Source organism: Mauremys mutica, chromosome 2, assembly GCF_020497125.1.
Source record: "Mauremys mutica isolate MM-2020 ecotype Southern chromosome 2, ASM2049712v1, whole genome shotgun sequence".
NCBI lineage: Eukaryota > Metazoa > Chordata > Testudines > Geoemydidae > Mauremys > Mauremys mutica.
The window spans coordinates 245,793,627-246,071,664 of record NC_059073.1 but is presented as its reverse complement, the minus strand read 5'-3'; the positions used below and the strand labels follow the sequence as shown (position 1 = coordinate 246,071,664).

The 278,038-nt window shown below is 43.3% G+C and overlaps 2 protein-coding genes and 1 long non-coding RNA gene across 8 annotated transcripts; 1 reads left to right on the top strand and 2 right to left on the bottom strand.

Annotated features, from left to right (window-relative positions):
• Window positions 1–35,014: 35,014 nt before the first annotated feature.
• Window positions 35,015–146,887, top strand: GLCCI1 (glucocorticoid induced 1). Of its 2 annotated transcripts, none has more exons than XM_045005211.1 (8): window positions 35,015–35,922; window positions 60,768–60,919; window positions 82,391–82,477; window positions 121,371–121,484; window positions 125,840–125,992; window positions 133,536–133,746; window positions 142,755–142,875; window positions 143,984–146,887. In XM_045005211.1, the coding sequence occupies exons 1-8, from the start codon at window positions 35,406–35,408 to the stop codon at window positions 144,330–144,332; spliced, it is 1,704 nt and encodes a 567-aa protein (XP_044861146.1). In that variant the 5' UTR covers window positions 35,015–35,405; the 3' UTR covers window positions 144,333–146,887. The 2 variants fall into 2 exon arrangements, with proteins under 2 accessions (XP_044861146.1, XP_044861145.1); XM_045005210.1 differs by having other exon boundaries at window positions 121,368–121,484.
• Window positions 60,204–97,706, bottom strand: LOC123363809. Its single transcript, XR_006576902.1, has 3 exons — window positions 97,540–97,706; window positions 96,997–97,077; window positions 60,204–60,287 (listed from the first exon to the last, which is right to left on the bottom strand). It is a non-coding gene; the product is annotated as an uncharacterized LOC123363809 (long non-coding RNA).
• ICA1 (islet cell autoantigen 1) lies at window positions 134,927–264,442 on the bottom strand. 5 transcript variants are annotated; one of them, XR_006576901.1, is made up of 17 exons: window positions 264,284–264,442; window positions 248,852–248,897; window positions 245,482–245,653; window positions 240,074–240,146; window positions 237,240–237,363; window positions 235,423–235,621; window positions 196,698–196,823; window positions 196,410–196,508; window positions 184,816–184,913; window positions 182,210–182,259; window positions 179,658–179,720; window positions 179,511–179,552; window positions 174,865–175,143; window positions 169,833–169,928; window positions 166,840–166,975; window positions 138,623–138,687; window positions 134,927–134,970 (listed from the first exon to the last, which is right to left on the bottom strand). XR_006576901.1 is itself a non-coding variant. In XM_045005214.1 (16 exons), the coding sequence occupies exons 2-15, from the start codon at window positions 248,866–248,868 to the stop codon at window positions 166,854–166,856; spliced, it is 1,560 nt and encodes a 519-aa protein (XP_044861149.1). In that variant the 5' UTR covers window positions 248,869–248,897; window positions 264,284–264,442; the 3' UTR covers window positions 138,613–138,687; window positions 166,840–166,853. The 5 variants fall into 5 exon arrangements, 4 of the variants coding, with proteins under 4 accessions (XP_044861149.1, XP_044861147.1, XP_044861150.1 ...); XM_045005214.1 differs by lacking the exon at window positions 134,927–134,970 and having other exon boundaries at window positions 138,613–138,687; XM_045005212.1 differs by lacking the exons at window positions 134,927–134,970; window positions 138,623–138,687 and having other exon boundaries at window positions 166,070–166,975; window positions 264,284–264,440.
• Window positions 264,443–278,038: the final 13,596 nt, after the last annotated feature.

Below are 278,038 nucleotides of genomic sequence, written 5' to 3'. Positions count from 1 at the left end.
ATGGCATATTCCTGTTCATATTGTTTTTCATCCCATAACTGATATTTGTCCTCAACTCAGCCATTCCAAGAGCAGAATTGCAAAACAGAGATGAGTATCCAACAAACCCATAGAACTGGTTCTTTCCACATTAGTAGACTTGTAAATACACTTTTTCCACTTGTTTATAAGATATCTTATTAAATTAAAACATTCCTTACTAGAATCCTGCTCTCAAATGCTCACAGACCAGTAAGGCTCTATATGCATAGGAAAAGAGCAGATGAGCACAGGAGGGGAAAGTACACAACCACGACATGAAATAGAGCTAGTAGGTCAAACATTTCACCTACAGCCATAACAGTATCTCTTTGAGAGGGTAAATTTTACATACAACAAACCTGCTAGCAATATTCCTCATTACCCTTTCTCTAAAAAGCCTAGGGGCTCAAATCACTCTCTTGCTTGACATCATCCACAAAAAATGTATACAGAATCCTAATGGTATCCAGACAGTCAAAGTGAATTTTCCCACTGGGAGATGGAAAATACACCCCAAAAAAAATCTATTAGGAAATCATTCGATTTATGTGCATTAGCTCCTGAGCACTTGCCCACTACTAACATGATGACGACATTACATCATTAGAAAATTAAATGCTTTAGAATATAGCTGTTTCCATTCAAACCTTAGTCTGAAGAGAGTGATACATATTTATGTATGTGCTCAATGACCATACAAGTCAAATGGTTAGTAGATGGATGTATATACATTGGAATACATTTGTATTAGTCACTGATTAGTCACCGAACTCTTTTATACAATGTGGCTTGAATATTTATTTGGCCATAAATGAAGAAATTTAATTTAAAGCAGCATACAAAAATAATAATTTTTAATAATTTCTAAGCAGAGATGGTTAATAACATATTTTGTGTCATAAGGTATCATAGATGCTCTATTACACGTTCAGTATAAAAAATTCTGGAACAATTCAAAATGATATATATGTATTTGAGCTGATTTTTGATAGCTTTGAAGTTTTTCAGTTACAGTACCAATAATCTCTCAAGAGAAATTGAGTTGTCATCTCAAAAGCTAATGTTTATAGACATTTAGGGTCTGATTCTGTTTCACTGGAGAAAATGGAAGCTTTTCCATTGACTTCAGTAGGTGCAGTAACAGGCCTTTATTTTTTTAGTAAACAGTTTACCCAGACAGAGTCCCTTTTGTTTTTTTTCAGGGGAGGCTTTAAGTGTCATGGTTAACAAACCTCATTTTTCAAGGGATGTCCTCTATAATGTGTGATGGCTTCCTTATGAATATTTTGTTATAAATCAAACTTAACAAAACATCTTTTATTTCATCTGAAAAAGATGTGACTAAGTCTTCGGAAAGGCCTAATTTTAAAATGTAGGAAAAAAGAGCAAAGTCCACATGTTCAGTGGTAAATCAAAGAATAATTGCATCCAGAACAGCCTGACAGCAGGCTGATCATGAACCAGCCCCTACAAACAGCTCTATAGCGACAAGCAAAACCAGAAATGGAACTAGATAATAGGGTGTGCAAGAAATCTGCCACGGAGACAGCCACAGACACAGTTACTGCTATTTCCTGGAAAGTACAATCTGAAGCTTGACATCTCAGTGCTGCAGTTTCCAAGTTTACCCTTTGTGTGACTACAGGTGTAGGCTTTGGTCCTGGAACAAATATAAAAAAGAGGAGGAAAAGAGTATATTCAGGAGTGTAATTACTAGTGTTTCAAACTGATACACAATTTATATATAGTTTATTTTTTAACTTCATGGATACCAGGCAAATTGATGAAAAAAATGTAAATTCTTAAAAGAGCTACAATGTTTTTATCCAGGAGGACTGCGCTGTTTGCACAAAAGACTAGAATGTATATCAGAGAAACAACTTTTTGTGAAGTAAACGTCTGACAATCATGCCTTGGGTTTTCACTTCTCTCTACACCTAGTATGGGGAAGAATCAGACCTGGAACTATGGGGATATAAGCCCTTTCCTTCATAGGAAGCTACAGATTGTTCCACCCATTCAGCAGCAACAAAGCAATTCCAAATTCCCAGGGTTTTTTGGGGTGGGGATGGGGAATAGTTCCTGCCCGCAACCCCACTCAAGCATTGCCAGATATAGTGATATTACATTAACAAGGAAGCAAAATTAAAAGTATAACTTTAATAGTTTGGTCAGTATCTTAAGAACTTAAAGAGGAACTTCCCCTTTTATAAACCATTTCAAAGGAAGATGGTTCTAGCATGCTTTAGCAGGGAAGAAGGGAACAGGGATAAGCAAAGGACTACAAAAAGCAAAGCATGTTCAATGCCTCTCCATTTCTGTATCTATCCTAGGTCCTTAGGCTGAACATTCTGAAGGTACATGTGGCGACTTTGTATAGATTACAAGAATTATGCAGACAGGGTCTGATTTATCAATATATAAAAAGATTCCTTGAAGTGGCAGAGTATCATCTTCCCTATTTCCCCAATTTTTCCACCATTAATCTTGCATGTTCCTTACCTGGTGATTGTCTGGTAATTATCCTCTTCCTTTGAATCACCTCTGAAGAATTTCAGAATTGGGGACCTTGTCAGTGAGCCACAACTCAGCATCTTTCACAGTGACAAGGTCTCCTTCAGGACTGAGAGCTATCCCAGCCTTCATTCCCCAAAAAGATCCATTTGCACAGACCCCACATTACTGTTTTGCCTTTCTTTTGTCTGAATCTAAAACAACGTAAAGAAGAAAGATGTGAACTTTATGGGGAAACAAATATGCATATCTGAAGGGGAGCAAATTCTCTGTTCAGTTTCCCTTTGTACTGTCAGTCATTTATAGGGAAGATGTCTCTAAATTATTAATATTCAAGATTGAGATGTGTATTTCAGAAGCAGACAAGGTCAGAGGCAAATCTGGTCCTCCAGGAATTATGGTTCATTCAACCAGGTCACTGGCTTTTTCTGGGGCAGAGAGATCTCATGAAATCTTTGTCGGTATTTGTAAGGCTGCTCTTCTGCTCACACTTATGTGAGGCTAAAGGCAAGACATTTTTTCTTCTACACTTTCATGTCTGACGGTCTTCCTGAAGAAGCAATGAGATCCAAAACACTACCAAATAGATGATGCCCTCTGTGGATGCAACTTTTGATAGAAGAACTCTGCAATGGGCAGTGCCTTCAGTAGTTTAGTCCCTTATCCAGATTTACTCTACCAAAAACAACTGGTTTGCTCTGAATTTCCCTCTCCTTTAGAGCCTCACTAATTCTTAAATCCTTCAGTAGGAGTGTCTGAAAATTCTAATTTCTTTTCTCCTACTGTCATATCTGAGAATCTCCCCAACCTTAGTTATGGGTTCTGGGATATCCTTAGCTGTATTATTTATTGTTGTTTTTTTGTTTGTTTGTTTTTCCATTCACTCACTTTCAGGATATTAAAATGTTGTTTGGTTCTTTACAAATAGTTATGAATTAATTCCATGTTTAACAGTTAAGTGTTGTTACAGCTTTGAGAGCAATGCTGTCTGGAGCTTCTTATGAAAGGACAAGGCTTTCTTCTGCACCTCTTGTTCTGTGCTTTAGCTGCACGGGAAAGGAGGATGCACAGTAGGAGTGTCAGAAGATAGGAGAAAATAAATTAACAGATGAGACACAATTTTCATTGCATATCATTTTGCTGTAGAAGACATAACTAACCAAAACTGAAATGTACAAATGAAATTAAGTGCAGTTGGACAGAACGTGGCATATGGGAGGTTAAAGTCACAACATAATTGGGGCATTTGTCCCCGCCTCATTCTGTGAACAAGAATTTGAAGGCTTTTTCAAAGAGAAAATTAGCAGTATCAGCTATAGCCTCCCTTCTATCATCCCCGTTCATTATACCAAAACTGCTGTTGCCACAGTTTCTGTCTAGACCTTCAGGACAGGGACAGTTTCTTTATGTATTTGCACTGTACCTAGCACAAAGAGCTCCTGATCCTGGCTAGGGCCTTTTGGCAGTACTGTAATGTAAATAATAGGAGAGTCATGGAGTTAACATTTAATTGATTGCATACATCCTGTCAACAGAGTTTTTGGTTATTTTGTTTTTATCTTTAGCCCTCTCTGTTGCAGACCTGTGGTCTGAATGCTTTCAACATACCAAAACATGAAGGTAAATATTCTAATAAGGTTTACTACTTACCCATCAAATAGTATGAAGGAGTAGCTCAAAGATAGTTAGATTTTCGTTAACCATGGTACATAGTAGGCACAAATCTGACAGATTCTTTCAGAGAAGCAAAGGCTTACGGGCAGCCCAGAATTGTTTTTTTTTATAATAAACACGCAGTTGTGAAGATTTCAGTGTGTAGCCTAGCTTATGTGAAGAAGTTGGAAAGACCTTTCCTAGTTCTACAACAAAATGCAGCATCCGGTGGTGTTGGTGGAAGTTGTGATATCCTCAGAACGAGGCAGTAGCTGTAGTGCAGAGAAAACAGAGGGCTTAGTTCAGCCAGCCAGTTAAATTTAGTTTTATCTTTTGTTGCAGAGATAAAATAAACTCTTGAGATCAAAGATCTTTCTTGCAAGGATGTCCTTTTAAGTCAGTTGACACATACACATCAGTATTAAGATGTAAAGGAAACTGCTTATAAGTAAGCAACAACTATATGAACCTCAGTAATTAACATCTCACATGCAACCATTTGTAGAAATCATTATTACACATTCAGTGCATCCATTCAAACTCAAATATTTATATAGCAGTTTGTAAAGGTCAGCTCTGGGCATTCATCTAAATCCACTGTAAAAGAATTCTAAAAAAGATGAAGTACAGCATTCAAAGAATCTTAGGCTCATGAAGGATTGGCATTTAGATAGTCTAGACAGTCCAAGCAAACAGGCCTCCAGAAGTGGTATGGAAAATATTTTATTTAAAGAGACAGGTGTCTTATTAGAGCTAAAGAATTGTATAAGGTCCATAAAGTAGACATAAGGACATGTACTAGGATCCTGGTAAGAGAGTGTTACCCACCCAGTTATTATTTCTGCTGGACTAGCTATTGCATGATCATTTTAGCAAGAATATCCCCACTGGTCCTATCCCTCAAGCAAGTTGCACAATATGTGATGCTTTTGGATTGTGCCATACTTTCCTTCCTTTTAGCTGCCATTATGAGCTACTAATGTAATTGCATAAATTATTGTTCTCGCCCAAAGATTTGAGACAGTTTTGGTTGCACCACTAACTTTTTAGATAGCCAGCAAGTTATTAAATATTAAACCTTTGGGGAAAAAAGTCTAAGTGGTATTGTGGATCTTTCTATTGTTGCTTGTTTTGCTTTTTGTCTCTTCCATAATGTCAAAATATTATCTTTGCTCTATCATCTTTGCTCTTGTTCGATCTTACCTTCCGTTAAATTAATGTTGCTTAATGTTAAACTACGTAAGGCCTCCTTTTAAATGGTAGTATGGAGTAGATTTAAATTTCTACTATAAAAAGGAAAGCCAGATTTTAATACACTATGGCATTTTACTCTTATGTAATTTCACAGAATTGTTTATAGATATTGTGTCAGATTCTGATGTTACTAGTGTAATTTACACTAGAATCTGGCCTACGGTATTAACCCTGTATCTGTATTATTTAACTTTAATGTTCTGGGAGAGGGGGGGAAATAGTGGCAACAGATGTGGCATTAAGGAAGGAATTTAAAATACCTTCCTAGATTTCATGTTTCTGGAATTAGAATAACTGGGAGAAAAATCCTCACTCTTCACTATAGGTATTTCTGTATTTTATTTTATGCTGTATGTACTGTGCAATAGATGCATCCATTCTTCCCCACAGATAAAGTAAACAAAGTAACAGATTTATGGAAACTAAAAGTGATTTTAAAAAGTTGCAATCACCTTTTTTTCCCAATATGAGAATAATAGATGCTACTGTTGATTAGTAAAATTGCCATTTTGAGTATAGCCCTTTAAATGCTTTATACCACTAAAAAGTAATAATAGACCTATGAATTTCAACAAAAATAGTCTCCAAAATTTAAAATGAAAGTAAGTTTTAAATCTTTATTATGTTTATATACATGATTAAAATATGTTAGATGAGCAAAGGTGGTGAATGAGCTTTTTTAATTAAAAGAATATCTAGTGAAACTATCTCTACCCTCGTTAAATGTATCACCACAATAACTTAATCTGACTAGAAATTTCCCTAGCTGTTAATTTGTGCATACCTAAGAGCAACTCTAGGAATAAAACCGTTGCTTACCCAAAATTGTCTTTTGGCTCTAAATTATTTCCATTCACACTTATGAAACAATAGTTCTTGTACAGTTTTTTAAAATTATTTCTTATATGCAACATTCAGTCTATACATTCTTTGCAACAGGGTAACTAGCATAAGAAGAGTAGCTACTGTAAGGCGCAATCCTGTGTTGTCAGAGACAGGCACTGGCAGATCTAAATAGTACTTTTGTATCTCTACTTTTTGTGCTTCTGTGAAATTAATTGTGCCCCCTAATTCAATGTTCTTCTCTATCATCTTCATGGCCAACAATTTTAGCCAGAGGTTTTCTCCTCAATGTTGGTGGCAGACCACAGGGCAGATCCTCAGATGGTAAAATTTGTCATAGCTTCACTGAAGTAACTGACAATTTACACCAGCTAAGGATCTCTCCTTATACCTGTTGCCTTGGCTAGGGCATAAGATTTTGCTTTCTAAGCCTTTTCCAGATTACTCTGCCAAAAGAGTGTGAACAGCAGACTACAGACTTCCATCATGAAGCTTTTTCAGTCCACTCTGCTCTTATTTTAACTTTAACGATGTTATTTCAATTGGGACTTCAGTTCCATTAAAGAGAATCAGCAAATTTATTCCTTGGAGCTTTGGAAAAGATGTTTTACTAAGGTACTCTCCTGTTCCCAATCTTACTGCTGGGACAGAGATGTCTATGAAGGATACAAGCGGGGAAAAACAAGGACAGGAAATGCAGTGTGTGCTCAGCTCACCTGCAGCTGTCACGGAAAGCTGGCTTGTCTACTCTGCCAAGGTCTCCAGCAGCAGGCAGGAGAGTCCAGATGCACATAGGAGAGCTGGTTCTTACAAAGCAATGCTGAGGAAGTATTCTCTCAGTGTCTGAAAGGGGTCTGTGAATTTACTCTCCACTTGGCATACAAAGGGTGGCATAATGGGAGTTTCCCAGTAGGTCCACGACAGCCAGCCAGCTGCTCCAGAGATTTTTCCATTGTACCAAAGAACAAGAGATTCCAAAGTTGGAAGTAGCAGCACCTCACTAATCAGACAGTAATTCCAATGGAGGGTGAGTTCTTACCTAGAGATCCTGCAGATAGGAAGATAATTGTGTCTCTGGGCAGATTATGAGGTAACTGCATCAGCTCCTCGTGGCCTCCACTGCATTATTGTGTTTGAAAGACCCATCATGGTTTGGACAAATTGACAGTCTACCTCCCCAAAGAACAAGAAAATGAAGGCAATGCTGAAAAAAATCTTCTTTGAAGCATCATTTGCAACAGATATATCCCTGGACTCTGAAGTTAGTGACTTATTCACTGGCCTCCAAACCGGTAGCCCACGGTGTTTGAGAGACCATTCAAAACTGATATCTGGGCAAGAAACCCTATAAGACCACCACAGTGATCTGGATCAATGTTTGAATCAGGAGACCATACAAGGCGAAAGTAGCAGGTCCACACAACATCATCACAGCTCATTAAACTGGGGGAGCTGAACCATCATTGGCAGCAATGTCAAATGCTTTGCATGAAAACAAATGGAAGGCAGCAACTTGACTTTCTGTCCACATGTCTGAGACACTGCAAAGTAGGTATCCTGTGGATTGTCAAGTAGATTCAGGAGAGTCAAGTATCTGGTAGCTCCGTAATCCCTTGGCTTCTTCTGCTCTGTCATTATTGTACACAACTATTGATCCTATCCTTTTCTGACCCAGAAATGGCCTTTACTGCTGTGAACATCTCATTGTTAGGATGATGGGACATTAAGGGAGCAGAGAGGAGAGAACACTTCTTACCTTAGAATTTCCTTGCTTAGACCCTTCATGTCCTAGAATCAGATTCCCACAGAGGATTATTTCTGAATAGTTGCAGAATTAATGTCCATGTCTTCAGGCCTGTTACTGATAATGAAAGGCCCTGTTAAAAATGGAAATTAGTTTAATTTATAATTAAATATTTTGATAAGAAGTTTAAGTATTTTGTACCCTTGAAAACTACAATTCTGGGAAAGCATGGTGGGATGATCTTCTGCCTCAATATGATAAAAGGCCTGGTCTGTTGCCAGCCACCTAGAAGAGAGGAGAAAATCAGTCAAACACTGTTCCAAGAAAATATATTCTCAGGTAAAACAGATTTGCCATTCATTAATACTATATACTCAAAATCCAGTGAACAACACTAAAGGTGGAATGGTTTGGAAGAAGACTAATTCCTAATGATCTAATCTCTGAAATGGACTCATCTGAAAAAAAATTTGCATTACTGTGTGTAACTGAAAGACAATGAAACCAACCAACCAACCAGTAATTACAGTTTAATGTCCTGATTTTTTTTGAAGATGCTGAGCACTCACAAGTCCCCTCAATACTTCTGAAAATCATGCAAAAGATTCTTTCATCTTTTTTTCACTTTAGAGGAGATCTTTTGAGATAGAGGAGCAACTCCAAAAGGGCAAAACATTTTTGCTGAAGTCAAAATTTGAGCTAAGTTACTCCAAATTTACACTTGTTTAACTGAGACCAGAATTTGGCACCAAATGGTTAGATTTTTTGTCGTTTCCTAAAGTAGTAAAATTAACATTTCTAAAACAATTTATCATTTTAAATACAAAACCTCTTAGTATGGGTGCTTTATAAAAATGTGTAATATTGATTTTTATATTGAAAAAAGGTTGACCGTATGAAAATGCAAAATTATCAATTTATGCCAGTGTATAGAGCAAGGACACTTCTCTACCAAGGAAGTTGATCACTGAGGGCTAAATTCTGCCACCTTTACTAACATTCTTTAATAGTTTGTTCCTCATACTGCACCACTGAAATCAATGGGGCTACTCAGAGTGAGTAAAAGTTGCAGAATCTGGCCAGGGATACAGTGCTCACTAATTAATGGCAGGGCTAGGATCACCGCCTGTTAAGGTTGCCCAACACTTCCCATTAGAAGTATTCAGTTGCTTATAACTTAGCTAAACTTTAACCATTTGGTCTGAAGTTTTCCATGCTGAGTATTTGTCTTAGGCTGAATGTGTTGAAAAATTCAGCCAAAATGGTTCCACTATTTCCAAGAATGAAGCTAAGAGAAAAGTACATTGTTTTGCCAATTTAAAAAAATTCTGATTACCATTTCTTTAAAAAGCTCTCGTCCCATCCCCCCCCCCTGCCCCCCCCCCAGTTTTGGAACAGGGATTTAAAATGTGTTAAGATGGCAGCCTCTGTGTCAGGGATGTGGCTTCTGCTGTCCCCATGAAAATCTGCCCAAATTTCACTCGTTGTAAGCTTTTGAAAAATCACAATTTGCACATGCTCAATTAGAGACTTAGATTTTTACAACTAAATTCCTTGAAGATTCCATGTGTATAACTATGCACCAGCCCAGGGCTGAGCAGGACTTTTTCTGCAACTACAGTTTTGGGCTGCCACAGGCCTTGCCATATCTGGGTTTGAGCATCTGAACTTAGATAGAGAAGGAATGCTCTTTCCTGTTTTCTCAGTAACCCCCTTGTTGGCCCAGGCAACAAGGAGGATGAAGCTGCCTGATCTAAATGCAGAGGAGACAAGAGCCAGATGTGCAGGTGAGTGGAAGGAGTAGATTAGAGGGAGAGGCAGAAACTGAGATTAGAGACTGGTGAGGGGAAAGGGAGGAGAGACCGAGACAGGTTGGGAAAGGAGATTGGGACTGAAAACCAGTGGGGCAGGGGTAGGAGGTGAGGGAGAGGCATAGGTGGGCATGGAGAATTCTGATTGACTGGGCAAAAAAATTGGAACAGGGAGCCCAGGGAGGGATATTGGGACTGGGGACAGTGGAATGGGGAAATGTAGAGGTCAATTGGAGGTCAAGGCAGGGAGGAGACAAATCAAATAAGAAGCCTGGAGAGGGGGGGACTAGGCCTGGCTGACAAGGAACTGGGGCAAGGAGCTGGGGCGTGTGGGGAGGAGAGATATGGGAATGGTTGGGCGGTGGGATTGGGAATGCAGACAGGTAACACTGGGAGTGGGATGAGAAGCCCAAGGAGTGGAGACTGGGATTAGCTAGGTGAGGAGAATGAGACTGGAAAGAGGATACTGACGGGGGAAAGATGAATCTGGGACAACTATAGGTTGGAGGGGGGCAGGGCAGAAGGATCACAGCTATGTGAATGGGCAGAAGAATCTGTGCACACTAGGGACCATCCCCCTCCATAGCCTACTCTCGGCAAATATTTGTGAAATGCACTATCAAAGTGTCCCACCCTCTCTAGTGCTGATCCACATAGAGGATGACAACCTACTACAGCTGTCAGTTACTCAAGTCTGTGCAACTGCACTTAATGGTTCCAACCCTGCCTATGATTCATGTGGGTGTCAATATGATGCCGCATGATGGAATATTTTTTTTTCAGTTTCCTTTTTTTAAAAACTGAAAAATTACATAAAAATAAATTACCTTAAAAAGATTATTAAGGTTGCAAAGTCAAGCAGTCAAAAGTTAGGAAATGTCAGAATTATGGTTGCCTGCGCAACCATAATTTGATCCCTTGTGAAAATGAATTATGATGCAGTCTTTAATCACATGATTCGTATACTGTTTTTTCAGGATCCCTGCCTCATTCATTGCACAGAATTGACAGTGTTCACTTAATGAACAATTTTTTTTCTCCTCATTGTTCAGTGTGTAGCTCCCATGCCTTGTTTACTGCACATTAGTCCAACTATTCAATGTGGGAATCTCTCCAGTGACTTCAGTGGTCTTTGGATTAGGCCTATTTGAGGATCACTGAGCAATCCCACAAGAACAATAATAATTATAGGGGCCTATGAGAAGGTGTGTGGGGTGAAGACAACAATAAAACACTTTTTTAAAAAATCACCCTCTAAAATAAAACAAATTCAAAGTGTAAGAAAAGGGAAGGATAAAAAGAGGAATTTGTAAGCCTCTTGGGGCAAAGGCTGACTTTTTGTTCTGTTTGTACAGCACCTAGTGCAATGAGGTCCTGGCCCATGATGGGGACTCGTAAGTGCTATGGAAATATAAATAATAATAATAATTAGTCAAAAATATCTTTGGAAAACAAAAGTTTTCAGGTGTTGCTTAAAACTGAAGAATGGACGGAGGCTGTTGCTATGGTCAGGCAAGTTCTGCATGCTAGAGGTCACCATGGTAACAGTGCAATGGCCTTAATATTTCTGGTAAACAGTGGAAATTCTGAATAGTGTAAGTAATACCCCTCAGCAGGAGCCTCAAGAAGGAGATTTCACATCTAGCCATGGCCAACCCCATGAAGCACTTTAAAAGTCAGGAGGACCAACTTGAAATCAATCCATCACTTAAAAGGCCAACAAGTAAGAGAGGGCAGGGTAGATGTAATATAACCACTCAATCCACTGACCAAATATGTCACAGCATTCTGTACAAATGGCAAAGGATGGAGAAGCACTATTGAAACACCTGCTGGGAAGGCATTAAAATAATCAAGGCACATGGTCACACAGACCTATGTTGCTGTTGAGACTGTCAAAAGATAATAAGGGCACTGCCTGGGAAAGTGGAAAAACTCATACCATGTCCAGCATGCCTTTCCATGGAAAGGGTGTGGTTGAAATTGATGACAAGATTTTTACCCTGGTTCACTACCTTAGAACATGTCCCCTAATGTATTGATGCTTCTCATCCTGAGAGTTCTTGGAAGATAGGATCAAACTTTGAGAGATACTGAATGCTAATTGTATGTCATCACCAGTTAACACTTGTCCCCCAGGTAAGGAAGAACAGATATGTCAGGGCAATAACCCATTAAAGCTATTCCAGAACACTGTCTAGGTCTTCCAAGATATTCCAGACCCCATCTCATTCCTTATATAATTCCATACTATTTACAGATCTACAAAATAACCCCACCTTGCCTTGAAATAGCTCCTAATCTCTAAATAGTTTACCTTTATCCTCACAACTAGAGCTGGGTGGAAACCAGATTTTCTGTTTCACAGGAAATTCTATAAATGTAAAGAAGGTTTCCATTCTGGAACAAAACAAAAAGTTCAAAATTTCCCACAAAACAAAATGAATTAGGATGGATAGAAATGTTTTGTTTCAGTCAAATTAAAACACTTTGTTCCACCTTTGACATCTTAAATTTTTTTTAAACATTTATAAAAGAAATTCTATACAAAAAGTCATTTTGAAACAAACACTGAAATGTTCCATTCCATTAATATGGAAATTCCATTGAATTGACATAATTGAAATGATTCATGTCTTTTTTTTTTAACAATGGAAATTTGTCTAAATCAACACACTTTCGATTAATTGGCATTTTCATATGGAAAAACGTTGTTGGAAAATTCCTGACCAGCTCTACTCACACCATGTTTACACCTTCATTTGAAAGAGCCCACTGAACATGTTCAAAGAGAAAAGCACCTACAAAACGTAAAACTTTCTCCAGGCTTTTTCATAATTCTCAACTCAGGTACCTTCAAATTCAGGGTGGCTGCTACATGTGAAGGCACTCAGAAGGATCGTTTCACTCTTGACTAGGTATGGCAGCACCTGCTTTCTTTTTTCCAGGCCACTTGGGATATAGGTAGTAACACATTGCATAGCCAACCTATTAAGAGTTTCAGTTCACCATATTTCAGTTAGTTGTAGCCTTACCCTTACATTCTCCTTCTATTGCCCTTTAAAACAGATTCATATTGTACATACGGAAACTATCCATGTTGTACCGAACAAACAGTGCTATTAATGGTGGTGCAGCCACCAGTAGGAAAGAGTTTTAACTTTAGGAAATAGGACTAATTTCACAGTAGATGCTAACTGTTGCTTGTGTCACTCTCACCTGTGTTTCTCTAGCTCTTCACCAGGAGACTTTTACAAAACAACATATAGGCTATGAACATTTAAAAATATATAGTGTTATATTTTGGAACATTAATCTCTATGCTTACTAGGCCTCTCCAGTTTTGGCTTAGTTCCTGTATAATTAAACCTTTCAGCTCAGTTAATTCTGTACAGGACAAGTTGAATAAGCTTGTGAGCATAAACAGATGGGTGGGAGGAATTTTTGGTGTAGTCTGTGTGTGTAATGGGTGAGGAGAATGTGTGCATTTCTCTCAAATATCATTGACCCTTGCCAGAGGCAAGATACTGACTTGATGGATCAAGTCCATGTTCCTAAGCCCATGTTTTTTTATATTCACTGTCTTCCTATCATAGATCTTTTCAGAGCTGGCTTCCTGTGTTGTGATGCTTGAGACTTCTAGGGGCACCATCAACTGGAAATTCATGATGTATACTACATCTACAGGGACTCATTAGAATTACTTTTTCACAGGGAAGGTGAAAGAGAGATTAATTATGCTCTTGATTAGATAAGAGAGAAGCTGCTTTTTCTTTTCTAGGCTAGTCAGTTTCTAAAAATGAACTAAGGCCAAGATCCACAAAGGTACTTCGGAAGCTAAGTCCCACTTTTAGGCACTACTGTGATCCACAAAACTCCACGCAGCTGCCACCTAATCCTGTAGTCACCTAAATTTACTTGACACCTAAATTTCCATTGTTAAAGTTCCTTAAGTGCCCTTATTTCTGCTTCTGGGCCTGCACAATACTACCTAATTCTGGCTATCCGGACACGTATCTCCCACCCAAACCCCAGAATGATGCACATACTAGGGGAATATAAGCGGAGGAGTGTCTATCTCACCTATTGGGCTCTATCTGGTGGGTGTGCTTAGCGCCACCTATGAATTGGGTCTGATTCAAAATCTGGCAGCATGAGGATGGGTGGAGGTGCCCACCTTATACATTTTAGCTCAGTGGCTAGAGCTATCACCTAGGATATAGGAGGTTCAATAATCCTCTCTGCCTGAGGAGGAGAAGGGAGACCCTGTTCAAATCCTACCTCTCAGGAGCAGGGCGGCTCTAGCTTTTTTGCCGCACCAAGCACGGACCGGCGGACCTCCCGCAGGCATGCCGTCAAAGGCTGCCTGACTGCCCTCCTCACAGCAACCGGCAGGGCACCCCCCGCGGCTTCCCGCCCCAGGTCCGTGTTTGCTGCACTGGTGCCTGGAGCCGCCACTGCTCAGGAGACTGGTCTAATTACTGAGATGTGGGCTATTCTGATGTGAGCCTTCCGCAACCTCTTCTGTTGAAGCAGTTCCACTATGTATAAATACTTGGAGCCAAAGAGAATGTGAGATTGATGCTGTAGCCTGGTGGGTAAGAGACGCAGTATCCGGTTCCCCTGCTCCAGACACTCTATTTTTTTTATTCACAGTGGACTAGCTTCAACAGAAGAGATTGAGGGAGACCCATATTTAGACTATCTTGTAGCTCAATGGTTAGAGGACTCTGGTGGGGATTGAGAGACCCCTGTTCAAGTCCTTTCTCCCCAGGGATGGGGAATTGAACTTGTGTATTTTCACATCCCAGATGATTGCTCTAACCACTAGGCTCAAAGTTATAAGGTGGGCAGCACCTCCTCTGACTATTGTATGTGCAGTTAGAAAGGCACCTAACCTGTTCTCACAAGAAATTATTTAGATCAGAGGTGGGCAAACTACGGCCCGTGGGCCACATCCGGCCTGCAGGACCGGCCTGCCCGCCCGGCCCTTGAGCTCACAGCCAGGGAGGCTAGCCCCCGGCCCCTTCCCTGTAGTCATGCCGCCACACAGGCAGCACTATGGGCAGTGGGGTTGCATGCTCCTGCCAAGCAGCACGGTAGCGTGTCTGGCTCTGGCCAGGCAGCGCGGCTGCCAGACATACTGCTCTGAATGGCATGGTAAGGGGGTTGGGGCCGGAGGGTTGGATAAGGGGCGGGGGGTCCCAGAGGGCAGTCAGGGGACAGGGAGTAGGGGGAAGTTGGATGGGGCGGAGGTTCTGGGAGTGGTGTGGATAGGGGATGGGGAACAGGGGGGGTTGATAGGCGTGGGGTCCCGGGGGGCCTGTCAGGGTGGGGGTGTGGATAGGGGTCAGGGCAGTCAGGGGACTGGGAGCAGGGGTGTTGGATAGGGGATGGGATCCCGGGAGGTGGTTGGGGGCGGGTCCCGGGAAGGGGTAGTCAGGGGACAAGGAGCAGGGGAGATTGGATGGGTCAGGAGTTCTAAGGGGAGCAGTCAGGGGGTGGGAAGTGGGAGAGGTCCAGATGGGGGTTGGGGCCAGGCTGTTCGGGGAGGCACAGCCTTCCTTACTTGGCCCTCCATACAGTTTTGCAACCCAATGTGGCCCTCGGGCCAAAAAGTTTGCCCTCCCCTGACTTAGATGCTTAAGCCACATGACTCCAGGAGAGGGGATCTGGTTGTGGATTGCTAGCAAAGATAAGTGCCTCCTTGCAGCCCAGACTTAAGCACCTAACTTCATGGGCGGGGTGGGCTTAGGACATGCCCTCTTATCAGCATCTCCCATTGGCTAGCTTAGGCAGCTCCCCACCAAACTTGCTGAGTTTTGTGGATCGCATTCTTAGGTCCCTATCTCTCCCCATTCATTGTGTAGGGAGCCTAAGTGCCTAACACAGATGTTGTGGATCACATTGTTCCAGTGATTTTCTAGGTGCCTAAAAGTTGGTCGTTTCAATGCTCAGTTTTATCACCAAAATCCCTTTGTGGATCTGGGACTAATTCTGCTTCTGAAATACTCTGCCAACTTTTGTGGTTGTACAATCACATTTTCCTATGGTTGTTTTTTTATTTCTTCTTTGTTGCTGTGTGAAAGACCCCACAAAGACAACAAAGGAAACTGAGTGATTATAAAGAAGAAACAATGAAACTACCTAAAATAAAAGAGATATTAAATGCTCAAAGTAAAGAGACTGAAAAAATAGAGAAATATTTTGGATCTGATATTTTAGTTACAGTAATCTTAAGTGTTACTTGGATCAGCTACATAAAGTTTTCAGACAGAAGTGTAATTAAGTTGATGTTATGGCTAATCATTCTTTGGAACTAATCTGAAGTTGTGTTTCCTTTTGCCAGTTACTTCCTAGGGCCAAATTTTTAAAGATATTTAAGTGCCTAGAAATGCAGATAGGCGCCTGTCTGCATCTTTAGACACCTAAATACCTTTAAAAATCTTGCCCCTTGCCTCTGTTGTTACCATTCCTTTACATTTTCCCACCAGACCCTTGATGCCTTTCCATTTTAATCTTAGTTTCTCTCTTAGTGGCCTCTAGTCCCCCTGCTGCTTCCTCATGGAGCCTCTATTCTGCAGCAAACCACACCCTGAGATGCTGGCCATCTACTTACCAACCCTACATTGGAATTATCTATCCTCACTAGGTGTGATGAAGGACAAAACTTCTTCTGGTACAGATATCTTCCATGGATCTCAACTATGTTTCCTGCCCCAGTCATTCCTCCATTCTCTTAAACCGTTAGTCCATGGCTGCTCAGCTCTGCCAATATTCTCATGTTCTGCATGCTGCCTCCATCCTCCTTTTCTACTTCTCAAAGCTTTTCTGGGCCCACAGGCACCTTCACAGAAGACTGCATATGCATCTAATTTTGCCTTTCCCTTGTAGGCCTACTCCCCGCTGGCCTGCTTCTTGATCCTATCAATTATATCTGTTGGTGGCTCCCAAGGGAGTGGGATGCCACCAACTACTAGAGGATAAAAAACATGGAAAACAAAAATACAACTGACAAAGTTTTCCAATATTTTGTCCCTATCAGCCTCTTTCTGAGCAAGTAATATAAATACATAGGCTTCTGTACATAGAAAAGCCAAAATTATTAAATGGAGAAGCCAAGTGCTACTCTAGCCAAGAAAGGACCCTAATTAGCAAATTAAAGGGGTCCAGTGTCTAAGGCACAGACGTGCACACAAGGCTGCAGAAATCATGATTTATAAGTATGGAAGGAGGATTTGTGTGTGTATGTATTTTGTTAAATCCTAAGGCTGGTGAAAATAATAGGAGAATTAAATGAGTTACAGGGCTTTGTTTGAAAGGCATTTTTATAAAACAAAATAACAGTAATATCCAGGCACATAAACATGAGAGCTTTAAATATTGCTACTGTCAATAACTACCCCCCTCTTCTTCCTGCCCCCAAAAAGAAAAAAAGCAGCAACGAAGTAAATGTGTCAGTGAGGAATAAAAGTGATAAATAGTTTGTAAAGTGAAGTCAAGTGGAAAATTACCATGAGAAATATATAAAAAATGTGTTCAATAATCTGGTTTAAGATATCAAAAAGTCTATTTTGACCTTCAAATGATGCTTTCCTAAATAAGAATAATAGGTTATTAAATGTGCAAGGCTGGATAAGATTAAAGAAATCTAAAATGTTACATGTTACACATTTAGACATTAAACCGCTTGCAAGATAGGGCTTTAGAATGTAGGTTCAATTCCTACTTTTTATAAAGTTTTGTCAGCATAGCTTCCTCTAGCCAAATGACTTATTCTTTAAAAGCTGATATTTTTTCCCCAAGATATTTAATTTTTTTAACACTGCCTGTAAATTTATATGCTGACATTTTGTTGAGGTTGTTGAAATGTACTGCTAAAAATCATGTTTGTGTTTCTATAGTGTATTGATCGTTTTACACTCTTAATTTTTTCCATTTACAGGCTTAGTCACATGGGCCTTTAAGTAAATTAACATAAATTAATATAAATCTTAATCAGAAAGAATGATCTATGGAGATGAATAAAGGTAGTAGTGTGAATTATTACACTGTTTACAGAGATCGCATCTGAAAGCAAGATTGAACTAATAGGAGTGTGCCTAGAGAAAACAACTGTAACACTATGTAGATTGAGAAACTAAATCCTTCCTCTTACCAGCTACTAGACTTAATACACAACCATTATAATAGACCTTACTCAAAATTCATGAAGCTGCTAAACCAGAGGAAGATTATTGGTCTTGGTAACACAATGTAACAGCATCAGACTGAGGAGGCAGTCTCCAGGTAAAGGAAAGAATAGGAACCTCTGAGGGAGGTGTAAGGCAGTGATGGGTCATGTTGAATTTTACCTTCTACCTCCACAACTGGTAGAGTTCAGAGGCCTGAGAACAGCATTCTTTTTTTTCTCTCTCCTCAGATGAGGGGGTTGGAAGCACGAGTGCCATTGCTTCATGTTCTGATTCTCTAAACCAATTCACCTGTCATTTCTAGTGTTCCTTTTTGCTCATCAACAACAAAACTTTAATTAACTACCAAAGCTAAATGCTGTTTTCATTTTCAACCTGTGTAACCCCACTGAAAACAAAGGAGTGGCACAGGTATAATTGAGTTGGAATTTAAGACTGTACATTGCACAGGTGTAACTGATGACCTAATTTGCTATGTTAAATATAAGAAATTCTATTCTATAATCTATACCTGCCTCTTAGGGCATGTCTGCAATTGAACTGGGAGGTGCACTTCCCAGCTTGCATAGATATGCATGCTATCTCTGCTCAAGCTAGCGCCTAAAAATAGTAGTGTGTTGATGGCAGCATGGGTGGCAGCTCAAGTACATACCGAGGGGGTTGGACGGTATTGTACTTGGGGCAGCTGCCTATGCCATCACCGACACACTATTTTTAGGTGCTAGCTTGAGCAGAGCTAGCACAGGTATGTACATGAGCTGGGAATCACAACTCCCAGTTCAAATGTAGACATACTCTTAGAGTTTGCAGAAAGGGGGCTTTAGTTTATGGAAGAGGGAAGTGTCCTGCTGGTCTTGATAAGGGATTAAATAGGGAATCACCATCCTGATCTTGGAAAAGTCACTCAAGTCTTTATTTGAGCAATCATCTGAGAGACAAGGTGGATGAGGTGATACCTTTTTTGCAAGCAATATCTGTTGGTAACAGAGATAAGCTTTTAATATTACACAGAGCTCTTCAGGTCTGCATAAACTTGAAAGCTTGTCTGTTTACCAACAGAAGTTGATCCAATAAAATATTACCTCACCCACCTTGTCTCTCTAATATCCTGGGACCAACATTGCAAAAATAATAGTGCACACTTAATTTGTAGAGACTTAATTGCTTGTAATTTCCTAAACTAGGAAAACAGCCTTTTTTACATTAAAATAATCTGACTTTGACCAATAGCTCTGATAACTCCTATGAGATAGGTGCTGGTTGCTGATGGCTAAAGTTGCCACTCCGGGCCCACACTTGTCAACAAATATATGCCACATATATGTTTTGATGAGTAAATTCATCTGACTTGTTATTTACAATTCATGTAAATTGGTATTGTTAATTAGCTAGAATTCTCCTGCACACTTAAATATCCATAAGGATGATGAAGTATGTATAGGACAAAATTCACTGACAAAAGAGGTGGGATTAGAGTGAAAATAAGAATAGGCTATCCAACAACCAAGTTATTCCTTTGTTACTTTCTTATAGTGCAAGTTACCCCTATGGTGTACATTAATAGTGCTGAAGGCATTTGTACTGTGATGTATTTCTAAATTGGAAGCCCCTACAAAAGCACTGATCATGGGACTGAGATTAGGAGGATGAACCTCCAGTTGTTCACAATACGATTTTTTTTTTCATAGCCTGCTTAAAGAGATGAAATTTGAGGTAACTCTTTCTAGCATGCCGGATGAGATTGGAGAAGGGCAGATGCTGCACTGATCAGGAATATGACCTTCTCCAAGGCATAATAGATACCTTATGTGTCCATCCATAATTAATGTAAACCTGCTGCATGTCGGGTAGTGTTTTCCTCAGCCATGAGGTGAAAGGAGGTCTTGACATTGACCAATAAGCTGGGAAAACTAAGGCTAAAAATACGCGAACAGGACACTAAAAATTACAGGATGCCAGGAGTGGGGATGTACACAGACAAACATTCCACAGGACCACTGTAGATGCTTACTGTAGGTAAGTAACTGTTCTTTACTCTTCCAAAATAGACAGTATGAGTTACCAGTGCCAAAGACACTCATGATGTCAGCTGTAGATGTACATAATGGAGAAAATGGGTAGTCACGTGTCCATATATGGTTTATTTGGTAAAGTTTATTCAAAACAGAATGCTTCTTAAATGAGATCCACTGCTGTGCATTTTACCTATGCATATAACATATTAGTCAGTACACATGGTGCACATCCGAACTCAAGAGTTGAAGTGGGCTGTATGAATTTGAATGATCTTCTTTAAAAAAAATTCCTCATATAAGCCGTAGACTGTAACAAATCTTGACTATTATATTATAGTTCTATCCCGATACTATGTTACCCCTTTGATACAGGATATATCTGATAGATGTGAGACCTTGGAAGCATGGAAACTTCAAAAGACTATTTTGCTGAGATGTGCCAGATGGGCCCAGGGATTATTCTTAAATGTGTGTACCTATATATGTATCTTTGTGAGCAAAGGATTGTATGCTAACTCCATGGTGAGGGTTACTGAGCTTCCTCGAGGAACTAAAAACATCAGGGAATAATTACTGCAATTCCTGGGACAGGCAAACCACTCCAGAGAAGTACCACCTTAAAGTGGGATGGGGGAGGGGAAATGGAAGAGATCCAGGAGACAAACGGCTTTTGGTATAAAGGGTCAGCTTGAACTGACTCAAAGATCCTCATTTTGATCCAAAAAGTGACACGAGATTGTAACCTAAAGGGCAAAACCCTGCTGGAAGGGTTTGAAAGATTGCGACCTGACAGATTCTCCTTGTGGAAGATGGGTAATACCTGGTAAGCTTAGCATGCATGTAGACTATTTATTGTTTTATTATATGTTTTCTCTGTAATGCTTTTATCCTAAATAAATGTACTGTACTTTATGAAAGTTGGCTGCTTACTGGGAAACACTGTCATAGTCCCTGGGAGAGAGCAGAACCATGGGGTGCTGGACTAAGGTCAGATCTGCTGGATAGACTCAGTGAACTACAAGTACTAGACTGTATATACTAAGTAAAGTATAGATGGGTTAAAAAAATAGATAAGTTTGTGGAGGATAGGTCCATCAATAGCTATTAGCCAAAATGGCTAGAGATGCAAACCTATGCTATGGGTGTCCTAAACTTCTGACTGCCAGAAGCTGGGACTAGATGACAGAGGCTGGATCGTTTGATAATTGCCCTGTTCTGTTCATTCCCTCTGACGCATTCGGCTCTGGCCACTATCAGGAGCCAGGATACTGGGCTAGATGAACCATTGGTCTGACCCAATATGGATATTCTTATGTTCTTAACTGCAGGGGGACTGCAAGTCTAAATCCCGTTTGGAGGGAAAGGGACATAAGTCCCCACCAACAAAGAGATGACAGCTGGAGGCCTGAGATCTAAAAGGGGTGCCTTTGAGCAGACTAGGGAGGGAGCAGAGATGCAGTTAAGCCCAGAACTGTGGCAACAGTTTATGCACTGCCCTAAATACAGAGGATATTTCTTTTCAAATTTGCCTAGGTAGTGGTGTATTGTCTTTAACAAATCAACTGACTTCCTTACCTTTCTCAAAAACCCATCCCATATGACTGCTGTAAACATCCCCCTTCTTACCTGTGAATATTTATGAATTCTTAACACATACAATGCTCTCTTTTATTAAAAATGTTTTTTCTGCTAAAAACTCAAGTTCCACTTACTGTAGAATCCTTTAAAACAAAACAAAAATGTCTACAAAACCATTTTGGAATGTTTTGTTTTTTGGGGGGATGGGAGAGGGAAGATGGCACTTTTCACAGTTACATCTGTGTACACAGGTGTAGACTGCGGTTATGTAAAGGAAGTGGGTGGCTTAAGGGCAAACTTAAATGTATTATAACAACTTGATCTGTACTTCTAAATTCCTTATGTTTCTTTTTTGAACAGTGTTAAGTCTGCAAAACTAAAATTTGGTTCTGCATTATGATATTTGGCATGTAAAGTTGCTGGGGACACTGAGACATTACATGCTACAATTTGCTACGGTTGGGAACTGAATTTGTGTGGTTGCAATATACATAGCTTGATGAGTTGTGCTCTGAAATAAAGAGGACTGACACTTCATATTTCAGAGTGGCTTATATGTATTGTATCAGGAGTTTTTCTGGACCATCCCTTCTCACTCCCTCTCTTCTCTTCGAAGCAAGACAAGTCCACAACTATTAAAAGTTAAGGTCAATTAAAGGTTTGATTAATTGGTTCATTTCTTAATGTAAGGGTGTTTGCTTATTCTGAATAGCTGATACACAACTGGCCTTTAGGAGTTATGAACTCAGGACCCAGAAAAACCAACAAAGAACATGAAGATTTAGAAATCCCTAGTTTGCTATTTCCCTGAAAAAAACACTCTGAGGCAGCCCCTAGTCAGTTTTACACATCCCTGTACTTTTTACCAAGACAATAGGGTTTAGCCAGGATTAGAAGGAAGGGCACGACCCGATGCTCACAGGCCTAAATTCTCTTGACTGGACAAACTGCACTCAGCACCAGGATTAGAGGCAAGTGGTACAAAAGTGATGTTAAGCTGCTTTTACATTCTCTCGATCTGGGGCTGTTCTAATATAAGCCCAATTGTGAGTGACCACAAGGGGCCATTTTGATAGGCTGGGATGTGGGGGTGCCCCACCAAACCCACTTTCCTCTGGAAATACTCCCAGTGTTGGGGGCCAAGGCCCTGATCCACTTTTAGCCCAGTGGGTAGAGCAGTCACCTGGAACATGGGAGATCTAGGTTCAATTCTCCGCTCTGCCTGAGAGGGGATGAGAGATGGAGAATGGCCCTATAGCCTGATTGTTACAAAACCCCTTCAGAAACCCAGGGTTCAGCCCTGGCTCCAGTGACTCAACTCTTTAATTATTTACACAGAGCAGAAGACCTACATCAGAATGTTCCATAATCTAGTCGTTAGAGCACTCTCCTGGGAAGCAGGAGACCCCCTCTACAAATCCTGTCTCCCCCTCTGGCAGAGAGGGGGTAAGTTAACCTGGATCTCCCACATCCCAGGCAAGTGCTCTAATCACTGGGATAAAGGTTATAAGGTGGGTAACACCACTACCATGTCCTCCTCAAACCAGATTTTGAATGGGGCCCAATCCAGTAGGCAGCATCTAGCACACATATGGAATCAGGCCCGGCATGCAACTTAGGCAGCTTAAATGCATATTTTTCCCCAGTTCATGAATCTCTCTGGGGCTTGGGTTGAGATATGTATCCAGATTCATAGAGGGAGGCAGCAGTGCCTATGTCCAGGGGCAGAAACTTAGGCCTGGTCTACACTGGGGGGGGGGGTCGAACTAAGGTACGCGACTTCAGCTACGCGAATAGCGTAGCTGAAGTCGAACTACCTTAGTTCGACTGACTTACCCGTCCTGACGCCACGGGATCAAAGTCCGCGGCTCCCCCGTCGACTCCGCCACCGCCGTTCGCGGTGGTGGAGTTCCGGAGTCGACGGGAGCACGTTCGGAGTTCGAACTATCTAGACGTGATAGTTCGAACTCCGAGAAGTCGAACGCAACCCGTCGACCCGGCACGTAAGTATAGACCTGCCCTCAGATACCTAGGAACTTTTCCTTTGAAAACATAGGCACTGAGTGAGTTTAGATGCCTACAACATTCAATGGGAATTTTGTGGCTCACAGTGTGTCATGGAGTGTGGAGGAGTTAGGGCCCTGCATCCCCCCACTTTCTGCAATTCACTGTGACTTTTAGTCAGCCAGTAAAACAGAAGGTTTATTAGATGACAGGAACACAGTCCCAAGCAGGGCTTGTAGGTACAACCAGGACCCCTCAGCCAGGTCCCTTCGGGGGCAAGAATCTTAGACCCCAGACTTGGGGTTCCCTGCCTCTTCCCAGCCAGCCCCAAACTGAAACCAAAAACCCCTCCAGCAGGCTCTCTCCCCCTCCTTCTCTCCCCTTTCCCTTTGTCCAGTTATCTGGGCAAAGGTGTTGACTTGCCCCATCCCCGTTCCTGGCTCAGATTACAGGCTTAGGTACCCTCCTCACCTAAAGTCATCCCCTGCTCTCCCATCCCCCATGCAGACAGTCCCAGTAAAACTAAACGGCATTCCCAGGTCAATCCACCCCGCTCCCTACTGCGTCACACAGTGGAGCCAAAACTGGGACTTAAGCACTTAAACCTGAAACTTAGGTGCCTAAGCTTAGGCATCTAAACCCCAAATACCTTTGTGGATCTGGGCCCAAGTTAGTTTAGGTGCCTACAAGATTAGGTGGTAGTTCAGGGGGGATTTTGTGACTCACAGGGGAGCCTAAAACTGGGACTTAGGTACCTAAGTACATTTGTGAATCTGGGCCTGAGAATCTCTGTGCCAAGAAGGGATTCCCTTAGCACAAGGGAAATCTTCAAAGGGCTGGATCTATAGTCTTTACATCTCTTTTGCACTGCCAGATCAGTCCAAAGTGACCTTAAGGCAGCCAAGACTTTGGTGCACACAGTCCATACAGTGTACATGCCATCATAGAGTTCTAAAACTGAGAGACACAAACTTCTCTAAGTCTATGCATGGACCTCTCACTGATGTTGATTAAAAGCATTCCAATGTCTGGATCAAAGTGATCATGACTTGAAGACTAACTCATGGCCTAGTTGGACCTTTGTCCTCATAAAGGTCATATTTACTTATTTCTTGCAGTGTGTTAATGTAGGATATTTGCACAGCTGTAAACATACACACCTTGAACAATTCCACAGAAGCTAATACCAAGCTAGTTGATTAAAAATTTTAACTTATATACAGTAAAGTAGGATACTTCACTCTGATGCTATGCTTAATTTGTACATATGGGAACAGCTAGGTTCTCTATATATATCAGTTAAATCTATTAATTTGTGGAGTACTCTCTACGGGAATTAATTTCTCCATCACTAGAGAAATTTCATACTCTACAGGATACTGAAGGGAACAATCCAGGTTTGGGACAGTAGGGTGGACAAGACATACTGCATCTTTTCCAGCTAGAATGTCTTTGATTCTCCTTGCTGCCAATGCAGGAATTTGTAAGAAATTAATTTTATAGGTTTGTAAAAATAAAACTGATAATACCTGAATGACTTTTGACCCCTGGACTGGCATGTTGAGTCTCTAGTGTTAGAACTTTGTCACTAGTGTGGTGGTGTTTATCACACTTCTGCTGAAGAAGTTAGAAATGGCTGGAAGATGGTAGAGTAATAATAGGAAAAATGAACCTGACTTGTATAAACACAAGTATAAAACTTGATCTTTGTGATACCTCTGCTGATTCATTCTATAATGTTTATATATTCATATTTATACTAGAAAATAACACTTTTGAAGCTGTCATCTCATCTTCATCTACACACACAATTTTTCCTGTGTAACTGAAGACAAAGAAGAGCTCTTTGATAGTTGTTTCAATATTAATGGGTTCTTTAGGTGCCGGGGAACACTTAAGCATCATGGCACCATTCATTAAGACTGAGGAGGATTCTAATGACTAATCAAATTAATGTAATTTGAAAATGGAGATTGTAAAAAAAAATTGTAGCTATACATTTGTAACAAAAAATTATGATTAAATTATTTTTACTACTGGCTTGTTTATAATCTAAGAACATATTTGCCTACCAAATTGCAACCCCCACCATGAATGACTTAACTCTCCCCTAAAGCCCTTCCCCACTCATGCGCCGTCCTCTTTTTCCACATTATTGATGACTTTTTCAACAAGAAGAGTGACAAGATCAGACATGAAAAACCCTCTCCTACTTTTCCTTTCACCTGCCTGTCCCCTCTCCTTCTTCCCCCTATCACTGACACTGAGGAATTTAACCTGTTTTTCTCCTCTAACCATGCCACCTTTCCCAGTGATTCCATCATCTCATCTCCTTCCCACACTCTTCTTAACTCTACTCTCATCAGGTCACTTCCCATCACAATAGGATAGGGAGTAATCATAGTGTGCTGCTAACAATCCCAAAGTTGATCCACTGCCCTCTCCCATTACTATCTCTTCTTTTTCTTCCCCTTCACTTCTAAATTCAAAGAATGTGCCATCTACAAACATCTCAAGTTCCTCTCCATCAACTCCATCTTTGGTCTATTCCTATTTGGTTTCTGCTGTCTTCACTCCACTGAAACTGCTTTCACCAAGATCTCTCTCTCTGACCAAATCTCTGGCCTGTACTCCCATCTTCAGACTCAAACTCTCCATAGCCTTTGACACCAGTGATCATACTCTCACTCTGAAATCTTCTTGTTCCTTGACATTTGCAATTCTGTCCGCTCTTAGTTCTTCTTTCTTTCTGATCCCTTCAACATCTCTTTCAGCAGGGTTTCTCTTCCCAGCTTTCACTTTTCATGGAGTTTCCATTGGGCTCTATCCTTGGATCTCCTCCCTCTCCCCTTGTGTCCTTTCTCTAGATGATCTCATTTGTTTACATGGCTTCCACTGTTATCTCCACACTGATGACTCACAAAGCTAACCCAAAACTCCCAACCAATTGGAGGAGAGTGCAGATCTCTTTTCATCAATATAGCTCCCATTTGCTGAGGGTTTCTACTTCAGATATTTCCTCAGTCAGAAAAAAGAAAGACTCTACCTTTATTCCATCATGGACTTTAGGAAATTGAACAATTACATCAAGAAGTTCAAATTCTGCATGCTGACACAGGTCTCTCATATTCTTACCCTTTCCCACAAGACCATTTCAAGACTCCTAAAATGCATGATTTAAAATCTCAGTCAGACCAGCTCAGTAAAAATATGTTCACTTCATATCTCAGACCTCAAGGAAACCACGTGAGCACATATCTGGCTGACTGGCTGGTTCAAGCTTGCACATGACAAGCCATGGAGGAATTTCTGATAGTACCATGTATCCCTTCTGACCCTAATACTATGGATAATCGGGGGAAAATATCCAGAAAATACATTTAACTGGAACAATCCTGGACCCTAAAAGCTAAGTCTTTAATATCAAAGAAATGACTTGTGGATATTTCCTAAACAATATTCCTTCCTGAGGGAGAGCCCAAAACCTGCATCATCAGGTTTACTCTTAAAATTAATAGATCTCACGGTCTACTCCATGTGACACCTTATGCTTAACTACAGATGAGACCATTACTACATTGATTGGCAATGAATAACACTCCACCTGTGGATGATGTGGCAGTACTTGATCACAGACATGTTCTTATTACACTGATATAAAGATCGTATTTATGCCTTTATATCAATCTCATTGATTCCACTGCTGGTCAGAAAATTAGTTCAAGTGTACTATCCCTGCACTAGGATTCACACTATGCATCTGCCTTCCCTAGAAAACTATTTCTAGTAACCTAAGATTTAATAGAAGGAATTGAGGTAGTTGGATCTGTACTGCTCTTTTATAGCCTTGGCTCAGAGTGCTTGGAGGGCTCTTGTGCAGCTCCAGTGGACACAACTTTCTAGAAAGATCCTGAAGCTCCGCAATACTAGAGGTATCTATCTCATATGTGTACATATGCAAAGGCAATACAATCAAACAACTTAGTTGCTGGTAACTAACCTTTATCAGGTCTTTCCCTTGTTTGCTGATAAATATTGTCTTCTGGCACTTGAAGTTTTACTTTACAATACACCGGCTACCTTTGCTATCATTTCTTTACCATATTGCATGCCAATTAAAAATAATCTGTAACATAGTCCATAGTGCCATCCACATTCTACACGATCACAGAAGTTAGAAATGGAAAAAACCTATTCATCCAGTTAGTCTTCCCTCAGGCCTTGTCTACACTACAAGACTATTTCGAATCAACTTAGTTCGAATTTGCGGATTCGACCTTATGAAGTCGAATTTGTGTATCCATACTAAATACACTAATTCGAATTTCTGAGTCCACATTCACGGGGCCAGCGTCGACTTTGGAAGCGGTGCACTGTGGGAAGCTATCCCACAGTTCCCGCAGTCCCCGCTGCCCATTGGAATGCTGGGTAGAGCCCCCAATGCCTGCTGGGGGGAGAAATGTGTCGAGGGTGGTTTTGGGTAAGTGTCGTCATTGAACCGTCAATCACAACCTCCCTCCCTCCCTCCTTGAAAGCGCCTGCGGGCAATCTGTTCGTGCACTTTTCTGGTCAGTGACAGCGCGGACGCCACAGCACTGCAAGCATGGAGCCCGCTGCGATCATCGCCGTTTTCTCCTCCTCGCACTTTATCGTCCACCTCTTCCACAGTCAGCTGATGAGAAATTGGGCTACTTTTCAATGGTGCTGCAAGCACTGGGGAACCATAGGGGACGTTTTGCAAACATCAACGTCGGGTGGCCGGGCAAGGTTCATGATGCGTGTGTTTTCAGGAACTGTGGGCTGCTCAGACGCCTGCAGGAAGGTAGTTTCTTCCCGGACCACGAAATAACTGTTGTGGATAAGCAGATTCCTAAAGTCATCCTCGGGGACCCAGCCTGCCCACTAATGCACTTGCTCATGAAGCCCTATACAGGCGCCTGGGACAGCGACAAGGAACTCTTCAAATACCAGCGAGCAGCGTGACCTGTGACTGTTCATTTTCTTTACAGAGAAGCTGAACCTGCCCCTGTTTCTTTACCCACTGACTGTTGACTCTCCTCTTCAGTTACATACCCCGTTCACCCCGTTTCCCCCACTTCCAACACACGTGTAAAAATAAAATACATGTCCCATTGTTACTGAAGAAAGGTTTCTTTATTCATGACTTTGCGTTAAAGGGTTGAAACTGGGAGGCAGACTGTGCTGGGTAGGGTGTGCGGTGATGTAAAGACCGCCTCTAAACTCAACGAATGACAGGCTCCTGCTCCTAGAGCGGTCCGCAGTGCCGGAATGCTTCTTTCAACGGAGCCTGCCATCCCTCTTTTTCGAATTCTGTGTGCGGGGGGATATGTGACCTTGTGGCGGAGGAGTACGGATACAGATTCCTCTGCTGCGTGACTCAGCGGTCCAGGACAAGGACCGCTGTATAAGATCTGTAACCGCCCTCCCCCGCTACAGTCACATCCCCCCCGCCCACACAGAACCTGGAAACCACCTCCCATACCGACCATGGTGCCTACTGACTGCACTGTGTGTGTGACCCGCTGCTGATCCTGCCCCCGTGTCTGTACCCTGGGAAAGGTGACTGTCCTATGCAATTAACAACCCCCTTCCCCATGCCCCCCATTCAAACACAGTCTTCTTTGAAAAAACATGACGGAAACAGTAATTAACAGCAAAGTATTTTTATTACTTAAGTAGACACTTAGGGGATGGAACTGGGATTGGGACTTGTGTGAGTCCGGAAGGGAACGACTTCTGCAAATGTAAGTATGAGAGCTTTTGGGTACTTGAGCACTCTGCTGGGGTGCAGTGACAGTTTACACGGCCTCTGGCGCCCCTCCTTCTGGTTATTTTGGGTGAGGGGGGTATGGGACTTTGTGGCGAGGGAGGGCGGTTGCAGATACACTGCAGGGGGGCTCTGTCCTCCTGCGGTCCTGCAGAACATCCACAAGGCGCCTGAGCGTGTCCGTTTGCTCCCTCACTAGTCCAAACATTGTTTGAGTCGCCTGCTTGTCTTCCTCACGCCACCTCTCCTCCCGTTCGCTGTGTGAGCGCTGGTACAGAGAGACGGTCTCCCTCCACTGGCTCTGCTGGTCCGCCTCGGCTAGGTAGCAGCCCATACGTTCATCGAACATCTTGTCCCTTGTCTTTTTCTTTCTCCGCCTAATCTTTGCCAGCCTCTGCGAGGGGATGCTGTGGCAGGTCTGGAGACAGTGGAAGCTGTGAGATGGGAAACAGGGAGTGAATTCCTTGCAAAGATACATTTTTGCGAACAATTAACTGAGTCTAGGCTGTCTCTGTGAATTCTGGGTTGAGACCCCTGTGCCTGCTGGGGCACAAATAATTTTCGCGGTGGATTCTGGGTAAATGTCGCCAGTCATTCCTTCCTCCGGGAAAGCAACGGCAGACAATCATTTCAAGCCCGTTTTCCCAGAATTGCCCTGGCATACGCCATAGCGTGGCAACCATGGACACTGTTTTGCCTTTTGTGTATGTCACCGTATGTGTACTAGATGCCGCTGACAGAGGCGGTCCAGCAGCGCTACACAGCAGCATGCTTTTGCTTTTGCATGACAGCAGAGATGGTTACCAGCCATATTGTACCATCTACCATACCATAAATTGGTAATAAGATGGTAATAAGATGGGCATGGTTACCTGTCCTTTTGCACTGCACCATTTGGTGCTGTCATAAGTGCCCCTGGCCGAGCAGCCAGGGGCGCAAAAGCAAAAATTGGGAATGACTCCCTGAGTCAATCCCTCCTTTTTGGTATCTAAAAATAGAATCAGTCCTGCCTAGATTATGGGCAAGTGTACTAGAGAACCACTGTATCATAGAACCAGATAGCACAGCTGCTCTGTGTCCGATCCTGCATAAATTTGGAGCTGTATGCTATTCACAGGGGGTGCTCCTGCAACAACACCACCTGTTCATTCCGGCCTTCCCACAGCCTTCCTGGGCTACCATACCATTGTCCCACCACTTGTGTGATGAAGTAATAAAGAATGCAGGAATAAGACACAGTGACTTGTTTGTGAGAAATGAGTGGAAGGAAGCCTCCAGCTGGCATTAATTACTGTGGATGAAGGAGCCCATCATCCCTCTGCTAGTCCAGGGGCAATTCAATCTTTTCTTTACACAGGAAGGGTGGGGGCTGATGGAGCTCAGCCCCCTGTTGCAATGATGAGGACGGTTACCAGCCATACTGCACCATCTACCATGAAAAATTAGGGCCAGGCGCCCTTGATCGACCTCACAGATGCTAGTACGCATGGTTACCAGTCCTTTTGCGCTGCCCCATGTGCCAATAGGCTGATGATGACGATGGATATCAGTCCTATTGTACCATCAGCCACCCATGGCGGGGGGGAGCAAGGATGTTGGTGTTGAGTGCTGCATCATCGCGTCTATCTGCCGCATTCAGTAAAGATAGGGTGACATGTAAAAGAGTCAAGAGAGGATTGTTTTCCCTTTCACTTCTGGTGGTGGGTGGGGTGTGTGCGCAAATTGCCGAACTATGCCCTGACCCACCGCAGACACTGTGTTTGACCCTAGAAGCATTTGGAGCTCAGCCAAGAATGCAAATACTTTTCGGAGACAGCAGGAACTGTGGGATACCTTGCGTCCTCATTCCCCCTCCCTCCATGAGCGTCCATTATATTCTTTGGCTTTCCGTTACGCTCGTCACGCAGCTGCGTGCTGAGTCTGTGCTATGCCGTCTGTCCGTGGATTTATTAAAAATACTTTGGACCAGGCGCACCATAACAGTAATTCCACTACTTAGATGCATGAGTCTCCTAGCGAGATCACCGTGAGGACGGGCACTGAAGGAGATAGAGAGCGCATGCTGCGTGAAATCTATCACGAACCACGGACCGATGCAGCCGTGCTCGGGGAGGCAATGCTCCCTGAATACCGCATGAAAGCCTCGCGCGGAAAAGGGTGCTATCACAGAGCACCCAATAAGGCAGCTCTCCCCAGGAACCTCCTGCTGATGCTTATCGATTAACGGAAGGAGAGCTTCGTGGAGATCTCCCAGGAGGATTTCTGTTCTATCACCATATATAGAGAGACCTCCTTCTCACACACTTCAGATTCCTGTTATATTAAGAATAAAAGTTAACATGGTTAAAGCACTTACCGACTGCTCCTTCCCCTGATTCAGGATCCGGGTTCATGGCTGGGGAGGGTTGGTAGGGGATCTCCGTGACGGTGATGAATAGATCCTGGCTGTCGGGGAAACCAGCGTTGTAAGCGCTCTCGCCTGCCTCATCCTCCACAAACACTTCCTCATCTTCCCCGTCCGTGAACATCGTCGAGGAACTGTCCGTCGACACTGTCCCATCATCAGAGTCCATGGTCACTAGTGGGGCAGTGGTGGCAGGCTCCGTAGCGTCCGTTTGCCGCTTTGATTTTTTGGTAGCCTTGTCTGGGGTCCTTGATTTTCACGCGGCGATGCGTTGCATGACGGCTGTATCCTCTGTCTGGATCATGGCTTTGGAGACCTTCTCGTAGGTCTTTGCATTCCGTTCGTTGGAGCGCAGCTCCGAAAGCACAGACTCCTCGCCCCACACACCGATCAGATCCAAGAGTTCACGGTCAGTCTATGCCGGGTCCCTCTTTCTATTCAGAGATTACATGAACTCCTCTGCTGGAGAGCTCTGCATTGCTGCCGGTGCTGCTGAGCTCGCCCCGATGTCCAACCACGAAATGAGATTCTAACTGTCCAGAAAGGAAAAGGAATTCAAATTTTCCCGGGTCGTTTCCTGTGTGGCTGCTCAGAGCATCGAAGCTCGGACTGCTGTCCAGAGCGTCAACAGAGTGGTGCACTGTGGGATAGCTCCTGGAGCTACTAAGTTCGATTTGCATCCACACCTAGCCTAATTCGAGCTAGCCATGTCGAATTTAGCGTTACTCCACCTGTCGGGGTGGAGTACCAAATTCGAACTAAAGAGCCCTCTAGTTCGAATTAAATGGCTTCCTGGTGTGGACGGTTGAGCGGTTAGTTCGAATTAACGCTGCTAAATTCGATTTAAAGTCCTAGTGTAGACCAGGCCTCAGTCAATGAAGAATTGTGCCCTACAGTTTATTCTCCAGTGCTTTGTTCAGTTGGTATTAAATGACTCAAGCAACAAGATCCCCACCTCTCCCCTTGGCAGATACTAAAACTTACAGTTCCTCTCCTTTGTCTCTTTTAACAATGCCTAACATTTTCATTCTATTTAGTTTTGAAATGTAAGAAAAGGAAATTCACATACTAAAATCTAGTTTTAAATGCAATTAAGGTTGTGATATGAACACACAAAAGCAAGGAAGCACACAGTTAAAGCAGAAAGATAGCATATGTGTTAGTCACAATGTGGTGCCATCTCTGTGTTACATTTTTGAGTGAACTGTACATTCCTTTGTTTTTCCTGGTTTGTACCTTAATGTTATGTAAGTGCACTTTTATTGTATAAAAATTAGTATTAAGGCTGGTTATTAAGGTAAGTTTTATTGCTATCACACCAACAAACCACATTTACAAATAAATATTTGTTCCACAAACTAATGTATTACCTGCCTGGAAATAATCATTGTCTTCCATTATTTTTTTCTCAGTATTAGGGCTTTGTCTTCTAGTCCTTAACCTATTATGTGTATTGAATTTCTCAAAATGGAATATGCTTTTTAAAAATACATAACTTCTAGATCAGCAAGAGGTAAAACACTCTTTAAAATAGTAATATATGAAAAGTCTTTTTCATACCACAATGCCTCTTTGACAACAGAGCACTCTCAGGCTTAAAGCATACACATTAGTCCAGCCACATATGAAGTGAAGACAGCATGTTCATTGACTAAGGTTTGCTCTACACTACAGACTTATTTGGTATAACTATGGTGCTCAGGGTGTGGAATATCCACACCCAAGTGATGCACTATTACTAACCTAACCCCTGGTGTAAACTGTGCTATGTTGATAAGTATTCCTGTTGACATAGCTATCACCTCTTGGGGAAGTGAAGTACCTACACCAATGGGTGCATCTTCACTAATGCTACAGTGATGCAGCTGAATTGGTGCAGCTGTGCTGTTGAACCACTGTATGTATAGATAAGCACTAAGCCTATGTCCATACTCCTGCTAGCTCTCATCTAGCCAGTGCGAGTATAAATAGCAGTGTAGCTGCAGAGCACTGATAGCAGCAGCAGTGGAGGCACAATTGAGCTGGGCTGAGGATAAGCTCACCTGAAACTGGTGCTATTGCAGCGATGCTGCTATGTATACTTGTGCTGGGTGGATGAGAGCAAACGTGACTAGTTGTATAGGAGCAGGGCATTATAATGGAGACTCTCCATGACCACGATTTGGCTAAGTCTAATGTGACTCAGTACCATCCCTTTTAGGTAGCTAAGGAGTGGTATGGACACACTTTAGGATCATAGATTCATATATTATGAAGCCAGCAGGGAGCACCGCTCTGACCTCCTGCAAAATACAGGCCAGAGAACTTCCCTGAATTAATTCCTGTTTACACTACAGCAATATATTTTAGTAAAACAGCCAGTCTTCATTTAAAAATTGCCAGTGGTGGAGAATCCACCACAGCCTCTCAATAGAGTTCTGTGCCAGAGGGTGGCTGTAACACAGGGCTGTAGTGGGAGGATGTAAAGTAGGATAAATGGGGAGGCAAAAGTAGCCCCAGGCAAAAAGAGAAGAAAAAAAATCCAGATCTGCCTTTCAAATGAGTTTCTGTTCAGGTGCAAATTTAAAAGGAGGAAACTGGGGTGCAGCTAGATTAGAGGCCTGAGCGGGTACAGAAAAGAGGGCCTATAAAACCCATCTTAATGGCAAGGAACGAGCCACACATTTCTCACTGGCTCAGGGGCCATAACGGCTTCACGTGTAATGCTGAGGGGAGCCTGCTCACTTGACAACAGCCCACGTCATGTACGCTGAGTAGTCTACAGCCCCACCGGCACCCCGGGAACAGTCAGGGCTACTCTCCCTGAGTAGCTGCGGCACCGGCCCTCACGCAGCGCCGCGCTCGCCTGTGCCGGCTCAGCGCCCTCGCCTGCTCTCCCTGCGCGCTGTGGCCGCAGAGGTAACAAAGACACGGAGCCAACGGACGGGCCTGCCCGGAGGCGCGAGGGGGTGGCCTAGTCACACAGACGGGGTAACGGCCAGCCCCAGTGCTGCACGCGCCGGGGCCTGAGGCAGCCTGCTCCCCCCGCGTAACGCGGCCGCAACATCCTCGCTAGCCCACCCCACCACCGGGCAACTTAAGCCGCCCGGACCACGGCTGCCAGCTCCCCACAGCCCAGAGCTGCTCTCCCTACCCCCCCCTGCATTAAAAGTGACCTCTGATTGGTGGATAGTGCTGCCCTTCATGTGCCGTAGCCAATCAGGCTAGGGCTAACGGAGGCAGAGTACCCAATGGGCGCGCTGCTTGCCGCCCTTGCCCGTCGCTGCCGGGCGGCTGAGGCTACGAGTTGCCATTCGGGGGTAGGCAGGGCGGCGAGGAGAGCGGGTGGCGGTTGCTGCGGCTCGCCAGGGTAGGCGCACGGGGCTTGCTGCGGACCCCTCCCCCCCTTCGCCGCAAGGGGCAGCGCAATACGATGTGAACGGCTGCGGGGCTACGTAGCGCGCCCGACGGGCGGCGATGGCCAGAGCCTGGCGCAGGAGCAGCCGCCGTCGCCGATAGGAAGCGCCGGGGGTAGCCGGGCGGCGCGGAGAGTCGGTCGGGCCGTGAAGCGTTTGTTCGGTCCCCGCCCCCGCGGCGGCGGGTGCATGTGGGGAGCCGGCCGGGGGCAGCGCACCGAGCCCCGGCCGGGACTTGCGACCCCCCTGCCCGCCATGTCGTCCTCGTCCAGCTCCTCGCAGACCCCGCCCGGGCACCACCCGCCGCAGAGGATGAGGCGCGGCGCCGCCGGGTCACCCACCGCGGCTAGCGGCGCCGTCGGCAACGGTGCGGGGGGAGGCGCCGCCAGCAGCGCCGGGACCAGCCGGCTGCTGCAGCCCATCCGAGCGACCGTCCCCTACCAGCTCCTGCGGGGCAACCAGCACAGCCCGACCCGCTCCCCTTCCGCCTCGGTGGGGAGCAACACCGGGCCGGCGGGCGGCGGAGGGGGCCGCGGCAGCAGCCCGCCCAGCCCGACGCCGCCGCTGGCAGTGACTGCCCCCCCGGGAGGCGGCGTGGCGGACCCGGGGAGGGTGAAGGGCAGGCAGCGGCGCTCGCCGGAGAGCGGTGGCAGCAGGAGGAGCAGCTCACCTGAGAGACGGAGCCCCAGCTCCCCGGTGTACAGAGGTAAAGCACCCGGGGCGGAGAGAGACTAGGGGGCTGAGGCCGAAACACCATCTCCTGCGCCTTCCCCTCCAGAGGAGGGCGTGTGAGCCCCGAAATACCCCCCCGCCCGAGAGAGGGACAGGGAGGGAATCACCCTCTCTGATCTACTGCAAAGAGACGAGCCATGAAATAACCCCCCAGGAGACTCGTCCCAAACCTGAAAATACCCCCATGATGAGTTTCCCCAGAGAGATGGGGAGCGAGCCCCGAAATACCCCTTCTCCCCACTTCCCAAAGAAAGATTGGGGCTGAGATCTGACCTCAAAAGAAATTCTATTTCGTCTCCCTTCAAAGGGGAGCAACTGGGGGGATGAGCCCTGAAATGTCATCTCCCTTTTCAAGGGAGAGTGAGAAATGAAGCTTTAAAGTACTCTTTGCAGAGAGAGATTGGAGTTTGGGGCTAAAATACCTCTCTGTGCTCCCAAATAGAGTGATGAGGAGGACAGGCCTGTAAAATACACCCCCATACATGCACACAAAAGGAGGTGCTAAGAAGGCCTGAAAAGATCACTCTCGCATACAAGAGGAGGTACAAATACAACATATAAAGTATGACACCCTCCTCCCCCGCTGCCCTCCATGCAAAGAGGGTTTAACACAAGCTTTGATATACACACACTTGATGAGATATAGATAGGTGCTCTAAAATATCCTACCCCGGTGCACATGGGTATAAAACACACCTTTATAAATGCATCTCGCTGTATATGCCTGGAGATAAAGAAAAGCCCTAGAATATCCCACTACCACTCCTATATAGCTACACACACAGATGAATTGAGATGGCACAGATATAAGCTCTAAAGCAACCCCTTCCCTCTCCATGGTATTTTAAAACAAACCCAACCCCTTAAACCCTACACACACACCCCATTTTTAACTTTAAGGTTAAAATGTGAATTTTAAAATTCTCTTGTACACATCAAAACAAAACACAGAATTCTAATATAGTCTCAAGAAATGCTGGAAACAAACTGCTAGACTTAAAAAAAACCCATAAAATGCCTCAAAGAAAGAAATTAGAAAAATGATAGAAACCTTAAAAACCGCAACCTAAAATACAGCCTAAAAAGCTTTACGATAAGTACAGACTCATTATCAGCAACCTGCTTCATGTTGTCTGTTGAATTATTAAAGGTGTTAAAGTGACTGTGGCCATCTTAGTCCCGTCTCCTCCTCTTCCCCCCCCCTCCTCCCCCCACTTCAGCAGTTGACTGAATGCACTTTGTATGTTACCATGCTGCAGTTATCAGGTATCACACATCACCTCTTCATGGGAACATTTTATATGGTTCAGCACCTCCTGCACCTCTCCCTAAGTCTCTCAATCTTTATAATTTGCCACAGAAATTAACATAAATATGTTTTGGTTGTCAACATGTTTTGTAGCAATGGAATCAATTCCCTTACTCTCCCCCTCTCCCCTGCCCCCCAATCCCTACTGGGTTTGTGGTGAATTCTTGAAGTCTATTGTCGTGTTTGTGACTTGAGCCGATCTGGCTATTCAAATAGTCCTAGGATACAGGCAACTCACTATGTAAGTATATAAACATATGACTAATAATATTAATGTTTGGAGTTGGTATACTGTATACAGTATTTACCCTTATAGCTAAAACTAAATGCTTTCCATCACATCTTAGTATTTATGCCAACATTATGCAATAGATCTATGATCTTTATTTGGAAAGAGATTTGTAGAGTTACAGGGTTTTGCATGCTTTCAAATGGAAACAGTCCTTAGCAATTTTGCTTCAGTCAAGTTGTATTTAAAAGATAAGGGAACAAATGAACCTAACTCTAGGAATTTGTATATATTTTTTTCTTATTGAGCTTCCTTTTTCTCCCCTTTAGAGACATACAAGTGTACAGTGTTACTCTGAATTCTGGGAAATCAAATGGGAGGTCAGCCAAAACAAAACAGACTTGATGCATATAATTAAGCGTGAACATTAAAACTGATGACAAATATTATTATAAATCGGTTCCCAGGTCTAACTTTGTGATAAGGATTGTAATGTTGCAGTGTGTGAGGGTCTGCACTTCAAATGGAGAGTGGGATGTGGGTAATTACCTGTGGTTGGAGAGAAGTACTGCAGAGCTGTTAAGTATTTCATTAATGTATTCATGTGAGGTTTTTAATAAATACATTTTTGGTTGAGTAAAATTTTAATTTTACAAAGTGACATACATGTTTGGAACTGTGGAACTGTCTTTGTCTTAATAGTTCAGACTTATAAATTAGTACTGAATGACTTCTCCATCATTAAACTTGCTTGAGCCTGCCTTATGGTAAACTATGTTAGCAGCAGATAAAATTTGATACTGTTTTGTGTGTGTACTATATAAAATTATAAGTGGTCCATCAAGATATCTGTCCATAATCTGTATGCACCCCAAGGAATTTGTCCCCCACCCCTTCAGTTCGAGCCAGCTGCTGTTGCAGAAACTGACATCCTAAAGCAAATCCTGAATGAATGAATGAAAACAACGTGATCACCCTAATAATGACCACTATTGCACACGTCAACAGCTTTATTTTACAGAAATACAGGCACCATTTTCTAGAAGACTAGGGTGATAAAGACTGTTTTTATAGTTTTGTGAATTAAAAGGTAAAACAAAAAAAACATTTACAAAATCTGGAGCATGGATGAGGTACCACACAGCATGAGTTTGCCTCCTCATTTCTTTGATCTACTCTGTTCTGGATCTTTAGTACATAATGTACATGAAGTAAAAATCAGTTGTAGCTTGTATGGTGGTGTCTACAGAGACTATAGAATGGTGTTGGAGTACTACTGCAGTCATAGTGGAGGGCTTGAAACACTTCTTGTCATCAAACATGGACCATCTTACTACAGATGGTTGCACAGTTTACTCCTTTGGCTATTATTAGCCTCTTAATCATGCCTGAGTATGACATAAGTCTTAATGAAACTATTACATTTTGTGTCATACTCTTAAAGCATTTCCCTTTTTGATGTAAACTGAAAGTTCCCACTATTGGCATAATCCTGTTTTTTGCAATGCAGAGACCGTTTTAGTTCTGGCTGTGCAGACTGACTTGCATTGTTTCAGGAGCATGCTGGTGTGGGAGACTGGCTATGCTTTTGACAGAAAAGACGTTTTTCTCTACCTAAAACACCTGGTGTTTTTCTCAGTTCCTTTCAGTATAGATTCTTTGAATTTGATCCCCCCCTCTAAACCATCTTGTGTGAAATACTCCAGTATTATGAGTGGGTTTCCTGAGATTTACTTTAAAAAAAAAAAAACATATTCTGTAAAACTACTTTGGGTTTGAGCCTTTTAGGGGTCAAGGCAACTGCTGCTGCTGCTGCAGACACTGACATCACTACTGCATGAATGAAAATGGCATGCTCCATTTCTTCCTCCCATCATTCTCTTCTCCACACACCCTCCTTTCTAGGATGTTCAATATGCTATTTATGTTTCTAAAACAAGATAGCTTTTTTTATGTTTAGATTTAAGACTCAACATGCCATAAAAATAACTTTAGTAGGAAAACTGTGTTTTAAAAATGCTACCAGCATTTCTACATGATCAATATTGAAATTGCATGGCTGAGAACTTTCAAGTTTTGTATACCTTCATCAAATTAGCCCTCCCCCCCAAAAAAAGCCTCCTGCTCCACCCCAAAACACTGAATAAATGTACTTTTTTTGGGGGGGGTACACTAGAATAATCTTGGAAATGTGCTAGTTAAACTTAAGGTGAGAAAAGGAAAATACTACGTCATTAAGGTGCATGTTTTTTGTTTTTTTTTATAGCCCAAACCAGTGTTTTAGGAAAAAGCCCTATGGCTTGTTGAATGTAAGAATAACCCAGTTTTGTGAAGTGAGGAATGTATGCCTCAGCCTATTTAATGCAGAAATTGATATATAAGGCAACATGACTAGCAGCAAAAGACAGTTCAGTAGAAACGATGGCTTGAATACTATTCCAGTAAGATGTCAGTTGAGTGAACAAAATAGATGTTGCAGTCTGTGTGTTCTGGAGGGGGTGGTGTGTATGTGGAGGGCTGGGGGAAGCTACCAGAATTCCCCTTAGTTGAATAAGTTTAGATCCTTTTTGCAGGGAAGCAAAGACAGTAGTTCATATTAAATGTAAAAACTTACTGAATTTATAGAATCTCACTTCCCCTGAGGTCATAATATTATAGCTGCCGTTCAAATACAAACTAGTTTTGTAGAATTTTTGTCTTTTTTCAGATTGAACATTTTGCATTCAGAAGAAATGCCCTAATTTGAGTGTGTTAATTACAGAGGTATCTGCTGGTGTTGTTAGAGTTATCAGAAACATTCACTTATGTGGTTTGTAATGTAAATCTTTTTTTTTCCTGAAATTTCCAAAGTCAGAGTTAGCTGTAGGCACAACTTGAAAAAATATTTTAATTGATTTAGCTGTTTAGGGAATTAAGCACTTTTAATATTTTTATAAACAACTCCTGGAGGTTTGCCAACACTAATAAGAGAAAGTAATAGCCAGGTGCTCCAAAGGAATAAGTGTGTTTATCATTTACTACTTCAGAAGAGTGCTGTTTTGCCTATGCACATATGAAGCTTTTGGTATTTAAAAAATAAAATAAAAAAACCTTCAAAAGATTAAACTATTTGCACGTCTCCTGGATTAAAGGCATCCAACAGTTTGACACAGTGGGAGTTTATACCAAGGGTCCTGCTGTACCAAAAATCAAGACCTCTCTTTTATCTCTAACAAATTAAATATAAGGAAATATTTTTTTTTTTATGGAACTTCCTACTAGTTGCCCAATGTTCATGCACAATTGTAGCATTCTCTTTTGTGGCCACAACAATTCTCTCTCCCTCCTCTTTTACCCTACCTTCACCCTTAAAAATTGCTTTAGTTGAAGTATAATCCATAACACGGGTAACTAAGTCACTTTGGACTAAATTTGAAACAGATCCCATGAGGTGAAAGGCAGTTTAGATAGATCAAGGGTCTGGTGATCGTCTCCTTTGATAAGGATGTTTATTAGGTGTACTGTGTTAATCAGCTTGTTTGTGCTATTAAACAGGTTCCTAAAAGGGTTTTTTCAGATCCTATGGCATAGAAAAATGGAAAGATTTAGGTTTTTCTTCTGTCTGAAGTTGCAGGTATTGCAGCAGCTCACAAACATGTAAAGGAAATAGTATTTTTGTTCAGTGAGGATACCACTATAAAAGAACTCCACTTTTGGTAGTACTTACACAGTGATTTATATTTTCAAGTCACTATATTAACTTTAATCTTCACCCCCATGAAGTAAGCAAGTATTATTATACATAGGGGGAAACTGAAATATAAGTTGACTTGTCAACATCCACAGAACAAGTCAGTAGCAAAACTGGAATTAGGATTCTGAAGTTTCTGGTTTCCATTCTTGCCCTTTGCTGTATTCCACCCAGACAAAAGCTGCACATTAAACTGCAAAAGAAAAGATGGAAAGAATGTATAAAGTAGAATTATATGAAGAAGCCAACATGTTCAAAATATGGGTTGGTACATTAACAGTATAGCAGAGTTTAGCAACCCACTAAATTTAGTAATGCATTAGGAAACTAGGAAGTAAACATACTGCCTTCTGCTATTGAAGTTTGAGTGGTTTGATAGGTGTTGTTGCCATCCGTAGTTGATGGCTATCAGTTTTCTCAGCAACAGTTTCATTTTACTTGGACTTGGAAAAGCTAGCCTTAACACTGCATCTGTCATGTTGCAAAGTATATGTGATATTTGAGACATTAAGCAAACATTAAAAGTGCAAGCAAACCGTCAAGGTATACCTCAGATTAGATTGTATTTATTTTCTAAAATATGTGCTCTAGGAATTATTTTGGGGAAATTCTATGGCCTGTTTTATACTGGAGGTTAAGCTGATCACAATGGTCCCTTCTGGCCTTAGAATCTCTGAATATGTTAAACAGGGTGGATTTGATTTAAATCACTAATCAGGAAGACTTGATTTAATCATGGTTTTCTACATAAAAATGCATTCTTGTTGGTTGTTACAACCTTTAACACATATTCTTCACAACTCAGAGATAGATGTAGGTTTCACTTTTAGAAGGTACACACTATACATTTTTAAACAGTGACTTATTTTGAAAACTTTTCAGATTAGTTTTACAGCTATATCAGAAAATGAATGATTGTTTGGTTATTTCATTTACCAAAGGTGATTGAAGCAGATATTTATGAAGTCATTGGGAGGTGAACTATCTCTAATTCAACAGGTTAATCATTAATATTTGGAGGATTTTCTTGCCATGCTGTATTAGGAGGAGAACATCACGAGACAGACATTTACATTGTTTTATTTAACTAAAACAACAACAAAGTATTCTGGATTTTTTTCTTCTACAGCAGACATACAATATTGTAACACACAAGCATATGTCCCTCGCTTCTCACATTTATTTCCAGACTTCTTCTCCTTGTCCAGATCTATTCCACCCCCAACAATCTTAGAATCATAGAATCTCAGGGTTGGAAGGGACCTCAGGAGGTCATCTAGTCGAACCCCCTGCTCAAAGCAGGATCAAACCCAACTAAATCATCCCAGCCAGGGCTTTGTCAAGCCTGACCTTAAAAACCTCTAAGGAAGGAGATTCCACCACCTCCCTAGGTAACCCATTCCAGTGCTTCACCACCCTACACTAGTGAAAAAGTTTTTCCTAATGTCCAACCTAAACCTCCCCCTCTGCAACTTGAGACCATTACTTCTTGTTTTGTCATCTACCACTGAGAACAGTCTAGATCCATCCTCTTTGGAACCCTCTTTCAGGTAGTTGAAAGCAGCTATCAAATCCCCCCTCATTCTTCTCTTCTGCAGGCTAAACAATCTCAGTTCCCTCAGCCTCTCCTCATAAGTCATGTGCTCCAGCCCCCTAATCATTTTTTTTGCCCTCCGCTGGACTCTCTCCAATTTATCCACATCCTTCTTGTAGTGTGGGGCCCAAAACTGGATACAGTACTCCAAATGAGGCCTCACCAGTGCTGAATAGAGGGGAATGATCACATCCCTCGATCTGCTGGAAATTCCCCTACTTATACAACCCAAAATGCCATTAGCCTTCTTGGCAACAAGGGCACACTGTTGACTCATATTCAGCTTTTCATCCACTGTAACCCCTAGGTCCCTTTCTGCAGAACTGCTGCCCAGCCACTCGGTCCCTAGTCTATAGCAGTGCATGGGATTCTTCCGTCCTAAATGCAGGACTCTGCACTTGTCCTTGTTGAACCTCATCATATTTCTTTTGGCCCAATCCTCTAATTTGTCTAGGTCCCTCTGTATCCTATCCTTACCCTCCAGCGTATCAACCACTCCTCCCAGTTTAGTGTCATCTGCAGACTTGCTAAGGGTGCAGTCCACACCATCCTCCAGATCGTTAATGAAGATATTGAACAAAAGCGGCCCCAGCACCGACCCTTGGGGCACTCCATTTGATACCGGCTGCCAACTAGACATGGAACCATTGATCACTACCCGTTGAGCCCGGCCATCTAGCCAGTTTTCTATCCACCTTACCGTCCATTCATCCAGCCCAGACTTCTTTTAACTTGCTGGCAAGAATACTGTGGGAGACTGTATCAAAAGCTTTGCTAAAGTCCAGAAATAGCACATCCACTGCTTTCCCCTCATCCACAGAGCCAGATATCTCACCATAGAAGGCAATTAGGTTAGTCAGGCATGACTTGCCCTTGGTGAATCCATGCTGACTGTTCCTGATCACTTTCCCCTCCTTTAAGTAGTTCAGAATTGATTCCTTGAGGACCTGTTCCATGATTTTTCCAGGGACTGAGGTGAGACTGACTGGCCTGTAGTTCCCTGGATCTTCCTTCTTCCCTTTTTTAAAGATGGGCACTACATTAGCTTTTTTCCAGTCATCCGGGACCTCCCCCGATGGCCATGATTTTTCAAAGATAATGGCCAATGGCTCTGCAATCTCATCGGCCAGCTCCTTTAGCACCCTCGGATGCAGTGCATCTGGCCCCATGGCCTTGTGCTTGTCCAGCTTTTCTAAATAGTCCCGAACTACTTCTTTCTCCACAGAGAGCTGGTCACCTCCTCCCCATACCGTGCTGCAGAGTGCAGCTGTCTGGGAGCTGACATTGTCTGTGAAGACAGAGGCAAAAAAAGCATTGAGTACACTAGCTTTCTCCACATCCTCTGTCACTAGGTTCCCTCCCTCATTCAGCAAGGGGCCCACACTTTCCTTGACTTTCTTCTTGTTGCTAACATACCTGAAGAAACCCTTCTTGTTACTCCTAACATCTCCGGCTAGCTGCAACTCCAAGTGTGATTTGGCCTTCCTGATTTCACACCTGCATCTTCTGTTCACTGAACTTTTTGAAACTTTGCACTTTTAGAGAGAGGTAAGGGATTGACTCTGGTGTACACAAATTTGCAAAGGGACGATAGAGTTGAGGTCTATGTCTCACCTCTATATATTTATTTAAAAAACATTTTTGCTGTTAACAAGCATGTTACCTCTGGAGATACAAATCCACAGTTTGAGAACTGCAAAACTAAGCAGCTCTGATAGTGCTCAGTCTAGAAGATACCAAGTCCCATTAGTTAGATAGAATGATTAACCTAAATAATCTATACAGAAGTCTGTGGAACACCGTAAGATTGGGTCTCTAATCCATGAACTATTGGAACTCCTTTACAAAACTTCTTAAACATTACATGAATATATTCTCATACTATAGAATTAGAATTTATAATCCCTATTCCATGATGAGATATATTTGAGCTATAATGTATCTTAATTAAGAACATAAGAATGTCCGTACCGGGTCAGACCAAAGGTCCATCTAGCCCAGTATCTGTCTACCGACAGTGGCCAATGCCAGGTGCCCCAGAGGGAGTGAACCTAACAGGCAATGATCAAGTGATCTCTCTCCTGCCATCCATCTCCATCCTCTGATTAACAGAGGCTAGGGACACCATTCTTACCCATCCTGGCTAATAGCCACCATGAATTTATCCAGTTCCCTTTTAAACATTGTTATAGTCTTAGCCTTCACAACATCCTCAGGTAAGGAGTTCCACAAGTTGACTGCGCTGCGTGAAGAACTTCCTTCTATTTGTTTTAAACCTGCTGCCTATTTATTAATTTCATTTGGTGACCCCTAGTTCTTGTATTATGGGAATAAGTAAATACCTTTTCCTTATCCACTTTCTCAGCATCACTCATGATTTTATATACCTCTATCATATCCCCCCTTAGTCTTCTCTTTTCCAAGCTGAAGAGTCCTAGCCTCTTTAATCTTTCCTCGTATGGGACCCTCTCCAAACCCCTAATCATTTTAGTTGCCCTTTTCTGAACCTTTTCTAGTGCTAGAATATCTTTTTTGAGGTGAGGAGACCACATCTGTACACAGTATTCGAGATGTGGGCATACCATAGATTTATATAAGGGCAATAATATATTCTCAGTCTTATTCTCTATCCCCTTTTTAATGATTCGTAACATCCTGTTTGCTTTTTTGACTGCCTCTGCACACTGCGTGGACATCTTCAGAGAACTATCCACGATGACTCCAAGATCTTTTTCCTGACTCGTTGTAGCTAAATTAGCCCCCATCATATTGTATGTATAGTTGGAGTTATTTTTTCCAATGTGCATTACTTTACATTTATCCACATTAAATTTCATTTGCCATTTTGTTGCCCAATCACTTAGTATTGTGAGATCTTTTTGAAGTTCTTCACAATCTGCTTTGGTCTTAACTATCTTGAGTAGTTTAGTATCATCTGCCAACTTTGCCACCTCACTGTTTACCCCTTTCTCCAGATCATTTATGAATAAATTGAATTTTATCAAAAAAATCCAATTTAAATCTGATTTTTTTTTAAAATAAAATTGATTTTTATCCACCCTGATGTTAGACCTGTTTTCATTATTACCCCAGCTCAATACTTCTTGTCTCTTCATAGTGCAGTTTCAGTTTGAAGTGATTGGTCATGTCTACATGTGGTAAAACAGCAACTAGCCTTGACTATGCAATGATTTTAACACATTAGCTAACGTGTTTAAAATACATCTTTTCCTACTGAATACTCGGTCGTTATGGTAAAGGCATACTAACTAGATGTTTCTGCTTAAAATAACGATTGATGTCAATTAAAATGTTGACATTTAAATAGCCATTGTTAGGTTTTAGTGTTAACACGTTATTGAAATGAATTAGGGTAGTTTTCATTTCTCAGAGCTACTGTTTCATGTATTCCCTCACATGTATTCCCCAAACAATTCTTGGGTAGAGTCAATGAGAATGAAGAATAAGGGAGGTTTATCACTATAATCCTTAGATCTCTGGAAGAAATTTTCCTAGTTCTACTGCTGATAGTATTGCCCTTCCCTGTCCCTCTTCCAGTGTTGGCAATTTCCCAGGAAAAACTAGTTTAGAACAGGGCGCCGGTAAATACCAGTTTAAACTGGGAAACATAATTGCATCAGTGTCCAGCAAGTTCAGCAAGCATAGATCAAAGCTTTTCAAACTTGGGATACATCTATTCAAAACCGAGATATATGCTTGGTCTAGCTACTACATCAGAATTGGTCTTCTGTTACAGAATGCTGCATGGCCAAATGAGTCTGGTCCGGTAGTAAGCATGCTTCTGATTTCTTAATGCTTCAAGTCTAAAACCCTGCATTTTTTTTCATATAATTGAATGTTTTTGACTTTTGTTTTTACAGTATTGGAAATTGTAATATGAGTCATGACATGTATAATTTCCTTGTAAAAAATACCGAACCAAAATGTATACAGACATTCTGATCTCCAGGATTTCAATTACATATATTATTACACCCACTGCAGATTTGCTTTTTATTTATATGACCCTAAATTAATCTACGAATGTACTGCCTTTATGTAACACAATTTGAACGTTTAACAGAAACGAAGTGTAATTTGGAGTGCATTAACTAAACAGTTTTAAAAATAGAAAAGCCTTAAACAGGGACTAACTAGTTTTTGCAACATGGTAGAAACTGATTTTTCCTGTTAAAAACCATATTTGGTAAATACCATACTATCCCCTGCCCTCTTCTCTTTCCCACATCTGCCTTCCTCTGGCTGTCAGTCTTCCTCTTGCCTCTCCTGTTACCTTGCCTCCATGACCATCTTGGCTAATAGCCATTGATAGACCTATTCTCCATGGACTTATCTAATTCTTTTTTGAAACCAGTGATGCTTTTGGCCTTCACATCATCCCTGGCAACAAGTTCTGCAGGTTGACAGTGCATTGTGTGAAGAAGTACTTCCTTATGTTTGTTTTTAAACCTCCTGCCTATTCATTTCAACAGGTGACCCCTGACTCTTTTGTGTTTATATGAAAGGATAAATAACATTTCCATATTCACTTCCTCCACATCATTCATGATTTTATAGACATCTATCGTATCCCTCTTAGTTGTCTCTTTTCCAAGATGAACAGTACTAGTTTTTAATCTCTCCTCATATGGAAGCTGTTCCATACCCCTAATAATTTTTGTTGCCCTTCTTCTGTACCTTTTCCAGTTCTAATATCTTTTTGAGATGAGGTGACCAGAATTGCACACAGTATTCAAGGTATGAGAGTACCACTGATGTATATAGTGGCATTATGATGTTTACTATCTTATTTTCTATCCTGTTCCTAACATTTTGTTAGCTTTTGTGACTGCCGCTGCATATTGAGCAGATGTTTTCAAGCAACTATCCACCATGACCCGAGTGGTAACAGCTAATTTAGAGCCAATCATTTTGTATGTACAGTTGGGATTATGTTTTCCAATATGCAATTCAAATCTTAGATTGATCTTTCAAAGGAATTACCTGATCGAGGTAAATACAATCTGAAACAACAGTGCTGAGCTGGTGAACTACTCAGTTCATGTCAGTTACTGTTTCCTTTCTCCCCCCATCTCACCCCCAAATTTTGGAGTGTTTGAGGGTATCGGTTGCTGTACACTAGAACGGGTGGAGAACCTATGGTCCATCGGCCAGATCCGGCCCGCTGCTTCATTTCATCTGGCCCGCAGCAAGTCTCCGTGTCATGGGCTGAAAGCCCCAAGCCTTGGTGCTGCCCACGGGGCTGGAGCTGCAAGCACTGGCTCGCCTTGCTGAGGGGGAAGCTGGGGTTGCCAGACCATTAAAAATCCATTCAGCTCTGTACAGCTCTCAGAAGAGACCAGTATGTCCCTGCAGCCCCTAGGAGCAGGGGCAATCAGGGAAACTCCGCGTGCTGCCCCAGCGCCAGCTCCGCAGCTCCCATCAGTTGGAAACTGCGGCCAGTGGGAGCTGCGGACAATACGCACAGCGCAGAGCCCCCTGGTCTTTTTCACCTAGGGACTGGACATGGGGGCCACTTCTGGAAGCAGTGCAGAGCCAGGGCATGCAGGGAGCGTGCCTTAGTCCCGCTGCGCCGCCGACCGGGAACCTCCTTACCCAGCTCGGAACCCCCTCCCACACCCAAACTCCCTCTTGGACCCTGCACTCCAACTCTCTGCCCCAGCCCTGAGCCCCCTCCTGCACCCCAAACCCCTCATCCCCAGCCCCACCCCAGAGCCCACTCCCTCAGCTGGAGCCCTCACCACCTCCACATCCTAATCCCCTGCCTGGATTCCCCTACCGCACCCATAACCCCTCATTTCTGGAGCCGCAAGTGCCAGCTCGCCCTGCTACGGGGGGAAGCCCCAAGCCTCTTTCCCCCCCTCTCCCCCCAGGGCTCTGTGTCGCCCATGACTGATTTTTTTTTCCCCTCTGTGGGTCAGTGGCCCCTGATAGAAAAAAGGGTCCCCACCCTTGCACTAGAAAATTAAATCAACCCAGCTACATCGCTCAGGAGTGTGGAAAAAACCACACGTACTGAGCAGCATAGGTAAGCCGATCCAAGTCCCTGTGTAGACAGCACTAGGTTTACAGAAAAATTCTTTCCTATGCATAGCTCCTGCTCCTTGAGGAGGTGGATTAACTACAGTAATGGGAGAACCTACCTCTGCCAGTGGGCGAGATTCTGTAGTTAATTCACCTTTACTGTAGTTAATCCGCCTCCCCGAGAGCTAGGCAGAGGAAATAATTCTTCTGTTGACCTAGTGCTGTCTACTCAGGGACTCTAGGTCGGCTTAACTATGGCGCTCAGTGCGCATGGCTTTTTCACACTCCCGAGTAATGTAACTGCATCAGCCTAACTCTTCACTGTGGACCTCACATCTTTCTAAACTCATGCATAGGCCATGTAGGACACTATAGGATATTCCTCCAAATGAATAATCTTTCCCATTGTCCAGTTCATGTAGGATGGTTTGAGATGCAAGAGCAGGCCCTATGGCAGGAGATCCTAAGTGAAGGCTATGAAGACAACTGAGACTTCTGGGAGAGCCCTACTATATCATTCTTGACCAATTTGCAGAGACCACTCCTCCCCACACACCCTGCCCTTCTGAATCACTCTTCTAGTATTGAAGAAGATAGAGATGGTGGCGAGGTATGCCATCCCACACCAAAAACTGGGAACAATAAACTAGTTATTAGGGCATAGTGACCCACAGCAGCACTTGGGAATGACAGTCCAATACTTATGGCATGATGACCCACAGTGGCAGCTGTTGATAACAGCCCAATATTTTTAGGTGAAATAGGAAATCCTCATTCCTCTGTTACATCTTCCCTGGGAGCATGAGTAGGGCTATACAGCTATAATTCATCTAGGGCAGCTGGAGACCAATTATTTAAAGTCAGCTTCTCCTCTGTCACTGTGTACGCTGTATACTATACAGTACTCCATAAAATGACTTTGCTTCATTATGTACACTATACAATTCAGAAGTTATGCTCTTAATTCAGTTCTATTTACATTGAGAGCTCTGATAAGGCTCAACAGTTCAGAATAAATCAACATAACCCACCTCCCAACTTTGACATTTGGTACTTTGAACTGACCAAGCCTTTAACTGATCTCAGTGTGCCTATGTACTCACATGCTTCAGTATCCAATGTGTCAAGTAAGTGAAATGCACAAAGTTTGAAATGATTTGCTTCTGGGGATTTAATGTGATATTTACAATACTTTATCCTTGACCTATAATATTAGGTTAAGTTTCTTTTACAGTTATTCTCACCATAACATAGTTTGTACTGCCAGTAGGTCAGCAGCTAAGAAGCAGACCAATTGTCTTAATAGAATTAATTTTCTTCTTTGAGGAAACAGAGTTTTTCAGTTTATCAATTCATTTAAAGTAATTTTTTAAAAAGTAAATGTTTTAAATAATGTATTGTCTTTCACACCAACATACAACTTGAGTTAACAATGTTAGTCCTAGAGTGTATGTGGATAGCACCTAAGATTAGCAACTATGAAAATTCACATACCCTCCTGAGTTGGCTCGATATCGGCCACCATTAACAATTCACGTATACAGATTACTGACACTACTTTCTACAGATGTTTCAAAAATATACATTACCTTTGAAGCTGGTTGATTATATTCTTACCCATGAGAAATTTCTGCTTTCTACATCAGCAGCTTAAATTTTTTTCTGGGAAGAAAACCAAGTGTTTGAAATGTGTTTGTACTTTTTTTCTTGAGCAAAGAGAGAGTCTTCCTTGAGAAATCATCAGGTACACAGAGGAAGTACTGAATGAACATAAGCCAGAATGGACCAATGAGAGTAAGGTTTTATAAGAGAGAATGAGCAGGAGCATTGTGTTATCAACTGTCACAATTAAGCAGGGGCCGGCTATAAGCCTCAGAATTGAAATTTAGTTCTATAAAGATAGATTTGACCTTAAAATGGCAACTCTCCAATTATAAACCTAAATTCTATTCTATTTTCATCAGCATAGTTAGCTGACAGTTTCTTAAAAGGGAAAAAAAATGTCCTTAACTGTTACACCATCCAAAGTTTATTCACTGACACTTCTGCCATAAACCTGGTTTTTAATTTTTAGTATATATTGCATAATTTCAAATAGTGCAACACATGTCATGGGGGATAATTTTCGCAGACTGAGCTTAAAAAAAAAGCCATTGAATTTAGATTGAGCATTTGAGGCAATTTAGATTTGTTTTCTAATCAGAGCACAAGGGAAATTAATAGATTTGCTGCCAACTTGTGGTGTAGTTTCCAGAAAATGTTAAATGTCAGTTGAAATGCTGTATGTGGTGTAGTTGTAGCTGCGTCATTCAGAGGACATTAGAGAGGCAAGGTGGGTGAGGTAATACCTTTTATTTGACCAACTTCCGTTAGTGTGAGAGACAAGCTTTCAACCCACCTTGTGTGTCTAATGCAAATATTTGAAGTCTTGAATTTTGTGGTACAATAGTCACTATATTAAGGATGCCTATTTCATATAGGGTGAAAGTGTTATGCACAGGTGTGCCAGCTAAACTAGCAAAATAACTGCCAGCAGAATGTTTATAGCAACAGTATATACAGGGTGCATTGAAATAACAAGGAAAGATAAAAAGACTGTCAGCAATTTCAGTTATCACAGTAATAGCAACTAATTAATTTAAAGGGAGAGCACTATCCAGCCAAACTGGATAACCAGCACCCAACTATAATCTAGACAAGGGAGATTTAAGCCATATTTCAAAACGCTATACCTAAAATAGAAACTTTAATATTAGACTCACTCATCACCTGGAAAGGCACCAAGTTCTGCAACCACATCAAACCATGTGGCTTTCTGTCCAACCAGAACAAAACTGGATGACCTAGTATTACTTGATGAAAGGACATCAGGCCAAATTTTATCACTTTAATCTCTTGGTAGCTGTATATGCCATTTTCAGGCTGTTCACAGTCTAAGGCAGAAATAATTGCATCAACTTATAATCTCCACTTTCGGAAGATTTCTTCACAACCATAAGAACTAGAACATTTTTTCCTAATAAAATCTTAATATTTAAATTGGAGCACTATCCTGAGGATAAGTCTGCAGTCACATAACTGTACTATAAATGGACTTTGCCTTCAGTCAGCCAGCCAAGTACAGAATAATTTGGACTCATAACTCTCTCAGGTTGCTATAACTACTTAGGCAAATACTTGGGGGGAGGCAGAAGTCGGGCAGTAGCCATATATCAACTTGGCTATTTTTCTACTAGCTAATAATCTACTCCATTATTCAAACAGATATGAATGTTCATTTGAGGAAAAGAGTTTTGTGCAACACACACATTTTATTTTTATTCCCATTGCAAACCGATTTAAAAAAAACCCACCTTGTAACTGCATGTGAATTATATTGGAATAGAATAAAAATTTTCCGGAGAGCCTGATGACAAACCATGAATAGATTTTAAGTGTTTTATTCACCCTGCTAATAGTTAACCTTAAGACCAGATTTCTGTTTCAAGCTCAACTCTTCTAAAACCTACACTGTTACTTGGATTGTCTTGAAATTTGGTATGCCTCATAGAGGGCGGGGTTCTATTAGTGAGCAAATTTTGGGGTCATTTGACCAAGGGATTTTTAAGCTATTAATGGCTTTTCTTGAAGTTGACATTTTGGCAATCGATTTTTGCTTACAAATAGAAATGGACTCCTTGCACGGGTGGGGGGGTGGTGGTGGGGGGGAGACGGGACAACAGAGTGCATGGCAACCAACTCTTGGGTGAAAATCAAATTTAAGCATCATTGAGGGGAAAAAACTGCTTCTTTAGTTTAGTGTAGAGTCAGAAGCTTTTCACAGTAAATGGTGAGCTAAAGGAATTACATTGTTCAGGGGCAGTGAGAGAGGATAACAATCTGGAAAAACACCTGTTTATCACAAAAGCTCTGATGAAATATCAGAGACAGTGAACCCAAGCACTATGAGTTCAAATCTAAACCAGGGCAGAAATTTGAAGGGGAAAAAAGTAGGTACACTGCTTCGTATCAAAGGGGATTTTTATTTGAGGCAAATGTAATCACAGGGCAGCATTATATTCAAAAGGTATTGATTTTTTTTTAACTACACAACCCAATGCTTGCCGAGAGGGGAGGATGGTTAGAGGTGAAAGATTAAAGAATAGGGGGAAGGGTTGAGGGATCAAGTGATGGGGAGGTGAGATGGGATGGGTTGGGCACTGGGAAGGGAGACATGGGGTTAAGTGACAGCAGGACTGGGGGAGAATATATGTAGGGGCACCTGTCAGCCCTGCATTCCCCTCTCCCATGTGTATCATGATCTGGGGGCCCCAGCCCACCTACAGAGATGTGGCACCCCCTTCATGTAAGTCAGGTTCTGGAGGGAGCTTCCTTTTCAGGGGAAGGTCTCTGAGCCCCATTCCTACCTCCCATTTGAACTGGGATCTGGGGGTCCCCCTGACTGGTGTCTAAGCTCTGCTCTACCCCCCCCAACCCGTGTGTACACACCAGGATCTGGGCCAATTTTGAGCAGGGGTTTGACTGCCATCCCTACTCCCCCCCCTTCCCTCCCCAGTGAAGCAGGTTCTGGAGGGGGCTTGTCTTTCTGGGATTGTCTGAGCCCCATTCCCTCACCTCTTCATGTGATCTAGGAGTCATTGACACCTCCCAGGGATATTTGATCCCCACACCCTGCCCCCCTCGTGTGCACACCCACCAGGATCTTGTGGGGGGAAGCTGCCGTACTTCATGTGAACTGGGTTGGGGGACGGGGTTGCCTTTCTGCGAGTATCCACATCCCACTCCCTAACTTCTTAATGTGAGCAGAGGATCACTGCCCTCCTGAGGATGTCTGATCCCTGCTCCCCATGATCTGGGGGGGTTCTTGGTGCACATTACAATCTGGGGAGACCCTGGCCCTCTATGGGGGGGTCTGACCCCCCCTTCTATAAGGCACATTCTAGGGGGGCTTGCCCCTCTGGGTGGGGAGTTTAGAAGGTGCACACTCCAAGCATATACCAAGAACGCATTGCTGAGACTAGGCTGAGAACAAGTATGTTTGACATCTCAGATTCTGATGTCAAATTTGGCTTCTTTATGAGAATCTGGAATTTCTTATAGGATAATCAAGACCTGATCTAAAGGCTTGGCTGCACTCAAAAGTTAGGTTGACAAAGCTACATTGGTTAGAGGTATGAAAAATCCACACCTCGGACCGGCATAGCTATGTCGACCTAACCACTAGTGTTGACACAGCTATGTTGATGGAAGAATGCTTCTGACAATGTAGCTACCTTTGTTTGTGGAGGTGATGTTCCGCACTGATGGAAAATCCCTTCTGCTGGTGCAGACTGTCTCTATATTATGGGGTTATGGTGATCCAAGCGATGCAGCTACACTGATACAGTTTCCATAGTGCAGAGTACCCTAAGACCATTGTATCGAATCTCAACAGTAGGTCATAAATGCATTCTTTATGCAAGGCTCTGGCAGACTATTCAGTAGTATTGAGCTCCCTTAAGGAAGCAAATCTATCAAAACCAACAGTTATGCCTACTTTTCCCAAGTGTTCTCCCATTACTACAGGCTCTTGTGATCTGTCAGTTCAGACCAATATCATCTGATTATCTGTTTCCACAAAGACATGCTGTTTGGTTTCAGTCACATTAATAATGCATCATCAGAATCTTTGCATTTAGAAGACTTGAGCCTTCACTGTGTCTTCCACTAGGAAAAGGTGTTCTCTTCATGCCATAGAATCATTTATAACCGACGCTAACTCTTTCTTCTACATCTCACAGAAAATTCTTCTTCCTTTGTTTTGCTCTAAACTTAAGCCTCCAAAACAGAGTGTGGTACCATCTAGATTTGAGAATATGGAAAAATATATCTTAATAGAACTGATCAATTCAGAAAAAACATCATCCTTATTCATTTACATCCCAAATGGCTGTGTCTGAAAGTATTCAGATTCTCCATAGTCTAGTGGATTGAGTGCTGTGGCATTGAAACATATTCAGCTGCAGATAAACTGTTTCCAAGGGCCTATTCAATGTGTTCTGCAGTAGCCGCCTGGACAGAATCTCCATCAGCTACTATAGAGAGTCTGCAAAACTATCCCCGGTCATCCATCAACATTGGGTTGAAAGTTTCTGCAAAACTTCTTGGCAGGAAAGTGCTGTATGTGGTGGTCCCAAAATAGACTAATACTACTAATTTTAGCGATGGCGGAACTTGTATCTTTCTGGGTTTGGCTCTTCTTACTAACTTCACTTTACTGGACTTTACATCTCATTTGTCTCAAACTGGTGAGAGGTCATCTTCATTTGAGAAGATCTTACAGGCTCAGTAAGATGGCCTCTTCAGAGAGTTAATATAATTAAACCATTATTAAGTTCTACTTAATCTATGTTTGAGTTTCAGGGTGGATTTGATTTAAATCAAATGGATGTAAATCATGATTTAAATCACTAATCAGGAAGACTCGATTTAATCATGATTTCTACATAAAAGTGTATTCTTGTTGGTTGTTATAACCTTAATACATACTCTTCACAACTCAGAGATAGATGTAGGTTTCATTTTTAGAAGGTACACACTATACATTTTTAAGTGACTTATTTTGAAAACTTTTCAGATTAATTTTACAGCTATATCAGAAAATGAATGATTGTTTGCTTATTTCATTTACCAAAGGTAATTGAAGCAGATATTTATGAAGTCATTGGGAGGTGAACTATCTTCAGTTCAACAGGTTAATCATTACTATTTGGAGGATTTTCTTGCCATGTGTATTAGAAGGAGAATTTTCGGGGAGGGATAGCTCAGTGGTTTGAGCATTGGCCTGCTAAACCCAGGGTTGTGAGTTCAGTCCTCAAGGGGGCTATTTAGGGATCTTGGTCCTGCTAGTGAAGGCAGGGGGCTGGACTCAATGATCTTTCAGGGTCCCTTCCAATTCTATGAGATAGGTATATTTCCATATTTATCATAACATCACAAGACAGATATTTAAATTGTTGTATTTAACTAAAACAACAACATTATGTATTCTGGATTTTTTTTTCTTCAACAGCAAACAATATTTTAACAAAACAAGCATGAAGTTTTTTAAAATCAGGTTTGTTTTTGTTAAAATAAATAATCAATTTAATTTTTGTTTTGTTTTTATTTAAATATTTCATTTAAGTGTGTCAGCCAGGTCAACATGAGAAACTTAAAAAATATTGGCTTCTGCAACTAACTCAGTCATCTTCACCTTCATTTTCCTGTTTGTTCATAATTTGGAACAGAAAAACAAGCTCTTCTGCTTTTTCAGCTCCCAAACGATTTCTCAATTTGGAATGAATTAGTCCAAAGGAAGAAAATATTCTTTTTACACCGGCAGAAGAAGCTACTGCTGTTAAAAGTGAGATTATCACTTCAACAGTCTCTGAATCCAAGTGCTTAAGTGACTTCCACCAGTTCACTGGTGTGACTTTCCCATTTGTGGGTTTTTTTGTTTTTGTTTTTGATGCTTGTAATTTAACTCTGTCATTGCATATTTCTCTTTTAAGATCTCACTCAGTTCCTTCCAAATTTCAACAGCGTCAGCAATAAAACAACTATTTCCCAGCATTTTGTTCAAGGCTACAGAAATAGGCTTCCTGGTACTCAGCGTGTGTTCAGTGTTCCAGACATAAAGGCTAATGTTGAAGTCTTTGGCTAGGAGGTGCATCAAATGAGCACTGCAACCGTATGTTGTTAGCTTGGGACTCTCGTCTAAATTTCTTCTCATGTTAGATATATTTGCAGCATTGTCTGTGACCAAGCTGCGTGTTGGACATTTGAATTTTTTTTCACAGTCTGTTATAGCTTGTACTGCTCCTTCTTGTAAGTGTTCTGCTGTGTGTGCATTTTCTGAGATCTTCCTTACAGAAACAATTGATACATTCCCTTCTGTTGTCACACAAGCACATACAACAGGATCATTGTGGACATTGCTCCACCCATCAAGATTCAGGTTCACAATTTCACCCTCTAGACTTTTTGCACACCGCTCAATTTCTCTTTCATACACTTTATCCAGCAATTTCCCTGCAACATTTGCTCTGTTGAGTGGACTGTATCCTGGTCGTAATGACTGAACCATATTAAAGAAGTGTGGGTTCTCAGTCATATGGAAAGGAGAGTTTGTTGCATAAATAAACTGGACAGTTTTTTCATCAATTACCTCTTTTTGTAATCTGCTGGTTCTTATCACAAACTTGTCAATGGTTGTTTCTGGATGGCGGAGATTTATTTATTTTTTTCGTTTTGCTACAGGTGATATACTGTGGCTGTGTGACATATATGATGCGACTGAAACACTATCATTGGCAGATAACTCTGAAACTATAGAAAACGATGGTGATCTTGAAGGTGGATAGTCCTCAGAATCCTGTATGTTGAGGATGGATTCTCCTAAACAAAATAAGTCAACGCAGTTATTTAATTACTATTACCATACTGCTCATTTAGTATTACTCGTTGCATTCAGTGACACTCACTACTACTTTAAAGGTGAAATTGTAAAAGGAAGATCTATCTATTTCAGCTGTTTATTTTTTATCACCACTGCATCTAAAATGATAGTACCATAAAGTAACAACTATATTTTTTGCTCAAACATGAGAATTCAAGAATAGTCCAGAAGGAAGACAAGCTGTCCTTAAGAAAGAAGTATGAAATAAAAAAAGTTTACCAAACTGAAGATCCTGCATGTTCAGACGTATTCCTTTCATCATCTTCAACACAGCTTCCTCCTGGGAAGGAACACTTTTGATGTTTCATTCGGGCAGCCAGGCCTTGCATTTCTTTGTTGCACTGTTTGCATTTTGCACTCATGGTTGTCTTATCCACAGTTAGAGGAACTTAATTAAAATATTCCCAAACTGGGTCTCTTTTACGGCCTGCTGGGGATAGATCTTAAATCAATGAAGGCTACACTCAGAAAGACCTCAAGACTTCTGGAATATGCTGTTCGAACAGTTTCACTTTTGTTTCTACTGCCTGTCCCTCCCTTCTCACATTTATCTCCAGACTTCTTCTCCTTGTCCAGATCTGTTCTGCCCCCAAAAATCTTCTATGCATTGAACTTTTTGAAACTTTGCACTTTTAGAGAGAGGTAAGAGATTGACTGTACACAAATTTGCAGAAGGACAGTAGGGTTGAGGTCTGTTATTTCTCACCTCTCTATATTACTTTATTTAAAACATTTTTGCTGTTAACAAGCATGTTATCTCTGGAGACACAAATTCACAGTTTGAGAACTGCAAAACTAAGCATTTCTGATAGTCTGAGCACTGAGTCCCATTGGGTAGATAGAAAGATTAACCTAAATAATCTATATAGAAGCCTGTGGAACACCATAAGATTGGGTTCCTATCCATGAACTCCTTTACAAAACTTTTCTTAAACATTACATGAATATATTGTCTCATACTATAGAATTAGAATTTAAATCCCTATTCCATGATGAGATCTCTTTGAGCTATAATGTATCTTAATTAAAATATCTTTTAGATAGTTTTTTTTTCTCAAAAAGCATTTTATTTAAAAAAATCTTTTTTTTTAAATTTAAAAAATCATTTATTTTTATCCACCCTGATGAGTTTACACTTTTTGTACAGCTTTAGAAATATTCATCTGTTGTGAGAGTAGAAGAAGTGTGACCAAGTGTGAACTGCTTCCAGTATCTACAGTGAGAGAGGCAAAGCTCAACTGTCTTGGACAGGAGAGGAAGCTTGTATCAGAAGGGGAATAACCATATAACAGATTTTTTTTTCCAAGTTACATAAAGTACAAATACATTGTTTTGAAGGAAGAATTGAAATCTTGGCTCAGTCAGCCAAAGCACTTTTTATTTGAGTATATTAATATGGACAGAGTGGAGAGATAACTGGGCCATAGTTCATTCAGGTCTTTGAAGATGGCTAGGACCTTGAAATTAACCAGAATTCTGTTGGTAGCCAATGCAGTGTTCAGTGATCTGTGGTGGTACTGATAATTTTCTCTCTCAGGTCCTTGGCAGGCTGGTTCTTGCTCAGGGTCTAACTGATTGCCATATGTGGGATCGGGAAGGAGTATTCCCCTAGGCCAGATTGGCAGTGACTTTTTTTTTTCCCCACCTTCTGCAGTGTGGGGGTGGATCATCTGGATATTATATCTCACTTAATTCCCTGCCATTAAGGCACTGATCCATCTATCTTACTCCCTGCCTGTGGCACACAAGTTTAGCCTCCTGAGGACTATAATACCTTGGTCTAATTCTATATGTTGGAGTTAACATGTGGGTGCTGTTGGTGGCCTATGATATACAGGAGGTCAGACTAGAAGATCTGGTGATCCCTTTTGGCCTTAAATTCCAAGACTCTATGAAAATGTTTTGCCCTTCCTCCAGAATCACATCAGTCATGCCTGGAGCAAGCTATAGCTAGCTGCACCTCATCTAGACCTATAATTCCCCTAGGAACACAGTGCTTGAATTGGTATATTTTAGCTGAAAAGATACTTTTAGATTTTCTGTCCAAATATTGATTGCATCTGAGCCTGTGGCATCTTGTGCTCTCCCTACTTACTCTTCTAATTGAATTAGATGTGATATGATGATTCCCGGTGGCGCTCTGCCTGTCAGGGTCTTGGAAGTTGAAGGTACTCATTGATGATCACTGGGATCTCTTTGAATGGAATGAGTGGTGTTAACTTAAAGTAACTCCTTCTGCAAGATCCCAAAAATAGAGTGTGAGGGCTGGTCTAACACTACAGCGGGGATCGATGCTCTGAGATTGATCCGAGAGTGGTTGATTAGCAGGTCTAGTAAAGACCCGCCAAATCAACTGCAGATTGCTCGCCAGTCGACCCTGGTACTCTACCTCCCGATGAGAAGAATAAGGTAAGTTGACAGGAGGCTTTCTCCCGTCGACTCCCCGCAATGTAGACCCCGCGGTAACTCGACCTAAGGTATGTTGACTTCAGCTATGTTGTTCACGTAGCTGGAGTTGCGTAGCATAGGTCAACTTACTGCAGTAGTGTAGACGTAGCCTGAGTGACACCTTGTGATCCACTGTGTGAAAGGCAGAGCTACTACAGATCTTAGACCTCTTTCCACTGATGTGAGCTCACCTCACCTATATGTTTTCTGAGTGCTGTCAGATAGGGCATTGTCTGAAACCTAATTTAAAAGGATCTATAATTTTGGAGATGTCAAGGTTGTTGAAGGTATCCTGAACTCAGAACTTTATCAGTGACCTTTTTGTTTAAAAAAAATAAAATAAAAAAATTACTGCTTAGATTTCAGAGAGGATTAGTCACACCTTACTTTCAGTTAAAGACCTGGAGGAGGAGCATTATTCCAGGAAAGGCTGGATGGAGCCACAGAAGAATATCAATAGTCTCAAAACACCCAAGGTAGTAGAAGGCTGGAAATAGTGAAAGTTCTGCAGTGAAAGAAAAATGGGAACAAACTGAAATTAAGAAATAAACTTGTGTCACCATCATTTTATGTTTATAAAGAAAATAAGTTTATATTTTGTATATTACTCATTTAAGGTTTCCATAAGATTCTTATGGAAATCTTGAGTACCTATGGTGCAAGACAATATCTGAGTACTGAGGGATAGTGGAGAAAATTCCTTGATTTTTCCCAAAATTTCTTCTCAGGGCTTGAAAGGCTGCCTTATTATATAGTAATCTTTTAAAAGTGGGCTACAAAAATATGAATTTGGCAATTTTAAATACAACCTTAACTTAAAGGGGGAAATGGTTTTGATGTGAGGACAGTCTTCAATTTAAACGAAAAACATTTTGCTTAAACATCTTTTTCTCATGCTTAAAGCTAAGGGTAAACTACTTTTTGTTTTATCTGGCTTGTTATGTTTCATATCAAATCTTGAATAACCTTTTTTCCTTTTTTGCAGTGGACAGGCCAAAATCCCAGCAAGTTAGAACCTCTGGTACCATAAGGCGAACCTCTTCTTTGGACACAATAACAGGACCATATCTCACAGGACAATGGCCTCGTGATCCCCATGTACACTACCCTTCATGCATGAAAGATAAAGCTACTCAGGTAAAATCTATAAAATCACAGGACAAAAATTGCCTGATGAATTGGTTCTGTCCATTTGCATTTTATTATCTTGTCCAAAGTGTCAACTAAACTCTCTGCAGTAGAACAGCGGCTTTTCTTTCAAAATATCATCACAAATACCCTAATTTTTTCAGAATTATGTATGATGTTTTTGTAATTTGGTAGTTTGATCTTACTAATGTATTGCATAATTCAGAATATTTCTGTGCTTTTAGAAAGTAAGTTTTCAATAATCCTTCATCATTTTAATTAATCAGCACATTTTAAAAATATAACTGAGGTGAATTTCTGTCGGTGGCAAACTAGTAAATTATGAATAGGTGCTGTATTCTTTTCTGCAACCTTAATAAAGCAGAAGCTCCTCTTGCTGTTGTAATTTTTGCTACTCCTGAAAGCAGTGAATGAAAGGTGAGCTTCTAATATCTATTAATTACTTACAATATTGGTGGTAAAATGACCTGGGGAATGACAATATGAAGACAGACCATTTCAGTGATGAGTGCAAAAGCTAATATTTTTAACTCTTGGAAAACACCACTCTTGAAACGGATTGTAAAGAGTTCTGTTAAGTATTATAAATTATTAAATTCAAGCAGAAACGTAGTTTTTACTCTAATCTCTATTTAAGATTAACCAATCACTTTACTTTTTTGTGTTTTTGGTTCTTTTGTTTTTGTTAAAATGGGCAAGAAAAGTTGGACATTATCAGGTGCTGGGCCATGTGGCTTTCCTTGTATTTTTCAGAAATTAGACACACACATCTCATTCTATTAGATAGAGAGTGAGATAGGAGAAAGGTAACTGAAGAGTACAATCTTATCCTTAAACTTGTGGAGTTGCCCACGTTTTTAGTCAAGTATCAGAGGGGCAGCCGTGTTAGTCTGGATCTGTAAAAGCAGTAAAGAGTCCTGTGGCACCTTATAGACTAACAGACGTATTGGAGCATGAGCTTTCGTGGGTGAATACCCGCTTCGTCGGATGCATGTAATGGAAATATCCAGGAGCAGGTAGGTAGGGGTGTGTGTGTGTGTATAATTAATATATATATATATGCAAGAAGCAGGCTAGAGATAACGAGGTTAGTTCAATCAGGGAGGATGAGGCCCTCTTCTAGCAGTTGAGGTGTGAAAACGAAGGGAGGAGAAACTGCTTTTGTAGTTGGCTAGCCGTTCACAGTCTTTGTTTAATCCTGAGCTGATGGTGTCAAATTTGCAGATGAACTGAAGCTCAGCAGTTCTGCAGTTCTTCAGGCTTACCAGGAACCAGAATTTACTCAGGTTAACCCAGCTTCTAAATGCAAGCCTTCAAAGTCAACTTTGTAGGTCCCCAAGTTTTTACCTTTAAGACAGCGGTTCTCAAACAGTGGGTCGGGACCCTGTTTTAATGGGGTCACCAGGGCTGGGGTTAGACTTACTGGGGCCTGGGCTGAAGATGAAACCCAAGCCCCACCACCCATGGTCAAAACCTGAGGGGTTTAGCCGTGGGTGGCGGGGCTCAGATTACAGGCCCCCCTGTCTGGGGCTGAAGCCCTGGAGCTTTGGCTCTGCCCCCTTCCCCCCCCCCACTCCCAGGGCATGGGGCTTGGGCTTTGGCTTCACCCCCTGCCCAGGATGGCAGGGCTTGGGCAGGCTCAGGCTTGGTCCCCCCTTCCTGGGGTCATGTAGTCATTTTTGTTGTCGGAAGGGGGTCATGGTGCAATGCAGTTGGAGAACCCCTGCTTTAAGAGAGAAGTCTTGTTCAGCGTCTGTGGAGAATGTTTAGTGTTAAATAGCTTGTACTTTGTTTGGGCTTTAAAGGACTCCGTGTCCATGATAGTGCTAGCCTGACTTCATGTCTTATGTACCAGCTTACTATTCAGGCCACTGGTTGTATGTCTGAATCCCATCACAGAATCAAGTAGGGGTTTAAACTACTAATCCCTTTTTTGTATGAGGACTGCTGTTGCTGATGTCATTGATGAATAGGCAGTTTAAAACATCATCTTGATATTTGGTTGAATTTTGAAGTTGGCCAAAATATTCTGCAGTACGTTGTATGTTGGATGTTATAAAAGCTAACATATTAATGAGCCATCATTCGAATGGAGGCAAGAGTTAAACAAGCCTTACAAACTGTTATGAATTTACTGGACTGAACAAAATGTACTCACCCACCCTTACTGTCAGAGCTTTAAAAATTATCTGACCTCTGATTGCAAAAGCCTGGATGAAAGATTTGTTGCTGTGGCAGCCTTTGTAATTTAATAGAACAAATGTTTGTGTATTGAATTGAATTGTAATAGTTTATTTTAATTTAATATTTTGTAACTTTGAGTGCTTGTCTCTATGTTTAGTGCATTTCAGGTTGCTCATGTGCCCAAGACCAGAGAAATTTTCCCTTGCAGTGTCTGGTCCGCACATGCACCCTCACTCTCCTCATGCACCTCACTGAGGACATAAAAGGCGCTGCCAGACTGCCACCATTTTAGTTTCTTCTTACAGCCTGTGGTCTAGGATGGAGTTTCAGTGTTCTGCTGACTTCTTTGGCTTTTCCTTGTAAATAGTTCAAAAAGGTAATCTCAGTTGTTTTAGTCTAATTAGTGAGCTAAATTGTTAGGTTTGGCTTCCTAACTTTGGGACTTTTCCCCCCTCTCCTCAGGATGGAGATTGATTCAGTCCCCTCTTGGAAGCTGTGGGAATTTCAGTCCTGGCCTACCTGGCCTGTAGGCTCTCCCTCAGGTTCAGGTGTCTTCCCTTCCCTCCTCTTTGGGACTAAGGAGACTTCCTGTCAGGCTTTTCTCTCTTTGGCACAGGAGGCCCACACTCTTCCTTCTTGGGCTGTGCTTGTTAATTCAGCTGTGGCATCCAACTGGCTCCTCCCTAGACTGATGACACTTTTTACCATGGTCCTTCTCTCCCCTGGGTTGGGAGAGCTCTTCAGGCATTAGTGTTTCCTGATGTCTCTGGATGCCCATCTCACTAGGACCTCTGACTTCTTAGGGTGGCCTAACTTATTTTGCCTTTTGGTACCTGGTGACGTTACACTGAGCTTACCAGTGAGGAAGAAAGGTCTAGCAGCCCATATCACCAAGCTTGAACAAGGAAATCATTGTAATTTGCGTGGTTTCACATTTAGGAGTCCCCCTTTCCTCTGACAGCAAAATTGTTCATTAAAATAATAGACTTCAATGATACAGACAACTCTGCTGAACATGGCTATGCAGTTGTCCATTGTCAAGCCTCCAATGTATTCTTCTAAATTAAGAGCTTGATAGCTTGTACAATCCATCAATAGAAGTTTGTTCAATAAAAGATATAACCTCACCTACCTCCCACGAAGTGGGTATTTACCCATGAAAGCTCATGCTCCAAAACGTCTGTTAGTCTATAAGGCGCCACAGGACTCTTTGCTGCTCTCACCTACCTTGTCTTTCTCATTGAACCTAATAATGAAAATTCCTTGTTTCTACCTGATTTCCTGTTTCCTTTAGACAACTTCAGGTTTCCAATGTTTAAGTTATCTTCTAGAATAAATATGAATTCAGCAACTTCCAGATTTTCCATGAAATCATGGAATGTAGATATTTCTGCACCTACTTTGCATCAAATTGTCAAAATGGCTGGTTAGTGTTTGCTAATATATTAGATACAATATGGTTGTCTAAAATCATTCAGGCTTACTCCTTGTTACATAGCTGCAGTGGGCCGGGTAACGCAAATTTTTTCTGTATTTTTTTATTTTGTTTTAAAATAGAAATTGCAGTTCTACTGTTGTTGAAGTGTTTCAGGGGGAACTGGTGCTTCACTTCTGAAAAATAAGGCTACTAAGATGAAGTTGATTGTTGAACTTGACTGAATGGTTATTGAATCTGAGGGTTTGAAATATCAGATCAGTGCTGAGTGTATTTACTTCATTTGCTTTCATTTTAAAAATACTCTTTTATTGGTATATTTTCTAAGGAAACAGGAATATCAAACACTTGCTATTATTTTTCCCTTCTCATTCCTGGACTTCCTCCCACTCCCTAAAACGGAAAAGGATAGAAGACAAGTTTTAGCCTTCTTACTGTAAACTAAACTTAACCTCTTCCAGTTGGAAGTGTCAGCCAAGCGAGGGAGGTTAACAGATCGAAGGACAAAAATATTTTCTTCCGGGGGGGGGGAAAGAAGAGGGGGGATTGAATGTATGAACACGTAACTACAAAAGCAAGATGTCCACCAGGCAGACCAAAAGTAAAGCTAGATTAAAATAAAATTACTCAGAAATCCTGTATTTTGCTTTTTCAGTAGACATTATTTGTGGAGCTGAAGTAAATAATTTGATATGCTTCTATATACCAATCCATAATTGTCTAAAATAAAAAATAAAATATATATTTTGGTTATATAAATGGTAACACTGCAGGGAGGCATTACATTTTTTATATACAGGAAAGCCCCCCAGGAATGGTGCTGGAATGAACAATGACACACATGCATCCCCAAAACAGAATGAAGACTATGCTGAGACCTCCACATGATGGAAGTGACAAAGGGATAAATTTGGATGTGTAGGGCAGTTTGATAGGGAGAGGACTGATTTCTGGGAGAGCAAAAGATATAGCCCTTTTCTGGGCAGCCTATTAAGACATGGCCTCTGTGAGCTTATTGTCAGGCACCATAGCCTTTGTAATGTATGCTTCATCACTTGTAGTGTAGATTTCAGCAGCAGTGTCAATGCAGCAGCATTTGCACAGAGTATCAAAGAAAAGAATTTTCTTTCTTCTAAAGTAAACAGTACATTAATAACAGTAACTATAATTCAGTTGTTTCTCTCACTCTTGATGTGTTTTGATGTACTTCACATGAGTTTCTCTGAGAAGGAAGTGAAAAGTAAGCGGAAACCTGCAATTCTAAAGTAAAACAGGCAGGGATCACAGCCCTTTCCATGTCGCTGATATACTACATAAAAGATAAAGACAAAAACATATTGTGTGTGTGTGTGTGTGTGTGTGTGTGAACACTTCACAAAGCGATCATTTTATATCTGATCTCTCAGACCTTATCCTCAAAGGAAGCCTGCCCAACACATTCAAAAGACGAGCCTGGGAGCTTTAATTCATAATTTTGCTAGATGCTAAACTCATGCATTGCATAGACACTATGGCCTTGTCTACACTACAAGACTATTTCAAATCTACTTAAGTCGAATTTGTGGATTCGACCTTATGAAGTCGAATTTGTGTATCCACAGTAAATACACTAATTCGAATTTCTGAGTCCACAGTAACGGGGCTGGCGTCGACTTTGGAAGCGGTGCACTGTGGGAAGCTATCCCACAGTTCCCGCAGTCCCCGCTGCCCATTGGAATGCTGGGTAGAGCTCCCAATGCCTCCTGGGGGAAAAATGTTTCGAGGGTGCTTTTGGGTAACTGTTGTCATTGAACCGTCAATCACGCCCTCCCTCCCTGAAAGCTCCGGCGGGAAATCTGTTCGCGCCCTTCTCTTGTCAGTTACAGCGCGTACGCCACAGCACTGCGAGCATGGAGCCCGCTGCGATCATCGCTGCACTTATGGCCGTTGTCAACTCCTCACACCTTATCATCCTCCTCTTCCACAGTCAGCTGCTGAGAAATCGGGCGAGGAGGCTCCGGCAGCGCGGTGAGGAGAGTGGCGCAGACCTCTCACAAAGCAGGGTACGCCGCGCCGTGGAGATCATGGTGGCAATGGGTCAAGTTCATGGTGTGGAACGGCGATTCTGGGCCCGGAAAACAACCACGGACTGGTGGGACCGCATAGTGCTGCAGGTCTGGGATGAATCACAGTGGCTGCGAAACTTCAGGATGCGTAAGGGCACTTTCCTTGAACTCTGTGACTTGCTGTCCCCTGCCCTGAAGCGCCAGGACACCCGGATGCGAGCAGCCCTGAGTCTGCAGAAGTGAGTGGCCATAGCCCTCTGGAAACTTGCAATGCCAGACAGCTACCGGTCAGTAGCAAACCACTTTGGCATGGGCAAATCTACCGTGGGGGTTGCTGTGATTGAAGTAGCCCACGCAATCGTTGAGCAACTGCTCTCAAAGGTAGTGACTCTAGGAAACGTCCAGGACATCATAGATGGCTTCGCCGCGATGGGATTCCCAAACTGCGGTGGGGCTATAGATGGGACTCACATCCCTATCCTGGCACCAGCCCACCAGGCCAGCGAGTACATTAACCGAAAGGGCTACTTTTCAATGGTGCTGCAAGCACTGGTAGACCATAGGGGACGGTTTACCAACATCTTCGTTGGGTGGGCGGGCAAGGTTCATGACGCGCGTGTGTTCAGGAACTCTGGTCTGTTTAAACGCCTCCAGGCAGGTACTTTCTTCCCGGAACACAAACTAACGGTTGGGGATGTGCAGATGCCTACAGTGATCCTCGGGGACCCAGCCTACCCGCTAATGCCCTGGCTCATGAAGCCCTATACAGGCGCCTTGGACAGAGAGAAGGAACTCTTCAACTACCGGCTGAGCAAGTGCAGAATGGTGGTGGAGTGTGCTTTCGGACGTCTCAAGGGGAGATGGCGGAGCTTACTGACTCGCTCGGACATCAGCGAAAAGAATATCCCCGTAGTTATTGCTGCTTGCTGTGTGCTACACAATCTCTGTGAGAGCAAGGGCGAGACCTTTTTGTCCGGATGGGAGGTTGAGGCAAATCGCCTGGCTGCAGTTTACGCTCAGCCAGACACCCGTGCCGAGAGAATATCCCAGCGGGAAGCGCTGTGTATCCGGGAGGCTTTGAAAGGAAGTTTCCTCGGAGAGCAGGGTAACCTATGACTCTCCACTTGCTTTCAAGAGAAACTGACCCTGGGCCTGTGTCTCTATGTGTTGAGTGAGATCTGCGGTTACATACCCTGTTCTCCAAGTTTCCCCCACTTCCAAAGCACGTTTTAAAGCAAATTAATTGTTACACTCATTATTAATAAATGTTTGTTTTACTTTGCATTTCTGTTCAGGTGTTGAAACATGGACGCATACTGTGCTGGGCACGGTGTGCACTGATGTACAGACCGCTTGTTCCATAGAGGAATGACATCCTCCTGCTCCTACATAGGTCTCTGGGGTGGGGGACGGTTGCAAGTGGTTGTGCATGGAGGGGAGGGATTGCAGGAAGGGGTGGGTTTGCAGGAAGGGGCGAGTGGTGCCTTCTTTGGATAGGGGTTTGGATGACGGCAGTGGGCTGCGGGTTTGGGCGTAGGAAGGGGTGAGGGGTGTGGGGGAAGGGTGAGTATCTGTCCGTGGATGAGGGCTCTTGTTGGGGCTCAGGGCAGCGGAGAGGCTCGTTGCTACGGTGGAAGTGCATGGTAAGGGCAGCGTGCCTTAACATTAAGGGGGTGGCAGGCGCTAGGACCCTGGACAAGCATACACATCACAGAATGACCCGGGGCAGCATACACCACACAGAGTGACCCTGGTGCCTACTGACTGCAGTGTGTGTGTGTGCCCTGCAGTTGATCATGCCCCCAAGTCTGTACCCTGGTAATGTAGGCTATACCGTGCAATTATAAATCCCCTCCCCCCCATACACAAAAAAATCCTCTGACACGAAAGACGTGACCGAAACAGTGAATAACAGCAAACAGCTTTTAATAATCTAATACACAGTGGGGGATGAAACTTGGATTTGGGACTGGGTGAGCCTGTAAGGGAAGCACTTCTACAAATGTATAGCGTGAGAGATGTGTGGTACATTAGCGCTATGCAGTGGTGCAGTAACAGTTCTCACGGCCCCTACCGCCCCTCCGTCTTGTACTTTTGGGTGAGGGGGGGGCAGGACTTCTTGGCGGGGGAGGGCGGTTGCAGATACACTGCAGGGGGGCTCTGTCCTCCTGCCTGCGGTCCTGCAGAACATCAACAAGGCGCCGGAGCGTGTCCGTTTGCTCCCTCATTAGCCCAAGCAGCGTTTGAGTCGCCTGCTGGTCTTCCTGCCGCCACCTGTCCTCCCATTCGCTGTGTGTGCGATGCTGTTGACATAGGGTCTCCCTCCACTGTCTCTGCTCTGCCGCCTCGGCTCTGGAGCAGGCCATCAGTTCCGCGAACATCTTGTCCCTAGTCTTTTTCTTTCGCCGCCTAATCTGCGCCAGCCTCTGCGAGGGGGATGCCGGGGCAGTCCGGGAAAGAGCCGAAGCTGTGTGATGGGAAAAGTAACTGATTTCCTTGAACAGATACATGTTTGCGAACAGTGAACACAGTCTAGTCAGTTTCTCTGAACAAGACCATACAGGGCAACAAGTCTCACGAGATCTCAGGCCAAGTTCGAGATTTCGGAATACGCTCTCATTGGCTGCGGCATTGCACAGGAGAGCGGACAAGTGGGGAGAGACAGCTGAATCCGTCTAGCAGACAGTCCTGGTAAGCCTTACAGTACATTCTGCTTATCAGTTAATGGATAGCTGTGCCCTCCCGCTAAAGGCAATCTGGAAATCATATATTCTGACCCTTTTCCAGCCACTCCCGCCAGTGCACAGGAAAGATCAATGTATGCTTTTCCTATGTAGCCTACAACACGTGGCTGTTAAGCGAGGGTCATTGTTATGCAAAGTAAAAGTCAACCATTCACAACAGTAACAATACACTAATTGCCCTAATTAGATGCAGCATTTCATGAACGAGATCACCCTGATGCGGGTCCCTCGGAGTCACAAAGAGCGGATGCTAAGGGAATCCCTGCAGAGACCAGGACCATATGCGGCCATGCTTGTCGAGGCGATGATTCCCATCTACATAAGGATGTCCTGGCGCGGAAGAGTGTGCTTCCACGGAGCACCCAACAAGGCACCTCTCCCCAGGAACCTCCTGCGGAGGCTTTTCGAGGACCTAAATGAGACCTTTCTTGAATTGTCCCTGGAGGATTATTGTTCAATCCCTATATGTGTGGACCTACTTTTCATATAGTTTTTCATTGAAAATTTTATATATAGTATTTCTATTTTTTTATACCTGTTTTATAAAAAATAAATGTTTACATGTTTAGAGCACTTACCGCCTGATCCTTCCCCTGATTCAGAGTCCGGGTTAACGGCCGGGGAGGGTTGGTAGGGGATCTCTGTGAGGGTGATGAAGAGATCCTGGCTGTCAGGGAAAGCGGTTTTGTGTTCGCTGTTGCCTGCGCCGTCCTCCACAGACCCTTCCTCATCTTCCCCATCGGCGAACATCGAGGAGGAACTGTCCAGGTTCACTATGCCATCCACTGAGTCCACGGTCACTGGTGGGGCAGTGGTGGCAGACCCACCTAGAATGGCATGCAGTGCCTCGTAGAAGCGGCATGTCTGGGGCTGGGCTCCGGAGCGTCCGTTTGCCGCTCTGACTTTTTGGTAGCCTTGTCTCAGGTCCTTGATTTTCACGCGGCACTGCATTGCATCCCGGCTGTATCCTTTCTCTATCATTGCTTTGGAGACCTTCTCGAAGGTCTTTGCATTCCGCTTGCTGGAGCGCAGCTCCGACAGCACAGACTCCTCGCCCCACACACCGATCAGATCCAGGACTTCCCGGTCTGTCCATGCTGGGGACCTCTTTCTATTCTTGGATTGGCTGGACTCCTCTGCTGGAGAGCTCTGCATCGTTGCAGGTGCTGCGGAGCTCGCCCCGATGTCCAGCCAGGACGTCAGATTCAAAGTGCCCAGACAGGAAAATGAATTCAAATTTTCCCGGGTCATTTCCTGTGTGGCTGGTCAGAGAATCCAAGCTCGGACTGCTGTCCAGAGCGTCAACAGAGTGGTGCACTGTGGGATAGCTCCCGGAGCTACTAAGTTCGATTTGCATCCACACCTAGCCTGATTCGAGTTAGCCATGTCGAATTTAGCGTTACTCCACCTGTCGGGGTGGAGTACCAAATTCGAACTAAAGAGCCCTCTAGTTCGAATTAAATGGCTTCCTGGTGTGGACGGTTGAGCGGTTAGTTCGAATTAACGCTGCTAAATTCGAATTAAAGTCCTAGTGTAGACCAGGCCTATGTTTATGGCTTATTACAAATCTATGGCTTTGGCTACACTTACACTTCAAAGCGCTGTCCGTACTCCACCTCCCTGTGGGGAATAACGGACAGCGCTGGGAGCCGCGCTCCCAGCGCTGGGGCTTTGACTACACTGGCGCTTTGCAGCGCCGCAATTTGCAGCGCTGGAGAGGGTGTGTTTTCACACCCTGCTGCAGCGCTGCAAATTTGTAAGTACGCTAAGCCCTACTCTCCCTTCTCATGCCTGGAGGGGAGTTAACAGGTCACTTCACCTTGAATGGTTCCTTGCAATATGTGTTAAGTAGTTATGCTAAACAATCTGTTCCACCTTGTATTCAGCTGTGACTTTCTGAGTACATTTCCCAGACCTGAGGAGGAGCTCTGTGAAGCTGAAAAGTGTGTCGTTCTGTTCTCAGCAACAAAAGGTAGCCCAATAAAAGACATTACTTCATCCACCTTGTCTCTCTAATTGTACATGAATGTCTGATTAGGTGTGTGGTTTATTCTTCTGTTCTTTGTTCTGTTGGTGAATTTAAAAAATGGGTTAGTCTCTTCCCACCCCCAACTCCACACAACCCCCCCCCAACTTTTAGTATGAATGTAGAGGACACAGATAATGAAAGAAGGCAATTCTCTGCTATGCAATAGTGTGTCTATTTTGTACATTCAGTTGCTCAAGATTTCAGAGAATTTAAGATCAGCATTATAGCTGTGTCAGCATTAAACTCAGCTCTTAATCTTTTTCCTACTTGGCTGAGGAGCCTTTCCATAAAAGGGAATAGTCCATTTTTGGAACAACTTCATAAAAAAGTGTATTTTTAGAGTTTTAAAGTTAATGTCATCCCTTTCTGAAATGCAGAATTAATTGACCAATAACTGAGCAAATACATCTTCCTACTTTTCAAAAGTGAATATTCTAACTAAATATCTTTATATAAATATAATGATCAAAAGATGCCCGACTGACACTTCACTGGTTCTTTCCTGATTGAATTTAAGGTCCTGATCTACCAGGCACTTTATTGCCTGTGATACAGCATGATCAGAGTTTTTTGCAAAGGTAGCTTTTTACTGAGGTATTAGTTTCTGTGATTCCTATGCTAGCCAGCGTCTTACAGCCCCTACCTTTCAACTCTCCAGGACAGCTATGCTTCATAGAAATGCTTTGAGTAGAGTTGGCTTATTCTTACATCTCTTGGTTGTAGGAGGCCTATTCTTTCTAATGGCAGAATCCCAGAAAGAGATCTGATGAAGCCTGATAATGTTCAGGCCTAAATGCAAGACTTTCTTCTTTCATAAGATGCCTCCCCATTTGTCTTCCCTTATTCCTTCATGGAGTGGTCAGAGGTTAGAAGGAGTGACCTCAGCTGTTCTTCAGTTCCTTCTTAACCATTGAAGCTGCAGCGAACTCTGATTGCATGATGTGTCCTAAATACTTCGTCAATTTTACCTTTTTTTCTGACTTTTCAAAACGATTTTGTTTAATTATGACAGGTTTCTTTATTTGAAAGAACAAAGAAGAAATGGTACTTCTCTGGTATGGATATTTTCTGGATTGCACAAGTGGGAAGGCTGCCTTATGCACTCCTTCTGGCAGGGGAGGCTCCTCAAACCCAGTCAGCTAAGTCTGGCAATATGCAATTTCAGCATCTACTTTGTAGATCTGCTAGCCTAAGTAACTTTTGCCTGGCTTAAGAGTTGCCCACATCCTCCATCTTAACCAGCAGACTGAGCCCACTCTCAAGTTGTCGTAGAGTTATCTATGGCACAGAGTCGCTTGGGTCAACCTAATCCAGCTTCAGGGTTCTGACCACATTGGGCACCAGAGGTCCCTGGATCTTCTGTGCTCACTTAACATGGTATTGAGATCCTGGTGCCATCAACATTTCACAGAGGTCCTCAGCTTCCTCTAGGTTGACCTAATTTGGAGCCAAGTTTGTGGCACTGAGGTCCCCAGAACCCCGTGGATTAATCTAACCCGATGCCAAGGTTCAGTTACATCTAGGTTGACAGAGTCCAGTGCCTAGGAACTGGCACTGTGGTCTCTTATAAACAACTTGATGAAGCAATGGGGTGTCCATTCTACATGTCAATAATCTTTCCACAGCAGTCTGTATTGTCTGAGTCTGGTGCAAACATTTTGGCCCCATTGACTGGTTTAGCACTTGCTTAAGGTAGTCAAGTGCTATTCTAAGTGAGGCTGAGGATCCGGCACAATTGACTGGTGAGCCACTTACAATGTGTACCGAACTACTTCAACTATGTGTTTCTAATATTTACTGAAAACCTATCTAGAAATCCAATATTTTGGTAGATGAATCCATCAAAAAATAATAAATATTTAGTCCTATCTTAGGCTTTTATGCCAGTACTCATCACTACAGTGCACAAGCATCTCATGTTAGATTGGCATAGCAAGGTCTCTAATGGAGTTCATGGAGTCTGTGTTTTTCACCATTGGTTGGATGGTAGGGAGGTTCTGCTTTGTGTCTTTAAGAAGGGGGCAGGGGAAGCTTGTGAAGTACATCAAAACATCTTCACATGCACATCTCTTTACAAAGATCTAGTTATACTACTAGTCTCCTTTTTGGTTATTTTCTTGATTCTCTGAACTATTGGCACCTTTGTTAATTGGTGTTGAGAGATGGCAGTGTATTTTACTCTACTGTATAGTGTATTCATCTATTTATAGAACATGGGAAACCAGAATTATAACCAAAGTAGTGGACATGATTGAACAGATGGCAACCAGTTTATTTAAATAAATTGTTCAGTGTTGGCTATTAGCCTTGAATGCCACAAGGGATTTTGTTAAGGTTTAATCATAAAATATATAGATTTACTTACATCTTGATCTTCAAATATGTCTCCCTAAATATACAAACGTGTCAATGACATCAGAACAGTTGAGATTTTTTTTGTATGTTTGTGCACCCAAGCTGTCTCCTGTGTGGTAAAGTATTCCTAGAGCTCCCTGCACAAAGGCTGTTTTTAATTTTGGGGCTTCAGATGTCACTGACTCCTACCAACAAGTGAGAACCTACTGTATTTGTCTCATGACCAGTTCAGATCTTTCCATCATAGCCTCTGTATTCATGAATTTCTTTGTGCTTCTTGGCTGAGCAAGGTAACAGTTTGGTGCAGAGAAGTATTTTCTAGAAGTTTTTAATAATTACAAGGAACATATGAAAAGTACAGTGGTTTAACAGAGAACCCAAGCCACCCATAAGAAAATATCTTTTTTTTTTTTTAAGTTGACTTGAACAGTGTGTGACTGGTGAGAAACAGGGAAGAAGAGGAAGAGAGAAATATACTTCTCCTTTACTCCGCCACGCCTTCCAAGAGCTGATATTTTACCACACATTTAGTATAGTATTTGCTTTTAATATTTGATTCTTTAACCAGTTTTTAGAAGTAAGTTGAAAAATGGCTTCTCTATGATGATAATTTCAAACACAGTATCAGTCACATCACAAATTCTTTATTTTAAACTAATTCCATGTAAAAGGAAAATTATGGACACCCACTATACTTCCTTGAACTTCAGATCTGACTTGGTCTGAAACAGTGATCACGTAATGATCTTGCAATGTGATCAGATAACACTCATGGGTTCAGGAATGTTGTTTGAAGTCCGGGAGACTACTCAGACATAGGATTCTATGCTGCTGGATCAGACTGCAGGATCAGGAAACTAGTGAGTTATGTACTGTCAGTTTCTAAATATCATTGGAAGGGAAACAATTAAAATAAACGTTTGAAAAATTTCTTTACAAGTGGCACCTTAGATTTAAACTAGAAAAATGTTTAAATATAGTGTAGCTTTATGTGTTTTCTTTGAGCATTACAGCATAAAAATAGTACAGTTACACTTTGGTTTACTTAGCTTCTGTTAATTTTCGGTTTCTCATACCCAGCCTTGGTGTTTTTTGTTAAACACCAAACAGAAGTAAGGTGATTGGGTGCTCTCTTCAGGAAATTTATGCTGTTAAACTATGCATTATGCAATTTATGTTGTTCCAAGTCATGCAGAATTCTTTTTATGCACAAATAGGTAACTGGTTAATTTAGACTAACATAATTTGTTGGGGAAGAGTCAGCATGGTTTTTGTAAAGGGAAATCATGCCTCACCAATCTACTAGAATTCTTTGAGGGCGCCAACAAGCACATGGACAAGGGGGAATCCAGCGGATATAGTGTACTTAGATTTTCAGAAAGCCTTTGACAAGGTTCCTCACCAAAGGCTCTTAAGCAAAGTAAGCTGTCATGGGATAAGAGGGAAGGTCATCTTATGGATTGGTAACTGATTAAAAGATAGGAAACAAAAGGAAGGAATAAATGGTTGGTTTTCAGAATGGAGAGAGGGAAACAGTGGTGTCCCCCAGAGGTCTGTAATGGGCCCAGACCTATTCAAATCGTAAATGATCTTGGAAAAAGGGGTAAACAGTCAGGTGGCAAAATTTGCAGATGATACAAAACTACTCAAGATAGCTAAGTCCCAGGCAGACTGCGAAGAGCTACAAAAGGATCTCTCAAAACTGGGTTACTGGGCAACAAAATGGCAGATGAAATTCAGTGTTGTTAAATGCAAAGTGATGCACACTGGAAAACATAATCCCAACTATACATATAAAATGATGGGGTCTAAATTAGCTGTTACCACTCAAAGAGATCTTGGAGTCTTTGTGGATAGTTCTCTGAAAACATCCACTCAGTGTGCAGCGGCAGTCAAAAAAGTGAACAGAATGTTGGGAATAATTAAGAAAGGGATAGATAATAAAAGAAAATATATTATCTCTATATAAATCTATGGTACGCCCACATTTTGAATACTGTGTGCAGATGTGGTTGCCCCATCTCAAAAAAGATATATTGGAATCAGAATACAGAAAAGGCATTCAGAAAAAGGCAAAATGATTAGGGGTATTGAACGGCTTCCGTATGAGGAGAGATTAAAAAGACTGGGACTTTTCAGCTTGGAAAAAAGACAACTAAAGGGGGATATGATAGAGGTCATTAAAATCATGACTGATGTGGAGAACATAAATAAGGAAGTGTTATTTACTCCTTCTCATAACACAAGAACTAGGGGTCACCCAATGAAATTAATAGGCAGCAGATTTAAAACAAACAAAAGGAAGTATTTTTTCACACAACGCACAGTCAACCTGTGAAACTCTTTGCCAGAGGATGTTTTGAAGGCCAAGACTATAACAGAGTTTCAAAAAAGAACTAAAGTTCATTGAGGATAGGTCCATCAATGGCTATTAGCCGGGCTGGACAAGGATGGTGTCCCTAGTCTCTGTTTGCCAGAAGCTGGGAATGGGCGTCAGGGGATGGATCACTTGATTATTACTTGTTATGTTCATTCCCTCTGTGGCACCTGGCATTGGTCACTGTCAGAAGACAGGATACTGGGCTAGATGGACCTTTGGTCTGACCCAGCATGGCCGTTCTTATGTCCTTAAAATTCAAAAATCCAATATCAGTTTTAATAACAGCCAACATCTGCTAAAGTAACTCACCTCTTGATGTCCCCTTGTTGTCACCCCTTTGAATTCCTCCACTGATTTCCCCCTTTTCCCTATCCTATAAAGTTTAAACTTCTTAACAGGGCCTTTCATATCTGTTCAACCTAATCTCTTACTACATCATTTCTGCCCTTTGTGCACCACCAGTGCTGCTAGCCCATTTGTCCACTTCTTCCCACAAGTTTCTCTGTGCCTTTCACCATGTCATGACCTATATGGAATACCCTCTTTTTCTGATCTGCCAAGCTTTTATTTATTAAAATCCCTCCCTATTACTCTTTTTTGTTAAGTGACCTGATCATAATTAAAAAAAAATTCCAAATCTGGAAGCCTTTGCAGAATGATGATTTTGGGTATTTACACAATATATCAACAAACACAACATTTAAAGTTATTTTTTAATTCATGGTCTTTATAGATCTCCATAAAAAGAGATATATCGAATGTTGGAAATATACAGAAAATGTTGCTACTTAATACTGTTTTTAAACTACAAAAATACTAAGGAAAATGCACAGCAAATAATGATCTGTAGGAATGGGATTCAGGGATTGTGTATCCCTTGTGACAATGATGCTGTTTTCTTTTCAAACAGATTTCTGCATGTTTGTGGGATTTTTGCAGTTTTCCAATTTCCATTCCTGATACCACATTGATGGATTTCAAATTTCAGTGCCTCATCAGTTAACTGAGTTAGTATAGTCTGAGAAATACAAAACTCAGAATCCTTGGCTACATGCAGTTGTATAAAATGCTCTTTTCGTCATGCTCCCTGTAGGCTGGGGGTGCATATATTTACCAATTTGAGTAGTAATATTTCACACAAGTATTCCCAGTGCCTTCTAGTGGACTGCTGACATGATTAAGATTATTTACATGCATAATGTTTGACTTTACATATCTTTGGGCCAATACAAGTCCTTCTATATGTAGTAGTAGTCTTTGGTCCTGTATACTCAGTTCAATAAAGCATTTTAAAAACACATGCACACTGCATAGCAGATGATCTCATTGTCACCTCATCCCCATCCTGCTGTTTGTTGTCCACACTCATTGCATTGGATCCATTACTAGCTTTTGTGGCAAGAACCATGTCTTTGAGTTGTAAAACATATAGTGTGCATTTGGATGCTTTAAAAAACAAAAAATAAAACAAAGTGCTGCCAGATTCAAAAGATTATATGCTCTGAACTATGTACTGTAGTAAAAATAGTAAGAACATTTAAGTGATTGGAACTGGGCAATTTCAAACAGATCCACTGTTTTTGTTTACTCTTGTATGTATGTGTGATGGAGCTTCACTCATCCTTAGAGCACCCTGTTGTGTCGCCAGTATCCTGGGCTCTTTCTGCAGGCTGTCTGTGTCTCACTGGGTCTTCTGTGGCTCAGTCTTCTGGCCAAGTCATAAAGTCCAAATCGCTTTTGAGGTAACAGAATGGTCCAAATGAAATTCAAAAAATAAATCTTAAAACTAATAACTGCTTCTGCCTTGCCTTTTGAATGGTTGAAGTCTTCTACTTCTGGGCTCCTTTGCCTGGCCCCTGCGGAGCTTCTCTTCCACAGCAGGATATTCTCACTTACAAGTCCTACCCTCAAGACTTCTTCCACAGGAGCCTAAGCTGTTCCCAGTGGGTTTCTTCCATCTATTGTACCCTAAACTAGGGTTCCCTCCACAAAGTAGCCTATTCTGCTTCCTGGTGGTCTTCCTACTCCCTTCCCAGGAGCTGGACTCAAACTGTAGGCCTCTCTGGTCTAGAGGGAGACACTGGCTCCCTTTCTAGAGCTTATTGAAAAGAACTCCTCACTGTCTCCCTTCCCCAGGGACCACAGTAGTTCTGTTTTGACTCTTATTGTCACCTGTAAATCTTCATTCAGAGCTTGTCCCCAGAGAGTTGTATTCTACCCCACCTCTTGTGGGTTCCTCCAGCCTGCAACAGCCACGGGGCTTCTCTAGAGAGAACTTTTTGTCCCACCTTTCCTTCTAAGTAACTTTTTCTTGATGCTTTTCTAGCAGCCTCTTTCTAGCTCAGCTGTTCCATTATTCATTAACTAAAGAGTGCCACCTGGAGTACCTGATTGCTCCCAGGTGTGGCCCGCATGGTCCAGTTACACCCTAACTCTCCTGAAGGGCCATTGGCCCTTTTAAGATTAATGAATGAAGAAAAACAGACCTAATTATCAGCAGTTGATGTAGAGCTCCTCCTAAGTATCAGGTAAGTTCCTTTAGTATTGTACTTTTAAGTGACTGCTCCATCACTGCTTTAAAATTTCTACTGTGCTATGCAAAGATCACCCTACTACTGTTTTCTGGCCCCAATTCTTAGCTGAAAACTTTCAAAAAATTACTACCTTTTATAAAAGCTAGATTGGCTTCCCCTTTATGATGATTTGTATCTGGTTCTGAAACACCAGCTAGATATAGTAGCTAGTGCAGAGGACTGGTAGAAAAGTGTAGTTTATTTAGAATTTGGGTAAATTGCAGAGGTGATGGTGCAGTCTGCACCATTTCTGATCTAAGTGCAGTGGGAAGAATGTTTGGAGGTATGTATATCTGGCAGGCATGGAAAAAGCAGGGCAGAATTATCATACACATTTTGGAGGAAACACCAATCTTCTAAAAATTGGGTAAATTAGAACGGGATGGTATAATGCAAATTGGGATTGAGGAAAGCAACCAAATTTGTTATCGTCAGAGGTTTTCCCCCTCTATTTTGGTCTCCTGTGAACAATTTCTCTCAATGGAGACTTGAACCCTGGACCTTCATATCCCAAAATAGCAGCTCACTCCACCTTTTTAACTTGAGAAGGATAGCGCAGAATTGTGTTATCCTGTCCTTTCTACACTCATTTAGTTTAACCCAGCTGCCATATCTTGTTTTAAACCAGGGATCAGTAGCCTTTGGCACGTGGCTCGTCAGGGTAGGCACCCTGGCAGGCCAGGCCGGTTTGTTTACCTGCCACGTCTGCAGATTCGGCCAATCGGAGCTCTCACTGGCCGCGGTTCGCCGCTCCAGGCCAATGGGGACTATAGGAAGAGGCGTGGACCGAGGGATGTGCTGGCCACCGCTTCCCACCACTCCCATTGGCCTGGAGCAGCGAACTGTGGCCAGTGAGAGCTCCGATTGGCCGAACCTGCAGATGTGGCAGGTAAACAAACCGGCCTGGCCTGCCAGGGTGCCTACCCTGACGAGCCACGTGCCAAAGGTTGCCGATCCCTGGTTTAAACTAAGATTGTAAACTCTTTGGAGCAAGGACCATCTCTTATCTCTGTAGATAACACAAGAGGGCTCTGATCTGGTTTGGACATGTAGATGCTACTGTAATACTGCTGCTGATCCCTTAGCTGTTACCACATTCTCTTTAAGCAGAAGACATCTGTAAAAACGTAGTTAGCTCCTGCTTCTGGCCTGAACTGCAACATCCGTGCTGTTGTGACTCATTGTGGTCTGATGTTGCTGTTACTTTATTTTGCTATTTAATATGCTTGATAAGTCTATAAATGAGGCAATTAGGTGTAATTGTAGGACAAGGATGTTAATGTTAAGCTGCCATGAATACACACTTTTTGTAGAATTGAAAACAAAATGAAACTTGAAAAGGCTACCATAACAAGTAATACAAATAGAAAAAATACTCTTTGAAACAGGATGTTTTTAAGGCCTTCCTTTCCACACAGTTTTCGTAAGATGGGTTTTTAACAGTGCTTGGGGAGTAATAGATATGTTACCACTTTAGTTTACATATATTTGCAAAAACAGAAGTGTGTTTGTTTGTTTGTTTGTTTTAAAGGTTAGTCTTTGTTTAAATAGGATACACATATGAGTCTATGCTCATAGTATTTTGGGATGACAGAGCGCACACGTTTTTACAAAAATGTTAACGTTTGACATGAGGTTAAGAGAGTTGGAAGCAGCAATATAACAGTTCTGAGGGAGAGATGCTGGCTGGCTGAAGATATTCAAAGAACTGCACGTTATTTTAAGCCTTCAGAACCTGAGTTTTCTTTTTACCTATGTGAATATCGATTCTCTTGGAGTCAAATATGGTGTTGCCTGCCTTAAATGCTGTATTTGAGGAATCACTATAGTGTAGTGTTGCAAGCAAAGGACCCTGTCCTGTAAATGCCTTCATACACAAGTAAATTGATGCAATAGTCCTGTTAAGCTTACCGAGACTACTTATGTAAAGATACTCACATTAATGACCATTTGAAAGACTGTGACCTGATTTAGCAGTATATCCACAGAAGAACTTTGAGGCAACTTAGGGGCACAGAGGGCTAGGATTTTAGTAGAAAATAAGGTCAGAGGCAGACTGAAGAGAATGCTAGACCTATGATTCTGAAGGCAGTGAGTTGTTTGTTTTCTGTGTCTCTGTCTTTTGTTATTAAACCAGTTGTAGTGCAAGTAAAGTGTTTCAGCCTTTCTGTATCCACATTTCACATTGCTGCTGCTGGAGTTCTTGAAAGTAAATGTAAATTTTAAACTCTGTAGCTGTTGCTTTTGCTGTCAATTACTCTTTGTTCAAGATAATAACAGACTGTGTGCATATAGTAAATGAAAATAGACTGGGGTTAGAGTATTGATTCTTTTTCCACTCACTCCTCACCAGTAAAAAATGTACTCACTCCAGAGCTTTGTCTACATTAGTTGTCAGTTCTGCTTCCTCACCAATTAAATCAGGAGTGAAGAGGGGGAAGGACTTGATCCTGTTCCCCAATTTCTCTGTTTAGACCCCTGCTGCTGCTGCTGCCTCTGACTCACATAAAAACGTTTAAGCAGGAGGGCTTCCTGTTTCTGCTGCCTCATGGGGCAGTGTCTCATATTTTTTTAAAGAATTCATTTTGTACTGTTTGGCCTTCAATTTTTTATAATATGAGGATTAGGTTTACAATATTTTTATATAGTTAACAGAATTTACATTTTTATTGCTTTCTAATCTAATGTCTAAAGTGTTGTGAAAGCCATATATTCCAGGGTTGTTTATTTTAAATTGGAGCAACTTGTGATGGTGGATTGTCTTTTTCATTATTTCTTGTAATCCTGTAGAAATTCTGCTAGCTCTTTGAACAGTGATGAAAAATAGAAAACACACCAGATTTCTTTCAGTCTTTTTGCTTTAAAATTGCTGGGGTGTGATGGTTGCGGGGAGGTAAGGTCCCAATCCTGCAAACATACATGAGTAATTTTATGTACATAAGTAGTTCCCTAAACTCAGAGGACCTACTTATGTGCAAAGATACACGCAGGAGTGTTTCTCTGTAGAATCAGAGCCTTATTTTGTAGTAAGAGAGAGGTCATGAAATACTGTCTGAGTGACAAACCTCTTTTTATGACAGGCTTGAAAACCTGCCTTAACTGCAATATTTCCACATTTTCCAATGTGTAAACAACCACTTTAACTTTGCTTTATCTGGCTTTCAGATATTGGTGGTAATTGTTTTTTTAAATTACAGTGTTCTGTTGTTCTCCCATTTAAGTTATTGATACATATTTACAACCTTAAATTAAAATTAATAGACTTTTGTGACCACACTGGAGCAAAGCATTTTAACTCCACATAATAAAAAGAAAGTGTCTGTTAGAAAACTTATAACTTCTGTAACTGCCATTCACTGTGCTGAGCTGACCTTAAAGGGAGGTCATGAATGAATGAAATAAAGGTGATGAAATGGAAGGACTTGATGCGAAGTGCAGTTACTGTTGAAGGGAGAAAATGTATAGAATTGTCTATATTTTCACTAACTAACTTCATATACATTGAGAACATTCTCACATGTATGTCAGTTTTTGAAGTATGCACTTACATGCATGTGCAGACAGTATCCTGAATGTTTCAATACATTGCTGGAAGATGAGACCAGTAAATTGTGCAGAAAGTTTGTCTCTTACATGGTGAATTCAGTATATTAATATAAAATAGCAGCTAACAGTTGAACCAAAAACCTCACAATTGCTGTTTGTTTTCTTTAGACACCTAGCTGTTGGGCAGAAGAGGGATCAGAAAAGAGATCGCATCAGCGTTCAGCATCATGGGGGAGTGCTGATCAACTAAAAGAGGTAAATAGTTTTACATTAAATAGGTACTCGACAGGCTGAAATTGTAATGCATTATTAAAAAAAGTTTCACGCTACTATTTTGGAGCCTGGAAAGTCTCTGTGTGTACACCATCACCCATGCAGGTTCAGCCCCTAGTTCAAGACAGTGACTTTAGGGCTGGTTTATTTTGTGCCAGCTGAACCATCTCTCCCCAGCTTAACCTTTTGGCCCTGGAGGAGGAGCAGAGTGGATGGTGTAGAGACAGATTTGCCACTTAGGAATTTTCCCTATTCAGTGAAAGTTTCCAGAGAGTAGTCTCCCAGAGAGTAGTTATCAGTGGTTCACAGTCATGCTGGAAGGGCATAATGAGTGGGGTCCCGCAGGGATCAGTTCTGGGTCCGGTTCTGTTCAATATCTTCATCAGTGATTTAGATAATGGCATAGAGAATATACTTATGAGGTTTGCAGACAATACCAAGCTGGGAGGGGTCGCAAGTGCTTTGGAGGCTAGGATTAAAATTCAAAATGATCTGGACAAACTGGAGAAATGGTCTGAAGTAAATAGGATGAAATTCAGTAAGGACAAATTCAGAGTACTCCAATTAGGAAGAAATACAGCTGCACACATTCCAAATGGGAAATGACTGCCTAAGAAGGGATCTGATGGTCATAGTGGACCACAAGCTAAATATGAGTCAACAGTGTAATACTGTTGCAAAAAAAAAGCAAACATCTTTCTGGGGTTGTATTAGCAGGAGTGTTGTAAGCAAGACACGAGAAGTACCAGTAATTCTTCTGCTCTACTCAGTGCTAATTAGGCTTCAGCTGAAGTATTGTGTCCAGTTCTGGGTGCCACATTTCAGGAAAGTGTGGACAAATTGGAGAAAGTCTAGAGAAGAGCAACAAAAATAATTGAAGGCCTAGAAAACATGACCTATGAAGGAAGATTGAAAAAAAGGGTTTGTTTAGTCTGGTGAAGAGAAGACTGAGAAAGGACATAAGTTTTCAAGTACATAAAAGGTTGTTAAAAGAAGGAAGAAAAATTATTCTTCTTAACCTCTGAGGACAGGACAAGAAGCAATGGGCTTAAATTGCAGCAAGGGAGGTTTAGGTTGGACATTAGGAAAAACTTCCTAACTGTTAGGGTGGTTAAGCACTGGAATAAATTGCCTGGGAGGTTGTGGAATCTCCTTAAAAATCTTAAGTGATGAGCAGGTTAGACAAACACCTGTCAGGGATGGTCTAGCTAATACTTAGTCCTGCCATGAGTGCAGGGGACTGAACTAAATGACCTCTCGAGGTCCCTTCCAGTCCTATGATTCATACAATGAATGAGGTATATTACTTTTTAAGAGCTCAAGAAGTGGAGCAAATTAAGTCATAGCTGGTCATGATTTTTGAGGCTTGGTGAGGAAGAGGCTAAGTGATTGACATCAGGAAATAGATGCAGCATTAAAATGTCCATGGGGATGGATATATTAATTAACTGAAGTAATGCTTTGTGAGTTCTCTCATTATGCTTAAGTTTGGGTTATATTTCATTTAAAAAAAACCCTGCTGTAAACCAGAGTTAAGATTGCAAAATTTAATACTCAAAAGTTAGAAAATACAAGAATTAAGGTTGTCTGAGCAGTGTTTGTTTACACAATTACAATTTTTTTACCACAGTGCACAAGATGGATAGTGCTCACTGAATTAGCAGCTGTTCAATATTTTGTGGTATCCTTATTGTTTAATCTGTGGTTGTAGGTGTTTTTTATTGCACACTATTCAACTTTTGCCCTGAATACAGAATCATTAATTTCTTGAGGGCTTTTCTGTGGTGTTCATCACTACAGTATCTGAGTGCTTCACAAACTTTAATTTATTTTCACAACAACCTTGCATGGAGGGTGTGTGAGATATCACGAGTTTACAGACTGAGGTATAGACAGATGAAGGTTGAAAGTGTATACTAACATTGGGAGTCCAGCTTGAAATGGCTAGGACCTGATATTTCAACTAGCACTTTAGATGTTCAAACCACAGTTCCCATTGACATCAGTTGTAGCTGTGAATGTTCAGCACTTCTGCAGATCAGACCCCTGTTGTCTCAAGTTTCACACCGGAAAACAAAGATCACAAAATTATTGACTCCTTGTGAAAAATTTGTTTTAAGTGACTTGCCTAGCATCACAAGGGAAATCTCTGGCAGATCCAGGTCTGGAATCCAGTTCTCCAGGTCAGCCTTCAGCTGCCTTAGGCATGAGACCATTTTTCTCTTCCTGACATTTTTTACCTAATTAGCTTCCCACCTTCAGATTTCTGTAACAAATGAGGCATGAGTCCTACAGAAGACAGCCTCTTTTCACTACACAACCCTGATTCATCTTCAGAGATTGGTCATCATTAGGGTTAGCACCTTTAGATGCATAGCACAGATCTTTGCCACTTGAGCTAACAATAACTGACGGTGGTTTTTCAAGTTCTGGTTCCTGTGTGTATTCCACACACATGCCACGCATGCAGTCCATGCACCTCAGACCAGAGAATTTGCAAGTAGCGTCCATTGGTCCACACCTGTTCCCTGGCACTCCTTATGCTTAGTATCGAGGATATAAGGAGAGGTGTGGACCATAGGCACAACTTTTTCTGGCGCCAGTGGGTGCTCAATCCCCAGCCTGACTCCGCCCCTGCCCCCATTCCAACCCCTTCACCAAAGTTCCCACCCCAGCTCCGCCCCCTCCCTGCCCCTATTGGACTCCTTCCCCAAATCCTCACCCCAGCCCCGCCTCTTCCCCGAGAGCACCACATTCCCCCTCCTCCTCCTCCCTCCCAGCACTTGCTGCCACGAAACAGCTGTTTCGCGGCGGCAAGTGCTTGGAGCTAGGTAGGGGGAGAAGTGGAGCCGCAGTACGCTCAGGGGAGGAGGCGGAGTGGAGGCGGACATGAGCTGGGGCGGGGAGGGGAGCTGCCGCTTGGTGCAGAACACCCACCAATTTTTCACCATGGGTGCTCCAGCCCGGAGCACTCATGGAGTCAGCGCCTATGGTGTGGACTAACAGTCTCTCCAATTCCTTCTTACTGCTTGAATCAGAATCCTCTATGTGCAAAGCTTCTTTGTCTTTCTACCTATACGTACTTTTGTACATAGTATTAGAGTTTACTGTTTTTAGTGCTTTAGGAGTTTTACAGTTAATGTAGAGTAGTTTTCCTTATCTCGGGGACCCTTCCCATTTTTCCTACCTTGGGAAAAGGACTATGTGCAGAATCCAGGATTTAAGAACTGTGTCTCCTGCCTCCGCTCTTTCTCAGTCAGCAGTGACCATCAGTGATGCCTTAATTGCCCTGGGCAATGCCTCTTCCAAGTGTGGCATTTGCCGCTCCTTTCCTTTCTTAACCTGAGAGAGATGATTGCTTCAATTGAGGGAGTACTTCTTGCAGAGGGCCATGAGTCCCTAGGGGACCCCCCCAGTACAGCAGCTGCAGTCTGCAAGCAGCACTCCTCCGAGAACAAACTCTGGAGTAGAGGCCAAAGCTGTTTAGTCCAAGGAATGGTTGCCTTGCATGAGAGTAAGAGACACTGTCATAGGAACCAGAGCAGATTCCCTTCTAGGTTTGCTCCTAAAAGAAAGGATCCCTCCCTGACTCTGTCCCGGTTTTGAGAGTCCTTGTGTACAAGTCCTAAAGACTTAGGTCTGCCTAAACCTCCCACCCACAAGGGTAAGGTGTGAAAGAAAGAGGATCTGTCGATACTGGCTCCAGCTCATGAGCCAAAGGATCAGCACCCGCTGGCATTAACAGAGAGCTCCAAGTTGGACTCCTCTTCGACAGTACTTGACTCACTTTTTTAAGGATCTGCTGACCACCATGTCCATGGACACACCGGATCAGTTCTGAATACTTGGCACCCTTCACTCTGGGACAAACTGACACTTATAACTTTCTGGAGGATATTTGCACCATTCCTTACCTTCAATCCCCTCTTTTTTCTGGATCTCGTCCTCCTAAGGGACATCTTGACACCAGAACAGAAACCCACCTTAATGAAAAGGAGCTACTCTCCTACTCTGTCCATAAATTGGCATCTTCATCTGCTGTTACTGATGACATCCCTGATGTAGCCAGAATCTCCCTTCTCGTTAGCCGAATCCATGAAAGGATTCATGGAGCAAATGCCTTGGGAGTAACCATGAGGCGCATCTCCTGGCTGCAGTCCTCCACCTTGCCGCCCGAGGTGCAGTACACCCTGCAAGACCTCCCCTTCGACACTCAGGGTCTCTTTTCAGAGAAAACGGACTCCAGGATTCAGACCCTCAAAGATGGTTAAATCGCCATTCGCACCTTGGGTATGCACACACCGGCTACCCAGCGGAGGTCGTTCCGGCAGCATCCCTACCGGCCCTTTACTCAGCCCAGGTCGTGGCTGTATAATAGTCGGAGAGGCAGCCTGAACCGCCGTAGACCATCGGGCAACATGCACAACCAGGCCCAGGCGCCTTTCAAGGCCCCTCAAGGGCCGAAGCAGGCGTTTTGATGGGACGCCCGAGGGCGGCCCATCAGACTCTCTACCAGATCCTTCCCCCTTATTTTGCAACTGCCTTTCCTACTTCCTCCCGGCGTGGTCCCAAATAACAACGGACAACTGGGTACTTCGTACAATCCAGTATGGTTACCGCCTTCAGTTTGTTTCGCCCCCTCCTTCCCACCCACCCTCCCCGTCCCTCTTCAGGGACCCCTCTCACGAGCAATTCCTCCTACAAGAGGTCGAGACTCTGTTGAGCTTGGGTGCCATAGAGGAAGTGCCGCACGACATGCGGGGCAGGGGATTTTATTCCCGATATTTTCTCATCCCCAAGGCGAAAGGAGGTCTCCGACCTATACTAGACCTCCGGGAGCTCAACAGGTACCTGCTGAAGCTCAAATTTTGCATGGTCACCCTGGGGACCATCATTCCCTCCCTGGATCCGGGAGACTGGTTTGCCGCCCTCGATATGAAGGACGCGTACTTCCATATCGCGATTTACCCTCCCCATCGACGCTACCTGTGCTTCGTGGTCAACACCGCGCACTACCAGTTTGCGGTGCTACCCTTCGGCCTTTCCATCGCGCCGAGGGTCTTTACCAAGTGCATGGCAGTGGTTGCTGCAGCCCTCCGCCGTCGTCACATACACGTCTACCCGTATCTCGACGACTGGCTGGTTCGCGGGCCATCCCGACAGCTGGTAGCAGATCAAATGGCCGAGATACTGACCCTGTTCTTCTTCGAGTGATTGCTCCTATGCATTCCAGTTAGGTGTGCGCGCCGTGCGTGCACGGCTCTTCGGAACATTTTTAGCCTAGCAACACCAGCGGGCCGGCTGGGCGCCCCCTGGAGTGGCACCGCTATAGCGCTAGTTATATATCCCAGCCGGCCCGTCCGCTCCTCAGTTCCTTCTTCCCGCCCGTGACGGCCAGTTGGAACTGTGGAGTGTTCGTCGTCCTCTACTTACCTAGCTCACCTTGGTTCTACTTTTGTGTTTAATGTACATAGTTAGTTGTTAAAATTGGTTAGTTGAGTAGTCATTAGATAGATTAGGGGGAATTAGGGGGGCTTAGCCCCTCTTTTCCCGTCCGGTGCGGGCGTATGCCCAAGACACCGGGATTCAAGCCCTGTGCGGCTTGCCAGCGGCACATGCCGGTCGGGGACCCTCACGACTCCTGTCTTCGTTGTCTCGGCGAGGGACATCGACCAGATAAGTGCCCCATTTGCAGATCGTTCAAGCCGCGAACGAAAAAGGAGCGGGACATTAGATTACGACAGCTCCTCATGGAATCGGCGCTTACCCCTGCGGTGCCGACACCTTCAGCTCCGCCGTCGTCCTCGGTGCGGAGCGCTCCAGCGGTCCCCGGCCGGTCCGGTACCGAGACTGTTAAGAAGCAGCCGGCACCGAAGCCCCGGCACCGCTCCCATTCACCATCTGGGAAACGGAAGCCGCAGCCCAAAGCCGTAGAGACTGCTACGTCGAGGCCACCGGTCCAGCAGCCAGTAGCGGCGCCTTCAGCACCGACCTCGACAGCGCACAGAGCGTGCTCGGTACGGTCGACTCCGGCGCCAGCAGGGCCGTCGAGTCCGGTACCCCCGCGCTCCCCGGTGCAAACCGTGGTCGAGCTGCCTCTCCCGTCCACGCCCGAGACGTTCTCGATGGCGAGGGAGCTCATAGAGCTAACAGAGGCACCGAGCCTCCGGCCCCCGGCACCGCCGGTGCGGGCTGTTCCGTCAGTGGGCAAACTGGCCATGGTACGGCCTGCCACCCCTGACAAACGGGATAGAAGGCGATCCAGGTCCCGATCCCGGAGACGGTCACCTTCCCGCCGTTCAAGGTCACAGCACCGGTCTCCATCCCGGTACCGCTCTCCTTCTCGGCGCCGGTCGCAGTCCCGGTACCGCTCCTCATCGCGGTACCGGTCGTACTCCCGGAGGCGTTCCAGGTCCCGGTCCCGCTCTCCGAACCGTTGGCACCGAGGAAGGTCCGGATCCCGGCACCGCTCCCGACGCCGTTCTCGAAGCCGCTCCCGTCGACGATGGTCGAGATCGCGGTTGACCTCCCGGTACTCTCGCGGTCGAAGGTCCCGCTCGCGCTCCTGGTACCGAGACGATCGGCACCGGTACCCGGCACCGTCCACGGACAGACTGGTGGCATCGACGGCGCAGTCCCTGAGCGCCTCTGCCCCCCCGTGGCCTTCCCGCCAACCGTCGGTCACTTCACACGACGGCAGCGGTGCAGATTACCGCGCGGACCCACAAGGACAAGACCTTGGTCCTCAGCAATGGGGCTTCTGGACCCCCTGGGCTTGTCACGAGGCTCAGGGCGCCCCCTCCCTCCCGCGACAGGGGCCCTCCGACCACAGGGTGCCGGAAGCCACCGTCAGCAGGCCCCCTCCATCGCCTCCGGTTGAGGTTCCACCGCCGCCGATGCAGGCGGAACATCCCGTGGAGGCGGCGGCTTCGCACCCCATGGACGAGCCTCAGCCACTTCCCATTGATCAGGGCCATTCCTCGTCTTCCTCGCCCGACGAGGCGGTGGCGGGATCCTCGTCATCCGATCCCCCACCGATTGACTTATGTGCCCATCAGGACCTCCTTCGTCGGGTGGCACAAGCTGTCAACCTCCCGGTAGCAGAGGTCATCGAGGACGAGGACCCGATCACTAATGTGGTCGGAGCGGAGGCCCCCATGCGAGTGGCCCTGCCTTTTGTTCGGACTATCCAGAGAAATGCCACCACACTCTGGCAGTCACCTGCGTCCGTCCCTCCCACTGCCCGCGGAGTGGAGCGGAAGTACTCGGTACCCCCGACTGGGTACGAGTACCTGTACACCCACCCGGCACCGGACTCCCTAGTTGTACAGTCGGTGAATGACCGGGAAAGAAATGGGCAACCCGCGCCAGCACCGAAGTCCAAGGACGCGCGCAGGATGGACCTGTTGGGCCGAAAGGTCTATTCGGCTGGCGGCCTCCAACTACGCATAGCCAATCAGTTGGTTCTCCTGGCCCGCTATGCCTATGATAATTTCATGGCCCTCTCTAAGTTTACAGAGTTGGTTCCCACATCCTCCAGGCAGGAGTTCTCAGCCCTGCTAGAAGAGGGCAAGAAAGCTACCAGGTCCTCCATTCAGGCCTCACTGGACTCTGCAGATTCCGGAGCCAGGACCTTGGCATCGGGAGTAACAATGAGAAGGATCTCCTGGCTGCAATCGTCCACCTTGCCGCCAGAGGTTCAATATACATTGCAAGACTTGCCCTTCGATACCAAGGGCCTATTCTCGGAGAAAACGGACTCCAGAATCCAGACCCTTAAGGATGGGCGCATTGCCATCCGCACGCTGGGCATGCACACGCCTGCGACACAGCGGAGATCCTTCAGGCAGCAGCCCTTTCGCCCGTTCAATCAGTCCAGGTCACGGCCTGACAATGCACGCAGGGGCAGACTGAACCGCCGTAGACCATCGGGCAATCGGCGTACCCAGTCCCAGGCGCCTTCCAAGGCCCCCCAAGGGCTGAAGCAGGCGTTTTGATGGGACGCCCGAGGACGGCCCATCAGTCTCTCCCCCGGATCCTTCCCCGTTATTTTTCAATCGTCTTTCCCACTTCCTCCCGGCGTGGTCCCAGATTACATCGGACAACTGGGTGCTACGCACGGTAGAGTCTGGTTACCATCTTCAGTTTGTTTCGCTCCCACCCACCCACCCCGTCCCTCTTCAGGGACCCCTCTCACGAGCAAGTCCTCTTACAAGAGGTCGAGTCTCTGCTGAGCTTGGGTGCTATAGAGGAGGTGCCGAGCGATCTGCGAGGCAGGGGATTTTATTCCCGATATTTCTTAATCCCCAAGGCGAAGGGAGGTCTACGACCCATACTCGACCTCCGAGAGCTCAACAAATACCTTGTCAAGCTCAAGTTTCGCATGGTGACCCTGGGAACTATCATTCCCTCCCTGGATCCGGGAGACTGGTTTGCCGCCCTCGACATGAAGGACGCGTATTTTCATGTCGCCATTTACCCTCCTCATCGGCGCTACCTGCGTTTCGTTGTCAACAATACGCACTACCAGTTCACAGTGCTACCCTTCGGCCTCTCTACAGCGCCGAGGGTATTCACCAAGTGTATGGCAGTGGTGGCCGCGGCCATCCGCCGTCGTCGGATACATGTCTACCCCTATCTCGACGACTGGCTAGTCCGAGGACCATCCCGCCAACTGGTGGCGTTCCCACATGGCCACGGTCCTAGCCCTGTTTCAGCGCCTAGGGCTTATGATAAATGCCGAGAAGTCGATGTTGACCCCTTCGCAAAGAGTGGAGTTCATCGGTGCGGTCCTGGATTCCAATTTGGCCAGGGCCTGCCTGCCCCAACCTCGGCATCAGTCTCTGGTCTCTCTAGTTCGAGACCTACAATCTTTCCCACGGACAACGGTGCGTTCCTGCCTCCGCCTTCTGGGCCACATGGCTTCGTGTACGTTCGTCACTCAGTACGCGAGGTTGCACCTTCGCCCGTTTCAAATTTGGCTTGCGTCAGTGTACCGGCCCCACCGCGACTCCATCGATATGGTAGTCACGCCCACGAAGCCGGCCCTCGCTTCGCTCACCTGGTGGCTGGACCCAGCAGTCGTGTGTGCCGGAGTCTCTTTCTGCCCTCCTCAACCATCCGTCACTCTGACCACGGATGCGTCAGAGCTGGGGTGGGGGGCGCACCTAGCCGACCTGCACACCCAAGGTCTTTGGTCGCCCCGAGAGCTCTCCCTCCATATCAATGTCAGGGAGCTGCGGGCGATTCGCCTCGCCTGTCAAGCCTTCTGCTCCCGTCTCCAAGGGCGTTGTGTCGCGGTGTTGACGGACAACACAACGGCGATGTTTTATGTCAACAAGCAGGGTGGAGCCCGATCTTCCCCGCTGTGCACGGAGGTGATGCTACTGTGGGACTTCTGCATAGCCCACTCCATTCACCTGGTGGCGTCCTATCTTCCAGGGGTGCAGAACACGCTGGCCGACCATCTCAGCAGGTCGTTCCTGTCCCACGAGTGGTCCCTCCGCCCAGATGTGGTACACACGATTTTCCGGAGGTGGGGGTTTCCCCGGATAGACCTGTTCGCCTCCAGAGAGAACAGGAAGTGCCACCAGTTCTGCTCGTACCAGGGTCGCGCCCCGGGCTCCCTGTCGGACGCATTCCTCTGCCCCTGGACGGGTCACCTACTATATGCCTTCCCTCCGTTCCTGCTCGTACATCGGGTGCTTCTCAAGCTTCGGAGGGACAGAGCCCACCTCATACTCGTCGCTCCGGCCTGGCCGAGACAGCACTGGTACACTCTGCTGCTCGAGCTATCGGTACGAGATCCCATCCCTCTACCCTTATGGCCGGACCTGATAACGCAGGACTTTGGCAGGCTACGCCACCCGGACCTGCAGTCCCTCCATCTGACAGCCTGGTACCTGAGTGGTTGACCCACGCTGAGCGGGCTTGTTCGGTGGCGGTCCAGCGAGTTCTGCTGGAGAGCAGAAAGCCCTCCACTCGCTCGACCTACCTCTCTAAATGGAAGCGATTCGCCATATGGTGCGACCAGAGAGACATGAATCCATTCGTCGTACCTATCCCAACGATCCTGGACTACCTCTGGTCACTTAAAGAGCAGGGTCTCGTGGTCTCATCGTTAAAGGTGCACCTGGTGGCAATATCTGCCTTCAGGCCGCCCGTCGGTCACCGGTCCATCTTCTCCGATCCGACGGTTTCCCGCTTCCTCAAGGGTCTTGAGCGTTTGTTCCCGCCAGTGTGGCCTCTGACTCCGCCCTGGGACCTGAATCTGGTCTTGAGCAGGCTCATGAGAACCCCCTTTGAGCCCTTGGCTACGTGTTCGCTGCTCCACCTGTTGTGGAAAACAGCTTTTCTCGTCGCCATAACCTCAGCGAGGCGAGTTTCCGAGCTCCAGGCCCTGACGGCCGGTCCTCCGTACACCATCTTTCATGCGGACAAGGTCCAGCTTCGGCCTCACCCGGCCTTCCTCCCTAAGGTGGTGTCAGTCTTCCATGTAAATCAGGACATTTTCCTTCCCGTTTTTTTCCCGAAGCCTCATGCCTCGAGTCGGGATCAACAGCTGCACACCCTGGATGTCCGCAGGGCCCTTGCGTTCTACATACAACTAACAAAATCCTTCCGGCGTTCGCCACAACTGTTCATAGCAGTTGCAGAGCGCATGAAAGGCAAACCGGTCTCCTCTCAGAGGATTTCCTCATGGGTCACTGCATGCATCAGAACATGCTACGAGCTGGCTGGTGTGCCAGCTAACGGTCTTACCGCTCACTCTACGAGAGCGCACGCCTCATCTGCCGCCTTCCTGGCCCATGTTCCCATTCAGGACATCTGTAGAGCGGCCACCTGGTCTTCTGTCCACACCTTCGCTTCCCACTACGCGTTGGTGCAGCAATCCAGAGACGATGCAGCCTTTGGCTCCGCAGTCTTGCACTCTGCCACGTCTCACTCCGACCCCACCGCCTAGGTAAGGCTTGGGAATCACCTAACTGGAATGCATAGGAGCAATCACTCGAAGAAGAAAAGACGGTTACTCACCGTTGTGACTGTTGTTCTTCGAGATGTGTTGCTCCTATCCATTCCAGACCCGCCCTCCTTCCCCACTGTCGGAGTAGCCGGCAAGAAGGAACTGAGGAGCGGACGGGCCGGCTGGGGTATATAACTAGCGCTATAGCGGCGCCACTCCAGGGGGCGCCCAGCCGGCCCGCCGGTGTTGCTAGGCTAAAAATGTTCCGAAGAGCCGTGCACGCGTGGCGCGCACACCTAACTGGAATGGATAGGAGCAACACATCTCGAAGAACAACAGTTACAACGGTGAGTAACCGTCTTTTTCGCTTCCTGGGCCTTCTCATCAATGCCGAGAAGTCCACTTTAACTCCATCACAATGAGTGGAGTTCATCGGAGCAGTCCTAGATTCCGGTTTGGCCAGGGCCTGCCTCCCTCGACCTCGGCACCAGACGATGGTCTCCATCATCCGGGACCTGCACACCTTTCCCACGACAACGGTCCTGCCTACGCCTCCTGGGCCACATGGCGTCCTGCACGTTCGTGACCGCGTACGCGAGGCTGCGTCTTCGCCCATTTCAAACTTGGCTGGCGTCGGTGTACAGTCCGCACCGCGACCCTCTGGACACGATAGTCACGGTCACAAAGCCAATCCTCGGTTCGCTCAGCTGGTGGCTGGACCCAGAGGTCGTGTGTGCAGGAGTCCCGTTCCGCCCTCCTTGCCCATCTGTCACCCTGACCACAGATGCCTCGGCATTGGGATGGGGGGCTCACCTGGGCAACCTCTACACCCAGGGCCTCTGGTCGCCCCAAGAGCTCTCCCTCCACATCAACGTCCGGGAGCTGCGAGCAATCCGCTTGGCGTGTCACACCTTCCGCGCCCATCTGCAAGGGCGCTGTGTGGCGGTGTTCACGGACAACACAACGGCGATGTTCTATGTGAACAAGCAGGGCGGAGCCCGCTCCTCCCTACTTTGCACGGAGGCGATGTGCCTGTGGGACTTCTGTGTAACCCACTCGATTCACCTGTCAGCGTCCTTTCTTCCAGGAGTGCAGAACACGCTAGCGGACCATCTCAGCAGGTCATTCATCTCTCACGAGTGGTCCCTTCGTCCGGATGTGGTGCTCACAATTTTCCAAAGGTGGGGGTTTCCCCAGGTAGACCTGTTTGCCTCCAAGGAGAACAGGAAGTGCCGCCGGTTTTGTTCCTACCAAGGTCGCTCCCCGGGCTCCCTGTCGGACGCATTCCTCTGCCCCTGGACGGATCACCTCCTCTATGCCTTCCCTCCGTTCCCGCTCATACACCGGGTGCTACTCAAGCTTCGGAGGGACAGGGCCCGCCTAATACTCGTCGCTCCGGCCTGGCCGAGGCAGCACTGGTACACCCTGCTGCTCGAGCTCTCAGTTCGGGATCCCATTCCCCTTCCGTTATGGCCGGATCTCATCACGCAGGACTTCGGCAGACTCCGCCACCCAGACCTACAGTCCCTCCATCTTACAGCTTGGTACCTGCGTGGTTGACCCACACGGAGCGGGACTGTTCGGCGGCGGTGCAGCAAGTCCTGCTTGAAAGCAGAAAGCCTTCCACTCACTCCACCTACCTCGCGAAATGGAAGCGTTTCGCGCTCTGGTGCGATCAGCGCGGCCTTAATCCCTTCCTAGTCCCTATCCCTACAATCCTGGACTACCTCTGGTACCTTAAGGAACAAGGACTCGTGATCTCCTCCTTGAAGGTGCACCTGGCAGCCGTGTCCGCCTTTCGTCCATCCATAGGAGGCCGGTCCATCTTTTCCAACCAGATGGTTTCCCGCTTCCTTAAGGGCCTGGACCGCTTGTACCCGCCGATACGACATCCTACCCCGGCCTGGGATTTAAACCTCGTTCTGGCCAAGCTTATGGGAGTGCCCCTGGCCACGTGCTCCCTGCTCTATCTCTCCTTGAAAACGGCTTTTCTCGTTGCTATAATGTCGGCAAGACGAGTTTCCGAGCTCCGTGCCCTAACGGTGGGTCCACCATATACCATCTTCCACGGAGACAAGGTGTAGCTTCGACCACACCCGGCCTTCCTCCCTAAGGTGGTGTCAGCCTTCCACCTTAACCAGGAAATCTTCCTTCCGGTCTTCTTCCCGAAGCCGCACGCCTCACCTCGTGAGCAACAGCTTCACACCCTGGACGTCCGCAGGGCCCTCGCTTTTTATATCGAGCAGACGAAGCCCTTCCGGCGTTCGCCCCAGCTGTTTGTAGCGGTTGCTGATCGCATGAAAGGCGAGCCGGTCTCCTCTCAGCGGATTTCCTCCTGGGTGACGGCATGTATCCGGACATGCTACGAGCTTGCTCGCGTGCCAGCATCCCGCCTCACCGCTCACTCTACGAGAGCGTAAGCCTCGTCTGCCGCCTTCCTCGCCCATGTTCCCATCCAGGACATCTGTAGATGGTGCGTTGGTGCAGCAATCCAGAGACGATGCAGCCTTCGGCTCAGCAGTCTTACACTCTGCCACGTCTCACTCCGACCCCACCGCCTAGGTAAGGCTTGGGAATCACCTAACTGGAATGCATAGGAGCAATCACTCGAAGAAGAAAAGACGGTTACTCACCGTTGTGACTGTTGTTCTTCGAGATGTGTTGCTCCTATCCATTCCAGACCCGCCCTCTTTCCCCACTGTCGGAGTAGCCGGCAAGAAGGAACTGAGGAGCGGACGGGCCGGCCGGGGTATATATCCAGCGCTATAGCGGCGCCACTCCAGGGGGCGCCCAGCTGGCCTGGTGGAGTTGCTAGGGTAAAAATGTTCCGAAGAGCCGTGCACGCACGGCGCGCACACCTAACTGGAATGGATAGGAGCAACACATCTCGAAGAACAACAGTTACAACGGAGAGTAACCGTCTTTTTCCTTTTCAATAAGTGCCTATACTGGACATTTGTAGGGCAACAACCTCCCATTTCTTCTGCAAGTGCTGATCCCTATGTGTATTCCAGGCATAGGTGACTGGTAAGCAGCATTCACAGGTGCAGGAATGCAGGAGGGTGTTAAGATGCAGGTACTATAGATGTCTGTAATTCTGCATCTTCAGAAGAGGCTTGGATTAAAGCATAATGCTTTGTGAAGATATAGATGGAACTCCAGGTTACTTACCTGTAATTGGAGGCTCTTTGAGATGTGTGGTCCCAATTTGTATTCCACTACCTGCCTTCCTTCTCCTCTGCTTCAGATCATTTCTGGATTCAGAGTAGAGAAGGAACTGGAGATGCGTTCGGTCTGCACCACCCCTTACGACCTTTGTAGTAAGTATGAGGAGCAACATGGTGCAGGCATGGATCAACGGATGTTACTTGCCAGTTCTCTGATCTCAGATGCATGGAGCAAATGCGTACCCACATGTAGAATACAGAAAAGGACCACACATCTTGTAGAACCTCCAGTTACAGGTAACTAACCTCCATCAGTAGCAGGTTGTCATCCTCTTATGCAGACAACTCACTAGGGGGGAGGTGAGACATACCTGTTGACAATGGATTTCACAGATATTTGCTGACAACAGAGAAATGGTGAGACTCATGAATCTTGGGTTCCATTCCAGTTTCTGAAAGGGAGTGTGTTCTCCTGGTTACAGATCCTTCTGACCTTGTTTCCCTCCAAGCCAGATCCCTTCTTCCCCTGTACCCACCACCCTGTATCTGACCTTTCTTTTCTTTTTACCCCACCCCCAGCTCCCTATCCAGTCTCCTTGCCCAGCTAGTCCTAGTTTCCTTGTCTGGGCTCCCTAAGCTCCTCAAACCAGTTCTGCTTCTCCCCCCACCCCACCAGGCTCTTTTCCCAGCCAGTCCCAGGCTCTCACTTTCCCCCCACTCCTAGTCTCCCCAGGCCTCCAGCATAGCCAGTCTGTCAGTTTCCAGTTCCACATCCAGTCTGTCTGGCTCCTAGTTTGCTCCCACCTTTTTTCCTCTCTTTGGCTTGAAGTTTCAGGGTCTTTGCCCAGCCAATCCCATTCTCTGCCTCCCAACAAGAGTTGGCCCTTGCCCCCCTCTGAATATAAGCCACCTACCTCCTTCCGTCCTGCTTGGGGGCCAGCAGCGGGGGCACAGAGCACAGAAGAGACAATCTCCCTGCTCTCAGTTCCTGTGCTCAGTGTCACAGGAAATGTCTACTCTGCAATTAGACACCTGTGGCTGGCCCATGCCAGCTGACGGGACAGGGCTGTTTAACTGCTGTGTAGACTTCCGGGCTTAGGCTGCAGCCTGAGTTCTGGGACACTCCCACCTCGTAGGATTCTAGAGCCTGGGCTCCAGACCAAGCCCAGAAATATACACTGCAATGAAACAGCTCCACAGCCTGAGCCACAATCAGTTAGCATGGACCAGCTGCTGTTTTTTAATTGCAGTAGATAATGGCCTGCAGCTGCTGGGAGCAGCAGTTACAGGGAAAATCCTTCTCAGCCCCTACAGCATTAAGCTGGAGCATGCCCAGTACAGATAGAATCTTCAGAGAACTTAACTGCCAAATTCTGACAAGTATAAACTGAGATTTTTTTTCCCAAAGTTCATAACTTGACTGAATTTGGGTAGTAGGCTAAACGGCATATTTGGTTGGGCAAGAAACACATCTCTGACATTGTTTCCTGCACCCCTTATTAATTTCAAGCTCCTGCTCCAAAGCATGGAGGCATGCAAGAGCTTCTCAGTGAAACAGTTGTAAGAATTTTTTTAACATGGGCAAAATGAATTCTCCCATAATTCCATTCTTTGAAACAGATGTATCATTTTTGCTGCAACTTTGGTTAAAATAAAATAAGCCATTTTGGGCAGGGAAAATATCAACTGAAATGATTAGTTTGACAAAGTTATAAGTACCGAAAACAAGGACTGCAGCAATGGAGATAAGTGTGAACCCTGCTAGGCAACTGTATTTCTGTTATGAGTAACATATGTAAAACTACCTTGTGTTTGGGTTTTTGAACTGTTTTCCCAATGTGCTTGACCTCTTTGGTAGTCAACAAACAGTTGACATTTTCCATGCTTTGAACGGACAGTTTGGTTTTTTCATTGCTTTTCGTTCCAACAATGATTCCACTAATTCATACCACTTTTAGTTGGCAGGCACTGTGAACTAAGCAAATATTTGTAGGCACATTTTATAATTAGTTTTGTAGAGTATACAGTATGTGCTGTCCTATTTTTAAATTTCATTAGTATAGTTAAAATACAGTTGTTGAAAAGAACTAACCAGGAAAAAATAATCATGATTGAATACTTGCATTAAGCTTAGGGAATATTTTATTTAAAGGTACACTGAAAGCTTTTAAAATAATAGAATATGTAGGCTCAAGGTTCCAAATAAATTGTCTCCTAAAAATGACAATGTATAACTAAATCAGATGGTTGAAAATCACTCTGCTCTTGAGTCGCCTATTGTGGTCGTCTGCCTGGCTTCCCAGAACTGTGAACCACTGTTACCTCCTCAGTCTCAGCAACTGAGAAATTTGCAGCTGCAAAGCTATGTGTCAGCTCCCTGAGACACTAGCTTGTCTGTTATGCTGGCAAAATCTTCAGCATTCTGCCAGTCCAAATCTTGCCCAGCAGGTAACAATCAGTAAACTGCAGTTCCTGAGTTCCTCAGAGACACCTTTCTGCAGTACTCAGTTCCTCTTATTGTAACACCCACAAAACCTTACTGAATTTCATGCTCCTTCTAAGGGATAGTGCACAGCAGTTTATTAATTTAACTGGGGTTGACAAACCTTCCACTTCAATCAAAGTACAGTAACTCCTCGCTTAACGTTGTAGTTATGTTCCTGAAAAATGCTACTTTAAGCAAAACGATGTTAAGTGAATCTAATTTCTCCACATGAATGAACGTAAATCGGGGGAGGAGGGTTAGGTTCCAGGGAAATGTTTTTTGCCAGACAAAAGACTATATTTTTTATTTATATATAAACACACACACACACACACACACACACACACACACACACACACACACACACACACTATAAGTTTTAAACAGTTTAATACTGTACACAGCAGTGATGATTGTGAAGCTTGGTTGAGGTGGTGGAGTAAGAGGGTGGGATATTTCCCAGGGAATGCATTCCTGTTAAATGATGAACTAGCACTCAGCTGAGCCCTCAAGGGTTAACACTTTGTTGTTAATGTAGCCTCTCACTCTACAAGGCAGCATGAATGAAGGGAGGGGAGACAGCATGGCAGAGGGATACAGAGACATGCACCGTGTATGAGAGAGAGACGCACATTGCCCCTTTAAGTACTCTGACCCCACTCTAACTACACTGCCCTTTTAAGTAGATCAGCAAGTTGTGACAACAGCTGCTGCCAGCAAGCTCCCTCCATCCTGAGCCCTGCCGTGTCCCCCTTCTGCTCTATGGAGATGGGGTAAGTGGGGGGGGCAGGATGGGGAGAGGGATACTCTGACATTAGCATCCCTTCCCCCCCCCCGCCCCTGCACAGCAAGCAGGAGGCTCCCGGGAGCAGCTTCAAGGCAGAGGACAGGAGCAGCACATGGCAGTGAGGGGACAGCTGAACTGCCCGGCAACTGATAGCCTGCTGGGCGGCTGCAGCACAGGGAACTTAGGGGAGCGGTGAGCTGATGGGGGTGGGGCTGCCGGTCCACCCTGGTCCCAAGCCCCCACCAGCTAGCTCCAACGGGCTGCTCTTTCTGCAAGCAGCAGACAAAGCAGGCGGCTGCCAAATGGTATAAGGGAGCACTGTGCAACTTTAAATGAGCATGTTCTCTAATTCAGTGGTTCTCAAAGCTGGTCCGCCAGTTGTTCAAGGAAAGCCCCTGGCGGGCCAGGCCAGTTTGTTTACCTGCCACGTCCGCAGTTTCAGCTGATCGCAGCTCCCACTGGCCACGGTTCGCCGTTCCAGGCCAATGGGAGCTGCGGGAAGGCAGCCAGCACATCCCTCAGCCCACGCCGCTTCCCACAGCCCCCATTGGCTTGGAGCGGCGAACCACAGCCAGTGGGTGCCGCGATCGGCCAAACCTGTGGACGTGGCAGGTAAACAAACTGGCCAGGCCCACCAGAGGCTTTCCCTGAATAAGCGGCGGACCAGCTTTAAGAACCACTGCTCTAATTGATCAGCAACGTAACAACGAAACATCGTTAACCAGGACAACTTTAAGTGAAGAGTTCCTGTACTGAGACGATGTATGGTAAAAGTATAACAAGCTTCTTCTTCGAGTGATTGCTCCTATGCATTCCAGTTAGGTGTGCGCGCCGCACGTGCACGGCTCTCCGGAACATTTTTACCCTAGTAACTCCGGCGGGCCGGCTGGGCGCCCCCTGGAGTGGCGCTGCTATGGCGCCGGATATATACCCCAGCCGGCCCGTCCGCTCCTCAGTTCCTTCTTACCGCCCGTGACGGCCAGTTGGAACAGTGGAGTGCTCTCTCACCTCCACAGCCCTAGCGTTTCTCCATCTCTTCAGTGTATATAGTTGATTAACTTAGTTTAGTTGTTAGATTAGTTGAATAAGTTTAGTAGTTATAGTATAGTAAGGGAATTAGAGGGGTTAGCCCCTCTTCTTCCACAACCGGTGCGGGCTCATGCCCAAGGCACCGGGGTTTAAGCCCTGTGCGGCTTGCCAGCGGCACGTGCCCATCGGCGACCCGCACGACTCCTGCCTGCGCTGCCTCGGGGAATCTCACAGGACAGATAAGTGCCCGATTTGCACGGCGTTTAAGCCGCGCACGAGAAAGGAGCGAGACTCTCGCCTTAAACAGCTCCTTACGGAGTCGGCACTTCAGCCTCCCGCTCCGTCCCCGGCGCCGCCGAAACCGTCCTCGGCGCGCAGCGCACCAGCAGCACCGAGCCGTCCCGGTACCGACGCAGCTAAAGAGTCGCAGACGGCACCGAAGTCCCAGCACCGTTCCCTCTCCCCACAGAGGAAGCGGAAGACAGCGCACGCGGCTCCTAAGCCTCCAACTTCGGGACAGCTTACCCAGCCATCACCGGCACCTCCAGCACCGGCTGTGGTAGTGCACAAGCCGTGCACGGTTCCGTTGACTCCGGCACCTCAAGAGCCGTCGAGTCCAGTACCTCTCTGCTCCCCGGTGCCGACTGCGGTCGAGCTGCATCTCCCGTCCATGCCTGAGACATTCGCGACGGCGAGAGAGCTTATTGAGCTCGCAGAGGCACTGAGCCTCCGGCCCCCGGCACCGCCGGTGCGGGCTGTTCAGTCGGTGGGCAAGCCGGCAATGATGCGGCCCCCGACAGACGGGATGGACGGCGCGCCAAGCCTCGGACCCGGTCCCGATCCAGGCAACGGTCGCCGTCTCGTCGATCCCGATCCCGGCACCGATCTCCGTCTCAGTACCGCTCCCCGTCCCGGCACCGGTCGCAGTCCCGGTACCGCTCAGTATCGCGGTACCGGTCGCACTCCCGGCGACGCTCACGGTCCCGGTCACCGGACCGACGGTACCGTCGGAGGTCCAGCTCCCGGTACCGATCTCGACATTGCGACTCCCGAAGCCGCTCTCGTCACCGACGATCGAGGTCACGCTCAGGCTCCCGGTACCGAAGTGGTCGACGGTCCAGATCTCCATCCTGGCACCGTCCGGGGACAAGCTGCCTCCTAACACGGCGCACTCCATCAGCGCCTCTGCCCCCCTGTGGCCTTCGCGTCAGCCATCCGTCGCCTCCCAGGCGGGCAGCGGGACAGATCTCCAGGCTGCCACCCAGACCTGGGACCTCAGCAGTGGGGTTTTTGGGTCCCCTGGGCCTACCATGAGCCCCAAGGGCTCCCCTTTCCCCAGCACCCAGCGGGTGCTGAACGCAGGGTGCCAGAGGCCACGGTGAGCAGGCCTCCCCCAACACCACCGGGGGAGACCCTGTCGCCGTCAGGTCCCGCATTGCATCCGGGGCACGATTCAACTTCCCAAGCCCCGGAGCAGCCACCGGCAGAGGTGGTGGTACAGACTCTGTTTTCGTCTTCCTCTCCGGATGAGGCGGTGGCGGGTGCCGCTACGGCGGACCCTCCCCCGATTGACCTGCGGGCCCACCAGGACCTTCTTCACAGGGTGGCGAAAGCTATTGACCTCCCGGTGGCAGAGGTCCCGGAAGACGAAGACCCGGTGACCAACGTCATCGGCGCGGAGGCCCCGATGCGGGTGGCCCTCCCGTTTATTAAGACAATACAGAAAAATGCCACTACCATCTGGCAGTCGCCGGCGTCCGTCCCTCCTACTGCAAGGGGCGTTGAACGTAAATACTCGGTCCCCCCCACGGGATACGAGTATCTGTACACGCACCCCGCTCCGGACTCACTCGTCGTCCAGTCTGTTAAAGGCGCCGAAGTCGAAGGATGCCAGGCGCATGGACTTGTTGGGCCGGAAGGTGTATTCGGCGGGGGGTCTCCAGCTGCGGATTGCAAACCAGCTGGCCCTCCTAGCTCGGTACACCTTTGACATTTTCGTGTCCCTCACTAAATATTCGGAGCTGATCCCAACAGCTTCCCGGCAAGAGTTCTCGGCTCTGGTTGAAGAGGGCAGGAAAGCCTCCTGGTCCTCCATCCAGGCTGCTCTGGATTCGGCGGACTCAGGGGCCAGAACTTTGGCCTCTGGAGTGACTATGCGGCGCATCTCCTGGCTGCAGTCCTCCTTGCCGCCGGAAGTGCAGTATACCCTGCAAGAACTGCCCTTTGAGACTCACGGTCTGTTCTCGGAGAAAACGGACTCCAGGATACAGACCCTGAAGGACGGTCGTATAGCTATCCGCACTCTGGATATGCACACACCAGCTACCCAGAGGCGCTCTTTCCGGCAGCAACAACCCTACTGGCCTTTTACCCGGGCCAGGTCAAGGCCCTATACTAGTCGGCGCAACAGTCTAAACCGCTGTAGACCTTCCGGCAGCAGGCGCAACCAGGCCCAGGTGTCGTCCAAGGCCCCACAAGGGCCCAAGCAACAGTTTTGATGGGACGCTCGAGGACGGCCCATCAGTCTATTCCCAGGATCCAACCCCTTTGTTTTGCAACCGCCTTTCCCGCTTCCTCCCGGCGTGGTCCCAAATAACATTGGACAGCTGGGTACTCCGTACTATCCAGTATGGTTACCGCCTTCAGTTTATTTCGCCCCTTCCTTCCCGCCCACCTTCCCCGTCCCTCTTTAGGGACCCCTCTCACGAGCAATGCCTCTTGCAAGAGGTCGAGACGCTGTTGAGGTTGGGTGCCATATAGGAGGTGCCGCAAGACAGGCGGGGCAGGGGATTCTATTCCCGTTATTTCCTCATCCCCAAGGCGAAAGGAGGCCTCAGACCCATACTGGACCTCCGGGAGCTCAACAAGTACATGGTCAAGCTCAAATTTCGCATGGTAACCTTGGGGACCATCATTCCCTCCCTGGATCCGGGAGACTGGTTTGCCGCCCTCGACATGAAGGACGCGTACTTCCATATCACGATCTACCCTCCCCATCGACGCTATCTACGTTTCATGGTCAACAGTGCACGCTACCAGTTTGCGGTACTACCCTTCGGCCTATCCACCGTGCCGAGAGTATTCACCAAGTGCATGGCGGTAGTTGCTGCAGACCTCCGCCGTCGTCGAGTTCACGTCTACCCTTATCTCGACGACTGGCTGGTTCGCGGGCCATCCCAACAATTGGTAACAGACCAAATTGCCGAGATACTCTCCCTGTTTCGGGTACTGGGCCTTCTCGTCAATGCCGAGAAGTCCTCACTGACTCCATCGCAGAGAGTGGAATTTATCGGAGCGGTCCTCGACTCCACAGTGGCCAGGGCCTGCCTCCCTCGCGCTCGACACCAGACGATGGTCTCCATCATCCGAGACCTGCACGCTTTTCCCACTACGACAGTTCGGTCCTGCCTACGCCTCCTGGGCCACATGGCATCGTGCACGTTTGTCACCGCCTACGCGAGGCTGAGCCTTTGCCCATTTCAATCCTGGCTGACGTCGGTGTGCCGCCCGCACCGCGACTCCATAGACAGGGTAGTCACGGTCACGAAGCCTACCCTCGCTTCGCTCAGCTGGTGGCTGGACCCAGAGGTCGTGTGTGCAGGAGTCCCGTTCCGCCCTCCTCGTCCGTCCGTGACACTGACAACGGATGCCTCGGCGCTGAGATGGGGGGCCCACCTGGGCGACCTTCACACCCAGGGCCTCTGGTCGCCCCAGGAGCTCTCCCTCCACATCAACGTCCGGGAGCTGCGGGCAAATCACTTGGCGTGCCACGCCTTCCACGCCCGTCTGCAAGGCCAATGCGTAGCGGTGTTCACGGACAACACGACAGCGATGTTTTATGTGAACAAGCAGGGCGGAGCCCGCTCCTCCCCGCTCTGCAAGGAAGCGATGCTCCTGTGGGACTTCTGCGTGACCCACTCAATTCACCTGGAAGCGTCCTTTCTTCCGGGAGTGCAGAACACGCTGGCCGACCATCTCAGCAGGTCGTTCCTCTCCCACGAGTGGTCCCTCCGTCCAGATGTCGTGCACACAATCTTCCGGAGGTGGGGGTTTCCCCAGATAGACCTATTCGCCTCCAAGGAGAACAGGAAGTGCCACCTGTTTTGCTTGTACCAGGGTCGCTCGCCAGGCTCCCTGTCGGACGCATTCCTTTACTCCTGGACGGATCACCTCCTCTACGCCTTCCCTCCATTCCCGCTCGTGCACCGAGTGCTACTGAAGCTTCGGAGGGACAGAGCCCACGTCATACTCGTAGCTCCGGCCTGGCCGAGGCAGCACTGGTACACCCTGCTGCTCGAGCTCTCCGTTCGGGATCCCATCCCCCTTCCGTTATGGCCGGACCTCATCACACAGGACTTTGGCAGACTCCGCCATCCGAACCTGCAGTCCCTCCATCTTACAGCTTGGTACCTGCGTGGTTGACCCACGCAGAGAGGGACTGTTCGGCGGCAGTACAGCAAGTCCTGCTAGAGAGCAGAAAGCCTTCCACTCGCTCCACCTACCTTGCGAAATGGAAGCGGTTCGCGCTCTGGTGTGATCAACGAGGACTCAATCCATTCGTAGTCCCTGTCCCTACCATCCTGGACTACCTCTGGTACCTTAAGGAGCAAGGTCTTGTGGTCTCCTCCTTGAGGGTACACCTGGCAGCAGTGTCCGCCTTTCGTCCATCTATGGGAGGTCGGTCCATCTTCTCCAACCAGATGGTTTCCCGCTTCCTTAAAGGTCTGGACCACTTGTACCCGCCGGTGCGGCGTCCTGCCCCGACCTGGGATTTGAACCTCGTTCTGGCCAAGCTTATGGGACCGCCCTTCGAGCCTCTGGCCACGTGCTCTCTGCTCTACCTCTCCTGGAAGACAGCCTTCCTTGTCGCAATTACATCAGCAAGACGAGTCTCTGAGCTCCGTGCTCTAACGGTTGGTCCACCATACACCGTCTTCCACGGAGACAAGGTGCAGCTTCGACCACACCCGGCCTTCCTCCCTAAGGTGGTGTCGGCGTTCCACCTCAACCAGGAGATCTTCCTCCCGGCGAAGCCGCACGCCTCCCCTCGGGAGCAACAGCTTCACACCCTGGATGTCCGCAGGGCCCTTGCCTTTTACATCGAGCGGACGAAGCCCTTCCGGCGTTCGACCCAGCTGTTTGTAGCAGTCGCCGACCGCATGAAGGGCGAGCCGGTCTCCTCCCAGCGGATTTCCTCCTGGGTAACGGCATGTATTCGGACATGCTACGAGCTTGCTCGCGTGCCACCATGCCGCCTCACTGCTCACTCGACGAGAGCGCACGCCTCGTCGGCCGCCTTCCTGGCCCATGTCCCCATCCAGGACATCTGTAGAGCGGCCACCTGGTCTTCTGTCCACACCTTCGCCTCCCACTACGCGTTGGTGCAGCAATCCAGAGACGATGCAGCCTTCGGCTCAGCAGTCTTACACTCTGCCACGTCTCACTCCGACCCCACCGCCTAGGTAAGGCTTGGGAATCACCTAACTGGAATGCATAGGAGCAATCACTCGAAGAAGAAAAGACGTTTACTCACCGTTGTGACTGTTGTTCTTTGAGATGTGTTGCTCCTATCCATTCCAGACCCGCCCTCCTTCCCCACTGTCGGAGTAGCCGGCAAGAAGGAACTGAGGAGCGGATGGGCCGGCTGGGGTATATATCTGGCGCCATAGCGGCGCCACTCCAGGGGGCGCCCAGCCGGCCCGCCGGAGTTGCTAGGGTAAAAATATTCTGGAGAGCCGTGCACGCGCGGCGCGCACACCTAACTGGAATGGATAGGAGCAACACATCTCGAAGAACAACAGTTACTACGGTGAGTAACCGTCTTTTATTAACATAAGGATGTAAGTTAAAGTGATACCAAGTATAAGCAATAAGGATAGAAATGATTGCAAACAAGCAAAAGTAAAAATGTTTCTAAAACTCAACAAACTGGATCTTTTTATTCTGAGATGTTTGTCTGACCCCCACCATTCTTCCAGCTTGGCTGGCCCTTTCTTTAGCCAGGACCCAACATGCGGAGCTCAAAGCACTTGGTTTCTTTGACTCTTCAGTAAAAGATGATTTAGGGGTTCATTCCCCTTCTTTATATAGTCCGGTAAAACTTTTAAATTTGTTCTTCTGAAATGTATCCCTAGATAAAGTTCCTTTCTCCTGTTTGGTGTAGACACCATGCTGGCGTCTCTCCTTTTGTGTGTGTTTTTTTTTTTTTTTAAGAATTCAAATGATGTTCCTCCAATCTCTGATACCCATTGTCTTTTGGCCACACCTGACTTTATTTACATTGGAGACACACTCAAGCAGGCAGAACCACATTCTTCTGTCTAGGAAAAAAAAAAGGCTGATTTGCCTCCTTGGTCTGTTTATAGACTCCAAAACGCAATATCACCGAATAGCCCATAGTTTTACATATAGCATTAATACATACACTTCACAATGACTTTAATCACCTGTGTGTCACCAGTTCACATATATCTTACATGATACCTTTTAGACATTAGATTTAGATTATGACAACAGTGAGTTGAGGTACACTGCGCTGGTCAGGGCAGCTGAAACTGACTACTAGATACCAGAGTTCCTTGCCTTCTGACATTGGGGTGCTCTAGGATCACGCTTACCATGACACCTGAGCTAAATTTCTGGGTTTTTTTCCCCCATAGCAACACTTGAGGAATATCACCATCAGCTCAGTGCAGTGCTGTAGGTGAAGCTTTCTGTTCCGTTTTGGGTATAGTGAGGCAGTCAGTTATTGCAAGACACCCCCGAGCCTGAACTCGCATTTTGAATGCTTGAGGGCACTTTTTCTTTTCTCCTTCTTAAAGATTGATCTTTTTGGATTAAAAAAGGATCATTTTCTTTTCAGCCAATTCTCTATACCTTATCATTATAATAATGAATGCTGTTTAATCAAGATTTAGTGATTGTTTTCAGTGTGTGTTTTTGTTTATTTGGGGATGTTTGGTTAAAAAAATTGACTAGAGCATGGGGGTTTCTGGTATGTTTATGTCTGTGGTTGTTGAACATAATTTTTCTTCAGTTTTTTAACACTGTACCAAATTGAGGAATCTTTGCCTAATTAAATTTCCTTAATTCATCTCAAGACCCTGTCAAAAATGTTGTGACATTGGGATGAAGCCCTTGGTAGGGTAATCAATCAGGTATACTTGGTTTTAATTCATTTTCTGTGAAAATGAGCAAATACACTTTCTTTGAAGAGGACAACATTTCTAAAGTGGCCAAATAATATTGAAATTATAAAAAAGTTCCCATAGGATTATAGTGATAGTACTTTCAGCTTATATCAAAGCAAACAGTGAAATTTGATTATATTTCAACTCTCCAAATAGTGGTAGGCCCAGGACTTTTGTACTGGCACAATTTTGAAAAAATAATGCAGCCTGCAAGCTTCTCTGTAACAAAAAATGACATCTTTTCTTTATTCAGTTTTTCTCCCCCCTCATTTATCTTCTCTCCCTGTTATCTCCCATTGGAAACTTCTACTGCAAGCCATCTACAGACTAACTTGAACCACTAGCAGTCATGGTAATCATCACTATCTAATGTGTCTGGTTGCTATGGTAATGCAAGATATGAGGATTTTACATATAACTTTCCCTCCATTTTTTCTTTAATTTTAATTTTTATCCGGTGAGAGTGAAACAAACTGAAACTCATTTGAGTGTCTGACATTGAATTTTTTAACTGCAGCTATTACCATCTCTGAAAATTATACATTGGCAGCTTCTGTTGAAGTAGTACAAAAGATCCATCAAGAAATAGCTGCCTAAATTAAAAAAATCTGTATCCAAAGTTTCCAGCACATTATTTTATTTTCAATTTTTGGAGGGTTATGCCAGTGGTCCCCAACCTTTTTGTCTGGCGGGCACCAGACGAAGGACTGTGGCGGAGGTGGAGCATCTGCTGAAATGCCGCCAAATTTCTGCGGCATTTCAGCGGCGACGCCTCTTGATGATGTCGTTTGGCGGCAGTGAGAGGTGTCGTCGCCGAAATGCCGCCAAAATTCGGTGGCGGCGCCTCTCGACGACGACGCTTGTCAGCGGCAAGCGGCGTCATCGAGAGGCTTCGGCGGCATTTCGGCGGATGCTTGACCGCCGGCCAGGACGCGGGCACATTTAGATGGCACCCGCGGGCACTGCTTTGGGGACCTTTGGGTTATGCCATATAGAAAATGTAGGATTTAACAAGACTTAATTCAGGGGCCTAATTTATTTATTTGAAAGCTCATTCACACAGCTTAGTTACGCACTGTTTTGAGTGGGTACGCATATGCCTAAGACTGGAGAATTGTAGCTGGTGTGTCTGTTGGTCCATGCCTGCACTCTTGCTTTCTAATACATTATCATTTTGTTTACCTGGAGCGTCTGCAGGCATGGAGCCTTTAGCTCCCTTTAGCCGCGTTTCGCCATTCCCAGCCAATGGGAGCTGCGGGAAGAGCTCTCGTTGGCTGGGAACGGCGAACCGCGGCTACAGGGCTCCAAGCCTGCAGACACTTCAGGTAAACAAAACGTCCCGCCAGGCCGGAAGCCAAAGTTTGCCAACCCCTGAAATATAGGGTCGACATATAAAGGGTCATGTAGTTTTTTGCTATTTTTACCTAACCATCTTGGGGAGTCAGCTTATAAAGGAATGGGCTAATGAACAAGTATATACGATTTGTTACTATGCTTTGGTGTCCACCTAGACTTAAGAGGTGAGATTCAATAAGCAAAAAAATGACATTAGTGAACATTCGAACAAGGATCATGACAAATATTGCAGTTATTTGTGAGATAGCAGATAGCATGATTCTAACTATTCTGTAAATGTAACAATATTAAAATATTCTGAGATAGGATCAACTTCTTAATTGAAGTCTGATCCCATAATATTTATATTTGTCAGTGTGGATGGAAGGAATAATGCTAGCAACTTCTAAGTATAAAGATATTGATCGTGCAAAAAAGGAAACCCACTGCTTCTGTGGTAGCAGCAAATAGATTTTGTAATTTCAGGAAATTAGCAAATCTAGGAAGAATAGATTGTCAATGTAATAACATATTTGGTCTGTTTCAAGACATTTGGCCATCATAATTTGAATGCATAACAGAAAAATGCAGATGAGTTTGTCATACTATTATTTTCTGTGTCCTGAAAGAGCTGATACCTGTTTGTCTGGTACTGTTCATTTAATTGTTCGTGTGTGTTTTGTTTTTTTTTCCCTCTGATTTGAATTTTGCCTTACGTTATTACTTGTTTTCTGTCCAACATTTTTCAAATATGTCAAACAGTCCCAGTGGAAAGGTGGAATGACTATTAGCTTGGAAAGAAAAGTTTGACCATTTCCTTAATGATTGGACACTTTCTGGGATTTGAAATAGGTGAAGACCTAGTATTTAGACATCTTGATACCACAGCAGATATAGCCTTGGGATGCCCATTTCAGAGCATAAATAGAAATAACTTACTGTTCTTCTTTGAAGAGTGTCCCTGTGGGTGCTCCACTTCAGGTATTTTGGCGCCCTGAACTTGTAATCAGAGATTTGTAGTAGCAGTGTCCAGTTGAGCTGTGCACGCGCCATAGCTGTCTCGCGCCGTTCCAAGTGGTTACATTGTGGTGTGCAGCCAAGCCTCCCCCAGTTCCTTCTGTACCACCTTTGGCATGAGTCAGAGCGACAGCAGCGCTTTCTCTTACCTCAGATAAGCTTAATAGTTCATAGTTGTTCCTGATAGTGTTAGTGTTTAGTTGTAGTTAGCTACTCTATTCCCTTGTCCTTTACATCTTATATTTTACTTTTATTTTTTTCTTCTTAAAAAAAATTATATATCTTTCTCTTTCCACACATTCCGATTCCAGAACCATTTGGAGACAGTCTGTCACTATACTACCCAGTCTTTCCACACATTCCGATTCCAGAACCATTTGGAGACAGTCTGTCACTATACTACCCAGTCTGGAACACCATCACAACAGACAAATGGGTTCTAGAGATTATCTGGAATGGCTTCTCCGTCCCTTTTATTTCTATCCAACCTACTCACTCCCCCTCCCCGTCCCTCTTTAAGGACCACTCTGATGAACATCTATTACAACAGGAAATAAACCACCTCTTACAGTTAAGTACCGTGGAACCCATACCATCTCAACATAGGGGGAGAGGTTTTTATTTCCATTACTTTCTTACTCAGAAAAAGAGCTGCAGGTGGAGACCCGTCTTGGATTTACGAAAACTCAACAAATTAGTGACAGTGGTGATGCTATCCGCAGTAATTCTGGCATTAGAGAAAGGGGATTGGCTCTTGGCCCTCGACTTCCAGGACTCTTATTTTCATATTACCATTCACCTGTCACACACAAGATTCCTGAGATTCACCCTAGGGCATCAACATTTCCAATACAGAGTACTACTCTTTGGCCTGTCCACTGCCCCAAGAGTTTTTTTCCAAGATTCTCGTTGTCATTGCAGCTCACCTCCACAGACAAGGAACGATGATATTTCCATACATAGATGACTGCCTGATAAGGGCATCAATGCAGCAAGGAGTGATAAACGCCATGCAGACCACGATTACACTGTTCACAGACCTCGGATTGCAAATAAATGTACCAAAGTGCCCACTGGTTCCTGTTCAACTGTTGGAATTCATAGGACTGTCTCACAGCAATGTTACCCCAACAGCGCTTCCTCACTCTATTCCCTTGTTGGTTGGGCACATCTATGCGACAATACGATCCAAGGCCGCTAGTCTCCAGCAGAGTCCAACCTGCACATAAACTTATTAGAGCTAAGGGCAGTCCGAAATGCATGCGAGCACTTTCTCCATTTAATCAAGAACAATGCCATCAAGATCCTTATGGACAATATAGCATGCGTGTCCTATATAAATCGCCACAGGGGAGCACGATCGTACCCCCTATGTACAGAGGCAATACGCCTCTGGAATTGGTGCATCACCAACCACATAGAGATATCGGTTTTCTATCTGCCAAGATGTCAGAATACAACAGTGGCTCAACTAAGCAGGGATTTTTCCACAAACCCACAAATGGAAGATGGATCCCAGAATTCTCAAAGCCATATTCAAACTATGGGGGTTCCCCTCCATAGATCTCTTTTGCAAAAGGTCAGAACTCCAAGTGCCCACAATATTGGTCCCGGGCCAGATTGGGAAATCACTCACTAGGCGACGCTCTCCTCATAAAATGGGAGGCGCCACTGATGTATGCATTTCCTCTGACCCCATTCCTGAGCCGAGGCATTCACAAGATCAGGCAGGACAAATCCAGGATCATTCTCATTGCACCCACATGGACTAGACAAATGTTCCCATACCTGTGACAGATGGCAGTGATACCACCTCAAACCCTTCCGTTAGTGCCTCACCTTCTGTCACAGAATGCGAGGTGTGTCCATCACCCCAACCTCAGAGTACTCCATCTCAAGGCCTGGTTACTCCATGGCTGATGTGGGTCAAGAAGGACTGTTCTGAGGATGTGAAAGACGTACTACAGAACAGTCTGAGAATAAGCATAAGAAAGACACATATCATAAGTGGAAATGATTCTGCACTTGGTGCCAGGACAAATAGATCTTTCCACAGTCGGCCCCACTGCCAAGTATCCTTGACTATATACTGGGGTTTAAAAAATTGGGGCTATCCACAAGCTACATCAGAGTACGCTTGGCTGCCATCACCTCCTTCCACAACAAGGTGGACAGAGTCACTATCTTTGCTCACTCAACAATTAAATACTTTTTTAAAGGCATAGAAAACACTTATCCCACACTAAGGCCTGATCTACACTATGAGTTTATCTCGAATTTAGCAGCGTTAAACCGAATTAACCCTGCACCCGTCTACACAACGAAGCCCTTTACTTCAATATGAAGGGCTCTTAATATCGATATCTGTACTCTTCCCTGACGAGGGGAGTAGTGCTGAAATCGATATTGCCATTTCATTTCCTGTTTGCCCAGCATGGAGCGCTGATCAGCACAGGTGACCATGCAGTCCCAGAATCAAAAAAAAGCTCCAGCATGGACCGTACGGGAGATACTGAATCTGATCTCTGTATGGGGAGATGAATCTGTTCTATCAGAACTCCGTTCCAAAAGACGAAATGCCAAAACATTTGAAAAAATCTCCAAGACTATGATGGACAGAGGCCACAACAGGGACTCAACATAGTGCTGCGTGAAACTTAAGGAGCTGAGACAAGCGTACCAGAAAGCCAAAGAATCAAATGGACGCTCACGGAGGGAGGGGTGACTGACAACTGTAGCTATCCCACAGTTCCCGCACTCTCCGAAAACCATTTGAATTCTTGGCTGAGCTCCCAAAGCCTGAAGAGTCCAAAACATTGTCGCAGGTGGTTCAGAGTATATGTCGTCAGCCCCTTCCCCCCCTCTGTGAAAGCAAAGGGAAAAGAATCGTTTGACGGAAATGACGGATATCAGTCCTACTGTACCGTTTGCCATCCACAAGGCGAGGCAATGGGATGCTGCTGTGTAGCACAGCAGCACCACGTCTGTCAGCAGCATCCGGTAGACATACGGTGACAGTGAAAAAAGGCTGAATGGGCTCCATGGTTGCCATGCTATGGTGTCTGCCCGGGCAATCCAGGGAAAAGGGCACAAAATGATTGTCTGCCATTGCTTTCACGGAGGGAGGATTGACTGACGACATTTACGCATAACCACCTGTAGCAGGGTGGACCCTGCTCCTGCTGTGAAGAGGTTTAAAAAGTGGCCTGGCAGGGCTTGAGAGCAGTGGCTCTCAAGGCTGAGTTGATTGGGGAAGTGGCTGCAGCTGGGGGCCACGCCCCAAACAGAGCAACAGGGCCTTATAAGAAGGCAGGGAAGCCAGAAGCCAGACAGTCTCTCTTTGGCTGTAGAGAGAAATGGGCCTGGCTGCTTAGGAAAAGAGACAAGGTACCTAGGGTGAAGCAGGGCTGGGGACAGGCTAAGGAGCTGGGGAGCTCTGGCCTAGAAAACCCCAGGCTGCGGCCTAGCATAGGGCAAAAGGTACTGGGGGTTGCAGGGGGCAACCTAGGGGTAGACAAGGTAGCAGGTCCAAACCCCCTTTGCCGATGATGAGTACTGGATACTGCAGTCTGCCCCAGCGAACGGGGGCTAGATAGAGACTGGGCAGTAGCCACTACTGAGGCGAAGTGGGGATAGTAGGGTGGGGGGCTCCCCTGAGAAGGGGAAACCCAGTTAAAGGTAAAAGGGGCACCGGGGTCCTGGGAGGGACACGGGGGCCAGGAGAAGACAGGGGGATCACTGGCCTGCAGAGGGCGCTCCGAACACTGGAAAGAGCTAATTCCCCAGAGCAACCAGTAGGAGGCGCCGCAGGGGTGAGTCCGACCCTGTTACACCACCCGTGACAAATTTTTGGCCCCATCAGGCATTGGGATCTCAACCCAGAATTCCAATGGGCAGGGAGACTGCGGGAACTATGGGATAGCTACCCACAGTGCAATGCTCCGGAAGTCGACGCTAGCCTTGGTACATGGATGCACACCGCCGAATTAATGTGCTTAGTGTGGCCGTGTGCACTCGACTTTATACAATCTGTTTCCAAAAATCGATTTCTGTAAAATCGGAATAATCCCGTAGTGTAGACATACCCTAGGAAACCCTACTCCCGTGTGGGATCTCAACCTTTTTCTACAGTCACATGGGAAAACTGTTTGAACTCCTTGCAACTTGCTCTTTGTTGCACTTATCAGTGAGGGTGGCTTTCCTCATTGCAATCAAGTCTGCAAGACGAGTGGGAGAATTAGGTTCCCTAACAGCACACCCACCTTATAGTATATTCTTTAAGGATAAAATTAATCCTATGTTCGCATCCTAAGTTCATACCCAAGGTTGCCTCTCCTGTTCATCTCAAGGAGCCCATTTACTTACCTATATTTTTCCCGAAGCCACATGCTGACGGGAGGGAGACCTCACTCCATACGTTAAATGTTCACAGAGCGTTAGCTTTCTACATAGAACAAAAACATTCAGAAAATCATCTTGAATATTTGTTTCCATAACAGAACGCTCAAAGGGCCAAACAATCTCAAAACAGTGTATTCAAATGGATATCTGGGTGAATCCATTTGTGCTACCAAAACAACAATCTGCAATCCCCACCGGGAATTTGCACGCACTCCACCAGAGCGTTATCAACATCTGTGGCCTATCGCTGACATTTGCAAAGCAGCTACTTGGGCATCAGCCCATACTTTCACTAAACACTATGCTTTGGAACAACAATCAGCAGCAGATGCTCAGTGTTATCCACCATCAATAAACCAATTCTGAAGCCCCTTCCCTCCACTGAGGGGCACTGCTCTACAGTCACCTAAAGTGGAGCACCCACAGGGATACTTTTTGAAGAAGAGAAGGTTAATCACCTTGTGCAGAAACTGAGGTTCTTTGAGATGGGTGCTCCACTACCCTCCCTCCTCCCCTCTGCTTTGGAGTTTCACACCAGTTCTCTGGGGTAGAGAAGGAACTGTGGGACAGATGGCTGTGCACTGCTATATAACCGCTCAGAGCAGTGCGAGGCGGCTACGGCGTGTGCGCAGCCCAACATATCAAGGGAGACTACGACAGGCTGGGGAAGGTGCTTAAGGAAATGGAGGGTCAGGTGATCTTCAGTGGGATTCTGCCTGTCCCCAGAGGAGGAGAATGAAGGTGAGACAAGATTATGATGATCAACAGATGGCTCAGGCAGTGGTGCAATAAGGAGGGCTTTAGGATGTTTGACCACTGGGAGGCATTCATGGACAGAGGACAGTTCTCATGGGATGGACACCATCTGAGTAGGGAATGAAATAGACTTCTGGGATAGAGATTGGCATAAATCAGTAAGCGCTTTAAACTAGGAACTCCGGGGAGATGGTTGGGAGATTCTCATGAGATCGCCACACCTGATTTTAACATTGAGAGGGCAGAAGATCAAGTATGAAATGATACAGCAATGGAGAAGGGAACAGCTGTGGGTAGGAGAATGGACATTAAAAGGAAGTATAATGCTGATACTAGTGAGATAAGTGATACTGGCAGTAGAATGACAGCACTTAATCGGATGAGGAATGTTGGTGAAGCCAAGCAGCAACAATTGAGATGTTTGTAGACCAATGCAAGGAGCCTGGGTAGCAAAATGGAGGAACTAAAACTACTGGTGCAGAAACTGAAACCAGATATTGTAGCAATAACAGAAACATGGTGGAATAGTAGCTATGACTGGATTACCGGTATTGAAAGGTATGTGCTGTTCAGGAAAGACAGAAATAAAGGCAAAGATGGTGGAGTAGGATTGTATATTAATGATGAGGTAGATTGTAAAGAAATTAGAAATGATGGAATGGGTAAGAGTCTATTTTTGGGCCAAAATCACATTAGGGAAGAAAGCTACTGAAGGTTCCGCAATACAGTGCTTAGGGTGTGCTACCGACCACCAGGATCTGATTTGGATATGGATAGAGACCTCTTTAATGTTTTTAATGAAATAAATTCTACTGGGAATTGTGTAATTATGGGAGACCTTAACTTCCAGATATAGATTGGAGGACAAGTGCTAATAATAATAATAGTAGGGCCCAGATTTTCCTGCATGTGATAGCTGACAGATTTCTTCACCAGGTAGTTGCTGAACCAACAAGATGTGATGCTATTTTAGATTTGGTATTGGTGAGTAGAGAGGACCTGATAGAAGAACTGGTTTTAGAGGACAGCCGTGGTTTGAGGGATCACGAGCTAATTCAGTTTAAACTAAATAGAAGGATAAACAAAAATAGATCTGCAACAAGGGTCCTTGATTTCAAAAGAGCTCACTTTAAAAAATTAAGTGAATTAGTTAGGGAAGTTGACTGGACTGAAGAACTCAAGGGTCTGAATGTGGAGGAGGCTTAGAATTACTTTGTCAAAGTTGCAGAAGGTATTTGAAGCCTACATCCCAAGCAAGGGGAAAAATTAATAGGGAAGGGTTGCAGACCAAGATAGATGAGCAAGGATCTCAAACAGATGATTAAAAGGAAACCTACAAGGAATGGAAGATGGGCGGGATCAGCAAGGAAAGCTACCTCTTTGAGGTTAGAATGTGTAGGGATCAAGTGAGAACTGCCAAAAGCCAAGTAGAGTTGGACCTTGCAAAGGGAATTAAAACCAATTGTAAAAGGTTCTATAGCTCTACAATAAGAAAAACAAACAAGGAAAGAAGTAGTGGGACTGCTAAATGCTGTGGTAGATGGGGTAGAGATTAAAGATTGTCTAGGCATGGCCTGATACCTAAACAATTACTTTACCTCAGTTTTTAATGAGGCTAATGAAGAGCTTAGGAGTAGTGGCAGGGTGGCTAATGGCAATGAGGATATGGAGGTAGAAATTAACCACATCTGAGGTGGAAGTCTAATTCAGACATCTTAATGGGACTAAATCGGGGGTGGAGGGAGACAGATAATCTCCATCCAAGAATATTAAAGGAAATGGCACATGAAATTGCAAGTCCAATAACAAGGATTTTAATGAATCTGTAAACTTGGGGGTTGTGCCCTATGACTGAAGAATTGCTAATATTGTTCATGTTTTTTAGAAAAAGGTGATCCAGGAAACTATAGGCCTGTTAGTTTTACCTCAATTGTATGAAAGGACTTGGAACAAATTTTGATAGAGAAAGCTGTTAAAACATAGAGGTAAATAGTAATTGGGATAAAATACAACATGATTTTACAAAAAGTAAATCATGACAGACGAATATGATCTCCTCCTTTGAGAAGATAACTGATTTTTTTTTTTAGACTAAGGAAAGGCAGTAGATCTAATCTACCTTGATTTCAGTATGGTATTGGAGAAGATGGGGATTAATCTGAGAATTGAAAGGTGGATAAGGATCTGGTTAAAAGGGAGATTACAGTGGGTCATACTGAAAGGTGAACTGTCAGGCTGGAGGGAGATTACTAGAGGAGTTCCTCAGGGATTGAATTTGGGACCAATCTTATTTATTTAAGATTTGTATTACTAACCTTGTCACAATAAGTGTGTGTTAATAAAATTTGTCGATGACACAAAGCTGGGAGGTATTGCCAATACAGAGGAGGACCGGACTATCATACAAGAAGATCTGGGTGATCTTGTAAACTGGAGTAATAAAAATGGGATGAAATTTAATAGTGCAAAGTTCAAGGTCATGCATTTTGGGGACTAACAACAAGAATTTTTGCTATAAAATGGGGATTTAACAGTTGGAAGCAACAGAGGGGAAGAAAGACCTGGGTGTAATAGTCTATCACAGGATGACTATGTGCCGTCAATGTGATGTGGCCATGAAAAAGTCTAATGCAGTCCTAGGTTGCATCATGTGAGGTATTTCCAGTAGAGACAGGGAAGTGTTAGTACCATTATACAAGGTACTGATGAAACCTCATCTGGAATACTGTGTGCAATTCTGGTCTCCCCATTTAAGAAAGATGAATTCAAACTGGAACAGGTGCAGAGAAGGGCTATTAGGATGATCTGAGGAATGGAAAACCTACCTTCTGAGGAAAGACTCGGACGTTGACTTGTTTAGCCTAACCAAAAGTTGGCTGAGCAGAGATACAATTGCTCTCTATAAATACATCAGAGGGATAAATACCAGGGAGGGAGAGGAGTTATTTAAATTAAGTGCCAGTGTGGACATAAGAACAAATGGCTATAAACTGGCCATCAACAAGTTTAGGTTTGAAAATAGGCAAAGGTTTCTAACCATCAGAGGAGTGAAGTTCTGGAACAGCCTTTCAAAGGGAGCAGTGTGGGGTAAAAAACCTAACTGGCTTCAAGACTGAGCTTGATACGTTTATGGAGGAGATGGTATGATGGGACTGCCTACAATGGCTTGTGGCCCATCAGTGACTACCAGTAGCAAAAATCCTCAGAGCCCTCCCCATCTAGTGTCTCTTCTCCAGCCCCTGAGTTACTACACAGAATTCTTTCCCAGGTATCTGCCTGGTGGGTCTTGCCCACATGCTCACGGTATAACTGATCAGCATATTTGGGGACAGGAAGGAATTTTCCCCCAGAGTCAGACTGACAGAGACCCCAGGAGATTTTTGCCTTCCTCTGCAGCAAGGGTCATGGGTCACTTGCAGGTTTAAACTAGTGTAAATGGTTAATCCTCTGTAACTTGAATTCTTTATACCATGATTTGAAGACTTCAGTAACTCAGCCAGAGGTTAGGGGACTATTACACAAGTGGGTAGGCATCAAAGGGGTAGCCGTGTTAGTCTGTATCCACAAAAACAATGAGGAGTCCAGTGGCATATTAAAGACTAGCAGATTTATTTGGGCATAAGCATTTGTGGGTAAAAAACCCACTTCTTCAGATGCATGGAGTGAAAATTACAGATGCAGGCATAAATATACTGATACATAAGAGAAGGGAGTTACCTTTCCAGTGGAGAACCAATGTTGACAGGGCCAATTCAATCAGGGTGGATGTGGTCCACTCCCAAGAGCTGATGAGGCAGTGTCAATATGAAGGGAGGGAAAATTGCTTTTGTGTGAGCCAGCCACTCCCAGTCCCTATTCAAGCCCAAATTAATGGTTTTAAATTTGCAAATGAATTGTAGCTCTGCAGTTTCTCTTTAAAGTCTGTTTTTGATGTTTTTTTGTTGAAGAATGGCTACTTTTAAATCTATTATAGAATGTCCAGGGAGATTGAAGTGTTCTCCTACTGGCTTTTGTATGTTACCATTCCTGATGTCTGATTTGTGTCCATTTATTCTTTTATGTAGAGACTGTCCGGTTTGGCCAATGTACATGGCAAAGGGGCATTTATGGAACATGATGGCATATATCACATTAGTAGATGTGCAGGTGAATGAGCCCTGATGATGATGTGGCTCATGTTGTTGGCCACTCTGGTGTCGCTAGAGTGGATATGGGGACAGAGTAGGCAGTGGGGGGGTTCCTGGGTTAGTATTTCTGTAGTGTGGTGTGTAGTTGCTGGTGAATATTTGCTTCAGGTTGGGGGGCTGTCTGTAAGTGAAGACTGCCTGCCTCCCAAGGTCTGTGAAAGTGAGGGATTGTTTTGCAGGATAGGTTGTAGATTGTTCATGATGTGCTGGAGAGGTTTTAGCTGTGGGCTGTACGTGATGGCCAGTGGCATTCTGTTATTTTCCTTGTTGGGCCTGTCCTGTAGTAAGTGACTTCTGGGTACCCCTCTCGCTCTGTCAATCTGTTTCCTCACTTCCCCAGGTGGGTATTGTAGTTTTAAGTGGGTAGGTGAGGTTCTATGGTCTGCAATGTACAGAAGGTCAGACTAGATGATCATGATGGTCCCTTCTGACCTTAGTCTTAATGTAGTCTCTGTATGCTCCCTTTTTTGTTTCTCATGATTTGTGCAGTAATCTCTCTGTTTTGTGTACTGTTAGTAAATTCTATAAATAGAATTTTCTTCAAAAAGTCATATTTATGGGAATATCCTCCAAATCACCTTCTTGTAGCATGTTACCCAAGAAGGAATCTGTGTAGTACAATAGGACCTGCTCTGCCTTACTTCAGCTATGCAGACAGGAGAGTGTTTGTTTGAATTTAGCATGCTGAAACCATTGTCTCATCTCATGGACCCAGGGAGATTGAACACCAAGAGTGCAAAATGATGTGTCCCATACAATGGAACATAAGTCTTAGCACACAAACACAAAGGCTTTAAAGATTAGATGTGTTTAAAAGATCTGCTGTAGTCAATCAGAAGTTATTGGGCTAGATGTAGGGATCCTTGGATGAAATTCTGTAATGTGATATGCAGCAGGTCAGAATAAATGACCAATAATGGTCATGGTCCCTTTTCACCTTAAAATGTGTTAATCTTTTAATAGGAAGCACTGTATAGTTGGTTTTGTTTTTGTTTTAAATCATCAGCACTTTGCCAAAGAGAATTGGTCTGCTTGGGGCAGTTTTAAAATAGCATTGTAAAATAGCTTTTCTGAAGTGAAGCAATGCATGTTAGTTGTCAGATTTTGAAGATGTTTGTCAGTAATGGTGGGAAATATCAATGATAAACATGGTTCTGTTTAGGACCAGGGAAATCTATAAAGTCTGTAAATTATTTTTCTCTGATGCCAAACCAGTTGAGAAGCAACAAAATCTGACAAAAGGCCAGAGTCTGGAGGAATGATTGTGGTTTGCATCTATCATTAGGGCTTATTTTGCACCTGAGAAAATTCAGCATTTAAATTGAGTTTGCCTTCAAATTCAGATAGTTGATTAGGCAAGTATTTTGGAAAAGAATGTAATGTATAGGCCAAATGATTGATGCCTGTGCTGCAAGAAGCAACAGACTTGTTCCTTTATAAAATGCTCTAGAAAATATTTGATTTTCTTTTGTCCATGATACTGCTTGATATAAGTAAAGATATAAGCAGTTACCTGTGTCACATCTCATCTTACCTTGATTTTATGTCTTTCCAGCAGATTGCCAAATTGAGGCAGCAGCTCCAACGCAGCAAACAAAGCAGTCGTCACAGTAAAGAAAAAGAACGTCAGTCACCGCTCCATGGCAACCATATAGCAATCAGTCAGACTCAGGTAAGCAGTTCACTGCTAGTATCAGCAACCTTTTTTTTATTTTATTTTTTTATTTAAACAGAATTAAGCGATATAGCCTTCTGTTTCTTTCAGTTTTGCCTTTGATTCCCTTCCTGTATTTTAAGTCATGTTGAAATGCTTAACACAGATTGATTTTATGGGTGCTACTAGGATTTTATCCCAAAGTCACAATCATATAATAAAAAAGAGAACTGTGCCAAGAAAGCAACTTATGCCTCCTGTAAATGTTGAAAGATACCCTTTAAAAACTCTTCTCAGAAATACCCCTGCAGTCAGACATAGCATCAGCAAAAGGCTTCAGTGGTTAAACTGAGATTACTTGTTATCTCCTTATGTCCATCTGACCACTGCCAGTTAACATCCTGGGAACACTGGCCGTCTCTCACCTCCAAGGAATGCCACTTCTGCCAGTGCAGCAGCTGGGTTCTGGGAGGGCAAGCTGGTCTTACCTACCTTTTGTTCTTTGCTCCATTGGATCACTGGTACTGAGATGTTTGGGATCTCTGGGTCCAGTGGCAGTCTACTTCCACATACCTCCATAATTTGAGGATGTTAAAAGATCCCCAGAAACTTACTCATCACCATGGCCAGCTGCAACATTAGCAAGGACACATCTTTACAGCAACAGTGAAGGTTAAGGGTGACTTGATCACAGCTTGTAAGTAGCTATATGTGGAACAAAATTTTGATAAGAGGGTTTTCAATCTAGCAAATGAAGGTGTAACAAGATTCAGTGACTGGAAGTTGAAGCTAGACAAATTCAGACTGGGAAATAAGGCAGAAGGTTTTTTTTTTAACAGTATGGATAATTAACCATTGGAACAACTTACCAAGGGTTGTGGTGGATTCTCCATCACTGACAATTTTTAAATTTAGATTGGATGTTTTTCAGCAAGTTGCACTCTAGTGCAAACAAGATTAATTCAAGGAAGTGCTGTAGCCTGTGTTATGCAGGTGATTAGATTAGATCACAGTGGTTCCTTCTGGCCTTATAGTTAGAGCCCTGCGTAAATCAGTTTTTATTTTTAGAAAATTCACTATAGTGTAAATGGTAAAGTATTTGATTTCATAGAGATCGTAGGAAATGAATTTTACAACTAAACTTAGTCAATTTGGAGGATGGAATGACCTTTAGAAGTAACACTAGTGAGTTTAAAAGATGGAATGAAACTGACTAACATTACTTGTAAGTAACACACTACTAGCTGCATTTGTTCTCACCACTACTAAGTGCCCCTTTCCAATCCTCCTATCCTCTTGACCATTGCTGCATCTCTTCTCCCCTCCCACCCTTTGCGCTTCTATATTCCTTCCCCTAAGACAAGCATCTACATTCTGCTTATCCCATAAAAAATAAGTACAGGCAGCTTCAGTTTTTCAGTGTAAAAATTTTTTTTTTGTTTAATCCCATCAAATGGAATCTGCTATACAAGTCCTCTCCCTCCAAAGTGATATGCTCAATGCCATATTCTCTATCACACCACATACTAACATGTCTTCTTTTATAACATCCCACCACTTCTTGGGCAACCTCTCTGTCTTTTTCCTTCTGTCTTGATCTGGTGGACTGTCTTACCACATAATAGTTAGAACTGCGCTTTACATGACCAAAACATCTGAGCCTGTACTCCCTCATTTTATTTTCATATATGAATGTTACATTGAGCATGTACCTGTCTGTTATATTATTTGTTGAATAGTATGAATGTCACATTGCTTTAACGTACCACGTTCTTTATGTGGTCTTTCTTGCTTACCCCAGTCATCCATCTCAATATTTGCATTTTTGTGGAACAGATCATTTGTTCATGTTTCTTCTTTGTTATTCAATACTCAACACTATACATTAAAAATGGGCAAACTGCTGGTTTATAGACTTTCCCCTTTAATCTTATTGGTATCTTCCTATCACATACTAAACCGCTTATCTCTCTCCATTTGAGGTAGGCATTTATTATCCTAGCTCTAATTTCATCCTTCGTTTCCCCTGATTCAGGAACCCAGATACTTGAAACTGTGTTCTCTGCCCATTTAGTTTCAAGAATAATTTTTCAGTGTTCACATTATTAAAATTACATACTATATACTCTGTTTTTCCTCTGCTTATTTTGAGCACATCTCTCCAACACACCTCTCCATTTATCAGGATTTATTAGTGTACAAAATAACCATTTTTTAAAAAAGTCAATTGATAGTCAAGTTCTTGCTTGGACTAGAAATGTATGCATTTTTTGTCATCCCCTTCCTCCTTCCCACTGTTTGTGTCCTCACTTGTTATGGTATGTCCAGATTTAGATTGACAAGGTGGATGAGCTAATATACTTTATTGGACCAACTGCTGTTGATGAATGAGACAACCTTTTGAGCATACACAGCTTTTCTTCAGGTCTGGGTTCGGTGTAAACTCGAAAGCTTGTCTCTTTCACAACAGAAATTGGTCCAATAAAAGATATTACTTCACCCTCCTTGTCTCTCTAATACAGGGGTTCTCAAACTGGGGGTCAGGACCACTCAGGGGATCGCAAGATTATTACGTGGGAGGTTGCCAGCTGTCGGCCTCTACCCCAAACCCCACTTTGCCTCCAGCATTTATAACGGTATTAAATTTATAAAGTGTTTTTAATTTTTAAATGGGGGGGTCGCACTCAGAGGCTTGCTCTGTGAAAGGGGTCACCAGTACAAAAGTTTGAGAACCACTGCTCTAATATCCTGGAACCAACATGGCTTCAACATCACTGCAAACAAATTTAGGCTGGAAGCTCTTTCGGAATAGGGACTATTTCTTTCTTGTCTGTAAAATGCCCTACACAATTATGGTGTTGTATAAATAAATGTTTCTCTTTCCTTGTTCCTTAATACTTGTGAAATGTACATGGAAACAAGATCTTGGTTCTTTAGTATATCTGTTCTTTAGGGTGTCTCAAGAAATCATACTTGTGAGTTTAATATGTCATTTCCAAAGCAATCAATAGTGATGGCACAAACACGCATTAACGTAAAGAGCATAAAGCAAAAACTAACAAACTTCTAAACAGCATTTTCAATGCTAATGTTCTTAGTGTTGCCAAAATAAACTGGAGATTGGTGGGAAAGCGAACAAAAGAAATACAAGCATAATTCTGAATTAAAAAAAAAAACAAAAAACAAACCAAACATAATCTCAAATGTAACTTTAATCTTACAATTTTAAATTAATGTTTCCATAGACATACTAACTCTTGTCTTGTCTGCATTAATTGCCAGTCTTCTATGAGATATGTAGTAATAAAGTGCTACATGCTGTGAGAGCGTAGAAAAGGGTGTAGTAAAAGCATAAAACAGTACACAGTGCAATTTAGTCTGAACTGTAGAAGTATAAATAGTTTTGTTCCTGTTCATTATATTATTTGCTGAATACTGTGAATGTCACATTGCTCAATATTCACTGATCACATAATGAAAGAACCTAATGTTACGGTAACATTAATTTCCAGCCTTTAATTCACTTGTTTAAATCAAGAAGTTAATATGGTTTTGAGGAAAGGCATGCCTGTATTTATTTGAATGCCTGATCTTCAAATGACTAAGTGGATTCTCTTCTGATTTTGAGGTAAAAGCAGTATCTGGAACAAACATGGGAAAAGGGTGTAGTTCTGAAAATAAAGGTTTAGAATGAAAGTTTCATTTTACCTTTACTATAAACCAGTCAAGAAAGGAAAAAAAAAAACCCTGCATAAAGAGATGGTTAATGTTGCATGGCTAGGCACTCAAATGTCAGGAAATTCCAGTAAAACACGAGCATGCATTTGGGCCAGTATACAAAATAAACGAGCAGCGTCTCTAAAGTAAGCATATACATGATATGGGGAAATTACAAAGAAGTGGTCTGACTGGATTTGTTTTTTTTCTTTACATTTTTCTTTTTACTTCTTCTACCTATTTGAAGGCTTTGTTTGTCAGAGGTTTTTCTCTCTTTGCATTCTGTATGCCACACCTTTGCATTCCCTAGAAATTATACAGGCCAAGTATTGAAAAGCACTGCAGTAAAATATTTCATATAAAATTCTGTTGTTCACTTTACAAGAAAAAATAGTGAGCGACATTAAATGTATGTAATCTTTAATTTCTCTCTCTCTAGTTTCTTAGTGGTAAGTACATTTTTTAATATTCAGTTCACAAATTAAAGATGAAAATGAGCTTCTCTAGATTTTAAAATGAGTGCATGATTCTTTAATTCTCTGTCTATAGATTTTTAAAATATGACAATGACCTCACTAATACTGACCCAATGTTTCATCTTCCAAAACTCTCCAATTTTAAAGCCTATATAATATTTTATCTCATTGACCTTGTAGGCTTCTATCTCAAGATCAGTCCCTATGCCACTGTCAAATATTTCAGTGCCAAAATCAACTGTTTCACGTGTGCCATGCAATGTAGAAGGAATAAGCCCTGAATTAGAAAAAGTATTCATTAAAGAAACCAGTGGAAAAGAAGAAGTATCCAAGGTAAGGTTAAGTTTTTGGGGTGTTTTTACATTTTTTATTATCAGAATTTAGTAACGTGATGTGAGAACCTTCGAAATGACTGAAACAACATAGCTTTATATCTAGGATTGGCTTGAAAATTTTCCGTTAACTTTTTCTATGGAAAAATTGAGGCTTTGGCTAAATAGTTTTTTTGTGTGAAAAATATCTGCTTTCCACAGAACATTTCAGTTTCATCAAAACCCCAAATATTTCAGCTAAAACCTAAATATTTCCATTTCATGCGGCAGAACTTAGTACAGTAAGAGCTTGTGTTATCTGGCACTTTACCAACCTGAAAGCTCTAGAAACTAGAGCGCCGGATCCGGGCAGCACTCACCTCGGGCGGTTCCCTGCAAGCAGTGACATGTCCCTGCTGCTCCTAGGCGGAGGAACAGCCACAGGAGCTCCATGCGCTGCCCCTGCCCCACCCCAAGCACTGGCCCCGCAGCTCCCATTGGCTGGGGACTGCGCCTGTGGGCGGAGGCAGCACCCAGAGCCACCTGGCCACGTCACTGCTTAGGAGCAGCAGGGACATGTCACCGCTTGCAGGGAACTGCCCGAGGTGAGTGCCGGCACCATGAAACCCCTCCCACAATCCCACCCTCTGCCCTGAACCCCCTACCGCACCCAAACTCCCTCCCAGAGCCTGCACCCCTTCCTGAGCCCCCTCCCACACGCAGACTCCCTCCCTCTTAGTTAACTGGAATTTTTGACTTACTGGCAACCCTCATTCCCCCAACATGCTGGATAACAAAGCTTTTACTGTGTCTGCTTTTGCAAAAGGTCATACAGTGGCTTTACGTACATGAGTTTTGAGGTGCCAAAACCTGGTATTTATGGTCCTTCATTATGGTGATAAACACAAAAAGTAGTAAAGTAATCCTACCTTCTCCAGAGGCTTACTCAAGGCTGTTCATATATTTTGCATTAAATCTGGTCTTCCAAGGCTTGCGTTTTCTATTTAGAAGTGGCCAATATTTTGACAGTATTAAAAAACAATACCAAAACCAATACACATATTGTCTTAGTGTTATCTCCTAGAGTGTATATTACTGTGCCACTGCTGCTGGTTAGAGTTGTGATCTGTTAAAGTCAGAGATCATTATCAATTTGTCTGATAAATACATTATTCTTGGACTCTAACATCTTATTATTGTACATGTTGGGCTTTATGCTGTAAGTTGCTTGAATGCTCTGCCTCTGATCCAGCGAAGCAGTTAAGCACATAAATGTTTGCTGGATTGGGGCCAGAGAACTCAGCAGTGACCCTATCTTCCAAAGGCCTTGCCAGATCTAGAGTTTCTTTTTGTGTCCTAAGAATCATAAGTTAGAAATATGACCTTTAAGTCTAGTATAGCCTTTTGCCAGTGGAGATTTGTTTAGTATTACACAAGACACTTCCTTGTGCTTTGTAAAGTCTAATTTAAAATGTCCCAAGAGAAGGAACCTCCATCACTTTCATGCATATATTACTCCACAACTTAATACATCTCACTGTTGGGAAGTTTTTACTAATATAAATACTTAAAATGAAGAGAAAAATATGAATTATCCCATTTCTTCTTGTTTAATCCCTTTATATTATCTTAAATAACTCTTCTCCCTCTTCATTGATGAACTTCAAAGTAATCATTTAAAATAATAGCCTTGACTGCCTTTGGGAGAAGTTGGTCTACTGGCTTATTTTGCTACTATAAGAAACTAGGTGGACAAATATTTCTAGAATATCCACTGTCCAGTATAGTTATCTAGTCAAGTAATGCATATTTAACTCTTAATATTTGCTTGTATGTCAAGCCCTCCAGATCCCTAATACATTTTGTTGCTGTACTGTGAACCTCTTCCAATTTCAGTGTCTTTTTCTTGTAATGAAAGTTCTAAAACTCAACAAAATATTGTAAGTGCAGTTGCACCAGAGCCATACTGAGGGTGATTATTATTTTCTTGCTCCACCGCATCTATATTTGCTGCTCAGAATTGCATTGTTCCTTTTGTCTGCAATAATGCATTGCAAATTCATCTCTATGTGGTTTTTCATTATCATTCCTAAGTTTATATGAGCATTACTGCTTTCAAGAATTCTCTCTCCTGTTGAATAACTATATTTTGGATTATTTTTCCTTAAATGTTATAAAATGCATTTTATTTTTTGCAGTTTCTGATTTTTTTATATGTTCTCTTATATTTTTTGTCATTTTTTCCCATCTCTTCCCAATTTATCTGTGAATTTTGTCAACAAGCTCTTTATTCTGTTTTTTTTTATCAGTAAACTTTAAATAAGACTGGGTACAATGTAGGACCAAATTAAGCCCTGGGGTACATGGGTGCAGCTCCATTGACTTCAGCTGAATTACCCTTACATCAGAGCTGAAATTTAATCCACAGATTCAGTTGATAATCTGTTAAACTTCTCCCCCAATTTGATACTTTGATATTTATCATTATATTCTGTTTAAGTCTTTCAGAAAGCCTTTTCAATCCACATAAATCTTCACATGAATCAGTTTGAATTAATTAAGACTTGTGTTTGCAGAACACGCTTTACTAGCACACAAATAAATTGTTTCCTGCTTTCCTTGTGCTACCTTAATTTTGTAAGCATATTTTTAAAAAATGAACATTTACGTTAGTATGCAAGATATATTCTGTTTCACCCTAGACTGCTTATTGCTTTTGAGTCTCTAGAACAGGGGTCAGCAAGCTCACCAGGGTAAGCACCCTGGCGGGCCGAGCCAGTTTGTTTACCTGCTGCGTCAACAGGTTTGGCCAACTGCGGCTCCCACTGGCCTTTTTTTCTTTTTAAAAACAGTTAAATATTAGCCATTTCTGAGTCCTTGTTAATATTATCCCATCCTTATTTATTAATGGACTTAATTTCTTTCTACTACTGCTTCCTTTCTTAATGCACATATGAAAGCCCTCTATATTCCTCTTAGCTGCTGTTGGTTCTCCTCCCCTGCCCCCTTTTGGCTAGCACTAACCCATTCTCCTTTTTGCTGTCTGTTTTGCCAGGAAGCCTTAGCTGTATTCTTCTTTGGTTGCTCTCCCTTTCCATTTATAGTATGAACTATGATCAGTTTCTTCCTGATAGGGGCGGCTCTGGGTTTTTTGATGCCCCAAGCTCCGAGAGCGCAACTGCCGAAGTAGGGGGAGAGGGGGGAAGAATGGCCAGAATGCTGCCCCTGGAATTGTGCTGCCCAAAGCACATGCTTGCTTTGCCTAGAGCCAGTCCTGCTTCCTGAAGCCATGTGTATGGATTTGGAGGCTGGATTTTGTCATCTTAGTCTGCAGTAGATGTACAATACAATGTGTTTATGGTAGCTGGAGTGGAGTATTGAATTTATTTAGATGGAAAGCATGATCAGCCTCTCATGTTTGATGTATGGAAAATCAGGGGTGTCCAGTTACAGGGCATTTTTCTACTTGTTCAACCAATAGACAAATGCCCAGCAGCTGGACATTGTTTTTCTGTACATTACATATAAATGAACATATCTGATCTGAAACCTTTATATAAAAGTTTTTAAAATTAGAACAATTTTAGCTGTATAAAGATGTGACACTATTAAAAAAAAAAGCCATCCTAAAAAAGATTAGACTTTTAAATGTTTACTTTATCCATGTATTTTGTTTAAATTCCTAATACTTGTGTAACAAGAGAGAAAACTAGTTTGTGTGTCCCCCTCTGTCCAAGGAGTCAATCCTGTATTAAGATATGACTGTTTTCTAAACTCCATAAGTGTGAAAGATCCTTGCAGTATCCCTATATCTCCTGTTTGAATATTCACTGGTTTCATTTATTCTTATTCCAAGGGACTCTTGGAATGCACTGTAGATTTTTGCTTTCACTGGTCTTGACTATGTCTGCTTCTACTACAATGTTGCTCAGCTTCACTGCTATTATAAGGGCAAAGGCAATTTGTATCTTGTCTCTGCCTTTTTTATGTTCCAGCCTAGGTGGTGGTTTTAAATAGAAAACGTTCTAACTTTGAGAAAGGAATATTTATTTCCTAAACAGCTATAAGATATGTGGAAACTAGATCTCTTGTGCCTATTATATGTATACTGCATCTCAGTAACGTTACTAGTGCTCAGAATGTAAGTGGCTTCCTTCTTAAAGAATTAGGACTACCACTGAGTGTAGTTTATTGGTGAATTTTAATGGAGTACCTTGAGAAGGGTATGCTGCTGTCAGATTGGCCATGTCTTTATCTCTGCTTAAAGGACTTTTTTGCAAGAAAGAGAGGGAGACAAATAGCTGTCATTGTCTGGGCTCAGTTAGCATTCTGTCAGTATGCAAAAGACTAACACACATGACTTGATTCTCTTACCAAAAACACTCTCGGTACAAAAATGTTCATGTAGTTTTCCATGAATTTATCATTATAAGAAGTAAAAGCAGCTGTTGTGAATTCATTATTTCATTTCTTCAGTTTAAAATTGTGAAGACCTCAATTTTTAACATACTCCATAAACTATAGGTATGGCTCATGGAAAGTAATTTTGAAACACTGATTTAAGTTGTTAAAAGCCGTTCAGGCTATTTAAAATATTTTGATTTTTATTTGCTGGAATTTAAAAACTTTGCACAAAAAACATTAAAGTGAAAGTTTACAGTTGGTATTTTTACAGGGTTTTTTTAAATTGCATTCCTCAGTACAGTAAAGAGGCTTGGATTTTATATGATGGGGAAGTAGAATTCTGCAGAAGAAAAGTAGTCTCTGAAATATCTGTGGGCATTTTCTAAGTAGTGAACACCATTTAACGTACATAGAATAGTGTCTGTCTAAGAATGAAAATTTTTATTTTCCATAATCTTAGTTTAATGGCAAGGTGAAATATTTTGTATGTGATATACTTCCTGACTGCACAGTGGCATTTTTGCCCCTCAAAATTTAAGTATTTAAAACTATTGACTTATTAAAGATATTCCTGTTTGAGGTGCGATTTTTTTTTCCTTTTTACATACTTGTTAATCTTCTTTATAGTGAAATCTAATTCCTGATTAGTGATAAATGTTCATCTTTAGAGGAGTAAGGTGAAATGATGTTTTCTCAATAATTCAGAGAACAATTGATAGTTGTTGCTAAATGAAGCATCTACATTTGATCTGTTAACGATCATTATAAGGAAAATGTGTTCTGATTGGGCCCTGAAGGTGTTCGTTTCTTGTGTTCAGACATCATGTCGTGACATGCTGTGTTGGACATTTACCAAGCACTTACTGTTGGTGAAAGTTTAACCATTTATGTTTAGAGTTTTCTTTCCTGAGAAGCGGTGTTCTCTCTCTCTCTCTCTCTCTCTCTCTCTCTCTCTCTCTCTCTCTCTCTCTCTCTCTCTATATATAAAAACACAGTTTCAGTTAACAGTCTCAGTTTCATATGATTTGATTGCAGCTTTCTTTTTTCCATGCACAGTGGCATGTGAAAAGAAAAGTGAAATTTAAGCTAGGTAGTCATAATTTTTACCCATGTTATCAGTAGCTTTAGGAAGTTTTTACTGTGAAATATTTAGTCTATATAATATTACATACAAAAAACACATTGAAAGAACATTATTAAGGTTATAAAGTGAAAGCACTCAGAAGTTAGGAAGTGCCAGAATTAATGCTGTCTGTGCCACAGAGCTCCTATGTGGTGCTAAGCAAGCCATTTGTTCAAAGTAAAAGTCCTCTAGAATTTTTTTAACAAGGGCAAAACAATGCATTTTCCCCTAGCCTCACTCTCAGAAATGGCTGAACCATTTTGGCTAAAATAAAATTTTAAAAAATCTCTTTCCTAGTCCTCACCTAAATGAGACTAAAATTGATGTGTGTGTTTATTGGTTTTATTTGTTCCCCCCTCTCCTGTTTTTAAGTGCAATATAATTCAGATTTTTAGAGCCCTGCGTGGATACACAAACATGTATCCGCATCTGATCCACAGTCCGCGAAAATTATCTGTGGATTTGGAGGGCTCTACACTGTGTGTCAGGCTGAGGCTCCGAGGCAGCCCTCCTGCCAGAGCCCGGTCAGAGAGAGCCACATGAGCAGCTGTGGGAAGCCTGCATGGAGTTGTGGACCCTCCACCTGCCCTCAGCCAGGTGGGGAGCCTGGGGGACGGGGACACAGCTGGGGAATCCTCTCAGTCCCTCCTCCTGCTCCACGGGCAGGTGGAGGGTCTGCCACAGCGCCCCGACTGGGCTCCGTTCTGGCCTGGGAGGGGGAGACCTGTGGAGCTGCCTGTAGGCTGCTCAGGCCCCCCTCCCAGGGCAGGTGGAGGATCCGCCGCAGCTCCCCACAGCTGCCCTCCCAGCTCTTATTGTGGCCAGGCTGTGGCTCTGAGCTGTCTCCCTCCTCAGCCAGAGCTGTGCTGGCAGCTGTGAGATGCCACAGTGGACCCTCCACCTACCCTGGTTGAGGCGCCTGAGCAACCCCCTGCCAAAACTCCCTGCCCCCCACCCACTATCCCTGCCCCCCAGGCTCACCACCCAGGGCAGGTGGAGACACGCAGGGTCCCCACACCTGCCGGCACAGCTCTCCTGGACCCAGCTCTAGCCGAGGAGCGGCTCTGAGCTGCAGCCTGTCCACGGTAAGAGCAAGGCAGGCAACTGTGTGGAGCTGTGTGGGCAGGGAGTGCCCCTGCCCCCCAGCCTCTCTGCCCAGGACAGGTGGAGGGACCCAGGCTCTTCACAGCTGTCTCCGCAGCTCTCCCCGACCCAGCTCCAGCCAGGGGTGGGGTATGTGTGGACCCTCCACCTGCCCTGGGTGTGGGGCCCAAGCAACCTCCCGTCCCACCCCCGCTGCAGATATAAAGCGGATACCCACAGGTTTGCAGGGCTCTACAGATTTGACTGGAGATGTTGAGAGAACACTGTTCTCAAAGACAAAACTATATACCTGGGGGGAAGAATAGCAAATGGGGGAGTACACCAATCTGGTTTGTCATTGTCACCAAAAGGGGAGTGGGTAGAAGAGGCTTAAACAGTGGACCAGAGAATGGTAAGCCACAGTTGAAAAACGTTATGTATTTTTTTAAACTAGGCATGTAACATACTATTATATTTTCATCTTTCATTGTGCTCTCTCACCAAAACTAGTTACACCAAAGCATAAAATCTTATCCATTGGAGATCTTTGTTAAGGTGATTTTTTTTCCTCTTGTAACGATAGTAACTTATTGGAAATAACTATACTAGTGTAATCTCTGTTTAACAAAATTGAGAAGTTAAGCAGTTATTTATTTAACATTTTGTTACTTTAAAAATACCTTAGTATTTATTTAAGCAGAATAAATCTTAGCACACTAAGATAAACTGCAATGCATCTAGTCCTGAAACTTGTATAAGAAATATAGTTGCAGCTGCAGTTGTCCTGGAGCAAAAGAGTTAATGTGCATTTTATCATTCTTTCCTTTTTAAATAACATGCTTGGTTTAGAACAGTTCTTTGTAGTCAAGACCCGAGTCTTCAGTGGGAGCTTTGCAGGCTGAAGGCTTTTAGTATAGGCCCTTCCTATGTAATCTAAGCGTTGTTTCTGTTGCAGCCTTTGGATATTCCTGATGGTCGAAGAGCACCCTTGCCTGCTCATTATCGTAGCAGTAGCACACGTAGCATTGATACACAGACTCCCTCTGTCCAAGAGCGCAGCAGCAGCTGCAGCAGCCACTCACCATGTGTCTCTCCCTTTTGCCCTCCGGAATCTCAGGATGGGAGTCCTTGCTCAACAGAAGATTTGCTATATGACCGTGATAAAGGTGAGAATTGAACGGTCCATTTGAGCATGTGGGCACTGGGATAGCATGTGGTGTCCTGCATTTACTACTACCTTCATTTTACTCATTACATCAATTTTTTGTTGTTTTGTTGTTGTAGTGGGATTGCAGATGAGGATTCATCTTAAAATTGGTTTTGTTTGTGTACATATGTTTTTCCCCTCTTGTTTGTGAAATTTCACAAACATCTTCCATAAATATGTCAGAGGAGCACAGCAGTCATAAGTACATATGAAGGGTATAGCAGGAAGAATGCAGAAAGCACAATGTATATGTTCAAAAAAGTGTTTCATAAAGGAGTATGTAGAATCTGTATTCATCTTATGAGTGGGTTACTTGCTGATCAAAATGGTGAATCTGATTGGTTATGAACCTTGTTCAAAATATGATTTTGCATTTTTCTAACATTACATTTGTAACTAAACTGTTGCGTCTCACTGGAAATAGTTGGAACTTGCTGATGAAGAACTCAATTTGTATTTGGCTGCATTGCATAACCAAACAGGATTTCTGAATGACTTCTTAGTTAAATTTTACATTAAAACCACTGCCAATATCTTTCACTTTTCTCTGTCGAGGTTGTAAATGGCAGTGGAACTTGGTAGGGTTCCAGTATTTGAAAGAGTTAACAGATAAATTATGTAGTACACAAAGATGTAAGTAGCAATACTGTACACTGTAGTATCATTAGCCTTCGTAGTAGTAACAGCACAGATGCTGGAGAGAAAATGTCTTGTGTGAATGGGGAATCCCAGCATTCATAAACTTAATTTCCAGTACCTACACAGTGACAGAATAGTTGTTTAGTTTCAGTTAAATATCTAATTTGTTTTGTGATTGGCCAGTTCATTCGTTGTTTTTTGTTCCCCAGGTTATGCTTTTAGTAGTTTGTCTTTTGTTTCCTGATCACCTACTACTTCTACAGATGGGAATTTTGCTCAGAATATGAGTTGGCTCACTAAACAGGAGATCTATTGCATCTGTGGTACCATTGTTCTGTCAACTTAAAATATTTCTGTAAACCTGAGTAAAAATTGTAAAATGCCCCTATTTGACTGACCAAAGAGACTGACTGACTGATTGATTGTTTGATCAGGAATTTTAATTTAGAGGTAGCCTGTTCTTGATGCATTATTTCAATAGCTGTGAATTGTTTATGAAAGTTTCCAAAGTATTGTAGTGTTACTCCTTTTCAGTCCGTTCTTGCTATAGATTTAAAATAAAAAGCAAAACTTATTTCAGTTAGATATAAGTAAGCATTGTTAACTCAAGAAAATGTCAGTTTTAGAACAGTTTCCTATACAGCATTAACAAATTTAGGCTTCTATTGAAACATTGATTTTTATTGAGATAACTAACAAGTTTACAGTTAAACACATGCATAAATGTTTGTAGAATTACGGTACTAAAAATGTCTAAATTGCCCTGATGTGTATGTGTTTGGAAGAATCATCAAGTAGCCTAGTAGCTTTGGCATCACAAGAGCCCTCTGTTTAGGAGCAACTTTGGGTGTCACTCCTGGAATGAAGTTTTAGCATTTTCACAAATCTGATATGTGGATTTTGGGTAATAATGTTTGCTAATTGAATGGCTCGATGGCTTCTGGGTGACTGAAGTCTAAATGGGCTAAAGAGGCAGACTCCATTTTGGTGGGAGGACAATGTGCGTCTGTGAAAGGGTCAGGCAATGGATTCCACAGAGATAATTTGTATAAGGTTTCTGAATGTCTTTAGTAAAAACTCATTTTATTTTTGTAACTAAGATTTTTGGAATTGATTCACTAGTGTGCTAAGTACAGTACAATGCTGGGTGGTGCAGTTAAGGTTTTACACTCTTCCCTGTGTATATTCTCTGCTTATTTTTTTATTAATACACCTTTTAGTATTATATAATCTGGATACAATAAGATTGTCTATTTATGGGGAATACTGACTGTTCTTGATCCTGAAGAATGTTACCTGTCTGTCTTTAATTCAGGAAGAAAGGAATTAATTATAGAACTGTTTATCTAGAAAAGATCAGACTCGCATAAAAAGTATTGGTACAATGCAGGAATTGGCCTGGCTCCAAAATCAGCAGAGACCGGGAGGACAAAAATAGATAACCCTTTTCATTAATGGGCAGTTTATCTGCAAGTTCTGTGTTGCTTTGTCCAGGTTAAATCACTAAATAGACTGCCACCATCAAAAACATTCACAGTTTAAAAAAATGAGTCAACTCACAGGTAAGTTTGTTCAAATGTATTTCCTCAAAACACACACACTAAAAAGCGAAGGGAAAAAAAAAAGATTCAATTTGTAGTTAGGAATGCACAAATCTAAACTTGACAACAAATGAAATGAGTATTCACATTCTAAAGGAAAATCTTTTATTTGTGTGGAAGTATAATACAATATTTTAAGAATGTGGGCTTTTAAGATGATTTGATTTTTTTTTTAAAGTTATATGTCTTGGATATCTCCTGGTTAGAAAATGAAGACTAGAACTGAAGTATTTTGTTTCAAATTTGAATTGCTTTTCACATGTCAGGTCTTCTATTTTTTGAGGAAGTTGACAGTTACTTATTTGGACTTAGTTTTGCTACTGAGCTTCAAAAGTATCAGTGGCATTTGCTCTGTACATGGATCTTAGGACTGGCTGTAATAGTAGTTTTTACTGATTGTCAACCTTAATGTTTATGCATATAGCATCGGCGACAAACATGCCAGTTTGTAAAGTTGTACAGTCAGTATATTATTGTACTAGGCATGCAGATATGACAAAATAGCTTAATTATTATTATGAAAATATTATGAGTATATATTAGTATTATGAAATACCCATCACCACCACCACCAAAAAAGTTCAGTCACAGCATAACCAAGGTCATGGTTATTTTTAGTAAATTTATAACCAGTTTCTGTAGACATAGTTTAGTAACTCTATGGCATTGCTAATGAACAGCATTAATTGTTGGCGCTAGAAAAATGGATGCAGTGACTTTCACAATTTCAGATTCAAGGGTTCTTATGCTATATTAAAATTCAACTATCAGATGAACAACATACCGTATGGCTTTCTTTGCAGTCAGACATTTTAAGGCTTGAAAAGCTTACTAGTACATGCAAACAAAATGTAGGTATTTTAAATCCCCGATGATGTATTCTGTTTCTTACGCGATTTGGGCCTCGTTTTCCCTTCTAGTTAAAAAAACTTATTTTGATTTACTATTGAAAAATTATAATTAACAGCATTAAGCTGCTCCCGGATGTTTTTCTGAATAGAAAATGAAAGTTAATAGTTAATCGAGCGACATGAGCATTAAGGGGTGCCAGCCCGCTGTCCAGACACAGCACTGCTTTACATTTCTAAAGCATCTTTTCTTTCTTGTGTAAAGCTGTGCTTTGGCCACAGGCCCTCATTTGCTGCTCTTTGAACCAGATCAGCTGTTTAGATTACATTTCTATAAGGAGCTACTTAATCTAATGAATTTTTCAATAGAAAATGAAAGTAAACTCTGGTGAGGGGAATCATAACAGTTTCTGCAATGGGAGAGTGATTCTAAACAGCATTGGTGAGAGCATGTGAGGAGAAAATTTAATGGCCACTGTTTTAAAAATTGGTTAGCCTATAGTATGGTAAGAGGCATCTTCAATGCATTAAGGCTACCAACTCTACAAAGTTTGCATTATTGCAGATCTGTGACATTGGTTTGACTCTAGTGCACATAGGATTGACTTTGAGACCCTGTATTCTGGAGGAATATTTGAGCTCTCTAAACCTATCCTGTTAAAATTGTAATGTAGAATCTGGTTTCTCATCAGGGAGTCAACCAGTCAAAGAGTCAGTTAAAGTATTTTTTTAAAATGCAGATTACCTCCATAGTGGTCCCTTGCCTAGCAATCTAGCATAGTAACTCTTAAGTTGCTAAATACTTGATGTACTGCAGTTCCTCTAGAATTTGTTTTAGCAACATTTATGTTTCGGAGAAGAGTAATACTGAGGTAATTCTAGTCTTGCGGACAGAGGAAAAGAAAAGATGATGAGTACGCAGGGAAGAAAGTAGGACAGGATAATTTTATACTTGAGGCAAGAGAGGTAAATTAGACAGAGACAATCCTAATGTATAACTAGCTTGCTTTAAAATATATTTTATATAGGGAAAGATACCTTTACGATGTATAACCTTTTCTTGAATGATTTAGTGATAAGTATTCGCTTTTAAGTACTACTTGGAGGCTGCAGAATGGTGCTGTAAACTGGGTGCCCCAAGCAACAAGCGGATAGAGGTGCCATCTTTTCAGTTAAATATAAAAATGAACTCCTGTGTACTTACTAAAAGTCCCATTGCATTTTCACGAAGACTTAATGTCCTGGCTAAATTCCAGCTTGAGTAACTATATTCTGTCTACCTGGATTTTATATTCTGCACCCAAAGTTTCAATTTTATATAGTATTCTGATAAACCTCCTGGGCTACATTTTTTTAGTGTTCTGTACACTATTACTTAGTTTGAAGTGCAGCTAATACTGGGATGGAATATACAGTGATGGCTGTTCAAAGGACTCCTTTATATATGGAGCTGTATCCTGCAATCCTGTCTTGGCCAAAACTCCCATTTAATTCTCTTTTAGTGGGAGATTTGGCTAAATGAGGACTGCAGGATCTGGCTCATGGTTTGTAAAGGTTTTATAAAGTGTATGGAGAGAATACAAGCAGAAAGGCACTTTTCTGTATAAATAAAGAATACCATTTGTTTTTAACCTATCAAAACAAAGAGTAATCCTGAGGGTCATTAGCAGAGTTTCTCTTTTCCTTTTTTTTGTTTTTCAGTTGTCCATCTGCCACTCAAAATTAGTAGTTAAACTTTGCAGGTTACCTCTTACATCTGTCCCTTTTGTGTAAGTACTGTCACAGGACGGTATTGTCATTGTTGAAACATATCTAGAGATAAAAAACATTGTTACATATTTAATACATATTTAATGTGTGTGGTTATTAGTAAAAATAATCATATTGTTTAATAGTTGGTTAAATTGTAAACATTTTCTAAATCATAAGCATAAAACAGCATTCAAAATGTCTAAATTTTAAGTTTACAGTTGTGTAACTTGGAACTCCTGCCAGACAAAACTTTTACTAAGGCAGTCTTCATTGTAGTAATAGTGAAAAAACTGAACTTAAGTATTACATCTTACTGTTTCCTATTAATCTTCTATCACTGCTGCCTTAATGAAATGTGATTCGTTCATTTACTAAAATTGTAGACTTTTAACTGCCAACACTGCAGATTCAGCCCAATACATGAAAAAATTAAGCAGTGTTCACCATTCCTCATGTAACTTCATCAGCAGTAAGTCTTCTGGTACTGGAAATGTAACTGACAATGTTATTGATACTGTTCCAAGGAGAGCAGAATTGAGCTTGCTCTTCTGTGGCATTGTTGGCTTTGTAGCACTGACAATATTAAAAACTTGTGTCAATAAACTAAGCATATGTTACTCAAAACGGGAAAGATACAAAGATACATCTGAACCATATTTTGCAGCAGCAAAATCAGTGTTGACAACTAACAGTACTGTGAAAAATGGAGGGGAAATAGGATTTGAAACTTTCAGTCACCATGCAGGCTATTTAGTGGTATTTAAAAAAAACATTTTAGAAATTTCAAAAAGTTATCCGTGTTAAACGTGCTTAACGGTACAGAGGCAGAGCAGCCATTCAGAGTAGCTAAGAAGTGACATTAGGAATCTGGAACCTTGACCTGGTTAAGATCCGATACGGAGGTACAGTATGCTGTTTTGTTGACATATGCTTGTAGAGCACACCCCACTAGCTGTTGAATGATAAAATAATGACTTCTTTGAAAGAAGCCATGCATCCCTGCCTCCCAAAGGGATGGTGTTTGGGAAGAAATATTTGCAGGATTATTAAAATACACATTACTTATTTTTTAAATATTAGAATTACAGTTGATGTTTCTGAACTTTATTACTGGAGGTATCTACTTCACTAAAAACTTTACCATATGAGATTCTGGCACTACTGAATACCAGTTTAAGAAACTGTAAAGACTGTCCTTCCTGCTTTAAATACTGATATAATTACCGGCTTGTGATTTTGTTTCCACAGCCCTGAAAAAAAACTTTTTAAGGTTTTATGAAATGAAGCACAAAGCACATACTATGTGATTCACTTCATAAGCATATGTATTCTTCAGACATCAAAATCACACATTCTGTCCAAAATGAAAGGCTTGTTGTTCTGTAAGTAACACACATACACCCACCCACACCCACCCACCCACCCACACACAAGCTTATGTTAGCTTGTTAATCATCCCCCTACTTCGTATCTACCCGTAGATATTAATACACTTTTACCAATTTGTTTACTTACTTTGTTCTATAATAGTTTCAACAAACAAATCCAAACATGCTGAAAACTTTATCAATTGATGAGCTGTCTAAACAGGATTGTAGATCTTCTTAAAATTGACTAAATTCTGAATTCAACTGTTATCTCTCTTAGGTTTAGTCTACAGTTTTCCATTGATTGCTGCAATGAACAGTAATACAGTCTCATTTCCAAACAGATTTTAGGTGGAAACCTGGATCTTCAATTTTAAATGCTAGAAGAGGAGGAATGAACACAGGATTACATTCCATCACCCACATTTCAGTCTACTCTTCCTGTTCTGGGTTCAACATATGAACTTTTTCTATGGGGTCAGCCATGCTGGCCAAGTATTGGAAAGATTCTAAAAGGATCTTGACACTGTCAATTTGACAAATCATACTACTGTTTGCAAGCTTTTTACCTATCTTGTTACAGGTAACACCTAATATCCTGTAACTAAAAGGTCCATTCCGACTGTTGAGGGAGAAACAGTGAAACAGGCTGTTCAGAAGTGCTGTTAAGGAAGTAAAGAAACTGGAAAAAATTTTCCTCAAATCAGTTGCAGTACTGTTAAAGGGAAGTGTGGCTAAGTTGGTAGCATCTGTTAAAAATGAAATAGTGATCTATCAAAACACCTAATATTAAAATTCAGTATCTTATATTTATGAGCAATGATTATATCAGAACTTTTGCAGACTCTTTTGTGGGTTCTCAAAGTGGACTGAAAATGAATTCACTGAGTCTCTGCCTGGGCTGTGGGGAGTCTGTGCTAGTGGATCACAGTGCAAGATTGTGGCCTCAGTTAGTAGATTTTCCCTTGTTGTTTCTGCTGGTCTTTCATACAACAGGGGAAAATAAAACATTCAAAAATAGGAAACTGTACATGTGAACCCACAGAAATTGTCTGGGGAACTCAGACAGATACAGAAACGGAAATTACTCTTAGGGTGGGATTCGGAAGCAGGACTTCGGTGCCCTTCAGCCTGTTGAAATTCAAAACCTTGAGGTAAGTGCCCAGGCTCTCTGTACAATGTGTGGGGAGAGCAAGATGCCGTAAAAAGGGATTTGCAAAAGCCAGTGTGCTGAGTGGGGAGCTGCCTAAACTAGCCAGTGGAACTGCCGAGGAGAAGGGGTCTGGCCTAAGCCCTGCCCCTCCCAGGGAGTTAGGTGTCTATCTCTGGGCCAGAGGAAAGCATCTTCTTCCGCTTGGGATTCAGAGCCATGAACCCTCTCCTGGAGTTAAGTGCCAAAGCCAGGTTAGTGTTTTGTCTTCAAAAATATTTGTGGTGGGGCCCCCCTTATAGCCTTTAGTCCAGTGGTTAGGGCCTCAGCTAAGACATCAGAAACTTCCATTCTGCCTGATCTGTAACAGGGACTTGATGTTGAATCTCTCACCTCCCAGGTGAGTCTCCTAATCACTTTTGAATCTCATCCTTAACTCCTTTTTTGAAACTGACTAGATTTCAAGTTGACATTGTCTCTTTAACTATGATGTTCCATTTTCATGATGAACCGGGATGGGGAATGTTAGCTCTGCCTCCCATGCTACCAGTATCACAAAGACAGGTTAACAGCAAGGTGGATGTCTCCCCAAGAAATTCCTCAAATTCCAGTGGGAAATATATTAACATATTAATATTTAAAACATTTTAATTTCTCAGTGCAATAGAAGCTTCTTACACTAAATGTTGTTAAACAGCGACGATGAGAAAAATAGGTAATTTTCTTTTTAATCAGACCACATGAACCCTTTGAGTTCCCCCCCAAATATTAAACATCATCCTGTTGCACCTACCAGACTATTTCAATATGAGTCTTTACTTTCTGACAAATCAGAAAGACAGAAAAACCTGCACAGTATCTCAGGTATATCAGCTCTATATGGTTCTACTGTTCACTTTTATAATAGGAACAGTAAAACTGTGAAGAAAATAAGAGGTTAATAAAAAACACCCATATCATACAGTTGGTGCTTAGAAGGAAGAATACAAAGAATGTTAAAAGCTTTACTTGATTATAGGTACTTAAAAGCTAGATTATGCAGGCAAGGTTGGAGGGAGGAATCGGTATCTGTATTACAAACCTGTTTCATTTTCTTTAACTCCTGTGCTATTCAGGAGGCTGTTGAGGGCAACGTTTCTGCTAAGGACTATAGGTTTTTAATAAAGTATATGCTGTATACATTCATTTTCAATTACCATGTTTATGCAATGAGAAGGCATACAGAACTCCACATTATCATAACCACTTGTAATTCTTCTGCATGTGCTATACATATTATCCTGTTCATTTACATTTTTTGAAATACATAATAAAGAACTTATTTGTTTCCAGGATTACAGCTCTGCTTTATTCAATCTGCAGTGTTCTGGATAAAAATATCCTCCTATTATGTGCTGTTGTATGGTAGATTACTGCTGCACTGAAGCTTTTATTCAGAAGAAATGTGCTATACAAGGGTGTTAGAAATAGTCTGCAATAAAGGAAGCACTGTGGTAGAGGCGAACTGGCATTAGAAGCTAAATTGTGAAAAAGGCATCTTGTTTGGAAATCAAATTTAATGAAAAAGCACTCTCAATCACTAGTGTAATATAACTGCTTTAAATTTTCAGACAGTGGGAGTAGCTCACCGTTGCCCAAGTATGCCTCATCTCCCAAACCAAACAACAGCTACATGTTCAAACGAGAGCCCCCAGAGGGATGTGAGCGAGTGAAGGTCTTTGAGGAAATGTCGTAAGTAATGCCTTTTATATCAGCTGGTATCTGCAAAGCAGTAAACCTTTTTACTGAACCTATTCAATTGCAGATGAATAAACTACTCCAGCTGATGAGTTTTGCAGGAGCAAACTGTTCTTAGAGAGTTTGAACAGGCAAAAAGTTGAAGTGTTCATGTTGGCTTGAAGGGGAATGGAGTATTTTATGCTTGAACTTTTTAATGTGTTTATAAAAGACAAACTAGAAAAGTGACGCAAAGAAAACATGGAATACTTAGTTTTAAAATAGTATGTCCAGCATTTATAAATCCCTTTTCTTTATAATCCTATCCGTTTGTGTTCATTTTATAAAATGTTCCTGGCTTAAAAGAAAATGCTGGGAGCAGGCAGTTTTTGTCAGTCAGTATTGAGCTATATTTTGACATGTGTAAAACACATATACAAAATGAAAGGGAATGTGTATAAAGTAGATACAGACTTAGCAAATTTACAATAGAGGGTTTGCCTAGTAGCTTTGGGGTACCACTGTGTGCTATTGTGCAAGAGACCAGAATTTAAACTCTTGGCCTTCACCTCTTTTTCCCTTGACCAGCAGTACTGCGACTATGCTGTAGGTTGCATACACATAGCTCCTGTGGATGGAAGGAGCCAGGAGGGCATGTTCTGCTCCAGTAGCATTCCCTGCTGGCTAAGGAGCAGTGTTGTTGGGTTCTGGAGGAAGGCTCCAAACCAATATCTGGATTTGAGGAAAGGAGAATTTTATCTTATTGAGTTTCTCAAAAAAGAGATTTAATACTCCTAAATATATGCTGCTGTTTCAATATTTTTGTCAAACTACAATTTCTAAGTTCATCATCATATTTTTCCATGTGCATACGTACTGTAGATTTTATTGCTGAAAGCTGCATGTTGTCCAATGGTTTCCAGTCACTTTTGTTATAAATACTATTTTAATGCTGTGGATCAAACAGTTAACTGACTACCAGTATGGAAGATGTTTGCCCCTTTATGTCCAATTAACCCCATTCCCTGTCATTCACATATTAGCAATTTGTAGAACTACAAAACCTGTTCACATAGTAAACTTTTTCAGTTTGTCAGGTGTATAATAATTTGTCTCGTTGTAGGTCTCGTCAGCCTGTCTCAGTCCCGCTCTTTTCATGCCCTGACAAAAACAAGGTTAATTTCATCCCAACCGGATCAGCTTTCTGTCCTGTAAAACTTCTGGGTCCCCTACTACCTGCTTCTGACCTGACTCTCAAGAACTCTCCAAACTCTGGTCAAAGCACAGCTTTGAGCACTCTGACTGTTGAGCAACTTTCATCTCGGGTCTCCTTCTCATCTCTGTCAGATGACACCAGCACAATGGACTCTACAGAGGTTTCAGTACAACAGCCATCCCAACAGCAGCAGCCGCTTTTGCAGGAACTTCAGACTGAAGAACTCTCCTCTCCTCAGAGCTATGTGGTAATCTAAACCAAGGTGGAGCAGGCCTCTGCCCTGAAACAAGGACTGGGGAGTCTATACTAATACATCTGCATGGAGTGGCAACCTTTTCAGAACAAAACAAAATACTTATCAGCATCTTAAAAATATCTCAATACTGTTCTTGGCAGGGACAGAACTCATATTCAGCATTTTTTTGTGAAAAAGCAGCAATGCTTGCAAAAACCGTGCATCATTAAGCATTTAAGTGGAGACTATGCATTTCATAGTATGACCAGATTAGTACTGTGTCTTGTGTTCTGTTTCAAATTCTACAGTATAAATAAGCTCTGTATCAAAAAAGTTGCCTGTCTGAATAGAAAATGTCTTGCTGTGTTGTGTCCTATGGAAAATACTGTACTTCAGGATTATGTTTACAATTGATCCAGGTGTTTATGTTTCTAACTTCTGTAATACATACAATGCAAAAAAAAAAATGGCCACAACAGTTGCACAGTGCCCGCCCTATGGCCTAGCTTCAGGTACTTCTCTCGAAGTCTAAACTCAGGTAACTTGGAATGTATATCATATTGGGATATAAAATATTTTACAGCTAAAAAGCTAAAGAGGGAACATCACTCTTTTGCCTTTCCTTATTTTATGCATTAATATTTCCTCATTACATTCCACTTTCTTGGAATAAGTGCATTCAAATCCAGGAGAATGATGACCCTGGACATGGGTGAACATGAGGAGAACCAGCAAATCGGTGATGTACAACATCACTTTGTCATGTGGTTACAAGTAAAACAACTGTTGCATTTACTGTCATTTCAATATATGTAAAATGTGGCATTTAAAGGTTTCAGGTGTTGCTCAGTTAATGACTGTTAAGCTGTTGCAAATGAAGTGTTCAGTACTAGGCTGTACATAAGAAACATTCCATGTTTTGTGTGAAAGGATTTTAAAAGACGAGAATGTTTTTGTTTTAATTTCAGAAAATTCATTGAGGTTTCACAGGGATTGGTGGGGATTTCCTCTCATGTTTATGTTGGCAGTTAAGGATGTTAAGGCAGTTAAGCTACTGTTACCATCTAAGAGTCGAATTAATGTTTAGTTTCTCTTCTGGAAATGTTCGTTCACTTGCTGGTTGGAAATTAGGTTTCTCAGATTTTATCAAGGAACATGAACAGCATTCTATTTGCATAGTGAATGATTCTACTTTTGAACTAAAATCCAAAAGGAGCAACTGGATGTTTTAAAGGAGGAGAGAAGCAATAGTTCGCCTAATCAAAGCTTCTCATAGTACCCTCATTTACTTAAATTACTACTGTATAAAATTTTTCCTTGTTAAAATGTGGGTAAGAAACCCTAGTAAAATAGTTTGGGGCTTGCAGGCTGGTCACCTTCTCAAAAATAGTACATAGCAAGAACTGTTTCCTAATATTCTTACTGTGCTGGAACTGCAAAAGCATTGCTTTCAAAGATAATTTCCTGTGATACAAAGAGGAGCCCAAAGGCAGAATAAACTTGATGTTCTTGCTCCATTGGTTTCAGCTCAATGGAATTAGGTTTATGTTGTCTGCTCCTAAGAGAATGTGGTTTACCTTTTCCCAGGAATTGAAGAGATTAGCCACCTGCAGCTACTGCAGCATTTAAATTCATGCCATTGCATTTTTTTCTTTTGATGAGGAATTGTGGAAAAAGACTAAGATAGCACCACCATTAACTACTGGCAAAATTGGAAAAAAAAAATCCTGCTATTGTGTATTCTTTTGAGATAAAGAAGCCCAGTTCCCTTCCTGTTTCTGAATGTTTTGTTAGTATTCTGTTACAAGGTGTAAACCTGCAGCTTGTAAAACAGTCAGTACTCTGACTGTAGGGTGGAGCTGCAAAGACAGTGTAAGAGGGGAGGACTGTTTTTATTTTTACCATTTTCGCATGAACCTTTTTGAAGCCCTCACACAGCAACAGCCATCTTGAACCCTACTAATCTCAGGCCTTGGTGAAAACACTATATATTTTGTAGATTGACATTAAAGGGAAAAAATTCACCTGTTCTGTGATGTAAGTGCAAATTTGTTCTAATGTTTTACATTCTAGATTAACATTGCAATATGGTGACCTTTCTATGCTCTGGTAGTGTCCAAATACGAATCTGTAGTTTCAGTTCTTGGTATTAGGATTCCAGAAAGATTTAATAAAAAGTGATTTTTAGATCCATGATGAACTCTGATGTACTATATTTACAGTGACATTACATGCTCATTTAATTTTCCATGAGAAACTAAATATTAATTGTTGCACATTTGTTCTTAGCGTATTTGAAGGTTTTGAACCAAATGTGTTAAAGTTAATGCTTTGCCATGTAAATTTCCCAGCAGTTGTTGATCTCAAATGTATCCTACATCCAGCTGTAGAAATTTGTCAAATATTGTTTAAAGTTTTGTACATAGCTGTACTGTTATTTCTAGCCACTGTGCTGAATAGTATTTGAGTTATCACACAATATTGCTTTGCACAAGGAAATGTGTGGCTTTTGTTTTGTATTTTTTCAGTATAGAAGTTCCTGTGTCTTATTTAAATAAAGTTATTAGTAAAAATTTAAGAACACAATAGTAGTGGTTCATGTCTTTGGCTTGGAAATTATAGTGAAACACTAAAGAATTAAGTTATTTTGTATTATTCCAAGTATTTCTATAACAACAACCATCCATACTAAGTGAGTTAGCCTATCTCTACCACTGGTGTTTCAACCTGTTATGGTTCTAGTTGACAAGGAAATAATCTCATACATATTGGTTTTGCTCAACATTTGCTCCAGGGGATTTAAAAAAACCCCTAAAAATACTAGTTAAATTCTGCAAATTGTAATGATTTTTTTAAAAAAACAAACAAAAACAGTTAAATAGTATTAGAAACACCCTGCTTATCTGCTGCCAAGTTTACAATATGCATAATGTTCAGACTTATCTATTCATATTTATGAAAGCTATTTAGATGTTTCATAGGACGCTAAACTAGAAGAGTCTTTAAGAAAGGGTCTGCTATAAACCTATTGCTATAAAGCCACCAGCAACTGGATAATCTTGGTTTCAGCCATTTTGTTGGAGTCAAATAATTTTTTGATTTGAAAAACAACTTCCATATACAAAAAATTGAGTATGTAAGCACAAATCCTCAAAAGTTCACTAAACTGCCATAGGACTAAGAAAATTTCAGATCATCTTGAGAACTAAATGAATATTTAGTTAAATACTTTCTCATTAAGTGGTAAATTAGATTTTTCAACTTGAAAATGTTTTAAATCCTCAATCATGCGCTTAGTATGTTAACTGAAATTCATGATGACTGAAGGGGTAGAAATACAAACAAAAAAATCCATGCTACTATGGAACAGCTATATCTTCAAGAGCTTCAGTACCGCACTTGGATCAGAGACATCTGTTTCAACGGCAGCTGCTTAAGAGCAGATCTGTACAGCCAAAAAGCCTCTGATGCAGGACTCTGGAACCCCCAAATGAGACTTTCCCTAGGTAATGTAGCTTCCTGACTCCTTTCTGTTTGCTGATAGTCCCTGTTGCAAATCATGCAGAGTGCAGATTCAAACCCTAACAACCAGGCTCTTGGATATTGTAACCCAGTGGAGTCCATAGCCCCCAGCTGGATGCTTAGGCCGATTTTCACAAAGTAGAGGGAGATTTAGCTACCTAAAAATGGCATCCACACAAGCCACCATGCTGAGTGAGTAGCCACCTAAAATAGCCGTGAGGGAATGTTGGGGAGAGGAGCCTAAGGTTTTTTTTGTTTTGTTTTGTTTTTTAAACTGGGTGGATAGAGTGGGGGCCCTGCAAGGAGGAGGATGACTTTGAGTAGTTCCAGTTAGTTGTGTATTCCACTCCATTAGGTGTGTGCACCCAATGACTGAAACAGGAGAACTTTTGTTTCAGCAGTACTGTAGGATCAGCACTTGTGCCATGTGGCTCTAGTCCCTCCCCTGGCTATTTAAGGGCAGTGCCGCCTCAACCCCCTTTAGTTCCTTCTTACTGTCCATGGCTAGTGTTGGAGTGTTTTGTGTGGTAGACTAGCATAATCTGACTGGGATTTTGTTGTGTATAGTTTAGATAGGTATCCTGGGTGATGACATCACCAGAGTTTAAAAATTGTCCATCATGGGGGGGGGGCTGTCCCCCATAGTGACCCCACAAACACTGTTTGTTGTGCATGGGAGAAGGGCACATTAAAGAATGGTCTCCATATGCAAATTGTTCAAGAGGAAAATGCAGGGGAAGGTCTTATGTTTGAAACAGCACCTTTTTGAGCAGTCCATCATGCCCACTTTGGCAGTGGGGTCCTCCAGAGATCATTAGGTCTCCCAGAGGTTATCTGAGCCAGCACAGACTGTTTGGACAGATTCAGATCCTTTTCCAAGGAAGAAAAGAGACATTTCTCCTTCCTTTGGTCCTCCTGGAAAGAGATCTCATCAAATGGACTGAACCATTCCAGTGCTAGGAGAGATTCCACTTCACCTTCTAAGAGGAGTGCAGACCAGTACAGTGATTCATCCAGTACATGTGAAAGAGCAGGGCCATCTACCTGCTATCTGGTACTGAGGCAAGAGCAGTTAGACTTTATCATTGACTCCAATACCTCCTGTGGAGCATTTGTTGAGTCCAGTATCGGCACCATCCAGTATTGTCACTGACTGTTTCTAAGCTTGTGGTGTATCAGGCAGCTTTGGACTTGTCAGTCATGACTCTCCTTTGATTCAAAAGCATTCAGCTGTGGTGGCTTTATCAGTGCCCTTGGCACCACCTGGAATGGATACGGTTCTGTTGTTAGTGTCAGCACATCTTCCAGTTCAGGGTACAGAATTGAGGTTGTCCGCTTTTTCAGTGCAAATCAGGTTATCAGCGCAGGAACTGTCTTTGGTGCTGATGATGAGACTGCACATTGCTTCTATGGGAATGGTGCTGGCTTCTACTTCAGTGCCAATGTCTGCTCCAGCACCAAATGCTCTGTTTGTCGGTTGTGATGTATCCAACGTGCTGGACTTTAGATGAGGCTGGATGTTGATTGGCCCACCATGGTGGCTCCTTTGTTGCCTGGGGACTACTTGGAAGATTCCTCAGGACTGGGCTTGGAGATGTCTTCCTCCTCTCTTGGGCCTTCCTGATAGTCCGTAGTAGTGATAGAGGTCCTTGGCCCAGTGCCTGCTGATCCCTACCAGAGTGTTCTCATGGAATCCCTGGGATGTTCCAGAGTCTGCAAGGTCTTGATCCTCCACACAGTCCAGAACAAGGTCACCTGTTCCACACACAGAGCCTCTATCACTGCAGCCACAGATGGTTCAGCCTGAGCTGTTGCTACAAGTGCGACAGTAGGTTCCATTGGCTTGGCTCACTTCCTCTTGTTCATCAACAGTTCACTCTGCAGTGCCATATTCTTTCTCCCCTGTAGCAGAGGATTTTAAATCGTGTTAGTGCTTCCTGACATGCCTGGCTTCAGCGTTGGGTATTCAGGCTGTTTGTTCAGGAGAACACCCATAAGTTGCTGGATATTCTCCAGTCCTCAGCTCTGGATAAAGTGGCTCCTCCACAATCTTGGAACCAGCAAATACTCTAGGGAGCACCCTTGCATCCTTACCACTCACAGAAAAGCACCCAGTTAAGAGAGATGACATGCTTCTACTTGCATCCAGCACCTCCGGTCGTAAGGGCAGCTAATGAGAGGTTAAGAAGGGGGTGATATAAATTGACACCAAAGGACAAGTGCTCTGAAAGATTGGACTTGTTTGGCAGGAAAATGTATTCTACCTCATCCTTACAACTGTGCCAATCGGCAGATACTTTTATTGAACTATCATTTTCTAAATTGGGAAGCAAAGGCAAAAATTACTGATAAATTGCCAGGCTCCTTCAGGGAGGAGTTTCTTTCATTGTGGAGGGCCACCTAAAACATCTCTACAGTCAGCATTTAACATGGCTGATGCTTCCTCAAATTATGGGGCATGCCCCTAGGCGCAGAGGAACGGTTGGGGAGTTTTTACCCTGGTAGTAAAGAGGCATCACTTTGTGGGGCAGCAGCAGTAGTATTGCTCTCAGAGGTTTTTCAGGTCAGATTATCCCGCTAGACAGCAGGGCATCAGGATACTCACTTCACCTTTAAGTTCAAATTCCTGCTTTACATCATGCAGATGGTGGAACTGAACTGGAGTCAACCACATGCTGTGTGAGAGCTCAAATTACTGTGCCTGTTTTCTGTGGGTTTAGGTGTGTGTAGAGAGTGCCTATGACCTCAGACCTCAAAGAAATGAGAGGCAGGATAACACCTAGTTTGAGGAGCCTGCTGGGGCTTAGATGTGCGAGAGCTGCCATGACACCTAGACTGAGATATCTGGGCCCATACCAGTGGCAGCTATTTAGGTGCCATGGGGACTGGAACAGTGGAAACTTAGACACCTTAAGTTGCTTGATGCCTATGGGGTTAGGGAGCAGCTGAGCCAAGTGTTCAGGAGCTTGGCGGCACCTAAATGTTGAACTTAGGTGCCTAAATCCTGTTGTAGAGCTAGCGCAGAATTCCTACGGGACATGAGGCTTTCAACCAAAATGTTCACAGATTGTCACTAATTGTTCCTCAGTTTCTAGGTGCCCAATGTGAGCATCTGGGGCTAGATTTGCAAGTGTTGAGTGTTCACAACTGCTACTGGTTGAGTACTTTGCAGATAACGTTATAAAAATGCAAAGTACTGTGAAAAATCAGGCCCAAAGGGCAAGATTTACAAAGGGACTGAGACACCAAACTGCCTCGTTAGGCACAACTGCCATTTACAAAAAACACTGCTCAGTTCTGTAAACGCTGTTGCCCCACGCCTTGCTGCTGCCCAAGCCTTGGCAGTATTCTCAAGAGGCCTACCTTCACCTATCTCCCTAGCAGGGCTTGAGCTAGAAGGCCTGCTTGGCGCAAGCATAAGGGCCAGGCGCTAGCACTCTGGCCCCTGCAGGGCCAGTCCCTGCTCCAAATCAGGCAAATCAAATGGGCTGCCATTTGAACCTGGGTCTACCAGCTGAATGCCCTAACCACAGGGCTATTGCCTACAGTGAGGTGGTGGTCCTGCTGTAGGCCATTACAACCAAGGAGGGACTGGCTTACCCAACTGCAGGAGAGGTGTGTCAGATGAGTGACCGAAGCAGGTGGGAGAGCTGGGTTCAAGTTTCTATTCAAAGTCAGTGGGGATGCAAGCCTGAAATGCGTATAGCCTACCTTACTGACCCAACCATACATGTGCTCCGAATTCATCTTGAGGCTTGGGCCCCAGTGGAGAGAGGGGCTGGGGAAACACCACTTTGAGGAGAGGGGGGTCTCTGGCTTGTACTTGGGCACTGAGCAGCATACTAATTGAAGGGTGGCATCAGGACTTATTTAAGCTGGCTTTGGGTATGTCTACAGGCAGGCAGACACCTAGACATCTACAGGGTTAGATGGCAGCTTAGCAGTGGGTTTGAGAAGGTCAGTGGTCCCAAAATGTTAGACTTAATTAGGCACCCAAGTATCTTTGTGGCTGTAGCCTTAAGAGTATAGCTGTAGGGGAAAAATAAACACCACAAAAACTTGATATGAGGGTACTGTGAGCAGCACTCTCCTTGAGGCTGTAGAGAACTAGTACTGCGGAGCTGTAACATGCCCCAGTGGTATTAAAGAGTAGTAATTTAGCTACCAATAATAATGCTTTAAGTGTAAACAATAACAATTTCATTGTTCATCAATCCATGTAAGGCGAGCAGAGGACCATATTATGATCTGCACAATTGAGTCCAAGTGACAGCTCACTGTGGTGCCATAACTGTTCGGATAAGAGAGTAGCACTAAATTTTCTTCCTTCACTCAGGAAAGCACCAGGTTCATGGGCCCATTTTAACCCCCCAACAGGGGGAGCCAAACCCAAGGAGTCCAACAGTCTGTATGTTCCATTGAGCATAATTTGACTTCAGTTAGGTGGGGCTTGTAATAGAAACACTAACCTTTTGTTTCCCAATTTGGTCCCTCTCCCTTGCAGGGATACTTGGGGAGAGGGGAGGGGGGCAAGGCTCACATTTTTAACAGGAGTTAGATGTTGTCAAAATTCCTTTAAAAATCGGGGCCCAAGTATTTTAACCAGGAGATAATTAATATATGCTGTATTCCCAAATAAATAGTGACACCCGTAGAATGCCTCAACTTATCACTAGTGTTCATGATAGAAGAGTTTGATCAAGATTTGTACTCCAGGATGCCCTATCTGATAGCTAACTCTAATTTTCCTATATTTTGTTGGTGTATTGCAAGGATCGGCAACGTTTGTCACATGGCCCATCAAGGAAATCCGCTGGCGGGCCAGGACGGTTTGTTTACCTGCAGTGTCCATAAGTTTGGCTGATCGCAGCTCCCACTGGCTGCGGTTCGCCATTCGAGGCCAATGGGGGCTGCGGGAAGCAGCGGCCAGCACGACCCTCGTCCCACGCCATTTCCCAGGAAGCTGCGATAGGCCGAACCTGTGGATGATGCAGGTAAACAAACCATCCTGGCCCACCAGTGGCTTTTCCTGATGAGCCACGTGCCAAAAGTTGCCAATCCCTGGTGTATTGTCAAGCGGCATCAGCACCATGGCACTTCACCAAAAGTAAATAGCCTTGGAAGTTGGTTGCTCAGATTCTGCCTCCATACATGGTCATTTATTGAAAAGCCATTTGCCAATCAAGGAGAATGACATTGGGAAGGCACAGTGGCCTATATCTACAGTGAGAAAGGCTGGTTTTCAGTGGAGGCTGAACCTGGCCTTCACTTGTACACACACAATTTGGGCCATGCACATTAAGAGCTCTGCAAGCAGCTGAAAGAGTCCAATACCTGCATACGCAGACCATAGGATATTTGGCCTGGAGCTGTAAATGCTGTTGGGCACCTAGGAAATCATAGGAACATCACTGCATTAAGAGGGGTTTGGGGATTAGCCCCTTCCCCGCACCCGGTGCCGGGGCCCATGCCCGGTTCACCAGGTTTCAAACTGTGCTTGGCCTGCCACAAGCCGATGCCAACAGGAGATCCCCACGACTCCTGTCTTAAGTGCCTCGGGGAATCTCACCTAACAGATAAGTGCTGCATTTGTAAGGCCTTTAAGCCGAGAACAAAAAAGGAGCGGGACTTTCGTCACAAGCAGCTCCTGATGGAGGCAGCTCTTACTCCTCCGCCCTCGGCACCGAGTGCTGGACAGTCTTCAACTAGAAGCGCTCCCTTGGCACCGGATCGCACCGGTACCGCCAAGGCCTCTCGGCACCGGCCATAGCCTGCACCGACGTCCGCTCAGCACCGATCCCTCTCCCCGAGGGCGAAGAGGCTCAAGACTCCTGCTGCGTCCACGCCGCCTGCTCCGCAGCCAGAGTGCTCGACTAAGTCAGACCGCCCAGCACCGATACCTGCCATGGCACCGACAACATCGGCACCATCAATTCCGGCCCCGCAAGAGCCGTCAAGTCCGGTGCCTGAAAGCTCCCCGGTGCAAGCCGTAGTTGAGCTCACTATTCCCTCCACGCCGGAGACATTTTCCACGGCGAGGGAGTTGATTGCAATGACGGATTCTGCGCTGCCTCAACCCCCGGCACCGCCGGTGCGGGTTATACAGTCGATCGGCAAGCCTGCCTTGATCAGACCACCCTCCATCGGCACCGCAGAGCGGCACCATTCACGACTGCAGTCCCGCAGACGTTCTCGGTCCTGTCGCCGATCCAGGTCCCGACGCCGCTCGCAGTCCCGGCATCGTTCTCCATCTCGGTACCGGTTGCACTCGCGGCACCAGTCAGCGTCCCATTTGCTGGCCCGGTACACTCGGCACCGATCCAGCTCCCGGCACCGATCCAGGCACCGTGACTCTCGTAGCCACTCCCAACGTCGAGCCTCGCGATCTCGGTCGACCTTCCGGCACCGCTCCGGTCGCAGGTCCCGATCTCGCTCCCGGTACCGGTATGCCTCCCGGTACCGATCCCCGGTGCCGTATCGAGTGACATCAGTTAGAGAGGGAGACTCTGCCCAGGGCTTTTCAGCTCCTCCATGGCCATCCAGACATACATCAGTGTCGTCCCACGCGGACAGTTTATACGCATAGGACCATGATTCGGATGTGCCCACCAGAGTCTTCAAGGAGACCCAGGACCAGGGTCCCCATCAGTGATCATTCTGGACACCGTGGGCGTACCACCAGGCCCAAGGCGTACCTGTGATCCCATCTCGCTCTGTCCCATCAGAGCACCGGGTGCCAGAGACGACAGTTAGCCATCCTCCTCCGACCGGTACGGAGGAAGCCCCGGTTCAGCCACCGGACTCCCAGATCCCACTGGAACAGGAGGTCGTCCAGGAACAAGAGCCCACGCAGGACCCGCTTGTCCCCGGCTTTTCTTCCTCCTCCTCCCCAGATGAGGCGGTGGCAGGAACATCTTCCTCAGGCCCTCCTCCAATCGACTTGAGGGCCCATCAGGACCTCCTGAGACGGGTGGCGCTCAATATGAACCTCCAAGTGAAGGAAGTCTCGGAGGTAGAGGATCCAGTCGTAGACATTCTGTCGGCTGACGCCCCCACTAGAGTGGCCCTACCGTTCATTTGGACAATCCAGGCCAATGCTGATACCATCTGGCAGTCTTCAGCCTCTATCCCGCCCGTGGCCAGGGAGTCGAATGCAAGTACATGGTGCCCTCTAGGGGGTACGAGTACCTGTATGTACATCCTCCCCCTTGCTCCCTTATCGTCCAGTCCGTCAATGAGAGGGAACGCCATGGCCAGCAGGCACCAACTCCTAAATCGAAGGAGGCTAGGCGAATGGACTTACTTGGCCGTAAGGTGTACTCGGCAGGGGCCCTGCAACTCCGCGTAGCAAACCAACAAGCCCTGCTTAGCCGCTACAATTACAACACCTGGGCGGCGGTGGGCAAATTTACGGAGTTGGTTCCTCAGGACTCCCGTCAAGAGTTTGCTGCCCTCCTGGAAGAAGGGAAGAAAGTGGCGAGAACTTCCCTCTAGGCCTCGTTGGATGCAGCTGACTCTGCTGCCAGGACTCTGGCCTCGGGTGTTGCCATGAGGCGAATTTCACGGCTCCAGGTGTCGGGCCTTCCCCCGGAGCAGCAGCATACTATACAGGACTTGCCCTTCGATGGCAAAGGCCTGTTCGCTGAAAAAACTGACCCTAGGCTGCAAAGCCTAAAGGACAGCAGGGTCACTATGCGCTCTCTTGGCATGCACACGCCGGTGACTCAGCACCGGCCTTTCCGTCCCCAGCCTTACCGCCCTTACCCTGCGCCTAGACAAAGACAGGACTTTGGCAGAAGGCGTGGCTGAGGCGGTCGTAGGTGACAGTCAGGGCCCCAAGGGGGCCAAAATCAGGGTCCCTCTAAACCATCAGCGGGACCAAAGTCAAACTTTTGAAGGCATGCCCGAGGACGGCGTACCAGTTATTACCCAGGATCTGTTCCCTCCCTTTTACAACCGCCTCTCCTTTTTCCTCCCTGCGTGGTCCCATCTAACCTCGGATTGTTGGGTCCTACGCACGGTGGAACTTGGGTACCGCCTCCAGTTTATTTCGCCCCCACCCCCACCCTCCATCCTCGTCCCTCTTCAGGGACCCCTCTCACGAGCAATTCCTCTTACAAGCGGTGCGGACGCTCCTCACCATCAGAGCTATAGAGGAGGTACCAAAGGACGAAAGGGGCAAGGGGTTCTATTCCCACTATTTCCTAATCCCCAAGGCGAAGGGAGGTCTCAGACCTATCCTAAACCTGCGGGAACTCAACAAGTTCATGATAAAGCTGAAGTTCCGCATGGTATCCCTGGGGACCATCATCCCATCCTTGGATCCCAGAGACTGGTATGCCGCCCTCGATATGAAGGACGCGTATTTTCACGTCACCATTTATCCTCCCCACAGACGGTACCTCCGGTTTGTGGCCAACCGTCAGCATTGGCAGTTTACAGTCCTTCTGTTCGGCCTATCTACAGCCCCAAGAGTATTTACAAAATGCATGGCTGTAGTCGCCGCTTCCCTCCGCCGCCGTCGGGTACACGTTTTTCCGTATCTAGACGATTGGCTCATTCGGGGGACCTCCGAGACACAAGTCACCCGTCATGTGGGCATCGTCAAGGACCTAGTCCTGCGTCTAGGCCTGATGATCAATATAGAGAAATCCACTCTGATTCCCACACAGAGAATAGAATTCATTGGGGCCATCCTGGACTCCAATCTTGCCAGAGCCTGCTTACCTCAGCCTCGCTTTCAGGCGATGGTAACAATTATACAAGGTCTACGGAACTTCTCAACAACTTCGGCTCGCACTTGCCTCGGTCTCCTGGGTCACATGGCTGCCTGCACATTCGTGACCAAACATGCCAGGCTACGCCTCCGTCCCCTTCAATCGTGGCTCACCTCGGTGTACTACCCGGGCAGAGACAGCATAGACATGATCATCTCGATCCCCCCAAGCATCCTAGGCTCACTCGACTGGTGGTCGACGCCCTCTCTGGTGTGTGCAGGGATGCTGTTCCATCCGCCTCAGACCTCAGTGTCCCTGACAACGGACGCGTCATCTCTCGGCTGGGGTGCTCACCTCGGTCAGCTTCGCACCCAAGGCCTTTGGTCAGCTCAAGAGCTGGCCTTGCACATCAATGTCCAAGAGCTGAGAGCAGTTCGCCTTGCGTGCTAGGTGTTTCAGCAGCACCTACAAGGCCGTTGTGTCTCAGTGTTCACAGACAACACAACGGCCATATTTTACATAAACAAGCAGGGAGGAGCACGGTCCTCCCCTCTTTGTCAGGAAGCCATCCACCTCTGGGACTTCTGCATAGCCCAATCGATAGACCTGATAGCGTCCTTTCTCCCAGGGGTTCGAAACACCCTGGCAGATCACCTCAGCAGATCCTTCCTGTCTCACGAGTGGTCGATTCGTCCGGACGTTATCCATTCTGTTTTTCGGAGGTGGGGCTTTCCCCACATAGATCTCTTCGCTTCTCGCGAGAACAGGAAATGCCAGACGTTCTGCTCATTCCAAGGCCTCTCCCCGGGCTCGATCTCGGACGCATTTCTGATGCCATGGACGAGCCAACTGCTGTACGACTTTCCACCGTTCCTGCTGGTTCACAGGGTCCTGCTAAAACTCCCCAGGGACAGAGCGCACCTGATCATGATCGCTCCAGCGTGGCCCAGGCAGCACTGGTACACCATGTTGCTAGACCTGTCGATAGCCAACACGATTCCCCTGCCTCTTCACCCAGACCTTATAACGCAGGATCACGGCAGACTTCACCACCCAGACCTGCAATCCCTGCACCTCACAGCATGGCTGCTGTGTGGCTAAACCGATCCGAGTTACGTTGCTCTGCCTCGGTACAAGTACTCCTGGGTAGTAGGAAACCTTCCACTCGGTTAACATATCTGGCCAAGTGGAAGCGTTTCTCCTGCTGGCGCGAAACACATAGTGTTACTCCCACCGAGGTCTCGATCCCTACCATCTTGGACTACCTCTGGTCTCTCAAACAGCAGGGCCTGGCGGTATCTTCATTGAGGGTGCACTTGGCAGCCATCTCTACCTTCCACCCAGGGGAGAGTGGCCGCTCTGTATTCTCGCACCCTATGGTTTCTAGGTTCCTCAAGGGCTTGGAGCGCTTATACCCCCAAGTTCGCCGCCCCACCCCAACCTGGGACCTTAACCTGGTTCTAATCAGACTTATGACTGCCCCATTCGAGCCACTGGCAATGTGCTCGCTGCTATACCTGTCCTGGAAGACAGTTTTCCTTGAAGCCATTACATCGGCCAGACGAGTCTCCGAGCTTCGGGCTCTCACAGTGGACCCACCATATATTGTGTTTCACAAGGACAAGGTGCAGTTGCGACCACATCCAGCCTTCCTTCCTAAGGTGGTATCGGCCTTTCATATCAACCAGGATATCTTCCTTCCGGTCTTCTTTCCGAAGCCACACTCATCGCGACGGGAGCAACAATTGCACTCCCTAGACATCCATAGGGCGCTCGCATTTTATATCGAGCGGACAAAGCCCTTTTGTAAAACACCCCAACTCTTTGTCGCAGTGGCAGACCGAATGAAGGGCCTACCTGTCTCCTCCCAGAGGATTTCATCTTGGGTGTCGTCTATGGCTATGACTTGGCCCATATTCCATCAAGCCACCTCACTGCACATTCCACCAGGGCTCAGGCTTCTGCTGCTGCCTTCCTGGCTCATGTACCCATATGTCGCGCAGCAACCTGGTCCTCGGTCCACACCTTTTCCTCACACTATGCACTGGTCCAACAGTCCAGAGATGATGCAGCCTTTGGCTCAGCAGTTTTGCATTCTGCAACATCTCACTCCGACCCCACCTCCTAGGTAAGGCTTGGGAATCACCTAATTGGAATCGATATAAGCAAGCACTCAAAGAAGAAAAGACGGTTACTCACCTTTGTAACTGTTGTTCTTTGAGATGTGTTGCTCATATCCATTCCAAATCCGCCCTCCTTCCCCTCTGTCGGAGTAGCCGGCAAGAAGGAACTGAGGGGCGGATGGGTTGGCAGGGGTATATATTCGGCACTCTAGCGGCGCCACTCCAGGGGGCGACCCAGCCGACCCACCGAGTGTTGCTAGGGTAAAAATCTTCCGACGAACGTGCACGCGATGCGCGCACACCTAATTGGAATGGATATGAGCAACACATCTCGAAGAACAACAGTTACAAAGGTGAGTAACCGTATTTTCTTGTGTGACTGAGTGAGGCAGGGACCTAACACCACACAAAATAGGAGGAAGTGGTAGCAGCATTATAACTTTTAGCCCAGTACTTAGAACACACACCTGAGTGTGTGCAACCCAGCTTCAATTCCCCCCCACTGCCCTGGGGGGAGGATTTGAACAGGGTCACCCAGTGCTCAGGCCTGCGTGCTAACCCCTGAGTTGCTAAATTGGTCAGAGAATGATTGAAAATACCTGCCTTATAGTGATAGACTCAAGCAGCTCAATCTGTTTAGCTTAACAAAGTGAAGGTTAAGGGGTGACTTGATCACAGTCTGTAAGTTCCTACATGAGAAACCAATATTTAACAACAGCTCTTCAATCTGGCTGGGAACTGAAACTAGACAAATGCTGTGTAGAAATAAGTCGTAAGAGTGAGCATAATTAACCATTCGAACTTGCCAATGAGCGTGGTAAATGGTTAATCAAGACTGGATGTTTTTCTGAAAGATATGTGCTCGGAATTGTTTTGGGAAATTTACTGGCTTGCATCATACAGGAGGTTAAGTGTGATACAGAGGCCCACTGGTGCCAACCAATAGAGGGTTCACTGTTCTTTACAAGCAACTACTGTCTCAGCCCTGACAACTCACTTCACCTACTACAAAACTTTCATGGTATTTAGCTATAAAGGGTAGCATGGCAGGTCACCGCTGAAAGCTGTAAATTTATCAATCCTCATCATTGTGAGGTGTGTATGAGAGCTAGGTAATGTAACTATATAGAAAATTATGCCCTCTGGGGTTTGTGTCTCAGAGACGGCCCACTCAAGCAGGAGCGAGTTGTTACTCCTGCCTAGCCTTTCATGTAATGTATTGCTCGATTGTCCACCTTTGCACCAACTCAGAACAGTCAATGGAAAGCCAGCAAAGACAAACTCTTACATATTGAAACTGCTTGAACGTGAAAAGGAATGATATGACAGAGAGGGGCATGCCCTATCTGTGAATAAAGAAAAAATCTGATTCAGTATGTTACAGGGTAGAGCAAGACACTCTGTATCCATTCACTGTGGGTGTACCGTGAGGAGAGGGGGCTTTGTGAAATAGTGGGTCCCAACTCCCTTAGGCTAGAAAACACTGCAAAAAGTAGATTTTTACCCCCAAATCCACTCTTACTAGCAAGCATTTTATTATTTTTTTGGTACATACCCATTTGTTGCCATCACTCACACTTGTTTTTATTTTAATCTTTGTTCTTTCTTAAACACGTTTCCTTTTGTTTCATTATAATTGAACTCACGGGCTGTGTGGGATACAGGAGCAGTGAGCTAAGGTAAAAGTGGTAGGTGGGGATTTTGGGAATGGAAAAGATGAGATTTCTGTGGGTATCCAGTGATGAGGGGTTAGATATCACATGGGAACACTCTGAAGGGATTTGGGGGCTGGGTGCATCTATTGTCAACCTGCAGGACAAAGGCAGGGCTGGAGTAGCCCAGAGGCTGACAGGTTGGTGGCATTAGGGAGCTAACACAAGCAAAACTTCCTCATGCTGGAGGCAGGTGGCAATAAGGTGACTCTCAGTATTGGGTGCTCCAAGAAGCAGCGTCAGCCTAGATAATCACAGTGGTCCCGTCTGGGCCTTGACATGGGACAGTCAAGTACAGGGCTTCCTCAGTCTCTAAGCTGGTTCATTTTAGATAAGAGTCACTGAAGCAGGACTGCACCCTCCACCTCCTCGCTCTTTGCTGTGACCACAAGGCTATGGAGTCATTCTCATTCTGTCTCTGCCCCAATGGCTCCATTTATCCAGAGCTCAACAGCTTCAACAAGACAGACTGAGGAAGCCCCACATCAGACTATCCTGTAGCCCAGAGGTCATAGCACTCACCTGAGAGGTGTGGGAAGCCCCTGTTCAAATCTCCTCAACCAGAGGAAGGAACTGAACGTGGGTCTTGAGTGCACAGGGCTAGGGTTATAAAGTGGGCAGAACCTCTTCCTCCTGCCAGGTTTTCAGTGGAAGCCACTCTGGTAAGTGGTCTCTGAGCACATCTACTGGGTTAGGCCCCACACATGACTTTGGCAGACAAATGCCTGTCATTCCCCAATTCATGGATTGCTCTAGGGCTTAGGTAGGAGACAGATGGCTGGATGCTTAGAGTGAGGCTGTAGTGCACATGCTCAGAAGCAGAAACTTAAGTGCCTAGGGAACTTTTATTGTAAAAACATAGATGCTAACAGGGTTAGCCGGCAGCAGAGTGGGAGTTTGGTGAACGGCAGTAAAGCCTGAAAACAGGACTGGTCTAGAGGTCAGGTGCCCAAGCACCTTTATGGATCTGAGCCCTTGTGTAAAATCTACTTCAGGGGTGTATTATTGCCTAGGCAAACAAGGCCTTGGCAGGGGCGGCTCTAGACATTTTGCCGCCCCAAGCACAGCGGCATGCTGCAGGGGGCGCTCTGCCAGTCGCTGGTCCCGCGGCTCGCCTGCGGGAGGTCCACCAAAGCCGCGGGACCAGCGGACCCTCCGCAAGCAGCCTGCCTGCCACCCTCCCAGCAACCGGCAGAGCGCGCCTCCCCCCGCGGCTTGCCGCCCAAAGCATGTGCTGGAGCCGCCCCTGGGCCTAGGCCTAGGGTGGCAAATTTGCTCATGCCCCCTCCCCAACTCCACCCCTTCCCCAAATCCCCAGCCCGCCTCGCTTCCCTTCTCCCACCTCCCTCAGGCTTGCCGCGCGAAAGCGCTGGGAGGGAGGGAGAAGCGAGTAGCGGTGCACTCGGAGGAGGCGGAGCAGAGGTGAGCTGGGGCCCGCAGGTGCAGGGAGTAACTTGGGGGGGGGGCGGGAACCGCTCCCCGCCCCAGCTCATCTCTGCTCCACCGCTGCCATTCCCCCGAGCGCCACAACTCTTCTTCTCCCCCTCCCAGGCTTGCCGCGCAAAAGCACTGGGAGGGAGGGAGAAGCGAGTAGCGGTGCGCTTGGGGGATAGCAGAGGTGACCTGCGACCGGCGGGCACAGGGAGTAACTCTTTGGGGATGGGGGGGCAGGGAGCCGCTCCCTGCCACAACTCCCCTTCTCCCCCCTCCCTCCCAGGCTTGCCGCGGGGGAGCGGAGGTGAGCTGATGCGGGGGGCGGCAATTTTTTGAGGGCCTAGGGGTGGAAAATTTGTTAATCCACCACTGATCTACTTAGATAATGATTTGTGTGTGTGTGAAGGTTCTGGCACCTGCACACAGTCTTACTGCACCACTTTGGGCATGTTGCTTACTCACAAAAGGGTAGCCTGGGGTCTGAGTAGGCCCAATGGTGCCATCGATACGTACACCTCTCTGTACAGACAATGTGCCATACAGCAGAGAACGGAATCATATGAGCAGCATTACGCTAGTTCTGATGTAAGTTTTGATCATTTAAATTAATAAAAATTACGTGTCAATTTTTCTTCATGAGCTATTCAATTCCCAAGATGCACATTTCAAATCCCCTGAAGCAGCTGTTCTTAGACTTGTACAAACCTAGGCTCACTGAAATCAATTTCGTCAACTTTTAATAAACTTTCTGATACAGACAGTTAATTACCATTGTTTTCATTTTGCCACAGGGTCTGCACAGCATTTATTTTTAAAAAATGTACTAAAGTCAGAATATGCAACCAGAGCGAACCACAGTAAATCACAATGAACACTAGGCTGCATAAGACAATCAATCTGTAATTTTAACAGAATGATTAACTAGCCTATTGTCCCACTTACAGCTGAGCCGGTACATGCAGGGCACAGTGAAATCCTGTGACAATGGCACTCTGGCTTTGAATGACACTGAAACCTGACAAATGCTGTAGGCCTCACAGTTATTACAGAAGTACAGTTTGTAACACAATGTGAGGTTTTATCTACATGACTCCTATTTTCAGGGTGTTATTACTCCAGCTCAAGTATTAGACTTGAATAAATGCTCATGATAAAGTCCACATGTAGAACTGATTATCAACTGCTTTTCTTTTTGAAAATGAATTTTAAATCCCTCTTGCTATTTTTTAATTTAAAAGTATAAAAAAAAATTGGACAGGGCACAGCCTGAGAATTCAAAGCTAACTTTACTTTTCAAAATGACGTTTTACAATGGCTTAATCCATAATGTGAACAAACGAGTTCCACCATTTTAGAAAAATATGGGGAAAGCTACAGTTCTGGTTTGTGTAGTTAAAAATGGGTGGATAGGAGGAGGATTCAGAGCAATGCAGATGCTTTGCTGCACTTGTGCAGTACCCAAAAATGACCAGAGAGTCATTTACAGTTCAGAGGTCTATGATCTGTGACCTAATAGCTGCTTTAAAGCCATTATGGTCTCAATGGCTTTGTTCACACTGGGTATTTTTCAGTAAAATTTTCCACCTTTGCATTCATTAGAGCAGCTTCTGGGAACTTTAATGGAGATTTGCTGCCACCATTTTAATAGCCAAGGAGTCAAGCTATGCTCAGAGCAGGTTGACATGATATGTTGGACTAGTGGCCCACTGAAGACAGTGAGAATCTTTACTGATTTCAGTGAGCACTGGGACTGGGATCTTAAATGCCAGCAGACCATCTCCATTAGTGTTCCCAACATTCCTGCCACCGGTGGAGTTATGGGGGTGATCACAAATGGGGGATGAAAAAAATGTAGTGCAAAGCCCAGATTACAAATCCAGATGAGCCATAATTACAAAGGACCAACTTATATTGTGCTGTACAAACCTACCAAAATGACAGATTCTGCCCCACCATGCGTACAGTCTAGAAGTCAAGACCACAGTTGGAGGAGCTGAATAAACAAGGCAAGGTTGGAGCAGTGAGGTTGGGGGAACAAAAAGAATAGGATACGTGTGTTTAAAATATTTTGGAATTCTGTAGCTAAGTAGCTACAACTGTTGGATGACTATAATTTTGAAAGTGTTTCCATGCTTACTATGTATGGATTTTATAGAGGGCTCGTTTGTTTTTTAAAGGAAACTGAGCTACCAAAAATTACACTTCAGGACATTTTAGCCATGCCTTCAATTCACAACACAGATGCTCAGAAGCAAGCTGAAAATGCGGCTTTGCATCCTGTTGTGCTTCACTTTTGCAGCTTTTAAGGACAAACTTCCTCCCAGCCCCACACTGTGACGTTGCACTCCATATGCTTGGAATGTGAATATCATGTAACTGGAATATGCTTCATGCAAAAGGTCTCTTGTAAGGTATCATTACAAAACTTATAATCTACTGAGTGTGTTCATCCTCTTTATATGAATGTATCATTCTTGTATCTAAAACTAGAAATATGAAGTTAACTCTGAGGTCCTATTGTAATTATGCAAAGTGGGGGCCATTAATGGTGGCTCCAATTGACCAGGACAATTGGCTGTAAATGGCTGTTTCCTTGCAAGCCTTCCTGTGAGTCAGGCTGGAAAGAAAAGAGGCTTGGAGTCTCACAGGACATGTGACCATGTCACCTGGTACTGGAACCCATCCTAAACCTGGTGCTTTTCCATTTACAAGGTGGAGTGGAAGATTCCTGCCTTGTGCCAAAGCTATAAAAGGGGGTGGAACAGAACAAAGGGGGCTGCAGTCATGAGAAAACCCCTAGTTACCACCTGAGCTAGAACTAACAAGGACTGTATCAGGGGAAAGGATTGGTCCCAGACTAAGAAGGAGTCTAGTCTGTGAAAGAAGCTTATTGGAACATCTCTGACAGTGAGATTTACCTGTATTCAGTTTCTTAGGATTAGACTCACGTGTTTTGTTTTATTTTACTTGGTAACTTACTTTTGTTCTATTACTTGAAACCACTTAAATCCTAGTTTTTATACTTAATAAAATCACTTTGGTTTATTGATTAACCCAGAGTAAGTGATTAATACCTGGGGGAGCAAACAGCTGTGCATCTCTACCAGTGTTATAGAGGGTGAACAATTTATGAGTTTACCCTATATAAGCATTATACAGAGTAAAACGGATTGATTTGGGATTTGGATCCCTTTGGGAGCTGGGTGTCTGGGTGCTGGAGATAGGTGACTTGCTGAGCAGTTTTTGGTTAAAGTCTGCAGCTTCGGGGGTGTGCTCCAGACCTGGGTCTGTGTTGCAGCAGACTAGCATGTTTGGCTCAATAAGGCAGGATTCTGGAGTCCCAAGCTGGCAATGGAAAACGGGCTCAGAGGTAATTCCAGCTCGTCAGGTGACAGTCCCAAGGGGGGGTCTCTGTGACTGAACCCATCACACCCACCATAACTGAGACCAATAGTATGAGACAAGGATTAAGTGTTAGGTTGCCATGCAGTGATGGGGCACTCAGTCCAAGAAGTAGTGAAAGATTTATGAAAGAGTTCCCTGAAGGAACAGAGCTGTTTCTCTCTTCGATTTTGTCTATATTTCTTATGGGTCTGGTTGTGGTGACATAAAGCCACTGAGATCTCCCAGTCAACTCTCCTACTATTCCAACTCTACAGAACATGGCAGTCTCTCCTTCGGGCACTGGGAAGCTGCCACTTCCCAGGGAAGCTTGGATGTGGTGTTCTGATTTAGTTTTCAAGCAATTAGTTCAAGGCTCCCGATTCACGGACTCAGTTGGCTAGCTGATCATGAGGCAGGCAAGAAGACTTGGATTAATTAATTGTGGATGCAATTAATTGCTGGTGCAAAATTGCATCTACAGGAAAGGAACTGGATAGAAGTCCCTTTAAAAAAAAAAAAGAGCCCAAATGTATAATTGACTGAAAAACAAACATTGCACAGTGTGTTTTGCAAACTCACCCAAGTTACAAAGCTAAAGTGAAAGCTGACACTCCTTTAACATCCTCTGTTTTAAAAGGAAGGGGGAGAAGCAGAAGAGACAACAAGTTGCAGAAGAATCTGAGTACAGGGTTCTCTTGCCAACCTACTGCATTGCTATTCTTGAGTGGCCTGAGGCAATGAGATGAATTATTAGCTATTGTTTGAAATTTTCATCATCAGATGAATGGCGCATACTGCATTCAACAATGACACTAGCATTCCAGCTGAAAAAAAAGAGGTCCTTCGTAGGTCTTTTTTTCTTTGTTGTCAAAACCATTTTATTAAAGGCGAGTTAGTGTCACAACAGGCTCAAGAAACACATGCTTATCAAATCAGTTTGATGAAAACTACTCAACAGAAAACTTGAATGCTTTCAAGGCATGTGTAAGCAACAGTGGCACCCAACTTCTGCTTTGCATGTACAAATCCTGTTGGCACAATGAAAAACTCAGGAAGGATGCACTGTGGGCAATATTTTTGGTCTTGTGTAGTGCAGTTTGTCTAATAATTTAAATCAAAGAGACCATGAATACAGCAGCTTGACAGACCCAAATATAATCCTTCAAGAATTTAGCCCCAGCATGGATTTTTCACTATGGATACTAACAAAACAGATTGAATTTACATCTCAACATAGCAGTGGCAAATACAATCATTATTTGACTCATGCAGCCTCTCCCATTACATGATCTTTTAATCTGCACAAGAAACATTATAAAAAAATAGGTTTATAATTTATATTTCACTCTAGCATTAGCTCCGCACACCTCAGGCAATGACAGTGTTTCAGCAGGTATCCTAATATGGCTAGAATTCTGCCCTAAATTTTAACCTCATTTGGTAAGTCTACATAGAAAATAAATGCAAACTCTTTATACAAAACAAGATCAAATAATTGTACCTATAGAAAAGGGGGTTAAATCCCTTTAGTTTTATTATAATGGCACATACTTTATAGTTTCACAACAGCATACTCATTTTGTTGTAGTCTTCTAAACCCAAAGATAGTGTTAATGAACGGAGCAGTGTGAGTTACCATAGGCCGCAGACTCATGCATTGAGCAATTCATGTTCTTTATCTGTTTTCCCAACAGCATCAGGATTGGATAACGGGTCAAGGTCAGCAAAAAGATTGAACCAAGCAGTCAGGTCTTTAGGATTCTTTGCAGCTTCTGGAAGAGTGAAATATACCACGTCAGAATTCTTGCTTGTCTTAAACATAGCTGATTTAATGCAGAAAATCAAACAAAATGGATGTCATGAGTATTGTTAAACTGATGAAGAAAATACATCTCCTTCTAGCTATAGTGTAATGAATTACATTTTAACATATTACTTGCAGCAACATTAAATATCCACGCATTTCTACAGAAATGCATGTAGCACATCAGCCTATACAGTTATTTATATGCTCCCCAATTTTAAATATCTGAGCACTTCCTAATTATTTGAAGATACAAATTTCTCCCCTCCCTACACTCCCCATCTCCCTGTTTCCAGCCTGTAGGAGACATTGCTTGATAACTTGACAGGTGTTTTGATTATGTTTGTGAATGTGAAGGAAGGAGAGCAAAGAGAGGGAAATGAGTTTTGCATGTAGCTTTAGCCACGGGACTAACCACTTCCAATCTTCTCCTGTGAAAGCTCTGCCTCCCGCAAACATGCCTCCCAGCTTGGTCAACAGTTTCATTACTCTGATGGAATGTAGTGGTTATAGCTGTAGAGGGAGAGTAGATACTTCACGTAGCCAGGGCCAATCCCCTGTAGGGCTTTGAATACCAAGACAGGAGACCCTGAACTGTACTCTTTATTCACCAAAAGGAACAGAGTGATGTGTTCACAGCAACCTGCTATGTTAACAGGCTGTTGCATTTTGTAACTGCTGGAGCTATTCAGGGTTAGCAGCTTCACACCTCGATAGAATGAATTCCAATAAACAAGCCTGGAGATTTTGAATGAATTTTTCCCCATAGCCTTATCTCTGTCTGATAGGCTGGGACTAAGTCTCAGGCAGGGGCTAGTTGGCTGGGTAATCAAAAAGCACTGAAATGAAGGACCCTCTTAGGAGGAAAAGTTGCCCTTAATGATCTGAGTTCAGTTTGAGAAGAGAGACCTCAGTCATTTCAGGGCATTTCCATTCACCCCTGAAGCAGCTGGTAGGTGGGACAGGAGTACATGGTCTCAGGTGCCAGAGAGATGAAACAAAATGATCATGGGATGTACTTCCTTTTCCTATGAACAGGAGGAAGATATCCATCAGAGCAACAAGTACTGTCCGAGTACTATGCCCTAGCCTGAACGATCCAAAACATAGGCAGCTGCCACAGGGGCGGCTCTAGGCATTTTGCCGCCCCAAGCACGGCAGGCAGGCTGCCTTCGGTGGCTTGCCTGCGGAGGGTCCGCTGATCCCGCGGCTTCGGTGGGACCTGCCCTCGCGACGACGCCCCAAGCACGCGCTTGGCATGCTGGTGCCTAGAGCCACCCCTGAGCTGGCACCGGAGTGCTAGCATCTCAAATAGCTTAGTTAGAAAAGGGAGGCAAGTTACTGGGCAGTTGGTTGAAAGGTCTCTTAACACCACGTAATGGTCTCTTCAGTACTAGCTGCACATATTAGGGCTCGTTAGTCAAAGGAGTTGTGGGCAGTCTCTGTTAGCAGGTGTCCCAGATGTCTTCTGTTTTCTCTTACCATCCAGGAAGGGCAGAAAATGTTTTCATTGCCCTCCTTCCCTCCCCTGTGCCAAGCCAAAAAACAGCCAATCAGCACAGCAAAAACGGCCAACTGGCCAGAGTGCAGTAAAACAGCCAAGTGACACAGTGGGACAGCGCACCCTGGAAGAAGGTGCCCAGGGCACCAGTCTGGTCGACCACCCCTAATAGGGGTCCAAGTCACAGGCGGTGTCTCTGACTGCTGTCAGTGAATTCATGACTACTGTGTGTGTGAATGGGCTGAATTCCTGGGAGGAGGAGAGATTTGCATTTCTAGTCTTGTAGTCAGCATGTTGTTTTTGGTGACCTGTGGAGCCATCCCAGATACAGATGATATTTTATGTGAAATAAAATACTTCCTCTCAGTGGGAGGTACTGTGTTCTGGGGTTGATCAGAAGCAATCTGGGTTCACAAAGTGATTTATGGACGAGAAAAGTTCTGCTGGGTCTGACTTCACTATCTGTATGTCTGAGAAGCACAATCTCTTTGCCACCTTCACAATTATTGGAATAGGTTTTAGACTAACCCAATGAAGTTTACTGTAACTGCCCTTTTCTGATGCAATTATCACAACTGCGACTTCCCCACCCACTTTATGACCACATCTAAAACGGATGCCAAAACCCACTCAGCCCTACGCACCTAACCATGCAAAGAAACTTCACACACTCCAGCAAGGAAACAAAAATACACAATATGGTTTAGGTCACCGGTCTTTCCTGCATAAGAGATCTTTGAGGAATTTGTGCACACACACAAGAAGCTAGAGACATATAATGAACACTTTACATTTACTTTGCCCAATTTTTCAGCAAACCCCAACCAAAGCCAATGGGAGTTTTGTCCTGGTAAAAGATGCAGGATTGCACTCTTTGCAATATAATTCACTTGTTACTACAGGCACCTTAAAGCAAACAGAATACTGTAACATGAGGTACGTCACTGAAATAACGTCTTGATCAGCATGTTCAGTCAGGACTCTGTTCTACCATATCAGAGGCCTATACTTCAGCCATAATGTCCTCCCTGAACTCCAGAACAAATGAGGCTCTGTTCAGACTGAGTGCATGTGGATGCAACTCTCTGGCTCTCGGATTTTAGAGCAGAAACCTTTGTGTTTCATCTGCAATTTCATTGGAATTTAAATGATCGCTCATTACATTTCACCAGGTTTAGTGCCGGCAAATACAAATACATATATATTCCAACTCCGACTATCTAAAGTAAAGTATTTAATTAGTGTGCACATACAATTCCTGAAGGTAAATGTATTATGCAAATAATCGTAGAGCAACGGAAAACACTAATAATGAACATATCACCTTTCGCAGGCATCTTGTTGGTATTCACATTCAGGCTGTTTGATTTCTGTGCTGGCTGTGGTATAGATGGATGGCTAACACTGTTAGCTGCCCAGCCTAAAATTCAATAACATAGTTGCATTAGTGTCAATCAACAGTAATTACTTAATGAACTCGTATCATCCTGGGTATTTTACAGCAGAAAACTCATATCAGTTGATGGAGTCGTACAACACCTCACCCCTTTACCAGTTATGGTTACTGCTGCTCATATTCTCCCTCATTTCCATAGAGATAAGACGTTAACTTCTGCAGAGGAGCAATGTCCTTGAGAAGAGTGTTTCTGCTGACCAGGTGCACGTTCCGAAAGGCTAAGGCAATCGTGTGCTTTCCATCTGCACAGCCGAACTTCCAGTCTGCCTAAAAGAGCACTCGTCCTGCCTCCCTCCCGCCCTCCTAACAAGACCACCTTCCAAGCACATTTCAAAAAATACTCAGAATGAGTTGCTGTTCACAGAAGCTCCAGTGCAGACAATCCAGTCAGGCAGGAGTGTGGGTGGGAGGATTTTTAACATTTGAATTGTGGTAAATGTGACTACGATTTAACTAAAATCTGACCCATGCTGCACTTTTTCCTTCTGCTGCTGCTCTTGTGTAGTTCCAGGGACCATCATTTCATTTACTGGCCAAAGCTAAGTATTTAAAGGGACACTTAACTTGAAGCTATTTTTAAATGATTAATTTTGAAAAATTCCAGGTCCTTATAAAGCACCTTTAAATAGCATACCCAGAACTTTATTCTTTAGGTTCCCTTTAAAAAATGATGTTATATGGGTGTTTTTTCTTCTTCCTTGGTTTTAAAATTCTTTTCAGCAAGGGAGAAATTAACTACACAAAGTAAACAGCAAAACTGACTACACACAAAGTGCTGCTATAACATATACACAAAGGCACCACAGTCGACAGTGGGAATAGAACCCACCAACTGTAGCACCAAAACTCCAAGTCTTTACCCTTGAGTTAACACTCCCACCCCTTTTTCCTGTGAGAGAGCTGTGGATTATGCAATCGCTGGGCTCAGCCAGTAGAGGAAGACAGGATCACAAGCACCAGGCTTCCATATTACACTGTTAAACGTGCAGTGTAAACACACAGGAAAATAGGACTTTTTCCCTTAAATTATTTAATTTACAGTTATCTAAGGTGCTTATTGTAGCTATAATGGGTGCACGTTATTTCAGTCCTTTCATTTTTATGATGGTTATAGGGTATATGCTACCACAAGTCTAACCATATGTGGTGCTACGTCTGTGTATATATGTAGCCAGATCCTCTTCCCAATAATCCAATCATAATGTTGTCTTTTCTGCATGTGACTTACTTATCCAACCACCAATTTTAGTACTCAATGGCCCCTAATTCTAGGATATATAAGGTGCCATATATATATCAATTGTTAGCATTCAGAATATCCTCATTGGTTCTCATCTCCCTTCTTTCTACAAGCCCACACCTTCCTTCTCTTCTCTGTCTCCCATAGTTTCGCTCCACTTTCCTCTTCCTCCATCCCTCTACTTACTTTCTTATCTTTTGCCATGCCTGTCAGATACTGGGCCCTGGTGCCACTGGGACCTGTTCCAAAGGCCATTTAAGATAAAGTCTATACCCTAGAGTCTTGCTCGCTTCAGTAGACTACCGCCATTACTGTGGCGATCTGTCCTCTTTCTATTTGATTGGTAGGTAACGTGGTTCCCCTCTGTTTATAATTAATGCCACGGCCATTTTATTAAAATAGACAGCAGGAGTGTTTTATAGGCCTGGTCTACACTATGATGGTAAATGGATCTAACTTATGTGAATAATGTAACTGAAGTCGATGTAGTTAGATCCACTTATCGAGATGGCTATGCTGTGCTGTGTCGACGGGAGAGCGTCTCCCGTCGACTTCCCTTATGCTTCTCGGGGAGATGGAGTACACAAATCGATGAGAGAGTGCTCTCCCATCAATTTAGCATGTCTTCACCAGACCTGCTAAATCAACACTTGCTGCATCGATTGTAGTGTAGTCAATCTAATGTAAGTGTAGACATGCCCACAGAATCACATAAAATTAGAGGTGGCAGAGGTCTTTTATGTCCTTTCCCTGCCAATGAACAGCAGGTTGTCACCAACTCTAGTAAGAAGGGAAAAGAGATGGAAACCTAGGGCAGAGATGCATTGTCTATATTCGTACAGGCAAACTGGACAATTGTGCCACAAGCCCCTCACCAGCGGCCTCTTTAAAATGTGACCTTGCACTGTTAAAAATTTAAACATACATACCACAAAGTTAGAATTATCAATAATAAAGGAAGCCTATCAGCCAATCTGCTTGGGAAAGGCTTACACTAGATTGTACCAAAGCCCTTGTAAGTTCATGTGCCACATCCATCTCGTCAACTTTTTCTTTTATATCTCGTCACAGTTTCACTAATGGACAACTGGTGCAGCGCTAAAGGTATCTGGTTTTGATGGTGGGTTTTTCAGGTTTGTGTGTGTATTCTAGACTACATATGTCTGATAATTCTAGTAGAAGTTTTTTCTGACACACAATATGTATCATAACTCTACAACAGGGATCGGCAACCTTTGGCATGCAGCCCATCAGGGAAATCTGCTGGCATGCCGGACCAGTTTGTTTACCTGCAGTGTCTGCAGGTTCAGCCAATTGCAGCTCCCACTGGCTGCGGTTCGCCTTTCCCGGCCAATAGGAGCTGCGGGAAGTGGCAGCCAGCACATCCCTCGGCCCACGCCACTTCCCACAGCCCCCATTGGCCTGGCACAGCGACCTGCGGCCAGCGGGAGCTGTGATCAGCCGAACCTGCGAATGCTGAAGGTAAACAAACCGTCCCAGCCCACCACTTGCATCCGAAGAAGTGGGTATTCACCCACGAAAGCTCATGCTGCAAAACGTCTGTTAGTCTATAAGGTGCCACAGGATTCTTTGCTGCTTCTACAGAACCAGACTAACACGGCTACCCCTCTGATACTGTGCGATGAAGCGTTTTTTTAAATTGCTTCCACAATTTGTAATATAGTATTGTTTTAAATCCCACACATGTGCACAATGCTCCGTCTAATGAATGGCCAATAGAAAGGTAGGAATTTGCTGCCCCTCTAGTTGAGCATGATATACCCAGCATGACACAATGTCAGATACAAGCCAGGGAGCAGTGGCATTGCCTACATCAGCGGTTCTCAAACATCACTGCAGCATGACCCCCCTCCGACAACAAAAAATTACTACATGACCCCAGGAGGGGGGACTGAAGGCCAAGCACACGCCAGCCCTGCCACCAGGGGCCGGTTGGGGTCCATAGCTGAAACCCAAGGTTTTCTGCCCTGGGCAGGAGGCATGTAACCTTAGCCCTGGGGCTATGACCCTCGGCAGTGGGGCTCAGGCTTCGGCTTCAGCCCCAGGTGGTGGGGTTCGGGCTTTGGCTTTAGCCCTGGGGCCCCAGCAAGTCTAACACCAGCCTGGGTGACCCCATTAAAATGGGGTTGTGACCCACTTTGGGGTCCTGACCCACAAACTGAGAACCCCTGGCCTATATAAACAAACTGCACCGGGAAAGGGATGAAGGCAACATGAACTGAGTAACCATTTCCAGTGTTTTTCTGGAGTTTACTGGATAAACATTTCCCCCCACCCCCCTTGGCATAGTGGTGTTTTATCAGTGTTTATTGGTTACTACAGAAATCAGAAGCCCCATTTATATGCCAATGGTTGGCAATGGATAGGCTGAGTCAGTTAAGCAAATGAGGCCAAATTCTAATTTCACAGAAACAAATGGGAATTTTGCCTGGAAACCTTCTCCCACTGACTTCCGTGAGACCAGTATTTGGCTCAAGGAACTAACTGATGGGAGATTTACACTGATGAGACTGGCAGACCACAAATCTGAACATATTGTAGAACAGTATTTAACTCTGACACCGTTTTTCCTTTTTGTCCTTGCACTAAGAGGTGGGGAGCAGAACGCCTCTGAAAGAGACACTGGACTCTGCTCTTGCTTGACTAGAACAGACAGTTCAACAAGTAAACCAATTTAAAAAAAAGTCCTCAATACAAACTGTGCTGAGTTTTGTGCTAATACGCTGGATCTGAAAAGGACTGCTTTAAGAGATTACCAGAGTAGTCTCCTGTATTGTATTCCCATTATCACTACAGAGCAAGTTAGAGAGAGGAATTTTGCCTTTGAAAACACAAACTGCAATTCATAAATTTGAAAGCATTTGTTGGCCTTGAGCCTATTCTGGTTTGCCTGTTCACTGAGAATGGCTTTATGACATGACTAGACAAAAAGATCATCAGTGAGACAGTAAGGAAGTCAAGCAGCTTACTTTTCAGCCCTGCAAATGTCAGAAGTAAGTTTAAAAAAAAAAAAGTTACCACAATTCAATTTAGAAATGGAACCAGCAAGTTGCACATTTTTCTCCAGCTGAATGATATGTCTACACAGATAATGTTAACAAGAGTCCTTTAATTATTATGGATAAGTAAATGGGATTGAAAGTATAGCAAGAGGGAAGTTAACATTCCCTTTAAAAAGGCAGCTGAACTTTAGAAATAACAACAACAACTTGTACTACAGTATGCCTAAGAGGCTCCATATGAGATCAGGCCCCATTGTGTGAAATACTGTATGTACATATAGTAAGAAACAATTTCTGACCCTCAGGGTATCATCTGTACACTGCACTAAAACACCGGTGGCTGGCCCATGTCAGCTGACTCGGGCTCACAGGGCTATAAAATTGCAGTGTAGACATTCATTCCCAGAGGCCAGGCACCAGCCCGAGTCTGAATGTCTACACAGCAATTTTATAGCCCCATCACCCAAGCTGGAGTCAGTTGACATGGGCCAGCCACAGGCATTTTATTGCAGTGTAGACATACCAAAAGAGTTTACACTCTAAATAGCCAAGACGGACAAAGATTGGAAACTGAAGTAGAGAGAGACGAAGGTCCCAAACGTGGAAAAACTTACACAAGTGCCAGACATACACTCACCATGTAGAGAGGACTGTAGATCGTTCATGTTTTGGTCTAAGAGCTGTGAGGGAAGAAAGCCTGATGGTGCTGGCACTGATGATGGAGTGCTCTCCATTTCTCCGGCTGAAGAGGTAGTGGAGAGGTCAGTGAGCGGGTCTTCTCCAAATACAGCTGTCCACTCTTTGCTGAATTCCCCCTCATCCAACGAGGAAGCATTGAGGATCTCATTCAACAATACCATATCATCCTTATCACCAGACTCAGGCTCCAGGGAGTTTGCAAGATGGTCTTTCAAAGCTGATTTTAAACAAAACGTGGGGAACAAGACAAATTACTAGAGATGAATTAACTTTCAGGGAAACAAACGCAGAACAAAGTGGAATTCAGAAAACTTCAATTCAGTTTTAATATACTGAATCCTGTTCAGATTGTATACTCGGTGTGGATGTCTATGGTTTCCCATTTCCAGGCCCAGTTTCCGTGGACAAGTCCAGTTGCAGCTTATGCAGCAAGGTATTCTTTGATAGGTACTTGAAAACAATTACCTCCACAGAGACTTTTTTCCATTTAAAATGCAGTACAAGTTCATAATCACAAACCAAAGCACCGTATAGTCCAAGGTTTAATAAATTCTAGAAGGCTGCTCTTCTGCTTGCTGTGTGGGTTCCTGTTATACGTGCACTCTAAAAAGACTCATTTGACCTTAAATTAAATCAGATTGCTGCATGCCCAAATAGAAGGCTGCCTGTTTAAGATTCAAATATATAGCAAACATTTGTTCAGTTGGACTTTTTGACCCACTGATGAATGACTGGATCAGTTGGGGGTCTCTATTTGAAAAAAAAACTGCATACTAGACATGTTGAGGGGGATTTTCAAAGACACTCAGCAGCGGCCTAATTCTTCTCCCATTGAAGTCAATGTTAAAACTCCTATTAATTTTAATGGGAGCACAGTTAGACCAGCACTGCGTACTTTTGAAAGTCCCAGCTCTTAACCCTCGTTATCCTCTTGACCGGTTTCCCCTTCTATATCAAAGGAACTGTGGTTAAAGAAGCTGCTAGGTTATTGCTGGCAAGGTTAGTGTTTTTAAAAAGTCTAATCCCTTCCCCCCACACAGACATACACAGCGCACATAATTCCTGATCATAACTATTAACCATCTGGTTACATCGGATATTGTCACAGTACTCAAACTGAAAGAAACCATCTCTGGATTTAATCAACAGGTGTTACTTTCATCTTCACCCAGAAATGTTTAGAACTACAGGTATATTGAGGAACTATGCTGATAATGAAAACAGTGGTTTCCATCTTCTACTTAGCACTGGTTACAAGTCTGATACTATCACATTAATGAAACTGAACAGTTTACCTCAATTATGTATACCTCGAGCATGTGAAAGCACAAGAGGCAGCTTCATTTTGCAAAGCTTCAGATGACTAGTTATCTTACTTTGTCCTCCACTTCTGCTTACATACAACTGTAGAGATTACAGATGTTTTTAATGTTTTTGGCATAAGAGACCGTAAGAATGGACAACAGGATCTCATGAGGCAAAATGGTCACTACATTTTATTTCAATCTAACTCCCTACTTCAATGTGTTCTTTTTTTTAATGACCATAATGACTTACACTGAAGTGACCACAGTGGAGTCAGTAGAGAGAAAAGGGGCAGAACTTGAGTTTTAAATAGGCACATGAGTCAATATCACATAGGAGAATACAAACATCTACATATGAGGAATGAGTAAACCAGCTCCTATAAAATAAGAACAAGCCTGAATTTTTAGCCAATATTAAGGTAGAATCCAAACATTTAAACATCGTTTTAATTTACAATTTTATATGGCTCTGCATTTCTTAGGTGGGATCAAAAATGGAAAGAGCACAGAAAAGCCTATTCTCCTGGCATTCCTATTAGAAATTACCGGAAGTATCACAAGAAAACCTATCTCATGAGATTTTCACCCCACCTCCCTCATCTCAGAGGAGTGGCTAAGAACATTAATACCTTCAAAACTTTTCAAAGTTCACCTAGCAGTACTTATCCATATATTTACAGTGCACTCATGACTATGGTAACAACAGTACTCTCTCTAGTATTTCTCAGGCATTTATCACTCTGATATCTAAGCACTCACATACTCTCCTAGTGTTTCAGCAGGAAATGTTTTACTTTCATGAAGTTTCAAGACTAGCAGGAGAAGATAACATGTATTAAGAGTGTTGTTACTAGCGATAATGTGATACCATTACTGCACCTCACCACAAATTAAATTTACCACAACAGGAAGAAGGTTTGCAGTGATACAGCTCAGATCAAAACTATGCTAGGTTTGCAGTTTTCATGTGTGTCACACCTAGTTAGTGAAGAAATTATAAATGAAGATTTAAATCTGAAAACTCAATTTCTTCTGACTATTCCAGTGTGGTAGCTATACTAGGTCATAAGTTATGGAGTTTCTTACTTCATACCCCTCTCCGACACTTTCATATTTGTTTTACTTTTTGTTTTTCTCCTTTGCTTTCTGTCCACCATGTCTTCTCCCCTGCCCATTTTCCCACCATATCCTTTCCTTGTCTGCACACACAGCTCTGAGCCCTGGAAATGTTTAAACACCACATTTAAAAAAATCCTGCCATCACATTTCATTTTTGTCTGTTTGAATACACATAACATATATGTGTCCTTTAGAACCATTCTGTAGGGTATTGAGAGAGAGAGAGAAGGAGAAGGAGAAGGAGAAGGAGAAGGAGAAGGAGAATGTGGCTTGAAAGCACTACAACATGAGGGTCAAACAACATAGAAGGCGAATTAGGACTTGTGTACACACACAAAAATTGTGCCACTTTAGCTATACTGGTAGAGTTAAAGTGGTAAAATTCCCCCTCGCAGTTGTACAGGTATCAAGGTGTTTATACCAGTAGATATTATTTTCATAAAATTAGAGGAATAAGGTATACCACCATAAACACCTTTATACCAGCATAACCACCTCCATGCTAAGGACTGTACAAATCTAACTCTTTCAGAAACTGTTAAATTGGTTCAAAACCTGTACCACTACCAGGCCTTACCTGTGACTCCAGTAGGAATGTTCGACATAGAAGTGGTGGAAAAAGGAAAGAGAAAAAGGCCACTACCAGGCACAAGAGGGACACAATATTAAGCCACAAAGCAAAAACTCACCATGTCTAACAGTTTATACATGGAGAGTCTGGGTCTCTCTATTACACATATGACTGAGAAATCATCACTATGTCAGCATCTCCATGGCCCTAGATAATATTTCCATCAGCACTTCAAAAACAGAGCTGTGCAAATAACTATTTTTTTTCAGTTTTCTGGCAATTCCAAAAATTACTTTTGGATTGACCTGAAAATGAAATTTTTTGAAATTATTTGAAAAATAATAAAATTCATTTAGACCCAAAATGCAACATTTTGATCAACTTGAAATGAATCGTTTCGTTTTGATTTTGAGCTTCTTTAAATTTCTGAAGCACAAAACAGAACTTTCAAAATGAAAAATCATTTTGAATGAAAAAATCTTCGCTTCAAAAATGTCAAAACAACTTTTTTTTTTTTTACAAAAACAATTCAGCAAATTCAAAACAAATTTGCAACATATTTTGTTCAAACCCAATCTGCATTTTTGGCAAAAACTAAGTTTTAGTTGAAAAACTTTTCCCCTAGACAGTTCCGTTGTCTTAACTAAAGTGTAGATATCTGTATCCACTCCTTCCCATCTGGAATTCTATACTTCATAGACTCCTCCTCAGATAGATTGGTGAATATATTTTAGACTATCTGACTCAGCTACATAATGTTTTTGAGTCACAAAAGACTGTGGTCTTCTGAGATAAGTAAATTAGGAGCAAATGAAACCACTGCATGAAGTGTTACTGCATTTTCATAAGATAGTGCGGTAAATAAAGGATGTCATTATTATTAGTTGGGACCTTCTTAAACGGAAGTGGGGGTAGGAGAAAAAGACAGGCTAAAACAGCACAGTTGGGAAAGAACAGTGAATACTACTCATCCCTTAGTGCTGACACGAGTCTAACCAGCAGAGGATACAAGCAGAGGTATATATTATAGATTGTTCTCCTGTCTATAAATGAGAACAGCATATTTGTTTTAATTAACAAGGGAGGGTCAGAGAACCCAACAGTTCTTTTAAGTTTTTAAAGCCGCTCAAATCAGTTGTTTCTGGTACTGATATCTGCCATATTTCCAAAAAAGTTATAGTGGCTATAGAGTCATTACAACTATAATGACAAGGCGGGCATCAAAAGCAAAGAAGAATAAAAGACAGGACTATTAAACATTATGGGAAGGATGGGAATGACACTGTAACATGCATAACATTAGCCCCACTGAAATAAATATGAATTACATCTTTTGCCAGCAAGACAATTATATTTTTTGGCAAATAAACTGAAGTACTGTAAATCCTATTGCATTCAATAGGGTTTACTTTTTATTTCAATATCAGATTTAGTGCCCACAAATTATAAATGCAGAGTTGAAATCCTTTAACAATATTTAAATACTGTAGGTGGAGGATCTCATTTAGAAAAAGATAAGATTAAAATTATTTTTGGTGTTTTGCTTTTGGAAAACTGATAAAATAGACATGCATGAATTTCACATACCATTTTCTTCAGGTTTCAGGTCTAATAAATCATCTATGGCACCTAGTGGTTAAAAAGCAAAGCACAAAAAATTATTAGTCATTCATTGACTCCTTATGTAATCAATAGTTATAAATTGTAAAGTAAAGCAGTTTCAGTCTAGGTTACCAGAATTCTCTTTATAGTCAAAGCTTCCTCCTAAGGTAGAAAGGATGTCCTTCCCATCTTCAGCTGTAACCAAACACATGAAGCAAGTCAAACCAAGTTCAGCAGTAGGTATATACTATTGATCACCTGACCAGGATAGTGGTGATGATTTTGAATGCCCAGGGTGATACAGAGAGGCTACGAAAATAGAAACAACAATAATAATGGGGGATTTCAACTATCCCCATATTGACTGGGTACATGTCACCTCAGGATGGGATGCAGAGATAAAATTTCTAGAAAGCATTAATGACTGATCCTTGGAGCAGCTAGTTCTGGAACTCATAAGGGGAGAAACAATTTTTGTTTTTCCCTAAGTGGAGCACTGGATCTGGTCCAAGAGGTGACTGTAGCTGAACCACTTGGTAATAATGACCATAATGTAATTAAATTTAACATCCTAGGAACGGGGGAAATACTAAAGAAGAACTAGCATTTAACTTCAAAGAGGGGAAATTCACAAAAATGAGGAAGAGACTTAAACGGAAAGAAAAAGGAACAGTAAGAGTGAAATGCCCGCAAGCTGCATGAGAACTATTTAAAAACACCATAAAAAGGTTCAAACTAAATATATCCCCCTGCCCCCTCCCTCCAAGAAAAAACAGAGAACCAAAAAAATGCCGCCATGGCTAAATAGCAGTCTAAAAGACTCTGTTAGAAGCAAAAAGGCATCCTTTAAAAATTGCAAGTCAAATCCTATTGAGGAAAACAGAAAGGAGCATAAACTCTAGCAAGGCAAGTGTAAAAGTATAATTAGGCAGGCCAAAAAAGAATTTAAAGAGCAACTATCAAAAGACACAAAAAGTAAAAGCAAATCAATTTTTAAGTACATCATAAGCAGGAAGCCTTCCAAACAATCAGTGGGGCCACTGGATGATCAAGGTGCAAAGGGAAGACAAGGTTCTTGGGGAGAAGCTAAATGAATTCTTTGCATTGATCTTCACAGCTGAGGATGTGAGGGAGATTCCCACACCTGAGCCATCCTTTTTACCTGACAAATCTGAGGAACTGTCCCAGATTGAGGTGTCAATAGAGGGGGTTTTGGAACAAATTGGTAAAATAAACAGTAAAAAGTCACCAGAAGGGTATGAACATGTGCCTGGAGCTGCTCTAGGGTCCGCCGGCCCTCTGCCCAGGGCAGGTGGAGGGTCCGGGGCTCTCCAAAGCGGCTCAGGCTCCCTGGGCGGCCCAACTCCAGCTTCTGGCCTGGCTAGGGGGTGTGGCATCGGGGGAAAGAGGAGGAGCAGTTAGTCCTTAAGCACCTATCCGTGTCAAAAAGAAAAAATATTATGGGAGACTTCAATGTGGGAGACACTGCTCGCTGCATGGGACCTCCAGCATGTAAAACATCATCAAAGTATACACATTTTCTAACACAAAAGGTATTGCACCCAACATGAGGTAACATTGTTTTGGCTCCCATAATGAAGGATAAAGATTAATCAGTCACTGTACTGGAAGTTGGTGATTGCCTAAAAAAATGTATTGGGAATAAAAATTTAAACAGAAAAAATCTGAATGAAAATGGGAGTGCTTAAGGAAGAGCTAATAGGTGGCCAAAAAGCCACAATTAAACAACGACAACTTTGGCTAAAAGCCCATCCTGGACCCGTGGCAAAGTGAAGGCAGCAATTAGAGATTTTAAAAAGCAATATAACAAATGGAATAAAGTTACTTAGATAGAACTAATTATAAATGAGAACTTATGAAAATTGATAGCAGAAGCTAAAGAAATCACAGAAAAAATCCATGACTGGCAGGGCTAAGGACAATAAAAAGGAGGCTAAGTATATTAGGAACAAAAGTCCTAGCAATGGGAATAGCCAGACGAGGATGGTAAAACTGGTAATAATAAAGCAAAAAAGGCAAAAGTGTTTGATAAATATTTCTGTTTGGTATTTGGAAAGAAGCAGGATTGCGTACTCCTGTCATATGAGGATGACGAAGTGATTTCTGGTCCATCAGAAACTTGGGCCCAGATCCTCAAAGATATTCAAGTGCCTAATGCCGACTGACATCAATGGTGATGTGATTTCAATGGGAGTTAGGTGCCTGAATACCTCTGAAGATCTGGGCCAGAGTAAACTACATCTACCAGGGATAAACATTTTAAAATCTGCAGGCTAGAGTTCAGACTGGATAATGTAATGGTCCCTTCTGTGCTTACAGGGCCGGCTCAAGGGTTTTTGCCGCCCCAAGCAGCAAAAGAAAAAATAAATAAATAAATAAAATCCACGATCACAATCTGCAGCTCTACTGCCGCCGCTTCAGTCTTCGGCGGCAATTCGGCAGCTGGTCCTCTGCTCCGAGAGGGACCGAGGGACCCGCCGCCAAAGACCCAGACGTGACGCCCCTCACCGTTGGCCGCCCCCAAGCAGCTGCTTGCTGGGCTGGTGCCTGCAGCCAGCCCTGTGTGCTTAATTCTACGAATCTCTATGAAGTAGCTTGCGGAAAGTAATATATACATTACACAGATCACCACAACTGAGAAACATTAGGATATTAAATAATACCTGAATAGGTCGGTTCCTTGCTGTGGTTCTCCTCATCTAGTGAAATCAACCTTAAATTGGAGAGTGAAAAAAATGAAGAGCACACTTCTATGTTTTAGTGTCATACATCTTGTAAAAGGCAGAAACTTTGGATACCTTTCCTTCTTCAGTTGTACCATAATAGCATTACATCAGTAGCAATAAAACAGTAATTTACATTAATCCCTTTACTTCCCAAGTACGTGGGTAAATTGTTGCCTTCTAATATTTTGTCTGCAAAACCTATTAAAGATTAAACTGGGTTGAAGAGAAACTGTCAAGTGGTTTAAGTCCCATTTTTATCTATCTAAAAATCTGTAATGGACAATATACAACTGGATTCTGTGGATCCAGATTTTGTTTTGCCCACTTCTCACTAAGGAGCTATAACCATCCCCCACAAAAACATTTTGCATACTCAATCTATGGCAGCAATGAAATAGTACGGGCCAGATTCACTCCTAGTGCAAGTCCACTGACTCCAGTCAAGTTACATCCATCTCAGTGTTAGCACAGATTTGGAAAGAATGAATCAACGGTGCTGATGTTATGAACAAGCAACATAAGGTCTGGTCTACACACAATTTTTATACCGGTTTAGCTATTTTGATTAATGGTGTATTTAACTAAATAAATGTAGTTATCTATATATTCCTAATATAACTGATTCCACAGTAGTGGAGGTTGCATTGCTTCAACTATATACTGGTATAGTAAAAGCAGTACAATTTGTGTGTGTAGACAAGCCCTAAGATTATTTAAAAATAAAACAAAAAACCCCAGTCATGTTAATTTAACCCGTGTTCACAACATAAGTAAAATTCAACAGCCATCAAATGCAGAAAGGTAAAGGAGTTGTGTTATTGACTTAACCAATGGTCTCATAGTTGAGTACCAGAAGAATAAATGACCTGATGAGAGTAATATAAGTTCATTAATCAAGGTAGTGAGTTCAATTCCACCCCTGCAAACAAGTCAGATATTTAAAATATGTTTTAAAAGCTTTTAGTGATTCGATGGGGATTTATATTTATTTTTTCTAAAGCCTTAGAAATGGTTATTAATATTTTTGTTTTAAGGAAGAAAAGGAGGGAGAGGGAAACTGTTCTTTCTTCTCTGTTACAGAGGGTTGTGAAAAGCCATGACACAAGCAAGTGTGCCCATTACATGACAGCTGATGTGTTTTCTGGCAAGATCTACAATACTATATCTAGTATCAACATGAACCATGATTCTAGCACTCAGGATAGGTGTATTGTTTTGCTTTTGTCTTTAAACTGTAGCAGGAACTCAGGCAATATGGGGACTGGGGAAGTTTCTAGGCCCAAGCTCTGAATTGGAGTGGGGTGGAGGAAGCTTCAGGGAATAATCATAGAAGTGTAGGACTGGAAGGGACCTTGTGAGGTCATCTAGTCCAGTCCTCTGCACTCAAGACAGGACTACACACTAAGTAGTTCATTCCTAATACACTTTTCCTTATTCCAGAAGTTCCTTCTTCAGTTTTAGGAGAATTTTTTTTTCTGTGATTCTTTTTAGTGTCTCATTACAACCAATGGATTCACAGTAGTGCTGTGAAAACAGACACCTGCACAAGGTCACTTGGCTGTGTCCTTTGTAACCTGTTTAACCCCCAAATAGGAGTCACTTAAAACCTGTTAGCTAGTGGAAAATGTCTTCTGATTCTTTAATTTGTTTAAAAATGCAACAGTCTTTCCAAAAGACTTCTAAAAACCAGCCAAACAAAACCCAGTAACCAGCATTCAAATTGTTCTTAATTTTTTGACATCCGATCCTTATGCAGGTACTTTACTTGGATGGTCAAAACAACAGGTGGCATCAGGATTACATCACTGTATGTCCTCGCAACTGAATCTTGACGTTTCCATAGGCAAGGGATCACATCTCATCCTCCAGTTCTCCCATCCCCTGATCAGCTGCTCTGAAGATTAACATACATCCTATTCATATATCCCTCTCACCTCAGAGCCGCAGGTAACTCAAGTCACAATAGAATCAGCTCACTTAGATGTTCTCTTTGCAAAGTACCTACTGCTGTACTGGATTAATAGCCAACACTGTATACATCATAAAAACTAATCGGTGCTTAAAGCAAGCAAGAATTCAGCTCCTGTTCCCAGGTGCAAGGAAGAGAGCATGAAAGGGACAAAGGATGGAGCGCAATATTATCATTTTTCTTGAATTAAGTTGTTTACTGTTTCTCTTTATTTTTCAGTTTTTGCATTTTCCCCCTTATTAAATAGAAAGAGTAAAGCAGAAAGCAGTTAATTCAAGGGCCTAATTGTACTTGTTCTACATTGCTCACTTTTAGTTTACGACAGAACTTTTGTGCGTGGCTCCTTGGCTGGGGATCTGATATATACACTGCAGTATTACAAGAATTCCTCCACTTTGATCTCTATTTATCCAAATCTCTAGTGTTCAAATAAAGTGAGCCTGTATTTACAGTTATAAGTGTGACAGGCGCCTCACAATAACCTTTAAAAAACAGACAAACCCGAAGATGAATTGGAAAGCACAGCACAGATGAAAAAAATACATTGTTCTGAGATGCAGGACACGTGACTTACTGACTCTGCTGATCCTCCACTGATTTGGTGCTTGCAGTCTGCAAATCCTCCTCCTTTTCAGCTCTCTCACTTAATTTATTTACAGGATCTTGTAAGCTCTAGATCATAATCAATACATAAATGAAAAAGAAAATGGTAGACCGTCAGGGAAATATTTTTCATGTTACATTAAACTGGCCCAGCTAAGTCCACAAAAGAGAGCAAAATACTTTCAAAGTGCTGGAGCCTAGTCTGAATTAGAGAGAGAAAATTCCTGCAGGTAAAATTTTTTTTAGTGATTATTCACTAAAGCAGAGCTACAGTATAAACAACATGAAAAGAAGCAACCACTCACTATACATTTCCTTTATTGACCATTCATTTCTGAAGGAGGCCTCTTGGCTGTTGCTAAACTCATATTCTGCTTCCAACACGTATTTAAGAAAAATCTGTTCCGTTTGCAGCCCACACACTGACACAGTGGGTTGTGTTTTTTGTGTGTGTGTGAAGATGAGCTAGAATTAAAAATAAAATGAAGCCATATTTTTTCCTTCATACTGCTTCTTCATCTCCTCTCTCTAGCACAGCTATTTACAGGACCCTGACAACTTAGCTCATGTGCAAAGACTATAAGGCCACATCTATGTCCTCAGTGACAAACTCTTGTACTATATGACCTCCAGTTACTGTACTTCATCAAAACCTATTTGGTGTTTATTTTATAATTGACGCAGATTTTGTGAGGTGGCTAAAGTGGAAATTTTGTCAGTTGAAAGCACTGTCGTGCACTGAAAAATAAATATGTAAGTAACTGCATCCTGGAGTTTCATGTTTATCATCTTAGTCCCAAATTTGACATGCAAACAAAAATACACAAACAGTTTATGCACTCAGTGCCAAGGATTAGATACATGATCATTAAAGGTATATATTGGGATGTTCTGATGTGGGTCTGCCTCACTCTTTCTTGTGGCAGCTACTCCACATACACCTCTACCCCGATATAACGCCACCCGATATAACACAAATTCAGATATAATGTGGTAAAGCAGCACTCTGGGGGGCGGCGCTGCACTCTGGCGGATCAAAGCAAGTTCAATATAACGCGGTATCACCTATAATGAGGTAAGATTTTTTGGTTCCTGAGGACAGCATTATATCAGGGTAGAGGTGCATATAAATAACGTAATCATTAAATATGCATTGGGCCAGAGAGAGTAACTCCATACCCAAGTGGTTCGGGCACTCACCTGAGATACAAGAAACTTATGCTCAAACCCCTTGTCCTCATCAAGCAAGAGGGTCTCCCTCATCCCAGATGAGTGCTCCAATCACTGGCCACAAGGAAAATTTCTTTCTTGCCTCATCCCCAGGCCATTTTGTGTGGAGTTAGGTGTGTGCCACCATCATTCTTGCAAGAAACAGCTTAGGCACTTTCCTTCCAAGAGAGGGTTCCCAGCTGTGGCTCCCAAGGAGAGATAGGCAGCTCCCCCAAGCCCGGACTTACGTGCCTAACTCCCTACAAACCAGTGGGGTTTAGGATAAATCCCTCTCCTTGGTATCTGCTATCAGCTAGTTTAGGGAGCTCCTCACATAGTGTGCTGCCTTTTGTGGACCCCATTTTTAGGCATCACTCTAACCCCATGAATTGTATAGGGAGCCTCGGTGCATAACTCAGAGCTTGTGGATTCCACCGGCTGGCAACAGTCCTAAAAGTCAGAGATTGCAATGCTGAGCATTGCAAGGCCTAAGTCCCTTTGTGGATTTGGGTCCAGATCGTAAACTTGGAACTGTGAGAGTGGATCTTTGTGCCTATGCAGAACAGCACTGAATTCAACAGAGCTCTGCGCAGACATAAGTGTGTCTTGAAGGATCAGGATTTATATTTGTATCTTGCGCTATGCCAAACACACTATGTGAATGTAACAAACTAAATGGAGCAGATATCATAATTTGGAATACCCACAAAAGAAGATCTGTTGGGTAAGTAAATGCCACTTTTACTGTCCCTTTTCTGATAAATGCACTTTAAAGTGTTCATTTTACTCTAAGCCTTGCTGATATTCAGGATAACCAATGTATTTATTTTTTGCTTAGAGAGAACACACTTTGCGAGAAGTACACTGAGTAGAGAACCGTTATAGTTTGTGTCCAGAGTCTTAATAAAATGCTAGCATACATCACTGGAATAGTAGAACCAGGGAAAACTCTCGCTCCAAGTTCCCCACAGGATCACAAAGGAAAGTTAGAGTCACCAGCTGATCTGCCATGTGGAAAATATCCCCACTTATCTAGTTTAGTTTGTTTTTACTGCTCCCCTGCTGAACTGAACAGATTATTCACCAGCAGGGGCATTTCTAGCTCCTGTTTATATAATTCTGGTCCATGTTTATATGAAGGAAGCCAGTTGTACTTATTTTACTTTTGGTGTTTAGGAACCACGTTAATGTGCTTGCCATAAAGCTACATCTCGCAAGGCTTTTGTTTTCTTTATCCCAAGTTTATTTTTCTGTAAAGTAGCCTAAGTGAATTTAGTGCTGGATTAAAAGCATTGGAGAGTCAAGGTGTTTAAAGAATAGAAAAAAAACACATGCAGCAGTAGTGCAAGCTTCTCATGTTATGTTGCAAATAGAATATAGTGGGATGACTCCCTCTTCCAGTTCAGTCCAGGACCCCTTTGCTTATACTGCCAAAAAGGGCATTAATTAGCACCATTTACGAGGGGCTTTGTGGGTTTTGGGAAATGGACACTTGTCCACTGGCACCTAGAATGAAATCACTCTTGTATTTCGTAGATACCATACAACAGATGGTAATGACTGGGTTGCATTCAAACCAGTGACCAAAGACCAGTTCTTGCACCACTGAAGTCTGTGGGAGTTTTTCCATCGACTTAAATAGGCACAGGAGTAGGTTCCAACAGACTAAAGGCTTTGGTGAGATGCAGCTCAGAGGCACCGCACAGAATGCAATGCGGAGAGGGCTGTATGTCACCTTTGTATCCTACTGATCCTTGGCTTCTCCAAAGGCTGAAGAGGCCCCTGACAGGCCCTGAGGACTTGTCTAAGTTACAGCAGCCTCCTCAGGTTGCCGCATGGGCCACAGCGCTGCCTGGAATCTCTGCAGTGTAGTGTGCTGTGGTCCTGTCCCTGACATGCCCTCTTCTCCCCCGGACCCACCCGTGGCATATGCCCTATGCCAGGGTTTTTGTGGGGTCCTCAGGAGGCAGCCTTACATTTGTCTTCCACAATGCTCTCAGAGGAGAAATCCTCTGCCAGCCAGACAGGGGGCTTTTAGGGCCCCCTTCCCTGACCGTCTCTCTCTCATCCTCCATATTCCAATACCATTTCCCTCAGCCGTTCAGTCTTTCCTTTTAACTTTTATCGGAATGTAATAAATACAACTTACAGTATGATTTTTAACTGTTTTGATTTCCAAAAAGTTTGTGGTTACCATAACACGGTAACTGCAATACCAGATTAGCACCCATGCTCCCTTTAATGATTCAAAGGTGGAAAGAAAAATCCTCAGTATTCCCTGGGAAAATTATATACATACAATGTTTTTTTAAACAGGTGTTTTCCTTTTAGAAACTCTAATATTAAGCTAATATTTTCCATCAGTGCTCAGACTGTTTCAGGAAACACATTTTTATGGTATCAGGATCGGCACACTATGGGAAACGCCATACAGAAATGGTGCTCACAAGTGTCTGAAAAGGTAACAGAATAATAATATTAATGGAAGTTACTATTTCCTGTATTAGGAAAACAAATATAGCACAAAGTCCACAATTAAAAAGGACATTATGCTCATGACAATTAAAAAATGGTAGCCATATTTTAATGCAATATCCAAGTTTAATCATATTGGTATTTAGGAAATATTGTCTTGAACTCTGCTAACAAATACCTCAGTGTTTTCCCCTTTCTCTCTCCCCACTAAAAGCACTTATTTTTTTATGAAAGAGACAAAAGGGCTAGAGAATTTAGCAAATATTTTAATACAAAAATAAATGTAGTTAAGTTAAGAAACAATGGTTAACCGTTTGGTTTGCTGAAAGTAAAGCCACAGTTTGCGACTGCAGTTGTGAACAAGTATAGAAACAACAGTATTTGGCATTCTGTAAATATCTTTGGTGGGTAGGTTATGTTATGTTTTGATGGAGGGAGGAATTCTCTCTTACCTTACAGATAGTATAATAAGTAGACTTCACTGAAGTCACTGGAGTTGTGCACACTAAACCAAAACTATTTGGTTCAGAATAAGCAATATGCATAGGATCATATGCTTTAACTAGATCAGGGGTCCCCAACGCAGTGCCTGTGGGTGCCATGGCGCCCGCCATGGCATCTAAGTGCGCCCATGTATTGGCCAGCGGTCGAGCATCCGCCGAAATGCCGCCGACAAGCAGCGTCATCCAGAGGCGTCGCCGCCAAAATGCCGCATTTCAGTGATGACGACGCTGGATGACGCTGCTTGTCGGCGGTGACGCCTACTGACATTGCTGCTTGTTGGCGGCATTTCAGCGGCGACGCCTACTGAAATGCCGCTGACAAGCAGCAACGTCGGTGGATGCTCGTCCGCCATCACGGTCCTCCCGTGGCTCATCGTAAAAGGTTGGGGACCACTGGACTAAATGAATGTGCGGTGCTCCCATTGACTTGGCTGAGAGCTGTATGCCTGTACCCGAAACTCAACTCTCAGAGTATTAACAGAATCTTCTTGCTTGCCTCATTTATACCCCTCCAGTATAAAATCAGGAATATACTTTGTGTAACCCTGTACACACTACATTCCTTAGAGCAGTGTTCCCCAACCTTTTTCGTCTGGCAGGCACCAGACGACGAGCCACGGAGGATCGTGGTGGCGGATGAGCATCCACCAAAATGCTGCCAAGCGACAACGTCAATAGGCATCGCTGCCGACAAGCAGCGACGCCTCTGGATGACGCTGCTTGTCGGCAGCATTTCGGTGGATGCTCGTCCGCTGGCCAGTACACGGGCGAACTCAGACGCACCGGCGGGCACCATGGCGCCCGCGGGCACCGCACTGGAGACTCCTGCCTTAGAGCTTGTCTTCACACAGAAATCACACCAATTTAATTGAAATGTTAAAAGTTAAACTAGTATACTTTTTTTATGTGGACTCTTTTATGCCAGTTTAATACTGGTTACATAGGTTTAACAATCCCTAGCGTAAAGAACTAATGTTTGAAGCCTCAACCAAATGTATAGGAAGTGACTCTTACTCAGGTGTTGCTTCTAACCCAGCTCTTGACCACAAACAGAATTGTCTCACCCAAATTTGGTGGTGCTTACTGTTCACGTCTGCTGTTTGGGGTTGTACGCTAACTCCTGAGCTGGTAAGTGCCAACTTTGCAGTGAGGATATAGGTTAAACGACTCTAGTGCTGACAGTCCTTCAGTGCCTTCCCACAATTCCCCCCACATATCCAGAAGGACAGACAAGTTCTCTCTCAATCCACCAGGAAAGAATCATAGAGCAGATCATCTTACTACAGCACAAAAAACCACATGCCCTAGGTACACACACTGGTTAGCACAGCACCAGTGATGACACAGTAACTCGAGTATGGCTTTGCAGTGTGGCTGCTCATACCTGACCTAGATAAACCCTGATGCTCAGACCTAGATGCCAATCATTTCATATAATTCCACGATGAAGACCCACCCAATGAGACAATTATGGGACATCTGCTGATAGACCATGAAAGCGCTTTTGTCTCACTGTGGTTTCCTTCTTTTCCCCCAGTAAATTAAAAAAAAATTGAATGGGTTTATATTAGCAGCTGAATGAGAATTAGCCATATATCCACCCACCCTTATTTCTTTCCCCCACGCAGTGTGAGGGACAGCTGTCAAACTGGCAGAGGGCCAGGGAAAGTATATGGATGCCCTCCCAGTTCTACTGTCCAAAATAATGACCTTCTCACTAGGAAATTGTTATACACTTTTCAACACCAGTGTTATAAAAGGTGTAAGCTTTACCAAAGCCAGGCTACAGGCATTTTTACCTCTGTGTTCGCTAACTCAACATGGTTTCAATGGCAAAGTGGTAAAAAGGTCTGCAACCTGCTTTTTATAGCTGATTGATGGCACCAGTGCTGAAAAATGGCTACAAAAGTTCCTAGCGCAGATGAATGTAAAGAACGAAGTGCCCCATGGGGGGTAACATGATATGCTAGGACCACCATCCCACCTAGTGAGTAAAATCAGCGCCTCTGGGCTTGGCAGCTCATCACCCTGGCACCTGTGGGCTTGCTGCATCAGTTATGAATGTAAAAAAATTGCTTGAGCCCTGGCTCCTCTTTCATTATAAATTAAACACTGAGTAAAATGTGGGATAGTAAATAGGAATCAGGAGGGATGACATACATAAGAAAAAGTCAACCGAATATAATAATCCCTATGCGGTGCTTTTACAGCCAGAGATCTCAAAGAGCTCTAAGTAGTCAGTCAGTAGCATCATCCCCACTTTACAGATAGACAAGCTGATACACAGAGAAGTTATGCGAGTTAGTGGCAGAGCTTGGAATCCAGGTCTTTTGTTTCCCCAGTTCAGGACCCACACTACTTCCAGACCCCTGTGAGCAATTCAGGAAGTTAGGAATTATACTACCAAAAAACAAACAGGAATTAATGAAATATTAAAGTAACTATGGCAAGAAAGAAACAATTAAAGGATACAGAAATGAGCTTCATTCATGAAAAGAAGCAACTGATGCGTATTCTGTCATATTTGTTATAGAGTAAAATTGTTCAGGTTAGTGCAACCTTAACGTTCTACACGCTCAATCAGCCCATTCCCTTGAATAATACCGTAGCAAACAGATCTCTCCACATCAGGAGGCATGGCGTCTTTAAACATTAATAATCATCTTTCATCAAGCATAAAACTAAGAGTTAGGAAATACAGCTGCAATAGCACAATTACACTACTCTCAGAATACACCCTGAAGCAAAGAAAACAAATGGGTTGCTTTTCATTAACAGAGCTTGGCAAGCATCTCCAAAGACAATGTTTTCTTTCCAGAAACAATCCCAACAGGCGTTTCAGAGGCTCTTTGCTGAGGTAAGCCTAATACATGAATACTCATTAATATATTAATTAAAACTTCTAAACATAAATAGTAATTTCCACTGTACAGTAATATTGCTATTTTCAATGACAGTCTATATTTAACTAAAATATGGCATTTAAGAAAACAATGTTTGTTTTCAAATAATGTCCTAAAGTAAGGTCCTGATCCTACAAATATTTATGCTTAATTTAACTTATGCAAGTAGTCCCAGTGAAGTCTATGGGACAACTTGTGTGACTAAAGCTAAGCAACATGTGTTTTTCAGGACAGGGCTTCAAAATGAGAAAAGTGACTTGATGGCATAGTAACAAGCACCAGAATTAAGAATTACAGTGATTCTCCATATATATTTTAAATTATGGAGGTTCTTGATCATAATTCCACAGTGTGTGTTTGGAAACTGGTTTACAGGGTATAAATTCCTAATTCTTTCTACATGTAAGTGGCCTTTCAAACTCAAAATTGCACACACTGTTAGTTTTTATTCCTTTTGAATTTTCTAATTAGCACTTGTTCAGTTTAATTTCACAAAATATAACTGTAGCTTAAATGTGTTAGTATCAATTTGTGTTTTTTTAAAGGATTATTGTTTTTCTACACAAAAATTGGCACAGAGATTAATCTTGAGTAGATCTGGTGCAATGTGTAGATTTAAAAACACAACAACAGGATTTATGGTAATTTTTAGCTGTTTATCATTATTCCAAAATTTATGCATCAAATGAATAGCTGACCGAAGCAGTCTTCACTGGATAAAATTTCTGTCTTACATACACAGTCTCTCCATCAGCAGCTACACTTATCTGTCAGATTTAATTTTACAATGGAAAAAGTTTCATGTGTTGTTGCTGACACAGAAATTTTTATGTGCAGCTGCTGATGGACACATTTTCTCAGAGAAGTTGCATTTCTTTAGCAGATAAAATTTTATCCATTAGCAGCTTCTGCTATACACAGTCCTCTTCTGGGGTGATGGTGGCCATCAAGAGCAGTTGTTCTTGAGGTTAACACCCCATCAATATGCACAGGGCAGTTCACTCATTTCAGAGCTACTGATTCAGGCTTTCGACAGACTCAGGCAGATATTGGTACATTGGTTACACTCAGTTCATATTTTCAAGCCAATCTTCACAGCCATGAAGGCTAAAAACTTAAAAACAAAACAAAACAAAAAAACAAACAAACCCTGGATTCTGATGTAATCACATGACCCCAGGAGCTGAGGATTTAGCCATATACATAGCCATTAGGGCCTATAGTACCTGTGCTTTAATCTGGCCATATAGTAGCCTTAACTGTGTCACAACCCACACGCGAGTGCACACAAAATTTTGTTGTGAAACAGTTATATACACACTATGTATATTTGTAACATAATATAAAATTTAAATATATTTAAATTATACATGCACATTAAAGATATATAGGCACACAGGAAAAAAACAAATATTAGAAATATTCTTTGTATGAAAGATAAGTTCTCTATAGCCATCTATTGACATTATGGGGATATGAATCTATCGTCCACTCACTCAGCTTTCTAAAAAAAGCTAGATTGTTACTATTCATGTACTTGAAATGAATAAATGAAATATGATGACCTACAGATTTAAATTAAAATCTATTCATTCTCCACAATTGTAAAATTAGTTTAGTAACACAGATCGTTTAAAGAAAGAAACCATAACATATTAATTTTTTTTAAAATAAAAACTTTGGTGTACCATAGAAAGTAGTCATTGTAATAGCTACCATAAGAAAGAAATTGCTGATATTAAAAGACAACTAGCCTAATCTTCTATCCCAAATATTTAGTTATTTTCTTAAACATTTCCACTAACCCTTCATGTAGTTCTGTGCTGAAAATCCCAGAACAGCGATCAGCATGATGTTCTCAGCATGGTAAAATGTCATAGCAAAAAACAAGGAGCTATATTTTCTCAACATGGGAGGCCAGCTCTACAAATTATAAGGATTCTCATTATGAGGCAAGAGCTATAAATGCTATATTGAGGAATATTCACATTCATTTTTATGGCTGTAGTTTGTTTTAAGAGACTTCATCATACACAGAGACACACAGACAGACAGACACACACAATCTAGAGCCCACTTCTTTGAGTCACTGAGTCCAAATCCAATTTTAATTATAATCAAATATATCACAGAAGAAGAGTAAAATCAGAATAGCATTGCCTATCTACCATCCTCCACCACAGGGATCTTTTATGCATGGAAATAAGCATGTTGGCTGCCCAAGTTCGCTCTCAGCATGACATCTAAAATGTGTCCCATATACTGACATCTGAACAATATCTGGCTAGTTACTTATCATACATGCAGAGGAATCTCACTTTCTTAGGCCACGTCTATACTTACCTGCCGGGTCGACGCGGCGAGTTCGACTTCTCGGAGTTTGAACTATCGCGTCTGATCTAGACGCGATAGTTCGAACTCCGGAAGCGCCGCGGTCGACTCCGGTACTCCACCGCGGCAGGAGGAGTTGCCGGAGTCGACCTTGGAGCCGCGGAGTTCGCTTCCGCGGCGTCTGGACGGTAAGTCATTCGAACTAGGGTAGTTCGAATTCAGCTACGTTATTCACGTAGCTGAATTCGCGTACCCTAGTTCGAACCAGGGGCTGTGTGTAGACCAGGGCTTAGACTGCTACAAGAGCAAATACTATAATACCAACAGAAAAAAAAAGTCACAGTATTCAGCAACAAGTATATTTGTTTGCTTCAAAGCATAAGAAAAGAAAGTTAGTAAACTACCTTCAGTGTTGCATGGTCAGGCACAGTACTCTAGCAATCATGCTACCAAATAGGGGATCCAAATCAGAGACTTTGCCCCCAAACTTGGGATGTGCCTGAGCTGCACTTGAGGCAGCTGAGTGAGGGGAAACAACAGTGGCTTTATGCCCTGCCCGATCCTGGGACTAACTGGGGATCAACTTGATCCTGTGTGCTACTTGTAGCAGCCTCAAGGCTATTATATATGCCCAGCTGCCTAGTGTTTTATCACACAGGGCTGTCCTGGCCATGATCCCAGTCTTCTGCACTGGGGGCTGAAAGAGGTGGGATGGAGCCATAGTGGAGCCACTATGGTATCTGAGGACTCATGGATTCCTCCTCCGGCTAGTTAAGCAAGCATTATGGCAGCTTTATGATGTTTAATCAGGCTCAGAAATGGGCCCTTGATTTATTTTTGCTGTTCCTTGGTCAGAGGAGGTTAGCAAATCAGATTTTTTTGAGCTGTTGTACCAGCAGACTTAGGGCTGCCAATTTTGGTTGGACGTAATCCTGGAGGTTTCATCACATGACAATTTTAATTAAAGATTAATCTTTAATTCCTGGAGACTCCCGGACCATCCTGGAGGATTGGCAACCATAAATCCCTATAGGCTCTTTGGGGTTGTGAGGTAACTCTCCATAAAGCCCTAACCTCAAGTCTCTCCCCACTTTGGGGCCTATAGTGCAGCTGCAAGGACTGACTAGTGAAATGTGGACCAACTGGTTATTCTGCGTTTGACACACACACAATTGAGGATCTGACCTGGAATTGTTTTAAAGCTAGGTTGTCTCAATCAATATCGTATTGTCACAAGTCATTCATTCTTGACTTTCCTGCTTCTTGCAGCTCTCCTATCACTTCCCCAAATCCCTCCTGGACGGAAATACTTCCATCTTCTCCCCATCCCTATTTATTTGGTGCAAATGGGATCAGGTAGTTACATGCCTTCGGGGCAAGAGGCTATTCTAATTTTAACTGAACAGTTGACAGATTTTTCAAAAAAACTTCTGTTTCTTTAGTGAATCCTCAAATTACAGTGATCGGTGATTTTTACAGTGGGGCAGAAGAGATCATGAACATAAGCACTGAGAATGGAGTCCAGCCCTCTGTTCCAAGCGTGGCAGATTCAGAGGTTCTACTGCACTCCTGAAATTCCAGCACAGAATTTGTAACAAAGCAAAGGAGAAGAAAAAAGGAGAAGAAAAAAAAAAGAGCTTGAGCATCCAAAATCACCTTGTGGGTACTTAGATGCAGACGTTCTTTTTAATATGAGAGGATATTTTTTATTAGAGCTGTTTATAAAAACAAGTGCGAAAAGCAAAATGGTCACCATAAAATTAGTGGGATTGTGGAGGACAATGTAAAACCTAGAGTTTGTCCTGCTTGCCTGCTATTCTTTTTGATCCTGATTCAGCACTTAGGGCACATCACTATTTGAGATAATGCTTGAGCATGTGCTTAAACTTTAAACAAGTGCTTAAATGCCATCCTGAATAGGGCTGCTTTGTTGATATGGAACCATATGCTGGCCAATATGCATTTATCAAAAGGAAATGCCAGTATACTTGATAAACTGCACACCATGACCACTCGTTGGCAATCCATGACAAACCCCCTAGATATAAACATGCAACTAAAAAATGTGTACTGCTTTTCTCTCATTTATTACTAAATCACTTGATCAATGGATACATAAAATAATACACCTGTATGTTCCTTACCTTTAACATAGTGAATTCATATGGCTGATAACCTTTGAAACTTTCATGGATAGCTGCCATGGTGTGTGAGGTTTTTTCCCAAAAATGAAGCAGCGTTGTCTATAAAGAAAGTAATATTTCAATATCATGTTAGTTTAATAATTAGTATTTAGTGCTAACTTTCATTCCCCCAAGCGATTTAGATATTCTTATACTTATCAGCATATTGTCATATTACTGTAATATGAAAAACATGTTTTACAGATTACAGGGAATCTTTCCTTTGAGGTCAAAGTGTTCTTTGAATACCTGATATGTTGTTAAAACATGAGACAGGAGGTTACATCTACTCGCTCCAAGAAGATCCACTTTCTGACACACATCAGTCTTCAATTTGTCAAAATTTAGCTTTGCGTGACGTACTTGTGCTTGAACCTTCAAATACAAAGAGTCATTTATCACAAACAGGAGATGAGGGAGTTTGGAGCAGCTGGTTTTTAATTATTTAAACTTTTTCTGCTTCCATCTACCTAGCCTAGCAGCTTATTAAAAACAAAAAAACCCGCCCCCCCCGCAAAAAAAAACAACCCTGAAAAACAGTGCAGCAAACGTATAGAATCTTTTCAGAAAATGAGTTAAAACAGGACTAGTTAAAAACCTATATAAGGCCCCTATAGTGCTATCAAATGTTGCACAAAACTCCCAGTGAAATGAGAATTAAGCAGATTGATTAATGATAGCATATGGTTTTATTTTTCTCTTGTCCTTTTTAGTTACTATAAGTAATTATATTCATTCACTGAAGATGTTATGTTTTAATATTGACACACACACTACATAAAATGCATGTTAAATATTTATTATTTATAATGTGTTCAATATACAGTGTCCTTGTTTTTAATAACAGTTTGTAGGAACACACATTCAAAAGCTTTAAGGATGATCAACTTATTTGGAACTGAATGCACCTTATTATGCATTATAACAAGAGTATTTATTGTGTGCCTAGCAGTTCAATATATATAGTTATATATGTATGCATCTCTTTCAGACAGTCAAAAATGTGCTGTAATAGGCATAAAGCTCTTTATGATCAATGTGAATGAAACTATACAGTCATCATCTGGCTATTGTTGCTCATATCTGACTATGGTAGACGTTACAATTTAACAGTTTAATTCTATTACAAAAATTCTCAATTTAAATCTTTCTTTATAATAGATAGGTAGGTTCGTTTTATACTTTTGATAAAAACACCAGAACCTTCTTATCGTAGGTAAACAGGCATATAGAATTTCACAGGACTGTGTTTTCTGCTCACATTAATCTTTGCATACCCACTCTCCAGAATTAGCACACAATTTTGTCTGTTAAACAAGTAATTTTTGTTTTGAAGGCCGGTAAAGTATTGGTTCTTTTAGCAGTAGCAGCAGCTAACAGAGTAAAAGGCTGAGCTGGATGTTTTGTGAATAGGGTTGGGTCGCAACCAGAATTTTCCGTAAGGGAGGGAGCCCAGAATTTTCCCTCCTCTGCCCTGCACCCACCCCTAAGCTCTCCATCCCACATACTCTTCCTCCCCTCCCACACTGCCTCTACACTGAGACTCATGATCTCCACCCTGCAGCCATCTCTACAGTCCCTTCCTGCTGCCCCACACCAGCCCTGCACCCAGCACCAAGTTATCCCCGGCCCACATCCTGCTCTTTCCCCTACACTGCCCTGCACACAACTCCAAACTCTCTCCACCTCATACCCAGCCCTGAGCTCTCACCCACAGAGGTGATCAGGCTGAAGAGCACCATACGCAGCAGGAGCCAGGTAGATCTAGGAGCCCCAGACCCCACTCTCCTGTAACTCTGCTCCCCCAGGAAGTGCTAAAGTCTGGATCAAACCTTGTACCGTCCTGGAGACTGAGGGTTCCTGGTGCCAAGGGTCTGGGGATGGCTGGTGCCCATGGCTGTTGGAAGGACTGCAAAGGTGGGAGGGGGAGAGAGAAGGGGAGAAGCAGGCACACGGGGACACACCACCACTCAAATTTGGCCTGGCCACCTATCTGTCTTGACAGGGGAGCAGTTAGGCCAAATTTGAGTGAGTGGTATTATGCCTTGATGCACAGGTGCACTCAAATTTCAGCTCACGGCGCCCCTGACCAGAGTTTCATTTTCATGACAGTTCTGCAAGTCTGCTTTAGTATTACATCAGTGGAAATCTTTGTATGTAATTCCTCGAATTTCTTTTAAGGAACTGGAGAAATATTGCACACACATACCCCTCTGTTGATTTCCCTGTATACCACCATAATTACAAAGCAAAAAGTTTACCCAACAAAAGAACTCCACAGTGAAATGGCAGGCAAAAATAAATGAAATAAATTAATTTAAAAAAACCACACATAATGAATATTGATATTATGTATTAACTTATTCCATATTACAACAAATAGTACTTCAGCCCTGTATTTGGAGGAAACTTCACACTGCTTGTTCCAATGTATATTATTTTATTCCGAGTTAGTCTAGAAACTCGAGAACAGTGAAGATAAGCTACTTCAAAAGGCCAGTTTTAAGGCTTGGCTACTGAAGCCTGTGTGCAAAATTTTCTTTTAAAAAAATCTTAATCATAACACAAATAAATTCCCCCCTGTCATCACATAACTTAATACAAATGAGTACATTTTGTTCAAAATTCACTCTCCCATTTCCTCTCCCCCACCACAGACACACAGAGAGAGCAACTGAGACTTAAAAATGCAACCTTAAAAGAAGAATTTTGGAAGAAGTTATAAGCACATGAAAGAAGGAAGTCTAAACATAGATTATCTATAGCTTTTGCTACCAAGAAATGCTATATGAAGGTACTTGAATAGGAAAGGTGCTGGGGTTCTGGGAAATATACTGGAGATTTAGGACCAAATTCTGGTTTCAGTTACATTCTTGTATATCCAGAACAGCTCCATTGATGTCAATGGGGTTACAAGCGTATGGTGTTACTCTGGATTTACACTGGTGCAACTGAGATCAGAATCTGGTCTCTAGTCCATATGCCGGGATGCTGTGTTTTGCAAGAAAACAATGAATGGCACTATGACCTTGCATAGTGATATCCCAAGTGTGCAAAGAATGTTCATTTCTTAATATTCTGTCACACACAAAGCAGACCACAGGAATAATTCCTGCTGACAGCATACGTAATTATTAATTTCCAGAACTGTAAATCTGCGCAAGGGTTTTATATAACAGACTGGAATTAGGATGTATGTGAGGTTTCCAATTTATTAAAAATAATACTTTCCAACTGAAGGAAAGGTTATAAAATTACCACAGAAAATGTGCTTTTTTCCCTTTTAGTGGTATATGATTAAACCATTGTATGTTCTCTGTAACCTAGGGGCCTGTCTCAGGATACATCCTCTAAAGATTCTATGTAACATATTACATGTCAAAACTATATACCTATATCCTAACTGAATCTATGATTATAAATCTTTCCGCTTCCAAAAGAGAAAACAAAGATGACTAATATTTCATCCACTTGACCCAATGTGTAATTCAAGACCATATGTTTTGTGTGACAATACTGATTATTAAAATACTTAATGTACTGCTGTGTTACCAAATGCCATACACTTTTCCTGCCAAACAAGGAAGACAAGACATCACTGAGAATTATTAAATAGTTGATTTCATCTAGTATTTTGAGTTACTGGAGGTTTGGTCAGTAATGGGACTTCTTTTTCTGCAACTGCAGTACAAGAATTCAGGAGAGAATGCAGCCTGGTACATCAGCTTGAGTCTTTGCTTATTTTTGTATCTTTATACATGCGTTTATAATCCAAATTACATCAAACATCTTTTAAGAATATTTGTGGCTTTAGGAATTAATAATAAAATTAACACAATCATAACCTACTTCAGCAGTTCTCAAGCTGTGGGTCGGGACCCCAAAGTGGGTCATGACCCCGTTTCAGTGGGGTCGCCAGGGCTGGCGTCAGGCTGGCCCAAGGCCAAAGCCTGAGCCCCACTGCATGGGACTGAAGCCCAAGGGCTTCAGCCCTGGGCGGTGGGGCTCGGGCTTCGGTTTCAGCCCTGGACGGTGGGGTTCGGGCTACCGGCTCCCTACCCAACGCGGCAGGTCTTGGACTTCGGTTTTGGGCCCTCCTCCCGCCCGGGGCAGTGGGGCTTGGATGGGTTCAGGCTTTGGCCACTCCTCCTGTGGTCATGTAGCAATTTTTGTTGTCAGAAGGGGGTCTCAGTGCAATGAAGTTTGAGAACCCTGATCTACTTAACACCTCATAATTCATTAGGCACTGACAGAACCGTGTGTTCTCTTCTCAAATAAAGGGCTCGTGTAATACACCCTAATTGTCTCCCTTCCCTGCGATTACTCTATACCCCATGACTTTGATGACAGCATTTCATCATGGCCCTGATCCTGCAAACTCTTACACATATGTTTAACTTTGCTCACGTCTTGAAAGTTCAGCACATGAATGTATTGAAGATTGTGGCCCTGATAAGATTTTTAAGAATTCTGATAGGGGTCAAAGGATTCTATTGACTACGTAAGTGAATTACACTAATCCAAATACGCCCTTCCAACCCTGATATTCTATGATTTCCCAGTGAAAGAGGCAGGTACCCAACATGTAGTGCTCAGTAGTTGCTTAGTTTCATAGCATAGATTAGAACTGGTTGCTATACAAGCAAATCCTGCAATGTCACCAACACCATCTGTAAAGCTTCTGACTGCTTGTCTTTTAGTTACTAAAGTGCCAAGCACTGAACAAAAAATCATTTTCTATTCCTGACATTCAGATATATTACTACAGTGACTGCTAACAGTCTTGCACTGAAACCTATAAAATAGGGATTTGGAATGCACTACTTTATACTTATATTACCATCGGTCTTAAATATTAGATTTTTTTATTTGAATTTGAACTATAACATTTCCCTACTCAATCAATCCAAGTTCTCACGGGAGGCTGTAGCATTTTAATTTGTATTAAAGCAGCAATAAAACTAAAACTACCAGATAAAGCGAAGGTGTCAGAGACACAATAAATTATAGAAAACTGAGAAACAATGTCACACAATCCATAACGGAATGAGCAGAATGTAAAGAAGTGCTATTTAATTTAAATCATCATAGCAGCAACAGCATTTCAGTTTGATTTACCTGAGAACCAGATGAGACCTTGGAAATTGGAACAATCACGTTTTCCTGTCAGACAACCGGTCTGAAATCTTAACTGCTAGTGAACAAACGATTGGGAAAAGTTTCTCTTCCTGGTCGCCTGAGTGCTGTATTTCTTTTAACATAATTGAAATCAAGAATTTTTTGAGCTGATGGCCAACTCTGTTCATAAATTAAATTCCCATAATTTCGATATATATCTAACTATGCTTATACTGTATACTGTGACTGAGTCATTTTAAAGAAAACAAACATGTAAAAAGGTATGCTACCATTTTAATCCTCCCACTCCCCAACAACTATACCTTCTGAACTCTGTCATTTGCACTGGCTCTATATTTCCACTATCTCATTGTATTTCAGCTGGTATGAGGTTAAATTCAGTCTTGTAGATAGTTTCCTTCGCACAAATGACATTATTTATTCAAGAACAAGATTTTTCCATCCACCTTTATTATCAAAATGAGAGGCGTAAATGAAACTTAATTCTAATTCATGCACAAAAACAATAGCCTGTGACAGTAATTCACATTTTTTATTTTAATACGTGACTATTCCCATTGAATTTCAACAGTAATGCTTGTTATTACTACTATTTAATGCTTGTTATTACTACTATATTATGGTAGTTACTGAAGGCCTCAACCAGGTTGGGTCCTAATGTCCTAGGAACCAAACATTACTAAATTTAAGTTCTGCCCCAAGGATTAGTAATTTAAGTACATGTGTAAGCATTTGAAGGATTGGGCCTACATCAAACTGAAAACACTCTAGACATAACCCCCTTAATAACTACCTGTCTAATATAAATCCTGAGGCACTTCAAACTACAGCAGTGTTACTGAGTATGCATTATGGTAGCTAGTAGTTTTTTAGTAATGTATATAAGGTATATCTTAATAAGGAATTTACTATTGTAAAACTCACCCCAAACTTGAATGCAGGCAGGACTGGGGCCCTAAATCTACTTAACACTGCAGCTTTTTGCACATTATGTGCACTAGTTTTCATGGGAAAGGTCTTAACATCTTCTTCCCCCATATGAATGGTAATATAGAAGCCAAAAACATAAGAAAGTGTGTGTGCGCACCATGCGAGGAAGGGATGTGTGGATTACATTTCATGTGGACACTACATTCTGACATGAGAATGAGTACTCATGAACTAGCGCATAGCAAGTGAAAGATAGTATAATGCAGTTTCTAAGGACCATGATATTACCAGGAACAAAAGAAAGCTTCTTGGTTTTGTTCCATCAATCTCTCGCTCTCTTCTACAGTACACAAGGTGCTACAGAACAAAAGGGTTTTAAATTATTTTTTCATTTGAAAACTGATCATCCTTTCTAGAGCTTTACCGACAGAAGTAAAAGCCATGTTGTCCTTTGGCACTACATAAACGATGCATTAAAATTAAAATGAAGAGCCCCAAATTGTTAGGAAGCAATATATAAAGGAACTTGATCTCTTTGTAAAGGTACATGACTCAGAATCTAAAACATGTATTTTTATAATTATAGTGTAATTTACCAAAATGGAACAGAACAACTTGAAATGCTTTTAAGGGTGGGTGAAAGAGCTCTGTTTTTGAAATCCATTAGTAAGTAGGTCTTTAAAAACCCTATCCACTTGGATAGCCAAGTAGAACAACTAGTAGAGAAACAATAATATGTTTATGTTGGGTTAAGTTTTAAAATACACAATTTTTTTTTAAATTAATGACATTAATAGTTCTTATTCATCTTTTAAAATAGTATTGTGGTTTTAGGATACTACGCAAAGTGAAACAGAAGTTACTATATACTTTATTTGTGTATTTGTCTATTTTTAAAAACACTTTATTAAAAAGATCAAAGTGTTTATGTGTAACAGACTTCTGAAATCCAGGAATCACCACTTTTGAGTTCTGCCTAAAAATCAATGGCAGATTAAGCCTATTAGGGCAGATTTTACGCTAGTTTAAATTGTTATAACTTCATTCACTTTAAATGAGCTATGACCATTTGTACCATCTGAGGATTTGCCTGACAGAATTTTTTTTTTTTTTTGGGTCACTTAGTGCCTGATTCAAAGCCCACTCAAGTCAATGGAAAGACGCCCATAGACTTCAATGGCCTTTCAATTAGGCTCTTATTAAAATGTGGATAGAAGAACCATAATCTTGAAGAACTCCACACAAGTATTTGTAGCTCTGCTTGTTTTATTTTTATTAGTAGTACACAACTCTGGTATTCTTTAATAGAACCCCTCCCTCCAAAGCATGCCTGAAATACCTCACAGTGCACAGTAGGTAAATGTATTAAAGGAGATGAGACGAATGGACTTGTGATGACATGAGTCTTTGGGGTCCATGAAGCCTAAAGACATTCCCTTCCCACCCCTACTACTCACTACTGATAAATTTATAAAGAGCAAGATTATCTCAGCTTTCATTTAATTAGTACATTTCTAGCTTTGTTTTCATTACAGAGATGTCCTTGAAAATGCAACCACCACTTGGGCTTAAAATCTGTCAGTGATTTTTCCCACTGATTATCAGCTGTTCATAGTTCTTCATCCCGGTGTCCACCCTGTCCTGCCGTGGTATATGGAGTCTGTGAAACCTCTCTAGCAATAGGGTCCCTAGGTGAAAGCAGTGTGTTGGAAAGATTCTTACAGTCTAAGGCCAGAAAGGACCATTAGATCATCTAGTCTGACCTTCTGTATAACATTGGCCATTAAATTTCACCCAGGTACCTCGGTATTGAGCCAATAACTTGTGTCTGAGTAAAGCATACTTTCCAGAAAGGCATCTAGTTTGCTTGTTATTTTTTAAAACGCCAATCAGTGGAGAATCTACCACTTCCCTTGGTAGTTTGTTCCACTAGTTAATCACCTTCACTGCCTTACTTCAGATGTGCATTTGTCTGGCTTCCAACCATTGGCTCTTGATACTCCTTCCTTGCTAGATTAAAAAGCCCTTTAATAGCTGATATTTTCTCCCTCTGCAGGTACTTCTACACTGTAAACCAGTCACTTCTCAATCTTATTGATAGGTTAACCAGATTGAGCTCTATAAGACTCTCACTAGAAGTCATTTTCCGCAGCCCTCAATTAATTTTTGTGGTTGCTTTTTTCACTCTCTCCAAGGACAACATGAGAAGTGGGGTGTTGTCCGGACTGCCTCAAATTGTATTAGCTTGGTGCTGCAGGCTCCCTTCCAGCTGCCTACAACTGAGGGAGGCTCTCTGCTGAGCAGTATGATATGAGCTCTATGTTCCTTCCTAAAAATTGAGATAGCAACCCCACATCTCCTATTTCAGAGCTGTGTCTAGCATCCACTATCTGAAGGGGGAAATGGTGAATTTTCTCCACTTCCTTCAGCACACTCAACATACTGGACCATGACACTAATCTCTCCAAACTTTGCCTTTTCTTCACTGTCCCCACTACTAAAATTCTGTCCACTCCTGAATTCTCCCCCCAATAATTACTGTAACCTCTTCCTTCTCACCTCTCACTCTCTTTCCTCCAGGCTATCCAAAATGCTGCTAGTCACCAACTCCAATCACATCCCCCTCCTGATGATACCTCCACCATCTATCTTTTCCTAATTCAGACAGGTGCCTCATCTTCACTTACAACACCCTACACAGCTACCCCCACCCATTTAATAGCCTTCCCAATCCTTTCATCCAATAAGCTTTTGCCTTGTACCAACACCTGGAACAGGCTTCCTGTTCTCTTGGCTAGGTACCTTCTTGTGTCTTCCCTCCTTCAAAGCCACCTCTTCTAGCAATCCCTCCTCCTATATCTTGTTTTATTTATCCTGTTAAGATATTTGGGGCAAGGAAGGAACTTTGCGTTAAATTATGAAGTGTTGTGCTAGCAGTGCTATCTATCTATCTGTATTTTTTAAATGGTAATATAATATTGGAAGCAAAGATGCTAGTGAGCATTTTTTGAGTTCAGACATTGCTTATTTTTTAAGTCCTGGGAGAAGATGATTACACTTTTTTTTTTTTAAAGACTTTGTACAGACCTGGCAGTATGAAACTCTTAGCATCATGGACACATGCCATGTTGTGTCAACATCTTTGTGGATTTTGTTTACAGGGAAAAATAAATTTGCTCCTCATGTCAAGTTTATATAGAATCATGTGCTAAGCTTGTAAAATTTTACTAGCTTGAGGTTCTTGGCTCAGAAGAGATGTAACTTCAGTATAATTATGATTAAGTGATGATCATAACTGTTTATTTCAGAACCACAATCGGCAGATGTGAACAATTCTCTGACTCCAGCAAGGATACAGCATTAATGCTAGCCCGCCTGTTCTCCTTCCCATCCAACATACAATTGCTCAAACCCATTTTCAATGATGGGTGGCACAAAAATTGAGTAGTAAAAGGCAATTAGCCTAGATCTGCCAGACATACACCACACAGTGAAATCAGAAATATCAAAGTAGCAATGGAAGGATTAATACAGGGGTAGACAACCTATGGCACGCAGGCTGATTTTCAGTGGCACTCACACTGCCCGGGTCCTGGCCACTGGTTCGGGGGGCTCTGCATTTTAATTGAATTTTAAATGAAGCTTCTTAAACATTTTAAAAACCTTATTTACTTTACATACAACAATAGTTTAGTTATATATTATAGACTTATAGAAAGAGACCTTCTAAAAATGTTAATATGTATTACTGGCACGCGAAACCTTAAATTAGAGTAAATAAATGAAGACTCGGCACACCACTCCTGAAAGGTTGCCGACCCCTGGATTAACATATTCCTCTGTATTAAAAGAACAGATATATAATATATATTAAATTCATTCTACTGGACCTCCCTATGCTCAGGAATATATTCTGTTGCTTTTAGCAATAAGAAATTAATTACTTATCAGTCATTTCATTAGTGCTGAAGTAGAAGACGCAAAATACATTTTTGCACTGATTTTTTTTATTTTTACAGACTACTGAATTTGAAGTTTGCTTGTATTAATAAAGAGGTCTATTTCACATTATATAACATACAATGTAGCACTAAACAAAACTCAGAAGGTTACATGATTCAGTTCATATAAACAATCAGACTGCGATGCTGAGGGCAGCTGAAAAAAGTTACCCTTGTCGCTTGCTCAGGCACTCCTATCTTTTCAAGTGTCCTGTCCCTTCTCCAATGACCACAGCTCTTTGCTCCATAAAACCTCCAAAACTACTAACCAGGTTCTTTCACAGTAGAGGTGGCAGGCTCTTTAAAGGTGATTGATTGGGTGGCACTGTCTTATTATTTAAGGAGGGAAGCATGGAGAGCTCAATGGCCTATTTCGCCCTTAAGATCTGCTGAGCAGGAAGCAGATCTTGGAGAAACCCATTGGTATACTACAAGATTTTAGCCAATTAGTTGGTCTTCTTTCTTCTGTGGGTTTTCTGTGCACAAGGGAACAGCTACGGACCCGGCCCTGAAGAGGCTCCTTTCCCTGGAAGAAGGAACTGATCCTCAAGGTCCAGCACAAGCAGTTCTAACTGGCTGGCCAAGCTACGAAACACTGAATGTAGGAAGGGGCTGCAGCGTGAACTGCAAATAAAGGAATTTAAAAAGACAAGTTCTACTGTGTCTCTCTCTCTAGGACCAGGTGAAGAGGGGTTGTAAAATCCTGATTACAAAGAGCAGCATAAAATACACCACCAATCAGGTCCTTTTGGCCATGAGAAGAGAAGACAAGCAAGCCTGGAGGGGAATAAGGAATTGTCCCTTCCTCTATACACTCCCTGCATTTTGGCATGGTAGCTGCGGCACATAACCGTTAACAGCATTTCAGAAGCTGCAGTTCTGGATCTATAACTCCAGGTACAAGTTCCTGTCATCTCTTTTACATTCTTTTAACACCATGTTTTTTTTGTTTGTTTGTTTTTGTTTTTAAATCAATGTAATTTTATGGCTTCAAAATCCATGACTCAAAAGTTAGGAAATGCCATTAAGGTTCCCCAGGCAACTTTAACTCACCTCTCCCAACCCTTGTGCGTATGAATTATTATACTGTCATTAAACAAACGATCACTTCTTTTTTCCCTCCACAGGACTCTTGCCTAATTCAGTGAATGGGTATTTAGTTATTCAATATTTCTCTTTATCCTCCTCATTCAACACAATGCCCTGGGCCTTAATTAATGGACACCATCCAAATTCTGCACTGCATACAAAATTATTGATTTCCTCATGGGCATTTCTAGGGTGCTCTCGCCATAACATCTGTGCACTTCATAAACATTAACAAATTTATCTCCACAGCACTCCTGTGAGAGGAAGGGGTTTGTAACCCCATTTTACCACAGGAGGTCTTAGGCACGGAAAAATTATGGCCAAAATGGTCAGAAGTGCCCACTAATTTGAGGTGCCCAAATTGAAACAGCTAGGGGCCTTATTTTCAAGAGTACTTTGAATTTTTGTAGCGCTTCATATGTTCAAAGCACAGCTCCAACCAACTTCAGTTGCAGTTGTGAACATTCGAAACGTCTGCAAATCTGGTTCCAGGTGTCTCTCAGCTGGCACCCAGAAAATGAGGAACATACGATTAGCGATCATCTCTGAAAAGGTTGACTTAGGTGACTTGCCCAGCATCACATAGGAATGTCATGCCAGAGACGGCAACAGAATCCAGTTCTCTGGGATGGCATTCAACTCCCTTAACCAAGTAATCACCATTCTTCTTCCTGCAATCCCCTGCCTCAATCACTACACACCTTCCAAATTCAGCAACAAACGAGGCAGGGATCGTACAGACAACAGCGTCCTTTACTGCACAACCCTAATTCATAAATGAGATTAAGGGAAAAAACGTTGCTCTGCCCATGTTAAAAAAATTCTTACAACTGTTTCACTGACCATCTGTAGCATCACCATGCTTTAAGCATGGACTTGAAATTTGGCTAGGGGCCAAAGTGTCAGGGACATGCTTTTGCTGATCTGCCCAAATCTGGCCAATTCATAAACCTTTAAAGAAAAAAACAAACAAACAAAAATACTGCAGCAGCGGCATGTGTCTTGTCCACAGCTCCACACAGAAGACAACAGCCTATTATTGTTACCAGTTACTGTATTAAATCAAGTGGTATAGCTGACTGTGCACAGATACTTAACATTATGATAGTTCTTGTTCTGAAGGCTCAAGGAAAAAATTGTTGCAAGGTTGAGATTTTGTACAGTCCAACTAGTTACAAATAGGATTTATATAACTGCATGTATACAAATTCATTCGAGCGACAAGGAACAAGAGATCCTTATATATCAAAATATTTAGAAATGTTACTGTATTATGTAATATCTGACTGTCTCTCTCTCTCTCTCTCTCTCTCTCTCACACACACACACACACACACACACTTACTTTAAAGTTTTCCTAGACATTCGGCATGCATTAACAAAATACAAAATGGTGGATTTTTCTTAAGTTTGGTGTATTTATTCTATAAAAAATGAACTTTTGCAAAATCACTGAATATACGTTATAAATTATTTGTGTTTGCAAAATTCTGTGCAATCATCTTCTGTTTAAATAAATAAATAAATAAAAATGAAAATTCCACCTAGAGACACCCAGCATGGCAAATTTCAGCTCAGACAGTTAACATCTGGCAAATTTATAAGCAATTGAAAACAGTCATATTGGGAAGTGGTAGGCGGCAACAACAACAAGAGGCAGCTCTACCAGTTCTATCTATTAGCAGCAACATGGTTTGGGTGAAACTCAGGAGAAAAACTTGGAAATTTCTAAAAGTGTCAAAGCTTCCATGGATTAAATCTGTAATGTTTAAGCAGAACATATACATTTCATATAATAGGAAAATATTCAATTCAATGACAGTTTTATTTGAATGTTGTGGATCAAATTTATACATTAAGAGTCCAAGGTTTCAGAACAAAGATGAGCACACATCTGCAGATCTACACTGGAGCGTGCAATGACCACAATTATGTGCTTGGATGGGTAAATACCTGAAGCGACAATGTGGGCACAGTTCTGTGCATGGACATATGACCTCTCTATTTAAAAATGAATTATTTAGAAATGACTATCTCAGCGTTATCATGAATTTGAAAAACCCACACAGAAATGATTGTGCACAACATTTCTTACTCCCAAATGCAAGTCTATTGAGTACAGTGGTTGAGGTATAGGAAAAAGTGCTGCCAAAACCCTAGAGAGAATCCATCTCCACATCTAATTCTTCAAAGAGGCAATGCTGCAAACATCCCTTCACAGCCATGGGATGACCACACATGTTGCTATACAACTAGACAGTTCCTGTCCTTAAGGATCAAACTATTTTCTGCAGCATTCACAGACCTTCTCAGTTTGGTGAAAGAGCAGTGCGCTAATACTAACCTGTAAGGTTTAAGTATTGAAATGGAAGAGGGAGAAAAAGGAATCAGTTACCTGCTGTACTTTTTTAAAAACGAGTCCTGTTAATCTAGTTACATACTCAACTCAAAGCAACAAATTGAATTGTCTGACTAGAACCATCTGTCACTCTCATATTAATGGGGAACATTTTCCTGAAGAACACAGTGAAGTGTAGGGAGGAATAAAGTTCAGTAACCTAAAAGCTGCTTTTGTCTTCTCTTGCTCTATACTTTTATTTTCCCCCTCCATTTTTATTTTTATTCTCCTTTTCCTGTATCTCCTCTTCTTGATCTCTGAAAAATTAATACAGCATCTCTCTCTCTCTCCACTTAGTTCCATGATTAAATACTGTTAACAATGGATTCAAACTCTTGGTTTCCGTTTCCCATAAGTTTCGGATTCTGAATAACTCACTCGAGTTAAAGACCTGGGTTCTCTTTGATCTCTGGTTTGGCTCAAATGAACCTTAATCTTACAATTGTACAGCAGTCCTCTTCTTACTAGACCTTTTGCACTTTCAGCATGCTTTCCGCTATACAAATAAGTTAGCCACATACTAATATGTGCAATGCAGCCTTCCTTAAGTACACCCTTTATGAGCGAAGAGAAAATGCTGTGCAGAAAGTACTGCATGTGCACAGCAAACAAATTTCCCAAGAGCACGTCTGTCAAATCCAAATGAAACTTCACTGTAACAGTTGAAAGCAATTATTGTAAATGATTCTCCACACTAAATTTCAGTTTTCTACCTTGTGCTGATCCAATAAGAGGCACACCATTTTTTTTATAAATAGAAAAATAATATTTATTCACTCTCCCGAAACACAAAAAAGGATGAACCATTTTCTCAAGCTAATAAAAAATATCCTCATGCAGATACTAAGACTTCAAAATTTGACCGTCAAAGGTGAAAGTTTCAAAAAGGTCTGTGCAACTGAGGATAGGGATTTAAAATGGAAACTGTTATGCAACCTCAAATCTAGAGGTCACTGCTGCTCCTAGTATGATGAATACTCACACATGTCTATTAGAAGGGTACATCTGAACAGGAACAGAAATGCTCTCTAGGCCAGGGGTGGGCAGAGAGCCTTCTGTCACACATCTCATACAACCTACAAAAAGAACACTAGATCGTAATTCCAAGGTCTGACCCCAATCACTCCACCAACAATTAAGAATATGTAGCAAACTCAAATACATATTCTAGACACTTTCCATAATTCCAGCCACAATTCACTATTTATACAACAGTGAACATGATATCGTTTAAGAAGCTACAACTTACATGGGTTATTTCTCTTTAGCCTTTGGAAACAAAACCAAAAATCTTTGCCTTTATCAGGGCCAGCTCCAGGGTTTTTGCCACCCCAAGCGTCGGGGGGAAAAAAAAATTAAATTAAAAAAAAGAAGCCGCCATCGTGATCGGCTGCACTTCGGCAGCAGCTCCACCCCGCCACTTTCTTCTTTGGCGGCACTTCGGTGGAAGGTCCTTCCCTCCGAGAGGGACCGAGGGACCTGCTGCTGAATTTCCGCCGAAGAGCCAGATGTGCCGCCCCATTCCATGGGCCGCCCCAAGCACCTGTTTGCTGCGCTGCTGCCTGGAGCCGGCCCTGGCCTTTATTCAGAATGATCTCATATGGTAAAACCATATGTATGAGACTTGGTGAATCAAAAGGTACACATTGTCCACATAGCCACAAGCAACTGCAAGTTACACCCTAAAGAAATGGTACAATGGAAGACATTTGGTGGACTCATAGGGCTGATCTATTATAAAAACTGCAGCAGTTTAAATTAGTTTTTAAATCTGATTTTAAATGATCTAATGCAAAACCCCATATAGAGACTCTTAGTTAAGCTTAAGAATGGTTTATGTGGGTTTAAGCATCAGCTAGTAAGGGATATACTTAAGCTAAATTGATAAGCCACTCTTAAACCAAAATAAGAGTGTCCACACAGGGTTTTGCAATAGTTTAACTTAATCAGTTTAAAAACTCACCTTTACAGGAAGTTTTTGCATAGCTATATATCAGGCTAGTAAAAAAGGGCTATACACTGCTTTGGCTCAAAATATCCAGAGACTTCCTGGTAGGTTCAGGCTCCAGGTCTATTCTGATATCTATTCTTGTGCTCTTTACATATCAGCTACCAACTTCTTGCCCCCTCCTCCCTACCACTCACACATCTTTCCCAATCACTCAGTCAACAATCAGCTCCAAACAGTATGCAGCACTATCCTAGATGACAGTGCCTACCTCTGACAAGATACCTGAACAGTATGTCTCTTTTACCCTGTGGCAACCCTTGGATAGCTTGTTCATACCCACAAATGAATGTGGGCATTGTATTTTTGATCCAAGTGGCTAGTCAAAGTTTGAGAGCCTGTAAGTGTTCCAGTTGGGAGCAGAAATTAATGGTGGTCAGGTTTAATGCAGTTGTGTTTATTTACAAAGAATGTACAAAGTTCTGCATCTCTGAATGCAGAAGGAATCAAATAGCAGGAAACAGATTGTTTTGCTCACAATACCAAGAGCACTCTTTTCAGTCTGCACCACTGACCCAAAAATATCTCCTCAGGTTTTCTCCAGGGTCAGCAACCATGGTTTCACAGCTGCCTCCCTTCCCACTCAGACCTACCCAAAACAGTCAGCCAAAGCTCCTGAGAGGATTCACACACTCCTTTTGTCTTACGTTGGGGCTTATGTTTACAGTTATGTTAACTTAAAAAATGAGTTTGCACCTACCAATCTCCATGGGGTTTTTATTCAACCCATAACAAGGTTGCACCCAGCACACAACAGTATATTGCATACACACATCCTCAAATATTTTTGTTCTAATTCTTTTAGCAACTAAAGCACTCAGATGTTCAAAGATATTTAACAGTTATTATACCATGCTGAGTTCTTGTTAACCATGTCACAGGCAATGCTTTAAGGTAATATATGTATATCATTCTGCTGATAAAACTCGGCATGGAATCAGTTTTGTCACTGAAAGGTTAAAATACAATACAGTGTCATTGCTCTTGTGTTCTTTGATAATCAACCCACAGAACACACAACATTTTCCTCAAGCAGTTTTAATTTAAAGGTTTCTATTAGGAATTTATTCACTTTTTTATAGATTGGATTAATATGACAACTATAAACAAGCAAGCAATCATTAAATTACTATCTAGATGAAGAAAAGTCAACTAATATATTTTGTTTCTATCTTTGTTGCCAGAATGTCAGATCTTTCCGCTTTAAGAACCCTAGATGTACACCTCAGAAAACTCTTCTGGTAAAAACAAGTTTCAGTATTAGTCAAGTTCAGCATATGTGCTATTGTAGCATGCAAAAAACGTTAACACAATAGCAGTGAACTTCGCCCACTGTCATAGGAAGCAAAACATTCAGCAAGTAATTCTTCTACTGTTCTGAGCAAGATGAGACCATTAGTTTGCAAATAAGAGGAAAATACTCAACTAGCATTATTTGACTATTGTGAGCAAGATTTAACATCACAGCACAAAAATGAGCACACATCTGTAGGTCTATATTTGTGCAGAGATTACCACAACTGCATGCTTGGATCAATAGTCAGCTAAACCCCATATGTGGGCACATTTTTGTACTCTGACCTTTTTATTTAAAAATCTGTCCTGGATGATTCAAAACACCTCAGAGTTATTACTGATTTGAAAAAATTTGACATAGTTTATGTTGAATTTCACAAACAAAAATAACTTGCACTATATTCTGCTCTTATTTAGTGATTTTGCAAAAGTTGTATGTTTTTGCAAAATACATATGCTATGGTTAAGAAAAATCCACCATTTTGAATTTTGTTAATCCAAGCTGACAGTATTTAAGAACATTTAAAATTGAATATGTATGTCTATGTATGCACGATAACAAAATATAACACAGTGACATTGATAAGTGCTTTGATATATGGGGACTCTTGCTGATCCTGTTGTATAAATTCTATTTTAAGGGTAAGCAGCTGGACCATAAAAAAAAAAAGTATGATCTTTTTTGTAATTTAAACTTTCAAAATGCCATCTTACATTTGAAGTCTAGGGGAAAGAATAATAATTTTAAATACCTTTGCACTCAAATTAAATTTTTACAGGCTCTGGGACAATCCTTACGCTGTGTATAGGGGCAGGAATGGTATAAAAGTGCTCTAGAAGCCCTGGTTCCCACTGGGGGAGGACAACCCCTACAAGGCATAATACCATAAACCTGTTTTCCAAAGCCCCCCTGAAAACCCTGATGGAGTAGACATTCTAGGGCTGGGGGCAGGAGGGATGTATCAGTTGGGGCTACCACACGTAGTACTGCAAAGATTCTGGGCAGCGCTGTGGCCCACGGAGCAGTCCAGGAGCTGCCATAAATTAGATATGCTTCCAGCAGCTTTATTTCTGAGCCCTGCACTCCACTGGAACAACTTTTACAAAGGTCAGCATGATGACCAAGTTGTGATTGAGTATTGCATATCATGAGGTGAGAAGTCTCCCGAGGTCCTGAGGCTCCCTAGCAGAAAGCCACACTAGCTGCAATATTTACGCAGAAGAGAGTTTGGACACAGGTAAGCTTAAAAAAGAAACACCTACAATTCAGCTGTCGACTGAAACCTTTTTAGAACAAAATATGAGAGGTTATTCATTAATAATTATAATTCACATGCAATGTTATGTCTCTTGCATATCAGCCTCACCACTGTACCTCCCCTCAATCCATCTCAGTGATAAACATCTGAAATATGTAATTTAACCCTGACCAAAGCTGATATTTAATAGTAAAAGAATGATGGCTTAGAGTTTCCTGGTTATTGTTTAATGAACCAATAATTATAGTTCCATTTCCTTCAAAATAACTTGATTATAAAACAGTTTTCAGGATATGTGCAATTTCAGGAAGGTTCTTTATACATCTTGCTGCAGTGCTGTTAAAACTCTTTTCTCTTCCACCCCAGAAGAAAAATCTATAAGTGACAAGTGGAATCTGCACAGGTACATCCGAAGCAAGGGGAAAAAATAAGATTCAAAGATGGAAAACGGCATGTTAGATCACATTATCGTTTCTCTCACCAGTACAGTATATATTTTAGTGTTCATTTGGTTTAGTTTTTAATAGTCTCACGCAATAAGGAAGACAGATCAAAGTATACCATATTATATTTTTGTAATTAAATTTATACCAAAGCTATATTATATGACTGTACAGCAAAGCATTTACAAAGTGAAGCAGATGGACCACATTATGGATATGCCCAGGCACTGCAGGAAGGGATAGGAGAAAATTTCTGGGTAGTGTTTACCACAGAAAATCTTGGTCCTCTTATGTAAACAACATTCTCCCAGCAGCTGTACTCCCCTTCCTGTTTATTCTTCTCTCCTGCAGAATTTTCACAGTTCAGACCCATCTGTAATTCATTTTTTAAAATCCATTATATTTTTAAAAGATATTTTGGCTGTACTACTAACCTCCTCAGATTATTAAAACTGAAGGAGTTTTGAAATCTAATTTACTTCTACAACTTCTCTTCTTTGTTTACTTTTTGTGCTTCACTTGGGCTCTGATTTTGCAGGATGATCCACATAGGCCTCGGTGTCCACCCACCGAGATCAACTTGCAGGATCCAAGCCTTGGTGTGGACAATGGAAATAAACTAGGCATTTTTTTCCTAGTTTCACCTTCTGGTTTTCCCTTTGGGATGAAAATATGGCAAGGTAATTTTTTTTAAAAACTGTGTTTCATTGCACTTTTAAAAATCGCATAACAACATTTTGAAGATTACTAGATTTACATGAGGAAAACCATCAAAATCTAAATTTGGCATCTAAATTAGTTGATATTGTTGCTTTAAAATAAAGCAAAGCATAATCAAAACAAAAGAGTAAATTAAAATTGGACTCTATATATTCTGTTGGTTTAAGGCAATTGCTAATGTGTTTTTAGATTCATTTGCTATGTCATGGTGAAACAGTTATCTGTACATAGTTATCTGAAGCTATTTAATGGATGGCCATCATTAAAATCTTTTGTCCGCTTGCCCTTATGTGATCTCAAATTATGCCTTATGTGATCTCAAATTTATATTAATGTTAAGTAAACAGCTAAACTTAATCTACTTTTTCATGTCTCGGCTAGTAATTCGAGGTCATTCAAAAATATTTCATATCTGTAGCAGTTTCTAAGCCTTTTATTTAATTTTACAGTCATTTCCCCAATCTCATTTCAGACTTTAACTTCTTTAAAATAATTGAACAGATGACGAGGAATCTCTCAAGGGCATGCTTCAATCTGTGGAAGCTACTATAGTCTGCAAGCAATACATCTTAAAACTGATGTAATCTGTTCCAAGAAGCTTGCTTCTATTTTTAAATAGCATCCTTTTATTATGCTTTCAAAGGGCATCTCTATCATACATTGTTATTTTGCTTTTAACCTACTAACAGCAATGATGTAGTCCTTCATGCCATTTAATATACATTAAATAGCTGCAGGTAGCTATTGATTTTATCATGCTAACTGGAATGATTTTACAAATGTGCGCTACAATAGTCCTGCTACAGTAATTTACATTTCTATAGAATATAAATGTTTGTGTCGCTAGGAACATTTCTGTTTCAAGTCACATTGTCAAGATGAGTATATCTTCTAAAATTCAGTCTTGTTTGGGCCTGTTCATTTAATGTCACTGGACTGGACTTTGGAGGAAGATTTGGAAAAATATCACAATATACACTGACCAGAGAAGACCCTCTCTGTACTGAAACTCCATCTGCCAGTAGGAAACCCCTCCCCCCCCACGCAATGGAGAATGAAGACCATGATTCTTTAGGAATTGGAGTGTTGACAAAATGACTTTAAAAACAACAACAAAAAAACCTGCACATGTTTCAAGACTGATCACCAGATAAACATTTCACATAAACAGGCTCATACATTAAACAGCTCCAACTGCAACAATGTATATTGTAGGATTTCAAAGCCCACATCAAAAGAAGATATTATTCTTAGCATCACACCCTACCAGCATGAAACCTGACATATCCGTGTTAATACCTAATTTTAATCTTATTGTAATCCAAGTTTGCAAACAGCCTGTTTATTCTTTTTAAACTGGTAGTGGTAGAGACAGGTGAATTATCTCCATAGTCTGTCATATGATGTCTGTTACACATGCAGTGAATAACAAAAATAGCATTGTTTGACATTATATCACTTTGAGAACTCTTATCTCTGAGATCTACCATGACCACAGCCTGTTCTATTTCAGTGTTCCCCGGTAGCGCCCATCTTCTTTCAATCTTTGGCTGGCTTCTCATTCGTGAACTCCAATACCTTTGTCACCTTCAAGCTATACTACTCTAACAGCTTGTCTACATAATGCTGGTAAAGTGTACTTGAGGGGTGTGATCAGAAAGCGCTCTAACATGTTGCATGCTAATTTCCTCTTATAGACCCGCTGATGCACTCTAAAAGGTACTTAGTCTCCAAGAGAACTATGCTAAAGCAAACTAGGTACCTTTTAGAGCACAACAACAGGGTCTACATGGGGCGCTTAGTGTGCTTTACAAATCACATCCCTCTGGCATGCTTTGCCACACTGTGCAGACAAGCCTCTAGTTTCTCTACATTGGATTAAGCCCAGGGTGGGCACATTTTTTGGCCTAGCAGCAAAGAATCCTGTGGCACCTTATAGACTAACAAACGTTTTGCAGCATGAACTTTCGTGGGTGAATCCTGCATGCAAGCATCCGAAGAAGTGGGTATTCACCCACGAAAGCTCATGCTGCAAAACGTCTGTTAGTCTATAAGGTACCACAGGATTCTTTGCTGCTTCTACAGAACCAGACTAACACGGCTACCACTCTGATATTTTTTGGCCTGAGTGCCACATCGGGGGTATGGAAATTGTATGGCGGGCCATGCATGCTCACAAAATTGGGGCTTGGGGTGCAGGAGGGGGTGAGGGCTCTGGGGTGGGGCCAGAAATGAGGAGTTCATGGTGAAGGAGGAGGCTCCAAGCTGGGGTAAGGGGTGCGGGCTCTGGGAATGAGGGGTTTGGGGTGCAGGTGGTGTTGGGATGGAGCCAAATAGGTGTGGCCATACTGAATGAATGGTGGGAGCATAACTTGACATCACTTAAACATGGCGGAATCGCTGCCAAGGATCCTGGAAGCAGGTTCCCTTTAAGCAGAAGCAAATTTGATAAAGAACTGGCAAAGTCTGCATGTACAATCAATATAGAACTATCACATGTATAAAGTTACAGCATGGAGCACAGGTCAATCTGGTTGTAGTGACCTTACAGCAAGGACACCACGCAGAGAGTCAGAGCGAATGACTGATGAGTGAGTAAACGTGGGGTTATCTTCGTTCGGTACCACCACCACCCCCAGCCACTTCTAAAATACTAATTGGGTAAAAATTAGTAACCACATGCCCACTGGGCATGCTTTTCAGACATGTAACTCCTTTGAGGAAAAAGGGTGTAAGAATCAAGCAAAGTAAATTACTGTGGTTGAGATTCCTTAATTGACGCTTGAAGAAGCAACGCTGCTAGACAGAGTAGCCAAAACTCTGCTCTGTGGGCTTGAGTAGGACTGTGAACCAGAGGGGTCTCAAGGCAACCAAGGCCTTGCCTCGAGGGAATCCGAGACAGACCAGAGGGCTGAGAAGAACAGACCAGGAGGGAAGAAGCGGTCTATAAAATTAGTAACCACCTTCTCTGTTTGCCAAGCAGGAAATGCGTGAGACTAGTGCAGGGCTTGTTTGTGTATGTTTGTGAAAGAAAGACTCGTTAAGAGGAATGTATAGCTCTTAATGTCTAACACAGGAGTTATGTGCTTAATATAACCCTTTACCGCCTGTAATTCCTTCTCAATAAATTGCTGTGTATTGCAGATAATTATTGTGGACCTTTTTCACTGGTATGACAGTAATCTGCTCCACCAGTAGCCAGTGAAGATCCATTTCAGGGGTAGTAGCGCCCCCTGTTGTCAACAGGAGGGTGCTCCAAGCTGGGACTGAGAGGACAGGAGGGGGATCAGGACTGGGACAGGAGGTTGGGGTATGAGGAGTGTGGTGTGAGGGCTCTGTCTGGTGATGTGGGCTCTGGGGTGGGACTGGGAATGAGGGGTTTGGGGTGCAGGAGGGTGCTCCAGGCTGGAAGTGAGGGGTTTGGAGGGCGGTAGGGGGCTACGGTCTGGGTCAGGGGATTGGGGAGCGGGGGGCTCAAGGGTGCAGGCTCTGGGCCGCTCTTACCTGAAGCAGCTCTCAGAAGCACGTCACCCCTTCGGCTCCTACATGGCACGAAGGCATGGCCAGGTTGCTGTGCGCGCTACCCCATCCGCAGGCACCGCCCCACAGCTCCCATTGGCTGGGAACCGTGGCCAATGGGAGCTGCGGGGTGGTGCCTGTGTACGGGGCAGCGCGCACAGCCACCTGGCGCGCCTCCTCATACTACGTAGGACCCGGAAGGGGGTCATGCGGGCTGCTTCCTGGGAGCTATGCAGAGCGGGGCAAGCCCCTGACAGGAGCTTGAGGGCCGGATTGAAAGGTCTGATGGGCCGGATGTGGCCTGTGGGTCGTAGTTCCCCACCCCTGGATTAAAGGCTAGTCTACACTGAAAAATTACATGGGTTTAGCTACATTGCTCGGGGGCGTGAAAAATCCACCCCCCCCCTCCCTCCCTCCCAAAACACACAGTTAAATTGACTTAACACCCAGCGTAGATAGCACTAGATTGACAAAAACGTCTTCCCTCAACCTAGCTACCACTCTGATGGGATCTCCAGGCTACCCCCTGGAACTCTGGGATCACTGTGCCCCCTTAGCTCTCTTGCCTGGGCTGTCCCGCACAAGGCTTAGCCAGTGACAAGCAGCAAACCCCTCCAGCCACCAGTATGGCGCGTCACACCCAGCAAAATTGCATGAATACTCTCCAAGGCACTCATGAACTATACACAGGGAAACACCAGGAAATCTCCCAAGCCCCCAGCCTTGCACCCCAAAAATATACAGTCTTACACAGCTCAAGACCTTCTCTTGAGCAGTGCATGCTTATTAATTAGTTTGCCACTTTGTCAAAGGAATGTGGACATGCACCAGCCTTTGTAATTTGAGCAGATTTCCCAAGCACTTTAGACAAACTCACTGGTAAGGATAAATCATTAAAATAAGTTTGTGAACTTCAGAAAGATAGATAATAAGTGGTTATAAGTGATGGTATAAAGGTCAGAGATAGTTTCCTTAAGAAAATAAAAAGTAAACATGCATTCTAAATCCTAAATTTTTAGGCTAAGCAAGAGAGTTGAATCAAACAGCTTTTCTCACCCCACTGGATGTTACAGGTAGGTTACAGTTCTTAATCATAGAATCATAGAACTGGAAGGGACCTTGAGAGGTCATCTAGTCCAGTCCCCTGCACTCAAGGCAAGGCTAAGTATTATCTAGACCAGGGGTAGGCAACCTAAGGCACGCGTGCCGAAGGTGGCATGTGCGCTGATTTTCAGTGGCAGTCACACTGCCCAGGTCCTGGCCACCGGTCCAGGGGACTCTGCATTTCAATTTAATTTTAAATGAAGCTTCTTAAACATTTTAAAAACTTTATTTACTGTACATACAACAATAGTTTAGTTATATATTATAGATTTATAGAAAGAGATCTTCTACAAATGTTAAAATGTATTACTGGCATGCAAAACCTTAAATTAGAGTGAATAAATGAAGACTCGGCACACCACTTCTGAAAGGTTGATCTAGACATCCCTGACAGGTGTTTGTTCCAACCTGCTTTTAAAAATCCCCAATGATGGAGATTCCACAACCTCCCTAGGCAATTTATTCCAGTGCTTAATCACTCTGACAGTTAGGAAGCTTTTCCTAATGGCCAACCTAAACCGCCATTGCTGCCCACTGCTTCTTGTCCTATCCTCAGAGATTAAGAACAACAATTTTTCTCCCTCTCCTCGTAACAACCTTCTATGTACTTGAAAACTATTATCATGTCCCCTTCTCAGTCTTCTCTTCTCCAGATTAAACAAACCCTGTGTTTTCAATCTTCCCTTATAGGTCATGCTTTCTAGACTTTTAATCATTTTTGTTGCTCTTCTCTGGACTTTCTCGAATTTGTCCACATCTTTCCTGAAATGTGGTGCCCAGAACTGGACACAATACTCCAGTTGAGGCCTAAACAGAGCGGAAGAATTACTTCTCGTATCTTGCTTACAATACTCCTCCTAATACATCCCAGAATGATGTTTGCTTTTGCAACAGCGTTACACTGTTGACTCATATTTAACTTCAAGTATCAGAGGGTAGCCGTGTTAGTATCCACAAAAACAACAAAGAGTCCGGTGGCACCTTAAAGACTAAAGACTAACAGTCTTTAAGGTGCCACCGAACTCCTTGTTGTTTTCATATTTAGCTTGTGATCCACTATGATCCCCAGATCCCTTTCTGCAGTACTCCTTCCTAGGCCATCATTTCCCATTTTGTATGTGTGCAACAGATTGTTCCTTTCTAATTGGAGTACTTTGCATTTGTCCTCATTGAATTTCATCCTATTTACTTCAAATCATTTCGAATTTTAATCCTATCCTCCAACGCACTTGCAACCCCTCCCAGCTTGGTATCATCCGCAAACTTTAGAAGTGTACTTTCTATGACATTATCTAAATCATTGATGAAGATACTGAACAGAACCAGACCCAGAATTGATCCCTGCGGGACCCCATTCGTTTTGCTCTTCCAGCATGACTGTGAACCACTGATGATTACTCTCTGGGAACAATTTTCCAACCAGTTATTCACTCATCTTATAGTAGCTCCATCTAGGTTGTATTTCCCTAGTTTGTTTATGAGAAGGTCATGCAAGACAGTATCAAAAGCTTTACTAAAGTCAAGATATACCACACCACTTTCCCCTATCCACAAGGCTTGTTATCCTGTCAAAGAAAGCCATCAGGTTGGTTTGACACGATTTGTTCTTGACAAATCCGTGCTGACTGTTATTTATCACCTTATCATCTTCTAGGTGTTTTCAAACTGATTGCTTAATTATTTGCTCCATTATCTTTCTGGGTACAGAAGTTAAGCTGACTGGTCTGTAATTCCCCGGGTTGTCCTTATTTCTCTTTTTATAGATGGGCACTATATTTGCCCTTTTCCAGTCTTCTGGAATGTCTCCAGTCTTCCATGACTTTTCAAAGATAATTGCTAATGGCTCAGATATCTCCTCAGTCAGCTCCTTGAGTATTCTAGGATGCATTTCATCAGGCCCTGGTGATTTGAAGACATCTAACTTGTCTAAGTAATTTTTAACTTGTTCTTTCCCTATTTTAGACTCAGATCCTACCTCATTTTCACTGGCATTCACTATGTTAGACATCCAATCGCCACCAACCTTCTTGGTGAAAACCAAAACAAAGAAGCCTAATACATAGGCTGAATTTCTTTCTCAGCTTGGGACCAGTCTCCTCATTCAAGTCTTCATCTTCCCAGAGTTCTTGTTGCCTTCAGCAGGCAAGGGGGAGGACAGAGGTGGTCTCATGATGCCACTGGCCCTTATTTTATACTCTTAATCCATGTCCCTGGAGAGATACTGGCCCAGGCATGTCCTGATGGCCCTTGCTAAATCAGAGAGTTGAGCAAGCTCCATTGTGTGGTGCTTGCGCAACTAAGTCATAGAGTTGAGCACTTCTGACTGTGTGGTGCTTGCGCAACTGTCTCTCATTGAGTTGCACACCTTTTATTTACAATTCTCCTGCTGGTTGATGGTCGTTTAACGGTTGCCTAGGTGTGGGTTACCTCCTTTGTTCTCACTGGGAGTCGCCCACTGCTAGTTCCCCAAACTCACAACATATTTCAACAACAATCATTTAGCAAACTCACATAATTCATATAAATAAATATAGCAAAAATATATATGGTATTTTACCCGGCATGCCCTGTATGAAATTTCACAACCATATATGAACAATGAATATGGTGGTTAAATGGTGCTACTTTGAGGTACAGTGTGTCACAACCACTTCTTGGGGGAGGTGGATTACGTGCAGCAATGGGAGAACCTGTGGGAAAAGAAATGTGAGATAAGTTAGACAGGTGTGTAGGATGATAATTATCCCACAAGGTCACAGCTGTTTTTGTGTTAATTTAATCAACCAATTAGTTATTGCCTGATTGTTTGATATGATTGTATATAAGAGCATGCTGGAGTGGAATAAACGAGCTCTCTGCCTATGATCACACTTGGTTGTCAGACTCCGTTCCTGCTCCTGCGATGCAACAAATGGTGGAGAATGCGGGCAGTAGTATCGGTGGCCTGAAAAAAGGAGGCGCACCTGAGTCTCAGTGTCGAGCGGCTGGGAGCCGCAGGGCGTCCGAAAAAAGGAGGCGCACCTGAGTCTCAGTGTCGAGCGGCTGGGAGCCGCAGGGCATCCGAAAAGAGGGGCGCACCTGAGTCTCAGTGTTGAGCGGCTGGGAGCCGCAGGGCGTCCGAAAAAGAGGGGCGCACCTGAGCTCAGAGTTGAGCGGCAAGCCGCAGGGCGTCTGAAAAGGGAGGCACACCCGAACCCAGAGGTGAGCAGCTAATATGGGAACCGCTGCGTCAGCAGATCTGATACGCATCACGGAGCGGCGGGGAGAAAAGTTCCCCTCTGATGCGTTATCCCGCCTGTTGCGGTGGGGACGAAGAAGGGGACTTTCCGTTCAACCAACTATAATATTTGATAAAACTGTTTGGGAGCGGCTGGGCTGTGAGCTTTGGAAATCGGTGGCTCAGGGCGATAAGGAGGTTTTCTCCCTGAGTCCAGTATGGCTCACCGCGCAGAGAAGACTGGAGGAGTTTGAGGATGAGAGAAAACAACTGCAGAAAATGGCTGATTTTGCAGTAACACTGGAACAAGAACTGGAACAGGTTAAATTGATTCTGCATCAGCGAGATCTGCAGTTTGAATCTTTACAGCAAGAGCATCTAGTGCTCATGAAGCAGCTCACCTTAACCCAAGAATCATTGCACACTAAAGAGCAGTCCCTAAATGACCTACAGACTCAATATGATGAGCTGGTGGCCAGGTTAGAGGAATTCCAGGGTGATGTTATTTCCAAGGATGACACGATCCAATATTTGCAGAATGAGAAGATTGTCCTAGAGGTAGCTCTGCAGGCAGCAAAAGCAAGCAAAGAAGAACTTGATGAAGGAGCAAACTTCTTAGGTGAAAGTACTGAGGCAGCATCAGAAATCTTGGCACAATTGAGCCAGGTGGAAAATCTGCAACAGGAAAGTGCCAGCCTGAAGAAACAGACCCAAAAAGTAAAGGAGCAGTTCCTACAGCAAAAGGTGGAAGCTTATCAAAGAGATGCAAGTTCACAGGACCAGCTGATTGGTGAATTGAAATCTACAAAGAAGCGGCTGGATTTGGAAGTGAAAGAATTAAAACGGGAACTACTGGAACTTCAAGGTGAAAAGCAGTCCATTGATGTTGAACGCTCAAGACTTCAGAAGGAAGTATCCCAGATTCACCAGCAGATGGTGGAGTTAGAAAGCCACCTCCAGTCAGTGCAAAAGGAACGGGATGACATGGAGATACAGCTACAGTCTTTGCAGATTGATAAAGAACAAATGACATCTCTTGCTGAGGTGAATGAGGCATTAAAACTACAGGTAGAACAAACGCAAGAGGAAGCCAAAAAGGCCATCACTGAACAGAAGCAAAAAATGAAGCGTCTGGGGTTAGATCTGACCAGTGCACAGAAAGAAATGAAGGCAAAATACAAAGCCTATGAGAATGCAGTTGGCATTCTTAGCTGCCGGCTGCAGGAAGCCCTCATTGCAAAAGAATCTTTTGAACTGGAGCTGAGCAAACTAAAAGCACAAATCGCTGATGGAGGAAATAACCAGGCTTCCCATGAAAGGATTCAAGCTTTGGAGATAGAGCTGCAGGCTGTTAGCCACAGTAAGATGATGTTGGAGAAAGAGCTGCAAGAAGTAATTTCACTCACCAGCCAGGAGCTTGAGGAGTATAGGGAAAAGGTGGTTGAACTTGAGGATGAGCTTCAGGAATCTAGAGGTTTCAGGAGGAAGATAAAACGTTTAGAAGAAATAAACAAGAAGTTGGCTCTCGAACTGGAACATGAACGGGGGAAGCTCACTGGTCTTGGTCAGTCTAACACTGCTTTGCGAGAGCACAGCAACATCCCCGAAACAGTACTAGCAGAGAGAGAGGCAGACCTGGTGCAGCTGAATTTCCGGGTTCAAGCAGTCCTAAAGCATAAAGAGGAGGAGGATCAGCAAATGAGGCAACTTATTCAAGCCTTACAGACTGCCTTAGAAAGAGAAAAGTCAAACGTTAATAACCTTGGGGAGCAGGTTGCGGCAGCCAGGGTGGGTGCAGCGCATGACCGTCGTCATTATAGAGCTGCTGTTCTTGAGCTGAGTGAAATTAAGAAAGAGCTACAAGCCAAAGAACTGCTTGTCCAAGCCCTTCAGGCTGAAGCAGATAAACTACAAGCTATTATTGAACGTGCTCACGCCTCTCTGAAGGCACTCCTCTTAAGACAGAAAGGGGGGATTTGCAGTGAGCGGGCAGACGCCTTGGATAAGACGCCTGCCGCTCGGTTGCTAAAAGCTCTTTACGTGCTTAATTGGTTACATCTTGGTAAAAACAGCCAGGTGCCCCCCGCGATTAAACATGTCAGCGGGATGACTGGGGAAGAGCAGGGTGTGGCCCCCCGACCCTCGGTCAAATGGTTTGATTATCAGCAGCAAATATGGAAAGGACCAGTTGACTTGCTAACGTGGGGCAGGGGTTATGCGTGTGTTGCCACTGATGCAGGTCCCAGGTGGATACCGGCGAAGTGGGTCCGGCCTTGGCTGTGTCCTCCGGAGCGACGGTAGGCAGATGCGGAGGAGCCTTACGAGACGCGCCCAGGCGCCGTGGAACCAGAGCCCCTGGAGGAGAACTGTTTGTTAGCTCTGCCAGGACTTTTCCTGTTTGATTCTCCGTGAATGAGTTACTTGTTTGAAATGATTTTTGCTGTGCCTGAAAGAAATTTTGTGTTGGCTGTATAGCATTTAGTGTATTATACAATTATTATTTAGAGTTAAGATTTATGTCTTGTGTTTTTGTGATGTTTCGTGTTGTCTGTTTTCTGGCCAGAATTGTTGTTGTGTTATGTGGTTTGATGTGTCTAGGACCTCCCCCCACCCTCAGTGTCAGTTTGATCGCCTGACATCTGAGGGATACTTTGGTAACAGCACAAGCTGGTGTGCAACAGAGAGGGGGGAATCCTGTAGATTTTACATCATTTGTTTGTTGTGTTTTGTTTTTGTTTGTTCGGTGTTTTTGGGGTTATATGTTAAGGATTGTATGGTCATATAGGCTGATTTTATAAAGTTTTAATTTTGGTTTGTGATAGGTTATAGTGTTATGCTGTTATGAGTTGGAAATGTTTTCTTCTTTTCTTTCTTTTCCCCTCTCCTTTTGATTTTTGAATACAGGGGGGAGGTGTGGGAAAAGAAATGTGAGATAAGTTAGACAGGTGTGTAGGATGATAATTATCCCACAAGGTCACAGCTGTTTTTGTGTTAATTTAATCAACCAATTAGTTATTGCCTGATTGTTTGATATGGTTGTATATAAGAGCATGCTGGAGTGGAATAAACGAGCTCTCTGCCTATGATCACACTTGGTTGTCAGACTCCGTTCCTGCTCCTGCGATGCAACAAGAACCCCTCCCATTTCTGTAGTAAATGACTACGCTGAAGTGCTACAGGGATGTATCTACAGCGCTGCAGCTGTGCTGCTGTAGTGTTTTAAGGGTAGACATAGCCTAAGCCTGGAAGACCACTTGGAAACTTCAACTAATACCGAACTCAGCTAGATGCTATCTATGTTGCAGCTTTTACCAGTGCTGGTAAGCAATTAATATCATGGTTAACGTCCACACACAGCATTGTTAGTAATTATGGGAGCTGAAAGTGTATTGCCCATTCAACAGGCCTATTCGGCACAGTTTTCTTTCTTTAACAGATTCAGCACACTTTGCTGCACAGAAAGTCAAAACACCTCCCAATTGAATATCATTTGCAAATGTAATTAACATCAGTGCTCCCTTTTCTGGATACCTAAAAGCTATGAATAAAACAAGGGAAACATCCTTCCCTGTAGCACCTCAGTGAGTATCATCCTCAACAGAGTTCTTTTTATCACATTGGACAAAATACCAGGAAAATTCATTATAAAAGCACAATCTTGCCTTGGCAGAGATAGTTTATTTGATCTAATAGGTATCTTCTATCTTTATTTTCCATGATTCCCTGTAACTGTATTTATGGTCCTGTTTTGAAAACTCCTGAGAGTGTTTGCTATCCTAGCCAATTTGAATTCATTTTTTTCAGTAAGACTTCACAAGGCACTGTATCAAGCCAATACTTAACTAAAGCCCAGATTTATTACATTTAATGCAATTCCTTTTTCTACTAATTTAGTAATTTGATTAAAAATATTGCTCTTCCAAGATATGTTATTTATAAACCTTTATTGTTTAGTATTCTTCATTCTGTTATCCTCTAAATGCTTACAGATTTTCTTCTCATTTTACCCGGGAGCAAAATTAGGTTTACAATACTGCAATTTCTAAGACTGCTCTTATTTCAAAGATTGGTATCATATTTGGTTTTCTTCCCGTCCCATTCATTTGGTACTTCCTCAGTTCCGCATGACTTTCCAAAAGTTACAAACAGCTGTTTAGTACAGTCACTAATACATTCCCTAGAACCTTAAGATGTACACTATCCATTCCTGATTATTAATGATTATTATTATATATAAAAATGTAGTTTTCTTTCAAGTATTCCCTTCTTTGCTTTCAATCTACAGCTTTATTTAGGTCTTCATTCCTCCCTGATTATGCACATCACTTTCATATTTTTTGCTTCTTAAATATGTTTAAAACAGGACTTTAAGAAATCATCCATTTTAGGATGGTAGTTAATATTTTATCTCACTCCTCAGTTGCTAATGGGCCTACTCTCATTCCAGTGATTCTTGACCATTCCCATCCCCAGAATATTTATGAACATCTTCTTCATCCCTTTGGATATTGTTAGACTTTTATTTATTTATTTTTGCACTGCACTTTGTTTCCTTGCCAACCTTAATAGAATCTGTAAAAACACTCGTTGGGGATTCCATAGCATTCTTTATACTTGATACAACTAGGAAAATCTGTCAGAGGAACTGATGCAAAGTAAAGAATTTAACAGCAATTTAAAAGTTTCTCATAACTGCATGTAGAGTACTAGCTTGATTAAACTGTCCGAACAACTGGTTAGGATTTTTATCCATTCCGAAGATTTTGGCATGTCTCTTCTTTAGTGAAATCCATATCCCTTCTTTAATCCTTAGCAACACCAGCCAGTTAAGTGCAGGCTTCTGTAGAACTGCTAAAGCAGGTAAACGTAGCTGAGGCCCATACTAGACTTCTACTGTCATAGCTACTTTGGTCAGGGACATGAAGAGGTGTGATCCATGACCAACACAGCAACACACTGCTGAAAGAATGCAGTAATCCAAGCAGGATTTTCTACCACACATTCAATCTAGCGTTAAATTTCTGGAGCAGAGAAGGAGAGGATACTCGTACCTGTCATTTAGCCATTTTCTTGACAGTAGTTTATTCCACATACATGCCAACTCACTTAATTTGGGCAAAAGTCTCCTAGACTCCTGCCCACCGGCTCTCTGAATGAGTGGAGCAGGGAAGCCATGCTGAGCTATCTTTCCCAATCAGACCACAGATACAATGGACCAAGCACCTCTGCTTTCCTCAAGTCAGAAAGTAGCACCATGTTGAAGCTGACAGTAGAGGCTCAGACCCCTCTGACTAAGAGACCCTGTGGTGTGGTTACTGCAGGCTTCTCCACACCCCTTGAAATGCTGAGAAACCCCTACCCATGAGAAAGAGAGGAAACACGCCACAAGAAAGCATTGGCTTCCTGTCACAAGAAAGTGAGTCCTGGGTTCAGTGGCTCCTCCCCTTAGGCTGGGGAAGGGGACGTTAGCTGTGGGCAGGCTTGTGCTCACCCACTTCCCAGAACCCAACAGGACAAGAAAAGATAGCAAAGGTGTTGGGGAAAAGGAGATGCTCTTCCCCTCACTCAGAGAGCGTTAAGGATCAGGTGGAGGGAGAAATAGAGGAAAGAAGAGTTTGAGAGGGAGCACCAAGAGAATGGAGGGGTAAGTGGGAAAGGGATCTGATGTTTGGGAATGTGAAAAAGAGGGCTGGAAAGAAGGAAAGAATATAAGTTAAACTGAGGGATACAGGAAAAAGAAAGCAGAAAGACTAGATGAAGGTACCTGTAACAGTGAAATGAGAACCAACAGATGGAACATGACAAACCATATATTTTTTTTAAAGTGGAAAACGCAAAACGTACATGGTTGTTTTTATGAATGTTTCTTGCTTACCTCTTTGTGTCTCTGACCAATGGAAATTTATGACTGGGTTTGTGGGGAAGTAGCTTTGGAGATGTGTTTGGGTTCCATTTTTAAACACAATTCAGAACTTATCTCCAGCCAGTTATGTTACTGCAGAAGTCCACATAAGCACCAGCAGAGTTTCATTATCTTAGCATGAATTCTTTGATCTGCAATGTTCTAAAATTATCTAAAATGTGTGAAACTGTACCTGGTATTCAAAATATTCCTGGGGGGCCCCCCGGGACTCACATTTTTATTTTTAGGTGAATAAAGTATCTTTCTCCTTTGCCAATTATAGAATCTGGCATTCATGGCTTAATGTTCGACACACCCCAGGGCCTCCTTGCATGTAAGAATGAGGATCCTAATCAGATACAAATGTGTGTGACATAGTAGGGATTTTTCCTTGTTATGTTGTATGTGAGCCTATGAGAGTCTTACTGTTTTGCATGAATGCTGTGCACGCCTTAGTTTCCCTGTGTATTGCACCAATGTCTAGGCGGTGGGAATAAGGGTGTGAGACTTTTGCAGGGGCTGCTTCAGCTGCCTGCACAGATGCTATGGCTGCCCCTTCGTAACCTGAGACCCAGGAGGGGGATGCAACCCTTGGACTCTTGGCCAGGAAGTGAGACAAAGGCTGGAGGAGGAGCAACGGGCAGGGTAGGGGCCAGGCAGCTGGAAGCAAGTCAGTCTTGGCTGGCTTGGGGCGCAGGGGGAGGGCCAGAGCCCTAGATCTGAGCTCTCCTGCCCCCAGGATGGACTTGGCTGAAAGTCACTGATTTCTGTGCTAACGAGTTCCGGCCTACACTGTGTTCCTGTCAACTAATAAACCTTCTGTTTTTCCGGCTGGCTGAGAGTCACATCTGACTGCGGAGCAGCGGTGCAGGGCCCTCTGGCTTCCCCAGGAGCCCTGCCTGGGCAGACTCGCTCAGGGAAGCACACGGTGTGGAAGGAGATACTGAATGCTCCGACGTCAGACCCAGGAAGGTTGAAGCTGTTTAAGCTTCTTGCCCTGGAGACAGTATGCTCAGAGCAGTGGCGTAGCTAGGTGGAGGGAAGAAGGGGAGCGGGGAAAAAAAGAAAAAAAAAACCCACACCACCTGCTGCGGCGCTTTTACTGATGGGGCAGCGCTCCGGGTCTTCGGTGGCACCTCGGCGGCAGGACCTTCACTCGCTCGGCAGGTCTTCGGCAGCATTTCGGCGATGAAGCTTCAGTGCCGCCGAAGACACCCAAAGCGAGTGAAGGTCCCGCCGCCGAAGTGCTGCCGAAGACCTGGAGCGCCGCCCCGTCAGTAAAAGCGCTGCAGCGGGTGGCGCCTTTTTTTTTTCCTACTCCCTGGGTGAGTAAAATTAAAAAGGTGCCACTTGTGCTCGGTGGGGGAGTGACTGCTCCCTCGCTCCCCCCCAGCTACGTTACTGGATCAGAGGGAGGAGGCATGCTCCCCCAGAGTCCTGGCTGGCTTTATACGGAGTAGTTCCAGAGCATCGCCCTGGTGACTCTGACAACTCTGGAGATCTTAGAGGCCTAAGATCTAGGATATGTAGGAATTGTGTGTCTCCTACTGTTTTCTGGTTCCTGTCTGAGGAGATTCTGACCCATTCATAGACCTGACATCAATTTCCACTGGGCCCAAAAACTGAGCCTGTATGCAGCCTCAGCTTCACAGCTCAGCTTCCTCTCCCTCAGGTTGGATAGAGCTATCTATCTAGGGTTCTAGGCTCTTATAATGGCACCTAACACCATAGCATCTGAGCACCACACAGGTGCATGACTTGCAATGCACTCCAGGCAGAGGAATCCCATAAGGGAAGACTACAAAGCTGCGCTGCAGACTGAGCCCCTGCACCACTTCTTCCACCTTAAATTTATCTTTTCACATGTTTAATTGGGACTAAAGTTGCTAGGGAAAGTGTCTGCCTGAAGCTGAAGGGGAAAGATGAGATAATGTGGAGGAATATGGGCCAACCCTCTCCCACCCCATACCTTACAACTCTAGCTGATGGTGGCTCAGCTTCACTGACAGGTCCCAATCTAGCAACTTTGAAAACCCCACTACTCTGGAATGGTGCAGTCCAAATCTCAGGAATGAGGGGAAGTGGGGTGGAAAATAACAATGGAAGAGGAAGAAAGAGGTACAGAAAGGAGTAATTTGCTATGTAAATGGATGCACAATGTACATCCGGCCCTGTGAATATAAGGTTTCCCTTATAGTCACATAAAGGTCAGCATGAGGTAACAAACTCAAGAGCAGGTAACTTTGGATCTTCTCAGTGTAAGATGGAACACCAGATAGCTGATTACATTACACGTAGAGCCACCTTGGTGTGTCTATGTAATCTATTAATTGAAAAAAGGTCAGAGGCGCATAAGATTTGTTGAAGTGTGCAGGAAAAAAGTGAATGACTTACTCCCTCTCTGGTTTGACACAATAAGGAATGCAATTGTTTTATAAACAATAAAAAAAAGTAATATTTCATGTTATCAGTGGAAAGCCACACAAGTCCACATGCTCATGCTGGTGCCCCTGCACAAAGCAAAGGTAAACGTGTGCCCCAAGTACCTCTGCTATTTTGAAAGAGAGCTACACACACACACACAACCCCCCCACCCCCAATGTTATCAACTCTAGCAATACTGTTTCGACTGCTGGTCTTTTAGCATGTAAATCCTGCTTTTTTTGAGGAAGGATATCAGAAACTCATCTATATGAATTTACCTTAGTCTCTGAAAAAAAACCCACCAGATTCACAATGGTATATGTATTATATTTAGAACCTCGTTAGGAAAGGATATATATTCCAACAAACATTCATATGATCAAGTGATATAAATACTGCCAAAGGCGGATTTCTTCACACATTAACTAAGAGAAATTAAAACCACAAATGTTTACTTAAAAAGCTAAAACAAAACAAAAAATATTACTGTTAAAATAAATACCGTGGTCTCTTTGCAATCAGAATTCTGAACTGCACTTTAATATTTTTTTAAAATAACCCTCCAAGTATTTGAACTCAACCTCACTAACTACTTGCATCACTGAATATGCAGCACCCAAACCAAACACTTTATTTCCCCTCTAAGTTGACACTTTATATTTACAGATTTTGTTTTTCCAAAATGCATAAGGTCTTTTACTGAACACAAAACTGCCTCATGATTTCTCAGTTGTAATTATATAAATCCCAACTTCATCTAAAAAATACAGTAGAACACTGCCACATTATGGCACAATTTAGATTTGCAAGCAAGAGGAGAACAAAAACAACTCAGCTACTTCTACTGTTGAGAACTACAGTATCTGAACACTACTTAAACTGTCCATGGAGTAGCATGAGCACCACCATAAGTTGTTAAATAAAATCTATCTACAAAAATCTTTCGGCATAAAGCAATCCAAGTATTCCCCAATGTTAGAGGCGACAACGAAGAAAATTTTCGATAAGAGGGCTAACAAGCTTTGATTACACAATGAACAGTCTGATGCAGCAGCTGTTCAGTGTGAGGGGGAATTATGGGGATAGTCAAGATCAAAGGCATTGCCTTATCCAAAAATAGGATACATATATTTTGTTGGCTATAAAATGTAGAGCTTTTTGTACTTGGCATTCCAACGTGGTCTGAAAAGTTTAATGTTAAATAATAGCTGGGGATGGGAGGGACAGGGAGAAATTAGAGATTTCTGCCTAATAAAGTTTTTAACCTTCTCCTCTGCAGCAAAGCAACAGAACTTTGGTAAACAGTTAAAGAAATAAACCAACTTGATGTAACTGCAACAGACAAAACTGCTTACAGAATTCTACACGTTTCATAATACTTGGCTACCAGGGGCGGTATTGTAAACAGGATGCAAATGCTCCTAAAAGCTCTAAGACAAAACATTCATAGCAACTTCTAGAAATCTTCATTGCCAACTTTGAGGCATAGCATCCTGAGAAGACTTAAATGTCATGGACAAGATTTTAACCAGCTTCCCATAAAAACCCTCATCATCTTAACTACTTTATCTTTTTTGTAATGTAGATCTTCCACATCACTTGTTTCACAAGAAAAGCATAAATCAGGTTTGAATGACCATTACCAATACTATTTACAGTTCTTTATTCAAACACTCCTTTTATAGCGCATTTCCACTAAATCAATCGTTATACATAAGCAACTGGCCGAGGCTGGGACCAGACTGATTATTTTGCCTGCAAGAATCTGCCATTATAAAAATTTCCCACCAGGCATAATAAAATACAAGTTGGGTGCCCTGAGATTTGCAGGCATATCCTGTACTGACACATTAAAGAAAAATTATGTCAAGATTTGGGAATTTTATCCCTCCCACCCAACTGCTATTGTCACAGCTTGCATTCACAAATATTAATATGAACTAGACATGCCAATTCTTTCCTATTAGTGTTTGATTCGAGTTTTAACCCCTTCCCTCCAAACCAAACAAAATATATTGTGTGGTATAATCATATGAAAACTTTTACTCCATCTCAAAATATTTCCGGTTAAAGGAGACAGACAGTTAGTTTAAGGCTTCAAGGAGAGCAAGTTCTCTTTCACACAACAACTTTCTTTAGGGCAGATATGTACCAAAGTAACTTCTAGATCTCAAGCCACGGACCTACAATATTATGCCATTTCTGTTAACATTATATATGTATTTATTCAGAGTGTAGGTCTTTGCCTGCGATCCAGGATTCTGCCCCCTCACTCCAATCCAGATTCATAACAGCAAGCATACTACTAGTTCTACTACATTCTGTAGGGAGAACAGCCACTAGTCCTATAGCCACGACTGTAAAGGCCTCCTAAGAATGAATTGGAGCCAAAGGAGATCAGTATGGTCTACACTTAAAACTTATATTGGCATAGCTATGTTGGTCAGCGGCGTGAAAAAGAAAAAAAAAATCCCTGATTGACATAGCTATGCCAACAAAACCCCCAATGTAGCTATGCCAACAGAAGAGTGCTTTTATTGGCATAGCTAACATCATTCTGAAGGGTGGTGTTCCTACACTGACTGGAGAATTTCTATCTGCATACACCGAGGCCCAGATTTTTAAAGGTATTTAGCTGCTGCTGCACACAGTGGTGACTGTTAATGGGATTTAGGCTCCTCAGTACCCAAATCCCTTTTGAAAATAAGACTTGGGCATTGCAACACTGCACAGAGCAATGTCTAAATATCTTTAAAAATCTGGGCCTGAGTCTACACTAGGTTCGGCAATGCTGACATAGGCTCTGTTGCACAGACATAGCCTAAGTAACTCCTACATTGCTACCTTGAGGCATGATATCTTTGGGCTAAGCTTTTCGAGAGTCAATAGTGATTGAGCACCTTAGTTTTTTGGTGCCAAACTTGAAATACCTTAAAAGGGCCTGATTTTTGAAGGCTGAGTGTGAACACTTTCTGAAAAAAAAAAAAAATCAACCCTCTGAGGTTTCCCAAATTGAGTACTGAAAAAAAATGAGACACCTAAAGAAATCACTAGTCACTTTTGAAAATCTTGGCCTTTAACCAAGCCCAAACAGTTCAATCCAGCAACAAATATTATGGCATTTCTATTCGTCTACACAGAATTTTCATACTTTCTAGTAGCATCATCAATCTTCTCCACCCCTGTTGAGTGCAGACGTCTCTCTTTCTCTTAATCATTCAGGTGTTTCCCCTCAGTTAAACATTTTAAAATAGGTATTATATAAAATACAAAAATATATTCTAATCAGAACCAGGTAGTTAAGAACTGTGATTTCTTGCCACTTTCTCTCCTGCTTAGCCTCATCATCTGTGAAAGATATAATATTCCATATCAAATTAATGGGTATTCTGTCACATGGAAAAAATCAGTTTTGATTAATTGCATCCTCAGTGCTGTTGAATGTCTTCCTCACAGGAATCAAAATCATGCTTCACTACCATTTATCACGCTTCCCCCTCCAGTAAACTACAGGAAACATCATACCTTCCTAAACTTCTCCATCTGCTTGTAAAGATCCGGATCCAGCTCTTGAGAGACATCTTTCATCCAAAGTAGTGCTCCTCGGTATTCAGTCCGATACTGTTCCATTCGGTTTACAGTCAGCCATGTATCTGATATAGCCCTATATCTAAAAGTCTCCACTTCTTGGTATAGTCTGCACAAAGGAGTACGTAATGCCAACCTTTAAAAAAACAACCCAAACCCATATATTTTGAACTGATCCATAAAGATAATAGTCATTTCTTCTTAAAAAGAAATAGCAATCAAACAAATATACACAACCCTGAGCCATTTCTAAAAAGTATGGAATGGACATGTCAGTCTAAAAGAAATTCACTGAAATGACTACATGTGAGATGGTCCAAAGAGGCATTTAGGGTCATAAGTGAAGAAGATAACTTTATGTCTATGTTGTGCATGCTTTCTGCATAGGTGTCATGATTTTCACAATTACTTTCAGCTTCTCAAATCAGTAACAGAGGAATCTTTTTCAGTGTATATTTGATTAACTGCAAAATTTATCTGTGTGTGTGTGTGTGTGTGTGTGTGTGTGAGAATTACAAGGTTTAGACAAGTGAAATTAGCAAATGGGAATTACATTTAAAAGTCACAAAACCTTTGATAAAGCACCTGTTACTAGCCACATACCACAGATGTACCAGGATTGTAATGTTAAACTGCACATTAGGTTAATGGTAGGGTTAAGAATGTAACCTTGCTATGAGCAGGTAACACTGAAGTCATCAGTCAAGCAGATAAATTATCTGAGTTTTCAAAGGAATTTGAATAATTCTGTTTATTTTTATGAAGTTTTAAGGCATTTTCTGCCATACTCTCAGACCCAACATTATGGAGAGGCAGCTGGGGATATCAGCTCCCCCACTTCCTCCTCTTAACAGGCTCTCATAAAATCCTACCCACTAACTTGCCCTTCCTACCTCCAGCTGCTGCTTTTCCCTGCCTGTAGCCAGCAGCAGCCTCACCGAGACACATTCAACAGCCTATTAGTGGCATAAAGCAGATTTTAAAGCTGGTTTAAGTAGCTACCTGGGGATTTCCCTGGCATAGGGGAATGTCTAGTTAGTGTAGGGATGGCAAAGCCAGGGAGCTACTACATCTGGCTGATCTTCTGTTACTGAAATGGCCTGAGGCTGATGACACAATAAAGTGCAGTAGTGACTTGTTATGAGGAGGGTGGGTCACAGAGGTGGAGGGGAGAACTGGCCAACTGGGCAAGGGAAGGACGTATGTGGTTCTCTCTTTATGTTGGCTAAAAAAAGACCAAAATGTTGATTCTGGCTCTGAATATTTATATATATAAAAAAGTTTTCATATGATACAGGATTACTTATGGGGCACTGGGGCTTTGGTGAGGGGTTAAGGCACATTTACTGGCATTCTAAAAGAACCTAGTTTGCCACATGCAAGGGTTTGCATAATTGGATGCATGTCAGATAATTAGCTAAGAGAGGGATTTTCAAAAACATCTAGGCTACTTAGGAGCATAGTCAGTGGGATTTGTGCTCCTAAGAGACTTATATGCTTTTGAAGATCTCATCTGTGGCTGTTACTAGCTGTGCTAACACCAGTCAAATTACAACCTAAGACGAACATGCCAACCTCCCAATGTTCGGCATGTGATGCTTCATTTTGAGCCAAGCAGCCACATTGTTCAGCTCAAAATGGAGTATTTCAAGCCAGTCATTGAGGACACTGAAAAAATGTCAGAGCACAGAATTTGGTCCAACATGAATTAAGCCATGGAGTAACATTTCCCTTACACACTGAAGCTGACATACCTTTGCTGAGAAGAAAAGCAGAGGGCCTTTCCTGTGGCCTGCATCATTTTTCCTGCTCTGGTTTTATCCTGAGAACCCTGTGATCGAAGAAATTTCCCCAATTCATTTTCTTCCTGAGACAAAACTAATGAAAAAGGAATGAGCGGTCATATATATGCAATGTAACAGGTTTTAACTGTTTAAAAATGTCAACAGCAAAAATAGGCTCACAAGTGACTTCAGATCCAAGCAGCACAGCACAAAAAAAGTTTTTTCTAATTAACCTCCATGCAGTTCCTGGATTTATGAAACAAAAGCTCAGATTCACTTGAACACACCTGTCAGTGAGTTTGGTGTAGTGTAATAAGAACCGCAAAATGATCTCTGGGTTTATTGCTTGAATAAAGATATTATCTTAGTGAGATCATATGAAGGAGCCTATTGTGGCCTGACAATATTATTTCCCTTGATAGTTTTTTTGTTTTTGTTTTGAAGCTCATGGAGCCAGATCCTCAGTTGATATAAAATAGCATAGCTCTATTGAAGCCAATGTTGATTTACACCAGCTGCAGATCTGGCCCCTTAAAATCGCTCTCCCCATTTCTATTATTGTATTATTTAGTTGGGGATTTAATTCTTCAGGATAAATGTGTGATTTTCTTTTTAAATTAATTGCTGGATGGTCTGCTCACTTTATGATTCTACTGGTATTTCAAAAGCTACATAGTTTAAAGGCCTCTCCTGTTGTATTTTCTGGGGGATTGGAAGTGGGAGTGTTACATGGTAGAATGCTGGATACTTCTGGAGAGGAAGTAAGTAAACTTCATTTGGTTGTGGCCTTAAACCAGATCTCTGCGATGCCGGAAGGTCAAAGCCACTTTCACCTCATGGACCTCCTCCAGACCAGCTGTCCCCTGTAGCAAGCACTTTTTCCTGCTCCCTCAGATTAGAACTCTCCACACATAGCTCCCTGTCTGCCAGCCTCTTGGCCATCCGCATGTCAGGTCATACAGAGTAAAACAAGTGACACGTGAAGGAAGAGGGACATAGTCATTATTGTAATTGAAATATTGTTATACAAGTTATATTTCTAGATGTCAGCAAGGGCCCCTTGTTAGCCAAATCTACTCTATGCCCACACTGCATTCTAATTGAGTATGTTCCTCCCTATATAATTGTCACACAAAAGACTTCACTTGGGTCATCACTGCTACCATGGAACACTAACTCGGATATATTAAACTATTGTGTAATCACACTTCTCTACATCTTAAGACTTTTCACAGGCTCTTTTCTTGGGGGAGCAGGTGGAGGTGGTGGCAGGGCCGCCCAGAGGGGGGGGGAAAGGGGGCAATTTTCCCCAGGCCCCGGGCTCCGCAGGGGCCCCCAAGAGAACAGCTGAGGCTCCCACCTCCGCCCCTCTCCGGGAGCCCTAGCACATCAACCGGCGTCCTCAGACAGCGCGGCAGCGTGTCTCCGCCGGGGCCCCTGAGCCCCGCCCTGCTCAGAGCCGCGTGGTGAGGGGGCGAGGCTGCGAGCTCCGGGCTGAGCTCAGCTGCCACCGCTCGGCGTGGAGTTCGCAGCCCCGCCCCCTCACCACGCGGCTCGGAGCGGGACGGAGCTCAGGCCCCGCCGGAGGCACGCTGCAGCTGTCGGGCGAGGCGCTGAGGCTCCGGGTGAGGAGGGAGCTGGGGGTAAGAGGCTGGGGCCAGGGGGGTTGGCTAAGTGGCAGGGAGTCCCGGGGACAGTCAGGGCACAGGGAGGGGGCAGAGGTTGGGGGAGCGGTTAGGGGGCAGGGAATGGGGGGGTGAATAGGGTCAGGGCCGCCCAGAGGGGGGGGCAAGAGGGCGCAGGAGCTTCTTCGCTCCCGGTCTTCGCCAGCGGGGGGTCCTTCCACTCCGGGGCAGAAGGACCTCCCCACTGGCGAATTACCGCCGAAGCGGGACCCGCCGCCGATGTGCAGCCCGGTCTTCGGCGGTAATTTGGCGGCGGGGGGCCCTTCCGTTCCAGGACCCGCCGCCGAAGTGCCCCGAAGACCCGCGGCGGGGGTGCCCCCCCGCCGCCGAAGACCGGGCTGCACTTCGGCGGCGGGTCCCACTTCGGCGGTAATTCGGCGGTGGGGGGCTCCCGCCGCGGGTCTTCGGGGCACTTCGGTGGCGGGTCCCGGAACGGAAGGGCCCTCCGCCGCCGAAGACCCCGGGCCCCTGGAATCCTCTGGGCGGCCCTGGGTGGTGGTGGGGGGAGTACCTACAACACTCTGCAGAATAGAACCAGCCACCCCCACCAGTGTGGCTCTCTCCCTGACTAGTCCCCCCGTTAGCTTATTTTCTGCCTCAGACCATAACCCACCCTCCCCCACATGTGGTGCTCTGATCTGCCACTCATTGTGGCTGTCCACATGTCAGGGCCAGTTTGACTATCAATTCAGGGTCATGGCTGTGTTGTGTTAAGACCTCCATTGCTCCTAACGCACACTAAATTCACATCCATCCCTCAAAAGACACAATCCTCACCAAGAAAAACAAATTTGGACTTACCCAAATTCAGAAGTGGCTTATTTTAGAAAGTCAACTAGTTACGGCTTGATTCTTGAATGCTTTTCTATCTCTTGTATGTACTCCTATCTATCCTGGCCTAGTATCACACATGTACAATTACAGAAGAATTGAAGGAACTTTGGCCAAATTAGGAGGTTAGTTTCAAAACTGGATTTATAATGGAAAGTTAGCTTCAAATTTAACTAGGATGAAGAGAGTAAAATTTATCCCATGATCATCTTCACTTTGTCACACATTAGTTACTTCCATATTGCAGACTCACCTCCCTGCTTAACTGCTGTAGTTAGTTATACTTACAACAAATTCTTTTTTGATAGAGTTCAATTGCTTTAAGCAACTCCATACATGTTCTCTGAATCGAGTGGAACAGCTGAAATTAAACATAAAACAAGCTAATTATAAAACATGCAAGAAACATTCTAAAGAAAAAAACACAAAAAAATATTTGTTCTAAAACAAACCTGCATTACTTTTAATTTTTTTTAAATCATTTCCTTTTTAAATGTGTTGCTTCTAATACCCTCTCAGACTTGAATGTAAGGTTTTCCTCCAATAGCCTTTACTTAGATTCAAATTGTTTACTGAAACTATAAACAGATCAACAACATACAAAGGAAACATAAGAAAAAAAACAAAACAAAACAATTATCTTTGTTTTTGCAAAATAAAGTAACGGTTCACCAAGAACATGTTTATTTCTTATGTTTGTTTACTGACATTTTTAAATCTATGCACTAGCCATGAAGCTGTATAAAACACTATTTTGGAAGAAAAAAAAGTATATGTACACACAGAGCACCTTAATTGGAGTATATGAGATAACACAATGCCTACTAGCTTTTCAATATAAGGCCACAGTCTTGAAAAGGGGTCCATGGGTGGTGGAAACTTACTGACTTCAGTGGGACTCTCTACTGGCATAAGGATCGATCCCTGCAGATCCCTTTGCAGGACTGAGGCTTTAGTTTATAAATCAATAGGCCAAGGCTGTTGATTATAAAGAATCTTCAACCTGATCAGTTTTATTTCTGTTCCAGTGTAATCACACATCAGACACATACATTTCATAGCTTCAATTTATTATTATTATTATTATTTCTATTATGAGAGCACCATCGGGACGCAACTGAGATATGGTAGGCACTATATAAAAATATTGTAAGAGGCACTCAGCACACAGTTCATCATACTTAATCAAACTTCACTCTGGCCTACTATACATTTGTGCTGGGCTCGTCTATCAAATAGTCAGTACTATTTGCAGTTACAAAGTTATTTAGGTAAAAATGTGCTTTCCTTTTTCTATTTAGCAAACACTCATTTCCCTATTTCCCAATACAACTGTGTTGCTGCAGCATTGATAAGAGGGCTGAGCTCAGGGACAAGCACCAACCTCAGGGCAGACTGTTAGGAACCAGGGCAGAAACCCCAAATTGGTTGTGAGCACTATACTTAGATTTCACCAACCAATTAACAAATGTAAACTCCTGAGGCACTCCAACTGCCTCAACATGGAGTCACAGACAGTCCCTTTGGGTACTCCAATCTATCTCACCACCAAGGTGAGCGTACCTTTGTGATAGATGGTCCATCACACCAAGAGTCATAGTAATATTTAGGTTACTCCCAATCCCAAAGGACCAGCCATTTACTCTGGGTCAATGGCAAGTCACGACAAAGACTATGCATGTAACCAACCCAATAATAAACTATATAAAGAGTTATTAAACTGGAAAAGGAAACGAGAGAGTTATTTACAAGCTTGAAGTAGGTAAATATAGATACACAAGTGAGTTACAATCTTAAATTTCAAAAGGAAATAGAAGCTTCTATCAGCAGCAAGCTTTATAAGTCCTTTAGGGCTAACCCAGACTAAGCACCTGGGGATCTCTTGTTTATGCCTAGAAACATTCCCCCACCATCCCCAGAGTCCAAGCAGCAGAGAGATATCAAGTGCCTTTTGTTTAGGGTTTTTATCCCCCCTTCAGCCACAAGCTCTGAGCTGCAAACTCAGCTGATGGGAGGAGTCCACCTGTATAACTCATTTTCATGGGGAAGAGGCAGAACAAGAACAAAAGTTTTTTGTCCTCTTGTTGATGGAACACGGGGAAATTGCAGTTATACTGTCCTACGGTTGTACCAGTCTGCCTCGTATTGATGGACCTTCCCTTTTGAGAAGGGGACAACACCTTCTGTTGAAGCTCAGCCCTTCGCACTAGCTAGTGACTCTCTCCCTATCTAGTGATTTACAGAGTCACTGAGGCTCACAATACAACCATCAAATATTACCTGACAATATGGGATACAGAGGTTATAAATGAAATTAATGTATGCAGCAACTCACAAGTATTCAAAGTCTAAACACCAATAATACCAATAACACCAATTCTTATAATTCCAATATGTATTTTAACAATATCAACACACAGGTGAATCAGACTGATTCCAGCTATGTATTTGCTAGTGTTCAGTTGAGACATGGAGACCTTGGCATGATGTGGCACCTAGTTTGCCAATGTCACAAGTCAGTCTGTCCCTTTTATGCCAAATTTCAGACAAATGTTAAAACGTATGTGTGACTGAATGTATCTGTGTCCACATCCTACACATTATTGTAATAATCTTTGCACAAAGTGTGCCTTGCAAGATACCATTTGAAAACTCATAATTCGCTGGTCATTATTTTCCTGGTGAAATATGAGTAGCAACACTGTATGTGAAGTTAAAAGATTCCACGGTATGGTGTTGTTAACACATTCCAAACAGAGGTTGGCAAATAGCTCTGTCTCAAACAAAGAATTGTGTGCACAGCAGTAAACAGAGTCATCAAACAGGAAGGGGAGACAAAAGAAGTCCAAGCAGATGGGGGAAAAAGCATGGAATATCCTTCCACAAGGCTCTGTCTCTCCTGAACCTCAGCTGGAAATGTTTTTCAAGAGAGGGACTGAAACTATAAAAAGGAGAGACAAACTCCCCAATGGGCCCCGTCTCTCTCTCTCCCCTTGCCCAAGGCATTCTCTACGCCTGAAGCAACAAAGGAAGCCTTTGTTAGATTCTGGGAGTAGGGGCGTTGAGCTAGAGAGTTTGGTCAGTAAGATGGCTGAAAACATATGGTGAGAAAATCTGCGTGAATCTGATATAGTTTGTTAAGTTAGGCACCAGTAGTGTTTTAACTTTATTTTCTTGTAATCACTTCGGACTTTTATGCCTCATTACTTTCACTCACTTAAAACCTCTCTCTTTGTAGTTAATAAACTTGATGTATTGTTTTATCTAATCCAGTGTGTTTAAACTGAAGTGTCTGGGAAAATCCACATGGGATGGCAAGTTGTGTGCATATTATTTCTATTAAAGAAATAACAGGCTTTATATACATTTGTATTGTCCAGGAGAGGGCTGGGTAGTACAAGACGTACATCGCTGCGGGGAAATCTAAGACTGGGAGTGCATTGCTGTCACCCTGCAGTATAATGGGTAGGAGCCAAAGTGTGTGTGACTGGTTGGCTACAGCACACACAGATAAAATAGCTGGCAGTGACGTACATGCTGGAGGGCGTTGGTGAGCAGTCCAGGCTGGAGGCTACAGCAGCAAAGTATGGTATATTAGAGGGGTAATTCTGAGCAAAAAAATGAAAGGTCTGCAAATTTTATTTGTCAAATAAATGTGGAGGCTCCAGTATTGCAGTGAGGAACACCAGCCACTGGCTGCGTGCAGGTGGAAGATCACCCTGCAGCCCCTACCTCCCCCAGGACACAGACTGAGGCTGCACCTGACCCTGACACAGTGCAAGGGCTGGGCCTGCCCCAGAAACACCCCAGCGCCCTTCCCCTCTGTGCCGGGCGCACCAGGTGTACGCAGGCAGGCTCAGCCTGGCAGGGGCTTAGTGTAGGGGGAGAGGGTTCTGTGTGGGGCAATGTGGGAATGGGTGGCTTAATGAGGTATCTGGGTGCTGAGGGGATCTGGATGCACAGGGGCTCATTGGGGGGTACCAGGAGCTAAGGCAATGGAACTTCGCGGGGGTGGGGAAGTCCAAGTGAAGATGGCTGGGGCTCAGCAGGGAGGGTTGGGTGTGGAGCCTCAGTGTGTGGGGTCTAGGTCCTGGGGAAGTGGGGCCTGGTGAGGTAGGGGTCTGTTACAGTTGGTTGGGGCTCAGTAAGGCTGGCGTTCAAGTGCAGGGGACTCAGCAGGTGGTGGTCTGGGTCCAGGGGTGGGGGTACAGAGGTAGCATGGATGGGGCTCGGCAGGGGGGTCCAGGTGTGTGGGGCTAAGCGGGGGCAGGGGGTAATGGGTGCAGGGGGGTGAGGCTTGGCAGGGTCAGGGTTCGGGGGGGGGTCTGGATGCACAGGGGTTGGGCTGAAGGGGGAGCAGCTCCCCATACAGTGACCTCTCTCCCCACAGCTGAGGAGCAATTGGGGCAAAGGGGGGAGGTGCGGAGCTTCCTGCAGCTGGGTGAGGTTTTGGGGGGGTGGGGGGGAGGGGGAAGAAGGTCTGACTGTGACCTGGCTGCTCCTTGCAGGGGAAGAGGAACCTTTCTCCACCCCCAGTCCAGCTGGGAGTAGCAACTGAGCCCAGCACAGGGTAGGACCCACTGGCCAGGGTGTCCTCAGCCCCGTCCATGCCTCCTGCCTTGCAATGATTTACGTCTCTGCCAGCTGCTCTGGACCCCCAAAATGATGTGCCCAAGCTGCTGGGGAGGGGCACATGACCGTTTTTGCAGCTTCCCCATCAAAAAGTCATTTTTCTGCAGGGAAGCAAAGAAATCTGCAGGGGACATGAATTCTGCATGAGCGCAGCAGTGAAGAATTCCTCCAGCAGCAATTCCAATTTGGAGGGCAGGGGTGACACAGCAACTCAGTCTCAGTTGTATCCCGATATGTCACAGTAGAAAGACACATCATTAAGGGTCTCAGGCCTAATATTTGTCCTGTCTTAAAGTAAGTATCGTTTTAGAGGGAGGGGGAATAATAGCCAGTGAATATCTTAGATTTACATAGCAATTTTCAACCAACAGTCAAAAGGCTTGACAGACTATGATCATTCTATCTACAGATGTTCTGTGGCATAAGTCCTACACAACAGTTTGAATAAAGAATTTATCCAAATTAAAATTACAGGAGGAACAAATAGATATAAAATAATTTTCCAAGTTTTAGCAATCTTAGGATAAAACCTGGTCCCACTAAACCAATAGAAAAATTCCCTTTGACTTCAGTGGGGACCAGGATTTCACCCCAATATTTTGAGAGCAGGTGAAAAATTATTTGTTTAGCTTCCCCATTCTATTGCTGAGAACTTTTACCACCACCACCACGATGATATTTTATAGGGCCCCCATAAACATCTTTTCTTTTAATATTCTGCTAATTCAGCAGCAAACATTTGAACACTTTTCCAGCGCTCTGCTGTTTTGTGTAGTGAAAATTATAAAATCTTAATTAGTAAGTAAAATATTGCTGAGTTGAGGTTGGTTGGTTTGTTGGTTTAAAACAAACAAACAAAAAAAACCACATTTAACTGTAGTGGATATCAAACAGTGCAGTACTCCCAACTCCTGCCCCACACACAACCTGCACATGAGATTAGACACATAAATACAAAGTATGGTACACATACATATGTACATACAAACACACAGACTTGATCCCATTATCAGATTTTCAGAGAAATTTCAGTCATTAATGTCTATTGTAAATTCATTACAAACCTCTAGTTTTGCATCCAGGTCTGCATCTGAAGCCACAACATGTTCATCTTCCTTCTTTCCTGTGACTTTAATAAGGGTTTGTTTTGTTTTCCAATATTTCTGCTGCATTTTATTGACCACGGATTTTTCCTGGCTTTGAGCATACTGGTCATAAAATTCCCTTGAATAACTGCTGAAACATTTAAGAAACAAAATTACAATGCTTGATTAAATAAAAAGAATGAGGCTTTTAAAAAAAAACTTTCAAACATTTTATTAGATTTTTAAGGAGTATCAAGAAAAAGAGGAAAAAGGATATATATATATTCTTTATCTGTGAAACAATATAAAACTACTAATTATGAACAAATACTTGTGGTTATGAATAAAAACCCTAGACTTGAACATTTCTGCACTTTGCAATGGTCAAATCCTAAACCTGAAGTTGTCGTTAATGCTCATCACTACCAAATATGCAGCAAATTCTCTAATTCCTTTTAGCCAAAATAAATATTAGCATGACAATATATTCATGAATGTTTCCAGTCTTATTTTTGGAAGCATTTAAACCACTTCCAATTTGAATGTCGTAAATTGGTAGTGTTGCCCATTATCAATACATCTCTACCCCGATATAATGCGACCCAATATAACACAAATTCGGATATAACGTGGTAAAGCAGTGCTCCAGAGGGGGAAAGCTGCGCACTCCAGCGGATCAAGGCAAGTTCGATATAACACGGTTTCTCCTATAACGCGGTAAGATATTTTGGCTCCCAAGGACAGCGTTATATCGGAGTAGAGGTGTATTTAGCAGTGAAGAATTCTTCAGTATTATAGAGTCATTTATTGCAGATATGATAATGTCTCAGTTTGTGTTTTTATTTACTTGTTCTGTAATGGTTTTTTGATTCATATATTGGGAGATATTTAAGGCGAAATCCTGGCCCCACTCAAGGGCTGCAGTAGAAAACTGCCATTGTCTTCAATAGGTCCAGGATTTCACCCTGAATGTCAATCTAGTATGTAAACAGATTGCAACTCAATGTGTAGAAAAGCAAGCAACAATACCCTATCCTGCTCATTCTGCCAAGCAGAAGACAAAGTCTGACACTCCAATTCTATACAGAACGAAGTCTAGAAGCAGGAAAAATGGATTCTGCTTGATTGTTTGCAACATGTACACTTTTCCCAGATTATTTTCCATCAGGGGATGATTCTGCATCTCTTTTGTAAACTTACTGAAGTTGTAGATCAGAGGTCGGCAACCTCCGGCATGCGGCTCGCCAGGGTAAGCACCCTGGCGGGCCGGGCCAGTTGGCAGGTTCGGCCGATCGCAGCTCCCACTGGCCGTGGTTCGCCGTCCCAGGCCAATGGGGCGGCGGGAAGCAGCACAGGCAAGGGATGTGCTGGCCGCGGCTTCCCACCACCTCCATTGGCCTGGGACGGCAAACCACAGCCAGTGGGAGCTGCGATCGGCTGAACCTCCCGACGCGGCAGGTAAACAAACTGGCCCGGCCCGCCAGGGTGCTTACCCTGGCGAGCTGTGTGCCAGAGGTTGCCAACCCCTGTTGTAGATGAAATAGAAGTTGCATCCTCCTACAATTCCTTTAACCATATGAGGCACAGAAAATTTAGATTCTCAATATAACACTGATGTATCTGATGAACAGTTAATTATTAACTTCTGTGAAAATGGAATCCCTAATCCGTAAATAACTGAAAAACTGCATTAATTTGGCAAATGTTTAAAAGCAATGGGTTTGCTAATATTAAAATTATGTAAAATTATTATTCTAGAAGAATTTAAAGAGACTGAATACTTGTTAAAATATAAAATAAAGTATGAAGGCTCACTTATGCCCCTACATGGTTCATAGCCACATAGGTTTTATATTCACTAGGAAATTTAATTGTATGACCTAACTATACTATTTGATTCAATCGTTTTTTAAAATGTATATAACACAAAGCACTTTTTTCATCTCTCACAAAAATATTTACAATAGAGAAATTAAAGCATCTTATTCAACCTAAACACTGACTTGTAAGATTTGATTGCAGATCCCAAAGTAAAAATAAGGTTTTCAGTGACTTTTTTGCTGCCGCACAAAATATTCAGTATATGAAAAAACATGCCAAATCCAATTTCATGTGCAACTCTTTGTAAACTAATTGCATACATATTAACAAGGGACAGCATATTAAGTCAGGTGAAATGTGTAGTATATTTTATGATGCAGCAAATATCAAAGTTTTAATCCTATTATTAAAGTGAGGATCCAAAGAATCCCCATCATGAAGTTAAGAATTTTCCAGACAGATTTCTTTAGAGAACCAGGGTCTTAATTCTCAAAGTAAATCAGCTTTTATCTATAACAAAAGTGACAATGTCCCTTAAAATTATTCAAAATAGAAAAGATATCAAAATCACTTCAAGGAAAAATGTAAAATTAAATTAAACACACCCACACACCCATAAAAACAAACATTTTCAAAACATATATTTTATTAAAAGGACTTAATGGGAAATTAAAGTTTATAATTCATGTTTTGCAATATCTCAAGTCTCAGACCTGCACTGTGGTCAGAACAGGCAGACTATTGTGCCTCACTAAAGTCAATGAGGCAGTACCTGGGCAGATCAAAACATAGGATCAAAGCCCCAGTGTTTCAGCTTACATTCCTACTTCTTTTGAGGTCAAGGGGAATTCAGTGGGTACACAGTTGGGCTACAAATGTCATATAACAAAAAGAAAACTCATTTAATAAGAATTATGGATTTAGAGAATTCTTAGATAATAGCCAAATTTTGAAGAAATCAGGGGAATATAACCCTTTACCAATTTCTTAAGGACAATGGAAAAACTAAAGTTTTAAATTGAACTTTGAGGAAAAAAATTAGTCCTGTTTATGCATGAGAGTTGATCATAATTTTTAAAGTGTACCTTATATGAGGAATTGAGTGTTGCCCATATACTCTGTAAATAGGATAACTGAACAGAAAAAGCCTCTGTACTACAGGACGCTGTTTTTGTGAACAACTTTATTCAGTACTGTAAATTGTCAACCTAGGTTTTTATACAGTGAATGTTTAAATTTTACTATCATTTAACAAAACCTAACAACAATTATAACTAAAGAAGTATCTACTTTAGTCATAAAGTTAAATGATGTGGATAAAAACAGAAGATTAATAACTAACATATTGGTTTTTCCATTACTTGATCACATGGCAGTCAGTTTTTTTTCCTATCTGTTCTTACTGGGGATTTTATGTCAAAGATTGGATGACAAAACATAAGAAGTGTGGTAAGTATAGACAGCAACACTTCAGCATGTGTCTTCTAATTTTCTTAGTGTGACAGGTTAAAAATATAAAATTACTTACTACTTATGGCCATCCATGTTTCTTTATTTTCTTCAGACACTTAGAACTAAAAAAAAATATATATAAGTAACCACTAAAATTGAATTTAAAATAAAACTGAAATAAGCTCTTAAAGCAGATATCCAACCATATATACATGTTAAGTATTATGTTTACAGCATCCTTCTTTCCATGTTGTCACAAATATTCCACAAGCTATGGACCAATTGCTGCACTCATTTACACACATGGAACTCTCATTCAAGTCAATGGGGATCACATAGAATGATAAAAATGTAGGTCTGAAAGGAACCTCGACAAGTCACTAAGTCCAACCTCCTGTGCTGGAGGCAGGATCAAGAAAACCTAGACCAGGGGTCTCAAACTCAAATGACCCCGAGGGCCGCATGAGGACTAGTGCATTGGCCCGAGGGCCGCATCACTGACACGCCCCCTTGCTGCCCCTGGCCCCACCCCAATCCACCCCTTCCATGAGGCCCCGCCCCTGCCCTGTCTCTTCTCCACCTCCTCCCCTAAGCGCGCGCAGTTTTAATAAATATATACACTCAGTAATGCACCTCACTCAAAGGACAAAACACGCACTTAGATTTACTGCCTAAGGCTCTGGGAGGGAGTTTGGGTGGGGGAGGGGGTCTGGATGCAGGCTCTGTGCTCGACGCAGGCTCCAGGCTGCGGCAGGGGGTGGGGGTGCAGGCTTTGGGACGGAGTTTGGGGATAGGAGGGGGTGCAGGGGTGAGGGCTGTGCTGAGGGTGAGGGGTACATGATGCAGGAGGGGGCTCAGGGCTAGGGAAGAGGGTTGGGCTGTGGGGTGAGGGCTGTGGATGAGGGGTTCATGATGCGAGGGGACTCAGGGCTAGGGAAGAGGGTTGGGCTGTGGGGTGAGGGCTGTGGATGAGGGGTTCATGATGCGAGGGGGCTCAGGGCTAGGGAAGAGGTTTGGAGTGTGGGGTGAGGGCTGTGGATGAGGGGTTCATGATGTGGGGGCGCTCAGGGCTGGGGCAGAGGATTAGGGTGCGGGGGGATGAGGGGTTCATGATGTGGGGGCGCTCAGGGCTGGGGCAGAGGATTAGGGTGAAGGGTGATGAGGGCTCTGGCTGGGGCTGAGGATTAGGGTGGCGGGGATGAGGGGTTCATGATGTGGGGGTGCTCAGGGCTGGGGCTGAGGATTAGGGTGCGGGGGGAATGAGGGCTCTGGCTGGGGCTGAGGATTAGGGTGCAGGGGGATGAGGGGTTCATGATGTGGGGGTGCTCAGGGCTGGGGCTGAGGATTAGGGTGCGGGGGGAATGAGGGCTCTGGCTGGGGCTGAGGGTTTGGGGTTGGAGAGGCTCAGGGTAAGGGCAGCCTGCCTTGCCAGTACTGGCGGAGGGCAGGCACTAGGACCCTGCGGCAGCAGACAGCAAATCTGCTGGGAGCCCTCCGGGCAGCAGGCAGGGGAGAGGCGCGCTGCGTTCTGTCAGGCAGGGACGCAACACAACGCGGCGGAGGGGGGGTGGCAGGCGGGGGCTGGGACCTGCTCCAGGCAGGGTCGCGGCGGCGGGGGGAGACCTGCGGTGGCCGGGGCCGATCCAGGCAGGACCGGGGGAGGCGGGGGGGGCGGGAAGAGACCCAGCTCCAACTATTGCTGGAGCAGGGCGCCCAGCCCTGAATATTGCTGGGGCCCGGGCCCCACACAAATATATAACCTGCCGCCCATGCCCCCCGGCCCGGCCCGGCCCAGCCCCGGCGGGTCTCGCTTCCCGTCCCCCCCCCCCCCCAGCCCGGCCCCGGCGGGTCCCGCTTCCCTTCCCCCGGCCCGGCCCCGGCGGGTCCCGCTTCCCTCCCCCACCCCCTGGCCCGGCAGGTCTCGCTTCCCTTCCCCCCCCCCGGCCCGGCCCCGGCGGGTCCCGCTTTCCCCCCCCCTTACCCGAGCGCGTCTCCGGCGGTCCCGCTCAGAGCCGTGTGGTGAGGGGGCGGGGCTGTGAGCTCCACGCCGAGCGCAGCGCTCAGCCCAGAGCTCCCAGCCCCGCCCCCTCCCCACGCGGCTCGGATCGGGGCGGGGCTCAGGCGCTCGGACGGAGACTCGGCGCTTTATGCGCCGAGGCTCCAGGAGAGGGGCGGAGGCGGGAGCCTCCGCTTTTCTCTTGGGGGCCCCTGCGGAGCTCCCCTGGGGAGCTCCGCGGGCCGCAGGGAAGAGCTCCGCGGGCCGCATGCGGCCCGCGGGCCGCATGTTTGAGACCCCTGACCTAGACCATACGTGACAGGTGTTTGTCTAACTTGTTCTTAAAAACCTCCAGTGATGGAGATTCCACAACCTCCCTTGGAAGCCTATTCCAGAGCTTAACTACCCCCATGGTTAGAAAGTTTTTCCTAATATCTAACCTAAATTTCCACTGATGCACAGTAAATCCATTACTTCTTGTCCTACCTTCAATGGACATGCAGAACAATTGATCATTGCTCTCTTTATAATAGCGCTTAACACTAGGGATGTAAATACCGTTTAAAAAGTTAACTATTTAAACGATTAAAAATGTTGTTTAAACAGTTAGCCGATTAAGCGTCTGGGGCCGATCCCACCGGCCAGCGCAGCTGGGGCTGCTCCGGCCAGCACGGGGCCGCTGGGACCGTTCCAGCCAGCCAGCCTGGGGTTGACGGTTAAGGTGGGTTAACTGGTAAGACTAATGCTTACCGGTTAACCTTTTACATCCCTACTTAACACATTTCAAGACTTATCAGGGTTCTGCCCAGTCTTCTTTTCTCAAGACTAGAGATGCCCAGTTCTTTTAATCCTGTCCTCATAGTTCAGGGTTGGGTTTGTTTTTTTTAAACTTTTTATCATTTTTGTCACTTTCCTCTTTGGGCTCTTTCCAGTTTCTTTCATAAATCATGGTGCCAGAATTGGACACGGTACTCCATCTGAGGCCTCACAGTGCTGAATAAAGTGGAACAATTACCTCCTGTGCCTTACATACCACACTCCTGTTAATACACCTCAAAATAATATTAGTCTTTTTTGCAACGGCATCACATTGTTGTCAATCCACTGTAACCCCCAGATCCCTTTCAGCAGTACTACCACCTAGTCTGTTATTCCTGATTTTGTAGTTGTTCATTTGATTTTTCCTTCCTATGTGAATTACTTTGCACTTGTCTTTATTGAATTTCATCTTGTTGATTTCAGACCAAATTCTTCAATTCTTCAATAGGTCCAGGTCATTTTGGAATTCTAATCTTGTCCTGTAAAATAATTTTAATCCATCCTACATATGTTTTATAGACAGTGCTGGTAGCGCAACCTATTCATGTGGATACTTGACTCTTACCATTAAAAGACACAGTTTCCAGTGGGCCTATAACTTTGCCAAGCTTTTATCATTCAGGCTGAAGTTTTACTTGCCAGGGTCTGCCTCAGGCTGAATATTTCTGAAAAATTTCCGTCAAAGTAGTTCAGCTAGTTCAATTTCCCAGAAGGTGGGTAGTGAAAAATACACAGTTTTACCCACATTAAAGAACTCTGGTGACCTAGCACCTCTATACTTTAGAGCAGGGAACTGAAATATTGCAGGAGGTGGCATGTGTGGTTGATGTGCCTTTTGCTATCCCTGTGAAAATCTGCCCACATTTGGCTAAATTACGAGCCTTTGACAAAAAACGGGCACAGGCTGAGAAGAGTATTCTTAGATTTAGCAGCTAAAATCTGAGATTCCATCCCCACTGAGCATTGTCAAGCCTCTCATAGCTCCTATGTGTGACTAGACTATGCATACACGATCCCCACAGAGTGACTGAATATGCTCCCTCCAGCTCAGTTATACAAGAGTGAAGCCAGACTTCCTCTGTAATGGCTGCTCTGGGTTGGGGTGGGATTAGGCACCAGAGGCGAGATTAGAGAGTCTGTCTCTTCTGTGCTCTCAGTGACCCCCTTGCTGGCAACCAGGCAGTGTTGAAGAAGAAGTCCTTTGATCCAAATACAGAGGGGACAAAAACTGGTTCTGAGGGCAAGGAGTAGGCTGATAACAGGAGTTTGGTGAAACTGGAAACTGAAGGGGAAAGGGAGAAAGAAACTGCCTGGAAAGGGCTGAAAGCCTGGGAATGGGAGCCAGTTGACTGGGGCGGGGGGGGGGGGGAGACACAGAATGGACAAGACGCTGGAGAAAAGGGGGAGACTGAGACTGGCTGGCTGAAGAGACTGAAACAAGGAGATAGGGAGTTGGTGAGAGCAGACAGATTAGATGAGGAGCCCAGGGAGGAAGACTAAGACTTGGAGCTAGTGGAGAGACGGGGGGAGAGAGAGACAGAGATTAGACAAGAAGCTGGGAGGAGGAAAATAAAACTGGCTGGGCAAAGAGACTGGGCTTGGTTCTGGGGAGATTGAGACTGAGACAGCAAGCCTGGTGGGGAAGACTAGGACTGGCTGGTCAAGGAGACTGGACTCAGTAGTCTGAGGAGTGGCTATTGGGACTGGGACAAAGAGCCAGGGGTGAGAAAGAGATGGGATTGGGACAAGGACAGGTTGGTGGGACTGGGCAAAGAGAGTCTGTGCCCAGTAGAACACACACTGCTCCAGAGGCTGAAATGGAACCCAAGATTTTGGAGTCTCACCATGCTTCTGCTATTGGCAAATGTCTGTGAAACCCACGGGCAAAGTGTGTCTCATCCCCCTTGAATGCTCATCCATGTAAAGGATGGCAACCTACTGCTGCTATCAGTTACTGTGCTCGCTCAAGTGCCAGAGGTCTGTGAGGTGGATCTAAAGGTTCCAGCCCTGTTGATGAAACCCCACGAGTGTCAATATGAGTGAGCAAGAGGGCGGATTAGCCCTTTTAGCCACACCACTGCACTGGGAGCTCAGACTTAGCTGATTATCCACCATAACCCCCAAGTATTTTTCCAAGTGTCTGCTTCCCCATCCTGTAAGGCTGGTCTGGATTGTTTGTTCCTACATCTCTGACTTTACATTTGGCCACACTGAAACACATTGTTTGATTCCATCCAGTCTACCACGCGACTCATATTGCTTTGTATCAGGGACCTGTCCTCTTCATTACTTACCATTTACCTAATCTCTGTATCATCTGCAAACTTTATCTGGGGTGGTTTTGTTTTCTTCCAGGTCATTGATAAAAATGTTAGATAGCATCGGACCAGAATAGATCCCTGCAGGATGCACAAGAAGCAAACCCATTCAATAATGATTCCCCATTTACAATTATATTGAGACATAACATAAGAACATAGAAATGGCCGTACCGAGTCAGAACAATGTTCCACCTAGCCCAGTATCCTGTCTTCCAACATTGGTCAATGCCAGGTGCTTCAAAAGCAATTAACAGAATAGGGCAATCCATCAAGTTATCCATCCCCTATCATCCAGTCCCAGCATCTGGCAGCTCGTATACACCAAATAAATCAAGTTAATCTCAACTTTCAGAAAAGTGAGTACATTAATATCTGAACATCATTAATAAGAAAAAATATTTATTGCTGGCTTCTCTGCATTATCTGGATTTGACACCCAACAATTCTGCATTTTGACATCAAGCAGGACATAATTCTTCTTTACATGAAAATATCAAATTAAGCAAAGTGCATATTTAAAAAGTGATTTGTATGCAGTAAAGGGAAAATCCAGACCCCAGCATCTGGCTAAGGAAAGTGGATATGTACCTACGGAAAAATAAAACTTCCATTCGCCATTCTAATTCCTATCCCCATTCGTGTTGTAGGTATGGTCAGGGCCAGCTCCAGACCCCAGCGCGCCAAGCGCGCGCTTGGGGCAGCGTCCTGTAGGAGGGCGGCAGGCGGCTCCGGTGGACCTCCCGCAGGCAGGACCTGCGGGAGGTCCACTGGAGCCGCGGGACCGGTGACCACCAGAGCGCCCCCCGCGGCGTGCCGCCCTGCTTGGGGCAGCGCAAATCCTAGAGCCGCCCCTGGGTATGGTGCTATTCTGCAGAGATTATTCCAGTCAATGGCTGCAAGTAACCTACAGGGGAGCCTTTACACAGTCCTGTTCTGCAGGGGTTGAACAGGAGGATCCACACAAAGGTGTACCTCACCAGCCCACCTATTCCTCACAAGTAGACCTTCTGCTTCCAGTATGCACCTGTACCACTATAGTGGTGCTGCAGCACAGGAGGCCACGACAACTGATGTGGGTGAGGATGGGGCTGTGTTTGGCCCTTAGTGCAGTGGGTCCCCAGTAAAGAGTTCAGAATAAAACTGATAGGAAACATGTGCTGCAGGCTTTAAAAATAAATAAAGTTTCAGAATGAAAGATGTATCCTTGTGAATGGATCTGTTTTGTTCCTGTAAGATCATCAGAATTCCTTCTTTCCTTTCAGAAAAGGATATGAGCAAAATGATCCATTTCACCACCTCCTGGACAGATTACAATTCACTGCATTCGTACTATCCAGTGGAAGCAGCACAGAGGCTCCAGCTTCTGCAGAACAGGGCGGCCCAACTTCACGGTGGAATGAATCACCACGAAGCCATCACTCTCCACCCTTCTCTGGGTCCCATTTCACTTCCAAGGCCAATTCAAGATCTTGGGCATGGTCTTCAAAGCGAGCAACAGTTCAGGACCCAGCTACAGCAGGGGCTACCTCTTCATCCATGTACCAGAGGAGGACAACTGACTTGGGGGGGGTCAATTCAGCTAACAAAACCAAGAGTGCATGGGAGCTGCAGATAAAGAGTTCTTGGTTGAAGAGCTCATTGGTATAATGAATTACCAAAGGGAATTTATTAAGACAGAGTCTCACTATACTTTTACAATTCACTGCAAGGCCCATCTGTAATCCAAGTGTTTTAAAATACACAATCCACCCAGGCAGAGATTCCTAAAATCAGGAAATGGTAATGAGAAGAAAACCCTATGAAGTCACTATGGATGTCAACCTGCAGATAAATTTAGTTATTCAAAGGGGACACACTACAGTGATATAAAAAGAACTAAGATTAATCCATCAAATGACATGCTCTCTTGGGAAGTATCTAGAAATAACATATGTGGACAGCATGAAATGTGGAGAAGAATCCAGCAAACCCTACCTTTATCTTAAGGTATTGTGTGAAAACAGGAGATGAATTCACACTCCTGGTAATGCCTAAGCTCTCCACCAGCCTCTCGGTTATCATACACTCACGGTTCCTGATCTGATATGACCCTGCAAGCACGAAGGATCTTCCACTCCCATTGAACTCCCTCTGCCTCTGCATTTTAAACCAGTTATCATATTACTTTAGTCCTTCCTTATCTGCATTTTAAATAATCAATTATCTAGATACATTTTTAGCCAGCTGCATAGCAAAGAGAAATTAATTGTACCTGTTCTAAGTAGAAATAGTGTCAATCTTGCAAGTACAGTATTTTGTAACAAAACAAGCAGCACTGTAGTACCAGTAATAAAATACTAGCTTTCAGCAAGTTCTGTTTTTAAGATACATAAGAATTATGGACTCCTTCCTTGCAGGAGGAGCTAAAGGGGAGGAAATCTCTGCAAAGTTCCTCTCATGGAGATTTGTCCCTGATTGTTCCATTGGGAAACCAGGGCTGTCTATGTGTAGGTCCTGTGCCTCTGCACCAGCTCTGTGTCCCTGCCATTCCCCTCCACAATTCCCTGAAAGCATGTTTCCATAAAAATCAAATAACCACGGCTTCTGCAGTCAAGAGGATTCTCACTGCAAGTGGGGGTGGTGGGTATGTAGAAAGGACAGAGTGCATTCCCTTCAGTCTGCCCATGAACTTACATAACCAACAGGTCAGGGGATAACTGACACATGTCTTGTTGGTTCTATTTTGTTATTTTCCCAAGCAGCATAAGGAATATAGAGCTGCCTGTTTGGCTTGTATTAGTGACGTAAATCAGCCACTGTAAGAAGAAAAACAGAATCATGAGCTCAGCTTGCTATGTACGTACAGAATGAATGACTCAAAATACAACAACCCAATCCAGCAATCTGATCCCTGTGGGAAGAGCCATAGGCCCATGCAGAGCCCAGTTTGGATCATCTTGCAGGACTGAGAACTAAATTTTTAAATCTCCACATCTCCTAATGATTTGAGATCTTAAACAATACTTTTACACCCTATGTAAAAACATTGCCATAAGACCTGTATTGTCATGCAAAGTTTTTTTCCCTTTAACATTACACATTTCGTTCACTATTGGGAAAGGAAAACAATAAACAAATAACCCATTCAATTTACTTTGGATATCTGACATGTCAGAACAGTCTTGAACTGTTTAGCCTGCCAACTTTAACTTTCACGAGGGATACTGTATTATATCATGTCTCAGAGGGAGGCCACTAAGGGAGAGACTATATTTCGCAGGCAATAACATCTAAATAATAGCCACAAGAGCAGATAGCGTTTTTACTGTTATAAAGAAAAAAATGGAATAATGCTGTCTTGAAAGGTTTACCAAATGTTCCTGTTCTTCAGAAGAAGCAGCACAACATTTTTCATTTATACTTCATACCGAATTTAATTTAAGGAACGATTCTATACAAGAGAAATTATTCCTCATAAACAATATATAACAAAAATCAGCTAGAATTGATCTAGAATTCTTAGCTGTTATATTTATATGCAAACCAGCATTTCAGTGTTCTCTCTTGGGCTTTCCTGGAGTACCTATCACCACAGTACCTAAGGCCCTGGTCCTGCATACACACCCATGCTCAGCTTTAAGCACACAAAAAGTTCAAGTTAATGAGACTACTCATCCATGCGCTTATTTTGCATACAAGTGTATGAAGGATTAGTGCCTAATTGCTGAAATTGGCTCCTTTTCTTCCTCTTCTGACCACCTTTGGTCTATGCTTAATCAGAAATAGAAATGTATAACTAAACCCCATATTCTTACAGTTTACCCTCAGCTTTGCAGGAAAAAAGATTGCAACTGCTTCCTTTAAAAAAAAAAAAAAGAAGAGAGAGAGAAATGTTGCTTCCTTAGAAGTAAAGCTGAAGAAGGGAAATGAGTTCAAGAGCTAGGATCAGGAAATAACAGTCTCTCTAATCCAAAATAGATCTTTTTTTTCCCTGATTGCTTTTACAAATACGTCTTATTCTGTTATGTCTTAGAAATACCACAATCATCTCAGAATAGAGGGTCTCATGGAGATTCTGTAGAACTGCTCTATACATTATACGAATTTTCTCCTCATCCATACCCAGTACTGGGGAGAACTTCCCCATGAAGCCCACTGGGACCACTTCCCTCTTCCACTCCTAGGTATTACTGGGATATAGATTTATTATTTTGCATATAATTTCCTACCATTTCTAGTTTCCCCACCCCACAGGTTTTTGAGGCACAAGGGGCAAAATTTCATACATCTCATATAAATTCTACCCCACCCTCCCAAATTTTTTTTGGTTGATTTTCTACAACTTTGAATTGATTATCTGTCACATCTAGTTTTGTTGTTCTCATAGACTCATAGACTTTAAGGTCAGAAGGGACCATTATGATCATCTACTAGTCTGACCTCCTGCACAATGCAGGCCACAGAATCTCACCCATCCACTCCTGTAACAAACCCCTAACCTACGTCTGAGTTACTGAAGTCCTCAAATCGTGCTTTAAAGACCTCAAGGTGCGGAGAATCCTCCAGCAAGTGACCACGGTTCGCTGTCCCAGGCCAATGGGGGCTGTGGGAAGTGACGTGGGTGAGGGATGTGCTGGCCACAGCTTCCCACCTCCCCCATTGGCCTAGAACAGCGAACCGCAGCCAGTGGGAGCCGCGATCGGCCGAACCTGCCAACGCGGCAGATAAACAAACTGGCCCGTCCCACCAGGGTGTTTACCCTGGCGAGCCACGTGCCAGAGGTTGCCGACCCCTGGTCTGTAAGGTGCCACAAGGACTCCTCATTGTTTTTACCAGTAACAATGTATGTGCTTGAGGACTATCTTTTGTATTACTAAAACCATCAGTCCCTCTTTCATTCAGCTTTAAATCCTCAGTAAGGGCTTGTCTACACAGGGAAATTGATTGTAATTGCTATTGTGGAATAAGCTATAAAAGTCACTTCATTCCAGAATTCATAGATGTATAGCTCATAAAGCTAGAAGGAACCCCTGTGACCACCTAATCTGACTTCCTGCATTACACAGGCGATAGAACTTCTTTAAATTAATTCCTGTTTAAATAATTGAAAGTGCACTAATTACTGAGGAATGATGTGCCTTTTAATCCAGAACAGAGTGTCCACACAGGGAACTAGTCCAGAATACTTACTGAAGAACAGCTTATTCTAATCAATTTCCTTGTGTAAACAAGCCCTTACTGAATGTAGTAACCAGGGGTCTATTTCCTCTGTGGATGCTCTATCCTTTAGGGTATACCATCTACCATTGCTACTGCTTGGTGCCACCCTTCCCTTTCCCAATCAATAAATTTTAATTCGCACTTAAACACTATGTGTTGCTCTGTAGCAAATGTCAACCCAACTGCATATTACTTCTACATTATGTCTGTAAGAAGAAGAGTTTAATTCCTAAACAGAAGCACCTCATTTTTTTGGTTGGTAGAACTGGGAAATGTTGGCGATCTCGTGTGTTGGACTGCAGGGAGAAGTGGAAATTTGGCACTATGTCAAAGTGATCTCTATTTTTTAATTTTCATAGACATTTTTGGTCCCTGCACAACTGCAAGATCAACTGCACAACTTCAAGTGTCAAAATTCTTCTTTAAATACAAATGATTGTAACCAAGGTTGTGCTGATGCAATCTCTCAGGTACTCCAGTGTTCTCCCCACAAATGCCAAATCTGATTATGCTATACTACGTGCTGTATGCCTGACAATTTGTGTGTTACAATGACAATTATAAGATTGCAAGAGAGTGCTTCAGAATTCTTAAGTTTATTTTTTACTCAGTTTAAATTTAAAACATTTTAAAGTGTTGTCTTTTTTTCCAAAACCTAAAATTCCACGTTCCAAGGCATGGAACATTTTTACAGCAGAATTACACATTCCTGAAAACAGTGGTTTATCTCAGTAACACTGATAAGGCTGTTATATGTAGACATCACACTCTCTAGTGTAACAAAGTATTTCAAACGTAAGTGCAGGCATATTCAATTGGCAACAGAATCATGTGCAAACAATCGTCTTTTCTAGGTAATAATTAACTTTCACAGAGCATAATGTACACCATACAAATAGGTTAATACAGCACATTAAATTGATATTTCAGTCTAAAATAATATTAACTTTGCAATTGCTGCAAGTGAAATAGTCCCTGCACAAAAACCCAGTACGTAATATCCCTTTGCCCTTTTACAGCACCTTTCATTTGAAGAGTTCAAAGCACTTCTAAAATATACATGAAAGCCTAACATGACCCTGGGATGGTGGTAGGTAAGTATTCATTTTAGAGATGGGTATACTGAGAACAAAAAATTCAGTGTCTTGTCCAACTTCATTCTGCACGTCTATGGCGGAGCTGGGAACAAAGCTCAGTCCTTCAATTAAGTACATTTAAGAACCTCTTTAATTACTCTGAAATGACTATATAACATTCTTTAGTAATACATTTTAGCACTCTAAAATTAAACAAAACAAAATCTATGCCAAGTAGAATAAATTAGAAAGTAATCAAATATTATTATGATATTTTCTTTATGCAGAGCACCTGCCTTTGTTTAGATTATCAAAATAGTTTTGGCAATTCTTTGCTATATCTCAGCTTTAACCATACTAGAATAATATTTTATGTAATGAAGTTGTTACTTTTCTAGAACATTGTTCTTTTAGAAAATGAGCTTATTCATAAACTGAGTTGGCAAGTTTCTTCCATTATCTGGTATGTCAAAAAAAGATAGATATTGCTATAATACAGGGATCAGCAACCTCTGGCACGCGGCTTGCCGGGATAAGCACCCTGGAGGGCCGGGCCAGTTTGTTTACCTGCTGCATCGGCAGGCTTGGCGGATCGTGGCTCCCACTGGCTGCAGTTCGCCGTCCCAGGCCAATGGGGGCAGCGGGAAGCGCCATGGGCCGAGGGATATGCTGGCCGCAGCTTCCCGCCGCCCCCATTGGCCTGGGAGGCGAACCATGGCCAGTGGGAGCCGCAATCCGCCGAACCTGCCGACGTGGCAGGTAAACAAACTGGCCCGACCCGCCAAGGTGCTTACCCTGGCGAGCCGCGTGCCAGAGGTTGCCGACCCCTGCTATAATAAATAAGATCAAGGCTCAACTGGTCAGATATCCTATTTCCAGCAGTGCTTACTACTCAACATATCTAATTTAAATCCCTACCCACACTCATCCATAAAGCAAGATACTATTGCTGTACATGGGGGGGGAGGCAGGGGAAATATTCCTCTCTGAACCCCATCAGCTGGTCAGCTTGCACTCTGATCCATGAGGTCTGATTAACCATATGGTTTTACCTTGCACAGCAACAGCAATATACAATGATCCTGTTTCACCTTAGAATCAACACTCCAGACCAACACACACTGGTTGTGCTTGAAAGTCAACCTTTGAACTATAGTTTTCAATGAAACATCAATGGGGTCTGTAATTAGCTCCACTGCAGGAGTCATCTCTACTGAAGATATGGGCAAGAGTGACTTGAATGTACTTATAATGACCTGTAACAGTTAATTCCCTACAGTAACTGATTGCATAAGAGACTCACTGTTACCACAGCTAGTAACAGCCACAAAACAATTGTGAAATCACAATTACTAGGCAGTGTAGAAAAGTAAGAAGGTTTCCAATGTTCTTGGCTTCCAGTCTTTCCTTATTTATAATGTTTTTGCATAATTCTGCAAAATTTAACCTTGAAAATACCACACAAATTAAACAGTGGCAAAACATTTTGAACAACCAACTGCTTTACTGCTATGCTGTTGGAGGAGGCATTTAAGAAAATATAAATGACACTTTGATAGCATTTCCTGACTTTTGTTTTGAAGATTGATGGAGTAATAGCTTTTCTTGCCAACTTAAACAACAGCTTTCAACACTAAGTTAGAGGGTAAAAAGTATATGCAATTATTCAAACTTTTTTTGGCAGTATTACTTAGGAATTCATCAGAACAGTTCAGGGTTGGGACTGTGAAGCACATATAATGTATAGATAGCAGTGCAATATAGTTAGCTTTAAAAGGAAGGAGGAAATGCTTGTTTTTAAAATAATATAGATCCCCACCCCACAGTCTTTACTCAGGCAAAACTCCCATTGACTTCAGCAGGCTGGGCTCAGAATCTACACTAGACCAATAGTTTGTACTCTTTTCCATAACATGACCCTATATTTCAAAGACAAAATAGTTTCTGGACCCAATATTCCTCCCATCTAGCCATAAATGACCTCCCTAGACCTGTTCTCTCCCTAGACCATCTCCAGTGTAGGGTGCAATCCCCATGTTGAGAACCAATGCAATGTATCAGTTTCATTAAAAGCCATCACCCAATAGTGCAGTAATAGAAAACTTGTGCAGCTCTAATGTAGACAAGGCATTGGCAGCATTTTAACCATCATATTGCCTTCACATACAGCTTGTCTACTTGGAAAATTTTTATTTGTTATGCCAATACGTTAACAGTGGCTTTCGTTGGTTTAGCTTAAACCTTTTCCTCAATGCCATAAGCTAAAATTGAAAAAAGGCAATCATACCAGGATACAAGTGTCCACACAATGGGTTATGATGATGTAACTATATCTGTTAAAATTCACATATTAATGCCTACACGGGGAAATTCAGTATACAAGGTCATAGTCTAGACAACGAAGTGATAAAAAACAGTGGAGCTGTCAGTGCCTTGCCTCTATAAGAGCCCTCACCATTGCTACCACCAATAGGAAACATTGGAGGAATGATTGGCATTACACAAGGTCTGAGTTAAGGATTTGAGAATCCAACACACAGTTTGCTTGGCCTGATGTTGTGAGAAAGTGAACAAACAGCTCTGGGAGATGTAGCTTTCACCTGATACCAACAGCTGACTGCCCCAGCAGGCAGAACCAGGGAACTAAGCTCACTTCAGAGAAGCCTACCCTGGAGGAAAAAAACTTGGTACCTGGGTCTTTTCAGCCCATAATTTGTACATATAGCGTCACACTTTCAACACACCCCACACCCACCAAGAAACCAAGACATTGGAGAAGATAACAGAGGTAAACAATGGGAAAACATGACTACCAAAGATGACATATCAACAAGGCATTTCAGCTACTAAAGATTCAGCTTTCCCCTTTCCAATACATCCAGAGAACCGTAGGAGATAAATATTCTGGAAACTAAAAGCCAGATTCTGATTTCAGTTTCATGGACATAAATCAGGTCCTAATCCACTGAAATCAAATAGAACCATAATCTCTGCTGGATCAGAATGAGAGACTAAGACTATTAGCACTAAATGAGATAGTTCCGAACAGAACACTTATTTCATTTACATATATAAGTACACTTACAATATATATTTACATAAATAAATACCTGTCAGTATATCAATGAGTTAAATAGCATGCTACTCACATGCTCATTGAAGGGACCCTGTTTTACAGTCAGACTAAACCTGGGGATTTAAAAAAAAAAAACCCACACACACATGAAGGTACTAAATGCATGCTGTTCACATGCTAATTTAAAGGACACAGCAAACAAATCTATGATTTGTAAAACTAAGCTTTTTACAATACTAATGCTCCATTAGAAATATTTTCATGCTTTTTAAAATCCCAGTGGAACCAGTTTTGCTGGGCTGTAGCCATTTCACTACCTGGTTTGCAGCCCAAACAGAGCAATATGCACAAAAATAGAAAAAAAGAGAAACCCACTATTAACCTGGGGGAAAACAGCCACTGCATTTTCTTCATCCAAGCTTAGAAAAATGCAAAACGTTAACAAACAGAAAAAAACCGTAAAAAGTTTGTTTGATTTGTAAATTTCTTTCCATTTTAATCTGTGGGGTCGGTGGCAACGCGGAGAAGGATTTTTAATAGTTTTAACTGGACATTTCCCCCTGTTGCCATGTCTGCCCATTTTCCACAAGGCCAGGAGCTGGAGGGGACGAGTGCGGGGAGGGGAAGGAGCCAGAGAGACATGGATAAACTGCATATGAACCCGGTGATGTACCCGAATGGCAAAGGGGGGGGGGAATGGAAGGGGACAGGTGCCATTTTGTAACCTGGAAATTGTGCACAGGCAAAGCCCATTAGGAGTCACAATCCAGCCTCAGCCACATCTGGCTTCACACCCCCACCTGCGGCGCATCAGAGCCCCATGCCCAGCAAGAGAGGCGAGGGATCCCACCCGAGGGAGACGTGGTACCTACCCAGCATGCCCACCCCGCAGCCCTGCCCGGCCCGGCCCTTAGGCGCCTCCTCCCGGGCACCAGCTGCCAGAGGAGAAACCTGCTCTTCCAGCCAGGCCCAGCACCGAGAAGCCGCGATCAGCACCCGGGGCCTCCCCGGCTGCGCTCACCTTGTCCGGGGATGCGGAGGGCGCAGCCGCCCCGTGCTGGACGCAGAGGGCTCTTCGCCGGGGCGCCCCCCACAGCCCGCGCCGGGGCCTGCTGAGCTGCCGCCGCCGCCGCCCCAGGTGTTCCAGCCCCGCCAGCGTCACAATGCCGAACGCAGGCTCCTCCGCCCGGGAGACCGGCCTCGAGCAGGGCGGAGCCTCCGTCACCTACATCCTCCTCCCCGCCCCCGGCTCCGGCACTCGGGAGCGCTGCCCTGGCGCGAACCCGGGGCGCGCGGGCCCTAGTGTCTGTCCCCAGTTCCGTGCCTGGCAGCTCCCATGGCTTGTCCGCGCCAGGCTGCCCCCACCCCCGCCTCTTTGTCTGCCCCGGGCTGGCTGAATTCTGTGCTGGAGGCAATACATGAAATTCTCTCCTCCCTACAGTCTCCCCCCCCCCACACACACACCACGGAATCAGGAAGCCTCTGTGTGCTGGGGGGCAGGGCGACCTAGTGGGTACAGAGCGGCGAGGAAGGAATGGACAGCAGGGGCTGGATCCAGCTCCCATGAAAGTCAAGTGAGAGCCTGGCCATTGACTTTCAGCCGGAGAGTTGGAGCAGCCCCCAGGAGTCTTCATACCTCTAGCAGTATTGCCAATAGCAGATGAAAAATCATGAGTCAGACCCCAAAAAATCATAAAACTGCCCCCAAAAACCATGAGATTTTTTTACAAAGATTATATTGTGTTTTTTAGGTCAGTCTCTGGGTTTTTTAACTCCCTTTGCCCATCCCCAGGGTATATGCATGTGACAGTGTTTCCCATTTTCCCCCAGGTACTGGATAAGGTAACTTTGGCCTCTGCTCCAGGAGCTCTCACCTCCACATATGCTGGATTCTTGCCCAGCAATTAATCCTGTTCTCCAGTCCCCCATCAGTTAGTTGTGTCCCCACTCAAGCCTCCTCAATTCAGCCTCCCTACTCCATAGACCCCACCATCCTCAGTTCATCCTCTCAGCACTCACCCATCCGCTCAGAACTCACCATCAGTACAGCCCCTGCATCCTTTCAGCCCCCTTGCAACCCTCAGGCCACAGTTCAGCCCTTCCAGCCTCATCTCTATTCCTTTTAGGGTTCTTTCCCCCCCAAGCTTGGGGCGGGGAGGGGGCTGCAGTGGGGTCCCCCTCCTGTTACCCGGGGTTTTCAGAACCCAAAACAGTGGTAACTTAACTGTTTCTCTCCAGGCAGTGTCAGTAACAAATCAATGAGGACACAGCTCATCCGTCTGACAAATCATTGGCACAAGCTAGAGTCTATTTTATTAGATCTTATGCACACACACACATACACATGCTGTTAGCATAGTTTAGAGCATTTCAAAACATTTATATTTACCTAAAGTTAAGAAATGGTTTAAAGGTACAAGTGGCCAGGCTTCGGGGGGGGGGGGGGGAGGATCTCCCTTCCCTCTGACTGCTGTAAAGCTTAGATGCCAGATCCATGCTCAAAGAAAACTTCCTCAAATTGCTCCAAAGCAAATTATTTTGCCTACTCTTTTATAGCTAACTTCAAAGCACATAACCTATAGTGACTCCTAGTGGGTCACCATAGTAATCCCTAATGGGTCACTAATTCTCCTACTTTCAGTAAAACTACTCATTATCTCTTATCATCAAAACATTTCTAGTCATAACAATAATAAAACTTACATATTAAAGGTGTCAGAGGAGCTCCAGGCCAAGGTCGACCATCTAAACACTCCTCCTATTCTCACAATACATTCACTTCTTATCCCATCCTCCCATTCTGATAGCAAAATTGCAGACATGCAGTTATTTGGCCTTGCCTCTCAGGGCCTAAAGATTTTCCTAGCTATGTGATTTTGATTTTCAGCTGGCCGTGGCTCAACATACAAAATTGCTGACTGCAGTACTGTCACATTCTGGGGTACATGCAGGACTGTGAAATTCTGGGGTAACATTCCCACTTCCCAGGTTGGCAGGGAAGCAGGTGTCTGTGACTGACAGCTGGAGCTGAAAAAAAAATCCTGAGCTTTGAGAGATCTATCACAAGATCATGAGTGAGGCTTAATTTTACTTAGAAATCACATCTCTCGCAATAAATTTGTGAGAGTTGGCTAGTTTGCTCTCAACCTGCCAAGGCCTGGGTGTGGGACGCATTGTGGGATAAAGCCCCCAAATAAGGGACACACAAAAATGATTCAATTAGGAAAATTGAATTGCTGTAATTCCTTCCTTCACCGTAAATGGCGCCTTCTGTAACCTCCCTTTTTCATGCTTACTCAACAACAAAAATGAGCTTTATGTGGAGTAATGGGAACTGGGACAAACATGAGGGGCATTTGAGAGGAAAACATGTAAAGAAAGGGAAATGGGTTCTTACTTTTCCCACTGCCCTTGCCTCAGGTTCTTCTCACCAATAAAAGTGAGAGGACATCAGTAGAGTGCAGTAAAATTAATATTACACCGCTACCTTGATATAACACGATCCAATATAACACGAATTTGGATATAACGTGGTAAAGCAGTGCTCTGGGGGGGCAGGGCTGCGCACTCCGGTGGATCAAAGCAAGTTCAATATAACACAGTTTCACCTGTAACACAGTAAGATTTTTTGGCTCCCAAGGACAGCGTTATATCGAGGTAGAGGTGTATTTGTTTCTATTAAGTACTACCTAGGAGCCCCAGTCATGGAGCAGGACCCCTTTGTGCTAGGGCTGTCCAAATACAAAACAAAAAGATGGTTCCTGCCTCAGAGAGTTTGCAGTCTAAGACAAAAGAGAACAGGCAGACCAATGAGGGAGAGAATATTGATCAGCATGATAAGCTGTGATCCCAGTTCACCAGCTACCTAACTGTTGTCAAGTCTTTTATAGGCAGCATGGCAAAGGAGAGTTTTAAGGTGAGGTTTGAAGGAGGACAACGAGGTAGCTTTGTGGATATTTACAGGGAGTTCCTCCCAAGAATGAGGGGCAGCAAGGGAGGAATCACACAGGTGCTTGTTTGAAGAATTAACAAGTGAGTGATGAAAGCTGCATCACTGGCCAGTAGGAATCTGTAGTCAACATGTCAATTGTGAATGGGAGATGATAGATGATGTAAGGATAGGATGTGAAGGCCTATTTGTGAAGACCACAAGGCTGATGAGAGCTGGACTGGTGCTTTATACCTCACAACAGTCCTTGGCTTCACAGGACTGTGCTGCCTTGATTCCCAAAACCTGCTGCCCCTGTGGCTCCTGTTCTGTGGGGTTGGCTGGACTCAGCTCTCCGTTCCAGCTATTGTGACCTGGCCCCTTGTGCCTGGGGTCATAGTACTGACAGGACAAAGGTGAGTGGTACTGTGACCCCATATGCCAGGGGCCAGGTTGCAATGCCTGGAGCAAGGAGTCAAGCCCAGTGGGAAAGAAGCTGCAGGTTCTGCCACTGTGGGGTGAATGTGGGGTAGGCTCACTCAGCAACTGCCCCCCAGGTCTCCCAGCCCCTGACGGCGCCACCTGATCCCTGCCTAGGGCCTTCCACAGACTAGGAGCAGCATCTGACACTCCACCCTGGGCCTCTCACTCCTCAGAGGCAGGACCCATCCTACCTTAGCTACAGGAAATGTTGGGAGATACGGAGTTTCAGCTATGTGGATGGATAGTAAATTCCTTCTCTTAGAGATATTATGCAGAAAGAACCAGCAGGATTATATATAACCTAGATGTAAGGACCTAGAGAGAGATCAGAGTGACACTCAGGTTACAGGCCTGAGTGACTCGCAGGATGATGATGTTTTCTACAGTGATTGAAAAATGAGAAAGTGGGAAGGATTTGGGATGAAAGAGTAGAAGCTCTGTTTTATCCAAGATGAGCTTAAATTTATAGTTGGAAATTCACGAGGAGATGTCAGAAATACAGGCCATGATTTTAGTTTAGCCATCAGGAGATGGGTCGGGAGAACAGAGGCATATCTGTAAATTGTCAGCATAGAGATTGTAGATAAACTTTTGTTTGTGGATCAGATTATCCAAAGACAAGGTGTAGAAGGAGAAGAGAGAGGGATCGAGGATGAAGCTCGATGGAATCTCCACAGAAAGTTGGAAGGGGATGAGGAGGATCTGCTGAAGAACATGCTGAAGAAGCTATTAGAAAGGAGAACAAAGAAAGGAAAGATTTACAGTAGCTGAAGGAGGACAGGATTTAAAGAAGAGCCTGATCAATGGTGGCTGACTGGCCAACAGGGATGAGTACTGTTTCTGAACTATGGCTAGAAACGGGTGCTTAGAGACTTTGGTGAGAGATAGTTCTATGGAATGCAAGGGGAAAAATCTGGATTCGAGAACGTCTAGTATAGAACTCCAGACATCAGTTGTAAACAACACATTCAGTGAGTTTAGAGATGAAAGGGAGATGTGGAAGTAGTTGGAATGGCAAGAGGGGCGGAGGGTTAAAAAGGGAAAACCTAAAGCATGCTTGTATTTTGAATGGAAAAAGCCAGAAGAGAGTGAGAGGTTAAGGAGAAGTTTAAGGGATGCAATGAGAGTGGGTGCAAGGGAGTTCAGGAGATGAGATGGGATGGGATTATGTGGGGAAAGTGGAGGAGTTAGAGGAGGAAAGCAGTTAAGAAACTTTGGCAACTGAGACAGGGGAGAAGGAGGAGAGAGCTGAAGAAGAGAGAGTGAGCAGAGGAGAAATGAGGGATATTTGAGAGGCACGTGACTGTGATTATTCTAATTATTTTCCTAGCTTGCTGGTGTCCCAAAGTCCTTATACCATATAATCACAATGCAGTGTAACGTGACAGAACAACAAACAACATAACACTCAAAACCCAAACAAACAAACAGCAAAACAGCAAACCCCCAACCTAACACTTTTAGCTAGGAATGCCATGGGTGATAATGGGTAGCTGGTCCCACAACCATTTCCAAGATGTTAAAGCCCAAATCCTGAATATGAGTCAAACAGGAATCCACTCACATGGATGTCATGCAGGTTCAGGGCCTAAACTGGTCGGACAAATAATGGAGGTGTTGCTGTAAAAATTAAGGTTGAGTCTCCTAGATTCATGCTAAGTTACCACACTTGTGCAGAGACACAAATACATGTTTCTTCTTCACCTGCTTCTCTACTTATTTTTAGACTTAAAAATCAAATGCTAGTATAAAGTATCTGGGTTACAACAACATCTACTTTCGTGTTATTTAGCATAATGTCTTTCTCAGTTAAGATATTTTCCCTTTAATATTGTTATATGGCACTTTTAAAATTAAATTTCAACCCCTTTTTTCTTAATGTTTCTTAGTCTAAAATCATATTTCATGTACAGTATCTCCAGATGAGGATATTATTAATAAAGCTAAGTAGTATCGGGCCATTATAGCATCTGTCTGACCTCCTCTGAAATATTTTTAGTGCAGCAGAGATAAAAAATGTAACCACAGGAAACAGTATCTGCCAAATGGTGTGTCATATATAATGTACTTAGCACTTTGCTCACCCAAGACTGTCTGCCAAAGTCTATCACAGGGGTCGGCAACCTCTGGCACACAGCTCGCCACGGTAAGCACCCTGGTGGGCCAGGCCAGTTTGTTTACTTGCTGCGTCCGCAGGTTTGGCCGATCGCGGCTCCTACTGGCCGCGGTTCACCGCTCCAGGCCAATGAGGACGGTGGGAAGCCTCAGCCAGCACATCCCTCAGCCCGCGCCGCTTCCCGCAGCCCCCATTGGCTTGGAGCGGTGAACCGCGGCCAGTGGGAACCGCGATCAGCCGAACCTGCAGACGCGGCAGGTAAACAAACTGGCCCGGCCCGCTAGGGTGCTTACCTGGCAAACCACATGCCAGAGGTTGCTGACCCTGTCTTATATGTTACCTTATAACATGGGATACAGACATTACAAGTAAGATTAATGCATGCAGCAACTTATAAGTATTTTATAGAAACTAAACACATCTTTACAAATCTAACTGCTATCTTGAACAATACTAACAAACAATTGAGCTGGTCTGGTTTCCAGCCATGAATTTGTCAGTGCCAAGCTGATGCCTACAGCCTTGGCAAGAGCTAGCACCTGGTCTACCAGTGTCACAGTGTTTTTGTTTGATTTATTTTTTTTGTTTGGTTGGCTTTTTTGAGGGACTCTGGTTAGACTTGCTCCAGCCAACCTTATGGACATTGTCACTCTTTTCTGCCTTCCCTGCTGGACTCCTGTTTGTCCCTTCATGCCACTCTTGTGCCTGGTCTACACTACAGAGTTAGGCTGATGTAAGGTAGCTTACATCGACTTAACTCTGTAAGCCTCTACACTAAAATGTAGCTCCCATCAATGTAACTCACTCACTACACCGAAGTATTATAAAATGTAGTCAATAAACACTCCTAAACCTTTTTAGGGACAGGAAGTATCAACTAATTGTATCTTATTGGTTAGGTTTGTATGGTATTATTACACTGAAAACATTAATAATAAATACAGAACCCTGGAAATCGGTAGTAAAGAATTAAAAGTGAAGGCTGAAGCTTCTGGGTGTTTTCTTTGATATGTTCATGAGAATTGTTCTGTTAAAAAACTACAAACTTGAAACAAATGTATTAATTATTAAAAGAACTTCGCCCATTAAGAATATGAATCATCTCATTTTTTAAAGATTCCTGGAGACATTTCATATGATAATAAGATGAAAAATCTATTTTTTAAAATTTCTAGCAGCTGTTGTGTTGGTGAAGGGTAAGGAACAGCACATTCTCCAAAGTGTTCGAATAATTTTAACATGTCAGAAAGCAAACATTTTAAATCTTGACAAACACTAACTATTGCAAGCAATAACACAAGATTGATATTTTACTCATCTACCATAAAAAAGTCTTATATAATAAAAAACACTTCATGTCCACCAGTTGAAGGTATTTGTCTTAATAGATGGACATTTTTATTTATCAGGCAATGCCATGGCTTGGCATCCCAGGTTTCCGTTTCTGAACAGCCTAAAATCCTGGGTCAGCAGCATTTAAAATAATCGTTGGTCCAAAATATGTTATCTCCATTTTGTAAAGTAGCGTAGCACCTACTTGCATACAGAGTGAAAGTAGGCCAGCACAAAACATGGCAAAATATCACCATGTGTGACAAAAGGATTCTTACTGGTAATATTAGGGATCTTTACTGAACATGGTAGCTGATAAGTCCCATTGAGTGATCTGGGAGAGCTGAATATTTTGAATCAGATTCTTCAGTGCTGTGCAGATGTTTTGCACTATATTACTTGGGCAAACTGACCCTAAAACTGTCTTATCTGGCCCAACGAGGATCACACTGAACTGAAGTAAATCTGATCTCCAGTGGCACAGAGCTGCCACAGGGGCTTTGATGCTCTTCCTCATTCTTGTTGCTGGTGTAGCAGGGAAAAGTGGGAGTGGCTTGAGGAAAAGGAGTGTGGCTGAAATGCCCCTATGGTGCACCAGTTCTTAGCTATGGTTTCAGCTCTTTGTGGCTATTTGCTTGGGCTCCTCTAACTTGGCAAAGTAGGACCAGAGTTGAACAGAGGCAGCAACAGAATAAAAGGAGCAACCTTCCCTGACCTGTACTCTGGGATGATCAACCACGCCTCAGGAGCTAACCCTGTGTCTGTATGTATTTATACATACTTGTATCCATTGAAAGATATTGTGTGTTAGACTTACATTAAATAGATCAAGGGGTAAATCTAGCTCACCTAACTCATGGAGGCAGTCCTACTAAGTAAACTAATAACTTACCAGGTAGATTTGCTCTTTACTCATGACCAGTCCATTGCCAGTTTAATGTCCAAGTCTTAATGCAAAGGTATTTCACCTATGTAACATAAATTGCACCAGTTGTGTGATTCCTGAGATGATTCTTCACCTTAGTTTGGTCTTATTGGTTTATTTCTTCAAATGACACCAAATAAATATTTTTCAGTTGTATTCTCTAGCTGCAAGCTATTGCTCTGTTGTTAGCAGAAAAAGAGGTGGTAATTTTATTTTCCAGAAATTTCCATCTATTTTGTTCAATGAAGAACTTCTAACGTAAAAATACCATGACAAAATGGTAAGACATACTTGAAAATAAATGACAACTACTTTTAAAATCTCTTGAACCTGCTATTGGTGGCAGCTTCCCTTTGTATGTCATACCTTTCCAGTCCTCTGCAACATGGCAGAAAATAAAATATTTGGGGATAGATTATGCCTTTCAGCACAGCCTTGAGCAAAGGATGATGTGTAATCTGCACCACCCCAAAAACAGACCTGGAAGGCACTGTGCTTCTAAGACACCCTTCTGAGGCATAAATTACCTCCCTGATTCCCTGTAGCCTAAACCAGCAGCAAATTATGACTCTTGCTGCACTGGGGGAATGTGTCCAAGGCTCCACCCATTCCCTTCTCCATCTTGTTGACTCCCTGCCCTTGGCTCTTGCATTTGGCTGTTGTCAGACTTAATACAGAATGTCTACCCAAAAGGCACATCAAAGGTGAAATCCTGGCCCCAGTGCAGTCAATGGGAGTTTTGCCCTTGACTTCAGTGGGGCCAGGATTTTACCCTAAATAGTAGATTATTCAGTATATCAGCCCCGGGTAAGAGGACAGTGCAGATTCACCCTGTCCCAGGGTGCCTAAGTCAGAATTCAGGGACAATCTGGTGCCAAACAAAGTATGCTCAACTCAATCCTCAAGGAATCAGTGCTGGTAACTCCCTGTATATTTAGGGCCAAATTCTGCCTTTCCTTACAACAGTATAAATGTGGAGTAACACCACTGAAGTGAATGGATTTTCTCAGACTCAGGTATAACTGAGGCCAAATTTTTGTCCATGTTTGTTAAGAATACCAGAGAAAGAGAGGCATGTCTTTAGTTTCTGGGTTCCCTATGTGGAGACTAGAGAAAAAGGAGAATAGGTTTTGTTTTTCTAAGAGGTATGCTCTAGTTCAAGCAAGAATTAATTCAGGAAAGTCCTGTGGCCTGTGTTACACAGAAGGTCAGACTACATGATTACAATCATCCATGCTTCCCTTAAAAATCTATGAATCCATGGGGGTGATTGGGGTGGGAAAGGAGAACTTTACATTAGCTCCTGATCCTGAGCTAGGAACAGAATTGATGGGCTCTGAAATAAGTCCATCTGGCCCTCTTTGGCTAAGGAAAGATGCTGTTATATGGGAGGGAATTTGCTGTCATGCATGAATAATCTTTGTTCCCCAATGCTGATAAATGGATTATTTAACTGCAAATTGTTGTAGTTCTTTAAACTATTTCAATGACAGCATATTATTATGGGCCTATTCTTGTAGCAGCTATATCTTAGTTTCTCATTTACCCTTCCATTCTATATTAGCTTTGCAAGAAACATTTAGGCTATTCTGATGTGACCATAAAGCTATCATACCCTACCCCTTTTCCTGGGAAGGATATTGTAATATGCTTAAAGGAATGATTAACACTCATTGCATACTGCCTCTTTGCAAACATATCCGGCTATCTTTATTCTGCACAGAACATACATTATCTATGAGGACAAGCATCTCATCATTTTAGGTGTTTTCAATTAAGACAATAAATTTATAGCCATTTTTCTCCCCTGGATGGTATTCATTATAAGACCTGATCATTTCCAACTCCACTCTACTGAAAATAATGAAATTAGGTCAACACACTTATGTTCATTGGATTGTGGTATGCAGCTGATCTGAAAGGGATGCAAATATACATTTTCATAAGGTCTGCATTATTCAACTCATTGACCAGAAATATGCCAATGAGCTAATATTGTTATTTTTAGTGTCTGAAAGATCCATTAAAGGCACCTTAGAGATAAAGAGCTGGAATGAATGGCTGCACTGAACATGGAAGAAGAACACAATGAAATGATTTTTAAATTCTGTTTTTCAGAAGTGAATGTTACTGAGACTGGAGTCATGTTGTAACTAACTAATCGGTTTTACGGGGCTTGAATTGCTGCTTGTTTCCATAGCAGCTGTGTATCTGGTATAGGAATATAGGAATTGCCATGTGGGATCAGACCCAAGGTCAGTCTAATCCCGTGAGGCTCAAACTTTTCCAGTCGTACCATTAATGGAATCTGTCCGTGACCCGTCTCCATTACTGCCAAGACTTCCTCAGCAGTGGAGCTTGAGGCTGAAGGTAAAGCAGGAGATGGAGGAGGAACTGGGGCTAGGGGCAGATCTGGTCTGGGGGTGGAAAGGGATTGAGGGTCGGGCAGAGCAGGACCTGGAGGCAGAGCAGGATTGGGGGCTGAACAGGGTTGAGGGAGGAGCAAGGCTGGGAGCGGAGCTTCACTGGGGGCAGAGCACAGCTGGAAGTGTGGCACTTCCTTCCCGCCCCCCATCAGGATTGGTCCCAACCCCACTGTGCACCCCCTGAAATGTTTCTCCATGCCCCCTTAGCTGAGCACACTCTGCAGTTTGGGAAACACTGGTCTAGTCTAGTCCAATATCCTGTATCCAACAGTGGCTGGCACCAGCTGATTCAGAGGAAGGTTGAAGAAACCCTGCAGTATCCAGGTGTGGGATAATGTGCCTCCCCTGAAGGTCTCATCCTAATCTCTGATAGTCAGAGATTGATTTAAGGCCAAATTGATTTTTATTAGCATTGACTACTGACTATTACAACCCTGGATGCCCCTTTTGTCTATGTCATTTTCAAAAGTGCTCAGCACTGGGTTAACTCTGTTCCCAGAGAAGCCAAAGAGAGTTTTACCATTGACTTCAATGGAAGCAGAGCAAGACTAATGCTAAGCATGTTTGTAACAGGGCCAGTTCTAGGGTCCCATTTTTTTTGGTGGGGAGGAAGTGGGTATTTGGGGGCCCCTGGATGTTGACTGGAGTCCCTGCCTCTCCCACTCTCCTGGAGGTGCTGCTTCCCCCCAGGGCTCCTGTCTGACTCCCTCCTATCCTCTCCTCCCAAGCAAGCCCATCCTCTTGGAGCCCCTGCCTCTTCTCCTGCTCTTTACCTTATCCTCCTTGCTGGTGAGCCTCCAGCCCTCGGCTGGTGGGTCTGTCCAGAACAATGTAGAGTGGGACCTAGCTGCCAGCTGGGCCAAAGCACGCTTCCTCCCCACTGTGTTCAGGAGTCAGGACCTTCTCTCATTGACTGCCGTCTTATTTTTCGGCTTACAAGACTGACAGAACAGAAATTCTCCCTCTGCCTTCATGGTATCATTCATTATTTTATATACTTTTACCATGTCCTCTCTTTTTCCATCTCATTTCTAAAGAAACCAATCCCAGTATTTTCAGTGCCTTCATGTAAGAATTTTTCTATGCCTATAATCATTCTTGTCCCCCTCTAACTCTGTAATATCCTTCTTCACATGGAGCGATCAGGATTGCACAGTAGTCCATAGGAGGCTGTACCACTGAGTTATATAATGGCATTATAATATTTTCTGTATATTCTATATTATTCTCCATCCCTTTCCTTGTACATCCTACCTTCTTTGCTTTTTTAACTGCAGCTGCATATTGAGCACGGGGCTTCATTTCAATTTTTCCCCCTTCCACTGTGTATTACTTTGCATTGATCAGCACTGAACTTCATCTACCATCATGTTGCCCATTCACTTAGCTTGATTCAGACTTTCTGAAGTTCCTTATAGTCTTCTCTGGACTTGATTAACTGTGACTCAGTTTACCCACGTGGAAAATGAGAATAAAGTTTTCATAGCTCCCAGGGAAGATGTGAGAGTTTTTAGTAAAGTGCTTTGGCTCCTCAGATGAAAGGTGCAATGTACAGAAAATACAAAGTCTTATCATAATAATTAAGTAGTGTTTTATTTTTCGTTTTACGTTTTTCAAAACAGGCATAGTGTTTGGCCCAACTGAGAACCACTCTCTCATTCACATCTTTTTCTTTGCTCTTACTACTGTTGCCTTTTAAAGACATTTGGAGTTGCACAAATAGAGTGCCTGAATGTTTCCCAAGGCCCTGCATGGGATCAGGCCCAAAGTGCCTTAAATCATCAGAAGTGGATTTTCTTCTGAGCTTCTCTAGTTCAAACAGACAAAATGTAGGCCCGGGGAAGATGTACAAAGGCTCAAAGGACACTTAAGAGCTCAACACCACCAAAACTGCCATTTGTGCCTTTGAAAACCTCTTCCCTCAGCAGATCTATGCCAATTTACACCCGCTGAGGATTTAGTCCTGGGTGACTGGTCTATTTCTGGATTAATTATTCAGAAAAGTATCTATTAAGAGAAAGAGAAGAGGCACCTAAGAGCAGTAGACTGTGTCAACCAGCATAGTTCATAATTACAGCACAAGGAAACAGCAGGACTATGAAAGGTGTTTGGCTTGGAGCGATGCACTAAAAACCACTCAGTGGCTGGATAAAGAGTGCCAGAGTTTCCACAGGTCTGCTGCTTTACATTACATAGGAAGCTTTTAGCTGAAGAGAACAAGCAAGCTTACAGGCAGTATGCTTGATTTTCCTTTGGGGAAATAGTTAAGAATTGTTAATAGTTCCCATACACAAGTATTGGGCTTTCACTTTCATAGCATCCATCCAACCAAACAGGTTATTTTGTGGGCTTATGGTTTGTATATTCATCCTAAAATAGTAGTGCACTAATACTATTACTTAGATGATAGCAAGTTATTTTATCTCAAAAACATTGATATTCTATTCTGTTGGTTCTTATATTATGCTCAGATCCATATAAAATTACATGCGTTTATAATTGCCTATACAAAATGGAATCTGTTTATATGGTTAAATGTTAGTGTCCCTGAAGCCAGCACCCTTTGACTTTAGCAGCCGTGGATTTGGTGTAAACTCTGTTTATAGTAAATTAGAATGGAAATATTTAACTGATCCAGTGCAATGTGCAAGCTCTAATTCTCTTGATATGGATTCTCCCCTTAAAATGAGGTAGTTCTGTGAAAAAATTATAAATTGGCTACATGTTATTCCTTCCATTATTAGAGTGAAATGAAAAATAAATCATTCACAAAGTTTACCAGGACTTCAAGCAAAGATCTGAAGCAGTATTATCAAAGAACTAAACTTAAGTGATCAATATAGTACAGAGCAGTGGCTGGATTGTAATCTATTTGCAGCAAGTCATGAAATTTACTACAGATTGTGTATTAATAATTAGTATTAATTATAGCACCTAGAAGCCCCAACCAATACTGGGTCCCCATTGTGCTAGGCACAATGTACAAACAGATAAGACAGTCATCCTGATCCAAATTGCTTACAATCTAAATAGACAAGACAGACAAAAGATGTGAGGGAGAAAAGCGGTACAGAGAGTTGAAGTGACTTACGAGGTCACATTGAAGAAAGGTCTCCTGAGTCCCAGAGCAGTGGCCTTTTCTCTAGAGTGAATCTGGAAGTGTCACATGATACAAAAGACTATGTTGAGAGTGTACAGGAGTTGTGGCAGCTTTAAGAGAAACATCTTAGGGTATGTCTGCACAGCAAAGAAAAACCCATAACTGGTCCGTGCCAGATGATTTGGGCTCACAGGGCTTGGGCTGTGGCGCTGTTTCATTGCAATGTATGCTTCCAGGCTTGGGCTGGAGCCCAGGCTCTAGGACCCTGTGAGCCTGAGTCGGCTGGCAGGCCAGCCATGGGGTTTTCTTTGCTGTGTAGACATACCCTTAGACTCTAAGCTGGATATGGAAAGATTGTGTTACACCTTTGACATGAATAGTGCATTATAGTTTTACCTAGCCTAGGATCCTTTGTTCATTATGGTCAGAGAATCTAAAAAAGCTTATAGCCTTGAATGTTGTGGTC

Excerpts from the sequence above, each read along its gene's own strand:
- GLCCI1 (XM_045005210.1), top strand. The coding sequence starts at position 35,406 with ATGTGGGGAGCCGGCCGGGGGCAGCGCACCGAGCCCCGGCCGGGACTT. Across the intron at positions 60,920-82,390 it reads TGAAAGATAAAGCTACTCAG|ACACCTAGCTGTTGGGCAGA; the intron begins GTAAAATCTATA and ends TGTTTTCTTTAG. Across the intron at positions 82,478-121,367 it reads GTGCTGATCAACTAAAAGAG|CAGATTGCCAAATTGAGGCA; the intron begins GTAAATAGTTTT and ends ATGTCTTTCCAG.
- ICA1 (XM_045005214.1), bottom strand. Across the intron at positions 196,824-235,422 it reads AGATGGAGAAGTTTAGGAAG|GTTCAAGCACAAGTACGTCA; the intron begins GTATGATGTTTC and ends TTGTATTTGAAG. Across the intron at positions 196,509-196,697 it reads ATGTTTTAACAACATATCAG|ACAACGCTGCTTCATTTTTG; the intron begins GTATTCAAAGAA and ends CTTTCTTTATAG.